Genomic DNA, 288,358 nt, shown 5'->3' with positions numbered 1-288,358 from the left:
TCATGAAGCTGAGAGAAAGTGTGGCAGATTGAGTTGCCACTGACCCCAGGTAAACTGTTCAAAGCAGGGCTGGTGAGAAGACTGCACAGGCAATGGATTAAGCAGATCACAGAGGTATTATAGAGCAGCAGTGGGAGAGTCTCAAAGCTGTGATATGTACCTGGAATGCCATTTACAGTATCAGTGCATTAAAGTAAAAGAACCCAGAGACGAGTGCATCTGCAGCTCCACACAGGGAGGTTTGCCTGCTCACTTTTAATTGACAGATCACCACACAGAAGCACCTTCACTGCACCACATGACAGAATTCAACATTCCTGCTGCATGGTCTAACAATGCAGCACTCCACATCCCTGATGTACCACCTGACAGCAAAGTGTTTTTGTCACTGGCTGCACAACCGTAATGGAAATAAAGGCTACCTCACCATTTCAGAGTTGTGCCCTGTTTCAAGGTGGTGGATGTGGTTGCTGAGGGCAGCGACTTTGAAGCACAGGCTATGTAACAGTGCTGACAATTTGTATCAGCCAGGAATTAGTCACCTATATTACTAGCTGACATTCCTTCATGCAAATGAATAGTTTCAGAGCAGGCAGCAGGGCATCCTATTAAAGCAACAAGCCTGAAAAGTTGCAAACATTATTCCAACTAATGCAGCAAAGGCAAGCAGTCTTTTTAAGAATAACAGGCCATCTGAAGTATTAAGTTGTACTGTTATTACAATTGTGATGTATTCTCTATGCTCTACAGTATAACAATACTATTACTGAACTATTGAGATAATATTGTTATTCATCTACAAATTGCAACATATGTTTTATTATTTTTCTGGACAAAGCATGTCTATATGGAGCTGTTCTTCAATCTTTAAGGTAATTAGACAGAATTTTAACCTCATTTATCTTGAATTCATGACATCCACACAGTCAAAAGGTGACTCTACAAAGACCTAAAGCAGAAGGTGGCATGACACTACCTAACTTTAAAGTTTATTACTGTGCAGCAAATTTACAAGCTATTAAGGTCTGGAAAGTGACACAAATTGATGAATATACACAAGCCTGGTCTGCAATAGAAATAAGATCTTGATGTACTTCTTTATACACCCTTCTTTGTGCCCCCAAATTATTGTCAATGTACTAATAATCCAATTTTCCATCAATCACTCAGAATATGGAACCAATGCAGGATACCCTTCAAGGCAGAGAAGCTTTTATCTTTTGCACCTCTAGATGATAATCACCTTTTTCAACCCTCTCAAACCTGCACCGTGTTTAATCTTTGAAAAATGTCTGGGATTAAAATATTTAGAAAGCTGTATCCAGATAATGTATTGCATTTTATGAACAGTTACACTTCAAATTTAACTTCTCAGCCTTACAATTTTTCCACTACTTTCAAATTAGAAACTTTGTGATAAAAATAACCTTCCCATTTTTCTGCACCACCCACCTATTTGTCTTGAAAACAGCATCTCAACAATATATAAAAACATCTTAAAGTCTCTCCCTTTCAAAGATCCTAGGGTAGATTGGGGAAAGGACCTTTCACTTAATATCTCGGAGAAGGAGTGGAAGGCAGCCATGCACAGAATACACTCTAAGCATTCAGTCATTCAACTTAAAATATGTAATCAGTTACATTTATTTCATTAAAATTGTCCAAAATATATCCAAGCTTAGATTCAACCTGTGAACGTTGCAATCTAGCTCTACCCTCACTGGTCCACATGTTTTGGGCCTGCACCAATTTAAGATCTTTCTGGGCAAAAATCTTTGAATGCCTCTTACACAGCCTTGGTATCACAATCACTCCTAACACAATAGCACCTGTGTTTGGTGGACCCTCAGACGGGGTTAAAGTGGAGAAGGACAACTTCATTGTAATTGCCTATACCACACTACTAGCATGTAGACTTACCTTAATCGCCTGGAAGATTTCCAACCCACGTGTTATAAGTCAGTGAGTAACTGATGTTCTATACTATTTGAAATGGGATAAATCAAATTCTCACTTAGAGGATCTCTTAAAAAATGTGGCAGGATCTAATTAATACAAATTTAGAATCAGCATTTGCACTGGGGAAAAGGACCTTCTCTCTTCTTTGTTGTTTTTCATTTTTTGCCCATGTTGTTGGATCTCCTCTCTTTCTCTCAGGTGGGAGCGAATTTAGTTTTTTAAGTTTAACTTGATTGTATGTAATGTTAGTTTCTTCATTGTATAAGTTCAATTTGATTGTATGGAATGTTAAATCTTTAAGGTGCTTTGAGAACATATCAAGAAACATTGAATACTGTTTCTCTAATCAAATTTATTACACTTATTGAATCAGTTTATGTCCTCATCTCCCAGCCCTAACTGGTATACACATGAGCTCACTCACCATCTCCTGATGTGAATGGCCCACACAAGTGTACCAACCATCTTTTGATTGACTCACTCATGAACTTGCTGATGATCTTTAGACTGGCCCATACTTGAGCTCAGGTAGCCAGGTTTTGATCAGACCACACATTTAGATTGCTGATTTTTTTTACTTGGCCTGCAAGTGAGCTCATCATTCCTGTTCTGATCAGCCCATACTTGAACTCACTGACCTGATTTTACTCAGGTCATTGATCAAAGGCAGGTTTTGACCACAGAATTGAACCACACATCATCAGTTTACTTGCCAGCCTTTGACATGCACAATAAGGTGTCATTCACCTGGCTAGCACATCCATCTCTGAGCTGAGCAACAGAGAAGAAGAAGCACTTGAACATGTCTCATTAATTACCTCTCTTGAGTTTCCACCTTGAAAAGGCCAATAAAACATTTTGCTGAATCATCAATCATCCAGGAGCTGCAGGAAATAAGCCGGCGGCATGAGAGAACCGGACACATCCATTGTTGCTGTTGCTGCGGCCTACAGAGGACACTTTGACTTGTACTACTTGTTCCAATGTAAAAATACATTTTATTCATAACATTTTGTCACTTTTTACATCCTTTAGAAATTTTTTTTAATTTTTCTTTTTTTTTTTTTTTAGAAATTATTGCAGTCATTATACATGGCTGTGAAAATATTAACATTATTGCACTGGCTGCAGTTTGCCTGTGAATTGTCATCTGGGAATTACTTGTGAATATAGAATAAAAAAAAGAAAAGAAGAAGAAAACAAGCTGGCAATGTGAAAGGAGTAAGCAGCAAACAGCTTTATGGGGAGAAGGAGGAGAAGCTACATGAGTGCCCGCACGAGATTTAGCCTCAGCTATACAGCAGGCTCCTCTGGGTCCATGTCCCTGTTGCCCACCACATGGAGCAGATCACGCTTGCGCAAAGGGCTCCTGCACATGCTCAGCCGCCGGATAGCATTTTTCTCTGCCCCCCCATTCTTTACCTCAACTGAAAAGGGAACTGAAGGGGAAGGGGAGGAGTGCTCACTACTGACTAATGCTTCAGAGAGTTTGTCTTCCGACTGCTCAATTGAGAACTGGGGTACCAAGAGAAGTGATGCCTCAGGCATGTCTAAGGAATCTCTGTAGGGTGTGTTCTCACAGGATGGGGTCCTACGACGAAGGAGCATACTGTTCTCAGAGAGCTTGGATAGTGATGTGTCTCCCTCTGCAGGGGGCTCTACAGAAATACAAGGTGGGCTAGTCTTTTTCTTCCTCTGTTGTTGGCTACGGAGTGATGACCGCCTTTTCTCACTCCCTGATTGCTTAAACAGAGTTTGGATATCGTCCAGGGAAGGACAGATCTCAATAGAGTGTCGGCGGGTGTCCTCTGTCCACAGTGGTTTGGCCAGTAGACCTTGAGCATCCACACTGTAGAACTTCTTCAGCTCCTTTTCTCTCAGAGGCCGGCGAGGCGTAGTGCAGGAGATGTAAGGTGACAGAGAAGAGCTCCTTGGCTCTGCATACCTAGGCCAATCCTTAGCTGAGCTGTTGATGTTCCTAACCTCTTCATCTGCTGGGTCCACCGATTCAAACATGATACTTTCAGGGCTGGGCTTACTGGAGATGTTTCTCTGACTGTGTGCCTGCCTGTGAGTATGAACACTAGCTGTCTTCTGGGATGTGAGTGAAGGCAAGACCAGGCTGGCATGAGAGGGCTCCGCAAAGTCCGTGGCGACACTGTCTCTCGAGTCAAATGAGTTGTCGATGAGAGCCTCCTGGAAGGGAAGCAGAAAAGAAATTAGAGGTTCCCACTTGGCTGACTTGGATGTCAGATAAGACATCAGGGCACTTCTTAGTAGTACCTGTCTCTGCAGTGATGGACTCATTCCAGAAGGATGAGATACTAGTTTGGGCAGACTACCAGTCTCAGCCAGGGGCACTGGTCTCTCGGGGACACCGAGCAGAGAACTTGTGGAACCTGAATTAATCAAGAAGCAAATGAGAAATCAATGCCAGAGTTAGAATAATGTGTGGGGATGACAAGAATCAGTTTTCATACCTGACTCAAGATTGCCATCTTCAGTCTCGGCCTCAGGTAGAGGGTCAGGGGTGTTAGCTGGCCTGACAGGACGGAACATGTAGCTGTCACTGGGCAGAGAGTGCATTCGGGACATTGAGACCTTTCGTAGTGACACAAGGTTTTCTTGGCTGCTCTCCCGTAATCTGCATGGCCTTGGCTCATCCTACATAAATGGATTAAGAGTCAGTTTCCATGGAGAACTCCTCCACAAGCTTTACAAGTGCCTCATGGTGTTTAACAGAGACAAGGCCCTGCCATGGCTCCTTACTGGAGCAAATGAGACTCAGTGGCCATGAGAATGTTTGGCAAATCATAGCAGAATGCTAATAAATCACACTTGTGTATGTTGTAATACATTATCTGGAAATTAGTGATTAGTCTGCCACACGCATAGTTGTGCAATGAGTAGCTGGCACACATGCTATCCAGTAAGACCACCTAAGAATGTACTGATGCCCAGTACAAGAATGTTCAATAGCACCTCGGCTGTCACATCTATGCAAGTTTATGAGTGACTTATCATCCCATGAAATGTGATGCTAGATCATATGCAAGTAAGGTTGTCTGAAAGTGCCATATAAAAGCCTCTCGCACCTAAGAGTGACACGTTAGGCTCATGGGTGCTTCAAGTTTACCATAGCCAAACTGTCCAGACTGGCATCAAGAAGCCCTTTTGCCAGTATGCGCTACCAGACTACTGGCCTAGACATAGCCACTGCTGGTGCCTTTTAGGCCCCAGATATTCACAGGAAGACTTTGATGCCAATGGGCCAGTAAGTTTGCTTACCTGCCCTGGTGAGTCTGGCCGTGGTCCAACATAACAGGCCTTGCTTTCAAGCCCCAGTGTCCGGCCCCCTGAGCCTGGTCCAGAATAGCTTAGCCTTCGAGACATTTCCAGCTCTATTTCAGCGTCCATCTCAGCATCTTCCTTGGCTTCCTTGTTACTCTCCTCTAGATGTTTCATGAGTACAGCCACAACCACATTGACAAGCACAAACTGTGCAATTAGCACAAAGGTCACAAAGTAGATGGGAGAAATGAGAGGCAGATAACTGAGGCAGTGCCTGTCCTCACTACTACATTCCCGCAGTGTGTCCTGCAAATGGGGGAAGAGCATGGTCACATCTATTAAAAATCCTAGGCCATCATCACATATGCCATACACCGCAGACTCACATGACTGACACAAAACTATTGGCTGTTTTTATGCTGGGTATGAAGAAAATGCAATTTAGTAGTATGTAAGAGATTTACACACTGGAGTGTTTAGGCTGGAGTAGTCACACAGGCTGTTCTGTGTAGCACACAAATGTATTCATACCTTCATGATGCCATTCCAGTTATCACCAGTCGACACACGAAACAGAGTCAAGAAGGCCATGCCAAAGTTCTCGAAAGTGGCATGTCTGCTGAGACCTTCACAAGGGTTTTCTTCATTACACACTAGAAGAGAAAGTTGTAGCTTCTTATTTATAATGGCCAGTTGGGTATGAACGACTGGAATATGTTTTTGATTTGGAAAAGTACTACATTTGGTCTTACAACTAATTACAATGAAAAAAGGAACATTTTTTTGCTTTGTTTATGTCTGCACTGTGATGTTTTTGATTTGTTGCTAACTGTAACAATTTTCCTTTTTTACTGTCTCATATACAAAGTGTAAGGAAAGTATTGGAATCGTCCAAAAATTTGATTTCAAGATTTTGAAGAATCTCAATGTTTTAGATACTCTGAAAAACTTCTGGAATTATGTCTGTTTGTCTGTCTGTGTGTGTATGTGTATGTAAACACGATCAAACCAAAGTCAACCAAATTTTGCATACAGGTATTAGGTACAAAACGTAGATTTCTATCAACTTTTGAGCTATTTCATCTAACCAGAAGTGGTACTTTTTTATCATGCAGCTGCAAAGTCCGGTTTATTCAACCTTACTTTTATAATAATTGCTCAATATATTATTAATTTGATTTGATTTGATGTTGATGGTTCTTTAATGTACATAATATAAAAATATAATAATTGCCTTATAGTTTACTTTTGTCAGCTTAAGACATTAAGGAATATCAAATAACAGTGGTCACTACAGGCTTTGCACCATCATTTCCTTTGTTTCCGCTGAGACACTGTCATCAAAATGGGCTTAAACAGAAACTCCTCCTTATTACCTGAATGTTCTTAAAACTCCTATGTAATAGAATGTTCTAGAACCATCCACTTACTACTGGAATGATCTCAAAACATCACCTTAGTACTAGAATATTCTCTGTTTCAATTCTTTTTTTATTGTTTTCTAATAATTTGCCAGGCTGAAATTTCACATGTAACCAATCTATCCCTTCTTCTTCTTCTTGCCTGTTAGGGGCTGCCACAGTGGATGATCTGTTTCCATATCTTCCTGTCTTCTGAACCATGCTATGTTACACCCACCACCTGCATGTGTTCTCTCGCCACATCCATAAACCTTCTCTTAGGCCTTCCTGTTTTCCTCTTACCTGGCAGCTCTATCTCTAGCATCCTTCTCCCATCAGACCCAGCATCTCTCCTCCGCACATATCCAAACCAACGTAATCTCACCTCTCTATCTTTGTCTCCAAACCATCCAACCTGAGCAGACCCTCTAACATACTCGTTCATAATCCTGTCCATCCTCGTCCCATTCAATGCAAATTTCACCATCTTTAACTCTGCCACCTCCAGCTCTGTCTCCTGTCCACCGTCTCTAACTCATATAACATAGCTGGTCTCACTATCGTCTTGTCGACCTTCCCTTTCACTCTTGCTGGTAAACCATCTATCACAAATCATTCTTGACACTCTTCTCCACCCACTCCACCCTGCCTGCACTCTTTTCTTGATCTCTGAAAATTTACCTTGTGGAGAAATGATTCTACAAACATCAGCTCTTTGCATTGGTTTGTGGACCACCCTAATATGGCCGCATGAGTTTTATTCCAGGTACTTCAGTTTTCCCTTCTGCATCCTCAAAAATGTGCAGGGAAGTTTAATGGGTGATTCCAAAAAGGCCCTGAGTCAGTGAAGGGACATGTGGTCAGGGGAGGAAGGTGAGTGTCAGCATGAAAAGTAAAAAAACTAATAATGATAACAAAAAATAAATGTGTTCACTGGTCTGTGCTATAAATTAGTTTTCTGTATGATTCCAATAATTGATCATTTTTATAGTCAAAATCGCTGAATTTGCGCATTTCCAGATCAAATACAGGGGAGAAATGTGAGGTGCGGCAGCGACGAGCCTCACCTCACCTCAAGCTGCGCTCTCCCTCACACACTGGGTTGATGCCTGCAATTGGCATATGCCTGGTGCTGTCTCTCTGTATGTTGGCAATATAATGTTTGTACACATGTTTATTATACACCCTGACTTTCCACAGTCTGGCTAATATCTTAAATGGATGTGTCTGACATTATTTAGTCTTGCTGATCAGACATAAAACTGCAGTAAAAAGGCACAAGGTGAGGCAGACAGCACCGTGACGCACTGAAGGGGGCACATGTGAGCTCAACAGGTGCTTGTTACTGCTGTTCTTCTACGCAGAGACTCTCGGTGATATCAGAAAGTCAAGTGCACTCCTTTTATTTTTTGTTCAGACTGACTGCCAAAATGGAAGATTAAGATTTTTAAAACTAAAGGAAAATAAGGAGGACTTTTACAAGAAAGTGACGGAGATTTTCATAGAGAAGGATAGGTGCATGAACTTATAAATAAAGGTAAGACCATAAACTGTTTTCAATTTTATAAAAAATGGGATCAGACTAAGAAAAAAAAAATCCAATATTTAAAAACTAAAATTTGACCTTAAATAAAATACTCTTGTTTTTCTTGTTATTCTTTTGTTGAACAGTCTCTATTAAATTGATTAAAGCTTCAGAATTAAAAGCTTTTAAAAACAAGTAAATATTTCAATTAAGGTCAAAATTGAAATCTATTTTTTTGTACACCACTCTATACTTTCATTTGTATGAATGTGTATGAATTGAGGAATTGCAACGGCAAATTTAGAACACATGGAGGGTACAGAGAAAATGTACTCTCTCCTCACTCTCTCTCCCCGCTATAAATATAACGTTCTTTCTTAGCCGAATATTCACCTTACCTATCTGCGTGTAAAGAACGCTGATGAGATATGAAGCATAACCAGTAGTCAATGTGCATGATGCCTATTGAATAGTGAATAAGCTACTCTTTTGGGTTCGTATATTTGTAAATCTGACTCTGAAGGAGTCAATGCCTTACCAGCCATGAACCTCACTGCATGTCATTGAGTTAGTGTGTGCATGAACAGGCCCTGCAATGGACTGGCACCCTGTCCAAGGCTTTTTCATGCACAATGTTTCCAGGATAGGTTGTGGCTATCTACAAGAGAGGACTGGATTAAACTGGTTAAATTGCACGGTGCATCATATTCATGTTGGGTGGAGTATAAAGTAGCATGTACAACTATTGCTGCACACTCTGTTAAGCTGTATGTTGAACTCAGATACAATGTATTTTTGCTGACATTTTGTGCTAATTATCTGTTTGGTGCTCTGAAATGGGGGGACCATGTATGAAAAATGTTGTCATTTCTACATGGTATGACCAAAATTCATGCAAATACCCTTAAATAAAAGTCTGCATTGTGCACTTTAATCACATTTGAATTATTTGATTTGTAAGTTTTAAACTGTGAAGCAGAGGGGTAAATCAAGGATAAATGTGTTTTTGTCCAAAACACTCTGGAGGGCACAGTATATTGAGTGAAATTTTGAGTAGTTCTGAACAACTCGCGGAGCTTGATGAAGTAGCCTGTTGACTTGTGTTAAAACAGTATGCACAGCTTTGTGTGGAAAGCAGTCTTAGTGTCATATTTACTGATTTTCAAATGATACTTTTCAGAAAGCTTTAACTGGTGTGTTAATGTGAATATTGAGAGTCATGCCACAAAAATGTGAAGTCATGTGTTGTACTTGTGTTGAATGGGTGTAGGTCGAGCAATTTTTCAGTTTTCTGAATAACCCTACAAGTGTGGTAAATCAGTCAGAGGCACGGCCTTCATTAGCAAATTGTCCATTGTGTTTATAGTCTGCAAATTCAGCCTCAGCACCATATGGTATAATGATAATCTTCATATTTGAACCCAATAGACAAAGAATGCAAAGTTACTCACCTAATTTTCCAAAGAGCTCCACTCCAAGGGCTGCATAAATAAAGAACAGCAGCATGAAGAGCAGACCCAGGTTACCCACCTGAAAAAACCAACATGTGTTGTTAGAAAGGGCCAATGTCCAAGACCACCTGACAGAGTACAAGTACAAAGAGAGAGAAAGAGGTAGTAGGGGTTACAGTCAGCATTGGTTTTCCATAGGTTATTTGCTGCTACTCCATCATCTGTAATCTTTATTTCTAGTGTCCAATGGGCATTCCCACTGGTGGTATTCTATTGCTTAACAAGATGAGGGAGCTTTGTTTTACCCTGAAGGTCTCTGGTTCATGAATGTAAGGCAAAACAGAACACATTCCCAGACTGAAACAACCATCAGGATGGCTGAACCCACTTTTTTACATTACATGGTAGCAGGGAGTTGTAGTCAATCCTACTTTCAGAGGTGCCAAGTCAAGTTTTATGCTCCTCTTTGGGATATGGAGATAAAACGTTTTACTTGTGAGAAAGAAATAATGCCAACTCTGTACTGACCATGGTTAAGCACAAAACCAAACAAAGGGTCTTGTTGTACTGAGATGGAAACAATAACAACTGTAGAATGCTACCAGATTAATTTTAATGGCAAATGTTTTATTCTTCTGGGTTTGTTGATTGATGATTCCATGGAAAGACAGGCTTGCACCAAACTGGCTGATCACACCTCCACTGCCACATTAATTGGAAGAACAGGCAGTGACTAACTGCTATTGTTGAGTCCAGAAAACTTAATCTAGATAATCACAATGTAATTACAGGCTTGAGGGACATAAACAGAACAGATTGAGGTCCAGTATTCAGTACCTGTTCTACCACTTAGATGAATTAGGAGGTCGCCTAGAGCAGCAAGACATTTATTTAAACAACACAAACACTGATTTGTAAAAGATATGGAACAAGATGATTCGCTGTGGCAACTCCTAACGGGACCAGCCAAAAGAAGAAGAAGAAGACACTGATTTGTGGTCACTTTGACAATACAGCTGTCCAACTTACACTAACCTGATTATAGTGTAACAAGCATGAGGGCTGGAGAGACAGGCACACTCACACAAAGACACCATGGTAGTTTTTCCTGTCATAGCACAGAACAGACAGATCACAAGGCCTCCCATCTGTTTCAGTCCACAAGAAATGTTCACCAAACCACCAAATATGTCTCTATACACCAGCACAAGCCGCACCTCATGTCCATTTGTACCCACTGCATGGACACTTTGGTGAGGCATTCTTCAGTCACACTGGTTTGTGATGCCTTTTCCCACACCTTAACCACCAGTGCTCCTGACTCCTTCTCTACTATACTGCATGCAATAGCCCTGTCATCCACCTAGAGGCCTTCTATCACCTTCTTGAGACATCAGACCTCCTGACTTTCACAACGCTCCTGTTTAAATAACCCCTGCTGTGGGGTGCCCAGCTCCTGGTCAGTGCTCCCTAGAAAGCCATGGAACTGGACAGGGTGTTTCTAGTGAGTTCCTCTTAATTGGGTGGCTGGCTCCACATCACCTGTAAGTGTGGTCTCCCAGCATGTGATTAGCTCCTTGTGTATGAAAACTGCTTCAGTCTTCTGACTGCTACAATATTGTTTTACATTTTGCATACTAGTGATGTTTGGTTTTAACATCTGATGAGACACACAAGCCCATTATAAGTGGTCTTCCAAAACCTCAGGGTGCTGTGCCATACTCAGCTTCACACGGGCTCTCTTTACACTTAATGTCATTGTGTCTTTATTGTCTTCAGATACAGGGTTTGTTTTAGTACTGTTTCTCTTGAAGCACGCTTGATCTTCATTTTATTTTCTATCTGTATTTCGACATTGGGTTGATGCAGATTTGCATATGTGCATTTCTTTCCATTTCTCTCTTTATTTTGCAAAGGCAGTGCATTGCCATTAGGAAAGATTTGTCAAGGATCATTAATGAGCCTGTGAATCCTGACAAAAACACTTCAAGGCTGGAGTAGTGCCTAATTTCTGAACAGGTCAGCATTGACTTTAAAAGCTTGGCATTCCCTGAATGGTATATTTAATACTTTGTGCAGTGTGCCTGTTTGATAATGCTATTATTATTATTATTATTATTATTATTATTATTATTATTACTAGACATTAAGCCCGTTGCAATAACAGGCGCTAGAACAGTAGTGTATAAACATTAGTAGTAACAGTCTATATTAAATGGCAAGGGACCTTGACCTCATTCTGTTTGTTGCCTTAATTTTTTTATGTCAAAAATATTTTTGCAGGAAGCCTAAAGTAAAATAATAAAAATAAAATAGAAACGTATATGACAACACAGTAAGTATAATTAATATTGTCTTAGTATAAAACTTTATAACAATCTGTAAGACACAATATCTGAAGAAGATATTTAGGAAAAATGTTCTATTTTTTTACCTCATGAAACGTTTCTATAAAATTTCATTGTAGACAACATTTCTTATAAATATTCTGTCACGAGTTTGGCAACAGTTTGCCTTGATCAGGACCATCTACAACTTTGAAAACAACATCTGGAAAACTTCTAACTCTTGATAATGCAACATATACAGTAACTGACCATGGTTGAATACTGCTTCTGGCAAGTAAATGCCAACTTTTTCTAAGGTTTGCTCTTCTGAGTCTTTCTCTTTTAGCGTTTTCTTCTTTTTCCTCAATCGATCTATTTGCTCATATTTTTCTTTGTCTTTCAGCCTTTCTTTTGTTGATGTTTACTTGTTGAGCTGACCGTTCTTCCAGGAGATGTTGCTTATATAGGATTTGATTGTTTGTGTCTTTTGTCCTACTTGACGTGTTCTTTTATTTTTGGGTGGCATGTTGTTAGTAGATACGTCTGTAATATTTTCTCTTACAGTAATACTGGCTTGTATGTGGCTGTAATATGCGTCACTGTATTGTGTGCCTTTAATTTTCTTTCGCAGTAATACTGGTTTGTATTTCCGTAAAATGCCTGTAACTTTCTCTGACAGTAACACTGGCTTTGATGTCCATAATGTGATTTTAATTTTCTGTTACAACAGTGGGCAATCAGCAGAGTGTCCCCAGCAACTGATGTAATGTGTGGCGTGTAGCTGATAATCATACCTGTGGTGTCTCCCCAGCAAGTACTGTGCAGTTCCCCAGCAAGAATTTTAATCTGTGCTGGCGTGCAGCTGATTATTGTATGTGTGACGTCTCCCCAGCAATGAATTTTATGTGCGCGGCCGCGACTACCCAATCAGCACTCTCCCCAGCAATGATGTCGTTTATTTGCTTATCACGCGCGGCCGCGGCTGGACCATTCACTGTGTGCCCAGCGTCCAGTGGGTGTGCATCCACGGTGCCGTGCACATGGGTGGGGCACGGTGCGATGAGCGGCCTCGTGCATGAGCACTTCACAAGAAGACACACACACACGGAGACCTGGACGCACACAGGGGTTTTATTAAAGAGGATTATTATTTTTATTATTATTATTATTTTTAATGTAAACAATTTGTGAAATTAGTGAAAATTATAGAAAAAACTATCATTCAATGTAGCAGTCATTCATGTAGTATATGTAGTATATATGAGCCTCATATACAGACTATGTGGTTTATATATATTATATGTCCTTATTTTTGATATCATTTTTAGCAAACTTGTTAGTGGAGAGTAAATGAGAACCAACAATGAATTTAAAATAAGTTATTTATAAGTTTAAAAAAATGAAGTCAAGAAAAAAAGCAGTTTTGAATTTTTGTGATTTGTATTTTTATAGCTGTAAATAGCCTTAATTAAATGTATTATTGTTCTTTACTTCTCAAATCTGGAATTCTGTTTACAAAATGAAACTGTAGGGGGGCACGGTGGCACAGTGGGTAGTGCTGCTGCCTCACAGTAAGGAGACCCAGGTTCATTTCCCAGGTCCTCCCTGTGTGGAGTTTGCATGTTCTCCCCGTGTCTGCGTGGGTTTCCTCCGGGTACTCCGGTTTCCCCCCACAGTCCAAAGACATGCAGGTTAGGTGCATTGGTGATTCTAAATAGTCCCTAATGTGTGCTTGGTGTGTGTGTGTGTGCGTGCCCTGCGGTGGGCTGGCACCCTGCCCAGGGTTTGTTTCCTGCCTTGCACCCTGTGTTGGCTGGGATTGGCTCCAGCAGACCCCCGTGTTAGGATATAGTGGGTTGGATCGATGGAAATGAAACTGTAATTAATTAACCTATTAACTATTGTTATATTTATACGTTGCATATTTTTACGTATGCATTTCCTAAATAAAATATACTCAGTTTTTATATGTTACAGTAAGTGAAATATACACATTAATTTACCTAGTATCTGTAGTAAACTGCTAGTTTTCTTTAATATCATTTACTAAGAATTTTGAACTTCACTAAAACTGTATACCTTTAGTCCGCATAAAATATGTTCATGAATATGACTATATAAAACTAGCAGATTATGAACAAAAAGTTACAAATGTAACACTTTATCAAAGGGTAAATGGTCTGAATCAGTATAACCCACCCTGATTCGGGGTGTTCATAAGAAATGTAATGAAGTATTTATGAGGTAGAAATACATAATAAACAAGAGTTGCTTCAGATATATAAAATATTAAAATGTATGCTTCAGTTTAAATATTTTAAGTCTAAACATTTCTGATTGTAATATAAATGTACCATTGTGCACACTTTACTAGGTGTGCATAGAATGTTAGAATCCTAGTAAAAGATGAAAAATCTAAAATAACATCTAAGCACTTTGTGCTGACCTTGAAATAGTCTAAAATAATTCCAGACATGTTTATGTTTGAAATTTGTTCTTTGTAACATTCTGGGAGTAGCTAGGACCGCCAGTAGAGAATCAATTATACACAGTAGAAATATCACCAAGTTAATGATCAGCAACTTTGAAACAGAATCAAATGACACTTCACATGCCTATAATTACCAATACCCAATTTTTAAAAAGTTTTGTGAAAAGGAGAAACTTTGACCCCCTTGAATCCTAAAATGGCCTAAAAATTAGGGGTTTTCTGGTCTAGATGACCACAAATAGGGGAGGACCTCAAAATGCTCAATGTCTCGCTTATCTTGACATTAAGACACATCAACCTGGCAGCCTCTGAGTCAAGAGGTGTTGGGGAAAAAAAACTGAAGAAATTTCTAAGCATTTGTAAGCAATTCCTTGGAACACAAAACAACACTAATCCTACATTTATGAACCTTCTGTGTCACAGAAAAGATCATACAATTGGTTGATAGGAGGCACCATTTACAGCTTCTCCTAGGACAGCAAAAATGTTAAAGTCAGCTCTGCCACTGTTGCTCATGTTTTCTCCCAACCATCTTATCAGACTTCTCCTTCTGGCCTTGCTGTCTCCAGAGTAAAGAAGAGGACTACTGAGGACTGAATAACTAGTATGTGCCCAATTATTTACCGTATCAACATCTTTGGGATTGGATATGTGTACTTACTTGTGGAAGAGCCTGCACCACAGTGTCCAGGAGTGCCCGCATGCCAGTGGCCAGCTTTAACAACTTCAGCACTGCAAAAAGCAAACACTTTTTAGAGAGTGCAGACTCATGGCATACTCTACAGGCATCACTGGTGCCAGTGTAAGTTAAACTCCCAACTAGTAAAATGTACTTGTAGATAAGCTCATCAATCTGATTTTGAGCGCATGTTTACTCAGCCTGGCTAATAACCCAAAAGATTTTGTTACTGAGTCCAACTGACACCTCCAGCTATCCTAAAAATGTGACACAGGGCTGCTTGAATGCACTCCTGTTTCATTCAGTTCAAGTTTTCAATCTTCTGTACCTGTTTCTTACCTGGTCTGAGTGACAAGACACCAGCATTTATCCCAGCAGCAAAGGGGAAAGTGCAGTAAACCACTCTAGAGGGGGCTCTACCCATCATAGCTAGTCGATTTAAAGTCACTGATTAACTTTGGACTATGAGAGAAAATGTTATGCCCTGAATCGCGTGGAAATATGGAGAGCTCGTGGGACAGCTACTTTAAGTACGATGCCCTATCATGAGGTCCTTTCCCACAAGCACTTCATCATGGGTTCATCACAAGAAACACCTTCCAAGATTAGAAGAGGGTACACCAGCACTAAACTTAACAAACTCTCAAATTTCACCTGAACACAGCTGAACTGGTGACATGAAAAGCAGTGCAGGGGATTACAGAGGGGATCAAGTGTCACAAAGCCATGAATCAAAAAAAGGTGAACTACAAAGCAGGTCCTAGTGTAGCAGTAAAAAGAGGGCTTTGAGACCTGTGCTTAAAGCAGTGATTCCTTATCTACAGCAGGGGTCTCCAACTCCGATCTTGGAGCACTACTGTGACTGCAGGTTTTCACTCTAACCCTTTTCTTAATTAGTGATCAGCTTTTGCTCCTAATTAACTTCTTTGCCCTTCATTTTAATTGAGTTGTATTTTTAAGATTCAGTTCTAGGAATTGCTTCATTTTTTCCTTAAATGGCATCCAAATAAAAATGAGACGTGAAGTGAGCCAACAGATGACCAGCTAAGGCAGGTCCTCAAACTCCAAACAATTTCATTCCAACCAGTTCCTTAATTAGAAGTTGATTCTTGTTAATTAAACCCATTACTTAATTCTATGGTGTGTTAGCGCTCTCATTCTGCCACAGCAGACATTTCCAAAACTTTTGATTTATGTTTTTCTAAGCATACAGTCAAAATGTTTTGTAGATCTGAGCCAATCAACACTTACTAAGACCTTCACCTTTCTTTATTTTCAGATATTATATGATGGACACAGGTTGCTAGTCATATGCTGGCTTGTTTTGTGTCTCATTATTTTTTGGCTGCTTATTAAGGAAAAAAGAAACAATTAAGAGGTCTGAGTCTTAAATTACAAAAGAGTTAAATGGCAGCAAGAACTGGTCACAAATTAAGAAAAGGGTTAGGATGAAAGCCTTTCCGCCACAGTAGTGCTTCAGGACCAGAGTTGGAGACCCCTGACCTACAGCTAAACAAAGCTGAAAGCAGAGCTGCTCACCTCGTGCAATCCGAAGTACTCTCATGATACGAATGATGGTGGGGTTAATTGGCAACGAAGCATTGATTTCAATTTCCTCCAAAGTGATCCCCATTATAGATAGTAGTACAATCGCCAGGTCCAGCTGGTTCCACCTATGAAAAATGAAAACATCTCCTGCCTGTTAGAAACAAGACTAACCTAGACAGAGTAAATAAGTTTAGCACTGGCAGCCCTGCATTTGTGAGCATGAGATGACACAAAACATCTGACAGAATGGCACCAATGCTGCTAAGGGACACCAGAACGCTACTATTTACATTAATTGGCATCTGTTGTAGAACTGAAATAACATTTCATTTCAGTGCTGAAACTGGCATAATGTGCACTTTCAACCTTTTACCAGTTTTGAGAAAACAGTGCTACCAATATTCCAGTAACTTTCATTTTGAGTCATAGAGAAATCTTTAGGTTTCACTGCAAACTGAAATTTGTACAAATATTTTTTATTACAAAACATTATAAATCCGAATGAATTTAAATCTATGCATGTGTCTTATTCTTAGTAAATGCATTCCTTTAAAAATGTATGGACGATAGGCATGATGGGTGAAGGGGGTCAGGTCTTGGTGTCTGTAGCTTGAGCTTCCTTTCCCCTTCTTTCTATCACCAAAGGGCCGAGAAATAGTATACAAGATGCTGCATATTTTATGAGCAGATTATATCAACACAGAACAAACTGCTACATTTATTTGAGCATTCATCTCTTCAGGCTAGGTGAGTGGTTGCCTTTAAATTCTGGAAATGTGAAGAAAAGTATGAATTATAATACATTGAACTGATAAATAATTTTATTTGTTTATTTTATTCAACATATAATCTAATTTTATTAAATTAAGATTGAGCTGCACTACTTATAAGAGTTCAAAAAGGACTTGACCTTTAAAATTTGATAAATCTTTATCCTCATCACTTCCTTGCTATTCTTCAGCCTGAGGCTTTCGCCTATTTTTCATTCACATTTCAGTCATTAAAGTAATTTATGCTAAGCTTAAGGACTTCTGAATTATAAATGCAAAGCGCAGTGTGTGTTTATGTGACTTCAGCCAGTCATTTTGGACTGTCTGAACAGTGGATTATGCAAACTGCTGTCTTCTTCTGATGTTTCATATGATTTAATTTCAAAACTGCAGACCCTACATGAGGAGTGGTATGGTGGTACACTGGTTAGTGCAGCTGCCATTAATTTACTTTTTTGTGTGGAGTTTTCGTATTCTTCCCGTGTCTTTATGGTTTTAGTCACAGTCTCCTTCCACATCCATAAAGATTTTTTTAGGTTAATCAATGTTTCCAAACTGGCTGCACGACTGATCGAGTGAATGCTGCAATGGACATTGGCAACAAGCTTTACAGGAGCCCATTTGTACCAAATATGCCCTGTCCTGTCCTGGAGTGGTCTTGTGTCCAATGCTGCTGCCACCCTGCCTCACAGCCATAAATTGGACAACGTAGATTAGAGAATATTATGTGAAGAACTAAAATGAATGCTATAATTACTGAATACTTGACTACTGTAGAGAGCAGCGACAGCCCTGTGTACATTTCATATTAAACTTAACTGTCTGGTCTCTGAAGCCCAGTTGTAACACCTAGCCTCGCTGCTTCATAGCTTCAGAGTCTGTCTATCTGCCAGGGTGGAGTTTGCCTCTCTTTATTATACCTGTAAGGGCTTTTCTTTGGTTTTCATCCTTCATTCCAAAGACGTGTCTGTAAATTGGCACTGTGACTGTGGCTGTGTGTGTGTGTGACCATTCATGACTGGTTCCTGCCTACTGGATGCTACCAGAAAAGTATTAAGTTGGATTGATATTGGATGGATGGATATTTATAAGAGACAAATATTTGTATGTCTGTTGCTAGCATGTTTAACCTTCCCTCACCCAGTGTAATGTGAAAGATTATGCACATGGAATGCTGTGCAAAATAATGCTTTGCGTCAGCTTCTTTTTAAATACCACCTAAATGAAATCCTTTTTGTTTTCTGTTGTGTAATATAATAGTCAAATATTGTAAAACATATATTTTGGTTATCTGTCTGATGAAGAAAACATCCATTTAGCAAGAATTTTTGGAGTAGCACATATTCATTAGTGGCACAGAATGTCAAAATGTCTTTCTGTCAAGGCCAGGCAGCCACTTACCTGTCTTTAAAGAATCTTCTGAGGCCAAAGGCCACCAGTTTGAGGACAGCTTCAATCACAAAGACCATAGTGAAGACATAATTGCAGTATTTCAAGGCTTCCTCCAGAGACTAGGGTGATAAACAAAAAGAAGCATAGAGCAGTCATTGTGCAGAAGTGCCTGCAGGTGTCACCATACGCCCACTGCTACTTCAGCGTGGCTACCTGCGGCTGGTTGTAATGCTCCATGGACATGGTGACCACATTGATGCCGATGATGAAGGTGATGAAGAGGTCCAAGTACTGGCTGGTGCAAAGCGTGTGAATGTAGAGTCGCGCTGGTGAGTAGTCAGCAAAGTAAGGGCGACGCTGGGCTTCTGGGGACAAGGATACACAAGACAGGAAACTGAAAACTGGTGGGGGAAGGCAGAAAAGCTCCCGGAATCCACCCGCTGAGCACCCTGAGCTTGGGAGCAACATGGCTCCAATGTCTGAGAATGCTCTGTTAATTTAATTTCACTTTTTAAATATCTGCCACACCTGGATAGAAAGCAAGCCGGACACCCACACTTCATATTGAAATGATCACGGAGTAGGAACATCAAAGTGGGTGTGCAAGCAGGAGTGGGGCAACATCAAGGTGGAAGGGACAATAAAGGGACGAATAACAGCAGAGTCGGTGAACCAGCAGGGTAAGAGTAACGGTAAGGTAGGCCAGTGGCAACATTGAGGAAGAGTTTCAGCAAAGAGGTGTGGTGAAGTCAGAGCCAACATAAAGAGGATCGCAGTGGGGTGGGGTGACAGTAAGTTGAGTGATACCAGGGTAGGAGTGCCAACAGTGTGGGTGGACATTAGGATTGGTAAGTGACAATAAGTTGGGGTGCAACAGCAAAGTGTGGTGACATTAGGAAAGGGAGACATTAAGATACAGGCAACATCAGGGGAAGACGTCCAGTAGGGCAAAATGACATTAAATTGAGAGGTGAGAGCAGGGTGGGTGACATTAAAATGAGGGATGACAATAAGGTGGGTTACATCAAGATGACAGGCGACAGCAGGGTGGGTGACATTAAGACAAGGATTAAGAAAAGGAGAGTCACAAGTCCGCGTTTTGCATTGGATTCTTACTCCTGCGCTTTTTCTCAAGTCGCCGTAGGCGCTTCTCTTCGCCGGCGTGCCTCCTCTGCCTCTTGGTGCTGCCTGCACTTGTGGAAGTTCTCCACCACTACGCCAACAAACATGTTGAGCACGAAGAAGCTGACGATGAGAAGGAAGGAGATGAAATAAAGCAGCATCCAGGGATTGTGGTTGCGGATAGGCTGTGGAGAGAAGTTGAGAAAGGTGAGTGTGGTGCCTCATTGGAGCAATCTAAAGACCTCACAAAACATAGAGACAAGCCTGATCCAGTACCTGCTGGTCAACAGCTACTGCATCCAGCCCATCATACATAATGTTCACCCAGCCGTCCTTTGATGACAAAACGAATAAGGACATCAGAGCCTGCAGAATAGAGATATAGTCAACCAGCTGCACACACCATTTGCAGTCTGCTGCCAGTTTGCAGTTGGTTGTCCCTTCCTACCTGGCCCAAATTGTCAAAGTTGTACTTCCTCCGAATCCAGCGGTACTTCATGTGCTGGCAGTCTGACTTATTGGTGACATTCTTTGTGTCAATTCCCTCACAGTAGTAGAACTTGCCTTTGAAAAGCTAAAATACACAGAGGTGGTCATCAATCTGAAGTGGACTGTGGTTTTAATGTTCTGCACTAGACATGGATTGAGGCATGGACAAGTTTGTTTGCTCATAATGCAAAGCAACGCTTCAGTATGTTTGTGATGAGGTATGCCTACATACTGTGATGCTGTTCAATGGTGAAAAACAAACCAATAGCAAAGGTTGTCAGATTGATAAAGAGTTGGGCATCAGTGACAAGGCAATGGACATGGAAGTGAGCAACACTGTACCTGGACACCAAGGATGCCAAAGATGATAAAAAAGGCACAGCAGATCAATACAATGTTTCCAATTGGACGGAGGGATGTGATTAGTGTCTCCACAACAAGTTTGAGGCCAGGAGCACGGCTAATGACCCTGTATAATAAAATAAGAAAACTTTAAATGATGGAAAGAAAGGAATTCAGGGGTGATGTGGGAGCTCTGTGAAGAATTCAGAGCTGCAACATGGAAAAAAAAAGACTAGTTTGACCTCCTACCTTAGGGGCCGTAGTGTTCTCAAGAGCCGCAGGACTCTCAAGATGCCCAGAATCTTTGCTCCTCCAGCAGAAGCCATAGAGACAAAGATATCGATGACTGAGACAAAGACCAGTACCCCATCCAGAATATTCCAGCTGCTCTGCAGGTAGGTATTTTCCCCCGAAAAGAAGCCTAAAGCCACAACCTGCAGGTGTTAAGTGTGATAAGTCGGGAGCACATCATCACAACAAATAAAATGAGAGGAAGAGCAGACTGACACAATCTCCAAGTCTCATGGGATGAAACTGTCCTTATTAAGGCAAAATGTCTTAAATTTGGCTTATTAAGCCATTTCCTCCTTGGATTACATCTGTTCTCCTGCCATATCCTGTGTCTACTTCCTTTCTTTTACCCAGACCTCCCCACTTCTCTCATTCTTCTCCTGTCCCCACCCTTTCCCAGTTTCCTCTGTCCTTCTGCATCCCCTCCTTGTTTTCCTTTGATTTTTATCTTCTGCTATTCCTCTCTGGTTGTTCACCCAAAGTGTGCACCCTCCTTGCTGTCAAGTGGCACACAAAATACCCCAAGGGACCCCAGATTCTGATGACTGCAGAAACCAAAGGGAATGAAAATTGGTTTTATGAGGAAAGTAAGAAGAGCAACGTCACAAAATAAAGTTAATGCAAATGAGAGGAAAAGAATAATTACCTTAACTGTCATTTCAGCGACAAAAATGGCAGTGAAGATGTAATTTGAGACAGTCAGAAACATGCGCTCCTTTACAAACAGAGAAATGAAAACAGAAGTCAATATGTCATCTATCACATGACATCAGCATATCATCACATGCAACTCATGAGGCAGGAGGGACAGCAAGCGGTGGACCTCTGTCCCTTCTTGAACATCCCGCTCTACCTGCAGCTAGTGGCCTCTCCTCTGATCTCTTGGATCAAATTAGCTGAACTAATGGTACATGCCAATGCCCCCCATGCCACCAGAGACTCACTGTGCTGTGTGGATCAATCTCTGGTCTCTCCAAAGCAATGGCGATACAATTCAGGAAGATGAAGACAAGAACGATATGGTCAAACATCTTGTGGGCAATGACCTTTTGACACAAGATGCGGAACCTGAATGGGGAAGAGTAATGCAGTGAAGGACCTGACGGTAGTATGTTGGAAGATCAAGCACAATAATTCACATAGAGAGAACAAGGAAGAAGGGTCAATTAAGTGACCCTTTGTTAGGCTGGGGAGAGATGGGCCTCAGACCTGTGAGGAAGTGACAGCTGGGAGGAGTACCCTTGCTATCCCAGTTCTGGGCTATTTTAATAGAACAAACATTATCACTTAATTACCAGCCTCTACCAGTTTGAGTGGGCACAGAGAAAAATGTGTCATGAACCAGGCAGCTACAAGTAAAAATGTAGGACTTACTCATTCTGAGGAGAGAACATATACAGTGCCCAGTCTTCATGCTCCCTGCACCACTCCGGCTTGTGCGCCTCAATTAGCCTCCTCACTCTGAAGCAGAAATTCTAAGGAGTAAACAAAGATTATCTGCTCAGCCCTGTGCCCTGCAATGACTCATGATTGTTCGTATACTTCTCTCATATTGTGCTTGTTCACTTCTTTGCCACCTCAGAAAGCATAATGGCCTTCCAGTCAAGTAACATTCGTGACATGAAGCTACAGATGAATGTGATTTTAGCACCACAGCTACCAGAGCAGGACGAATTGTGCAGTTGGTAGAAGGACTGTGTAAGCAAGCATGTGAAGGGGCAGAGTGAGTGAGAGCTGGAAGACTGGGTGATAACTGAGAGGAGCTTTGTGGGTGAGAAAGAGGAGGCTAAGGCACACTATCTCATAATTCTGAATGCGTTATTTTCATTTTGTCAATACTAGCATTTTCAATACTTTTCTTAAAAGTTTTTTTATCTACATTGAAACACCATAACGACATTAATCTGTCCTATTGGACATGTACAGTTTGTCAGCCAAGAGCAACCGATGTTTGCTAACAGCAAACACCAAGTTATTCAAAATGCTGAAAGCATAAGAAAAACAAAGCAGACCTGGAGGAAACATTAAACCGGAAGTCTTTGTCCAGACAGACAATGCATAACCGCTTTAAGGGCTACAAATAAGTATAAGCCAAAGCCATGGAAAATACAGAGTGGGAGTCCTGCTAAAATAAAAAAAGTGAAGTTCCAAGGTGCAGTACCCGTTGGCTGATGTAGAGAAGTTAGGAAAGGGCCATCCCTACAGAAAGTGCCTCATCTCATGACAATCATACGTCAGTGCTTTTGAAGGGTTATATTTTCACCATCCACAGTGTTACGCAAAGACCAGTTGTTTTCCAAATTTATACACTTTTGAGAATGTTTGGAAAATAAATGCTTCCAGTGGTCAAAAATGCCATTACAGTGTAGCTGGACGGTCAAAATGAATATAAAAAGATATGTTTTCAAATGTATCCATGTTAGTGTGAGTTAGGTCTGAGAAAAGTAAAGTACCGTTGGTTAGATCTTGATGACTGTGATAGTTAACGTGGGTGAGAGTTGAGAGGGACAGTACACGTGTCCACCCTTTATACCACCCCCCCATGAGGCTGCACTCACGTCATCTATGTCCTCCTCACAGTCATCCTTCTGGTTGTCTAGATGTAGAAGGAAGTCTGGGGGAACATGGCCAGCCTTGCTGTGGTATTCTGAGTGGTGGCGCAGAGGGGGCACGTGCAGAAGCTCAGGCAGCTCCAGAGACTGCCGCAGAGATGTTGCTCCAGCGCTACCTGCCTCTGAGTCATCTTCCTCTGAGCTGCAGCGCCCTTCTCCGGAGAGCAGAGATTCCCTTTCCCCTGACTGGTTCTTCCTTTTCAAGCTGGGTGCCCGACCTAAGCTATTCCAGCTCGAACGGCGACTACCCCAGTTACTGCTAGCACCCCAAGGTGGGCAGGGAGAGCTGCGCAAACTGGACTGCAGACAGAGAGAGAAAGAGAGAGAGGTTACTGTGTTTCCCTGTATCATTCCTCCCATTTGTGTAGGGAACCTGACACTCACCAGAGACCTCTGATCATACGAGCTTGGTTCGATGGAGGCGCTACTGCCTCGCCTCGACTCTGTGAATGTAGGTGTGGGCATGGGTGTGGCGGCAGTGCGCATAATGAGTGGAGGGGCAGCACTTGTCCTGGAGTCCATGCGGCCATTCATCATTAGGGAATACATCTTTGGATCTGCAGAAGCACAGACGCACTAACTTTAGTGCCTTGTGCCAAGTGCACTCATCCTAAACAGACCAGGAAATCTGTGGCTCTCACCTGCAGGAGCTGGATCTCGCAGTCGATCATCCTCGTCAAAGGTGCCTGACATCTTATCCTCTCCACTGTCTGAACGGCTGGCATCTCCCTGTGTGAAGAGGAGTGGAATGCTATTGTATCAGACTAGCAAACACAAAGACACTTGCACATTGACAGACATGTAGATAGATAGACAATGATATGTGTGCGCCTACACAATTGATAGTTCCTTTCTACTGGAGCAAAAAAAATGTGTAGGAGGCCAGATTATACTTCTCTCATCTCTGCAATCCTTACCTCTGCCTGAAAGCCCTCCACCAGTATGGCCACTAGAAGGTTAAAGAGCACATAGTTGCCAAAAGTCATAAGAGCCACAAAATACAGGGCTGCCCAGGGTGAGGTTGATGCCATCCCATTGTATAAAACTACATTCCAGTCCTCTTGGGTGAGGATCTGTGAAGTAAAAAATCAAGAGTAAGTAAGGAAACTAAAGAAGTATTTAGGAGAAGTAGTGACACCTTGATCTTCAAGAGAACACTTCACAGGTCCAGGATTTTCGTTCGGCATTACTTCTTACAGGCCCAGAATGGTGTTAAACCCAGGACGCATGTAATGGGCATTGTGACATGACACCAAGGTGGGCTAACTGAGAAGTGCCAACTTTGGAAGACAACCCCCTGAGGAAGACAGGAATAGCTCAATCAATTAGATTTTTATTTAGTCACAGATGAGTACCTGGGTTCTACATTGCAAGGCAGAAGAGCAAAGTTCCATTTTTTGATTGGCTTTTTATAATTTCTTCTTCCTCCCCCTTCCCCTTACTTAATCAAAAAGCATAACATCGTTTACTTAAACATTTTTATTTTATTACTCTAATGGGCCATCTGTTCTTATTTTTTTTACTTGTCAGATAGACCCTAAAGAAGGAAAAGTAATCTTTTCTGTGTCAAATAGAAACTGGAAGTTGTCCTGGGTCAGCTTACTACACCCTGTCTTATGGCAGACGCCTGTATGAATAACCTGCCATTATTTGTCAGCTATTAACCCTAAGTAGTTTGCAAGCAGTTAATTTTTCTTTCACACTACCATCACTGGGCACTGCAGAAGGATAGTTGTGGGATTACTACAACATTGCAAGAGGTGGTCAGACACTTCAATCTGTTTCACTGTGGGTGTAATTGAACACTAAATCTAAATATTTAGTTAAAGGGCAGAAGACTTTTCAGGGGGTTTGAAGGAGACTATCTCGGGTATGCTTGAAGCAAAGGACTGTGTGCATATAATTTAGACTGTGCCCTGCACACATTTGCACAATGCATTATAAGAGAAGTGTCAAACGTAAATAATACTTTTGCATCTTTTATATTTATGTTTTTCCTTGTTTATCCCATTTCTTTTTTCAGATCAAGTATATCTGTTTTTCAAGACGGCTGATAATTGACCATTGGCTTATTCAGATCTTGGTTGGATATAAAGACTGCTGAGTGCAGATGATCAATGGTGTATTGTTATTTATCATGATTTCCATCATCTATTATAGTACACTTTGTTTGCCATGCCTGGTTATTCCAGAGGTGCTGATGTACATAACAGCACACATCAACATACAGCCATACACCTCTCCACAGTCCCTCTAGAGTCTACTGCAAACTGGCACTGCAATTTGTTTCTGATTTTGGGCATATTTGCCCTGCTTTCGTCACTAATGTTCCATTCTCTATGTTATCATTGCCTCTTTTGTAAGAACTTGAGAACATAAGAAAGGTCTCTGCAGAAACAGGTTATTCAACCCAAGGTAGCTGGTTGATCGCTAGTCACCTAATAGTGATTTCAGTGTCCCCAAAGTCCCACTCAGTACTTTGTTCCAGATTCCAACAACTCTTTCAGTAAAGAAGTGCTTCACTATCATGCATTTATTGCTCTTTCTGTGAAGATGTAGAGTGTTTTCTAAGGTTTGCATGAAATTTAACCCTTAACCATCTGCCATCAAATTTCCCTTGGGGATAAATAAAGTTCTATCTATCATTGTCCCTGATTTCTTCTTGAAGAACTAACTTTAAAGTATCAGAAGACATCTACTTACTACTTTCCTTCATAACTGTAAATGCTTTTATGTTTTCAATCTTCATTTTTAAACAAAATTGATTCAGCACTTTCAGTTTTTACATGTAGCTCATACCAAACAGAACAATTGTTTCTAATAGCTCAGCTCTAGACTATCTGCAGCGCCGTTATACATTTTTTGTAACAATGAAACCAGAACTGTATACAATATTCCAAATGTGACATCATCTTAAATGTAACTTCCTTGATACAGTGCGTTATGTAACCCAACATCCTATTAGCCTTTTTAATCACCCCGTAGTGTCTGGATATGGATACTAATGTGTCCACTATGACTCCTATGTTCATCAAAATTCAAACCTCCCCTACTATTAGGTTACATTATCAGTCTGTATCTGAATTCTACGTCCATCAGATTATTCTAGGTTATCTACCAGTCCTCCTATTTTAGTGATTGATCCAACTTATAAACATCACTGTCTGCAAAACTGAGTCCTGGGGTGCCAAACTTTGCTATCACCTTATTTATAATACATTAGTAGCACCATGGCTCATTGTTTACACCAGTTTTATACTAATCTGCACAAGTCATGTTCAAGTCACACTTCTTTTACTATGATCACTAAACTCTCATGATGCTCTATATCAATAGCATGTTCACAACCTAGATAAATAATATTGTATATACTCCTTTGAACAAGAAGCCTTGTTATATGTTTAAAGATTTCTAGCATATGTGTGAAACACGCTCTCCCCTGTGAACACCACATTGACTGTTTCACTCTGCATTCCAGACAAGTCACCCTTCCTACCTACTGAAAAGAGCTGTCAGTCCCATCTTCCCCAACTGCAGTCTTGACTTGCTGTATCAAGACACAGGCATTTGAATCTCTACATGAAACTTACAACAGAGCTTTGACCACAGACTTATGCTGGTTGCTTAGGTTGGCATTCAAAGATATTGAGCCACTAGGTCCCCTGATGTCCCTGCACCCTTCATCTCTATGCTATTGCATGGCCAGTAATTTAGGGCTACTCTTCAGCTATGTGCCCTCACCAGTCAACAGCAAGGTCCTTGAAGTTTACTCCATTGTCACCTACAGATATGTGAAGCCTTTACAGTATATGCCAACCAATGTACAATAAGACTATCACGTCCTGTTGTCAATCCATCAAGCCAAATAATGGTGAATCTCCCTTCCTTGAGACATTCCAACATAGTGCAACACCATGCAGGCAAGCTTCTAAGAAGTTCCTGGCCCGAGCCCTCACTCTACTTGCCAGAAACCTCTCTCTGTCTGATCAAAATCCCACCACTTGAAACCAGGTTTTATAGGCATAGAGTAACATTCTCAAAATGGCTTAATCCATTTCAGGTTTTACAGTGGACCCCTGAAAATATGTATGTTTTCAGTGTATGTTTATGACTTTATTTTCATTCTCATACATAAAAAAATAATTGTTTCCCACTTCACAAGAATTCTGGGTATTAAACACTTACATGCTTATATACAGTAGTATAACTGTACACAGGAAGTACCATAGCCATCTTCTAACATATACACTAATGTGTTCTAATGAGAACTACTGGAAATGCGTCCCGGATTTATACAATTTCCCCTCCTCATGTGTCTAACACTCTCACTTCCTGTTTCGAATGCATCACCAAAGCCATACTGAACAATCACACTGCACTAAGGGACCATATTGTTTTGCTATAAAGTAGATGTGTGGCTATTAGGGAATACAAATGCATAGCTGACTAGCCGTGTTTCATCACTATTCCACTACATTATTATGAGGATATTTGAGGGAGACAAACAGCTGGAAACCAACATGTGACAACCTCAAGGGTGAGCTGAGAACACTAAAGTATGTGCTGACAGCAACCAAGTAAAGAACCTACACCCTGTGGGGCCTCATGTTTGGTAAAGGAAGGCTGGGGAGAAGACATTGTTGTTAAAAGAATGGTCTTTCTAAAAGCTTAGGAACATTTACATATGGACGAACCAATCAAGCTATAGATTAAGTGTTGAGATATTTTGTAACATAAGAATATAAGAAATTGGACAAATGAGACCATTCAGTCCAACAAGCTCGTTTCTTTCTGCCTCAACTACATGACTTCGTAGTTTATTTCAGATTCCAACAACTCTTTCAGTAAAGAAGTGCTTCTTGGCTTCACTCTTAAATGCACTTCCCCAAACTTATTGACATTTTTTGAAAAGAAGTACATTTTAGTATAATTTGATATATTTAAAGACTAACACAGGCTCTCATTTGTGAAGACGTTGCTGCAGTAAAACAACAACAACAACAACAACAACAACATGTATTTATATAGCACATTATCAAAAATGTAGCTCAAAGTGCTTAAACAGTGAGAACAGTGAGAAAACAGTGAGAAGCAGATTACAGCAGTTAATAAAGAACAGCTACCAGTTTTCAAGCAAGCTGCAAGACAAAGCAGAGTAAAGGGAAACGGGCCAGTGCCACCGTTATTGAGTTCCTATACCTCAGTTGGCTGCATATACTTTTAAAAAAGTATTATTAAATATTTAACTGTTCTTATTGAGGAGTGTAAAGCTTTTCTAGAGATTGTCAGAATTGTGGGGCTTAAGTCTATTTGTCAAGTTTAACAAGAATGTAACTGAACAAGAAGATACACTGACTTATCTCTGTCATTACTCGTTCCTGGGCACTGTAAGAGGTGGGGCAAAGATTATGAACTTGTGGTCATTGAAGTTAAGGAGTCCAAGTGGTAGACTGTGTGTGCTTACAGAGTAAAGGTGAAGTCACCCTTGTTGTCAAGATGTGGTATTCTCATATAACGTCCTGTTTTTGGTAAGTGAGCTGGATGCTCTTAGTGGAGACAGAGTGATGAAATGACTAATGTGACTTATAAGGCATTTTCACACCACAAGAACTTTGTTCAGGAACCAAAGACTATTTAGAAAATCTGGAACTTTTGTGCATTCCCATCACATGAACTCAGACCATTTGTAGTTCCTGGCAGGTAGTTCCTGGTAGTTTTCTTAGCTACTACTCCATCCAGTGTATGTATTTTTTGTTCAACCAGGAACTATCACAGGTAGGATTAGGGCAGTGGTCTCACTCACTGGTCATGAAGGGCTGCAGTGGCTGCAGGTTTTCATTCTAACGCTTTTCTTAATTGGTGACCAGTTTTTGCTACTAATTAATTCCTTTTCCTTTCATTTTAATTGACTTTTTTTTAAGATTTGTTCCCCTGAATTTCTTAATTAATCCTCTAAATTGCTTAATTTCTTTCCTTAAATGGCACCCAAACAGAAATGAAATGTAAAGTGAGTGAGCCAGCAGAAGACCAACTAAGTTAGGGCCTCAAACACCAACCAATTTCACTCCAACCAGTTTCTTAATTAGGTGCAGATTCTTGTTATTAATTAAACCCGTTATTTAATTACTTGACTTGTTACTACTCTCATTGTGCATAAATGATTGATTTTCAATTTTCTAAGAGCACTGTTAAAATGTTTTGTGGGCCTGAGCAGATCAGCATTCCTGAGACCTTCACCTTTCTTTTTGCTGGTTATGTTTTGGCTCATTTTATATCTCATTATTGTTTGGCTGCTAATTAAGGAAAAAGAAACAATTGAGAGGTTTGAGTCTTCAAGAGCAAGTCAATTAAAATGAATTCAAAAGAAGTTAATTAGCAGCAGGAACAGGTCTCTAATTAAGAAAAGGGTTAGAATGAAAACCTGCAGCCACGGTGGTCCTCCGGGACCGGAGTTTGAGACCACTGGATTAGGGGAATGAATTGTGCTGTCTCTGTGGTGGGCTGGCACCCTGCCTGGGGTTTGTTTCCTGCCTTGCGCCCTGTATTGGCTGGGATTGGCTCCAGCAGACCCCCGTGACCCAGTAGTTAGGATATAGTGGGTTGGATAATGGATGGATGGATGGAATTGTGCTGTCTGGTTGATCATATGGAGTACTGCACATTGCTAAGCACTTCACATCTCTCTGCATAGCCACCTCCCTGGCACACTGTGCCATGCACTGCATTGAAGCACTAATCTACCCCATGAACTCCCAATCTTACTGCACTTTGCACCACATCATTCTTCTTTGCATGTCACATATTTCGCAAAAAGGTCAAAGTTCCTGTAGTGCAGTGGGAATGCAACAGATTAAAATGGCCAGGAACTACAAGTGGCCCAGGGCCTACATCATACAGGAACTAATTGTTTCCTGATAACAAAGTTCTTACCTTGGGGAAACACCTGCTGTATATTTAACTCAAAATCTAAAACAACAATTTTAAAACACAAAAAAATGCCAAATGGTCTTTCAGCTGCAGTCTTTTCGTGCAACCTTCCATTTTTAGAGCAGTTATTTTGTGTAGCCTTCTGATTTTTTGTGCTTCTTAACTGTCACGTTGTGTATGAAGGAGGTGAAGTTCACTCCAGTATCAAGTTCAAATTAGCCTGATAAATGTCTGATCTTGTTCTAAATCCCCACCTTACCATTTGATCTAGCAACTTCTTGAATCAGCCTGATGATTGACATAACAAGGGTGACTTGTTTACCAAATCTCAGAATATAAAAATAATAAATTCAAAGAAAACAATGCTTTCAAAGATATGCAGTAGCAAGATTTGTGGCCCATGTGGTCTGTCAATACACATTTCACAAAATATATTAGGTTCATACGTGATGTCAACCATACCTACAGTAATCTCTGGACATATTCAGTGAAAAAACACCTACCAAAATCAATAGACATTTAGCCCCAATACTTCTTAACAATCTTTTAAAATTATGAATTCAAGGTGAAATCTAGCAGTGGCTTTAAGTTACCAGGAAACATTAGAGGTGAACAGTTTGTTCTAATGCACAAAGTCAGTTTGCAGCCACTGCTCCTCAGGCTTGTCCACTTCTGGGATGATACTGGCTGCATTAGCTTGAGAATGTCACTGGGATGGTGAACATGACTTTATATAACAGAGGTTCATAGGCCCTCATTTAATTTTTATTTTTCCTGGTGCCAAAGCTAATCAGTTTATAAAGCATTCATATATTTAGATTTCAGTTGCAAAAGGAAATACACAGATTCAGGCCTAATGCTAACACTGTGTTATTTGTATTGTGTGCCTTTCATCCACAGACAGTTTCCTTACAGTTTAGTACCTGGAAAACAGTGACAATCGCCCACAACAAGGAATCAAAGTTCTTCCGGTCGGGAATGGTGTCTCCATTGTCAGTGGTCAGGCTGAATTTACAACCGAAGAGATGCATTCCAAGGATGCTGTAACAAGAAATCAGGCAGGGTTGGCACAATATCCTAACATTGAATGAGATGATCCCTAAAGTGACAGACATTTTCCAGTATTTCTCCACAGCCTACTTAATTATGTTACGCATTCTCTCCTTCATTTTCTGAATCTGCTTATTTCCTGAACATTGGGCACAAGAATGCAAGAAATCACAGACAAGGCACAAGTCCATCAAAGGGAACACATCAGCACTCGCTCAGTTTTTAATAATCAGTCTGACCTTAGACGTCAGAGACAACAACAGCATTATGAATATACATTCTCCTTTATTATTTTTTTCAGGTAATTTTACTATTTGTCTACAGATTTTATTTTCCCTTTTCATTATTTTTAAATGGAGAAACTGTTATTTATTTCAAATTTCTATAGTATTTAATAATGTTAATTTTACTTAATGCTATATTCCTGTATATTTACAAGGCACTGTCCACTTGTCACTTGAGCTTCTCACAGATTGTGACTGGGTTAGAATTTGAAGACAGAACTTTAGAAATAGAGACACCAGTACTAAATACTGTGCCATTATGATATCATTTTTATTATTATTAGCATTATTATTAATAGTACACCTTTAGTGTACTATTCTCTTTACAGGTCTCTGCTTATGTTTTAGAATAACAGCTTTGCCACTGGATGTTCTCATTTATTTCGAAAAAGACCCCACCTCAATTACCTAATTTAACCTACCTGAAGATAAAGATGAACAACATGAGAAGCATGCAAAAAGTAGCCACATTATCCATAGTCTTCATCAGCACCACCAGTTGACGTCGTAGTGCGGGCAGAAAGCGCACAAGTTTGAGGACCCGCAGCAGTCGAAATGTCCTGAGGACCGAGAGACCTCCATCTGACTGACCGATAATCTCCCAGACGCTTGTGACATATTAGAAGAAAGAACTGTCAGGATGAGAGCAATGGTAAGGTCGCATTTGTCATCTCATTAAACCATAGTGTGATATGGACAAGGCCATCAGGCGCCAATTTAACTCAGAGGGTTTCATTCAAGGTGCCCTCCACTTTGCGACTGGGTGTAGAAAATGTGCTTTAACAAATGGGAAGTTTGCCCAAGTAAAACGACAAGAATCTAGAAGACACTGTCACCCATGCCAACCCCTTTTATATTTATTATACCTAATAGTACACAGGAGGAATTGTGTGTTATATTTGTTACTACCAGAACATTCATCTCAACCATGGGAAGAGCACTTTCTATACCATCATAGAGGACTTATTCCATTTCCATTGGTCTAACTCTATCTTCCCTCTCAAGTTTATATCCCATAAGGCCGTCCTAATTTCTTTTGTCCCAAATTGTCCACCTGCATCATTCCTTACACTAAACCAATCATTTACAGGGGCGTCTAATTCCATTACTACACTGTATCGATCCAGTGTGCCCGGCAGACCTTGCCCAGTAATGTCCTATGGCAAAATCCTTTGTTTCTGTTAATTCTGTGGACCGGTTCTACTTATTCATTTAGTCCTTTCCAATGAACCCCATTACAAACCCCATCTTCTTTAAGGGTCTAATAGGCTCAGTCCCTTGGTGCAATTTCATCTCAGCTTTTGGGCTTGTTTAATAAGTCACCCATTCCTAACTCCATGTTCTAGAATTTCAATTGAAAATAAAAGTGAGATTAACCTGATGATGACAATAATTCCATCAAATATGTTGTATGGGTTCCTGATGTATCCAAAAAGACCAAAGGCAAGCAGCTTCAGAAGCATCTCAAGGGCAAACATGCTGGTGAAAACAATGTTGCTGATCTCCAAAGCATCTGTGAGCTCTCTGGGCTGTAACAAAACAATGATCATCAGTAAATTGGTGACACTGGTCTTCCTGGGCTAGAAGGACTTTCTTAGGAGACAATGAATATGCAGTTTCAGAAACATTAGTAATCACACAAACAGCTGGTGGCAAAAACACATCGACTATTATCTCACATATCACCTACCACAGTGGGCACCAGTAACAATGCTCTTTAAAGTACATGGTTCCCATAAATAAAACAAGATCCTGATTTATTATAGATTTAATTCATCTCCCACAGTTGTTATGCAGGTGATATTAAGGACTATCTTCCATTGAAGCTCAATAATGTGGCTGTGTTTAATCAACAAAACAAACAACAAAAATGTCTGACTTCCATTAACACTATTATATTGTTTTACATCATTTTCACACATCAGTGTCCACTACTGTCTTGAAAGAAGAGGGCAAAAGGACCTAAACAGGACAGAAAAGAAGTGGGAGGATAGAATGCAGACCAGCACAAGAGGTTAAGTATGTCAGTCTGCAGTTGAGAAACAGATGCCTTACTCTGCAAGTCCTTAGTTGGCTGCTTCCTTAAATAGTACTTGCCAGATCTGCAGCGGTGAAAGGAAAAGGTAAAATGGCCAAAAGAACACAGACACTGGATGGTGGGATTCTGGGTGATTCCAAACCTTTTTGCATTTTAGCCTTTTATTTTTATTTGTTAAGTTTCAGATATGGCCTTTTCTTTGAAAGTTTGCCTCTAAGGCCAGCATCCCAGAGTTATCTTTTTATTGTTGCAGATGACACAGACACACACGTGTGGTTTATACTGTATATACATATTATATGAATCATATAATTAATTCTGTGGTTTATAGATAGATAGATAGATAGATAGATAGATAGATAGATAGATAGATAGATAGATAGATTATATTGTTTGTAAACCACAGAATTATATGTTTAATATAATTCTCAACAACCTTATCACTAGTGAATAAGTCCATAAATGGTCCTTAAGGATGACACTGCAATTGTGACCCGCTGGGCAGGCTACTTTGAGCAGCTGTTTAAATCTGATCCTCCGGCTACGACATTGAATGTCTCTGGGACCATGGTTCTTGAGGATGATCCTCCAATTAGCTGTGAACCACCCAGTCACACTGAGATTGCACAGGTGATGAACCAGCTGAGGGTAGGAAAGGCTGCAGGGATCTGTGGTATGAGGGGTGAACTTCTTCAGGCTGGTGGTAAGGCTGTCCTCCTGGCATTGCAAGCAATCTTTGCTTCCAGTTGGAAGGTTGGCATCATCCCAACTGATTGGAAAACAGGACTTGTCATCCCTATCTGGAAAGGGAAGGGTCATTGCCTAGATTGCAGCAACTACAGGGGGATAACACTGCTCTCTATGTTGGGTAAGGATCCGTGATCACTTGTTCACTTACCAGCAACCAGAGCTGTCTGGTTTTACGGCTAAGAAGTCTACCATTGACCGCACCCTGGCACTGAAGGCTCATATGGAGCACAAATGCGAATATCGATAGAGTTTCTTTGCAGCCTTTGTCGATTTTCATAAGCACGTTTGACTCAGTTGATTGAGCTGCCCTGTGGGACATTCTGAGACTTCATAGGATTCCCTCAAGGTTGCTGGATATCATGACCAGCCTGTACACTGGTACTATGAGTGCTATGCTGAGTTGAGGCAGAGCCGCTGCATTTTTCCCAGTTCTTTCTGGAGTTCATCGGGGTGTGTTCTTGCACCTAAACTGTTCAGTGCTTGCATGGACTGCATGTTGGGCAGAGTCGTGGGGTCCAGCGGCTGTGGGGCATCTGTTGGTGAAGAAAGATTCACTGATCTTGACTTTGCTGACGATGCTGTGATCTTTGTGGAGTCAATGGAAGATCTGATTGGAGCTCTCGAGAGACTGAGCAAGGAGTCTCAGTGTCTGGGCTTGCAAGTTTCCTGGATAAAAACCAAGATCCAGGCCTTTAGTGACCTCTTAGGCTCAGCCATCAGCAGTGTGTCTGTCTGAGGAAAGAGTGTAGACCTTGTCGAGAGGTTTACTTACCTCAGCAGTGACATTCCTTATTGTTGAGGACCCGAGTGGCTGGACCAGGCCAAGGGGACACCCATGTAACATTTGGCTGTGCCAGACAGAAGGTAATTTCCAGAGGGTGGGACTGGACTGTGTGTCTGCCTGGGGGGATGCCAACCAGGATCCTGAGCTGTTTTATCATGTGGTGGGTGCGGCAATGCGCTGTACCAATGCAACCAAGAAAAAATCAGTTTGAAGTTTCAGTGATTGGGATGCTGCACATTAGTGGTGGTTGACTCACTATGTAAATCAGTTTGAGTAGTGAGAAGCACACTATATAAATGTAAATAATTTAATAAATTTATTTATAGAACATTTCTTATTATATGAAGTCAGGTCAGGTCTGAATCCTTTCCATGTTACTTTTATCCTCACTCCAGATCTTCACCTCTTCTATCTCCAGATGAGTTTGTAACTTTTATCCTTGCTCCGGATATTCGCTCTTTCACCTTTATCATTTTTGAACGATCAGCTCTTCCTGAGCGTGATGGGGTTTTAGGCAGTGGTGATCGCAGTGCTTCCAGGTGAATACAGGAATGTTTAAAATATCCTACTTTACATTCCTCAGAGTCTCTTATATTCTCAGATGTTACAGACGTGGGCAGCCATCAGTTCTTTTACGCTTACTGTGTGACATTTCTCAAGTTCACAGTCTATCTGAGAGGCAGCTGAGGTGGGCCAGTGCCCAGGGTCTGCATTGACAGCAGCACCTCATTAGTTTAATTTAAAAATCCATGATCATTTTAACTTCTTCACAAAACACTGATTTGTATTCAATTACTTGCTTATTTAATTAGATAGCACTGCACTTTAATTTGGAGACTGCCTAGTTTGCTTTTCTGGAATAAAAGAACTTTGCACTGTTTAAAACCAAGCTCATTGGCCCTAGTCCCTCTCGGTCTATTAATATCAATGACCTGGGTGCAAGATGAGTATGCCAGCTGTGGGCAACCTGGCTATTACAATTGGTGTTAGCAGTGGGATAGACTAGTGGCAGTGAGAAACTGAAGATGGAAGTGGAAACAGCAACAGGATTTAATGTTTGAACTGTCAAGGAACCCAAATAGGAACCACTGGGGATTCCCACAGGGGTTCTTGGGATATGGAGTCTGGAAGTGCAGCACTGTTGGGGTCACTATGTTCCAATAAAGGGTGCTGTTGGGGGCTTACCTCCCTACTTTAATTATGACCTGGAAGTGCTTACCAGAAGACATTGCATGGCCCCGGAAGCATTTCTGGATCCAGCATAAAAGGAAGTCTACTGCCACACATGGACGAGTTAGAGTCAGGAGGCAGTGGGCAACACTCAACTGTAGGAGAGAGGGTGGAAGAATTGTACTTTATTATTCATGTATTCTATTATTGTGGCTGATTACTAGAGAGAGGACTGGGAAGAAGTGCCTGGAGAGAATAAAAAGTCTTTATTTCATCCTAATAACATGTGACGCTTTACTGTGTCTGTGATTTGGAGCTCTCTGGTGCCCCCTTGAGGTTACAATGTCTATAACTATCGATCACCCACGTTCAAGAATATTGCTGATTTTGGACAACCCAGGCATCACACAACACTTGTGTGTATTTAAGTAAAAATCAAAACCCTCAAGGAGCCGTATAAGCTCTTTCATTGATTCTACCCAGGCAGCTCTGGGTGCAATTCAGCATACGTGACTACAGCGTGTGATAGCATGAATAGTTCTTCACATAAGGTAATATGAAGCAAAAGCAAATTAGCAAAGTTCTCATTAATATGGTGCAGGCTACCAGGCATAAAGCTGCAGATTGACAAAAAATTACTGTTGATGGTTCTATGTGTTGTTTAGGATTTCCTAAAACAAATTTCAAGTAAATTGTGTTTTTTTATGTTATTGAACAGTAGTGAGAAACCAGTCATGTGAGCAAGACAAGAAACAAAGGTAAAATAATGCGCAAATCTCTACTTTATGTTATTACTTTAATAATGAGATACATCCTCAAGTGTCTATTAAGCTTGCACATGCATGGCAGACGTTTTGTTTCAATAGGCTGATTGCTAACTAATGGCTTGGTCATAAAGACTGCCATTCCCTACATAGCTCAGCTACACCATCAGTCCCTGATAGATGTGTCAAAGCTCTCAGAGGATTGCCCTCTCCCATTGTCAGTGGTAGCCATGCCACAGTCAATTAGTATATTGGGATCTCACGGATTTGCCACCTCTCACTTACATGCTTCTTTAATTTTATTCCAATAGTATTGAACTAGGATCATTTAACTGTACCACTCCCAAAGATCTGGGACATTTTATGCAAATGAACTTGAAAGGCACCTATATAAGAAAAATATATCAGCTAGTGTATGGAAGAACCATGGGTGGCACAATTGTGTACAGGTTATAATGTGTCTGCCACAGAGTGTTTCCCAAGCTCTGATTTCAAATCCCAGCCCAGCCACTGTCTGTGTAGTCTCTACATGTTCTCCCTGTGTCTGGGCAGGTTTTCCTTCCATGTTAGATTAGTTTTTTAATCTAAATATAAGTGGATGCATGCAGCACCGTCACACAGAAAATGTTATGTGTTTGCTGCATGTCTGTCTGGTCTGTTTATGATAGCCCATACATACTGTTTTGGGAATAGACAGGCAATGTTCCCTCTAAGCTGAGCGCGTGAGCGATCGCTCACACAAATTCAGAGCGTTGCTCATACTTCCCGCACGATCGCTCATTCCGACGGTGTCGCTCGTACTTATCGCGGAAATTGGTGCTCATAAATTTTTGGCTTAAACAAAATGTCGCTCATAAAGAATGTTTTTTTTCTCACTATATGCTACTCCTTAGAGGGAACATTGTAGACAGGTGGCTGACTGCAGCACAGTCTGGTTTCAGAAGATATTGCATAAATCGCGCCATTTTTTCAAAAGGAAAGGAAGGACAACAATTGGAGGAACAAGAACAGCAAACTAGCAAAACGGATCTGCATTGGTCATGAAAAGGAATCACAGCTACAAAGACCTATCTTGCGTTTGTCTCCATGGGATGTGAATCCTGCATTTAGTTACGACTAGCGGACTCGGGTGAGGTTGTTGAAGTTCTTACTTTTATAATAGCGCAGAACTGACAGTGGAAACATTTAACATTTAAGGATTCTGATTCTTTCGTCAGCCGGCTTGTGCATTTCATCCACTAAGTATAATAAGACAACTCAAACTCTGGAGTATTGAGTGGATTTCAGGGGGACCTGGGGTGTGTGCTTCACCGTATATATTATTATTCAAACTTATTGAGGTTATTTTTTATTGGGAAGGAAAAAGGATGCTTTCCCTTTATATACTGTATATTTTTGTCCCTCCAACATATCTGAATATGTTAACCTATTTACAGAGAAAATTAAAATGATGTGTAGAGAAAAATTAAGATAAATTTTGCATAGATTTATTCATATATAGAGAAACAGCAATCATTTTTCACATATAATTATTAAGCATCAACTAGACAAGAATATAGTTGAGACGCACTGATAAGCTGTGAGTTAACCAGCAAATGAGAACAACATTTTAAACCATCGTAGCGTACAAGCGATAGGTGGGGATGTTTTCTGTGTGGAGCAAGAACGCATTCGGATTGATAACGAAACAAAATTATAAATTGTAAATTAGTTGTTTATCTTCCTAGAAATTATTTTCCGTGTAATGTTTATGTTTAGGCAGCTCGGTGGTGCAGTGGTTAGCGCTGCTGCCTCACACTTAGGAGACCCGGGTTCACTTCCTTGGTCCTCCCTGTGTGGAGTTTGCATATTCTCCCAGTGTCTGCGTGGGTTTCCTCCCACAGTCCAAAGACATGCAGGTTAGGTGCATTGGCGGTTCTAAATTGTGGGTGTGTGCATGCCCTGCGGTGGGCTAGCACCCTGCCCGGGGTCTGTTTCCTGCCTTGTGCCCTGGGATTGGCTTCAGCAGACCCCTGTGACCTTGTAGTTAGGATATAGTGGGTTGGATGGATGTTGATGTTTATTTTTGTCATTGCCTCATACTGTACATTTCAACTGCTGTGTCTGATGCCGTCACAGAGGGACAGTCTGAAAATTATTTTTGAAGCATTTGTGGATACAAATCAGAGAATTTTACTTTTTTCATTCATGATTGATATTCTTTCAAACCCTGCTGTTTACACACGAATTGTACTGAGCCTTTTGGCCAATAATGCCGCCCCCCAAAATGTGCCAGCTGGGGCAGACTGCCCCCTCCGCCTGCCCTGAGCTACGCCACTGCTTATACTGCATATACTGTATACACATTTGACCTCTGAAAGATGATTATATTGAAAGACAGACGTACAGTGTGGCGCTTTGGGGTGATATTGGCCTATCCTTATATTATCGACGTTATAGTATACGAAGGTGAGCGCTAAAGCGAACGGACCTATTTCAGCATCGGTTACAAGCATTGGGAGTGTAGTTTATGATGGACTGGTGCCCCATCCAGGGCCGAGTCCTGCCTCATGATGCTAGGATTGGCGCCAGCTCTCCTAAATTCTCAAGTTAAATAACAGAGGGATGGGTGTAAGAAATGGGTATTCAACTGTTATATTTAAATTTTTATTTTTTAATTATCATATTATACTAAATCAAACATAGCTGAAACTGATAATTGTAGTTACTTTTAAAAATTTTATTTTTATTGTAAAAGAACAGTCTGTTTTAGTGAGTATTAAAGAGATAATGATTGCCCATTCTGCTGGCAGCAGTGTTCAATGTGATATCAATGCAAATCATATGCACCCTGTCAAAATAAGACAGAAATTTTTCAGAGCTTCACTGATCAGTTATTACAATTTATCCTGAGTGTGAACATAAATCCAGTTACTGGCGTGGCTAGAGTCATACTGACTTAAATGAGAAATGGCAGCATTGCTGCTTCTTCTTGAAGCTGATTTGGGAAGAATGACAAACACAATTTTAAATCTCGACATTAGCTTTAAAAACCCTGTGTTTTCTAAGTGCTTAATGGAAATTTGGAGATGTCATGATTTTTATGGACATGTTTGACTGAGTGGTGTCAGGTATTGGAGACCTATTTCATGTCACCTTTGGATGTATGCTTGTTTGCTGTCTTAGAAATAATCCACACGTCTGTTTGTTGATCCTGCAGTGCTTAGATTTCCTGCAGATCTTCCGATTCTTGCAGTGATAAATTGCTTCCTTTAGCTGCAAGGCTAACTGGGCTACTATATTGGAACAATAACAAATTCTGGCCACACCACAGTCTGCCAACAGGCAAGCACACTAATTTTAAGGAAAAGGCATGAATCACAGTGAGCGAATCAAGTCAGAAGGCAAGACACACCAAGAAGAAAGATCACATTTGAAACAGCAACAAGATGTAGTCATAGAACAATGACTGCAATCAATGCCCTGGCTTGCATAATGCTGAATTTTAGAATAAAAAAAACCAGTACATTGCAGGTAAGCATTTCTAGATTATGCAGTACACTGAATATTTAGAGACTGAACAACAAAAAGGAAACGGCAAGTTATGAGCATAGCAGCAAGCAAGCAGCTTGAAGAAGGTGTGAGAGAAGGAGTGCTTGAGAATGTGATGTGACACTCTGTGCAGTGCTCTGTGTCTGCTGGCAGTACTTCCATTTTTGGACAATTCATCTCTCCGTGCCAAGTGATATGCATTCACAACAAAAGGATAAACTGGCATCACCATAGGCTGACGACTGAATCATGAACAACCTCCAGATGGCATCTTCAAAACACACAACTGTTAGTCATAAACTCTTCATTCAGGTTCTGTAACGATAGGCTGTTCCAGCTCTGTCTGATGTTTCCTTTGTCTTATTGCCATAGAGACCTCTCTAGAGGTTTGATTTCATTAAAATTAAAAACAAATATTTCCTTTTACTCCTTTGGTACCTGATCTTTGACATCTTTGAGTTCCTTTATCCATTTCCTGCATTGTTTATTGTCTTATATGGGATTTCAAAGAGCTGGCGCCTGTTCTGTCCAGTCCCTTGAGGAGGACACTCATTCACACATTAATACCAATTTATACTGATAATTTAGGTCAGTTAATCACACAGTCATAATAATGGTGTATACTGCTCCCCAAGCTGCATCCTCATCTCCTGTCCTGCTGTAAGAACAGGGTCAGTCCTGGGTCCAGAAGACTTGGTGAGAACGTCTCACAATATTATTTAAACATGAATTCACATTAATGGGGCTGACAATTGGAGGATGTGGAGATACAGTCCAAACCAAAGCAAGGGTCATCCATATATTGAATTCACTTAATCCAGTTCAGGGCCATCGAGGTTGAAGCCTATTCAGGCAGGTGGACAGGGTGAGACGTCATTAATTGGTCATTAAATATAAACTTGAAGAGCAGACGAGAATGTACTGGTAAGTAAAAAAGTGCGACACTGAAAGTACAGTTTAATTGGATGGCTGCATAGAGATTACAAATTACTTTAAGACAGCGGAAGGCATCACTGGTGAACTGACACACACTTGGCTAGTTATAGAGATGCATTTCTTCTTCTCTATTTATTCTGCTATGTGCATCAACTATTACTAAATGCTTTTAACAAAATAGAAATCCAGGAGCTCAGCACTCATGTCAAATAAGGTAGCAGCACAAGAGCTACTTGAAGGTGAGATGTTACTTTTAACCGCACCCTTACAAGTTAATCATATGTTTGATCCATGCCTAAAATATACAACATTTAATGTATGGAATAGTCTTAGGATTGAGATCTTCACATTTTCATATTGCTCACATATTGCCATCCTTAGACCAGATTTGACTAAATTGTGATCTTTTAAGAAAACATTTCTTCCACTACATGCAAAAAGAAGCATGGTTAACTTTCATATGCTTTCTTACTGTCTAGCATGGGAAACACCTTTCTAAAGCTGCAACCCTGGCATAGGCCACTTAATAAAACTCAACTACAACTTTCAAGATATGTAACCTCTAAACAATCTGAGGCCTGCAGGCATGCCATTTCTGTCTGATTTGCAGGTAATATAGTAAATGGAATTTATCTCTTTCAACCCTCTTTCAATTTATGTGAAACACCATCTAATTCTGCTCACAACTGTATATCACACACATGGCTCTCAACTCAGACTGCAAATAATGCACCCCAGCCGAGACCCTGCGTGTCACAGATGACTTCATGCACTTGTTTCCCTGGAGCACACACTTCTCCTGTTTAACCCTTATAGAAACAAAATGTTTGTTTATTTATGTGAGAGCTTTGGGATCATAATAACCCCTAATCCGTTAACAGCTCTATTTAAAGTGCCACCCCATTGTGTAAAGAACACTCTGCTGTGAGAACTTGTACTACGCTGATAGCATGCCTTCATATTTTGCTCAGATGGAAAATTCTTACCATGAAACTATGTAAAAAGACAACCTGTTTTACATAAAATTACAGAAAATTAAATTTACCTTATGAGGAACAACTCAAAATTTTTATTTGGCAGATATTTATTAGTGCTGTCGTCAAATAACTGAAAATACTGAATTATTGGTAACCCATTGGTTATTTCACTATTTTTGAATAGTTGAATAATTCATAGTATGTCAATTCTTTTTTAACTCCCTGACAGTAATCCCTCAAAGGAGTCTCTGGCTGCAGTTTTTTTAATTCTTATTCTTTTTGCTTTCCTCCTTTGTAATATTTGTATTGTAATGAAACAATTAAGTCAATGAAACACACGAAAAAAAAAAATCTCATGCCGATACAAGAAGAACGAATCATAATGGAGGAGAATAGTAGTCTGATCAATTTTAAAAGTGGTTGCCAGGCTTAACACTCAGGCATCAACTTTTGGTTGCCGAAATTGAAAACATGGTTGCCATTTTTAACTGTCTATAATTGTAATTCAGATGCTATGCAATTATATATCAGCTTGCTTTTCCTGCTACTTTACAGCATTTCAATCTGAAGTTTAATCATGTAACATGTCAGAATTGTGGCTCTGTTACACACATTTCGTGTGTCCTCTGGCGTGTTCAAATCTAGCCAGTGAGGACTGGGGTGTCCTTCAATTTACTGAGCATTTACTCATAAATATTTTCACAGCAAAAACACTTCTAATCGCCAGTTGAACTTTAAAGTGCAAGATGGTTATTTTTAAAAGACTTACGGAATACATCCTTCATTTACCTAAAGAGCCCTGAATAAGATTTTGTGTTGCAGTCCTTTTCAGAATTTTGCTTTCATGTAATACGGTGCCCCAGCAAACCAAAATGAACTGCTTAAACAAGCCTATACTACTAGAGTTGGCTTCAGTAAGCCATCCCCAAAACTGGCAACATGAAATACGTTTCCTACTTTTGCACAAATCCCCAGGACACAACATTATAAGCAAAAGCATAAGGATTCTTTACAAGTTGCAATAAATTACCAGTAATTTAAATATATTTTAAAAAGTTCAAGGTATTGGCAGTATGGTGGCATAGTGGTAGCACTGCTGCCTTGCAATAAAGAGCCGATGGTCCATCTCCAGGGTAATTCCTGTATGCAGCTTCCATGTTCCCCTTCTATCCACATTGGCTTCTCCCAAAGTTCAAAAACAGGAAGGTGAGGTGAATTGGCATTGCTACATTGGCCCGTGTGTATGTGTTTTCACCCTGTGATGGACTGGTACCTTGTCCAAGAACTATTCCTGCCTTTCACCGATTCTTGCTGCGATAGCCTTCAGGCTCATTGTAACCCTACCTGGCATAAATGGGTTTGGAAATGGAGGGAAGTAAAATGTTTTCTATTTTAATAGATTCATTACGCATACAATATATACATGTTCTGGAAAGAAAACACCATAACAAAGCGAAAAACTATATCAATCTTCAACATTTTTTAATGTAAAAAAACAGCAGACACTTGTGTTATTTTTGCCTGCTCGCTTTTGTTTAATGTCTGTTTTTTGAAAATATTCTGCAGTATTTCTCTTACTTGTTCCATTATTGAGTTTCTACAATATCAATCCATGTATCTTGTGTGCAAATAAAAATAATTATTTATTACTAGTAAAATATATTAGTGTTTAATGAATTTTATTAGCATTACAGTAATTTGAAGACACAACTAAAATGAAGGTATTAAATGTGTCAAAAGAAAGCTGTTTTACCTCGCATGTATTGAAAGCTGTTGAGAGGCCATTTAATTTCTCACTAAGCTAAAGGAGACTTTTATCTTTCCTGTTACGTACCCACCCAGCAAATTATCATAAAGGAAAGCCAGGAAGTGCAGTGAACATGAGCACAGCTTAAAACTCACCGGTGATTGGAAATATATAAGCCGATCTGCAGATTACCCATAATGTGAAAAAACTGACTTCACTGCTGAAAAACCAGTGCATCATGTCATGCATGCACATTAGAGGGTCACTGTCTGGGTTCCTTCCAGGTATGCAATGCCACAGCAGGCTGAGAGGGGGGTGCTGCCGCTAACCGTGTCATCTTCCTTGCCTCCACAGTGCCAAGAAACAGCCCAGTGAGGGCAATAGACTCCGCCCCTTAGGGTCACAGCACCAGATTTGGCTTGAATGCCAAGAATACAGCATTTTTGCTTATATTCGTGCCATTGAGTACGGTTTCATTTACAATTTACAAACAAGCAGAGAAAGCCGTATTTTTACCCTAACATTTATCTTCTCTTTTGACCCATCATTCCCTCTGATGACCACGATCTAAAGTGGTTTATATTCTTGGCAAACTGGTATCAAAAAGTGGTTGGCAACTGCCTCAAAATGGTGGTCAATGGCAACCTGGCAACCATTAATGCTGAGCCTTGGCTATATACCTAGTAGCTCAATATTCTACTTGTTATTTTTGTCTTTTACTGCTTTCCTCATTATTACTGGTATGTATCTGTTTAATGACAGATTGAGGTATATTGCTTTCTGACACACCACACTTTGTTGTCCTCTGCATAACTGTATCAGGAATATTCATCCATCCATCTATCCACCCATTCATTTAATGAACTTTCTTAGTCCATTACTAGGGTTGCTGTGGCAAAGCCTATCATGGCAGCACTGGGTAAATGGCAGAAATCAGCTGTTGACAGGATAGCACTCCACCGCAAGGCCTACTGAAACAAGGGCATTTATAAATATAAATGTAATATATGTACTTCACCCTCTCTGTAAAGATCATTATTCAGTCTGAATTAATTGAAAAGTCTACAAGTAGCACAACGCAGTTTTCAGTCATGTGGTGTGTAGAAGGACTTGAAATGCTGTATTGACAAGGGTTGTCTCTGTGATGACCTACACTCTCTGCAGCAATTCTAAAAATAGTTTGAGACCATCAGGGAACCTGAGCTGACTGACAGTGCCTCTGTGAAGGCCTTTACATGCTCTGAGGAGGCGTGGTGAGCCTGATGATGTTCTTCATAAACTCTGAAGCATTCAGATAATTCAGAGTTTAAGATTTAACTGTGAGAACCTCTGTGAAAGGCTACACACATTTTGTGGAGATGAAGTGACCCAACCATTTGAAGGATACCATCTAAGGAGATACGAAGATAAGATAGCCACAAATCTCTTTACAAAGCCCATAGGACATAGTGAAATCATGATACCACTGGGAATATCTCTGCAACTGCTATAAAACACTTTTTGAAGATGAGGGCTCATACATTCAGTTGGAACGATCATGCTGTAAAAACCTTGGTAAAGGCCTTCAAACATTATGAGTTCACTGGCTAACTAAGAGTGTTGGTGTGAAGTCCTTCAAACACCTTGAGAAGATTACAGTTAGCATGACGTTAGGGGAATCTGTTCTTTTTCAAAAGTAATGTGCTGATAAATAAAGAGTTTTCATAGACCTTCAGACTTACTAGAGAGATGACCTAACCAGGAGAACTCTTATTTCAGCTTATTTTTTTCATAACAAAAATTCATAAACTTTGAAGAGTTAAAATGGAGTTGTGGGTTTATCAGCAAGAAAGAGATACAGTAAATTTTGCCTTACCTGTTCATGATATTCAATTCCCATGCTCAGAGTATTGATTAGAATAGCGATCATGATTCCTCGGTTAAAATATTTACTTTCCACAATCCTTTTCATTTTGTTGCAGAACAATTCCTGGTATTGGGTCACTGAGTTTTTGTCACTCTGCCTCCACTTCCTCTGCCAGTACTTGTTCTCCGCATCCCGGTGAAACTCGTACACATTATCTGTGTCGGAGTGGCTGCTTTCAGAGTCGCTTGTGTTGCATTCACCTTTGTCCAGTATCTTTGCACAGTAGGGACAGTTTGCCAACTCACAGGAGAGGAGGTTGGTCTGGGCATTGGGTGAGGAGCAAGGCATGCTAAGACCAAGACCTGACAGAGATGATCTGCATTCTCCTGGAAAACAAAAAGTATTCTGTCTTTTACTGGTTTTACGAGAAGAGCTTCAAGAGCTGCAGAACAAGTTGACAAGAAACTGAGAAGTCGATCTGATAACACCATGCAAAACAAAAGTCATTTCAACCTGAGCTCTGTTGCACTTGTGAAACATTAAACAAAATATCTGGCAATTTAGTCTGATTCAGACCTATGACATACAAATCTGCATCTGTGCTAGCACAGCCAGGAGCGGACCCATCTTACAGTGAAGGAAAAAATACAGGACATTGGAGAAATTTGAGTGGGAGCATAGAGTATCAGAGGGGGCTGGGTGGCTGTGCAGAGAAACTCACTGATGAGAGTTTTGTATAAGGACTCAGTACTCCCGACAGAGCTGAACCAGCTAATGGAGACACCAGAGAGGACCTGACAGTAGCTCAGAATGATGGATAGCACCAAGAGGTAGGTAAGTCCCAGAAGAGGGCTGCTTGCTTTTGCAGGGTATTGGATAGGGCTGAGTGGTACTAAAGGATATGATGAGGACTTGGTAGAAATGTGAGAAATTGGAAAAGCACAGGTAGAAGAACAGTGTAATACAAGAAGTGGAACTGAAAGTGTCAGAACAATACACTAGAGAGTAGAGAGATGAAAGTGGTAGTGCAGGAAGCCACTTACCAAACTCGCTTGCAACTGGGTATGGCTTCCCAAAAGTGTCAGATAGTCCAAAAAGACCAACTGCTCGGTTCAATGCCATAGGATGAGTACAGTTCTTCCTTCCCTTGGACTCTGGAGTTGTCACTGAAGGAACAATGGTGGGGTAGTTCATGTTGCCATGTACTCCTGCCATCAGCCGCCCATTCCCAGCTGTAGCCGAAGACTTGTAGCGAATCTGTGGTCCCTGAAAGTGGCAGTCGGCGTGATAGATACTATGGACAGACTCCACCCCAGAGGAGGGGCTCTGTAGGTTGGCTGTGGAAGGAGGCAGCATGAGTTGAAACCCGGCTCTGGTGGGTTTCATTTCTGCCACGTCAGATGTCTCAGTGTTCACCCTGGGACTGATGTGGTAATGATGATGGTGGTGATGATGGTGATGGTGATGGATGGAGTGAACTTTGCGCTTGCTTTTATGTCTCCTGCTGCGCCCAGTACTGCCATCGTTTGGATTCACCTTCTTGCGCCTCTTAGTCTGCCAGTTGCTGTATAGTCGACCTGCTCTACGCCTGACCTTGCGGAACAAGTGTCCGATGTACTTGAGCAGCTCTTCATAGCAGCTGCCTGGTTCAGAGAAGCTGGCAAGTGTGCTATCATTGGAGAGGTAACGTGCTCGCTGCTCCTTCATTAGTTGGTTCTCCCGCTGCTTGGTCTCTGAGAACTGTGTTGCTATCACCACTAGGCACAGATTAATCATGAAGAAAGAGCCTACCTGTAAAACAAAGGTACAAAAATGCAATGATTTCAGATTTACAAGCCACTTAATATTGTGGCACACATTTTAATTTTCATATGGCTCCACACAAGAAATATGACAATGAGGCTTAACACCAAACCACTACAGCTTGTTCTGAGCAGCACAATCTACTGAGGCAATGAAAACATCAATAAGCTGCTGTACTGTTACCAACTTTGAGTAGAGGACACTGTAAAATACTTACAATGATAAGCAATATAAAATATATAAAATTATAAAAAGAATGTGCATCCATGACGTAGTACATGATGTCCACCCAGCCTTCCAAAGTGATGACCTAGAGAAAAAGAAACAGGGAGGTTTTACACACAGGATAAACATCTGCAGTACCAAAGCTGTCAGTATAAAGAACTAGAACAGGAGCTTTGTCATTTGCTTCGAGTCATCTCACTAAAAAATGCTGCAGTGATGACAGCCTATTTTTCTAATCTCCGTAACCATTCAGTATAACCCTCATAACTGCCACCCATTATTCCAGCAGTACAGCAAGTATTGAAAGGTAATTCTGAAAGGTCCGCTTCCTCCGTTTTATAATGCCACCTAGTCAAAAAGGGTACTACAATGGAGTGCTACTTTCCAAAAAGGTCAATTGCTTCATTTACATCCATGATACAAACAATGTACTTTCTTCCTGCCTTTTAGGGTCCATAATGGCTGCACGTTTTCATCCCAGTCCCTTTCATAATTAGTAACCAGTTACTGCTGCTAATCTGACAGACTCATTTGCTTTAACTCTTTTAGGGCGGTTGTCGACTTTTGTCAAAATGAGGGGTTGACGGTGGTAATTAACTGTAAACGGTGACAAAACCCACCGTTATGTTTTAGTTGGACTCTCTTTGCTAGAAGGAAAGTTGACTTAATGGGTTTGATCGAGATTTCCTGCACTTGCATGAGTAGCGAGGAGCAAACAGCGGCAAAAATGGCATTGATATCTGCCAAGAGATCAAAGTGAATGCGTAAAGCAAAATACTCCATTGATGACATTTTGTATAGTATCACTGAATTGGACTCTGATTTGTCGAACTCCAATTTTGATACAAGTGTTTGAAAACAAATGTGAGGTACCAGCAACAGCTGATGGTGTTGAACAGGTTTGTGTAGTTGATGTAGTGTTCACCCGTGAGGACTGCCACTTACAATGACAAGAGGTACAAACCAGATTTCAATACAATGCAACTGCAACCGCTGCTGCCGACCCCGCCACGTGAAGACAGCCTGGCACCCAGCCTATCGTGCATTCCTGGTGAACTGGTGGCCATGGCACGCAGCAACAGACCTTTTATGTTAATTTCTGTGTGAGACCCTTGCTTTGTGTGTGTTTTAGAAAACTGTGTTTTTTGTGAAAAAAAATATTTAGCCCCCAAAGAGTTAATTACAATTGCCTTGCTTTAGTGTTTTTTTTCTTAACCAGGAGCCAAGCCATAAAAAATACAAAACAAGACAAAAGATAACCAGGTAACTCAGAGGTTCAAAACATGCTATTTTTACTGAAGACAATCTCCTGTTTTGCTGTTAAAGGAATCCTTTGTTTAATTATATGGCTTGTTACTGTTTTCATTCTTCCATGCCAGTCATTTCCAAAACTGATTTTCACTATTTACTGTAAATGTGTTTGCAGACCACACCAAAGACTACACTAGATCTCCCGTATACTGTACTTCTTGTACCCACACCTTCTGAAAAATATTTAATTGACACAAGACATTAAATAAAAGACACAAGCGCAAATGACATCTAAGTTTGCCTGGTCAGCTGTTGGCTAACTTTGCATCTCATTTTTGTTTGGTTGCTGGTTAAAGTGAAAAAAAAAAATGAAACAAAATACAAATCAATTAAAATCAAGGCAACAGAGTCTGTTCCATTTGTTAATAACAGAGAAAATGGAAAGGAAAGCTCTCCAGGAACTGACTTACACTTAGACCTATCATAATTCTAACTCCTGCATCTTATTCCAGTGTAACGGCCAAGCCTCCCAGTAACAAACTGCCATAGCAGCCACTCATCATTTCAATAACCTCCTACCATAACTTTCACTTCCATCATTCCAGTAACATAACAATGACTATGGTGTCACAGACGTGCGAGTAGGAGGCAGCTAAAGGGCCTGAGTAAGTGTAATGAAACATCTGACCAGGGGATGGCGGAGTGCACTGACTGTCTTTCTCAATTCCCTACAGACCTTTCCCGAAAAAATCCTGCAAGGTTCCGGCGCCTCAGAAGACATCACTTCCGAAGCCGGCCATTTTGCTGACATCGCTTCCAAAGCCGACCCCTTTTCTGACGTCACTTCAGAAGCCGGCCCTTTTGCTGACATCGCTTCCTAAGCCGGCCCCTTTGCTGACATCGCTTCCAAAGCCAGCCCCTTTGCTGACGTCACTTCTGGTTCTGGCCATTTTGAAGACATCAGTTCCTCTCCAGGCCTTTAAAGCTCCATCTTGGGCTACTATAGCCAGTTCTAGTTTGGACTCTGGAAAATGCACTTGAGATTTATGATACAACAAACCCTTTTGCAGCTGGGGAAAACAATATATGGGTGGTTGCCCCAAACCTTTATGATGTCTTTGGCGTATTATTATTACAGTGGCATAGCCGGCAGGATGAAGTCCCAGAAGAAACCGGGACACAAACATGAAATCAACCAGGTAGGAAAGTACCGGGGCCAAGTTTCTGGGGGGGAATGCGTTTGGGGGCCAGGAAGGACTCAGTGCAGGCTCCGCTCCTCAAATACAGCACCGGGCATATAACTTACCAAAGGGAGAGTGTGAAGGGGACATACAGATGTAGGCTGGTTTCTGGGGATGAAATGAAAAGGGCTTATTATGCTCTCTCGGAGGAGAGAGCTGAGCAGCCCATTGGGGCTGAGACCCCAGATAAATATGGGCTATCCCCAGTCCAGCAGCTAAAAAAAATACAAAACTGGGAATCTGATCCAGAGAGATCAATCCAGACACAGGCTATGACCCTCTGGGAGCAGGTGGCCTTATGGCTAAGGCCATTTAAACTATCCACCTGCCAAACAGTATAGCAAGTAGCCTGCTTTATTTTTTTAAAAAGCCTCCCAAAAATCTTTGCCCAGTCGGATTGGGGAGATTTCCATTCTATGGAAGAGCTTATAAAGCTTGTAAAATCACCCATGCCAGTCTAGAAATCTGGGAGAGCAGAACCGTCCTCTAGTGGATTTCCTAGAAATTACGTCCTACAGAATAAGTCTCTTCCACATAAATCGGAGCCTGTTTCTGAGTTTCCGGGCCGACGGGCGTGCAACCTACCTGGGAACGAGACGGAATGTAGGTGGAAGGGGGGAGACGGTTTGTGTGCTCTTGCCAACCCTCTAACGGTATCGAATACGGGACCTGTAGTCATTAATGGTTACAAAGTCAATGCCTTATTTGATTCCGGCAGCAACATTTCCATTGTTGATTGCTGTTATGTCTTACCGCGACAAATAATTAAAGAAAAGACCAGTATTAAATGTATTCACGGAGACACCTAGATGTACAATACCGCCCTGTGTTTCGTCAGTCAGGGAGGATCGCTAAAAAGAATTCCCAAGGTGGTTCACCCCAATCCTCCCTTTCCAGCGATTCTAGGGCGGGACTGGTCGGAAAATAAAAGCGGTAAACTATTGACTACTCCCAATAAAAACTAGTTATAGGCCTAGTTATAGAGGAGGATAACTCGTCTCAAGCTGTCTCCACGCCATGTACACAGCCAGCGGAGAGAGATTCCCCAAGAGGGAAACGGGGAGAGTCCTGGACCGTCGCAGGCAAATACGTCATCAACCCGCCCCTCGACAAGTCGGGAGGAATTCCCTCCCCTTGAGGTCAGACCGGATCCTCTCTCCGACATTAACTTTCAGTTTAGACAAACACCGTCTTCTTTTAAAAGGGAGCAGTGAAATGATGACTCCCTAAAATTTGCAAAGAATGCAGTAGTCCTTGTCAATGGCCAACGCACACACCAGCCCATGCCACAAGGTCCTCACTTTGTAATAGAAAATGATCTATTATATCGGGTCGCAGAACATGGGGTGGAAGTTGGGAAACTGTTGTTAATCCCACGAACCTACCGGCGGCAGGTTTGTGAATTAGCTCACGCCCACCTCCTTGGAGGCCATTTAGGGTCCGAAAAAACTTTAGAGTGGATCAAGCTCCAATTTTATTGGCCAGGAATTAACGAGGAGGTTCTCCGTTTTTGTATTTCTTATCCAGAATGTCAATTACGGCAAATTCCTTTCGTTCCCCTTCCCTTAGTTGATGTCCCCTTTGAACGAATTGGGGTCGATATTGTAGGACCCTTAGAGCCCTCAGCCCGAGGACATAAATATATATTAGTCCTCATGGATTATGCGACCCGATATCCGGAAGCTGTTCCCTTGCGCTCAGCTACATCTAAAGCAATCGCACGGGAACTAGTGGGAGTATTTGCGCATGTCGGTATTCCTAAAGAAGTCCTAACAGACCAAGGAACACCTTTTACCTCAGAGACGTTCAAGGAAGCGGCCAAGTTACTGAAAATAAAGCACTTAAAGACCGCGGTGTATCATCCTCAAACCTCTCAAGCAGATGCTTCGCAAGGTGGTCAGCGGGGATGGGAGGAATTGGAATCGACTCCTCCCCCTCGTTCTCTTTGCCTATCGGGAAGTCCCACAAGCCTCTATGGGGTTCTCTCCTTTTGAATTGTTATATGGACGACAACCCCAGGGTATATTGGATATTTTAAAAGAATGTTGGGAAGGAGAGGCTCTTCCATCTACAAATATTTTGGAATATATCGCACAGTTACTCGATAGATTTGGGAAAATTCAACTTATTTTTAAAAAGTCATATGGAAGAGGCACAAGCAGCACAGGCCGGTTATTATGACTGTGGCACGACACTCCGAGAATTCCATCCAGGGGATTGTGTCATGGTATTAGTTCCCACCTCCCATTCTAAATTGCTCGCCCATTGGCATGGCCTTTATGAAATTAAGGAGAGAAAAGGATTGGTCGACTATTTGGTGAAACAACCCAATCGTAGACCAAGTGAGCAGGTTTATCATGGGAACCAGATCCCTCCTCCGCTCAGCCCTGCTCATTCTTTGCTCACATAGACACCCTTAATTTCGGCGAGGAATTAACTTATAGACAAAGACGAGAGCTGAAATTAGCTATCCTGTCCGTCTCAGAGGTGGTGAGTGAAAAACCCAGAAGGACCTCTCTGATTGTGTATGACATAGTGATTGAACCAGGGGTTATAGTCCGGGAGCACCCCTATAGATTTCCTGAGGCAAAGAAAGCAGAAGTGGAGCTAGAAATCAAGCGAATGCTGGAACTAGGAGTGATTGAGGAGAGTTATAGTCCCTGGTCCAGCCCAATTGTCTTGGTTAGTAAGCCTGACAGCAGTTGGAGGTTTTGCAATGACTTCCATCGGCTTAACCAGGTCTCCCTTTTTGATGCTTATCCCATGCCTCTCGTGGATGACCTCCTCGAGAGGCTTGGACTAGCTGAATTTTTGACCACACTTGATATGACAAAGGGGTACTGGCAGATTCCTTTAACGGACTCCGCGAAGGTCAAGACCGTGTTTAGCACTCCTAGCAGACACTGGCAGTATTGTGTTCTTCCATTCGGGTTACACGGGGCTCTTGCGACTTTCCTGCGTCTGGTGGATAAAGTGCTCCAACCCCATAATGCGTATAGTGCTGCCTATCTGGATGACATCATCATCTATTCCAGCACATGGAAGGAATACGTACAGCAGGTCACTGTGGTATTGCGGACACTAGGAGAAGCTGGGCTTCATATTAATCCCAAGAAATGTTTCTTTGGATTACAAGAAGCTAAATATTTGGGCTATCTGGTGGGTCGGGGTACCGTGAAACCACAGTGTTCAAAAATAGATGCCACTGTAAAATGGTCCGCGAACCAAGAGGCAAGTCCAAGCCTTTCTTGGGTTGGCCGGGTACTACCGCCGGTTTGTACCCTTGACTGATCTTACAAAGAAGGGGGCTCCTAATCACGTGGTATGGACTGACAAGGTGGACGCTGCTTTTAGTGACTTAAAACAGGCTCTTACGTCAGCACCAATATTAAAAGCTCCTAATTTTTCTCTCCCTTTTATTCTCCAGACGGACGCTTCGGACACAGGCCTGGATGCCGTGCTGAGCCAGAGCATCGATGGTGTTGAACACCCCGTCATGTACAGTACCCAAGCCGGAAACTGTTGGATCGGGAGACCAGGTATGCAGCGGTGGAAAGGGAAGCCCTTGCGATCAAATGGGCGATTACGCAGTTGAGGTACTACCTCTTGGGCCGGGAGTTCACTCTGGTGACGGATCATGCACCCTTACAGTGGATGGCCCTTCACAAGGAGTCGAATCCACGAGTCACTAGGTGGTTTCTTGACCTTCAACCTTACAAGGTTTCGCTAATTCATCGTAAGGGTTCTCTCCATGCCAACACTGATGCTCTCTCTTGTGCCCACAACCTCTCGGTGCAGAGGGGGGGGCCTTGATACACATGTGCGAGTAGGAGGCAGCTAAAGGGCCTGAGTAAGTGTAATGAAACATCTGACCAGGGGATGGTGGAGTGCGCTGACTGTCTTTCTCAATTCCCTACAGACCTTTCCCGGGAAATCCTGCAAGGTTCCGGCACCTCAGAAGACGTCACTTCTGAAGCCGGCCCCTTTGCTGACATCGCTTCCAAAGCTGGCCCCTTTGCTGACATCACTTCTGAAGCCGGCCCCTTTGCTGACATCGCTTCCGAAGCCAGCCCCTTTGCTGACGTCACTTCTGGTTCTGGCCATTTTGATGACATCAGTTCCTCTCCAGGCCTTTAAAGCTCCATCTTGGGCTACTATAGCCAGTTCTAGTTTGGACTCTGGAAAATGCACTTGAGATTTATGATACAACAAACCCTTTTGCAGCAGGGAAAAACAATATATGGGTGGCTACCCCAAACCTTTATGATGTCTTTGGCGTATTATTATTACAACGGTTTCCCATTATCACAGTAACCACCTACTATAAATCTCTTCTGACATCTCCCATCATTCCTGTAATTAGTTATATAACCTCAAAAAGCAGCTCCCATTTTCCCATTAACCACCTGCCATAACTCCGATTCCCCCTGTCCACCATCATATTCAAACCTATCAGCATTTTACTGGCTATCTGCCATTATCCCTGTTACCACCTAATGTTACCCTCACCATCTCCTACCATCCAATGAATTTGCAATGCAATGTTTTAACTTTAGTTGTAATGTCAATTGCTCTATAAAGCAGCTTGTGATGGTACACACTTTTAAAGGTGCTATATCAAATACAAATTCATCCATCAGTAAACACAATTTCCATGGCTGTCTTGAATAATTTTGGTGACTATTTCTTGTGAATCCCACAATTATCTATTAATTTAGATTTCCTCAAAGCTGGCTCTGACTATTCTCACAGTCACTATTGACTCCAGGTGATTGCAAGTCACATTTAAATAATTGTTTTCTCATGCTTTCTCCCACTGCCTCTTGCTACAACATTCTGCTCAGTGCAATCTATTGATGTTCTTCTGTTCAAGGGACTGTCCCATTTTGCACTCACTGTCCACTGGGAGAGCCCCGGTTTGCACCAGATCAGCTCATTTCATTAACTCATGTGTTAGATTTCAATTGCATACATCAGATACAGACAGCTCTGATAGAAGCTTGCTGTTCCCTAAGCAACAGTCACTCGAGCGAGAAACAGCAAATGGAACCAAAATTCCTATGAAACCCACAGCTCAATAAATCTGAATCCGACTGGCATGGTATGTCTACCCACTATCTGTCCAGAAGATTTTTCTACATTTGCTTCCGCAGTTTACCTCAGTGATCACCTTTAATAAATTTACATATGTCCACCAAACCTTCAGCTACTACCGCCCAACCTCTCAGCACCCACACTTGAATACCCTTTAGTCACTTTCGTTCACGCTAGCAACTGTACCTTGTAACATCCCCAAAGTCGCAATTACAGAGGCAAACTCCTTGACACAGCTGGATGCTGCCCCTTTGCTTGCTGACAGATATTCACTAATCCAATTAGACAGCAATTTCCACAAAACAAGATATTTGTGCAAGAGAATCAGGTTAAAATCTCTAAGGAGGCCTGAAGTGGGATGTAATTAATTGATGGGCTGTGTGATGACCGGCATCTAAAACAGTAGAGGCTTAAGTCACCAGGAAAGCACTATCTTTTTAAGAACAATAAGAAATGCTGGCTTGCCAAATTAATTGCATCCCATAATATGAACAAAGGGTCAGCCTTTCTGCCGCAGCGGAATCACATTCACCTTGCCACTAATTAAACTGCATCAGACCTAGGAGAAATCTGAATTCTGTCCCTGAAGGAGAGAAAAAACAATAAAATGCTACAAAAGGGGATCCCCGGAGATCGCAAATCCCACTGGATGCTACTCTCAGTGAGTAAAAGCCTGGCAAATATGGAACAGAAGAGCATGGAGCCTGTGGAGTATCCAAACCCAGGACAATAAAGCTTACTGACCCAATTTAATATGACGTAACAACTCTACAAACCTCTTGTTACAACATCTCAGTTTCTTAGTGTAAGAGCCGATCTTAGAAAGTTTAATTTATATACAGTATATAGCTTTAACTTATATTAGTCTTTGTTTAAGTAGGATAGAACACAATTTTCTTTCATAGCTATACTGTAGATTATGCTATAGCCTTTCACCCCCTGTAAGTTAATATGACATTAACTTTTCTTTTCTTTGCTATATCAATTTTCTGTCTATTTTTGTGTGAACTTTTTCACCTTGAATTTTTACTAAAGCTTTTAAAAACAAAGATATTTTGTCTGTGGAATCATTTCAACACATCAGGCTAGAATCCCATGAAGAAAACTAAACCTGCAAAACTTTGGTAATTTTGGGTAAGATTTCACAGTGGTCACATGAGTGATCAGTTTACTGAGAGCAGTTGCACAGAGCTAATAGCTACTTCACTTTTCCAGTCCTGGTCAAATCCAGAAATTGCTGGAACTGTTTCATGCGTTAAACCCTTGAATCCAAATGTGTCAAATGGCCTTGACCGACTCACCTGAAAAATAGCAATCCAGGCATATCCAATGTTGTCAAAGTTGATAGCTCCTTTGTGTGGGTTGACCTCACCAGGATGGCACACATTGTAATACTGGTTCCAGTTGATGCAGCCATCCTTGCTGCTCGTGTCAGATGTGTGAGAGGAACGTCCAATGTGCTCAATGCTCAAAAGGCACTCAATGCCATTCTCTCTCAGCTTAGGAACTTCCTGGCACCTCAACATACCATTGTCTCGACTGGAGGAGCAGATGAATGGGCTTTCATCGCTCTCATCATGTTTGTAGTAAGGACTTAAAAAGGACACATTGTAGGCCCTGCAAGAAACATCGCTAGTCAAGGCTGTCCTCAAAATGGCACCACTGAGAGAAACAAATAACGTAACCATATTGACATGCATGGCCAACTGTGCTGAGCTAACTGAGCTGAGCCCAAGACTATAGAAAATGGAGAAATATGTTGTATTCCATTATACAGTTATCTTTATGGTAACACTGAAAGAATGCATACTGGCTGGTAAAATTTCCAGAACAACACTTAGTAAGGGGTTTTCCCTCCTCTTAGTATGCAACTGTTGTTAATTCCTCACTCAATCCAACATTTAAGTCAAACTAACCTCCACTTCCAATGAACGGCCACTATGCCACCCCCAATACAAAGGTCAGTATGCAAATCTAATTTATCTTTATCCACAATACCAGGGTCGGTAGCCAATTACAACTGATTCCTGCCTCCACAATGGAGGTCAGTATACCACTACTGAATCTCATCCCCAGCCATATTGTAATCATTGGGTGAGAATTGTCATTGTGTTTCTAGCCCATCAATCAGTAAATGTCTACTGAATCTCATTTTCTCCTAATGCAGTGGCCAGTGCTCAGCTACTGAAACTAACTCCCACCCTAACTCCAATGTATTAGTCAGCAAATATTGTAGGTTTACCTCCTTAAAACTTTCTGAAATATAAAAAAGATTTACTTTGGGAGGACTTACATTTTAAAATGATCCTCCAGGAAGCATCTGTTCCTCAGCAGTCCAGCCCACAGTTGGACTCCCACAATGCCAAATATAAAGAAAACAAAGAAGCAGAGAAGGAGGACGTTGCCTAACATAGGCAGAGTGTCCAGCAGCAGAGTGACCAGGATTCTCATGCCTGAAACACATAATGCTATCATGTTACATCAGTCAATCTTTGCTCATAAAGAACTTTTGTGAAAAATTATCCTGAATGGCAAACATTTGCTGGGCACTTAAAGGCAGGGTCGCAGACTTGAAATGTTCTTTAATTCAACCCGGGGGGTGTAAACGCTAACATTATTCAAAGTTATTGTCTGTTTTTACATGCATTTTTATTACTCTTTAATTCAATATTGTTCTTTTTTTGTATCAGTATACTGCTGCTGGATTATGTGAATTTCCCCTTGTGATTAATAAAGTATCTATCTATCTATCTATCTATCTATCTATCTATCTATCTATCTATCTATCTATCTATCTATCTATCTATCTATCTATCTATCTATCTAGTATCACCAGAGAAGAAAATGCTTCTCACATACTTGCACCTGCCATTCAACACAATACATTATACTGTAATTCTTTTTGCACACAATCAAGTGGCACTCCTTGGGCACCATCTGGCTGCATTTCTCCGACACACCTAAATAATGCCTCTTAGACATCAGCAAGTGCCATTCTGAACACAATCTTGACAATTCTCTTTATATACCACCAGGTGTCACTCCACAGACATCTTTTAATAGTGTTTCTCAGAGGTGACGCCTCAGGTATGATTGCTCAGCCGAGTCCACATGCAATTTGTGAGAGTTTACACATTTAGAGACAGCACAAGGAAGAGTGAACCTTAAACTTGAGCTCCAACTTAAGTACATGATATAACTGTCCAGAATAATAGCACTTTTTCATATGTGACAGACACATTTTGACTATTGTCACTACACACAGCACTATTCCGTCTGAGATATCAATATTTTCAAAACAAGGAAAACACTGCCAGGCACAGCTGATGGCTTTATTATCCCATCCAGCTCCCCTGGGATGAATTCACAGGAAGCACCTCAAGCAGCCTTGTTATTTGTGATTAGTAACTTCAGCTTTAGAAGACTTGCACTTACTGGGAACCCTGTTAATAGCCCTCAGCGGCCTCAGAACCCTGACAGTGCGAATTGCTGACAAGCTGGCATTGTGTCCGTCCAGCGAGTACTCCATCATTCTGGTGGGAGATGAAAGAAGACACATGTGGGATGCCAAATACAGAACATGCGGCAGAAGTGATCATTATTAAAGAAAGTGAATCAAGCAAAGACTAAAATGCTGCTCCTCAGAAAGGAACTATATTATAAGAAGTAGTTAACCATAGTGCTCCTTGGTAAAACAGGAGCGAACAATGTAAAGAATGCCACTCAGTTTAACAAAAAATGACAAAACTGCATACAGAACCGAAAAGGGTACATTTATTCTCGTAATGTATCTCACCTTTAAAAGTAATTGTATTATAATGCACAGAGGTTGCAATGGTGCGCCTCATCTAATTTTCTGTATAAAGCAAAATTAAATGTATACAGTTAGGTCCATAAATATTTGGACAGAGACAATGTTTTTCTAATTTTGGTTCTGTACATTACCACAATGAATTTTAAATGAAACAACTCAGATGCAGTTGAAGTGCAGACTTTCAGCTTTTATTCAGTGGGTTGAACAAAACGATTGTATAAAAATGTGAGGCAACTAAAGTATTTTTTTAGCACAATCCCTTCATTTCAGGGGCTCAAAAGTAATTGGACAATTGACTCAAAGGCTATTTCATGTGCAGGTGTGTTCAAGTCCGTCGTTGTGTCTTATCAATTAAGCAGATAAAAGGCCTGGAGTTGATTTGAGGTGTGGTGCTTGCATGTGGAAGATTTTGCTGTGAACAGACAACATGCGGTCAAAGGAGCTCTCCATGAAGGTGAAAGAAGCCATCCTTAAGCTGCGAAAACAGAAAAAACTCATCCGAGAAATTGCTACAATATTACAAGTGGCAAAATCTACAGTTTGGTACATCCTGAGAAAGAAAGCAAGCACTGGTGAACTCAGCAATGCAAAAAGACCTGGACGTCAACGGAAGACAACAGTGGTGGATGATTGCAGAATCATTTCAATGGTGAAGAGAAACCCCTTCACAACAGCCAACCAAGTGAACAACACTCTCTGGGGGTAGGCGTATCGATATCCAAGTCTACCATAAAGAGAAGAGTGCATGAAAGTAAACACAGAGGGTGCACTGCAAGGTGTAAGCCACTCATAGGCCTCAAGAATAGAAAGGCTAGATTGGACTTTGCTAAAGAACATCTAAAAATGCCAGCACAGTTCTGGAAAAACATTCTTTGGACAGATGAAACCAAGATCAACCTCTACCAGAATGATGGCAAGAAAAAAGTATGGAGAAGACGTGGAACAGCTCATTATCCAAACCATACCACATCATCTGTAAAACACGGTGGAGGCAGTGTGATGGCTTGGGAGTGCATGGCTGCCAGTGGCACTGGGACACTAGTGTTTATTGATGATGTGACAAAGGACAGAAGCAGCCAAATGAATTCTGAGGTGTTCAGAGACATGCTGTCTGCTCAAATCCAGCTAAATGCAGTCAAATTGATTGTGCGGATGGACAATGACCCAAAACATACAGCCAAAGCAACCCAGGAGTTTATTAAAGCAAAGAAGTGGAAAATGCTTGAATGGCCAAGTCAGTCACCTGATCTTAACCCAATTGAGCATGCATTTCACTTGTTGAAGACTAAACTTCCGACAGAAAGGCCCACAAACAAACAGCAACTGAAAGCCGCTGCAGTAAAGGCCTGGCAGAGCATTAAAAAGAAGGTAACCCAGCATCTGGTGATGTCCATTAGTTCAAGACTTCAGGCTGTCATTGCCAGCAAAGGGTTTTCAACCAAGTATTAGAAATGAACATTTTATTTCCAGTTATTTAATTTGTCCAATTACTTTTGAGCCCCTGAAATGAAGGGATTATGTTACAAAAATACTTTAGTTCCCTCACATTTTTATGCAATCTTTTTGTTCACCCAACTGAATTAAAGCTGAAAGTCTGCACTTCAACTGCATCTGAGTTGTTTCATTTAAAATTCATTGTGGTAATGTACAGAACCAAAATTAGAAAAAAGTTGTCTCTCTCCAAATACTTATGGACCTAAATGTAGATGCAAGTTGACCCTCTAAAGGCACTACAATAAGCAAATGGATTCTTGAAGTATATTTCCTGACAGCACACAGGCAAAGCAAAAATCTTCCATGGTGTATGCTACAAAAGAATAATACTTTTGCATGCAAATGTTTGGGCACCCTTGCTTGAAATGTCTGTTACTGTGAATAGTTACGTGAGTAGGAGATGAACTGATCACCCAAAAGCCATAAAGTTAAAGAAGACATTTCTTTTCAGCATTTTTTACAAGATCAGTGTATTGTTTTTGTTTTGTACAATTGTATAGTGGACGCCCAGGAGGACTGGAGGAGGGCATACACCTTCCCCAGGCCATGTGGGGGCGACCGCCCTGGTACCTTTGGGGGCCAGGGGGCACCCCTATGCCTTTGGAGCCCTGGACCTCAGCACTTCCGCCCCACCCAGAAGTGCTGGGGGGGGAGAGGAGCGGGGACACCCGGAGTGCTTCCGGGGATGCAGCCAACACTTCTGTCACACTGGGGAGTGTCGGTGGAAGATTGCCGGGACACACCTGGAGCATATCTGGGTGATCATAAAAGTGGCTGCCTCCCTTCATTCGGGGCTTGAGTCGGGAGTGGAGAAAGACGGAGCTCAGGAGGAGAGACATGGAGGCAGCCTGAAGAAGGCATTGTGTGTTGTGGCCAGGACTTTGAGGGCTTTGGGGTTAAGTAGAGCACTGTTGTAAATATGGCACTATTTAATAAACGTGTGTAGGTTGATTTAGACGTGTCTGCCTGTTTGTGTCCAGGTCATGTTCCACACTGTATAAATTCTCTGACACCTCAAACCTTGTCCCAACAATCAGTAGCCATGAGCTCCTCTAAGCAGCTGCCTGGCACTCTGAAAAATAAAATAAGTGATACAATGTAGGAGAAGGCTACAAGAAGATAGCAAAGTGATTCAAGGAGCTGTTTCCTCAGTTCATAATGTTATTAAGAAATGACAGTAAACAGGAATGGTGAACATCAAGTCGAAGTCTGGAAGACCAAGAAAACTTCCTAATGAACTGCTTGTTGGATTGCTAGAAAGTTGTTTGACTGCAAAAGGCCTTCAGGAAGATTTAGCAGAATCTGGAGTGGCGGTGTACTGTTCTGCTGTGCAGCAATACATAAACGAGTATGACCTTCATGGTAGAGTCAGCAGAATACAAACTTTCCTGCATCCTAGGCACAAAATTCAGTGCCTGGAGTTTGCAAATGAACATTTAAACAAGCATGAAGCATTTTGGAAACAAGTCTTGTGGACTGATAAAGTCAAAATAGAACTTAGAGGTATATTTGGAGAAAAGGGGTCCTGAATTCCAGGAAAAGAACACCTCTCCGATTATTAAGTATGGGGGTGGATCGATCATGCTTTGGGCTTGTGTTGCAGCCAGTGACGCAGGGAACATGTCAGTGGTAGAGGGAAGAATGGATTCAAATAAATATCAGCAAATTCTGGATGGAAACATCACACCATCTGTAAAAAAGTTAAAGTTAAAAAGAGGATGGGCCCTACAAGATAATGATCTGAAACACACTTCAAAATCTACAATGGAGTACCTCAAGTGGATGGTTTTGCCATGACCCTCACAGTTCTCCAACCTAAATATCATCTGAAAATCTGTGGATAGATCTCGAAAGAGCAGTGCATACAAGACGGCCCAAGAATCTTGCAGAATTAGAAGCCTTTTGCAAGAGCGAATTAACGAAAATACCCCAGGTAAGACTTGAAAGACTCTTAGCTGGCATTTACAAGCTGGGATACACGACAAAAGGGAAGTTACTAAGCACTGACCATGTTGGGTGCCCATACTTTAGCTTCGGGCCGTTTAATTTTTGGTATTTTGTATTTGTCAATGATGGAAATAACAACGTAATATGGCTTAAAATATTAAAGAAACATGCAATCTTTTACTTTATACCTTTTGGTGATCAGTTCATCTTCTTCTCACTTACTGTAACTATTCACAGTAACAGACATTTTAAGCAAGGGTGCCCAGACCTTTGCATGCCACTGTATTTAACATATGGTGCAATAATTATTTCTGTTTCAGCCACTACAGAGGTCCGTTCTTATTGTTTAGAGATGTCCAGAATTAAGTTATGTTCTCAGATCTTTCTTTTCTGACTGCCATTCCCTCACTTTTTCCTTAAATTCTCACCCAATCATTCCTAACTTGAAGAATTCTTGAGGTGTTTTTTTAACAAATGAAAGAAGATCTGGGCTTATTAGAGATTATTGCAGTTGCCTACTTCACTTTGGCACTTTGGCTACAACCAACAGCCAGGTTATGAGCTCCTACTGTATATTCCACTATATTGCTTTCCAGCCATACATTTTAGACAGAGGGAAGTAGAGGGATGATTGCCTACCCTGCCATGACAATAAAGAAATCCAGTCGGTTCCAGGTGTCTCCCAGGTAACACTTCTGGCCAAAAATCCCCAAAGCAACCATCTTAATGACCATCTCCATGGCAAAGAAGGCGAAAATGAAATCATCAAAAGCCTGCAAAACAGAGTTACAAAAGAGGTTTAAAGGTCTTCATACAAGAGGATATACAGCACATTACAAGAAGAGCACCTCAATCAATGTGTGCATACACAGGCTAAGCTATTCTTTCTTTCTGATGAAGCCACCTGGCCAGGTCTGTGACAGATAAGGAAGGTGCCAGTCAAGGACATACAGAACTTAGTGAAGTGACCTCAGCTGACAACAAACACATATTAGAGGATGCCTACCTGCAGGATGGTGCACCACTCAGATTGGCACTGGATGTCTTCACAGGGCTGATACATCCCCAGTGTGACACAGTTCAGGAGGATGACCAGCATGCTGACGTGTTCAAACCAGGTGGGGAAAGAGTTAAGGAGACTTTCAGATACACAGCAGTAATATCTTATTCATGCATCCATTATGTCTCACGAGTCATCAGTATGACTTGTTAGAAGGTGTCCTGTTTCTTTAAATCTCACCACTCACAGTATTTATTGCATTTGCCCGCACTACCCAGGCCTTCACGCCAACACAATGAAAGGCCGGTTTAAAAGTTACGATCCAGCAGAATATATGTTGCTGTCCAGCTGCCAACGGACTCAAAGCTTACATGCGGTGCCAGTAATGTACAGCTTCAAGTCTGTTCGAGTGCCTTGACATGCAGATGTGCGGCATTTCTCTCTGTTCTGTGAGGAAAGCTCCATAGATGCCTTGAAAAGCAGACCACCTGACATGCGACCACAAGCAAGTCTATGTGGGTGTCTTTGCAGGTTTTATAAGTGTCATGCAGAAAATACAATTTATGATGTCCACAGTATCCAGATGGGTGACACAGTTGTTAGCGATGCTGTCTTATGCTGTAGTGTGCTCATTTGTCAACAATGGATATTTGCATATGTGAACAAGCAATGCAGATGGACTGGCAATCATTTCAAGACTGGGCCCAACTCTGCGTCTGAAGCTGACCCACTACTAGTCAGCAGCTTTACCAGCTGCACCAGAACGGGTCATTCACCTGAAGATAAGCATGTTCGGGCCTGGCCATACTTGGATGGGATAACCATATAGGTAAAAGCTTTCCTAGGTGGGTTACTCCTAGAAGAGGTGATGGTGAGGCTAGCAGGAGGCGCTTAACCTGTGTTCTGTGTGTGGATCCCAATGCCGTAGTGCAGTGACAGGGACACTGTGGTGTAAATCTGGCACCGTCCTTTGGATGAGATGTTAAACCGAGGTCCTGACTCCCTGTGGTCATTAAAGATCACTGGACACCTTTCATAAAAAGTAGGGTGTATCCCAATGTCCTGGCTAAATTTACTATTCCGGCCCCCTAATAATCCCCTGTCTCTAATTGGCTATCCCTTTCACCAATTCACCAACTAATAGCTAATGTGTGGCGAGCATGCTGGTGCAAAAATGGCTACCACTGCATCGTCCAGGTGGGTGCTACACATTGGTGATTGTTGCAGTGCTTCCCCTCTGTCTAAGCACTTTGAATAGAGATAAAAGCGCAATGCAAATGTAATAAAATTAATTATTAATTATTACTAGAATAAGTGGGCTTGGGGAATGAATTGTGGTGGCTTGGTGGTGCAGTTGTTAGTGTTGTTGCTTCACAGCTCTGGGCCTGAAGTTTGAATTGCAGGTTGCTGTGTACTGTCTTCACATGGCCACTTGTGTTGAACTTTGGGGACTCTGGATTTTCTCTTACATCCCTAACACTGTTATATTGTGTGTTAGTGTACCTGGTGGGTTCCAGTCTTGACAGATAATCAAACAAATGAATGGACAATCTCTAGATATCACACACAAACACACACTCACCACATACCTGCAATCCACAGGTACACAAGTCAGAATTCATACACCCAAACACTTCCTTAGAAATAAATAACACACAAAAATAGAATTGACCTCAAACACACAAACATAACAACATGCCTTTGACATACCGCAAGACTCCCGCTCTTACCTGATATGCACTTCAAATATCTCAGATCTCATATCAGTTCTTTACAGACATGCACACACTCATCAGACACGACTTAACACATGTTTCGTATATCCACCTGATAAATACGCAATCAGACATCACACACACTTGCTTCACTAGCAACTGTCATGAAAATGCTGACCTCACAATTCATAACATTCATTAGGTTTAAAAGTGTACACATCTGGAACATACTCATGCGTCTCACACACAGGTGGATCTCGCATGCTTCTAAGCACCTCTCAAACACTTCAGAACAGGGCTGCTGGTTGCTACTCTTACAACACCAGACCCTTGGCACCATGATGCTGCTGAAGTAGATTAGATGTGATGCCAGTTCATCACTTATGCACAAAATAACCTGGTTAAGTCAGAGCTGCTAATTAAGCGAACACACAAATCTTTCTCATGTTGGAAGAAGCCAGAAAAATGTGCAAACTCCACGCAGACAATGACTGAACTGAAAATTGGACCAATGTCTCTGGAGATGAGATTACAGAATTAACAGCTAAGCCATGCTTTCACACTTGCGAACTCACTCTTCATGACACGTTAATCTAATCACATAAATATACAAACAAAACGTGTACGTGTGTAATCATGCAAAAAGTAGACACATCTTACGCAAATGTAGGCTAACATCAAGCAAACACATGCCTCGCACAATCACCTCAAATGGACACACACAAGGCAACTGCACATATGCAGTCTGAAATGGCGCACACACTCTAAACATCACACACAACACAAACTGAGATGCAGCCACGATAATATCACACTCAAGTCAAAGCATATGCATTACTCACATGAACAAACTCCCTCTGCACAACACACACGGACCCTCCCTTTGCACACTGATGCTCACCCATCCTTCACACACACACACTCAACTTGCTCATATTGTCACATACATTATGACTTCACAAAATGCGCACTAACGCAGCTTGTCAGTCAGTTGGTCATTAGTCCTGTAGAGGGTCGTGGGGGTCTGCTGAAGTCTATCCCAGCTAGCACAGGGCACAAGGCAGACAGAAACCCTGGAGAGGGCGCCAGTCCATTGCAGCTTATGTCCACTAAAATATCACGCTCATATCAAAGCACAAACTCACACACCCTTTAAATTCACGTCTCATACATGTACAATGCACAAAGGCCCACTCAACACACTCACACAACTTACGATAACACATTTCATTCTCACACTAATGTTCTCACCTTCCTCATACACACACTTCACTTGTAGAAAGTGCCACCTACATTGACCTCACAAAATGCTCATTGACACAACTTCTGCACGCTCCAATATTACACTCACGCCAAATTACATACAACACGTGTGACTGACACATCACACACACACACTGTTCAATTTGGCTGCTGACTTCTTGGCTTTGGAGGGTCCCTGACGGATGCCCTGAGTCCAGTGAGAATGTGGGCCTTTGAAGATCGCGTTGCCAGTGTGACATGCTTCCTCATTAGTCCCTAATTAGCAGTGCTTCCAGAGTTTGAAAGACGCATTTGCATTTAAAAATAAAGCCCGTAATCATCATTCCTGAAATAAACTATCAAGAGGGGAGCAGCTTTTTTAAATGGCAGCTGATATAAACAGCAATTAATTATTATTGCAGCTCTATGCAATTAGCGGCTTCTACATCTTTGGTTGATGACGTGTGGCCTGGCGGCAGCACTGCCCAGTGACACGTAATGTCTGCAGGAGTGAGATGGGATACCCGGCAAGGCCAGTGACCACAGCTTCTTCCTTAGAGTGAAGGGTGGTAGTGGGGGTGGGCTATAATATGTGCACAATGAAATGAATCCTACATGAGGAGGCTTTGTCATTACCCAATATTGATTTTTTTTTTTGTTCTCTGTTGTTTCTGAAATTAATTTTCTCGCCTGTCACCCCCCTGGGGAGATGCCTATATTTGCTCAGCTTTGTTGTGTGCCTCTCTCTCCCCAAGAGCAAATTTGCAGACACCTCTAATTAGTAGGGTGATGATAAACACCTGTGTGGAGTAGTGAGATCTGCTCGCATGGCCAGGTGGTGGGTGTCACCAGGTATGTCACACAGGTAGGCTCCTCCAGTTGAGCCACACATAGAATGGGCTCCTGGGGCAAATGGGAGCCTATATACTGGTGATGTCATCTAGCCCCCCGTGGCTTTAATTAGGTAAATAAGTGGACAATGCAGTAAAAGACCACCACTCTGCCCCAACGGTGACAGAGACAAATTGCTGGCATGCACAGAGGCTAGGCACAGCCATCCTCGCTCTTTCTGTTACATAACGTCAGGGTTGCTTAGTTACACAGCGTCGAGGAGAGACCAAACCAAGCTGCTTGGTCGCAGCCGCAAGCCTGACGGTCCACTAGGATGATTAGTCAGATAGGCCCGGGGACGCCTCTTATGTTTCTTTTAGGCACATTAGGAATGTCATATATCTCATCAAATATGCTATGAATCACTCAACAGCGCCCCCACATGGCAGACCGCAATGCTCCTTTGAAAACACCTACATGGAAAGCAGAAAGCTCAGGCACTCAAAGTAGATTTACATCAGCGAACCAGCAGGGGGGCACCCAGATAGCTGTGTGATGATACAACAGCTCAACACTGGCACAATGCTGTAAAGCAGCATCACAAGTGCCTAAAACATCTGGACAATACTGTATGTTTATTCATGTGTATGGCAGGAATGACAGCAGACACATATCCAGCACTAGTTTATGTGGCTCCTGTGCTCATACATCGTATGGACACTTACAAGGAAAGTCACAACAGATTCAAATCTGGCTTTGCCTACGTGACCTGAACTCTAAGGTCAGTAATGACATCACAAAATAGTGAACCTTCTCTCAGTGCAAAGTGTTCTTATCTCCAAACAATTTTTGTTTTTGGTAGGACTAAAACAGCACTTAGCATAGGTAAGCCAAGCTGTATTGCTTGCTGCAGATTCCATTTACAGTTGTGACCTGTAGGGGGCACCACTGAGCCCTCATGCCCCAAACACAATGACAACTACACAAGTCCTGGGTTCAACTAATAATTTATTTTGACAAATACCTTCACACGGGTTATTTTTCTAAGTACTCACACATGCACAATTGCTTCTTTCTCTTCTTTCATCTCCTTCCAGTCCACCAAGTGAATTTCATCCTCCACTTTCTGACTCTGACTCCCTGAATGGAAGAGAGGTGATGACCCCTTTAATAAAAGACCCAGGAGCACTTCCATTGTCAGGGCATAGCTCGTGGAACACACTTCCGGGTCAGGTGGAAGCTCCCCAAAATTGGAAGAGCTTTTTTCGTCAGCGCTCTCTGGTGGCACCCGGGTACCCTGGCAGGGTTGTTCTTCGAGACTATATGTCCCATAATGCCCTGCTCGTGCCCAAACTGGGAGCTGATTGGAGAAGCATTCCCACATCCCCTGTTGGGGGATAAACTGTCCCAGTTCATTCACTACACCCCAACTGCCCCAACTGGGATTGAAATATTTTGCTATTCTGGCTGGGTTGCTTCTTCCATTATACTTTCCATCCATTATGGCCTCCTGGTTAGCTAAGGCAGCACTCCCCAACACAGTGGGGATGCCAGTCCTAACGAGTCGCCATTCACACGGTATATATGAGACAATTAGAAGGAAGCAGATAGTGGAGATGAAGCATAAGAAAGAAAATGAGGAATAACAGTGGGGCAGTGTCAGAAGAAAAGAGAGTAAGTGAGTGTCCGGGTAGCTTTAGACATAAGAGGTAGCATCCAGGAACATGGTTCGGCTTCTGTAGGGTTTACTGACCTTTATTGATGCTTGTTTCAATTATAGTTTTATTTAATTAACTGATTGATCCTCAGCTCTTGCAGCATGACAAGCTAAATTACCGAGTCCCTTTGTTTGTGTTTATAAGCTGTGGAGTGAAAGAGTCCATTACTCAGTCTCCCAGGTGTCCACCTCCTAGTATGGGACAGCATTAGTAGTGCCCATTTTTCTCACACCCTCCAGTCTCCTTTTTGCCTCCTTTCAGACACATTAACAGCTTTGAGTTCTCAGAAAGTAGTTCACTACACGAAAAAGAAAGAATTCAGATTTTTATTTTATATAAGAACACAAAAGTGTTGACACGCAATCTGCTCTGTTATCAGATTAGACATTTCCATGGTAACGGGTCGCTGTCAGGCTACCACTGCAATGCAAGGCTGACTATCTGGAGCCTCCACTCTGCTGCCTGGAGGCCAATTAGGAAAGGAACTCCCTATCATCAGAGACAAGACAATACAGGCTAATAGGTAGATTACCATAATAGACCTCCAGTAGCTCACTAGATGTGGACACCATTAGATCGCTCTAGACAGATCGCTGGAAGCTACACGTTACCAGTAGTTCTCCTGATTCTGAATGAATTTGTTCAAAGTGGTGAAGGTATGCTTGCTTCTAGTAACTCTTATGGATAGATCACTGGGAACTGCAGGTTACTATTAGTTTGTAAAGATTTTGAACCCTGTGTCCCAAAGTGTTTCAGTCTGTTAGCTCACTGCTCCCTAATACAAGAAAATAACAAAAACCTGAATCAAGAGTTAAAATAGATGCTGATGCAGGCAGCTCATTTGAAGTTCACTGGATCCCAACATGGCCAGCTCACTGAACATTACCACCATTAGATCACAGGCATAGCCACCAAAATCCTCTTGACTCTTACCTCTAGACATTCACGAGGCACAGGCAACAATGACTCAGTGAACACAGATAATCAATATTGCCAGTTTCATGCACCCTAACACCATTGACTCACTGAAGCAGCGCACTGGATTCTGACAAAAGTAACTCAATGGACACTGAACACAAACCCTATGGCCCACTGGAAGTTGACATTACCAGCTCACCAGATGATGGCTCAATGAACAGCAGAAAAGGCAGCTTACGGTATACTCCACACTAAATACTCTCACTAGTATTGCTTACTAGACCAAAGTTCCTTGCCTATGGGTTGCATAAGATCACAAGTCACCATTGTACTGTATTTAATGGGAATGGGTCACATATGGTTGTCAGCAATTCTCAAAGAGGAATTCCCCCCAAATCGATCTCAAAAGACACTAAGAAAGCCAAGATTGTGTAGCAAGAAATAAAATGTTTAAGAAACCCCGTACTAGACAATGGTGCAAATGCCCTGCCCCTCCAAAATCACTGACAACAGTAGCATACTGAGATGTAATATCAACAATGGCTTGCTATATAATGGCACTTGTAAACCATCTGACGCTGACATCAGTAGCTCATTTCATGCTGACATTAGTAAAGTAGCTTACTGAGTGGTGATACCAATCAGCCTAACATCAATGGCTTATCCAGCTCGAACTTCAGTGGCTCGCTAGTCTCCATGATCAGTGGCTCACCTATCTTCAAGTCCTCTGTTGCTCTAGTCTCTGATACTAGAGGCTCACCAGACATTGACACAACTGCCTCATTGGATGCTGACACTGAGGTGTTATTTTAGAAGAACAGATTGCATGTGTGTTAGCTGACAGATAAGTAGTGGCAGATTGCAGCAGCAACGGCGTAGACTTTGGACAGAAGCAGATTAAACACACGACAGATGACGTTCTTGATGGATACAGACCTGCAGGTGCAAAGTTTCTGATTGCCATGGATCTCAAAGAAAAAGAAAGAAAAAAAAAGCATAATTTGAAAAATTTGATAGTGCAAGTGGAAATGGACAGAGGTTGGAATTGTGGCAGTTCATCCATACTGTGCTATCTCAAGGAGGTCTGGTGTGAAAGTCATGCTGACAGAGCAGGTGTCTTCCTCTAGGACATGACAAACTGGCTGCATGCCGACTGGATTAGATATTTTCCTGCTGGGCACTTGTGTGCTGGGGCTCGTATGTTCTAATTAATGGCCTCACTAAACTGAGCTAAAGGTATGATATGAAAGGAGAATCCCTAATATTCTATATGTTATTCTTATATCATTTACATTTCTCTCACATACTGGCTGCATGCCGGGTAGGGGAGCTGCTCTCAGGGGAACCACTTTGCTCGTTTCATCCACTTTGTATTTGTTTTAGTCTGGGAGGGGAATGAGTTTAGGAATCATTCAGACCAAACAATTACTTCCTTAGATGATCAATATCTGAAAATAAAGCTGAACAATTTAAGAGAATATTCCCACCATACTGCTTGCTGTATTACATCACCTGAGAATTTATTTGTGATCCAAAACCTCTTGTGCTGGAGATCAGAATTACATTACAGGGACAAGAGCACACAATCACACCCATTGTAGGTGGAACAGAAGTGACAGGATGGGTGTAAATCCAGATATGGCAATGTTGAGCACAGGGTAGGTGCCTTAACTCAGTCATGATAATTGCACAAAGGTCATTGAATAAAAGTCATCTATGATACACTCAGAGAACGGAAAGAAGAATGATAAGAGTTGAAATTTTCCATCCATTTTTAAGCCTGCTTACTTCAGGTATAGACATCAAGGTAATAAACACTCCTTTTTTTTCTTCTTCTTTTGGCTGCTTCTGTTAGGGGTTGCCACAGCAGGTCATCTTCTTCCATATCTTTCTGTCCTCTGCATCTTGTTCTGTTACACCCACCACCTGCATGTCCTCTCTCGCCACATCCATAAACCTTCGCTTAGGCCTTCCTCTTTTCCTCTTCCCTGGCAGCTCTATCCTTAGTATCTTTCTCCCAATATACCCAGCATCTCTTCTCTGTACATGTCTAAACCAAAACACATTCTCGCCTCTCTGACTTTGTCTCCCAACCGTCCAACTTGAGCTGACCCTCTAATGTACTCATTTCTAATCCTATCCATCCTCGTCACCCCCAATGCAAATCTTAGCATCTTTATCTCTGCCACCTCCAGCTCTGTCTCCTGCTTTCTGGTCAGTGTCACCGTCTCCAACCATATAACATAACTGGTCTCACTACCATCCTGTAGACCTTCCCTTTCACTCTTGCTGATAACTGTGTGTCACAAATAACTCCTAACTCTCTTGTCCACCCATTCCACCCTGCCTTCACTCTTTTTCACCTCTCTTCCACAATCCCTCTTACTCTGTACTGTTGATCTCAAGTATTTAAACTCATCCACCTTCGCCAACTCTACTCCCTGAATCCTCACCATTCCACTGACCTCCCTCTCATTTACACACAGGTATTCTGTCTTGTTCCTACTGACTTTCATTCCTCTCCTCTCTAGAGCATATCTCCAACCTCTCCAGGGTCTCCTCAACCAGCTTCCTCACCTATCGCTACAGATCGCAATGTCATCAGAAAACATCATTTAGTTGAATTCTATTATGTTATTTCAAAGTAATATGTGAGCTTATAGATTTACTAGCTGTGCTACCCATGTAAGATGAGTTAAAGTCTAAGTAATCAACACAGACCTCATATTTTTTACTTCATGCTTGGGTTGTCTATTTGGTCGGGTGAAGTAAAGTACACCCAACTCTCTTTTTTCTTTTGGTGGCCTTTTCCTCTTCAAAGAGAGTTGCCTATTTTCAAAGCTTCCTCTCAGCGCACCTTGTCAAACTGACCAATTTTATAGTCAAAGTGTTTTGGTGGTAAAATGCAACAGTGGTCGCTACTGCATTGGCCTTGGTTTAGCAACTCTAGCCTAGATGTACTGGGGCTTTGGTTTCCTGACATACACGTCAGTTCATCATTATTTTTCACCCACCTATTGCCCACCATGTGCAGTTATCAGTCATTAGCATTGCAGCTATAAACCTTGTTCATGTGGCCTGAGTGGGTGCAAGACAGTCACAACCACACTGCTGTTGCCAGAGTATAATGTCGGACAACAGAGTGGGCTGATAAGACCAACTTTCTTATTTTTAGACCCTTATTTGGCATTTTTTTTTTTGGATCATTTTTTTTTTTTCTCACTTTTCTTTTACATGGTTTACTTATTTAAAAAATTTTCTTTCTAACCCAAGCAACCAAATTGACAAACAGATACAAAGACACAAACCCAGACATGCACAAAGACACACACACAGACACTGGTCCTTATATGAAGGTGGATAAACTGATTTCTTTCTGTCGAACTGTTACTCCCTATTGGACGTATTCCTTGTAAGACTTTACACTGCAGTGTCTATTAAGATGTGTTTTGGTAATGTATTTAGTAATGAAATGCATTGCATTTTTCATTCCAACAGGTGGCACATCACAAACACTAACACTGCTTTTACAAATCCCATACCATAGATTGGATACCATATATGGCATATAACAGAGACATAGCAACTGGACAGACACATGCACACATGTACACAGACACACACACACACGTACACACACACACACGCACACAGACACTTGGACCTTTTAATAAGACAGCTAAGCTGATTTCTGTCTGTCCAGCAGTTACTCTCTCTTGGAAGTATTCATCATTAGAGTCGGTGGTGCACCATCTATTGGAATGCCTTTTGCAAAGCATGTAGTACTAAAATGAATTGCATTTTTCATTCCAACAGAGGAAGCTTTACAAGCATTAGCACTGCTTTTATGAATCCCATACAAAATGGCATATAATGGAGACATTGCAAGCAGACGGACACACAGACAGACACTCCCAGACACTTGTCCTTTCATTAAAATAAATAAGCTGATTTATGTATATCCAGCAGTTACTTTCTGTTGGACGTATTGACTGTTACAGTTTGCAATGCACCATCTATTGGAATGTATTTTGTAATGTGTGTAGTAATACCATTCATTTCATTTTTCATTCCAACAAATGGTGCACCACAAACGTTAACACTGATTTTACAATTCCCATACCAAATGGCATATAAGAGAGACATTGCAACTGGACGGACGCACAGAAACACACGCTTGCTCTTTTATTAAGGTGTATAAGCTGATTTCTGTCTGCTACTTTCTGTTGGATGTATTCAGTGTTAGAGTCTGCAGTGCACCATCTACTGGAATGTATTTTGTAATGCATGTAGTAATAAAAACCATTACATTTTTCATTCCAACAGATGGTGCATCAAAAACATTAGCATTTCTTTTATGAATCCTATGCCAAATGACACATAACAGAGACATAGCAAAATGAACAGACACTCAGACCTTTTATTAAGGTGGATTGTGTTCTGTTAAGAGCGGAGAGAATGATATTCCCATGTTACTGATATATAACTATGGGTTCATTGTATACTGAATTATTGGTATAAATTGTCGCACATCAATCATTCTATCTGAATAAGAAGTAACCTTCCTACTCATGGCACATAATCCTGGCTTTTGAGTCCAGAAATGAGTTGTGAACGATAGAGAGGGAGGGCTGTGCTGGAAGCTGGAGTGTATGGAACCAACTATCTTTGTCTTGATCTGGATCCACTTGCTCGTCACACTAAGTCAACTTAGCCGAAAGAGAAGGCTCTGCACAAGAAATGGTTGCCTAGCAACCTGCCGGTAATCCGCACGGAGCTTTTCCTCGGAGAAATCCCCTCGTTTTTGTAATTTGCTGCCAACAGTAATACATCTTTCATAAAGAAAATCCGCCCTGCATCTCAGGAAACTGGAAAGTCTTCTGGTGATCACACTAGCCATCACCATCTGTCACCAGCCTGGGGTTACAGGTCAAGGGTGCAGCTTAGGATAACAAAAACCTGTGCCCTAAAGATGTGATGAAAGCTAAAACCCTCAGTTTGCTCCATTTCCAAACACCCTAATCTACATGATCCTCACCTGCCAATCAGCTTTTGTGTAAAATAAAGACATTGTGAAGAGAACAGCTGAATGGTTAGCACCTCTTCTTAGACCCTGAGCCAAGGGTGATCACCTGGTAATAGTGATAGACTGAGAAAAGTGATAAACACGTGCACATTCACTCTTAATATCTTCTATTCCAGCTTCACCCTGCAGGAACATACTCCACGTGTCAGGGAATCTGAGCCCAGCAGCTGCTCTCTGGGTAAAGTGCAGTGAAAGAGAGTGGGATTTGCAAAGAAAGGAGACATGTAAAATAAAGGTTTCTTATTTGAGCAATTAAGGCTAATGGCCATGTGACTGTCTCATTAGTCAACCACCCTGTCTCCTTTTCATCCCAAACACTAATCTCGGGAACAAACTTTAATCTTGTCTTTTAATTTAGGAATGGAACGCTCAAGTGAGGAGCATCATAGTTGAGCAGATTTACAGATGAGGAGACACCGTGACTCCTCTGCCACCAGCTCACCACTATTTGCAGACAGTGTAGCATCCTATAAAATGAGAGGGGCATAAACCCCACACGGCTGCAGTTTCATAGAGCACCCTGTGTGCGGTCCATTGGGTGGTTTCCCCACGAAAGGCGCTACACAAAAGCCAACTGACACCAAGTATCTATTCACCTGTGAGTCTAAAAAGAAAGTCCCATCTAGCTGGAAGCAGCATGTTCTGTCGCAAGCAGCAAAGTCACTCATTCGCAAGAGAACAAAGCGAGCTTGTGATTTCCTGATACCAGAGGGGGGGAACTAGAAAGGTGAAAGGGAGCAAGAGCGCTTCTGACTAATTAGAGGAGACATCCGTGCCGCATGGACTCATTTCAACATGAGTACAGTTTTAGCTCATATGCGGAGGAGGGACATCTCCTTCTCTTTCTCTCTCTCTCTCTCTTTTTTTGCTCTCTTTCTCACCACCTGCAGGCTCTCCTGCTGCAGACCAGAACTCACGTGAATTTGGCTGCAAAATGCAGTGGGGGGAGGGCTGTACCTACCTGAATCTTCATTGTGGGTCGAGAGCTGGTAGAAAGTGAAGGTGTAAAAATGGGCCAACAACCGAACAACATCATTATGTCTAACAACGCCTGAGTTGAATGGAGGGAGGGAGAGAGGAGAGGAGTGGTTGGGGGGTGTGTTTTGGGTTGTGAGGGTTAAGGCGCTGAAGTGTCAGGTCAATGTAAAGTGGTCACTGATATCTGCATGTGCCTGTTCATACTTGGCCACGTGACATCGCATTTGACTTTTGCATCGACAAATGCTTTGCCAGGTTGTAGCTGCAGAAGTCGCTGCTCATCGGAACCCGACCCCCTTGGGTTGTGCTGGCCTTTGTTGCCATGGTAACAATTATCAGTACCAGAGGGGATGCCTCCAAGTGACTGGGTAAAGGCAACCCTAGAGATTCATCACAGACAAGTAACCATGGTAACATCACAAAGCTCATTAATAATTATTCTTCTCATTTCTGTGTGGGTGTTTGCATTCCATGAGACAGGGCACAGCAAAGAACAAGTCCCCCAGCTTTGGACGGAGTGAGCACCTGGCCAGGCTTGTCAGCGCATGTGACGAAGAGAGCACCAAACACGTGGGATGTTGTTATGATAGCCACAATCACAGGAAATCAGGCTGGCCTCAAGATTTCGCACACACTGGTTAGCCCGAAAAACAAAAGCTGCATCATGGGAGGCAATTTGCATTTTAAGAAAACCAAATACATCTGTGAACTTTTAATGAGCCAAGTCACCAAGTCACAGCCAGGATTTGTCAAATACGCTTCATCTTTGAAAACGGTACAAGAAAAAAGGAGTCCTCAATCCTCAGATGAGAAACCACATTCCACATCCAGATTCAGAAATGACCCATTGCAGTTCTATCACAAATGAGAGTTCCCCACACTCCAAATCAGAGTACGCTTCTCATGCTCTACAGGAGAATGATTAATTGAAATTGAATTCCACTTATGAAAGACTTGAAAGGACACTTTACATCCTGAATCAGGAAGGATTTCTCGCACTTCAGATCAGAAAAATATTCCTCACAATCCCAAATTAGAAAAAAACAAACCCTCCAATTTGAATAATTTTCAATAGTAATTGGTTTCTAATACCCAAAATCTGAAATAATTTATTAAACCCCAAATCAATAAAGATTACTCATCTATCATATCTGACAAAAAAAGTCTTGCAATCCCAAAATCGAAAAGGTAAACCTAAAGTAGAAAAGTAATCAAAAACAAATCAAGACTGAATCATCAACCCCAAAAAAGAAAAAATAACAGAACAGAAATTTCTCAGACTCATATAATCCAATGTATTGTCATGGGTGGCGAAAGTCTGTGCCAGCAGCATTAGGAACAAGTCAGGTTGACATTTGTGCTCTCATGCTCAGTGTTGCAATCGCCAATTAACGTAACATTCACATCTTTGGGAGGACAGCTGGAGAACCCTGGGAAAACCTCACATGGACACAGGGAGATCATGCAAATTGTGAACAGGAACTGGTCAGGCGCAGTAGTCAAAGCTAAGACACAGGATCTGTGTTCCGCCAGAGCTAGTTACTGAGCCACAGTGCTGCAACACTGCTTACAATTTACAAACAAATTCAGAACAATTCAGCCATCCATCCATTCATTTTCTGTAACTTCTTTATACCAGAGACGTTTATGGCATGCTTGGGCACAATGCAAGAATCAGTCCCTGATGAAGTATCAATCTATTACAGGCAAAACAGTTCATCACAATTTCCAAATTAGAAACAATTTCTCATCATCAAAAATGGTTTCGTAAAGAGGATTCTCTAAATAGGAAAGGAGTGTCAACATTCTGGATTCATATCCCAATTCAGAAAAAAATCCTCATAACTACATTAAAAGGAAGGTTTCTCAAAATCAAAATTGGAAAAAAAAATCTTTACCCAGCTAATCAAGAGAGATTCCAAAATAGAAAGAAAACTTCACATCCCAAATCTAAAAACACCCTTCCACTCAGATTTGAAGTAATTGTACACAATCCAAAATGAGAAACTGTTTTCACCAGTTAAATCAAAAAGAATTCCATAAAGCCGCAAATGTGAAAAAGATTAAACAAAAACTCATACAGTCAAAATCAGTAAAGATTGTTGCTCCCAAATCAGACATAATTAGCCCACCGAATCAACAAGCTAATTAAAAGGATAGGCTCAGTTATGGGATGCATTCTGGACCCCCAGGTGGTAGTGGCAAAGAAGAGAAATAAAACAAAACTGAGTGTCATTATGAACAATGCTGCACATCCTCTCTCTGACACACTGACACTGAGGACTGTCAGCCAACAAAGCATGTCAAGAAATGTAATGGAGCCCCTTTATACTGCAAAATGCCTCACTGTTACTGGGACCACCAAGTCAGAGGTTTTCTTTCTTTTGAAATGTTCTTCCTTTTTTCTTTCTGGTGTGTGTTCAGACCATATTGTCAGTCAGTCAGTCAATTTCCAACAAACTTAGTCCTGAACAGGGTCGCGGGGGTCTGCTGGAGCCTCTCCCAGCTAGCATAGGATGAAAGTCAGGAACAAACCCTGGACAGTTTGCCAGACCATATTGTGTGTATACATATTCATCTACCCATTTATGTATTTATTTATTTAAAGAGCTTCCATAAAAAGCCAAATGTCCCCATGGGGACAAATAAAGATCTGTCTATCAATCTATCTATCTGTGGACTGATGTTCCAGCTATCTAGCTATCATCTGATTCACTCTCCCAAATGAGAAATGGTTCTTGATAGGTCAGTCCAAAAACAAATAGTACATGAAGGATAACATTTACAGAATTATAAATTAAGAAAGTTTCAGGCACAAATCCTTTCACTCCAAATCAGAAATGATCCTCCTACCAAATAATGAAAAAAAAGTTCCTCAGATTTCAAATCAACAAGGACTCCTCCAATTCTGTGTTAGACAAGATTCTTGAGATTCCCAAATCTGAAAAGTTGAAAATGATCATTTGTATGTAAACCTGTATTAGCAATAATTTCAAAAGAAGGATTTCTCACATCCAAGAATGTAAAGGGTGCTTCACATGCAAACTCTGAAAAGATTCCACAAGCCACAGATACCATAAGACTGGTCACAGCTCTAAAGAATAATGAAATGTTCATACTTAAGTCAGAAAATATTTCTTCTATTCCTAAATGAGTAATGGTTCTTTTCACACCAGATAAAAAATGCTGCCTTAAATCAGAAAGGACCATCTTCCCATCCAACATTTAGACCACCCAGTTACAACTCCAAGTACAAAAAGCATTTTGTGTGACACCTTCAGTGTGTGGAAGGCTGGCATCCTCTGAGTAGGGTTTCTTAGAATTACTTAAACACCTCAATAATAACTCAGATCTGTACCTGATGCCCAGACAATAAACTTTAACTTGGGTTCAAATGTAATGGAAAGACGTGATGTGAATTCGAGATTGTTTGTCTCTGGCTGACTGTTGATGGCACAAAGCTGGAGGGCAATGGCCAGAACGGCAAGTTCTCCTTTGAAAGCTGTGGCGGCGTATGTACAGGGAAGCTTAGGAAAGGTCAGACTGCTGGATGTTTCCCGCTGGTACAGATAACATACTGCACTCCTACGCAAACTTTAACACATCACGGATCAAATTAAAAATAGGACTATGAGCAAATTCTGCAGACAGAAAGATTGCAAAAAAGAGGTCTGAATTAACCCCCCAGCCCTGACACGTGCAAGTATAACACATGAGCAAGTCAGATGGCGACAGAAGGACTCCTGTTGCTATTCTGGCATTCATTTCTTAGACAATTATAAGAAATAAAAGAAACATGCTCTGTTTAATAGCCCTGGCTAACTGGACATTTGATGTGATCGAAATGAAGCTGTGATATAATAAATTGTGTTTTCGGTGTGTGGCATACCTAGTAGGTTAGCTTAATAATTTCAGATTTCCAGCAAAGCCATTTATTTAGAGTCAGATGTAACTTCGTAAGCATGGCAGACTTTGCACGGTGTCCTTCTTTGCCGGTAACTGTATGGAAAGTACAAGGGAAATAGACTTGTTGTTTTGTTTATTTTAAGGAAAGTGGAATCAAATATTGGCAGATATGGCACAACATGACAACCACATCTTCAAGGGTGAATGAAGGCTTACCTTTTACTTAACTCCTTTTCAATAATGTGGGGTCAGAAAGTGTGTTGAGCATATATATTATCCCCATGACCCCTGTGAAAAATAAATCTCCTACTTGCTGACACTACACAATTTTAAGCCAAAGCCATCCTAATCTACAATCTCTCAGCCAATCTTCACAATTTCACATTCTCAGATTCGCTAGAGGCAGTCTGACAGCACTGGACACAAGGCAAGCACTAACAAAGAATACTACAGTATATTTCATAATCATGGTGGAGTCCAAATGATGCTGGCATCAGTTAATAGTTTGCTCTGCGTGAGATGTTTACCCAATCCTGATAACAACTTCTTGTCTTATCCTAATCTCTTTGAGACATAGTGTTTAATTTTTTTAGAAAGAAAATGTAGATGTCTATCCTTCCAGGTTGATGTGCAGTGTCTTCTCACACGTGAACGTTAAGTGTCGCTTTCTGAATCTGCCACAACGAGTTTCTTCCTTTCCTCCAATATCCTTTGAGGATCCGCAATTGCAGAACAGAATGAAAGAAATATGAACATATGCTCAAAATAAAATGTGATAGGGATGTTGAATGCTGCAACAAGATTCGGAAACAGCTTATGTTATGCACTGTGCTTTCATCCGTCTTCCCAGGAATGTAACATCTAGCTGCAATACTGTACTCAGAAAGCTATAATCTGAATGAAATGTAATAATAGTAATAGCCAAATTTCCCCCTGAGGACAAATAATTTCCTATCTATCTATCTATCTATCTATCTATCTATCTATCTATCGTGCTTTTCATATCTATCTATCTATCTATCTATCTATCTATCTATCTATCTATCTATCTATCTATCTATCTATCTATCTATCTATCTATCTATCTATCTATCTATCTATCTATCTATCTATCTATCTATCTATCTATCTATCTATCTATCTATCTATCTATCTATCAACTCTTTGAGACAGAAGAACAGCTGCAATTCAGTTTGACAAGAATGCCGCCGGTTTGCAGATAAAGACAACATCAATTTTCATCTCACAGTTCGGCCACATTGGTTAGATGGTTCTGCTGGCATTTCACTCGTTGCTCCAAACAGTTCCACAGTATTTCTATGGGATTTAATTCTGGGGATTTCACAGATCAGTTGAGAATTATTAGAACAAGCTAAATGAAAACAGGCCATTCAACAAAGCTCACCAGTCCTATCCTCAATTTTTCTAAGAAAACATAGAGTTTTGAAAGTCCCTAAATTCTTATTGTCTTCCACGCTATTGGTGGTTCTCTGTGTAAAGAAAAACTTTAATGTCTGTGTAAAATTTACCCATAACAAGTTTCCAACTATGTCCCTGTGTTCTTGATGAACTCATTTTAAAATAACAGTCTTGATCCGCTGTACTAATTCCCGTCATAATTTCAAACACTTCAGTCACATCTCCTCTTAATCTTCTTTTGCTTAAACTGAAAAGGCTCAGTTCTTTGAATCTTTCCTCATAACTCATCCCCTATAGCCTTGAAGTCAGCCTAGTCGCTCTTCTCTGGACCTTTTCAAGTGCTGCTATGTCCTTTTTGTAGCCTGGAGACCAAAACGGCAGGTGCGAGAATGCTTCAGATTGTTCTATCTGCAAATTGTCATTTTAGAAGACTGGGACAGTCTCTCTGTATATACTCCAGTGATGAAGCACAGAAGGTATCAGATGGTCATCCAGAAGCCTAATGTAGTCCTTCTGGATTAAGTGCGGCATCACCTTAACTAAAGGACCCATTTCCTGGTAATTGAAACATCTCCCAGAACATCAGAGAGCTGCTTGCATTTGAACAGCATCTTGTCCACAGTCCTCATGGAAGGCATCATGAGGCTTATGGTGTACCTGTTTCCTCCCATCATATGAGTACAAGGAGAAACACAACTCATCAGACCAGAAAACATGTTCCCAGGTGTCAACAGTCCAGTGCTTGTGGCTCTGTACCCACTATCACTGTGCAGCTTTATGAATAGCTATTAGTGATGGCCTCTTCAATGGTACTCTGCTCCAGATATCCATGGCATGCAGGTCTCTTTTGAGTGTATATTCCAGAATGCCTTGTTGTGAGACTGCATTGACTGACTGCAGCAATTCTTGACTGCTGTAAAAATGGCTTGCTGTCACAATGCACAGCATGCGGCAATGGTCCCTATCTGTGAGCACCAACTTTTGACCGCAGTTCTGGCAACGACTAGACATTGACTGACTACAATGTAGACCACTGCTGCAAGACCCATTAGACTGTATGCTTTGAAAAATTCACAAAATCAACAACTTCCTGCACACTACTTTCTTTTGCACGGCCAAACACAATAACCCATTGATACCAATGATTCACATCTGTCATGTGACCAATTTTTCACTGAAAGAACCAAACACTCATGGCATGCCACTACTCCTTTTCACTGTATGAAACCCCTATCACATGACACAGCTAACTGCAGGACGTTGCTCATATTGGGGCACCCTCTGTTGATGTCTGAATTGCGTATCACCTCTTTCATGGATGGTGACAAATTTTTGTCCAGTAAGCGTATGCTACAGTGAGCTGATAGAAACAAGGGAGGCACAGTGGCTCAGTGCTAGTACTGCCACTTTGCAGTAAGGAGCTAGGGGTCACTTTATATCCTGAGTTCTCCCTACATGGAGTTTGCATGTTCTCCTCATGTCCATGTGGTTTTCACCTGGGTGCTCCATTTTCCTCCCACAATTCAAAAACAAGCAGGTTAAGTGGATTAGCCATAAAAAATTGGTTTTGGTGTGCATGAGTGTCTGTGTGTGTGTGCGTGTGTGTGAGAGTGTGTGTGTGTGAGAGACAGTGTGTGTGTATGCTGTGATGGACTAGCACCCTGTCCAGGGACTGTGCTGCCTTGCTGCAATAGGGTCCTCCATGACCCCACTCAGGATAAAGTGGGTTTGGAAAATGGATGAATGATAGAAACAAGGAATAATCTAAATATTGTGTGCCTGATGCTGAACTCCGGTATTCTACAGTTCTGATTGTGTATGCGGCTAGTAGCTAGTAGCTAATGTCAGTCAGTCATTCTTCAACCCACTATATCCTAACACAGGGCCATGGGGGTCTGCTGGAGCCAATCCCAGCCAGCACAGGGTGCAAGGCCCCCATCACAGGGCACACACACCCACACACCAAGTACACATTAGGGACAATTTAGGATTGCCAATGCACCTAACCTGCATGTCTTTGGGAGGAAACCAGAGCACCTGTAGGAACGGGGAGAACATGCAAGCTCCATGCAGGGAGGACCCGGGAAGTGAACCCAGGTCTATTTACTGTGAGGCAGCAGCGCTAGCACTGTGCCACCGTGCTGCCCAGGGGCTAGTGTGTATTAAAATATTTGAATTATAAGTTCCTAATATTTATGGTTTATAGAGAATGTTTCTTGTTTCAAAACTAAGTAAACATGGATGCCACAAAGTGCAAAATCAAGTATTGTGCCATCACTAAATTTCTAATGCTAGAGAACAATAATGTCTTCGGAGATTCAGCCTTGCTTAGTCAAAGACTAGCCTCCTTCATATGCCATAGTAAAGAGAGGGCTGCAGAATTCCTTTGTGGCAGCATTTCTTTCAAAGATGACCCAAGGTCCAGCCGGCCTTCGACCTTAATGACAGAAGAAAATTTTGCCACTGTGGAATGAATCATAATGAAGAATCAAAGAGTGACAAAGCATGATGTAGCAAGCAGTATTGGGATTAGTTGTGGGTCAATTGAACCTATTCTTCATGAGCAATTAAACACAAGCAAGGTCTGTGCACTCTGGGTGACCAGAGTATTGACTTCTGTAGTGAAGCATTACCACATCCAGTGTTCCAAGGACAACTTTGGATTAATCAGAGAAGTCTAAGAAGTGTTTCATGGCAGAGCATGAAACTTTGATACATCATTAAGGCTCGGTCCAAATCATCAAAAATAGAGGAACGTGGTGATCCTCCAACATCAAACAAATTTAAGATCCCAGCCAATAACAGTCAGATTTTGCACAATTAGTTTTTATGACATGGAGAGTGGAATCCATATTGATTATATGTCCCAAAAGGACTACTGTACATAATCAGTCAATAGTATGCTGATTTATTTTGGTGTTTCCAAAATTCAATCTGTAAAAGTGGAGAGAAAAGCAATCAACCATCTCCATTCTTCTTCACGACAATGCCCTCTAACTATGCTTGATATTCTGGTGCAACTTCCACCTGTTAACCATGCAGTCTAAAGGATGCCTCTTTGGGATACATGAGGTAAATAATGAAAATGTCAAGTCAGCTACAGAAGAGAGATCATGCAAGCAGGACAATGTTTTATATGATTAGCATTAACAAAATAAAAAGCTTTGTGAACGTTACAGCAAGAGTACTAGTTTTCACTGGGAAAATTTTAAAATATAAAACTTGCTTAGTTTAAGAGCTTCCACTTCTAGGTCACACTCAAATTGTTTTGATCACTTCTTGTACTACTTTAACAAAACTCTTAAAGCGAACAAAAGGATTTACAAGAAAGTTTTTTTTTGTAAAGTGACAGTGTCATGTCTTTAAAACACTGTATACGCCGAAAACCACCATGGCGCCATTTTTGTGGTACAGCACAATAATTCTGAGCATTAGCAAAGTTCCAAAGACACTGAAATTAAAACTGCTCACACAATACAATCCCTCATCACTCTTCATCATTACTTGGAACAATGATGAGACGAGTCAAGTCAAGTTGGGGAGCATGCACTGGTACAGTGCGTTGCCGCCCACCACATGACAAAACAATTTGGGATCCCGGTTGGCAACTCCCCAGGCAGACACATGGTTCAATCCCACCCTCCGGAAATGACCCTCTATCTGCCGCAGCCAAGTGTTACGTGGGTGACCCCTTGGCCTAGTCCAGCCATTCGGGTCCCCAACAATGAGGATGTTATGAGTTGGATCACCCTCTGGGAAATGCGACACATGGCCGTAGTGCCATAACTGATGCTCCCTCACAATGCAGGTAATGTGCCTCATTTGGGAATCCATGAGCAACCGTTCATTCGACACAAAGTCAAATCAAAGGTACCCAAAGATTTTCTGGAGAGACAGAGTACCAAAGGAGTCCAGTTTTTGTCTCAAGTCACTGGATAGCGTCCATGTCTTGCAACCAAATAGCAAGACAGGAAGCACCAGGACTCTAAAGACTTGGCCCTTCGTCCTTTTGCATAGATATCAGGGGGAACCACACACCCCTTTCCAGCGACCTCATGACCCCCCATGCTCTCCCAATCTGTCTACTGACTTCATAGGAAGAGTCACCAGAGACATGAATGTCACTGCCAAGGTAAGCAAACCTCTCAACATGGTCAACACTCTCTCTGCAAACAGACACACTGCTGATGGCTGTGCCCAAGAGGTCATTAAAGGCCTGGATCTTGGTTTTTATCCAGGACACTCACAAGTCCAGACACTCAGACTCCTCGCTCAGTCTCTCGAGCACCCCAATCAGAGCCTTCATTGACTCCATGAAGATCACAGCATCATCAGCAAAGTCAAGATCCATGAATCTTTCTTCACCAGCAGATGCCCCACAGCCTCTGAACCCCATGACCCTGCTCAACACCCAGTCCATACCAGCATTGAACAGAGTACAACAACAACAACATTTATTTATATAGCACATTTTCATACAAAAAGTAGCTCAAAGTGCTTTACATAATGAAGAAAAGAAAAATAAATGACAAAATAAGAAATTAAAATAAGACAACATTAGTTAACATAGAAAAAGAATAAGGTCCGATGGCCAGGGTGGACAGAAAAAACATAACAAAAAAACTCCAGATGGCTGGAGAAAAAAATAAAATCTGCAGGGGTTCCAGGCCACAGGACCGCCCAGTCCCCTCTGGGCATTCTACCTAACATAAATGAAATAGTCCTCTTTGTAGTTAGGGTTCTCATGGAGTCACTTGATGTTGATGGTCATACAGACTTCTGGCTTTTAATCCATCCATCATTGTTGGAATATCACAGTGCTTTGAGTAGATGGTGGTGGCGCACCACCAAAAGGACACCGGAAAAGGAAACAGAAGAGAGAGTAGGTGTAAGAACACACCCCTGACGAACCCCAGAATCAACTGGGAAAAACAAAGAGCTTCTGCCTCCACTCTGCACAGCACTCACAGTACCAGTGTACAGGTTGGCCATGATATCCAGCAACCTCGGGGGGATCCTGCAAAATCTCAGGATGTCCCACAGAGCAGCTCGATCAACTGAGTTGAACGCTTTACGAAGTGATGAGACACACATAAGAAAAAGCAAAAAGACCCACTGCTGCAAACCAACATGGTACCACGCCTTACTTGATATGAAATCTCATGACACACCTTCTACATCTATATCATCACATGTGGGCAGTTAGGAGTCACCTGCTGTCCAAATAACAGCAGGTATTTGAATTGTTGAAAGAAGCCCCTGCAAAGAACAGCATACAGTGCAGTTCCTAGTGATTGGATTACACAGATTCAGAAAATCAACTGTCATTCTGACAGACGACCTCACCTTAGACATTTTGATGATTTGATGAGCTACTTCAGCGCTCAACCAAGTTTCATTCCTTCTGAGTGATACAAGTGTTCCTGATCTCACTCTAAACACACTCAACTGAGCAGGCCCTATACAGGAGGAGGGCTGAATGACAGTTTGATCATTTGATTGACAAATGATTGATCTGAAGCCCTGCAGATGTGGGTACTCTCTTAAATGAGAAGGTTTTTTAAGAACTTAACAGCTTGCCTAGAATAAATTAAAAAAAAATTGCAGACGCTGCAAATTTGAAAAAGAAGAGTTGTGCGCCACTGTTTAAAAAACCCTCACAAAGAAAAAAAAAAAGCCTCTGCTGAAGTCATGAGTAAAAGACAAAAAGATCTCAGCTGCCTCTCTATCACAGCAGCATCCACTGAGACCTTGACAAATAAAGATAGACGAAGAGCCACAGATGCCCAGAAACGGGGAGTCACGTGTGGGCCGTGACATTCATGTTTTTATCTGAAAATCCGCACCCCCCGTCCACAGTCACATGAGCCACAATTTTTCCTATGAGCATGAGAGCCCGTTTTCTCAGGTATTTTATTCAGCTCTTTTTAATACAACAGAAACAATGACAAATCAAGGTCAGCTTTGGAAATTTCTGTGTGTCTTCCTCCACGTGAATTGCTATAATAACGCGCCTCTTCTGCTCTGAACCAATCTCACATCAGAGATGGAAGAGTATGGGGTTAAAAAAGCAGCAGGGATGCTGAAAACTGCCATTCATGCAGAAAATCGTGCGACACTTGATCCATCAGGCCGTTTTAAAGGTGCTGCGGTGTACTTTTAGTTATTATTTATTCATATTACAATGCCCTGCCTCGTTGCCGCTCAAAAATGACGCTTGTTTTTATTTGTATTTTTTAAGTTCTGGCTGTTCTTACGTTGCATTGACTTGTGATCGTCTCTTTAGTGCGACCACTATAAAAGGGGAAGGCGAAATATAAAGACGCTATACATACTGTGCGCTCTCAACACACACAATAAAGCAAACCTAACGTACGCCACTCGACACACGCGCATTTTCCTTTTCATAAAATTAAATCTACCAAATAAATTTCTCGGAGAGACATTCGCCACACGTCCGTCTACACTAACTTTCCCTGGCATTTGAACATGGGCCTCGATCTATCTCTGCTTGCATTCTGAAACACCACTGGGATGGTACTTGTCACGGTGTGAAGTGAGCCACACTCGCAGCGCGGCACGAAGCAGTACGTAAACTGGCAGGAACGGCAGGCTTAATAATGGCTAAATAAATAATGTGAGAAACACGCGCGTCGTCTCCCAACAGCAGCTGCGCGCCAGGCCCGGAGGGGGCGACTCCTAACCGAATTATTTATAAAGTCCTTTCAGGTCGGATACTCGTTCGGAGCGACCTGGGGCAACGCCTACAAAAATATTAAGGCTAAGCTTCATCGATCACTCCCTCCAATCTCGCCGTTATTTTTTAGGACGAGCACATGCACGGCGAATTGCCTCGTGTTCCCCGATACAGTACATTTTGTAATTTAACAAATGCGCATGTCGCCTCAATCCCTTTTGTTAGTCTACAAGCAAGGAAGGGGCAGAGGAAGAAAATGATAAAAATGACACATTCGGACAGCGAACGGCTCCAAGTTCTATTGTGTGTCACCGTATACAATCGATGTGACTTTTTAACAGCTTCCCTTCCAGAGGAGTTGCTGAAGTTCATTAAGCTCCAGCTTCATCTGCGGCACAAAACACCAGCCATCCTCATTAACACGCTGTTATTACCGAGATTCAGTTATGTAATTGCCGAACTGAGTCTTTTCCTGAATAAAATCTAAAAATCGGAGCGGAGAATGGAGTAGCTATGGTGCTGTCAGTTTGTCGACCTAAACCAGAAACATTTGGGGGATGCGGACGACGAAGGGGATTCCAGTTACACGCACACCTAAAAAAGTAAACTCGCTTCCCCACTCCAACACTCCACATAATACCACCCCCGAGCCCTAAGCAAATGCTTAGTCGGTTTATTCTTTGCACCTGCACTATAAAACAGGGGGCTCATACTTCACATTTTTTGTTGTTTCCGAGACTATTCTTTTGGACGTGATTTAGGCATATATTCACGGGCTCTAAAATGTATTTTAAATTAAAGAGCAAATTGATTTGGAAATATATTCATGAACAATATGTACCATATATTAGACAACTCCTGTTTCCTGAAAGCAAAAAAAAAAAACACTCCAGGACACATGAACCAAATAAGGAGGTGCGTTTGCCCATCTTGTCTTTTATACCCGCATTTCTCCTTCGGATTCGTAATGAAAAGGATATGGATTACAGACCAGTCGCAGGCACCAGCTACGAGGGCGCGTCGTTTGCTTGAGGTAGAAGAAGACAACCGGAGCCAAAAGCGGATACTGGAGCTGCTCCTCACTGTCAGAACCCAAGTCCGCGACCCGTTCAGGACCACATGAGTCTCCCGAACCGAGGCTCCCTTGAACGGGGTTGTCTGTGCTGCCTCCGTCCTCATCGTCCCCTGACTCTGATATTGGGACCCTGGCATCCTTGCCGCCCAGTGGATGGATCTGCGTTCCCCTGTCGCCATCGGTCATGATAGCACAACTGACAGTTGGAACCTGCCGGGAGATGCAGAGGGTTACCGACAGGTCAGGTAGACATTAGGAAGAGGGTGCGAACCTCAACAACTCAGCTCTGAGTAATAAAATCAGGAACGATCGGGCACATGAAATAAAACATAAAATAGTCGCTCACACACACACATACTTAAAATAAAATAAGGCGACCAAAACTGTAATGTAAGTCTTACAATATGAATAACCAAGTCCACATATTTTACTTTTCGACGAAAAACCTCAGCAACCAGGCATAATTTAACCAAAGCCACTACCTTAAAAAGCAATATATGATTTATGAAGGCAATCGGTGCTACTCGAATTTACAGAAAAAGCTTTTACCTTAATAAGGAGCACCGTTGAGTTTCCATAGGCGTAGACCTTCACCTCCACCATATATTTAAGAAATCCCTTCCTGACGGGCGTTCGTATTCCATCTGCGCCAGCAAATTCGCTGTGTAAATCAGATGACAAATTAATCATACAACGACTGGCGCTGGAGATATTTCTCTAGTCTTTATCACATACACGGGAATAGAACAAGTACTTCGCGTGCATGCGGCGAATCCCGCAGTCACAGTGAATCTGAAAACTTCGGATTTAGCTAAGGGGTTCGGGTCACGTGACCCAGCGGAGCTCTGCTCTGACAATTAGAGCGTCCACGGCAAATGAGCTGCTGGAAGGCGGGCGTATCCTAGTGGATTTCTGTATCTTCGGGTGCTAGACACTGGTGCTTGGGGTTCTTGCCACTGGCGCCTGCAACTGTAGACATCGGTTCCGTCATTTCTCCGCTAACATCTTCTTTCCGAACCACTTAAAACAAGCATATTTAACGTACGGATGAAGACTGAAGGTGTGGTTCAGATTTCTAAAAGTAGCAGATGGATCCAGTGTGCTGTGGTTTTATTATAAAGGGATACAATAAGCGTGATATAATAATATTTAGATGTATTTTTAAAACTTTATTTTAAAATAAATCATTATCATAGTTTACTCATATATTGTCAAATATATTTGCTCGACCATTATGGGTAAGGAAACTGAGGTGAAGGCACAGATGACTAGCGAGTAGTCAACACTAAAGGATTCCATCCTGGGTTGTGGGTCGTCAAAGCAAGTAGCGCTACGACTTGTGTGCAATTGTATCTTTTTTAATGTCTTTGTTTAATCTGAAACAGTTAAATTTCTCTTGAGACCAGAAATACCTGCATATACGATACCCACACGTGAACAGTGAAAAGAAGACTTCAGAAGACTCTGCCTGGATCGGACTCTCCGCTTTCATAAAATACCGAGAGTAAACTAAAGAGCTTTAGTATCACACAGTGCATATGTACTAAATATAAAAGTGAAAAATATACTGAAAAATACAACACTAATCCATCTATCCATTATCAAACATATTCATTTTAGATCAGAGTGGCGAAAGCACGAATACTCTGGTTTTTATGAATAAAAGCGGCACGGTGACATTCGCCACAGTCCTTTAAAAATACCAAACATGTAAGGAAGAGAAGTGGAAGAGGAGAGGATTCAGCACGGATCACGCTGGCCCAGAATATCCTCACTGCATACTAACAGTGGTGAGATGACACAATCACACGTGGATTAAGGACAAATATAAAAAAGGATGACAGTAAGTCTACATAAGGAACATATTCTGTAGATTATTATCTACGAATTCTACACTGAATCGATATTTTAATGATCAAAAACTGACACAGTCGATGAACCTTGCTACAGTAATACAAATGAAAATTTACTTTTGCTAATTTGCGTAAATGAAATATTACTTTTAATATGAAAAAATATTTTTGCTAATTTGTCTAAATTAATGATTAGTGTTAATATATCTATTTGAAATAGTTTGATGGACAATTAATACATACAATAATGGTATCTTTAACTTTGCATTATCAACACTGACTTAAAAGGACATAAGGTTTGGTTTGACCCACATGGGATAAGACTAAATTAAATTTAACTGAGCGCATTCTTAAAAATAAAAGTGCCAGAGTGGTTCTTCAGAACAATAGGAAACCGGTTTTGTTTCCCAAAAGACCCATCCACATGAAGGCTCCAGAAAGAACCATTTATGTATTTAGATCTGTAACTGGCTCCATGCAGTAAATAACCCTGATGGTAACAGATTTGTGAAATGCCAATGGGTTAATGGTTTTAAAAGGACTGTCGCCGCATACAATAACACAGGGAAAGATCTGTTAGTGTCCTGCACGGAAAAAGATACTTTGATTTTAAGAAACTAAATGAACAGCAATAAGAAATGAACAGAACAGACATAAAAGGAACAATTGAACCATGGGCAGGGAGGATCTCTGGCTGACACATAAGATGTTATTTTGGACGCTGGGAGATTTTCCAAAAAATAAATTTTCTTATGCACAGGCATTCAGGGAGTTATTTAAAATATAGTACCTCTTTAAACTGGACAGAAAATTGCTGGAAGATCAGAATATTTAATGGTATAGCCTAATAGGTGTCAATGTGTTGCTTTAAAAACTGTGTCCTTTGGAGAACTTTGCTCTTAAAAATAAAGGTGCCGGAGTGGTTCTTTAGTGCAATGCCCTAAGAAAAACATTTTTGGGTCCCAAGACCCATCCACGTAAAGGAACCTTTTATTAAATCCATAACAAGCTCCATACATAATCATGAACAGATGATAACAGATGTGTGAAATACCAGTGGGTCGAGATATTAAAACGACTCTCACTGCATACAATAACTCAGACTGAGTGCAGGTTTTCTCAATCTGTTAGCGTCCTTCTAGGTAGCCTACCTTACATTATAGCTTTCAGCTTTTTCTCACATATTAGAAAGTTTTTCAAAGCACTAAGAACCAATTTAATATGCAGACAATTCTTCATATGAATAAAGTGGTGCTTTATCAAGGTATATGAGGAACACACAACCAAGTAAAGAACCATAAAGAGCCATTAAAGAATCAGTAATAGTAAGAGTGCAGAAGGAACATACCCTGCTCTTATTGGTTATGCCATAATATCAGACTGTCCATATAGATAGATAGATAGATAGATAGATAGATAGATAGATAGATAGATAGATAGATAGACATTTGGTTTGTTTGTTTTTTGTTTATTTTTTTATTGGATATCAAGGGTTTCCCCCTTGCTTGCTTCGCTCACCAATCCCCAAGGGGCTAAGTGCCAGTCATATCGTGTCTCTGCCACTAGCATTGTGAAGAGGGGGCCTGAATGCACCCCAAGGAGATGCGGTCCCTCCTACGAAACCCCCTCTTAAACGGTGCTACAATGGGAAACAAATACAGTTTTTATTTTTTAACCTCCTTTTTGCTCGATCAGCTGCTGGCGTGATCTCCATCTTGTGCAGCGCTTTGAACGTTTAAAACCCTGTACAGCAGCTGTCTTACTCTTTGTCTTTAATTTAGTGTGGTTAAATGTTTTGGCACAAAGTCTTGTCTCGCAGAACATGAGTTCTTGATATTTTTTAGTTTATGATTTAAAAATGGAATACAAATCTGAAAATCTAACAACATCACATTAAAGTTCGATAAATTCTGAAAAGAATGATACCAAACATACAGTATATTTGTAGGTTTTAAAATAAGCCCGATTTAAAGCGTGACAAAAATGTGACATAAAATTATTGCACTTTTAGGCTTAGGATGTTATATATAGAGAGTAGATTGTAAGTTCACAAAATGATGGAACAAATAGTCCATCCATCCATCCATTATACAACCCGCTATATCCCAACTACAGGGTCACGGGGGTCTGCTGGAGCCAATCCCAGCCAACACAGGACGCAAGGCAGGAAACCAACCCCGGGCAGGGCGCCAGTCCACCGCAGGGCAATAAATAGTCTAAAAACAAAATATTGCTCAAGGAACTGCCATATGCTCAGTATTTAAATGCCTGTGTTGTGCTGGAGACATTGTTATTTTTGGTCCAATAATTTAATTGATTTTTTTTTAACAAAGTGCAGAAAAATTAGTTACAGAACTTAAAGCAGTTATGGTCTTACAATATCAGTTCAGCTGTATAAGAAGCTGCAACACTCAAAACATTTTTAAAAATCAAGATGACATCTGTATTACAATGTAAGTATGTAGAAAAAGTACATTATATTATATTTATTTTGTCTTTTCTACATTCAGCCGTATGAGTGATTACAGATATTGGTAACACATGCATAATACATTTTTTGGATTTAGCTTTATTTGCCAGTTGATTCAGTCATTTTATGATTTTACCTTTCCTTTATCTCACCTGAACGATTTTTCAGTTTGCATTTGTGCAAGTTTTGTGTGAGTCCGTATTCAATCTTGAATTGTATATCATGGTGATTTCTATGAATAAAGTATGCTGCCTCACAATTCTTAAGTACTTGGCTTATGTCATGACCAGAAGGTTTGCATGTATCTCACAGGGTATCAATGGGGGGGGGGCTCTAGTTACCTACTACACCCAAAAGTGTGGGCTGTTACAGCAAGGCAAATTACCATTTAGAAGTATTTCAAAATTCATTTCAGATATCCCAGACACAGTCCAGCTTTTAATAAATCTGACGTTCATTTCAAGATTTCCCGATACATATGAGGCATTTGAAATGCATTTCTGGATGTCTCAGGTGCATTTGGAGATATCACATACTGATGCTTTTTAAGATATCTTGACTCCAGGATATCAATTCCTGTAAAACCTTACTATTTTTAAATGCAACAACAAAGTAATAGCTATTACAGAGTTAAAACTTGACAGGGACTCCTTTGGCAGCAATTACAGCTGTGAGTCTCTTTGGTTAAGCTTTGTACATCTTGACAGTGGAATTGTTGTCCATTACTCTTGGAAGATTGCACAAGCTCCATCATAATGGAGGGGGAAACGTTTGTAAACATCCATTTTTGAACTGTCTTACAGGTGCTCAATTGGCAGAGGTTTTGTGTTTGACAGTTGACATTTCACAGCACTAACCTTTTTGGTTTAGGTCACTCCAGTGTGGCCTTTGTTGTATGTTTTAGGTTTCTGGCCAGTTGGAACATAAATCATATTCTTCCAGGTCTTAAGCTGCATCAGGCTTTCCTCCAGGTGTTTTCTGTACATAACTCAATTCATTTTTCGTTTTGTCTTTCCAGGTTTTCCAGTCAAAGTGAATCATCTCCAAAGCATAATGCTGCTCCACCACAGAGATGGTGTATGCAACTGTGAAGGTGAAAAGAGGCCGTGCCAATTCATACATGTTGAGCGAGGACAAAATAACAAAAAGAGCACATGTAAAAGGCGTTTAGCTTTGAAAATAACCAAATCACAAGTACAAGTGCAGCTGCAAAGGTGAGTCATATTAGGTTGATTGCAATTAGCAGCATGTGTCAGCTATAAAAGAGGTCTGACAATTACCACTTTCTTATTTGGGTTTTCAAAGCAACATGAGGCAAATAACACTTCCAAAGAGGTCAGTGCCCAAAATGCAGGTGCATCAGCCACAAAAACTGTAAAATTATTTCACACGTCAAACAAAACCATCTCAAAAATAATGACAGCACATGCTAAACATGGAGAATCTGCATCAGCAAATACAAACCATGGTCACAAGTTGAAGCTAATCAACAAGGATCGACAGAGACGTCATATTACATTGGTAATATGGTCAGGTATGTCATTGCCCACCCTATTTTTCATTATCAGAATGTGGCAAAGGTTGGTTGGGGAAAGCCAAAGGACGCCTTCCACTCGCGATGCCTGTTGTCAGCCATTAACCCTGTTAGCAGATCCATGGTGGTGTGAACAACCATCTTCTGGAAATCATTAGGTCCAATGCTTGTTCTGCATTTTCATATAGCAACCAAGGAATATGAGGCCATTTTGCAAGTAGGTTTCTGGGTGCCTATGGTGCAAGTTTTGTTTCCTCATGATGTTCCCTTATTCTGGGATAATATCCCATATATATAAACTGCTGAACAAATTCACTAAAGGTTTCATGAACACTAAAATGAAGTTAAATGCCTCACATGACCTCCACAAACGCAGAATTGAAATACCACTGAACGCCTTGTTGGAGCATAGAGAGCACAGTGGATTTTTACCTTCTTTCTTGTTAAGAAACTGAAGGATTAACTTCTTAAAGAATGGTGTTAATATTCTACCACACAAAGTTCAGGACTTATATGAAACAATTACAAGGACTGAAGGAAAATGGTGAACTTACTCTTAATCAGGTGCTTGATATTAATATAGTATTAAGTGTCTGCAGCATTTTTGCTGACATGAAGATTCACCTCAGTACTGGAAATAAAGATCCGCTCTGTACCTTCATCTTTACATATTTTTAAAAAGGTACAAGTCTTTGCCAGAAACACATGTTTCTCGTGAATGTATTTTTTTAAAGGCTGAGGTGGTGATACATACATTGAAAAATACCTTACATTAAGTATTGAAGCACAGCAAAACAAATCCTTTTCTGTTTGGTTCTTCCTTCTGTATTCCATCTTTCAGTAATATAAGTGAAATCACAGTCAGTAACACATTGACACTTTCTCTGTCCCTTACTTTAAAAAAAACAGAAAATAGACTTGATACATGTAATATAAGCAAACCTACAAAACTCTACAACCTACCTATTATTACTTGTTAGCTACAATAACCACTGAAACCTTCTGTCACAACATTAACTTCTTCCCTAATTTCATTCAAATGAAACAATACACTTTAATAATAATGATAATGTGAGATAAAATAATAATAATATGCAATAGTGGGAATATGCATAAGAAGAAACCGAGTGACAGCGTCAATAAGGGGTCTTATTTCATATCTTAAGAGGTGTTGCTTGCCACGTGATGTATTCACCTTTCAGGATTAGTACTGTATATATATATATATATATATATATATATATATATATATATATATATATATATATATATATATATATATATATATATATATATACAGTGGTGTGAAAAACTATTTGCCCCCTTCCTGATTTCCTATTCTTTTGCATGTTTGTCACACACTGCGGTGGGTTGGCACCCTGCCCAGGATTGGTTCCTGCCTTGTGCCCTGTGTTGGCTGGGATTGGCTCCAGCAGACCCCCGTGACCCTGTATTCGGATTCAGCGGGTTAGACGATGGATGGATGGATGGATGTTTCTGATCATCAAACCTATTTAACCATTAGTCAAATATAACACAAGTAAACACAAAATGCAGTTTTTAAATGATGGTTTTTATTATTTAGGGAGAAAAAAATCCAAACCTACATGGCTTGGCTAATTTGACTAATGGTTAAATGTGTTTGATGATCAGAAACATTTTGTGTGACAAACATGCAAAAGAATAAGAAATCAGGAAGGGGGCAAATAGTTTTTCACACCACTGTATATATATATCTATACTAATAAAAGGCAAAGCCCTCACTCACTCACTCACTCACTGACTCACTCACTGACTCATCACTAATTCTCCAACTTCCCGTGTGGGTGGAAGGCTGAAATTTGGCAGGTTCATTCCTTACAGCTTCCTTACAAAAGTTGGGCAGGTTTTATATCGAAATTCTATGCGTCATGGTCATAACTGGAAGCAGTTTTTCTCCATTTACTGTAATGGAGATGAGCTTCAACGCCGTGGGGGCGGAGTTTCGTGTGACATCATCACGCCTCCCACGTAATCACGCAGCACATAGAAAATCAGGAAGACCTCAAAAAAGCGCTGAAGAAAACATATAATTGAGAAGGCAGCGAAACAATAAGAAGCGAGCAAGTGACATATACAACCATATTGATGAGTTCTGCTACTTCGGAAACAAAGCACGATGTAAACCTACACTTTAAATTAAGTTTATAGACAGGCTGCCGCTGGCGTTTGTAATTTAGTGCCTGCCCATATAAGGCCGTCCGTCAGCGGCAATCCAATAGCAAACTCCCACTAAATATTCACGGGTTAAGGACTGTGCTTATGCAGAGGAAGATGAGATGGTCAGCGTGGTGTTTGGCACAAACTCAGCGAAACTGCGAGAGAAAGTTTTAAGTGCCAGGACTAAGGTAACATTAAATAAAGCTATGGACATAGCACGAGATGGCACCAGCACAGCTGGGAACCTTCGATGCAAGTACACCGAGTGGCTCACGTGAACTGACGCAGTGCACAGATAAAAGGCAACAGTTCCAAAGAGCGCTGAACAAAAACCGAATTACACAATTGAAAAGGCAGCAAAAAATATGAAGCGTCTGATAAGCATATTCATAAATGCAGCTACTGTGGAAACAAAGCACACGGTGGAAAAAGTCAATGTCCCGCTAAAGGAAGACAGTGTAAAAAACCCGTGCATGCAGTGTGTCAGGTCTCAGATAAAGAAGAAGACGAGCTGTTTATTGATGCAGTAAGAAACGAATCGATGAATGAAACCTGTCATCTTTACAACGATTGACAAACACGGAATGTAACTTGAACACAACACATCCTACAAATACGAACCTGATTGAAAGAAATAATGATAATCAAATCCTTGATGACAGCAACACTCAGTAACACTCACAAAACAAATACTGTATATTGACAGTCATGTTACGTTATTTTTAAAATGTTCCCTTTTCTTTTCTACCTTTTTAACACACTACTTCTCGCTGCGATACGCGGTATATATATATATATGTATATATATATATCCCGCTCTACATACTCGAATAATGAATACTTTATTCGCCATCAATGATTGTTTTGGTAAAGCCATACTCAGTGTATTCATTAGATGAACGGTAAAAAGTAAGAGCGAGGGAGAATGACTCATTGAGGCATGCAGGCTGTAGTGCGTCAACTCTATCTGAATTGCGATCACATTTGAAAAATATATCTTTTCAAGTTCTATTTAGTCCATATGTGTCAAACTCAAGGGCGGGCCACATCCGCCCGGCGTGTAATTATATCCGCCCGAGATCATTTTATATACTGTATTATTGTTATTAAAGCCGGGTATATGAAGCGCTGGTAACACAATAAACTACAGATCCCATAATGCAGCGCTTCAGCTGCCTTGCCAACACTTACCGCTTACTAGAGTTATTGCGCACTGAGTTTGCACGGCGCTTTGGTGACTTTGAAGAACAAAAAAAGTCCGTCTACATGCGGCTCGAACCTTGTGCATGTTTGGTAGCACATATCTGTGTGAGAAGCTCTTCTCAGTGATAAAGAATAACAAAACAGCACACAGGAGTCGCCTCACTGATGAGCACCTGCAATCCATCCTGAGAATCTCCACAACACAGAACCTCACACCAAACAGAAACGAACTTGTGGCCAAAAAAAGATGCCAGGCGTCCAGCTCTAAAATGACATATGAGCAAAGACAACTGAATGATTTGATTTGTTATTGCACGTAAGAGCGGAGTCAACTGTTTTAACAAACAGCGTCAACACGGCTCCCAATTGCACTGATACTGAAATAGCTGTGTGTGTATATATGTAGATATGTATGTATATGTATATATATGTTTATATATGTGTGTGTGTATGTATGTATATATATATGTATTTGTGTGTATATATGTGTGTGTATGTATGTAGATATATATGTATGTATATATGTGTATATGTATAGATATGTACAGGTTTCACAGCCGCCTCTGGGTTTAGGAGCTGTAGCAGCTCGTCCATTGAATGGAATTCGCCCCAGGCCGGCTGGGCAAATTCCTGGGGTAGTGTTGTAGCAGCAAAAACAGGCCACTTGCTGCACTATTTGTAAGGGGTAATCAAATGGCCGTAGCCACTCACCCACCTGCTGCCAGAGAGCCATAGCCTGCTCTGACAGCCCTTTACTGGGTTAAACTCCCAGTTTATATTTCTTTACCTGCCGGCCTGGGGATAACCCATCATTAACAGGGACCTTGGTCCCGATGGGCTGCTCGGCTTTCCTGCCCAGGAAGAGCATACTGAGCTACTCGTGTGTGTTCCCCAGAAGCCAGCCCACGCCTGTGGGTCCCTCTACCTTCTCCACGAGATGGGTTGGTAGCCCCGGTTATGCTCGTGGAGCAGAGCCTGCACCGCCCTTCCTGACCCCCGCGCACTCCCTGCCCCAAACTCGCCCCGTACTCACCCACCTGGTTCCTTGAAGGTCGTGTCCCGGTTCTTCAGGGACACCATCCTGCCGACTACGCCACTGTAATAAGTAGAGACAGAGGCGTGAAAGGTTTGGGGCAGCCACCCGCTTAATCGGTTTCCTGGCTGCAAAGATTTGAGACATCATAGTCAAGTTTACACAACAGAGTCCAAACAGAAGTATATATATATATGTTTATGTGCACTCCCTGGGCAGATGTATGTGTGTGACAGTGTATATATGTGTGTGTATATATGTAGATATATATGTATGTAAATATATATATATATATATATATATATATATATGACAACAACACTCATCACTCACAACAGTGACAAAACAATTACATTGACAATCAGGTTACGTTATTTTCAAAATGTTTCCTTTTCTTTTCATTGCTTCTTTAACACTACTTCTCCGCTGTGAAGCGCAGGTATTTTGCTAGTATATATATATATATATAGTCACAAAAATGACCAAAAGACATTGAGAAGGTTTCAGGCAGCCACCCGTATAATATTTCCCGGCTGCAAAATTGATACAAAAGAACAGACATGTTCACACAACTGAGTCCAAAACAGAACTGATTCACTAGAAACAAGATGGCGGCTTTAAAGGCCAGTATGGGAAGTGATGTCATAAAGACCGGAACCGTAAGTATTGTTTTTGGTTGCCCCAGAGCCGGGCTGGATTTCCCTAGAATGGTCTGCAAGGAATCGAAAGAGAGAATTAGTGCACTTCACCACCCCCTGGTCCGGCATGGAATTACAACTACTCAAGCCCTTTAGTTGTCTCCTAAACATGCGTGTGTGACAATATATATATATATATATATATATATATATATATATATATATATATATATATATATATATATTGTGATAGATGTCCAGGGACCTTGCCCTGCCGGGATGCCAGAACTACAGAAGTACGGGAAGAAGGACAGTGTTTTCCCTGGGCCACAAGGGGGCAGCACCCCTGGGTTGTACAGGGGCCACTAAGAGGGGGGATTCAACCCTATGCTACACCGTGGTCACACTTGGGAGTGCTGCTGGAAGGAGGACTGAATTCCTTTGCAGCGCTTCCTACACACCTGGAAGTGCTGCCGGATGTTAATCGGGGCCACCTGCGACACATCTGAGGACTGAATAAAAGAGGCCGCCTCACTCCAATCAAGAAGCCAGAGTTGGGTGGGAGTAGAACGGAGTTTGCCAGAGAGGAGTTGGAGGCAGCCGAAGAAGCAAAAGAGGAGTCTAGAGAGACTGAGCTTTGGGTGATTTGTACATTGTGTGTTGTTTTGGGTTACGGGTTGTCAAAAAATGTGTATGTTTGAAGGCATCTTGTGTCAGCCTGTCGGTGTCCAGGTCCAACATGTCCACTATATATATCTATATATATATATAGAAAACAATCACCCCCTTCGAAATATTCCCATTTTTTTTGCTTTACAGCCTTAAAAAGAAACACACAAATCAATATTTTTTTTCCAGCTTTACTTACTCAATGCAATATATAACATCCAAGTTAAAGATATCACAACTACAGTTCAGAAGAATTTTAAAATTGAAAACAAGAAATACTGAGATTAATAAAGGATCATTCCCCTCCTAAACAATATTTGTAAACTCAATCAGGTGTAAGTAGCCACCATTTCCATTGCAGACCACAGTTACTGGCTTCCACCTGTGATCAATTGTAATCAGTATGATTAGTGAAGCATACAAACAGCTGTTCCTGGAGCATTCATTCCCTTACTTGGTAGTGCAACTGACAGCAAACTACTGACTATGGGTGGCAAGCCACTTTCAAAAGTTCTCAGGGAGAGAGTTGTGGCTTTATCAATCCCAAGGAGCACAGTAAAGTCCATAAAAAGAAGTGCCAAGTGTTTGGTGCAGCTCACCATCCACAACACACCATACCTACAGTAAAGCATGGAGGTGGCAGCATCCTGTTGTGAGGGTATTTCTCTGCCGCAGGGCCTGGCGCTCTCATTAGGGTAAAAGGAAAAATGGATGGGGCAAAATACCATCAAATTGTTGAGGAGTACCTGCTACCCTCTGCCAGAAAGTTGAAGATGGGCAAATTGTTCAGCTTTCAACACGACAAATGACCTGAAGCACACAGCAAAATTGACCACACAGTGGCTGAAGGAGAAAAAAGTGAATGTCCTTGTGTGGCCCAGTCAGAGCCCAGACCTAAATCCCATTGAAAATCTGTGGAAAGATTTAAAGTTACCAGTCCACCAACACTCACCATCCAATTTGACCGAACTTGAACAGTTTGGTAAAGAAGAGTGGGCAAATACTGTTCAATCTAGATGTGCAAAGCTGATAGAGAAGTATCCTAACAGACTTAAGGCTGTCATTAAAGCAAAAGGTTGTTCAATAAAATATTGACATGCGGGGGGTGGGGGGTTGGGTGATCTTTTATTAATCTCAGTATGTGTTGTTTTTGATTTTTTATATTTTTTCTGAACTGTAGCTGTGATATCTTTCACTTGGATGTTATAGGTTGCATTGAGTAAGTAAAGCTGGAAAGAAATATTTTTTGTGTGTTTTCATATAAGGCTGTAAAGCAAAAAAAAAATGGGAATATTTTGAAGGGGGTGATTCTTTTCTATACCCACTGTATATATTGTCATGCATGTGTGTCTGTGGATCACCCTCAAGGCTCATCTAAGACAAGAACTACCATCCCAGGTCGAAAGTGGGGCTTACATTCACCTTCTCCTTTTTACTTCCCTCCACAATGCAGGGAAGACACCCATTGAGTGCAACTGACTCCGCCCCCTCTCAATTCCAGGCCTATAAAGGCCGCAGCTGCCAGAAGGAGGTGTTCAGTAGTGAACAGACTGCACTGTAGGAAGGAACTGCTTACAACCTGAGAGAGAAATGACTTTTGTTACTCTAGCCTGATGGATTTCTTATTTTGCTTTTTTAATGTTTGTAACTTGTATTGGTGTACATAGCGAGTCTTTTTGTTATATTTTCTTGGACTAAATTAAACAGGGATGACAAGGTTGGCACCTCAGCATTTACCTGTGGGACTTGAATCACCATTTCTGATTACAATACAATATATATAAGTGTTGTTAGGGTTCATCTGACATCCCAACTAGTCTGAACTAGAACTGATCCCTTGGCAGGAAGGGAGGCCAGAAAGATAAGGAGATTGGAGGAGTTGGCCAGGATTCACTGTCCATTTACATTCTGTATTTGGAAGAATAAAATCTGTCATTTGAACTCGTGACTGTGTGCATGTCAGTGGGGTTTGGGGCTCGATTGTACCCCCTGTCTTTCACAATACGTAATGTACACATATATGTGTATATGTATAGTATTCTCATTTTTTTGGTACTAAGAAACAGGGCCATACATTCTGTTAGAGCTACAGTAACATTTAGGATTTGTTGGCAACTTTTAAGTCCATTGTTTCACAGTTACTCATTGACGAAATTGCGTAATGTGAGTGTGTAATGACAACACAAAAGGCCAGGAAAAGTCACAAGAAAATGTTTTGGAACTTCAAACCAATCTCCAACACAGCTGCTTGGAACATTTCACTGTTTCACAAAGCTTCTTTCCTTTCTTCACCAATACTTTCCTTGTCTTGGAGAAAAGAGGTGATTGCTTTAAAAGTGATTTAGGTGTCAAATCAAGAGACAAGCACTCATACAATCAGAAGTTTTCTCATAAATAATGTAGAAAACTTTTGAGATTATAGAAAGCATTGTGTTGAAGAGTGGTGAGAAATCTCAGTTTAATATGGCATGGTAATAAAACCAAATATGCATACATTTTACAGCTGCTGCTGTATCTCAAATATGTTTCACGATATCATACTGATTGTATAGATAGTCATTCTGATATATCCTTAACTGCATATTTCAAAATACATGCAGTTATTTTAAGAAATTTTGAAATTTCTTATCTCAAAATACAAAGGAGATTTCTTCCCAGATATCTTAAATAACATTGGCTTCTTGCTTTAAAAAATGCCTCATATGACCCAGATAACACTTTGAAATACTCTGAAAAGTATTTGAGATATCTTGAAGCAGATGTACCATCAGAATAGCTTAAAATGTGTTTCGAGATATCTCCAAGTATTAATTCAACTTGCCATTGGCGCAACTGGTGACTGTTAAATGGCTTAGTGAGCAGCAGGGCACTGAGGGTATTGAATTTATTCTACGACCCTGAACTGTTAAGTAAATGGAGGAAAGAATGACATAGGAATGCTAGAAGAGAATTAATTAATTCTTCAGTGTTTCTAATTACTTCACAGGCCACACCACTGCTGTTTATGACTTTCTTTAAAACATTAGTTACACTTCAGAATGCAAGATTTCTAGAGGCATCTATTAGTTACTGCCATGTAAGCAAGTTTTAATAAACGATTTGTTTGGTCATAAAAATCATATAAAGCACTAATGACAACCTCATACAGTTAGGTCCATAAATACTTGTACAGAGACAACTTTTTTCTAATTTTGGTTCTGTACTTTAACACAATGAATTTTAAATGAAACAACTCAAATGCAGTTGAAGTGCAGACTTTCAGCTTTAATTCAGTGGGTTGAACAAAAAGATTGCATAAAAATCTGAGGCTACTAAAGCATTTTTTAACACAATCCCTTTATTTCAAGGGCTCAAAAGTAATTGGACAATTGACTCAAAGGCTATTTCACGGGCAGGTGTGGGCAAGACTGTCGTTATGTCATTATCAATTAAGCAGATAAAAGGCCTGGAGTTGATCTGAGGTGTGGTGCTTGCATGTGGAAGATTTTGCTGTGAACAGACAACATGCGGTCAAAGGAGCTCTCCATGCAGGTGAAAGAAGCCATCCTTAAGCTGCGAAAACAGAAAAAACCCATCCAAGAAATTGCTACAATATTACAAATGGCAAAATCTACAGTTTGGTACATCCTGAAAAAGAAAGCAAGCACTGGTGAACTCAGCAACGCAAAAAGACCTGGACGTCCACGGAAGACAACAATGGAGGATGATCACAGAATCATTTCAATTGTTAAGAGAAACCCCTTCACAATAGCCAACCAAGTGAACAACACTCTCCAGGGGGCAGGCGTATCGATATCCAAGTCTACCATAAAGAGAAGAGTGCATGAAAGTAAATACAGAGGGTGCACTGCAAGGTGCAAGCCACTCATAAGCCTCAAGAATAGAAAGGCTAGACTGGACTTTGCTAAAGAACATCTAAAAAAGCCAGCACAGTTCTGGAAAAACATTCTTTGGACAGAAGAAACCAAGATCAACCACTACCAGAATGATGGCAAGAAAAAAGTATGGAGAAGGCGTGGAACAGCTCATTATCCAAAGCATACCACATCATCTGTAAAACACGCTGGAGGCAGTGTGATGGCTTGGGCGTGCATGGCTGCCAGTGGCACTGGGACACTAGTGTTTATTGATGATGTGACAAAGGACAGAAGCAGCCAAATGAATTCTGAGGTGTTCAGAGACATACTGTCTGCTCACATCCAGCTAAAGGCAGTCAAATTGATTGTGCGGATGGAAAATGACCTAAAACATACAGTCAAAGCAACCCAGGAGTTTATTAAAGCAAAGAATGGAAAATTCTTCAATGGCCAAGTCAGTCACCTGATCTTAACCCAATTGAGCATGCATTTCACTTGTTGAAGACTAAACTTCCGACAGAAAGGCCCACAAACAAACAACAACTGAAAGCTGCTGCAGTAAAGGCCTGGCAGAGCATTAAAAAGGAGGAAACCCAGCATCTGGTGATGTCCATGAGTTCAAGACTTCAGGCTGTCATTGCCAGCAAAGGGTTTTCAACCAAGTATTAGAAATGAACATTTTATTTCCAGTTATTTAATTTATCCAATTACTTTTGAGCACCTGAAATAAAGGGATTGTGTTAAAAAATGCTTTAGTTGCATCACATTTTATGCAATCTTTTTGTTCAACCCACTGAATTAAAGCTGAAAGTCTGCACTTCATCTGCATTTGAGTTGTTTCATTTAAAAGTCATTGTGGTAATGTACAGAACCAAAATTAGAAAAAAGTTGTCTCTGTCCAAATATTTATTGACCTAACTGTAATAGCGGCAACCTACACTGAATCTATAGGCAACTTAGAAGAGCTTAACAAACGCTTTATTCATGTTAGTGAGGCCTTATAGCAAATTCCTGTGTGAAGGTGTTATTAAAATAGTTTAATTAGATGCACCTCAACTTCTGTTTACAATAATCTTAATTTTTTTGCAGTTCGGTAGTAACGCTGTCTTTTAGAGGACCAAAACGGGTGCATCATCTATGGCTTATCAAGGCATTTATTAGATATTTTATTTGTTCACCAGATAATGTAATTGAAACATACAAAATTGCCGGTATATTTGTTACTGGAAATAACGAACGAAATAGATTAATTTCACTGAAACGGTAAACAGTAAAGACCTGACGATAAAACGGATTGCATGTTTTGACTACACGCTCGTTGTCCTAATAAATGAAACCTCAAATATCACTGTATGGATTTTTCTCTCTGAGATGTTCTCCTCGGTATACGTGAAATCATTTCTGGTAGGGACCGCGTCGGTCTTTGTTAAATTGCTCCCCCTGCCGGCGAATAATCACATCGCATCAAAAAAAGAAAAGAACTCTGTTAAGATAACATAAAAATCACTCCAACTACAGATCGGGTCAAACAATCTGGTACAGCATGTGCCCGAGCACACTCAAAATTACACTGAACGTTGCATTTATTGTGTAGAATTTCGATGCGGATGCGTTTGAGACGGGTGTGGGGATGAAACTTTCTTATTGATATCTCTGACACGTTTCAAATATTTTCTACTGTACAGTATTAGAAAGTGAACATAAAAGAAAGCGGGACAGGGAGGACGGTTCTTTCGAAGAAAAAAAGCGATTGCTAAAGTAGTTATCAGTTATTCGCGTCCACTGCCTGATATCCTTATAGATTTCTTTAGAAGTACATAAAAGCCGATTTCTTAATGCTCCTTTGACGTGGCGATGGCGTTGATGTTGGTCAACTTAATAACGTTCACTTACTGAGGAGGAACGTGCGTTCATGTGCCCTGCGCCCACACCGCGATACTCGTAGTTTACTGGAGACATCTTGGTGTGGTGTTCTGCATTTTACATAAAGTGAGTTGGCCCTTATCGGACGACCGGCTTTTATTACCATCCACTCCGAAGTAAAGCACACGCACATCAAACATTCGTGTGCGCCCCTCTTCGACGTGACCCCCTGTTCCGACACAGCACTTCAAGTTATTCCTCAACTAAACGATCTGAGCAAGTCATCATTCAAAAACAATGTGTAATAACGTAACAAAAAAGACCCTTCGTATTGATATGTGTTTGAAACATGTGGTCCCACGTGTTTGATTTGGTTTGATTGTCAAGTGGGCACAAAAATGGGTTGCCTAGTGCAGCCTTCTGTTAATGTTGCCCTGTCCAATATATTTCAGTTATTCGCCCAACCCCTCCAATGAATTGCGTGAACGGACAAACCAGAAGCACTTCAGCTCCGTTACCGTTTGAACGCCGCACGGCGCACAATGAAAGCGGCGGAAAACAGAAGTGCACATCGGACATACTGAACAACTACAAACAGCTGTAAAATGTTAGTGGCGCTGTATTGACTGCCCCGGTTTAAACCTAGAAAGGATTTCAAAATGTCAAATCTGTTATTAGTTTTTGTTAAAATAATGTCTTTTGTTTCCAATATAAAAAATAACATTTTGAAATTCAGGAGAGTGTGTACCTTATTGTAAGGTGACCAGAATTTTTTGGGCCAATCATAGGGGTGGGGGTTAGAGGAGCGTAGACTACATACAAAGTGAAAGCTTATCACGTGATTTCTCGCCAAAGTTGCAGGATGCGGTAAAGCTTAACCACCGTCAAAACACTGCGCATGCGCGCCGAGTTCAAATTATCCTGGTGATGAGATACATGTACTGTACATTCAAAAAGGTGAACCAGCTCAAAACGGGGGCATGTTTCTGAGTGGGGACAGTTGTCCAAAAACAGGACTTCCCCGGAAAACGGGGACGGATGGTCACCTTACTTATTCCATTAACAAATGTTTTATGTCTAAATGTTTTATGTCTACTCCCTCCGACTGCACAGGGCCATCATTCACGATTAGGGCCGCAGCAGTACAGTAGCCCATACTTAGCGATGCTCCGTCTTTCAACTTTCATTTCGGCTAAAATATTCAAAACCAAGCAGACCAAGAAGTTCGATATCCCAACGATGGTTAAGAGATTCCTCCTAATTCGTCCATTTCCAGCTTTGCGTAACTGAAATGAAGAATCCGTTAGGCAGTACACACGCTTCTTTAATGACACTATATGGTTCTGTACTGAGTTGTGCGGTTCTTCATAGAACTAGTGAGAAAAAAAAAATAATTCTGGGATGAGTTCTTTGTATATGAAGTTAGTTTCTTGTGTACTGAAAACTTTCTAATATGTAGGGGAAAAAATCCTGAAATTTTGAATGTTTTGTAGGCTATCTATCAGGACGCTAACATATTAAGAAAACCTGCACTTAGCCTGAGTTATTGTTTGCAGTGGGAGTCATTTTAAAATCTTGACCTTACTGGTATTTAACACATCTGTTATCATCCGGTTATGAGTGTGAATGGGGCATGTTATGGATTTAAGGTTCTTTCTGGAAACTTCATGTGAATGGGTTTTTTGGGAACCAAAAATGTTTCCCCTGTGGCATTGCTCAGAAGAACCACTCTGGCACCTTTATTTTTAAAGAGTGAAGTTCTCCAAAGGCCTCAGTTTTTTAAGAAACACGTTAACTCCTATTAGGTTAGGTTAAAAAATTCAGATCTTCTAGCAAGTTTCTTTCCAGTTTAAATAGATACAACATTTTTAAATACCTCCCTGAATGCCTGTGAATGAGTAAAGTTATTTTTTGGAAAATCTACTAATGTCCAAAAAAACGTGTCAATATCAGCAAGAGATCCTCCCTGCCGGGGTTCAAATGTTCCTCATGTCTATTTTGTCATTTCTTATGTTAACATCATTGTTCATTTAGATTGTTTAAGTCGAAGTATCTTTATCCATGTATTTATGAGTGGAATCCCAAGAGGCTCATCCACCTGCCCATCACCTTCAAGAAACTGTTGTCACCCCTATACTAGTTCTTTAATGGCACCACATGGTTCTTTATTGGGTTATGTGGTTCCTCATAGAGACATTGCTTGAAAAAGTATAATTTCATTCTGGGAAGAGTTCTTTGTGGTTTAAAAAAAACTTCCTAATATGTGGGAAAAAATCCCTGAAATCTTTAATGTATAGTAGGCTACCTAGCAGGGCTCTAACAGAAAAGAGAGTCCTTTTAAAATCATTAACACATTGGTATTTCACAAATCTGTTACCATCTAGTCAGGGTTATTTATTGTATGGAGCCTCTTACAAATCTAAATAAATACATGGTTCTTCCTGAAACCTTCATGTGGACAGATCTTTTAGTAACCAAAAATGGATCCTCTATGGCGCTGCTCTGAAAATCCGCTTTATCACCTTAAATTTTAAAAGTGAATAAAGTGAGAAAACACCACCTTTGTGGCATAACAAATGTACTGATGTTGGCAAGTTTTTCTATGCTTGTGTGAATTACTGGATTTTTTGACCTCTGTTTTTGAGAGTTCATTGGTTTTCTGTATTGGGACTTGTTTGTCTGTTATGTCTTTGCAGGTGGCTCCTTTGCCTTTATGGTCCTCATAGCTTATTTTATACCACAGAACATTTTTGTAATAATACATCTTCTGATTTATAAAACTTCTACATTTACCCTTTTCCTTACAAGCTGGGGTTTGACCGTTTTCCCCCTTTAGTGGACATTTTGAGATATGTTTTGGAAACTTATTGTGTTTAGGAACCCAACATACACAATATAGGCTTGATTTCTGCCTTGTGACTATGAACTTGAGGAAGTAAGTTTGAGAATGTGGTATCACTACAGTTGTAAACACCATTTCCAATAATCTCATTCCTATATTAAGTTATTTAACATACTGTATAGGCCATCTGTGAGAGATCGAGGTTCCATCCTTTGTTGGTTTCAATCATACACCCCATGTTGCTAAGAAAAGCTGGAGCTGCCTGTGACCTTGTGTTAGAAAAATGAATCCAGGCAATGGATGGATGAATAGCATACACATAGAGTACAGAACTACAGAAGCTTATTCCTGCCACACAAAAAATGCATTATGTTATTTTGCAATCCTTTGCAATAATGAATGTGCTATTTTGCATAAGTATTGTATTATTTGGCAGATAGCTTATTATCTGCTGCCACTGATAATATTGTGCATGCGTATGCTATGGTCGTCTAGTGACAGCTATTTATGGATGTAGTATGTGTGAAGCGTGAAGTTACTGCATTAACGGCCTATGATTACCTGTTTAAACACTGAATACTGGAAACTTCTCAATACATTTAGCCTCTCAAGAGCTGTGCAGTAAATAACATCCATCCCCTTTTTCGATCCCCAAGCTGAGCTCCTGAAGATTCAAGATATGAACACTGGCCAAAGACAGTGCCTGTTGGGGTCGGTAATAACACTGTGCACGTTTGTGCGCCAGCCATCTAGTGACAGCTATTGAAGAAGTTACAAAGAGCTGCACAACAATCATAGGTATGCATTTAACCCGGCATGTGCCAAGGGTAAACTTAATCTGCCCATTTTGGGGTCACAGGAAGCCCATGATTATCACAGCAGCACTTGGCTCTATTGCATGGCCAAGCAGAAAAGAGAGTGCTGGGTGCAATCCAGTAACATTCATCCATTCATTATCCAACCCGCTATTCCTAATTAATACCAGTCCCAGCCAACACAGGGCACAAGGCAGGAAACAAACCCCAGACATGGTGCCACCCCACCACAGGGCTCACACACACCAAGCACAATTTAGGATTGCCAATGCACCTAACCTGCATTGTCTTTGGGAGGAAACCCACACAGACACAGGGAGAACATGCAAACTCCACACAGGGAGGACCCAGGAAGTGAACCCAGGTCACCTAACTGGGAGGCAGCAGTGCTACCCACTACGCCACCACAATCCAGTAACAGAAACCTATTAAAGTATCAGTTTAGTTTAGTTTTTTAAATTAGATCGGATAAACTTTATAAATCCCATTGAGAAATTCAGATGCCTATAGCAGCAGAAACATAAAAAAATAAGAATACAGACTCACAAGACAAGTAATACAGCCAATAAATAAATAAGCGTATATTGTGCACACATTTCAAAATAAACCTTACAAGTATGTCGGGAGGAAGCATTGACTTCTTGATACCAGTGGGCAGAAGAGACCCCAGAGACACTTCTTAGCAAACTCTGGTGGAATGAGCCTGTGGCTAAAAGTGCTGAAAGACAGCGCCTCCTGGAGGGGATGGAGAAGAGTTTTCATGATGGCATCTAGATTTGCCACCATCCTCTTTTCCACAACAGCTTCCATTGTGTCCAGGGTTTGCCCAGTGACGAAGCAGGCTTTCTGAGAAGTTTGTTCAGGCATTGTGCTTCTTTTGAGATCAAGTTGCTTCTCAAGGAGACTGCAGCATAGAACACCAGACTGGCTACTATGGACTGGTAGAACATTTCCGGCAGTACACATCAAAAGACCTGAGTCTCCTTAGCAAATCCAATCTGCTCTGGCCCTTCTTGTGCAGAGTTGCTTTGTTGTCAGACCGGTCCAGTTTGTTGTCCATGTGATCTCCCAGGTACTTGTAGCTCTGCACCATTTCTGCGACCTCCCCCTGAATGGTGACTGGTCTCACAGGCTCCTTGGCACATTGGAAGTCCAACACCAGGTCTTTTGTCTTGCTGATGTTGAGTTGCAGGTTGTTGTCCCTGCACCACAAGACAATCTTCCACAATCTTCCTGTGCTCTGGCTCTTCTACATTATTAATGCAGTCTATGATGGACAAGTCATCTGAAAATTTCTGTAAATGGCTGGTATTGTGCTGGAAGTCTGTTATGCAGAAGGTAGTAAACAGGAAGGAAGACAGGACATTTCCATAAGTTGCTCCAGTATTACACACCACCATTTCTCACACACACGCCCTCAGACTGTTGTCTTTTAGTCAGGTGGTCCCATGATCCAGTGAATTGTGGGTGCATGACTCTTGAGCGTTTCCTCAGTCGTTGAGGCAGAATGGTATTAAAGGCACTGGAAAAATCAAAGAACATGATCCTGACTGAGAAATAGATTTACTGAAACAGTGTGACATGGTGGCACAGCAGCCTTGAATCTTCAGTGGCTCAGATTGGAGATGGAGAAATGAGATGGATGTTATTTATTTTTAACATATCTCTCTATTATACAAAAAAAATCTAGGAGAAGAGACGTGATTTTCTCGGAGAGACACTTATATGTTCCACAAGAATGTTGGCGCGGTATACATGCAGAGCAGGTTAGAGATAATAGAAGTACGATAATTTGAAAGTCTCAAAAAAGGATAGGAATGATCGCATTAGCGCAAACAAGCAGAAATTATTACTTGGTAAAATAAAAGAACAGGGACAAGAGATTGAATATATTGTTCGGAGTTAAACTTTAAGTCGGAAACTTGTAGATCGTCTAATTTGTGTTGCCAGCGAGAATGAAGAGATTCCAAAAACGGCGCAGTATGAAGTCCCATGAGACGGAGACTTTTAAGTCATGTCCTACTTACAACTATTTTCAAACAAGACCACGGTCATCTAACCTCAGTCGTGTGAATGCTTTTGGCAGACACACTTCCTGCGCTCTAGATGACACGTCAACAACTAAGTGAAGAAGAAAGAGCATGGACAAACATTTGAAAAAGTCATTTTATTTATTAGATAAAAAAAAATCATACTCACTCACAGGCAGTTATAAGTTGCGTTGTCACGATGTAAGTACAAACATGGAATCAAAATTCAATGTGATTTTGAAGAAAAGTTAATTACAAATATCGTTTTTACTAAAGTTTTAAAGTAAAAGTGAAAATAATGTATGAGCCCCCTAGTGAATAGTAAAAATATATTTATTTGATTGAGAAGTATTGTAGACACATTTATAGTATTCAGGGTTAAAACAGGTCCTACACAGTTGAGCACATTCATTGTTATCAATTAATCCTCAAATAAATGGGGAGAACTAACAAACCCTATGCAGACTCTGGCGCTGTGAGGCAGGAATGAGTGCACAACTCTGCCAGTGTTAAAACATCTGTAGTAAACTCAGAAACACTAACCTGATTATACAGTAACTAAATGTATACCTATAACATTTATCACTTGATCGCATGCTTAATCTCTTAGTCAATAGCTGTCACTACACTACAGAAGCAGGCGTGTGCATGAAGATAATGGCAGCAGCAGGCTATATGATTGCATACTTTTGTGAAATAACACAAGAATTATTGCAAAATAATGTAAAATATTCAGTTATTTTAATGCATAAATGGGTATTCTACTGCATATTGCCCATTCATTTTCTGAAAACATTTTTTTTTCCAATTATTGCAGTGTGAAGTCAGAGGCTGTTCAGGTCAACACTGGGAGCAGAGCAGGAGTCAGCTCTGAATGGGGCCCCACTCCACCACCAGGCACGCTCCTCCACATTTACTCATGCAGACCTTTTTCAAGTGGCATTCATACCTTTGAGATGTGGGCCCCACTCTGCATTCATATTATTGTAATGTTAGTTATGTTCATATGTATTACGTTTGTAACAAAAATACACCTTTTCATGACAGTTCCGTCAAGCCATAAGAGAGCATATTCATTCTTTATGGTTGTCAGCATGTAGAAGATAAATATGATGTACAGGTACATGCCTAGCCATACTGTACATCATACTGAGCCAATGTCAGAGAAAATAGATTTTATGTTACCTAAGTGTTCAGTCTTCTTTGCAATGAACACAATAGAAACAGGCAAAATAAATATAAAAGTGATAAAACACACATAGGATGCTCAGCACTAAATTCATTTTAATACAGCTACTGAGATTGCCAATAATACTGAATATAGCACATACCCACCTAGGAACAAATCCTGGACCAGATACTCAAAGGACCTCATTCAGATTGGACAGACACATAACCTAACCAGCTGAGATAAAGAAGGTTGAGGGGTTAGAGTTTCTGCTATCTGTAACAGCACTGTAATAGCCTTACTGATCAAGCAGCATGTCACTAAGAATACAGTCGATAGGCATAGCATTTAATTCAGTTAATTTATGATGATGGTTAAACATTCTGAATTTCTCGGCAGAGCACTGTGTCTTTTGTTTGCATTGTGAATAACGTCTTTGCTGCCAATACTTGACCTCTGTCTTACCTTAGATATTCTTTGTCACAGCACCTTTCCGAAAACCTTGATAAACTATTCTGAACTTGAAAGATCAGACTACTTAATGTGTTCTTATTTGTTGTGACACCTGCAGTCAGTTATCAGTGGTGGTCGAACACTTGTCTGCATCCTTAATCCTGTGGTATACTCCAGTTCTGCTGCTTGGTCCTCTTCTCTTTAGTATTTACATGTTGTCACTCTAATAGCTAATTAACCTGCATAGATCCATACTCTTGTATGCTGTTGATACCCAAGCTCTATGTGAAAGTGACCCCTTGATGTATAAGGTCTACAGACAAGCAGCTCACTGCTCACCTTAATGACATCCGTGCATGGATATCTACCAACCTTCTACAGTACAACATTGACAACAGTCAATCTGCTGTTCCTGTGGGATCCCTAGCTCAGTGTCCTTCTTGACAGCACTTTAACTATGAATGTTTCATCTGCGCTTCAGTCAAAGCATCCTTCTGCCTAAAGTGTGACATACCTTTCTTCTTCTGATAAAGTAATATTTTCTTATCAGATTACTATCATTTTATTTCAGATATTCTTCCTGTTTAAAAATTCTGACCATGAGCAGATCCATTAAACATTTTATTCAACTGGATTAATAAAGAGTTTATTCTGTATTAATCTTACATGGACTCTTGCATATGTGCCCCCATGAATTTTACTTCTGCTAATTCCATTTTGGTGTTTGTCCACTCTAACTGTGGGGCATATTAGCAGGACATTTTTAGCACTGAAGACTCTTCCTCATTGTATTTCTTTCCATTAGCATGTATTTAAATTGTCATGTATGGCATTTTGTTGTTTTTTATTTTGGCTTTGAATTGTTTTCATTTATGCTTTGTAAAGTTCCTTATGATGGCAGGCTTTATGCAAGAAGATATGTAAAAAAGTTGGGTCTTCTTGATTCACAGTTTTCAGAATCGGTCAAATATGGCTTTCAAATTCTAGATAAATAATTCCCAATAAGACTGCTTTTTTAAGAAAATAGACATAGATACATATAGATATGACACAGATACTGTACAGTAGTTTCCAAGGACTCATCCCTGCTCTAATTGAGAAACATTGGTAGCTTTTCAAGCAGACTACTTGATGCAGGTCCTGCCATAGCATCTTGGTTTGTTTAAGGTATGGACTTTGACTAACCCAGTCCAAAATTTTAATTTTGTTTCATTAATGTCATTCAAATATTGGCTTACTTTTGCACTAACAGTCATTTTGCCACAAGAACCAACTATTCTATAGTTTCAGATCACAAATGGACAACTGAATGTTTTTCTTAAGAACGTTCCGATACACAGGAGTATTCACGGTTTCTTCAATTATAGCAAGCTGTTCAAGTCCTGAGGCTGCAAAGAAACCCCACAAGATCATCGGCCATCACGCTGTTGCACAGCAGGTATGACATTTCTTGCCTAGAAGGTTATCTTTGTTGACCCAAGAACATTCTACAATTCATTGGACATATTTAGGGTCCTTCCTGAATGATTTTATGCCTTGGAATAGTACAGTATTTGCAGGCTGGCCATTCTTAAGAAAATGTACAACTGTTCCAAGTGTCCTCGCTTTAGAGATTATGGCTACCTTTGTGGTTTGGTGGAGTTCCAGAACCTTTAAAAGTCTTTGTAGCCCTTTCAGGCTGCTGGTGGACATCAACAACTTTTTTTTTTCCTAATTTCCCAAGGAGATCTTTGATTTTTCTTGGATTGATGCATTGTGTGTGTATTGAATCTATGTGCTGGTAACTTGATTCTGATTATATAGTTTTGTGTAAAAGTATTTTCCCACTTCCTAATATACTTTATTTCTACATATTCTACCCAATGAATGGACTCAGCCCTTTACACAAAATGCAGTATTAGAGAAGTGTAACCTGAGTGAACATGCAATGCAATTTTTATTCAAGGAACAAAGTGATCCAACACTCTTATGGCCTATGTGAAAAACAAATTTTCCTCATAGTTTGAATACTTGGTTGAAGCACCTTTAGTAGCAACAGTCACAATAACAAGCTTTCTATAAATTGATACCACTCCTTTACATCTGGGTTAAGGAATTTTAGCCCACTCCTCTTTGCAGAACTACTTTAATTCAGGTGCACAGAAGGTTTGCAAGTGTGAACTGCTTGTTGCAGGCCCTGCCACAATGTCTCTGATGTGTAAAGACATGCATGTTACTTAAACTGTAGAATGTGAATTAGCCAGCGTGGATCACCAGGGTGGCATAGAGCCACCCTAACCTAACACAGACAGGCAGACACAAGTTCCAGTCCAGCACACCTGTTTTATTTACACCTTGGGAGTACTTTTTCTGCTCCCCACAGCACAGTACATAAAGCACAGCACACTTCTTCTCTCTTTTCCTCTCTTTGTCACTCCACTAATTTCGTCCACCTTCTCCTGACTCCTGCTCCCAGAGTAGTGGCTGCTGGCTCCTCTTATAAGGCACCCGGAAGTGCTCCAGGTGATTGTTGACTTAGTTCCGGCAGCAATTCCAGGCGTGGCGGAAGTTCTGCAATTAGGGGCTCAGCAGTAGCTGCAGCAGCCCCTGGCAGCACTCCACAGAACCCAACAGGGCTGCACCAAATTCCAACTCCCATGAAGCACTGCAGGAGTTCGAGGCACTGTTGCAACACAGTGGGGCTGCCACCTACCATGCTGGGGGAGGTAATGCTCTAGATATGTTCCCTCCCCCCAGTCCTTCCAGTGTAGAGGCGTCCCGGCTGGGAAAGGGCCCTGGCTGTACACTCCACACTAGGTATGTGTCTGGGTAGATTGATTAGTTTCCTGAGTTGCACCTAATGTTGCTGGGATCAGCTCCTCCCTCAACCACACTGAACCGGATTGAGAATGACTTTTTAAAGTTTTCTTTCCCTGAGCTCTTCAATATAACCATGACCAATACCACCATTACTACATTGCCCAGCTTTCCTGTTTTGTTATTCAATCCTTCTCTGCCTCCACTTGGTCTTTAGCATATTCTGTGTTTTTCAATTTACTATGCATCTATTCTTTACACATTTTATTCCTGGTCAAGGTTGGGGGCACCCTGCGTCTATGTTGGCAGCAGCAGTAGCAATACAGAAGAAAACAGCATTAATTTATTATTCTGTGCTAGTTTAGCTTTTGACAATCTCTGAAGCACTCTGAGCTAACCTGATGTGAAGTGCTGTTAAAAAAAAAAATCAATGGAAAAACGTTGTACTGCTGTGTAGGCCCTTGCTGGGAACCCTTTGCTGGTATGTAGACTAGTGCTATGCTATGTGTCCACAGATTTTTAAGTGCAGCTAATGAAATTTGAAAAGTGATTTCTTTGTACACGAGAGAAAAATACTGTAATTCTGGCAGTAGGAAATATGTTTCCCACATAGTGTGATGTTATATCAAACATATGAATATTAAAACAGGCGTACACAAAGTATTTAAAACATCACTTTACTAAAATTTGTCTAATGATTTTGTAGCATGAACAATCAAATGTAAATAACTAAGTCAGTAACAATTTGATACCTGAAAAAATTCTAATTTAAATATGTTTATTCAGAAAACAAATACTGAAAATTTAAAAATAAAACTATGGTCAGAGTTTGAGTAGGACTATTCTATGCAAAACCTCAGTTTGTCTTGGTGCTGGAGAAAGACTGCTGCACTCTCTGGCTTTCACTTACTGGTAAGACAACTTAGTAACTGCTGTAGGAAAATTGGAAGATAAAGGAATACCAAATACTTTTATGTTGCTTCTTGTGTTTGGGCATGAGTCACAATACCTCAACATTATACGTCTAACGGTGGGGATTAGTATATTAATGGTCAAAACTTATTGGCATCACCAGTGGATCAGAACATTCACTTTACCAGAGCTTTCCCCTACCAGGTTGCCAAGAAGAAAATGAGGGTGTTTGGCTTTGGCACATAATCCATCCTAATCAGTTTTTGTGTGCTTAGTTTTCCATGGATAGATTAACTCCCCAATGAACAGTTTCTTGCAGAGTGCACCCCAAGAGTCTTTTGGGTAGCAGCTGTAGGTGGGGATCCTGTACCACTTCAGAACAGCACTGAATGTCAAAGGATTAATCTGTGAAAAGTAAAAACAATAAAAAAAAATAAGTATCTGGAATTCCTCCAGCATTAATAGTGGCAAATCACTGCTAGAAACAACACTTTGCATACCTCCATTAACAAATGAAGTGGCCTCTCTTTGTCATTCTGCAAAATTCTGAACTTTACCCCAGCTGGAGCATAAGAAAAGAAAAATAATCTAAACATGATGAATTTAAGCAATGTATTAAGCATAAACACCTTGAGTTGGAAAAAATATGTAAAGTCAATACTGCTAATCCCTCTTCTATTTATTGCCTGTAATGGATAAAGCTTCCTATGAGATGTTCTCAGAACCAAGGAAAATGAAAAGTAAAGCAGTCGAAATGACAACAGAACTCTCAGTCTCAAATGGCTTCTGACGGCTCCTAATTCAGGGCACTGTTCATTTACTGGCATCTGCCTAAATCACCCTCATCTCATCCACTTTTATTCACATGGTCACTCTTAAAATCCAATCACATCACTCCCATTGGGTTTTTATGAGTTAGTGGCCCTTTGGTGTACAGACTGTGAAATCAGGAGGACCACAGCTGTAGCCTTCTCTAGCAAACTAGATTCTCTTGTCTTTAACGTAAAATATCCCACCTACATAAACAATAAATTAAGATTTCAGTTTAATGATTTTTTAGAAATTATTTTGGAACTTGCAGCCTTGTCAGTCTGTGCTCTCCCAAGACTTTGGAGTATAACAAATCATTTCTGCCGTAACGATTGATTTCTGTTATAAGGATGTTTAGCTTCAGCTCACCTGCCAGCCTATATGGCCTGAAAATGCGCATTCCCACGGCGAATAGTGGAAAAGAGTTAATGAGGTCCATGCAGAGATGAAACAGGCCTTGGAACAACACCACCAGCAACCTGAGCTGAGAGAGAGAGAGAGGGAGAGGAAAAGAGATCAAATTAGGTCTAGTATCTGAAAAAGGAGACTGAAATGATGACAAACAACAGTATCTACAATGGAGAAATGCTGCTACCAATACATATACACATTTCAGTCTGAATAGTGATTCTAAATAATGCACATTTTTGTTGAAGCTGCAGATGGTGTGGTTTTGAAATACTGCTGCAGCTTGTATAGTAAATCACCATAGCTAACATTCCTCTTGGATCACCTTGTTTCTGTATCCGACCCTTTTGGTCATAAAATATACAGTAACCTTCTGGAGTGTCCTTATCTTTGCCCATATTAATAATTAATCAGCATCTCGTAGGATTTTTTCTCTCGTTATTTTTCACTTTTTAACTTCCTGTGACTTTTTTCGGTGTTCATTTGAAGGCTTCTACAGTATATGGTATGTCAGACTCCAATTACCAATATTCAATTTCTACATGTTGCAATTAGTATGTCCAAACCTGCATTTGTCCACCTCTACAATGCACTTCACATTTTATCAGCTTATTGTGGTTATAGATGCGGTAAAGACGTGCTCTATGACAGCTAGATGTTCTGGATTTAGGCAGACTCTAAATTCTATCTCTGAAAAACCACCAAGTCACAGAGAAGTAGATATGAAAACTAGAGTCAATATGAAGATCATTAGTCACTTTCTGGCTCCCCTGCTACCTTGCGTACAATAAAATTAAGTCCCATAAATTCATTGTGATAGCTGTGCTGAAAAATGTTTATTGCAGAACTTTAAATTCAAAAATTAATTGGTCAAGCAAAATGACACCTTTATTGGTGAACTGAACTGATTACAATAGGCAAGCTTTTGAGGCAAATGAGACCCCTTCTTCAGGCAGATAAGTTGCTTCAAAAGCTTGCCTATTGTAATTAGTTCAGTTAGCCAATAAAAAGTGTCATTTTGCTTGACTGCTCATTGCATCCAAAATGGCCAAAACAGTACAACAGCCTACTTACTAAAGGTTAATTGGGAAATTTAAACAAGAAAGAAATAAATCAACACTTAACATATGTTACAAATAAAAACACCATTGTTTACTTAAACATCACCCCTGTCTTGATGGATTGCAATTCATCATCCATTACAGAATAGCCCAACTGTAACATTTTAATGGCTACCATACGAACAATTTGAGGTTCATAAATTCAGTCAAAAGGCAGGCGCTTTCATACCAGGGTGAAGACAAGGTAATACAGGACAGTAGTTGGAAGCAGGAACAAAAGAATCGTGAAGAGAAGAGTCCCAATGAAGAGCTTAAAAATAAAAAAAATAAAAATAAATCAGCTGGGTTATACACGTACAAACATCACTAGTTCAAATCCTTCCAATAATACGTGTTTCCACAGACCACTGTGCTGCATGGTCACTTTCAAAAACATTTCTATAGGCAGTAGGCTTAAAAAAAACTGGTAAAAGGAAGAACAGCAGGAAAAGGTTTCACTTATTTTAAGCTTCCTGCACACATATGCGATTCCTAACTACTTCTTCATCCATATTTTGGAAGCCACAGGTGGAAAGGCAGTAAGCCACTTTTTAACAGCACTGCTAACTTGTGTATTTACAAGATGTAAATAATTTTAATGTTTGATGTAACCATAATGGTAGCTCCTCAGAGAACTAGGTTTAAATGCATGCTTAATTACTAGCAAAATGAAGGTTATGTATATTCTTCCAGTCTTTCTGTAGTTTCTTCCTATGCATTCCAGGCTACTCTCCATCCTGGAAAATTGAATTATGTTAACTGGGAAATCTAAATTGGCCTGGTGTGAACATGAGTTTGTGTGTGAGTGTGTCATGAATTTGGCTTATGGCACTATCACTGACAGAGTTTAAAGTGTACATTTGCCTAAGCGTCTATGTGCATTTTTTCCAGGTGTTTTACTTGTTTACTTACATAACAATATGTGCTTTTAGGTTAACTGGTGAATGTGATGAATGAGTGTATCTTACAATGAACTGATAACACATCCAGGATTTGAATCTGTTTTGAGCCAGATGTTGCCAGTTCTGCAGATTTCTTGTGGTGTAGGCTGGTTCAGAAAGAAAGATGGGAGTAATGGATGAATGGAATTAAATGTGGCTTTGTGTCATAAACATGCACCCTGAACAAACCTGCCTTTTCACACTTATTTTGGCAATCACGTTTTATGTAACAGACAGAACTACAACAAACCATTTTACAACAAACCAAATGTCATAGAATAAAATGTTATAAAAATGTTACACATCCTGGGGTAATTTGGAGGACTGTATTTTTTTTAGGTAAATATAAGCGAAGTGCTGTGTTGGTATGTGAATGGAATGCATAGCAATATTTACAAGGAACATACTGATATTAATAAAAGCCATGGGCTGACTTCAGATCTCACTGAAGGGTAGGTAAAAATGTTATATAGTTAACATGTACTAGTTCCCTACATGACTAATATTATGACTAAAATTAATGAACATTTGACAAACAGGAAACTGGACTATAGATATCCATCCACCCTGGGACTTTCAAAACTACTTTAAAGGTTTTTGATGGTTGCCATTAGAAACTATTACATGAGTAGATTGTATTTTTCTTGTCTTATGCAGCATATAAATTCATTCTGAAAATACATTTAAATTTTGAAAACTGACATTGCTGTAAAATTAAAATTTGATCAAGATCACCATCTTGTGACATTAATGAGTATTGCAAAGTGCAAATCATAATGTTGATTCTCTAGAACTGTAAACTTTTTACGTATACTAAATTCCTTAATCTTAAAAAATATTGATGGTTTAATTATGACTTTGTTCATACCAATAATAGGTTGTGTCAGATAAAGCAGATTGGGTAGAAAATGGTATGAAGAACAATTAAAGACAAGTGCATTAAGTGATCACACACGGATTATGAATGAATGAATGAATGAATTTAGCCTCATGTAAGCTAAGGTTAACAACCACACTATGATAACAGAATTCTTCAAAAGGAAAAATCTTATGCCTTTCTTGCTGTAACACCTTCCATTGCTAACTACATTCTGAACTGTGATGTAACATTTTATTTTGGTTCTAGACTAGCAGGTTATCAGTCTTGCCTGGCTGAATTGTGAATCATGGCCAAGGTGGTAATGTTAAGCAACTATTGTGGCCTAGTAGAGATTTTGGACTTTGGAGTTCATATTTACCAGGTCAGTCTCTATCACTGTCTCAGTATATGACCCTAAACAAGTTAATTAACCTGTCAGGGCTTCATCTGCTGAAATACCAAAACAATTGTGCTTTATTTGGATGATGCATTTATCCCAAGTGCTTTATAATTTAATATATGAACATCAAGTAGAAATCTAACCATCATTCACATATTTTTATTTTTGTTCCTACCAATCCAGTCTTCATATGGATCAAACAGTGCTGTTGTACAACAAAAACTTACCTGGTCCAGGTCATAAGAACAAGAGTCCACTCGCTGCCTTAGGACATTCCACTTCTTTCCTCGGAAAAGTCGCCACAGTGAGGATAAGCCATAGATCTTTAGACAGTAGAGTCTAAAAATATAAATGGATGAATGAGAGTTCAGGTCAGAACTTTAACAAAAGACTATTACACTAAGAGGGGGCTGGTATGTATTTCCTTATAAAATACTTTGTTCATGTAAAAACTAGCAATAAGGAGGCCACAAGAATGCATTAATTATGACTCAATATATGACATTTTAATCATTGTAACAGTGGTTTTGCAAAGTACTATATATGTGGTTACTGTACTAAACAAGAAATGTTTTCTGTTTTTATATTACTGATTAGTCCTGCGGTGGGTTGGCACCCTGCCCAGGATTGGTTCCTGCCTTGTGCCCTGTGTTGGCTGGGATTGGCTCCAGCAGACCCCCGTGACCCTGTATTCGGATTCAGCGGGTTAGAAAATGGATGGATGGATATTACTGATTAGAACTAACTATATTGGAGATTTTCTTGTGGTCAGTGTCACTGAACAAGTTGTACATCAGGTAGGCTGTTTGTGTTTTGTATTAAATTAAATAAATAAATGTATTTCAATACATTTTTGTATCATATTGTGTTGGATGTTGGCTGGATATGGATACTGTATAATAATTTCATTGTATTCTGTGCAGGTAGCAATGCTACTACTACCAACTACATAAAAAATTGGGTATGTTTGTAGTGCCATTAACAGAAAGAAAGCCCATAAAATGCAATCTTCAAATGTGACCTTTAAAAGTAAATGATAAATACCAGTATCTATCCTTGTCAAATAACCAAAAAAAAAAAAAAGGTATAAAACTTAACAAAGACGTCCTATAAAAAGCTATAAATAACAGATGGGCTTTCCAGAAGACTATTATCACCAGCTAATGCACTGTTCAGTTTAATTAAATAATTCAACAAATCACATAAATAGTAAATTACAACATTACTACTCCAGATAGCAACAAAAGGAGTGATGCCAGATTGTGATGTAAATAAATCCCTGGCACACTTAGGCTAATTATACATCTAGCATCGCCCAGGTGATTTAATATGACATGGGGATAAGCACTGAAGCCAAAGTGGTAATATGCAGAGTGGATTTGATACTTTTCATTCTGAGGTGACACTGCCTCGATTCTCATAGCTTACAGAGTATGATTTTGCCAAGATGATCAGGTTACCAAAAAGTAAATCAAATGGTGATGAATTAGTAGCCAGTAATGGAAGATGGAATTTTTTTGGTGGGATGCACTGGGGGTGGGTGGGGTTTGTGAATACCAAATAGCTATGGCAATAACTGGTCTGGTCAATGACTTTATTCTTCCATAGAAGAACTTACTGTATAAGGTAAACCAAGCTAACCCATAAATTATAATTTACTAGGGGACTTTGCCCCCTGCTCGCTTCGCTTGCCAAATCCATTACCCCTCCCCAAACCCCCCACCATCACCCGCACTACGCACCATTGTGAAGAGGGGGGCTGAACGCACCTCAAGGAGACACATCCGCTCCTCCGAAACCCCTGTTAAACAGTTATACAATGGGAAACAAATTGTTTTTTTTACCTCCTCTTTGCTCAATCAGCTGCTGGATTATTGCTACTGTCGTGCCATGTGATCTGCATTTCGTGCGGCGCTTCAAACGATTAAAGGCCTGTACAGCACCTGCCCTTTTGTCTCACTGCCTTGTCTCTCTTTTCCCCCAGACATCTGCAAACACCATGTGATCTCTTTTTGATGTTCCGTTATCTAATTGATTAATATTTTCCGTTTGTTTGCACTAATGCAATTTTTATTCTAATTTTTATTTTGAGACTTTCGAATTTTCCTACTTCCATTATCTCTAACCTGCTCTGCATGTGTATCAAGGGACTTGCTTCCAAAGGTTGCAAGTATGACATGATTTGTCCGTCTCACGGGACGTGAAAGTGTCTCTCTGTCTCTCTTCAAAAGATCTCTCTTCCAAAGATCATGTCTCGTCACAAGTTTTTTTTTTTTTTTAATAATAGAAAGATGTAATTTATCTCCTGTCTTTATAATTCAGGTGTTTGGCCATGCATAACACAACTGATATAATCTAGTAGTGCTGTCACTTCTGGTTTATGAATATGTGCAATCCGCAGTGCAACAGTAATACCCTAGAAAACTGCAAAATTTATCAACATTTATTCTTTCTTCCACAAAAAAAATCTGAACAACCACAAATGTAATTAAAACTACACCAAATACTAATTTAACAATTTATTATTTGTCCTCAGATAGCACATTGCTACCAGTTAAACTGGAGCTTTAGTGAATATTTAGGAATGTTAATGAACAAGCAGCATCCCCAAAGATGTACATGTAAACTTAATTGGCAAATTCAAATTGGCCTTTTTTAAGCGTGTGTGGCATGAGGACTGGTACCATGTTTTCACCTGTTCCCTGCCTTGTACCCAAGACTACTGGGCTAAGTTCTAACCTTTACTCCCCTAAACTGGATTAAGCAGGTTTGAAAATTCTGCTACTTTATTATTTGAAGGCATAGGTGAACTTATTTTCTAGAACGCATTTTGTTATTCACTGTTGTTTTGTCTGTCCCTATAGCTACGCAGCCCACTTTGCAGCTTTATGCTTTAGATGTGCTTGATTCAGACCTACTGACCCTGAACTGTATTAAGCAGGTTAGACAATGAACAAATATATTTGTATGACAATCATATATGAATGGAATGTGGTTTAGTTTAATGATGATAGGAATGTCTTGATTTATTACTCTGCTTCTTTGTATATTTGCCAAAATAGAAGAGCAAATGCCTAGGATTTTCTACAATTTTAATACTGCCTAGAGACCTTACCAGTCTGGATTGGTTTCATTTTATCAACTACTGCTCATTTCTATATTGTTCATGATACGTTCATTTCTGGATTTGTTCTTAATTCATTTATTCTCCTTTTGGTTAATTTCTCCAGTCCCAACAGACAAAGTATTGTGAAGCAAAAATGTAAAAATTAACTGAAAGACATAATCTGCAAATCACCGCATTTATAACCTGCTTTGATCCCGTATTCCTCTGCTATTTCTCATACCTTGCTCCATAGACATAAAAACAGTAGATATGAAAGGTGAGCAGGGCAACGATGTCGGAAAAGACTGAGAGGGCAATGGTTAGGCCAAGACATGCAGACAAGCCCAGGTACCACAGTATCATTCCAATGAATGGGGACATTAGATGAATATAGCCTGAAACAAAAGAACACAAGTGGGGAACTAGTAATTGTGAAAATATTTTAGAAGAAAAAAGTTGCACAGAAATGGCTGCACTGAAAGAGATGCCAAAGAGCTTGTTCTACAAAAGGTAATGTGCAGAGGTTTCTATATTCCGCATTGCACTGAAAGAGATGCCAAAGAGATCTAGCTTGTTCTACAAATGGTAATGTGCAGAAGTTTCTATATCCCGCAACTCTCTCTTTCCAGCTTTTTTCATTAGGAGTTTTCTTAGATACAATTGCAAGAAAAAACCTTGTGAATCCTTTGCAATTACCTTGATTTCTGGATTTATTACTCATTAAAATATGGTCTAATATTCTATAAAGTCACAACAATAAACAACACACAATCAGTTTAAAGCAAAAACAAATAAACAATTGTACTTCTTCTTGCCAATACTCAACATATTGCTTAAAAAAGTAACAGTCTAGGCTAGAAAAGTATGTGAATCCTTATATTTAGTAACTGGTAAAATCCCCTTTAACAACAATAACCTACATCAAACCTTTCCTGCAACTGATGATTTAACTTGCACAGTGGTTAGAAGGAATTTTAAACCACTGTTCCTTACATAATTATTTCTAAGATTCCTTGTACAAACAGCTCTCTTTTGTTCAGGCTTGATAAAGGCACTTGAAGTGAGGTCTGAACTCTACTTTGGCCATTTCAGATTACACATTTTCTTCTGTTTAAGCCATTATTTTATTGATTTACACTCCTGTGTTTTGGTCTTAGTCATCTGGCATTAGCCAGCCTTTTTAAGACTCAAGTGACTCACCATCTAACTAGTCTGTTTCAGATTTGTGACATACATTCATTGTTTCTTTTGAAGAGTAGTAGTTTCCTTCTATGAACCTGATTCTTGTTAATTTTTTTTTTTTTAAAGCAGACACACGAATAGTGATGTTGGCTAGTCAAGCCATTTTCGCAGGCCCTTTGCTATTATCCCAGGGCTCATTTTAACCTCTTTTAGCACTACATGGTATGCACTTGCCATGATCTTAGTCAGACAGCTATACCTGAATTTAAAAAAAAAAAAAAAAGGAAGGAAGTCATACTAATTATGCACACAATCCCCTCATTAACTCCCAGGTATGTTTTTTGTTTTTGAAAATGAAACCCCTCAAAAAAACAATATGTTCAAAGTGTGCATAAAGCAGAAGAACATAATCCGATTCAAATAAGGTGTATTTTTTCCTGCTTTCTTTCATGGGTAATTGTCAAAGCTTTTTTGTGCACTTTTGATTCTTCTTTAATATGTAAAGACCAAAAATGTGATGGAGAAAAGATCAACATGGACACCATCAGCAATTGATGGTAATTGTAAGGACCGTTCATTTCATTTTATGATAGATACAGACTAAATTTCGCTGTACACCTGAGCAGATGTCATTTTCTTACGATTACTCTACTGTTATAATTGGGAGAGGTCCGATAAGTACAGGGGCCTCCACACAACACCAATATTTTTTCACCACTTTCTGTCCAGCCTGTCATGCTGTTCAGCACAGCTCCTTTTATGCTGCCACTGGACACATGGCTCTGCCCCATTGCAGGCTCTCACCTGCATATTTCCTCACAGATCCAAGTCACTATACTTATCTTCCTTCTTAGTGTAGTTTCCCAACTATCTTTGCTGCCTGTGCTGCTACAGGACATGGGGCATTTACTCTGTTCTTTTAACAGCCTAAGTCTTTGGCTCATAGATACAGTAGGCCAAGCAAATTCAGTTTCTTACATATGGAGTTTACTGTTATGTACAAAAGTCATAATTTTTGTTAACTTTTTTTTTTTTTTTAAACAATCATATGAAGGCCTTGCACTGACATTATCAAAATCTACCAATCTGTGAAAAAATATGGCACTTAAATGAGTGCATTTTAAGTTTCCTCTATAGACTTGTAAAGCATTAGTATGCTTGAATGAAAATTTTAGAAACAGTTGAATAGCATTCCCCAATGTTCCAGCCCACTTCAAACACTGCTCCTAAGGAAAGTAGCAACAGTAATGAATTTTATCCATTGGTGAATGATTAGTCTTACTATGTCTTGTTGAACACTCTGACTTTTAGAAGAATTTTTGTGGCTTTGCCAGCTTAAGGCATCTCTACAATTTTTCCTTCTAAGGTCCTTTGTTATTTCTTCTGATCAGGTTTCACATGAACAGATATTTTTTTAGAGATCTTTGTTTAACCTCCAATCTCATCTCATTCATTGGAATACCTAACTCCAGTTAGGTTTTGGAGAAATAAGACATTTAAATACTTTTTCCTTCTTAGACTTTCAATATTTAAATAATGTAATCAGTGTCAACAAAAAGTTCAATTGTAATTGTGCAGTTGTTTAAACCGATTGTGTGTATTTATTATTACAACTTTATTGAAGATCTGACTAACGTTTTCATAAGTAATTAATCTAACTCCAAGGGTTCACGAATTATTGCATTGAAACTGCATAGGACAGTTTGTCGCGTCTCAAAAAAGTTTTCAAATGAAAAAAAAGCTGCATTTTAAAAAAGAAAACACTTGTTAGATAAAAATAACTTTCTTGGTCTATTTGTCCAGTGTGATTCTGAAAACAAGGTAACACTCACTGATCCATAGGTGGATGTGATAGAGAAAGAACCTTCCTAGCACCTGGTCCAATGCACGGTTCATTTTTAACCCAGCAGGTGCTCCCATCAACCACTGCAACAGCTGCTGAAGCTCTTCTGCAACACGCTAAAATAAGACAATAGAGATAAATAAAGTCATAAAAAGTAGAAGAAACCACCATAAACTGATACATAACACTCTAAAATGAACTAAATCCAACTCAGAGAGTCAGGGGTTGGAGCCTGTCAGGACAGCTTCAAAAAACAATGCAGAAACCAGCCTTGGACAGGGGTACCAGTTCGATTTGGAGGTCAACTCATGCATGCTCTCTCACAAAGATAATAATAACCGAACCCACACATCTTTGGAGATGTGGGAGGAAAACCCACACAGACCCAAGGAGAATGTGTATGTTCCACATGGACAATGATTGAGTGTGAATGCTAAGCACCACTAAAAACAGATAAAACAGATCAAGGTAAATGATAACTAGCAGAAAGGGTTTCTTCATTGGGCATCTGGCAAACATTTTTTTTCTTGATGCTGTGACTACAGTAGTTATTTCAGTATTTGGTATTTCAGAACAACCATATATGCATAGAAGTAATATCAATGGGTTTGAGCTCATTCAGCAGTTCGTGTGGCCGATTCATTAAACTTCAAGCTAAATTTACACCATTTTATTAAGTCCGAACTGTACATTGTATTATTGCGAATACTGTATAGTATTTGTGTTACATATAAAAATATAAAATACGCAAATAATTGCACAAAAATGCATAGTGTAAAATTAAGTACTTGAATGAACCCATTCAAGATGTAAACAACATTTTAACCACTTGATTTCCTCAAGATTTGTTTAACTGCACCCATATGTGTCTTTTCCAGTTATTCAGAGCAATCTCTTTTTGTTTCCTGTTACTTTGTCCTACTTACCACACTATGCTAGCTGACAGAGTTATCCCAAATAGAAAGGTAATGTGAGGAATTATTTTTTTAGCATCCATATTAAATAATACTTAATCATAGTGTCATGTTTAAATGCAAAAAGTATATAAAAAAAAATGTAATAAGGACCCTGAAAAACAAAAATATACATCAGCTCGGCTTCCACTTATGCTGTAAATCTAGCTAGGCTCATCATATTACTGTGCAATTTACACCTTGCTCAGAAGTTCACAAATCTAGGAGTAAGAGAAGAGAAATAAGCAACTAAATGGCTATGATAACTGCTGACTACATTTTCAGCATAGTACATCTGTCATTTAAGCAAGCCAGAGACTTGTGTGTGTTATTTCAATATGAAAGAGGATTGTTTTGTACTCAAATAATAGTTGCTTTTCATTCGTCTCACCAGGATGGCTACTCTTATGCTGAAGGTTGGGGGTGGTGTATTGTATTCCTGACTTTAAAATTCTATCATCAATTCGGTATAAATGAAGCTTGGTGTGACTTGTCATGTTTCTTCTTTGTACAGAGGTTAAGATGCAATTAGCTTTACTATTCAAGCTGTAGTTTAAATGTATGTATTCATTTATGCATAAATCTTTAAAATTTTACTTAAAATGTTCAACAATACACACACTAGAGAGCAGTAAATCAAAATGTGTTACAATTATATACACAATACATACATATGGGTGAGGAGAGTGAATACTGCACATGCCTCTAAACACATAGGACTCACAACATCTCAAGACCATCTAAAGAAATCTACCTCTGAAAATTGTAGTCAGGATATAAAGATATCTGCTCTCTTATAAGCCTGTTCTTAGTTGAGGGAATCCTTTTATACATGAGACACCATCATTTTACAGTGCAAATAAAAATATCTCTGCAAAGTAGTCTAAAATAATTACAAATATAAAACGCAAAATAATTGTGAATTGTGCATCTGTTTTCACTTTGACATTTCATTGTCTTTTCTTGTGATCACATCAGTGAATAATGTTCTATTGGTTACAAACTGTGAAATATTTAGAAATTACTCCTGAGCCACAAGTCACAGATTAACAGTGATATGTGTGATTTTTCTATGTTCTATGCCAAAACATCATCCTTGTATTAGAATATAAAGCAGATAATATTTTGATGGTTGTTGGTTCAAATCCCATTATTACCAGAAGGGATTTTACTCCATTGGCCACCTGAGAAAGGCCTTTAATCTGAAAATTGCTTCAGGGGTGCTCAACAATGGCTGGTCCTGCCTTCAGACCCTCAAAGGTCACACAAAAACACAATTTCCCCTAAGGGATTAACAAAGAATAATAAATCACAATCTCATGCGGTAATGCTCAATCTATTACACTGACCTACTGTATATATTATTGAACTGAAGTGTGACTTTAAAAAATTATATCACTAATCAAATTGCAACGGTAATACCTGTCAGAGAAATTGTAATTAGACATCTTCCCCAAATCGTTCAGCACCTTATCAATATCATGAATTCCAAATTTCTGTAAATCAACTGTGATTCAATGTTATATAACAACGTGTGAAAAACATCCAAGAAGTTAATACTTTTTATAGGCACTGTATATTTGCATTTGCATTAGTAATTCATAATTTCATTTATATTTAAGCAGCAGTCCTTAACTTTGGAATGTCCAGATGGAAATATCGTAAATTAGTCTTATCATTTGAAATCAGGCTCAAGATGCATTACATTAGAGTATCCTATGTTTAATTGAGTTCCTAGTGCAGTAGTGCATGGTAAAATTTGTTCCCGTACCGTTTGTCTGGAAGCCACTTCAGCTTTTGGCTAATCAATTTCAGCAGCTATAAAACATGATCACTCAGAATATGTGAGAGTCCATTAATCACAGAGTGACCCATTATAGGGTCTGCTACATCACCTCACATGTCACTGCTACAATCATGTAGTGCTCAGTCTCTGGACTGTTAAACTGCCTGGAAAGTGTCTTTAGCCTCAGGCCTAAAAGACATTCACAAGTACTTCTGTAATGCTTGTGGGCCCAGAAGAGTTGTGTATGGTGATGTGTGTAATGATCTTAAGCATATAATAAAGTAAAGAGCACAACATAAAATAAAGTTTTTTTTTCCATTTATTCCTGAAATACCACTTTGCAGTATTACAGGATAAAATGGAATATTTAATTTTTAAGCTGAATCGCAGATTCAGCTGGGTTCAAAACCCATGCCTTTGTGTAGACACTGCACTTTATCTTCTGTCTGCATGGTTTTTTCTCTGCAAACTCCTATTTCTTCTAGCTTACTAAAAACTTGGTGTCAGAAGAATTGGTGATTACAACACATAAAAGAGGTATATACAGGTAAAATTCCATTATAACGAATATCTTTCCCATATGACACAAGTCTATAGAAATCTCATTACTACGAAGTACATTCAGCAGATACTTTCATTACAACAAAGTGCACAAAAGACCTTGAAATGCCTGAATGAATCATCCACAAAGCAGTTAGTTCTGTGGCCGCAACTCAGTTGTGCACAACGATCCCCACACAGAAACACTGTCATTTTTTTTTCTTTCTTCAAACTTTCCTCATACGCCTTTTTTGTTTCCTGCGGTTTTCAGTGATATCTCTTACTTATTGCTCGTCAACATTTGAAAGACATCCATTGGAATTTAATTCATTGTCACCCTCCTATAGAAATGGCAGACACGGAAAAACGATAACAGTTCATATTAGAAAAAATAAACTTTAATTTTTTGCAGCTCTCGATTGCTGCAAAAAGAAAAAAGATGTTGCCAGTGAATTCGGAATTTCGCCATCGACACTGTCAACTTTCTTGAAAGACAGAGCAAAAAAAGTAGAAAAATCTCGGGTTGCAAACGTATGTGAACTGCTGCATTTAAAGACATCGAAAAAAATGTTTTTATGTGGTTCAGTGATGCTCATTCAAGAAACATTCCTATTAATGCGGCAATCATTCAAGAAAATGTGAGGTTTGTAAACAATCTTGGGACCACCCCCAACTAGACAGTAAGCTGAACAGCGCCCTGAAGTGCGATCTCTGCATCTGTACAGAGCAATGTTTCTCCGCCAAAGTAAACAGAAAAGATCACGATGGGTGATACAAGGTTAGGAGCACATAAATTGTAAATGCAGATACTGTAACAGGATTACTTGATCACTGACCTGGCCACGATCCTGCCTGACTGCTATGTCTGTGTATAGCAGAGTGGCAGATCACACTACAATAAATAACTGTGCCGTTCCTGTGTAAAGATGAATAAAGCTAGTTTTGCTAAAGTACTGAGACTAAGCCTCGTGTTTTAGGGTGCAAGATGGGGACTTATAGTGTGACCCCGATCTTTTATGATTTGCTTCTGTGGCGCTTCACTGCAGCAATGTGAGCCTCCTACTGCCTGCCTCAGCAACGGACAAACAATCTTCCACAGACGCTGCAATTGCGCTTCAGGACGCACTTGGGCGTGTCGTTCTCGTTGGGTGGGGAGTGGGGGGTCTCAAAAGAGTTCAGAAACCTCACAATATGAAGAAGAAATAATGATTTGGCTCCTGACTGATAACTGTGCTGCCCACAACATGCTCCCACATTCAGATAATGTTCACTTTGAATACCTCCCACCCAACTACACGGCAGTGCTTCTGCCATTGGATTTGGGCATCATTTGCACCATGAAAGTGTATTATCGCAAGAAAATACTGAGAAAAATTCTCATCAGTATAACTTGTAGGCAGGAGGAGATTAAAAGTAACCCAAAAGAAGCTATTGAAATGATTGCAAACGCCTGGATAAAAGTTAAAGAAAGCACTATAGTAACAAATACAGAATCTCATTACAACGAAATATTCATTACAACAAAATATTTTTTAGGTCCCTGGGAGTTTGTTATAACGGAATTTTACCTGCATATGAATGTGTCTTGGAGTGGACTTGCACCTTTCTCCATTTTTTTTCACATTGCAAAATGAAACCCTTTGAACAACAAGACAGAAATTTTCAGAGAACTCTGGGTAGTGAGTGAAAAAATGGGATTTTTGATACCAGCAATACAAATGAGGTTTGCATTGTTGATTTGATGAGCTTGTTCTCTATAACAAAGGAGTTCAAAACAAAAGTACAGTGATCCCCCCTCAATCGTGGGGGTTGCATTCCAGAACCCCCCACAAAAGGTGAAAATCCACAAAGTAAAAACCATATGTTTATATGGTTATTTTTATATATTTTAAGCCCTTGTAAACTCTCCCACACTCTTCTAAACATTTCCCGCACAGTTATACAGCATAAACCCTTTGTATTCTCTTAGATATTAGGTAAGATTTGTTGAAATTATGTATGTAAACACACTGTTTATATACAGTAAAACCTAAATAATATTTTAAAGATAGAGCGTCTCCGATATCACATATGTTACAGCCATTACGACAGACAGGCCACCAGCAATAAAAACGTACAATGCAAGAAAAATTGTGTACAGTGACACTAAACATGCGTACATGTACTAAGTACCGTACATAGAAAATTAATTATGGTTACTCACCAACAATGACATGACGACTTGTCTGATAACGATGAGTTTAATTTTACTGCACAACAAAGGAGAGCGTTACAGCTCTTCTAAAAGGAGCCTCTTCAGGCGATTGTGTAGCACCGCCGTTGTTCTTCTTCCGGCAGTCTTCAATCCAAATCCCTAAAGCAGATTCCATCCGGACTACCACCTTATTATGTCCACTTACAACTCGTTTTGCGCCTTGGTTAAAGGACACTGCGGCTGTAGATGTTATATTCTTTTCCTCCTTTTTAAATAAAAAGAATTGTGTACTCATTGATGCCATAATGGTGTCCTACAGCAGTGTAGCTGTTCCCTTCCTTCAACATATCCAAAACTTTTACCTTTTCGGCAATCGTTAGCATCTTCCGTTGGCGCTTGGGCACTGCCCCTGAAGCAGTAGCAGGAGCAGATCGTTTTGGAGCCATAACAAAGGGCTTGACTATGCAGATAAACACAAAAGAGCACAAAAGTTAACTCTTTACACAGCAAAACACGTTGATGCTAAATGAGCGAGACAAGACTTCCTGGTTAACGCAGTGGAATCGAATTCGGCGCTCTGTCACTGAGCCAATCAGCACACATGAACTTAACTGCGTGCTCTGATTGGGTAGCTTTTCAGCCATCTGTCAATAGCGTCCCTTGTATGAAATCAACTGGGCAAACCAACTGAGGAAGCATGTACCAGAAGTAAAAAGACCCATTGCCCACAGAAACCCGCGAAGCAGTGAAATATCTGCGTTACATATGCATACATATAAAATCCACGATAGAGTGAAGCCGCGAAAGTCGAACTGCGATATAGAACAGAAGCCTCTATAGATCAAGAGGAGCCGATTGATTTGGTTTAGGTATGTTGTGTATGTTATGGGAATTCCCCCGAACACTTTCCACAGGGTTATACCAGTCATGACCCAATGGGAGAAAGCCTTAGACAGACCCATGTGATACCGGAAAATGTTCAGTTTACCTGGGGACATCTGGGAATTCCTAAGACGTTTGTGGAAACTGTTGCTAAATGCTGAGTGGCCTGGTCCTTTGAACTCTGAGCATTGCCACAAAGACAGAGTGAGTAAGCAAATGAAGATTGTACATTATTTAATAAAGAACAAATATAAAAGATACAGCTTAGCTATGTACAGATTATGAGCACCAGTGTTAGCAATTCACAAATGTAATTTTTTTGTGTGCACACCTCACAACTCAGTCCCAGTATATAACAGCAAATATAATAATGTGCAAAAGTGAAATAGGGAGGTAAGGCACTCAGTTGAAAAGTAATTCCACCATACAGTAAAGAAACCCAAAGCCAAATGTGAAAATGTTAGAAAATAAAATAAACATCAATGAAAAATTACGGCATTTGGCATGGCCTCTAAGTAATTGCAGAATACAAACTGAAACACACTGAGCCTGCTGAAGATCTCTAGCTTCCATATCTGCATTCTACTGCATCCGAGGCATAAAAATATTAAACACGTTCTTACAACTCCTACATAGCACTCCTCACACAGCTTTCACAAACTTCTTCCTTCAATGCCATAGAGGCTCCTTTAGAAATCAAAATAGGAAATAACTTCCACATTTCTTCCAGACACCTCTCACCCTTGTTACCACTATCCACACCTTTATGTGTACTTAATATGTCACTTAAGTAACAAAATGTCCCTACTTTGCTACTGATATCTAAATTTACATTTACTACATCACAGTTCTGCAAATAATTGTCATATTTGCTGTTGGAAGACTACACTTTACACCACTACACCCTTCAGGCACCCACTTCTAACAACTCATGTATTGGATTGTGATTGTCCAGATACTCCAACTGGGCTCTGTCTAGGGATCCTGTTCCTGGTTAGCTGACAAAACCACTTAGAAAAAGGCTTTCACTCCTATTCACTACCAGAAAACAGATAAATAAAAAAACTAAAATGTTGCTTTTCACATGTAATTAAAAACTATGCTCAGAGAATGTTTTGATTTCTCAAAATTTTGACATATTTGTAGTTGCACTGCAGAATATTTACATAGCTATATACCAACATATTCTGCTGAAAAAATATGTTGGACACTGAGCTTTGTGGTTTTTTTTAACATAAGCTATCCAACTACACCAAAACATAGAGCACTTATTCTAATTGAAGGATGAGAGAATGAAGGGTCAGCTAATTGTGTGTAGCACTCTTTTTGAAGATCTACTCACATCTGCTGCAGGGACCAACATGTCAGCAAGGCGTGCAATGCGATTTTCCCTGTACAGCCAAGAGATGAGCAGCAGCCCAAGGGCTAAATCGATAAGGAACGACAAGAAGATATTTCCTTTCCTGCAGATATAAAAAAGAAAAAACAAACAGAGTACAGTGAGATTCTTGCTTGCATGTCTAACCAACATGTAAGTAACTAACGCACTTAAAATGAACCTCTTCAATTCATCACTGACTCCCAAAAGCACTTGCCTGTGAGCTCCAAAGACAAATAAAAATAAAACTCATCATCCACTGCATAATCAAAGACTCCCAGCAGAGAATGTCTAGCTCAGATGATATGCTATATATCTTGTCCAACTCAAGTCTCCACTGCCTATAAGACTCCTTTGAATGCCCAATTGGGAATATTACCTGGAAGAAGTTGGTGAAGTAAAAGGTAGGGGTTGGGGGGAAAGAATAAATAAAAAAGACAAACAGAAAGAGAGGAGAGTAAGAACAAAGAAGTGTGAAGCATGCAAGATGAAGGGAAGAGCAAAGGAGCAAAATGGAGTGGCTTGAAAAATATGGAGTGCAGGAAAACGCCAGACATGTTAAAGGATGTGCTGAAACAATAGGTTACCTCATGAATTCCAAATGCTCAGATGTTTTCCTGGGACTGCTCATTATCTGTAGTTGTTCTGCCCGGTGGTTCAACTGGACACAGGTGGACAACTTGCTAGACACAAAGCGTGCAGGCCACAAGTTTAGGATCCTGAGTTGTAAACAAAAACAACAAATAGTCAGTCTGACCAGGCCATGGTTGGACTGCCAAAGGCTAAATGGCAGAGTTCTCCTCACCCCAGAGTTGTGTGTGAAGTCTCTTACCTGCTTTTGCACATCCAGAACCAGACAGTCAGAAAGCAGTTAATCACGAAGCATACAGGAACTGAGGCCTGCTTGCATAGTTCAATGATGATACTTGCCTCCCTGCCCTCTGACTGCCAGTGGGTCACTTTGAATGGTCCTTCATCATATTTGTCTGAATGGAAGAGCTCCTGGCTTTGGGATACAGTTTGGAAAACCATTGTAAGCTCTGACACATTTGTCCGAGAGCCAAGAACCAAGCCATCTTCTGGGTGGAGCTGAGACAGCATCACTTTTCGCTGGTCATAATGGATGATAACTACATTTTTGTCATTGTTCATGGTTTTGGTTCCATTTCTCGGAATAACACGACAGTCAAATCCCCTCTTTCCCTTCTCACTGTACATTTGAAGCCAGTCACCTTGAGGAAAGATAGTGCAGAGATCCTCCAGGAAGCTGTCCTGTTTCTCCTGACCTTTAACAGCTTTGCTCCATGAACCTACAATGGCAAGCTCCAGCTTAATCAGATTTTTAAGCTGACACAGATATTGCTTTACCTGGCAAGGAATGAAAGGAAAGTGGACGACAGCCAAAACAACAGCCGAGTTGTGTTTAGGGAGCCAGCGGCCGATCAAAAGGCCACTTTCAGCCTGGACACAGCACTGTGGGAAAAATATTTTCAGCACCATGGCTTTGGATTGTTGCCAAACACACACGTTTCATATATTGAGCTGTTGAGAAATAGAAATAAGAATGTCTTTTTACTCGAGGCACCAAAAATTGTTAATGCATAATGTGTGGAAAATGTCCATAGTTAAATGGTGTTAAAAGAAACTAAAATTCAATCTCCCAACAGATAAACTAAAGCCTCTCTCCCTTATAATAATTCTAAACTAGCTAGGTTTCCTGTAGAATAAATTTGAAAAATATTTAATATTTGATATCTCTTAATAATAATAACAACACATTTTATTTAGATCTTTCCCATGCCCAAAGCCCTTCACAGAAATTCAGAATGAACAACAGGCCAAATAAATTATTTAAAATAATACTTGCATAAAACATAGAAACAACATAGAATAAGAGACAATGAAGCAGAACAAAATATAAAAATATAAGTACTACAAGAAACCCCCAAAAATGACATAATTTGCAGTTCAAATACCAACGATCCTGAGCTTCTGGAAAAAGATGGTAAACAGAAAGAATGGTCAGAATGTCAGGATAAGTTAAATGGATTTCTGAAATAAACTGTTTTTTTTATTGTTTTTGGAAATAATAAATTGAGTCAAGAAAGAATTAATTGAATCGGCTGATCTTAAGGAAATCGTTCCAAAGTCTGGGTGCAATGAAGCTGAAGATTCTGTCACCCACGGAAAACAGGTTATTCTGGGGTACAATGAGACTGTCAGAATCAGTGGGCCTTAGTGGGGAAACAAGAGCATTGTGAAGGTGAAGCTCAGAAATGTAGTCTGCTGCAAGGCCATTTAAAGCTTTGCAGATTAGTAATAGAAGTTTATATTCAATCCTATAAGACACAGGGAGCCAGTGAAGGTGGAGTAAGATGGGTGTTATGTGCTTGTAGTTGAAGGTCTGTGTTCTGACTCCCATGGCAGATTTTTCAACCAACTGGAGATGAGATAACAGATTAAGAGGGACACCTGCCAGCATGGCGATACAGAAGTCGACGCAGGATTTAATAAAAGAATATACATACTTCTCAGCATCAGAAAAGGAGAGGAGTGACCAAAAGTGGCATATACTGCAGAGTTGGAAGTAAAAAACTTTCTAAATGTAATTTATGTGGGAAGCATAAGAAAGGAAAGAATCAAAAAACAACACCCAGATTCCTTGTAGTAGAAGAAACTCTGACGATATCATCACCTACAGTGATTGAAGAGAAGCTAATTTTCTTAAGGTGAGCTTTAGTGTCAATTAGCTTTACTTCAGATTTGTTGCAGTTTAATCTTAAGCAGTTTTTTTGGTTTTAATTTTACTAAGGCAAGTTGTAAGCTGAGAAAACTGATGAATTTTCATTTGTAACACTGAATTACATCCACATAAGAATATTAACCCAGTCCAAAACTACGAATAAAATAGCCAAGGGGAAGCATGTAGATACAGAACAGCAGAGAGCGGATGCCCTATGTGTACCTTCAGCCTTCCTCCTACAGTTTTTCTTGGTATTCTCATGTCTCTAAACCTCTCTTGCCTGGCATGCTCCCTCTCTCAATCACATTACCATAAAGCCCGCTGTTCTGACTGATGTTTTAAGGTACATTTTTGGTTCCTCTCTGCTTTCTAACTACCAACAATGGTAGTAGGGCCCCTTTCACTCGCTGTGGAAACATCATTAACATTCTTGCAGATACTTCCCATTTTTTTTTAAGGTGACTTAGTATTCCTCCTATGCTTTAACTCAATATCCTTGTGTGTCTCAGCCTCTTTTGCTTGGCTCTTCCTGTCTCATGCACATTCCCATAAAGCCTGCTTCTCAGACTGTCATACTGAGGTGCCTTGTTCACCTCCTGTTTTGTTTTTGACTACCACCAATGAATGGTAGACTGTTAAAAAAAATCATTTGTATTCTTGTGAAAACTTTGCGTCTTTGACGGCTACTCAGGTTGCACTTTGTTCACATTTAGTGACCCAACATTGTTTGGTACAGTATTCACTTTGTTATCGTTGAAATGATTAATTTTAACTCCTTTATGTAAAACTAAAAAAAAAACTCACAATCAGAAACTGAACTTCGCACCTCTAACATCATCTCTACCAATGAATCACCAAAGCCAAACTGAACAAACTCAAACTAACCAATCAGGTTGCTCGGAGGGACTGGACACATATACACAGACAATAGCATTTTATTATATGACAGATAGATAGCATCTTTCAAAGTACACGGAGCATAGAAACAGCAATTACTAGGAACACTCCTTCAGAAGTCTGTCTTTTCAACTTTTCGGTGTCACAAACACAACTACTAAAAATATGTTCATCTACCAATCGTCAGACCTCCTTAATCCGTAATGATGTGTGATAATGTTATTTGTCAAAAAGCTCCACCTTGATCAGAGTAAAGAAACACTAGGTAAATTTATAATTCTTATTCTTCTTTTTGATATCGGAAACATTTCTCAAGACCATAACCAAGAAGATCACTTTGCACTACAAGAAAAGCAAGTCAGACAGCTACATAACTGGGGTCACTAGTGATGTTAGAATGTATAGTATAAAGCATTCTGAATTAGCATAAGGTACTCTAATTCAGGGTGTTCATAAGTAATCTAATGATTTACTCTTTGCTTCATTTAAAGTCTCTCTATTCTTATTACAATAGAAATTTGTCATTTTTCACCTTCTGATAGAGGTCCATAGAAGGCTAGATCCCTCAAAATAACATCACATTTGTAATCATCGACCTTGAAATAGTCTAAAATGATTCCCCCACATGCTTAAGTTTGAAATTTTTCATTTTTAATATTCAGAGAAAGGCTCTTAGAGGGCCTTGACCAGTGGCAAACAATCAAATATCAAACATACAATCATATTCATGATCAGCAACCTTGAAATAGCATAAAAGGACAATACACATGCCTATATTACCAATCACCATTTTTTCCCCCAAAGATTTGCAAAAAGGAGTAAATGACCCTTGTATCCCATTGAAGTTGTGAACCACCTGGGGTTGTTTTATGTGGCATGCACAATTTCAAGTCCTTCTGATCATCAGGCTCCAATTGGTTTACTTTTTATCATAAGAGTGTAGTTTCCTACACATAATATGACCGAAAAATCGCCTTAAAATACGTTTTTCGAATAATAATGGACAAAAATGGTGAGGAATCCCGAAAAATTCGGTGTCTTGCTTCACATCAAGATGGATCGAACGTTACATTTCTAGTACAAGTGTATAACTGATATGACCACAAAAAAGGAAAACAGTTGAATATTTTTTATAGTAAAAATGCACAGTACTTCATCAGACTTCCATGCCACAGGATGACGCTCTACAATAAAGGACGCCCTTCAACGCTATGAGTACCTTGTGACCTTCATGCAGTAGGAAATACGTTCCTATAGTAACGATCCGTTTCGGACAGTTGTAAAGTGCATCCATTTGAACAAAATGGCTGAAATTCAGTAAAACAGGGACTAGTTTGAGTGAGGGTATACATCGAACAACTTAAGTTTTTTTTTTTATTACATAATCACATAATTATAAAGTCAAACAGTTAAAGAGGTAGACTAATAATGTCAGTATTAGAATGGCCCATTTATTTTGTTGTTACGTCTTGTCCGATTCAGGGGGCCTCTTGCAGCCTCGGACGCGAAGCATTAATTAACCGTGGATCGGGTGTGAGTGTTCTAAATGGAACACCCGCGCAAATCAGTTTAATCATCCCAAAACAGTCATCTTTGTGATGTGAAAGGAAAACAAAAACGGGGAGAACGTGCAAACTCCAGACTGAGAGTAGCGGGTTTGACTATGAAAGCAAAATTTGGGAGCCAGCCACTGCGCCACCTAATAAAACTGAGTACGTATTAATACGATGAATATTATTTTTGAACAGTTTTTTTAAAGTTATGTGCTATTCAAAAAACTGTTCTGATCGTAATTAAATTAATTCACTCAAGTTAAAGTAATCGCGATTGCAATTAAGGTGTAGTTACGAGGTCGTCTTAACTGATTGATAAGATATCTTTGTAAATTTAAATAAACGTTTCATGCACTCGCTGTAATTTTACAGGGGAAATCATCTCCTTAAAATCACCAAATTACAAATTCCACCAGTGTACCACGCTAATGAGGAGGGAGTCAATTGTGACGCCAAACATTAATTAAGGAAATAGCACTCATAATAAAAGCAGTTTACCTGGAGTCTTCCACATTTTTGACCTTGGCCGTTGTAGTTTTCTGGCTTGTCCATTTGGCCAGTAGTTCAGTTGTCATGCAGAAAAACACAACCCTATCTGGGAGTACGATGACGCGGAAATCGCCATATTTACTGTTCCTAAGGCGTCCATTAATTAAAAAGATCCGAAGTAGGCGCAGTCCCTGTGTTTTTCGTTCCTTTTAGAAACAAAAACGATTGGTTTTAACGGCGTGTCGCTTGTTTTCTCCGTTCCTGTGTTCAATTCATTACCCAGGTATACACTGAAAAATTGTTTTGATCGTTTCAACTGATTTTTATATATTTCAGGGTGCCGAGTTCAAAAATAAAAATATTTTTCTCCAAAACGTAACATTTTAGTACAAAACACATTTATAGCTATTAATTACAGTTTTTTTAAATTATTTTTGCATTATAATTTAAATATCAGTATATTATTTTAAAGACATTTTGTTATAATTTAATATTTTCTAATATTAAACTCTATGTTATTAAAAAATAACTATAATCAGCAGTCAGGGTACAGAAGATTGCCATGTGACTGGGACAACAGAGCGAAGACATGATTGGATTCAAAAGGAACGGCCAGTCAAAAAAAGCTGGAACTTGGCGGATCCGGATAGCTATCACCTCTTCATATTAAGCTTGGTTTAATAAAGTAATTTGTCAAAGACCTATCAAAAGATTGAGCCTGTTTTATGTGTTTGTGCTAAATGTTTGTCTAAAGGTAAACTGAAAGAGTGCTCTTTTGCTGGGCCCGATATTGGAAAACTAATAACTGATGCAGAATTTGATGGTGCGATGTACAACCATGGAAGGAACCTGGCTGTTTTTCAAAGTAATTTATACATTTGTAGTTAACCATAAAGATCTAAATGATAAAGAATTGTGAGAAATTTATAAGGTAAGTTTAATAAATTAGAGGGCAACATGAGTCTCAAAGTTCACTTTTTTGAGTCACATTTGTAATTTTTCCTTGAAAATCTTGGAGTGGCAAGTTGAAAGAGTTCATCAGAATATAAAGGACATGGAAGGAAGGTCCCAGGGACATTGGGATGGCATTATAATGGCAGACTACTGCTGGATGATTTTTAGGGATTCACCAGAAAAAGTGCACAAACGACAGGACACCAAACAAAGTTTAGGATCAAAAAAACTAAGATGTGACAAAAACTAGAAAAGTTACTGTATATATGTTGCGGCAGTAGGGGGCGCTAGTGCTCCCTTGAACCCTCAGGTATGACTCCAAACACCAGGTAAAAGTCCAAGACCTTTTATTATTTTCTTCAGTGCACCAAGCACCCTCCACACTACTCATATACAATAAACTCACTATAATAAACACAACACTCTCTCCTCCTCGCCCAGACACTTTGCTCCTCCACCAACCAGCACAGCTCAGTGTCTGGACTGAGGCACCGTCCTTTTATAGCCCCTGACCCGGAGGTATTCCTGTCCCGACAGTCCATAGTTCCGTACTCCTTCCGGGTCAGGGCAATCAGTCCTTTTCTTTAACCCGGGAGCACGTTGTTCGTTCCTGTCACGTGACCATGATGTACTCCCGGGTCATAGGGCATGAAAGAGCCCATAAGCCCCCCCACAGCAACTCCTGATGGCCCCCAAGGTATCCAGCAGGGTTGTGTAAAAATACTACAAGGTCCATAATGCCCTGCTGGACCTCGGGGCATGATCCTGCTGTCGGGAGAGCTCCTCCTGGCGGCCTGGGGGTGCGGACCGGCATGGAAAGCCGGCAATCCTCCACAATGTCAACAAATATGTATTGTTTACATAACATAGCAAAACACCCATTTATTACAACGGACTTAATGGTAAAATGTTAGGTCTGTCTGTTTTGATCGCATCATGCATTTATGAATCTTTGTTTACTGCATACTGTATGCCAGCCCTTACATCCCTCTTTCTTTTTGCTTCTCATTGCCTTTCTTCATCGGACATCCCAGCCCTGTTGTGGTCAGTATGACACACAAATGTATGCCTCATGGTTCACCATCTTACTCTGGCCACTTGTTTTGTGCATTAGACATTCTCACTCTCTTATTGGCAATGGATGACACTACACCTGAGCTAGGGCATGGACAATGAACAGACAAATGTCTTATTGCTTTATATATGGAGAGAGAGATCGGTTTAAAAACATTAGATTGACTAAATATTTTCTTAAATTTATTTAATTTATTAAATTTTAATTACGTTTCTTTTCATTTTTTTACTTAAATGTGACGTGATGGAAACATTCAAATTTTTTAATGTGTTCATGAATGCTAATTAAATAACTATTTTTATTAGTTTAATATTGGAGACATACAGTGCACCTGGAAAGTATTCACAGCGCATCACTTTTTCCACATTTTGTTATGTTACAGCCTTATTCCAAAATGGATTAAATTCATTTTTTTTCTCAGATCCTACACACAGCACCCCATAAATACAATGTGAAAAATGTTTACTTGAGGTTTTTGCAAATTTATTAAAAATAAAAAAAACTGAGAAAACACATGTACATAAGTATTCACAACCTTTGCCATGAAGCTCAAAATTGAGCTCAGGTGCATCCTGTTTCCCCTGATCATCCTTGAGATGTTTCTGCAGCTTAATTGGAGTCCACCTGCGGTAAGTTCAGTTGATTGGACATGATTTGGAAAGGCGCACACCTGTCTATATAAGGTCCCACAGTTGACAGTTCATGTCAGAGCACAAACCAAGCATAAAGTCAAAGGAATTGTCTGTAGACCTCCGAGACAGGATTGTCTCGAGGCACAAATCTGGGGAAGGTTACAGAAAAGTTTTTGCTTCTTTGAAGGTCCCTATGAGCACAGTGGTCTCCATCATCCGTAAGTGGAAGAAGTTCGAAACCACCAGGACTCTCCCTAGAGCTGGCCGGCCATCTAAACTGAGCGATCGGGGAGAAGGGCCTTAGTCAGGGAGGTGACCAAGAACCCGATGGTCACTCTGTCAGAGCTCCAGAGGTCTTCTGTGGAGAGAGGAGAACCTTCCAGAAGGACAACTATCTCTGCAGCAATCCAGCAATCAGGCCTGTATGGTAGAGTGGCTTCCGTCTTAGTAAAAGGCACATGGCAGTCCGCCTGGAGTTTGCCAAAAGGCACCTGAATGACTCTCAGACCATGAGAAACAAAATTCTCTGGTTTGATGAGACAGAGATTGAACTCTTTGGTGTGAATGCCAGGCGTCATGTTTCGAAGAAACCAGGCATCGCTCATCACCAGGCCAATACCATCCCTACAGTGAAGCATGGTGGTGGCAGCATCATGCTGTGGGGATGTTTTTCAGTGGCAGGAACTGGGAGACTAGTCAGGATAAAGGGAAAGATGACTGCAACAATGTACAGAGACATCCTGGATGAAAACCTGCTCCAGAGCGCTCTTGACCTCAGACTGGGGCAATGGTTCATCTTTCAGCAGGACAACGACCCTAAGCACACAGCCAAGATATCAAAGGAGAGGCTTCAGGACAACTCTGTGAATGTCCTTGAGTGGCCTAGCCAGAGCCCAGACTTGAATCCAATTGAACGTCTCTGGAGAGATCTTAAAATGGCTGTGCACCGACGCTTCCCACCCAACCTGATGGAGCTTGAGAGGTGCTGTAAAGAGGAATGGGAGAAACTGGCCAAGGATAGGTGTGCCAAGCTTGTGGCATCATATTCAAAAAGACTTGAGGCTGTAATTGCTGCCAAAGGTGCATCGACAAAGTATTGAGCAAAGGCTGGAAATACTTATGTACATGTGATTTCTCAGTTTTTTTATTTTTAATAAATTTGCAAAAATCTAAAGTAAACTTTTTTCACATTGTCATTATGGGGTGTTGTGTGTAGAATTCTGAGGAAAAAAAATGAATTTAATCTATTTTGAAATAAGGCTGTAACATAACAAAATGTGGAAAAAGTGATGTGCTGTGAATACTTTCTGGATGCACTGTATGTTATTATTTTTGTTTTATATTAAGAAATCACTAATCAATAATTAGATTTGTGACTAGTACTTTTGGACTCTGGATATTGATCAAGTCAGAACAATGCCATGTAATGAGAGATGGTGGAGACCAGATGTTGAAGGTGTGTGTGAGTATTCACAATAGCCGGAAAGTGACTCATAGTAACCAGCATGCTATTCAAAGGTGAATGTGTTTAGTGAACAGTCTTAATTCAGAAAATACCTATATATAAGCTGAAGAGATGGATTCAATCCAAACTGGGGAACGAACGCACCAGGTGGCTGAACCTCATCGTAGTGCTTCCATAATATCCTGCCAAATATTTTCTTACAATTATACATTTCTTAACCATGTCAATACATTTCTGGCCTGGCCTAAGTTACATTTTAATTCTGCAATAAAATGTGCCATTTCCCATTTCTCTCTTCTACTTTTCATGGAGATTTGGAGTGCTGGAGTCAGTGTATGCAAGAAACAAACAGACCCAAAAATGAGGCTCAGCAAATTGCAGGTCACATTTACACTGACACTTTTGAAATGTAGAGTTTTTGATTGACTAGATGAAAGTGAATATGGATTTATGGGAGAGTGTGCCCTGGGATGCTGTGGCACCACAGGCATAGTTGGCTTCTAATAAGTGCCAAGTGAATTTAAAGAAGTAAGTACTAAATGTATGGCTGGAATCAAGGATTTTAATTTTTCTAGAATACTAAAATTGATGCATGCATATAAGTACTATGTCATATATTCAATCATTAAAAATGGTATTTAGAGTGATATTATGGTGATGATGATTTGTTATGGTAATCTGCTTCCTTTTTTCCATGTGAAATAAAAAGAGGATTTTAGGACTATGATTTTGATGCCAAATGCTACATTAATGTTTGGTGCAGTGGTCAGTGCAATCCAGGGACTGTGTATGGGATTTTTATCTTTTGCCTTCATGGGTTTTCACTCTGTACTTTCTTTTCCATATCTATGCAATACATGCATGTGACACTCTGATATGGTTCTGCAAGACTGAGCATGAAGGACTGGCATCAGAACTGTTTAGAAACTTCCATGTAAAATAAGCAAGCTTGTGAAAAGGATTGTTGTTGAAGTTTTCAATCTGAAATATGTCATATTTAGAGTTGAGTGCATAACACACTGTTAGTGTGCTGTATGCCTTATCTGTCTCTGTGTTATTGTAAACACATTTCAGACCCATCCTTCTGTATGGGCAACAGCTAAAAATGTTTAGTGCAAACCAGTCTTATATTTAAAACCTAGTTCTAGTCCATAACTCAACTGTTTGGATTTGGTTTATTACTTTAGCAGCACAGGCAGGATAAGTGATGTCCTTAAAGTCACGCAATGACAGAAGTAAGAGTCGAACCAAGGATCTGTGGTTTACAATCCATTGCCACTGCCACAACCTGAGGCTTTCCTCTTTGTGACAGATACTTACAGTTATTTATTTTTTCCTTTTTTGCTTTTGGAGACCATCTGATTCATTTGTTGAATTAGACATCCAGTATCCTGTACATGCCTTATGTTAGTCCCTGTGAAAAGGCAGTTCCAAGTAATGACTAAGTGTCAAATAGTCTTGATATAATCTTCATAAGTGTATCTAATTTGTAAGACACTTACTTATGAGGACGCTTAGTGTTAATATCATTATATGGATCTGTCCTCAGTCTTGGGGACTGTGATAGATTATGTGTCTCAAGTGGCAGATTATGAAAAGACCATCCATGATGAGAATCAGGTTAAGTTCAAAATACAGAATTACAAAACATTTTACTTAAGATATTTGTAGTGAAAAATATACAACTCTTTTCGTAATCAAATCCAAAAAGCCAAAGAAAATGCAAGGTGTACATTTTGTGGAATAAAAAAAAGGTAAAATAAAATTTTAAACATTTTGTAGTAAAATAACTTGTGCTTAGTTTTTTAACTTAAGTCAAGCACATGTTGGGGGTAATTTATGTGCCTACTGCTTCAGAAGATGATTGCTACTGAATAACTGACCAGTTCTGGAATGGATGCAACAAAACACATGTAAAACCAATACATCTTAAGTGGAAAGTCAACTCAGTATTGTCTACTCACTATCCTCTCAGTGCCACTCTCCCAAGCGGTGGCATATGTATTTGTCTGGCAGGCTTTTGTAATACAAAAAGCTGAGGTTTGTGTTTCAGAAGATACTGTTCATGTTCTTTTAGTTTAACAAATGCTTTATCAATGTCTGCTGATCATTCAGATATTTTAGTTTTTCCACTAAGTGCAGTAATTGGAGTATGTGGACTGAAATACCTAATGTATTTTCTATAACAAAAAGCAAACAACCATACAACTTGGAAGTTAATCAACAGACTTTGTTAGTGTTTGATTAAATACCTGTCATTTACTTAAACCGATAGACAGTTTGACATCCATGGCAGAGCGACGGGCACTATGCAGGCTCCTGTCAATCATGAATAATCCACTGCATCCACTGAACAGTATCATCTCCAGACAGAAGAGCAGCTTCAGCGACAGACTGCTGTCAATGTCCTGCTCCACTGACAGACTGAGGAGATCATTCCTCCCCCACACTATGCGACTCTTCAATTCTACCCGGGGGGGTAAACATTAACATCATAAGGTATTGTCTGTTATACCTGCATTTTTATTACTCTTTAATTTAATATTGTTCTTTATGTATGCTGCTGCTGGAGTATGTGAATTTCCCCTTGGGAAATAATAAAGTATCTATCTATCTATCTATCTATCTATCTATCTATCTATCTATCTATCTATCTATCTATCTATCTATCTATCTATCTAGTTAAGCCCTCTTTAATAAATAGATCCAAACATGTAGCACTCCTAATTTTAAGTTTATCACACATGCTGTTTCCCAGAGAGAAGCACCTTTGATACTGCTCAACAGTCACAGTCATGTGTCACCAAGGTGGAAAATGTCAGTCACAGCTCTGATGGTTCAACTGCAGGCGCACTCTACAGATGTAGCAGTAATAGTAGTTTATATGCCAACAACGCACTGAGAAAGTCATGAAAAAAGGAAAATAATACTGTATGTGATTGTAATGGGAAAATTCAGCACAATGGTTATAAAAGTAAATTGTTCCAGTGAAGCATTAAAATTTGGCCTGGGGAAAGAAATGACAGAGATGAGATATAGATAGAAATTTGTAAGAGAACTCAGTTCTGTCTGATGAACACATGCATTCAACAAGAAAACAGGAGATTGTATAAATGGAAGGAAATCCAAGTGATTTCAGAAAATTTCAAATCAATTACATCATGGTATGAAAACTGTGTAAACAATGCAGATGTCAACAGAAATCATATCCTAATTTTACTGAAAGCTGTAGTGGATACAGAAAGTGAAACCAATCATTAAAGTGGAATACAGAAAAGATGAAAGACAAAGAAGTTTACTGAAGAAGCTATTAAGAAATGATAAATATACAGAATGTGAGCAAAAAAAGATTAAATCTGAAACAAACAGTCCTGGAAAGTGCACAGGAATATATTAGAAAGGAAAGGGAAAAAGAATGGTAAAGAAACGTTGGGTCACAAGGTCAATGTTATAAAAAAAATAACTGTAGAAAATGGAAAAAGAAAGAAAAGTCAAGGAGACTGAACAACAAACTGAGGGGAGAGACAGATGAAGCAAGAGATACAGTAGGTGGGGGGAAGACACATAAAATAAGAAGAAATTGAAGAAGTACATAGGGCTTGAAGAACTGATGCATTGTACTGCAAAGTCAGAAAGATAACAGTTAAAGATATGGGGAAAAAGTTCAGAAACAAAACTTTGCAAAGGCTTATTACTGATGGTGATTGAAAATATTTCATTTAGTCAGAAAAAATATAAAAAATGTATATAAAGGACAAAAAACCTCAAGAGCTGGTATTCAATATAATATGTATAGTGCCTAAAATGTTAAAATATTATTTCTATAATATCTATATTGTCTGTAATCTCAGGTGTCTATAATGTCTATTATGTTAAGCATCATAGCTATAATTCCTATAGCATCATATATGTAATGTTTACAATATCATACCTGTAATGCCAGTGTCTATAACATCATGACTGTATTACTATCCTGCCTCTGTCCTTGTAGGTTTCTATTTTTACTTAAATATTCCCATTCAGATGTGGCTTATTGTCTATTTGATTTTGTTACCTGTGTATATTTTTGTTTCTGCCTGTTGCTTACACATACATACACATACCGTGCCATAAAACATATTTGTCCCCTTCTTGATTACTACTATAATTGCAGATTTTTAACATTTTGATTTTTTAACAAAGTTATCCAATATCAGTTGTTATTGCATGAAAAAGAAAATGCCTCCATATACCTAATAACTGAATACCCCACCTTTAGCAACAGTAACTGCCTGTAAATGTTTCCCATAATTCAGTATATGAACCTGTATCTTTTATTCTGTTATGGCTTTTTCCTAACCTTGTTTCTGCTGATTAATTTTTGATTACATTGTATTTTTTCACTTTAGACAAGGAGAATTTTTTGTTAAATTTGTATTTTCTTATATTTATTAATATTCCTGTCTAGTACATTGTTTTTATTCTTCACCTTTGCCTTATCTATGCTCCATGCCTTCACTGCACTAAGTAAATTAGTTTACAATAACTCAGCGCAAACACCTTTCCCAGAATATAAATGTAAAGTATCTAACGCTGCTCCAGCTATAAAATGACCCAGCAGTGCAGATCCCATCTTTCTAAAGAGTGTCCATTTCTGACACTATAATTTACATCACACATTCAAAGGTGATCACTTACCAAGACAAGCCTGGGTCACAGATAGTATCTTGTAGAAAACAACACCTTCAGCAGATGGGATTTTTATGTTCATACAATTCTGGTAAAATCTGAATTTGTACTATCAGCAAACTGTCTAAAGAAACAGTTGAAGGGCATGCAAACCCACCTAATATGCTCCTAGAGTAAAGTCAATGCTTACCTAGAAGAGCTGGATAGATTTTTCATGTTCAATGACTTGGCAGTTATGGGAGAACGCTTGACGGTTAGTGCCTGGCTATGATAAGGCATAAGGGATGTTGCCGCTGTATTAGATGTACAAAAATTAATTCAAAGGGTTCACTTATTTCAGCCCTTTCTGTCTATTATTCCTGCATGTGGCATTTAGGTAAACGCAGCCCAGAAGGATGTTTTGGATTCAATAAATGTTTTGCTTGATGTGTTGTTTTACTCTGAATAAAACTGACGTTAGCTGGAGTGCCCCAGCCTGTCACTCTTCCTGCCTTATCATATTCTTCTTAAATCATCTTGACCACATATAACTAGGAGGGCACATGCAGCCTCTGTGATAACAGCTTCAGCCTGCATACTTCAGAAATACAAATGCAGGCCATTATCATCCCATACAAGGCTTTATGACACTAAACACTTTTATTGCAACATTCCTCAGGTGAATTTCTCCCACAAACTCTATCAACATTAGATATAAATATTCAGTGTATTACCAACCCGGCTTTTAATTAGAACTTAAAAACTGAATCTATACGTAGATGCAAGAATACTATGGCTTTCATGAATAGAAGAAAGAGTGGTATTTCTCAGAAACAGAACTCATCAGTTGCTATCCTTTCTATATTAGCATGTCTAAGAGCAAGTAAGGGTGATCTCTGGTATCTGGCTTGAGTGAGGTTCACCAAATACTTAATGAACAGGTCCCCAGAATAGCATTGTCAAAAAGTCTGTTATTAATGAGAGTAATGGAGGGGGCAGGTTTTGAATTTAAGACTACTCACACTGGAGTAAGTGTGTATACACATTACCATGCACTATGAAGGTCTGGAAGGTAACTGCCCCCTGTGACGAAACAAGTATTTAACTTTATTAAAAATAATTATAAAAATGATAACATGGCTTCAGTGGTACAGTGGTAGCACTGCTGCCTTGCTGTAAGGAGACCTGGGTTCACTTCCCGGGTCCTCCCTGCATGGAGTCTGCATTTTCTCCCCGTGTCTGCGTGGGTTTCCTCCGGGTGCTCCGGTTTTCTCCCACAGTCCAAAGACATGCAGATTAGGTGCATTGGCGATCCTAAATTGTCCCTAGTGTGTGCTTGGTGTGTGGGGGTGTGTGCCCTGCGGTGGGCTGGCATCCTGCCTGGGGTTTGTTTCCTGCCTTGCACCCTATGTTGGCTGGGATTGGCTCCAGCAGACTCCTGTGACCCTGTGTTGGGATATAGTGGGTTGGTTAATGGATGGCTGGATAACATGGCTTTTTATTAGCAACAGTACACAGTCCAGTAGCGGTCCTACATACAGTACCTAACCTTACACTGTAAATTCTGGAGTTGAAGGGTGCTAGGAGCTGTAGCCTTTTGGTGAGAATACTTTCAAAGAAATCCTGTACCCAAGAATAATTGAAAACTTTCATTCTTGAGTGGAGGATGTTATCAGTAGCTTGCTGGCTGGATAATAGGGAGGAGAAAAGGAACTTAAACAAGAGAAAGAAGTGGCGGGACAATGGGTGCTGAAGATTATTTTCTAACTAAAGTTGAAATCAGACAAGTTGCTACTCTTGTTTAGGAAAGAATTCTGGCACTGCTACACATTGATGTGTTTGGGCAGCTAGGCATTTAAAGTTTTGTGTTGCTGTGGTAAATGAAAATGCCTTGAAGTCAATTAAATGCTGATGTCTCAAAGTGTGGGTCGGTGTCTCTTCCTTTTACATGCTGTATATTTTCCAAGAAGCAATGTGATCATATGTAAATATGATAAATGTTTATTTTTATAAACCTCTAATTTGGAAACTTTGTTTAAATAAAAACTTGATACGGGGTGAATGCTTATATCCTGAAGGGGGCACAAGTTCCCTGGTCTGTGTTCTTTTAATACAGTGAAGATGAGACAAGGAAATTATAGTACAAAATAAAGAATATTTGCTTTTAAATGTTGCATTTACTTATATAAATAAAACAACTGAGGAAGCCTATAGGACAGAACAGTTGTCTTACGATGTTTCAGTGGGTTCATTGATGATATTACATGTCTGTTTTATGAGAAGTCAGAGGTATGGTTCTAGGCACAGAGAGTTGGATATCTATCTATCTGTCTGTCTGTCTGTCTGTCTGTCTGTCTGTCTGTCTGTCTGTCTTTCTTTCTTTCTTTCTTTCTTTCATTCTTTCTTTCTTTCACCCATCCATAGAAAAGATTTCAATGAGTGACTGAGCTATGTGGCTTTATACCCTTAGAACAATCTTATTGTTTAAATTTAACCAATCAAATAAGAACATCTGCTGGCATTACATTGTCTTCCATTAAGATATTGTCAATTAGCTATTATTATCTATTTACAAACCATTTCTGCCATCACAGCAACAGCCTCTTGTCTGTGCTCCAATCACAGAAAATATTTCAGCTGCATGAAAACCAGTTCAATGAGTCAGAGGAGGAGCTTATTTGCACAGTCCATCTGCATCCTTAACAAGGACAGTGCCTAAAACTACATGATGTCCTATTGTTAATGCTTTTGTATTAGGTTATTGAGTTATTTCTTTATTATTTTCTTACTACATATGTTTATAATTTTAATATAATGCATTCTATGGCTGTCATTTAACATGTTGATTTTTAATGCAATCTATAAAGCTATGTATTATTGGTTATTGTCATTTTATACTCTTTTTTTAATGGAGTTTAGCAGTTAAGCATTTCACTACATTTTCTACTGCGTGTAGTATGTGTCACATAAAATTTGATTTGATTTGAATAAGTACATTAGTTTTATCTTTTGTCTATTAACTATGAGCCTTTATTAACTATTTACAGAAAATACACCCATTAACTCATTTAGTCATCTGATTGTCCCTCCATTAGGCTCAATTACCCTTTAGAGTTAATTTCCTGCCAACCACCTCTCTTTTAAGCCTCCAATTACAATGATGAAGAATTCTACAATCTCCAGTGCCTACGCGCTCATTATATATTAAGGTAAATATAATCTGGTATGTAAAGTAAACTGCTTGTATTAAAACAATTAGGCTCACAGAAAATTGCAATATCAGTTATTTTAAGCTTTGGTCACACTTTAGTTTCTTGAAGGAACGGATCCTGCTTGTAGTCTAGCAAGTCTTTTTTATGTATTAAAGTTTGTGTAAAAAAACAAAAAAAGGTTTACAGATTATAACAACACATTGATTAGTTATTTTATATCCCCTAACCTAGTGCTTCTTCAAGTTGCCATGAATCTACACCCGGTAATTGTCTGTGTGGAGTTCTCCTTGTGCAGGTATGCATGTGAATGCGCCCTGCACATGACTTTGCATTATTTTTAATGATGGTCCTGCCTTGCAGTCCAGGCTGGCATCATCCTCTATGACACTGGTCATGTTGTCCTCAACTATTCCTACTAGGCCAGGGGTCCTCAATCCCAGTCCTGGAGAGTCGCAGTGGCTGCAGGTTTTTGTTCTGACCTGGTTGCTTAATTAGAAAGCAATTCTTGCCAATAAAGCACTAACAAGCTATGAAATTAAATTAACTCTGCTATGTCAGGTCATTCTCATATCCTAGATTTTCTTTCCCTTTCTATCATGCAAATGATTTGAAGGCTAAAATGGACGAGTAATTCTCAGTCCTTCACTTTTTTCTCTTCATTTTTCTTCCAAGTATTTAATTAAACCCAATAGTGCAGATAAATACACACAGGTGTAAATGTAAATAAGCTAAATGGAGAAATGCTGCTCTCTCTTGTCATTTGCATGTTATTGATAATAAGGAGCAATTAAAATAGCTGTTTAAGACAAAATTAAGCAATAAGGGCTCAAAATCACTAAAGTGAAGCAGAAGTGTTACTTTAGCAATAAGTGCTTTTTATTAAGTAACTGGGTTAGAGCAAAAACCTGCAGCCACTGTGGCTCTCCAGGACCGTGATTGAGGACCCCTGTACTAAGCAAATTTAGAGGTGCCATTTAACAAGAATGTTGTTGAGATATGAGAGGAAAATCCTAAGTATCTGGAGAAAAATCTTAGCAAACATATTGATAAAGTTTAACCTCCACGTTGACAGTGACTGAGCCAATATACAAATCTAGCAGTAGTCTCCTGGAGGTATGAACCAACAACGCTAAATACTGTACTGTGCCACAGCAAAATCAGCCTTTGGTTTGCAATACACATAATAAATTAAAGATGGCAGCAGCGAGTCACATTGGCTAGTCATGGAGTTAAAAAAGACTGCATTACCCATGAATCATTAGGCTTTTAGAATTTTTTTCCAGTGCTTTTTGGGTAATAGAATAGTACTAAATCGGATGCTATATGTTGGAGTTTCCTGTCATATTAGTATAAGCGGGTATTCGAATACTTGGATTTTCCATCATTAAATAACTGAAATGATAACACTGGTAAATGAAAAGACACTCATTGTTTGCGAAGAGGACTGCGATCTCACCTCAATCTTTCACGTATACTTTTTTGCAATGTGTCGTCTAAAGACGTTTCCTTGGAGTGTAAGACAAAGTCTCTTCATCTGTTTATCTTATTTTGAACACTTCTCTTTCTTTGTTTATTTTTAGTTATTGAAACGCGCAATGGAATGGGTACTTGAAATCGGTCAAAATCACCGGAGTAGGGCGAATACCTACTATCGCATGCATATAGTCTTGTTACACGGTCGGTAAAGTGAAATTGTACTTATTTGATCAAGATGCTTATTGTTGGCATTTATTCTACAATCGCGTAGGTGACGTTGGTGATTTTTTCCTCTAAAAAGCACGCCGGGTTATATTGAACATCAAGGCAACGGTGATCTCATTTTTCAATATTAAGGTACTTGTTAATAAAGAGTTTTCCTGTGAACAGAGTGGTCTGTTAATCAGCAACATTACATTGAACTGCTCAAGCGTATGTGGTACGGCATCAGAGGAAAAAAAGGGTCCGGAGAAGAGGCGCACCGCAAAACTGCATTGTGCACCATGAGAGCGAGCTCACCTGCCCACGCCGCGTTGCGAGTCAAAGAGATTGTCACCAAAAACAAATTGGCTGTTGCATCACACCTCCGGTATTCGCCAGATCTCACTCCCTGTGACTTTTTTTGTTCTTGAAATTAAAATCAATATTGCATGTAAGATGATTTGCTGTAGTGTTCAAAAACACGGTGAAAAAAGATAAATACGGGAAATGTTCCAAGGAAGGGCTTAGATAAGTGTATAGACAGTGAGTAAAAGGGGTATTGTAAGTTGTATAATAAAGTGTTTTTTGGCTGTTCCGGGAACTTTTTGTGACCCCATTTTTCACATATTGCTTATGAACACTTTAGTGAAAAGTCAAGCAAAATGACATATGTTATTGGCTAACGGGCCCGAGCTGCATTGAAAGCCTGCATATTGCAATCTTTTTAGTTAACCAATAAAATGTGTCATTTTGCTTGACTTTTCACTACATTCATAATGGCTAATACGGTACAACACCCTAGTATTATGAACGCTTTGAAATCACTGCATGTTTTGTTCGGCGCCTCCTTGCTCACCGGTACGAGAAAACTCCCATATATGATATTTTGTTGGACTAGATGTCTAGTTATGCAAAACGTCGAGCTTTTTGGGGTTCCCCTGATATTTTTGGCCATCCTGATCCGAAAACCCAACTTTTGGATCATATGTTGTACAAAAATACCGAGTAAACTAATCGGTGTCTTCCGCAAAAATGATCCGAAGAATCTGAAGCTGTGCACGTCACATCAATCGGCCCCATGGGTTCACCCACTAATGACATACGAGTACTGTAGTCAGTTACTCTTCTTCATAAAACTTAGAACAAAAAAAAAAAACGGGGATCGGTAATATTGATACATAAAGTATCGTTTTATGCTATTTCGAGGTTGCTGCTCACGAATATATTTGTATTTTATTTTTTACCGGTGGTCCCATCCATCTGAGAGCCACTTCCAGAAGGTTTAAAATAACACATTTCAAACATAAAGAGTAATGTTTTACACCATTTAAAGGTCAATGACTACCTATCTTTTTTTTTTGTTTTGTTATCCTTCATTTGGGATCTAGCCGTCTTTGGACCTTTATCAGTGGGAGAGAAATTACAGTACTAATTTTTATTACAATCTAAAATATTTGGACAGTAAACATTTAAATTGATTCACTTGTTTTAATATTTTAAATATTTAATGCACCTATTCATGCTTATTATGTATTTCCATCTCATGAACTAAATCATAACAGTTCTTACGAACACCAATTTAGCGTGGCTTACGTTAATTCAGTCCTTTTTCTTTATGCCAGCCGTACGAAAGATTGTAGACACCTAGCACCGCGGCATTAGTTTTAGCAGATATCATGGGCTCAACCTCCTTGCCAAAACCCAAACCCCCGATAATCGCGAATGGCTGTCAGGTCAAAGACCGTGAGGGGTTGGGGCCTCCAGTGTGGTTTCGCGTCCTAAAAGGATATCAAATTAAACAGCAGTCGTGCGTTCTTCCCTGCACTCTTAAAATACGCGGTGTCAGAAAAGTTCTTCTGAGTGATACTATAACGGGACCATTTTTGGTTCCCAAAAGACCCTTCTACATGACGGTTCCATAAAGAACCATTATTTACAATTTCATAATTAGTTCATGTTTTACATAAAAATATTTTTTCACAGGTAAAGTGAAATTCTTACTTTGAGTTAAAAAAGAAAAAAATATCCAAACAGTTAAATGGAGTGTGTAAAAACAAGCAAAGGGTGCAAACATGCAGTTAATTCACAATTAATTGCTAACCTATATGCCAGTTCATGCTAAAATGCATCACTGACTGCAGTGGTACCACGTTTCAATGAGAGGTTCCTAGTTATGCATGGATTTTGTATACAGAGTATGAATCACTAAGCCAAAAACGTTTTTTTTAATGGATAATGAACTGCTTTTAAAAAGATAATAGAATCAAAACTGCAATCAGGCTTATTCTGGTTTCTAGCACTACTGAGAACATGGCATACATGGTTAGTACTGTATTAAAAATGGAAATTGCAATATACCTAAAAATGATCTGTATGTGACAGGTTGTTTTGCTATCGGCCATGTTCTATCTAATTTAAGTTATGGGTCAGATTAAACTTGACATAGTTCTTGGTTTATGACTTTTGTCAATGTTCTATTATTTACTTCTCGTAGTTAATGTAGTTAGTATCCTAACCTAGTCCAGACACATTCACACCTTTGTAAAGAAGATACAACAATCTTCATCACCTCAGAAGCCTCAGGATTTCAGGCTGCCACCACAATTTCTAAAGAACTTCTATATATCCAACAACGAAAGTATCCTGACAGGAAACATTACATGCCTGGTTTGAGAACAGCACACAGCAGGGCCACAAAGCTCTGTAGAGAGTGGTCCGGTCAGCTGAATGCATCACTGGGTGTGCATACTCAAACTTTCAGGACATTTACACCAAGCAATGTCAAACCAAGGCAGAGAAAAATTACCAGTGATACCAGCCATCTTGACAATGGCCCAGTGTCTGCGCTGTGGTCAGGTAAATGCTGCCACTGCCTGCAGTCCAGTTCAGAGACCGAGGAGGAGCTTTGTCCAACAGTCCATGTGCATCTCGAATAAGGAAAGGATATAGAATTACACAATGCCCTATTGTTAACTCTCTTACATTAAGTTACGCAAGTTATTTATTCAGTTGTTGTTTGTTGTGTATTACATAATTATGCTAATAATTTTTGTTTTAAAGTCATCCTGTATAAAGAAAGTGTCTATAATTACATAATGCTCTTTTGCCCTTATTGAGTTATGCAAGTTGAGTTATTTATTCGGTTGTTGTTTATTTATCACATTTGTATTTATGATTTTTAATATTATAAAGTCATGTATTATTGTTATTGTCTTTTTATACTCTTCCATTGTAGTTGAGCAGCTAAGTATTTCACTACATTCTGCACTGTATGTGTAATTTGTATGTGACAAATAAAATTTGATTTGATATATAGGATGCTAAAATATTTAGAACAGGCCTTTAGTAAAAGTAAATTTAAATGAAGTAAGCTAAAGGTGAATACACCATCCCATATTATCTATAACAAAATATTAGAGAATCAGTTTTTACAGGCTTGAAGAGACCTGTGTAGGACAATAATTACACCCTGCCATCTTTGTGCTCATTCAGTAGTAGGTAATTACAGACCATCTCTGCGGAAGTCCCAAAATGAGCAGAACGCAAACACCAGAAGGTGTTTTCCATATGTAAACATAAGCGGGCAATTGAGGTATCTATGATGGCAAGTGGTAATCATGACATTGGCAGTGATGCATGACTGTTTCTATTCTGTGACGTCAATACACCATGAGTGAGAATGGGTTGTAGCATAATGCAGGCTCTAAAAATGTCTGATTTTTAAAAAGTACATAAATGTGACAAATTTGTAAATTCTAAGCTGAAAAATCTTTACTTTGTCAACACTGCTTAAAAATTCACTAAATGACTTTGCATTATAAATCTTCGCATTTCTGGGTTCCTATAAAGCAAATGGTTTGGGGTATGGGTCAAGGAAGCTGCTTTTTCACATATACTACTCAATGTGATGGGTTACACTTTTCTCTAGTGACTTGGCACAGGAATTTCGGCTCAAAGAAAATGCAAGAATGATAATTAAATATCATCTGGAATAAATGTGCTCTCCTTCTTTGACCGTAAGCCACTATGATTAGATTAGATCTCAGCAACCAGAAAACAAAACTATGAAACACCTTACAATTTTTCATCTAAGCCTGTAGGTTTTTCCATAACGCTACCTAGAAACAAAGTTACCTCAAATGCCCGATCTTTAAATCAGTTTGTTTCCATGGAAATGGAGGGAGACATTCTGAAATCATATCTTTGAGTGGAATGTTTTAAATATGGACAGTTTCAATAACAGATATCTTCATAACTGAAACAATAACTTAAATATGGACTGTTTCAATAACAGATAGCTTCATAACGGAAACAATAACTAATTATATATGCTTAAGGAGATCCCACTCTGTTTTCTAAGCATCCAACAATAGATATTTACATTTTTTTTCAGTTAGGAGATGTTGTATCCAAGTTCACTGAGGGGTTAAGTAAAATTGTTTATATTTTTTTGTACACAATGATGTCTTTGACTATTAACTGTGAACTAACAAAAAACAGGAGACAAAGCTGAAGGTGGCAGAGTTAAAGATGCTCAGATTTGCATTGGCTGTGACGAGGATGGATAGGATTAGGAACGAGTACATTAGACGGTCAGCTCGGGTTGGATGGTTTGGAGACAAATTTAGAGAGGCAAGGTTGTGTTGGTTTGGACATGTGCAGAGGAGAGATGCTGGGTCTGCTGGGAGAAGGATGCTAAGGCTTAAGAGGAGGTTTATAGATGTGGTGAGAGAGAGCAAGATGCAGAGGACAGGAAGATATGGGAAAAGGTGATCCGTTGTGGCAACCTCTAATGGGAGCAGCCAAAAGAAGAAGAAGAACTAAAAGACTATTGCTCTAACCTACATTTGAAATCTGAAAATACTGATGAGAAACTCAATGTATACATTAAGTTGTTAGTGAAAATGGTGACATCAATTAAGCCATTGCCTGATCTTTCATTTTCCAGAAGAACTTGTTAATGGCATTTCCACATATCCTTAAATTTGGCATAAGAATATTTAAAAGAGGCTTTCTTATTTTCCAGGAGCTTGAAACTTCCCTGAGGGACTCTGTTTCTTCAACTTTACTGTCACAGATCTTAAGCAAGGTAAACGTCATGTTTCTATAAACACCTTCCTTCAGAGTTTTAGGTGAAATTACTGTTGTGATTTTGAAAGTAATGTGTAAAATCAAGTTCTGATATTTTTTAAATGTATCCATGTATCTGAGGATATCATCTAGATTGCGTATCTGTACCTCATCACCCCAGCTTCATTTATTTATTTAGCATGTAATGTTTTTATCTTGTGCATCAAGATAAGCACAAGCGGAATCATGCAAGCACCAAACTATAAATATCACGTTGGATGTTTTTTCAATTCTACTCAGTAAAATAAAAACAGTACACAAAAAATATGAAGAAAATATTACGTTCACCGAAAGAGAAAAAGATCACAAGAAATTGCATCAAGAAGTATGTATTGCAGTATAGATAGATAGATACCTTATTAATCCCAAGGGGAAATTCACATAATCCAGCAGCAGTATACTGATACAAAAAACAATATTAAATTAAAGAGTAATAAAAATACATGTAAAAACAGACAATAACTTTGAATAATGTTTAGCGTTTGTCTCACTGAAGCTACACCTCTGCCTGGAGATGACACTGTTGAGTGGATGCAGTGAATTCTCCATTATTGACAGGAGCTTGCTTAGCACCCATCGCTCTGCCACAGATGTCAAAGTGTTCAGCTTTATTTCTACAATAGAGCCTGTCTTCATAACCTGTTTTTCCAGGCGTGAGTTGTCCTTCATCTTTATGCTGCCTCCCCAGCACACCACCGCGTAGAAGAGGGCACTCGCCACAACCGTCTGGTAGAACATCTGCAGCATCTTATTGCAGATGTTGAAGGATGCCAACCTTCTAAGGAAGTATAGTCGGCTCTGACTTTTCTTACACAGAGCATCAGTATTGGCACTCCCAAGTATTTATAGGTCTCTGCACCCTCTGCACACATTCTCCTCTGATGATCACAGGGTCCATGAGGGGCCTGGGCCTCCTAAAATCCACTACCAGTTCCTTGGTCTTGCTGGTGTTCAGGTGTAAGTGGTTTGAGTCACACCATTTAACAAAGTCATTGATTAGCTTCCTATACTCCTCCTCCTGCCCACTCCTGATGCAGCCCACAATAGCAGTGTCATCAGTGAACTTTTGCACATGGCAAAATATAGGGAGGTGCAGAAGAAGTTTACATTTGGGTCGTCATGATATCAGATTATTTAAATGTAGTATAGAACGGTTGATCTTTGGCTTTTCAGAATCTGGAGGTGGCTTTCATTATTCTAATATGAATTTGTAGGCTATTCTGACACTGCTTTGCCATACATGATAGGCAGGAACAGAAGCAGCAGATAGATAGTTCTCAGCAGTGGCATCAAGTTACAAACATTTAATGGCAGCTATAGAGTTCTGATTGATTCACATGGAGTGAGAGTGGTCTAGAGCAGTATATGACCTTATTTCCTGGAAGGCTAGTGAGCCATTGTAGAGTTTGCAATCCTATACAGGCTGAGACTTTTGGCCATTGCATCAACATATGAATGGATGCAGTTTTAACCTATGATAATTTTGAAAGGTTGTACTGTATACCGGGTTACTATGATGCCAGTTCTGGCAGGACAGAGATAATAAACTTGAACTAACAGTTTTGTTAAGGTAGTGATCAGTTATAGGTATGACAAGATAATCTACACGAATGGAAACTGATGCAGTGCTACTTGGGTGGAAATATTTAGTCATGCATGCAGAAATATTCATTAGGTAGGCCAGTCTGCCTCGAGATATCTGTTTTTCTGTCAGAAGAAATTAGAGGTGGTTGTTACCAGAATAACTGTTGCAGACCATAAAAAAGAAAGAGTGAGGATATAGTTTGGCTGTGTGCAATGCAAAAAAGGAGGAACCTAAGAGCACTGAGAGACTCCGTTGGACAGATTTTTTCACAATGAGGCAGTTTATTCTCCATGTATTGTAAGAATTATAGCAGTTCAGGTCAGTTTGTCAGAGATGACAGAACAATAAACAAGGGTGATGGTGGGACAGCTTTGACTGATTGAATGGTTTCAAATGGCAGCCAGAAGATTATCTCATTAAAATACTTTGGTTGATGTATAACTGGCTAACATTATGTACAGGGTTATTCAGTTCAAAATGAAGCAGGTTGGTCTGTTGACCTAGTTGAATTTTCCTTATGTAGGATATTATTTTAACAGAAATAAAGTGAGCTGTTTATGTAGAGTACATTTCAGGCCTTGAGAGTGTAGGAAAGAGAGTATTTATATTTGTGGAATACAGATAGATCAAGGGAGAGTTTTTGCAGTAAAGGATTGACATAAGTTTGCTTGATGAAAGTGTAAAGAAATTTGAAAATGGAATAGAATGAATGGAAGGAGGTCTGGAAGAGAGTGAAAGTGATGACATTAGGGGTACAGAATTTTCACAGTGAGAGAGAAGTAAATCATATAAAGGAGTAAAAGAGGAGACCAGAGGTCATTGTAGAACTAGGGCTGACAATGTAGGGGGCAGGCTGTGTCTTAAGGGTTTAATTGTTTATGCGTATCTGCCATCTTGCAGTTGCAGGATCATCTACAGAATGTGAGGATGGTGGAGAGGAATATGGGGAGTAGCACAGAGCTGAAAAGAGTTTGGGAGTTGGGGGCTATTGGCAACAGACGATTTTAAGCTGAAAAATAAGGTTTTCAGAGGTTAACTACAGTTGAAGTGGATTTTAATTTGTCATGCTATGTGGAAAGATCTTCCTACTGCCTTGCTTTCCATCATTTCATCTTTGCATGTAGTTGTTCTCTTGGAGTAATTGTGCCAGAAACTGGATATGTGTCACAGGACATCAGCACCTACATTGTATTTGGAACCCTTTGGTGATACTAACTGTAGTGACTAATGAAATGTTGACAGATTATATTACATGGTCTTAAAATGTGATGTAGCCTAATGTATCATTCTTTAAAAACTGCTTTATTCTCTTCTAGACTGTCCATCATCCCATATGCAAAAGCAGGCCACCATCTAACCAGTATCAAAGACTTTTCCTGTCTGAATTAATTAAAAGGGTAATTTTCAGTTCACTTTGTTCAGAGCCCTATTGCTTTGATGTTGTTTATTTCATGATTGGGTCAATCTGCAACATTTGAAAAAGGTGTGATTATGTACTTCACAGCATGAAACTACAGCATCTGAACCACTTGATGAGCTCTATGATGCTTTGGCAGAGGTTCTTAGACTGGAGGAGCAGGCCCAGTGTCATAAAAGCTACCGTCTGGTATGTTAATGCTTTAACTTTGACAGCCCTAAAAGATATATCACAGGTTTAAAGTGTAGAAATTGGCCACCTTCCATGTCTCTTTAGGCAGATCCTTACATTAAAAGTGTTGGTAGGCTTAGCATGATTTAAAACTGTTTTGTTCTTTGACAGCCTACAGGTGATTTTGTCAGTTTGATCGAGAACCAGGCTGTCATTTCTGAAGGCACAACAGGCCTGGTTACATGGGAGGCTGCTTTGTGCTTGGCAGAATGGGCCATGGAGCACACAGATATCTTCCAGGGCAGGTAAGAGTTGGTGGCATTTGAAACTGTGGGAATACAGTTAACAGCCCAAATGGCATTCCATATTTGATAACATTATTATTGGCATCCATATCCATAAAGAAAGAGCATGTGAGTATGTGAACTTTGCATGTAGGATAAACTGAAGGCAAAGTGCAAACAAAGAAAAAATTGCTGTGTCTATATTCCCTTATACTAGTGCCACTCACAGCTACTATGGTATTTGACATTTTGTCACTGAAACCAAATTAAATGTGCTAGAATTTTTATGTCAAGATGTACATCAAAGTTCACTTTTAAAGACTGGTAGGTCTTCTGTCTTAAATTGTGTAGGTGAATAACTGAGATCTCCTCTGTGCTTTTTGTACACATGTAGGTCAATACTTGAGCTTGGGAGTGGAGTGGGTTTGACTGGGATTACGGTGTGCAAAATGTGCAGACCTCATAAGTATATCTTCAGTGACTGTCACCCCAATGTGCTTCGTCAACTCCAAAAAAACCTCTCTCTGAACAATCTGGCCATTCAGGAGTTTGCTAGCTCAGCTGCTTCAAATACGTCTGAGGTACAAATTATGGTGAAAAATTTGGATTGGGAGGTTGCATCTCAAGAGCACTTCAAGGATCTATGTGTAGATGTTGTTATAGCATCAGGTAAGCAAAAAAGAAATGTACTGCCACTAGCTAGACTGGAGTGTGATGTAAAGTTTGTAAAAAAAAATCACCCTTTCACTTTCCACATTACTAAATTCATTTAAACAGCCATTTCAAATTTAAATATTCTTATGAATTTGAGAATCCATATTTTCATACCTTAATAAATTACCCAGTGTGAAATTTGTTACCACAACAAATTGAAGGTATCTTGAAGTTATTTCCTCAGTTCCCTTTTTTTTTGTCCATAGTTCTCTGAATGTTTGTATGAAATTTACCCTTAACAAGTTTCCTACTGTGTCCCTGTGTTCATGATGAACTTCTTTTAAAACAGAATTCTCAATCCACTGCACTAATTCCCTTCATAATTTTAAACACTACCTCTTAATCTCCTTTTGGTTAAACTGAAAAGGCTCAACTATTTTAATCTTTCTTCATAACTCATCTCCTGCAGTTCTGGAGTCAACCTCGTCACTTTTCTCTGTACTTTTTTTAGTGCTTCCATGTAGCTCGGTGAATAAAACTATAGGCAGTATTCCAAATGAGGTTTTACCAGTGTGTTACAAAGCTTGAGAATAACGTCCTTAGACGTGTACTCTATACATCGTGCTATATAACCTAACATTCTGTTAGCTTTCTTAATGGATTCTGAACACTGTCTGAAAGTTGATAATGATGACTCCACAACGACTCCTAAATCCCTTTCATATGGTGTACTCTCAGGTTTCAGACCTCCCATTGTGTATTCAAATCTAACATTTTTTCTTCTTACATGTAATATGTTACATTTACTTACATTAAATTTTCTCTTCCATAATTCTGTCCAAACCTGTATGCTGTACAAGTCCCTCTGTAATGATTCAACCAATTCTAGAATATCTGCCAATCTACCTAGCTTGGCCAATCTACCTAGCTTGGTGTCATCTCCAGTCTTAACCACCTCTTAACCCTTAGCCCCACTCTATCTGGCCTTACTTCTTCACCCCACTGTATAAATACACTTATGCCCACTGTTTTTGTTGTATATGTAGATATATGATCCGAGAGCCTTTTACTTATTTGAATGTTAATATTTAGAATATATACAGCTGCTCCAGTGTTATCTTTTATATGATGAATCAACTGTAACAATATTCAAAACACTATAATAATTCCTACTGTGGACCCGGCCCGGACACAGACAGGCAGACATGTTGTTTTTCACCACCATACGTTTATTATTTACAATATTTACAATGTTTTACGTGCACCACAAACCCCAACACAGTCCTGGCCAACCAATGCCTTTTCTTCGGGCCGCCTCCACACTCTCTGCTCCTGCCTCGTCCTGCTTCCACCCGACTCCAGCCCTGAATGAAGGGAGACGGCCCCTTTTATACATGTCCCGGATGAGCTCCAGGTGTTTCCGACACTCCCCCGTTGGCCACGCCCCAGCGTGGCGGAAGTTCCTGGCTGTTTTCCCAGCAGCTCACCCGGTGTCCTCTTCAATCTTCCCCCCAGCACTTCCGGGTGTGGCGGAAGTGCTAAGGTAACAGGTTCCCAAGGCATTGGGGTGCCTCCTGGTGGTGACCACGGGCCCCTACAGGGTGGGGCTTCAATGCCCTCAACCCGTGGCCCCCAAAGCAACCAGGGCAGCGGCCCCCACGTGATCCAGGGTGGGTGCAGACCCACATCCGGTCCCTCACGGCGTCACAGCCGGGTCGTTGCCCCTGGCATCCCTGACGCTACTAAAATACTGATTCACAATTACTTTAATAGGCAAAACAACCATTTATCGTAATGTCTTTCTGTAATCCCAGATCAACTTCAGGCTGGAGAAATAATCATGGGGAAATGCAGACATGGCCACTGTTGGATTCAAGACAGTATTTGACACATCATCTCTGCGTTGTTTGAACTCATCCACCCAAAACTATGAACATTTTTCTTGTGATGTTCCCAACTTTCTTGCATCACTTTTTTAGCAGGACTATTTGTTTTATAGCCTGATTACATTCAGAATTATTACTTAATGATTACTGATCTTTGAAATTTGAATTAACTCTTTAAGGGCTGAATATTTTTTCCAGTTTTCTAATAAGCACACAAAGCAATGGTTTCACGCATAAATCAGTATGAAACGTTCTTTGCTGCATGCCAGGGCTGCTGTCAGAACCCGTTTGGCAACACCGGCAGCAGCGGGGGCAGCTCAATGACCAGAAGGAATACGCGATGGGCCAGCTGCCTGGCTGTCTTCATGCAGCAGTCGCAGTGTGACGCAGTCTGGTTTGGGCCTCTTGTCATTGGTAAGATGCGGTCCTCCCAGGTGAGGTATGTAGGTGCATTAGCTACACGGACATGTTCAGCACCACGATCAGCTGATGCTGGCCCCTCACTTTTGTTTTCGATCTCCAGATCACTTACATTAAAATTCAACACCTCAGAGTCTGACTCGGTGGTATGATAGGCAAAACATCGTCCACAGAGTATTTTGCTTTGGTCTTTTGCCAGATGTCGATGCCATTTGAGGGGTTGTTTGCTCTTTGTTACTCATGCACATGTAAATCAACAAAGATAAATTTAAAGAGAGTCGAACTAAAACATAATGGCGAGTTTTGTCCCAGTTTACAGCTGATTACCATCTTCTACCCCTGAATTTCGACAAAAGTCGACATCTGCCCTGAAAGAGTTAAAGCACAAATCTTGACAATCAAATTATTTTCATTCATAATTTATTTTCCATACATCCCAAAAACTGAAGTCATTACCCAGTCACTTATAAGTAGAAAAGAATGATGAACAGACACAGCCAAAAACAAGCCTCTTGATACTACGGTTATTTCATGAGGTGCCATTTTTATCTTGGAACAGGATGTTACGGAATGTTAATGAATTGTAGTATATACTGCTTGTAACTGTCAGTTGATAATCATATCTTTTTTTTGTTATACTGTATTTCTATATTTATTTTATAGATGTAGTTTATGATCCTGAAATTGTTCGTTGCTTGGTTAAGCTTTTGTCACAGTTGCTGACCTGTGCAGAGAAAGACAAAATTCCAAATATGTACATAGCATCGACAATCCGCAATCATGAGACCTATGCCTACTTCAGAAAAGAACTAGGTAAGCTGAACGTTACAAAAGCCAGTATGCAAGGTTTATGTTATATTATATTATTATAATATTTTTAGTTATTATATTTAGCTGTGTTGCTTTTATAGCTCAGATGTAAGATGCCCTGAGGCCTAAAGCTTAATGGGTTTATTGTTAACAGTGAGCAAGTAATTTAACCTGTCTGCATATTAAATGTGCTGTACATTGTGCATCTTCACAAGCAGAAACATGTCTCACTTGTTCAAATGGAAAGGAAGCATTTGCAAATCCATTATAATTAACAAAAATATGAAGTATAATTTTATCAGTTATGTTTTATAAGTGTTGATTATAAATAATCACATTTGTCTCATATTATAGATTTTTTTTCCTTAAAGTGAACAATTTAAAAAAGCTAGCTGAACTAATTTTAAAAAGTTTAACGTTCGTAACCTCCGTGATGGGTATTTTGAGGGATGAATTTACTGGGATTTCCAAAGCATATGCTTTCATTCATTGAGTTCATAGGTAGACGAAGTAATACATACATATATCACAGCCTTCTCAGTCATTAAAACTGCGTGCAAGTGATCATATTATGGTACAGCCTGGCACACTTTTTTCTGCTTCTGTTACCATGTACAAGTTTGAATAATTAAGCTGATATCTGGATTTAAGATGCTGGTGCAGTTTTTTGACATGATACTTTAAAGCTGTTCAGGCAACTTGTGGTAGTTTTTACGTGCAGTTGACTGACTTCATATTGGCAGTAAATTTTTTGGTCACCACATATATATTGTACATCTCAGTGTAATAGTGTAAATTTTCTCTGAGCACAATTTTACAATTGTAAACATCAAGCAATTTATTACAGTATTGCTTAATTATTCAAATATACTGTATACTTTATCATTCAGTCTTCTGGTGCGATACAACATAAGGTTTGTAAATAACAAAAGTACATTTAGAAGTGAGCTTAAATCAAAACATATTTATTGTTGTTCAACTTCTATTAAGAAATTGCACCTATCTCATTTATTCTCTTTTACAGAAGCATCTGGTATCAGACAGAACATCATTCCAGGCCCAAGAAGATGGGTTTTCCCCTATGATAGATCCTCACAAATAGAATTAATTAAGTTGCATTTATAATAAAAAATAAAGATAAAACTGTTGAATTATGTTTAGACATACTGTAAATAAACCATTTGAGAATCAAAAACAGTGGTGGCCTTCCATTTTGATAAAGTGGTGGTTAGGAGTTGGTGATATGTCAGTTAATCCAGTGGACCCGATAAAATTCTTCTTACAGTATTGATTTCTAAAAAAAGAACCATTGAATTACAGACTTCATTAAATTCTGTGTGGATAATACACTTCCAGCTGACTGTGTTTTTTCTACAATAACAAACAATGGATTACTAAGGAACCGAAGAACATAAGGAATAAAGAAGAACAGGGCTTTCAGGTCTTGGGATGAAAAAAATCAAGTGTGTGTAGTTAGAGCTGAAAAAGTAACTTCAAGAGGAGACAAATATTGCCAGAAAAAGCTAGAGTTCAAGCTACAGCAGAACTGTGTGAAGGAAATGTGGATTGGTATGAAGGACATAAACAGCTATTTACAGAATTGTAATCAAGTGATGATGGCAAATTAGGACAGAGCCAGTGAGAGAAATCTGTCTCTCTTCCACCACTAATGCCTGTGTATGCTGGACAGTTAAGGTAGTTGAGTCCAATGACATCAGTAAGAGGACACACAAGGCATGAACAAATCAGGTCTGGAGGGTACTACAGCACTATTCATCCTTGCTCTGAATCTGCAGAGGGAGTCACAGCTGTGAAAGACAACCTGCGTGGTCTCAATGTTTTTAAGTACTGCACACCAGTGACTGTCACATCACATGTTGTGAACACCTAAGAGTAGGTCTCCATAATGTGTGATGATGTAGCTTGTTAGGAGTTACCTTGTGTTGAGAAGAGCGAAGATGTCAATCCAGCTTTACCACAGTTACATCCTTAGCCTTCTCAGATACTATTCCATCCTAGATGGCCTGTAGAAAGAAGAGGACTAGTCTATCTCTCTTTACCACCCCTCTCTCTTAAAGAACTTATGAGGCATCAGGTACCCACCTGTTGCATTAATGCATAGCCCCTGACACTGGCCAAGTTAGGCACAAATTATGCACCATCATATAATGTATTGTAGTGTATTTTAGTGTTAACAGTAAACCACCTTCCACATAGACTATGAGGTGATGGTTTCTGGAGATCTAGTGTGCACTGATTTATATATTTCATGCCTGTTTGTAAAGAATATTTAAAAAATTGCAGACCTCTGAGAAGCTGGCCCTGAAACCACTGAGAGCCCTTGTTAAAATCCACCTTACTTTCTTCTGGTTTAGCTAATCTATATAATATAACCTGGATAAATAAAGCTAGTACAATAATCAGGCTTATTTTTTTCTGATTTATTCAGTTGTCTTCACACTTTCCAGCCTTTCAGACTGGGATACAGCTCATGGTAGAAACCTCCCACAGCGTCCTGGCTCAAGGACTGTGTAAATGATAGTAGATAATTTGTGAGACTCTAGCACTAACATTATGATTGACATACAGGGACTCCCCAGGACAGTGCTCTGTCTCCTTCTCTATTCACCTTGAACACCAAGGGTTTTCAGTGTAGTGCAGTTACAACTTAAATTCAATATTATGAGGACAAAAGAATTGGAATTGCTATGCCAGTAAGACCCTGTCATTTTAATGTGGGAGGAGATGGAGGTGGTACCGATTCAACTCTGTATGAACAATAGACTGGCCTGTGTGGATAATCTAGACATGTCTACTTTGAGTGTTTTTGTATTGCTCTTCTTTCCAAGGAGGCTGGGGTCTTTAACATGTTTCTGAAAAATGGTGGTGGCAATATTCTGCCAGATTTATTTTTCTGTTTTGTCATATATTCAGGGTTGGAACTAGTGAATGTGCTTTAGGGAATAACATACTATCTATAGTATATAAGTAGTTATAATTTTCAAAACACTGTGTTATGAAGGGGTAGCACAGTAGTTTGTGCTTCCACCGTGTACATCCTCTAGCATCCTGGTTTTGCATCTCACATATGGATGTTGTCATAATAAGAGTCTGCATGTTTTCTCCATATGTGGGTTTCTAGGTAGTCTAGTTTTCCTTCCATATGCTCAAGGACGTGCAGGTTATATTAACTGGTGATTATCATTTGGCCTGAATGTGGTCATGGGTCTTAAACTATGCTTGAGTGGTTCTAACAGGTGATTACTTACTACCTGGCCCACAGCTGCTAGGTTAGGTCTCTACTCCCTTCAGTCCTTAATTGCATTAAGCAGGTCAGAGAATGAGAAGAGAAAGGAAAATGAATTATTTGCTGTTACAAATGGAAAATGCTGCTCTTCTTAAACTATAGATTTTTAATAAAGATATCCTTATTCAAAGTTTGAAGACAGATTTCAAACATTTGTATTTATCAGAATTCATTGTTTAACTTTTCATCCATCCATTTGTAAGTTTTCAAACTTCCTTGTCTCAATATTATAGGATGGCACGGGACCTATCTGTACACCAGAAAAGGAAAATATTTTAATGTCATCTGTCTATCCATTTACAAGAATAACATTGTCAGACGTGCTTAATCCAGTTCACAATGGTGGGGAATAGCAGAGTTGTCGCAAAGTAGGAAACTGCTTTCTAAACCAGTTTTTTTCACACAAACTTCAAACTTCTTCCACCTTCTGAGTAACACAGTGGGTAACCGGCAGAGCACAGGACAGACATTCACCTTCAGCCAGTCAGGTTCAAACACAGCCTCCGACAGCGTATACTAGGAAGTGCATATGAAAGCAAAATGTCATTTGAATTAACACAATAGCCCTCATTCACAAAAACATGCGCAAAATCCAAAAAAAAAAAGATGTAAACTTTGAACAGTACCATTATTTAAAATAGTTATTACAAAATTTAAAATTTTGTTCTCTCGTTATAGTCTCACCTTCATCCATCCATTATCCAAACCGCTACATCCTAACTACAGGGTCACGGGGGTTTGCTGGAGCCAATCCCAGCCAACACAGGGCGCAAGGCAGGAAAGAAACCCCGGGCACACAGGCACACACGGGACAATTTAGAATCGCCAATGCACCTAACCTGCATGTCTGGACTGTGGGAGGAAACCGGAGTATCCTGAGGAAACCCACGCAGACACTGGAATAAATTAATTAAATATCTATCTATCTATCTATCTATCATATAATAAAATGCTACTGTGTGTCTGTGGCCAGTCCCTCCGAGAAACCTGATTTTTTTTAGGTGGGAGTGGCGCAGTTCAATAAGTATGTATGTTACTGAGTAGGTACTGTATTTGAGAGCGTGTTTTGTCAAATATGGATATTTTATGCAAATTACACAAAGAAGGCTTTGTAACGTAAATATAATAGGCGTGTTTTCAGCGCGGCTCACAAGTACTGTAGTTGCGAAGTGACAGGCGAACTCGATTGCGCATGCGTCCGTTGGAGTGCCCATAAAGTCACATGATTGTCAAAATGGCTTCGTTGCACTGGTAAGGATTCAAATTAAATGATTTTTCTGTAGATTTATTATGTTCTAAGGAATGATATGAAATCCTGCATGGTTTGTTTAATACAGGGCTTCTCAGTGAAAGTTTACAATACGAAATTTTCGACAATGCTTTAGTGTAGGAGCACATCCGAGCACAACCTTTGGCACTTTGGGAGTTAAATAATGCTAATATCGGAAGCATTTTCTGTGCTAGAAGCAACATTTACAGAAAGCTTATTTTTGTTTTGTTTTAGCTTTTACTGAAAACGAGTAATGGAAAGCGACATCATTTTTTTGTTTATTTTTGTCTTTTTTTTACTTTAAAAATGTTTACACTTGTTTAGTTTTTAAAGTGCATAATATTAGTGAGCTCAATGTTAAAAAAGATTGAATTTGAAAAATATGGAAATAAATACATTTGTATACATGCTGTACTCACGATTTTCACAGTGCACAAATTTCTGATCATGAAAAGTCTGATCTGACCTTCTGATACTTACAATGTCACTAAAACACACAAAAATGGCTCAATAAAATGTTTATTAATCGGGCAGACAAACGAGTAAGTTTGATCAAGGACAGACTGCGGGCCTGGTGGTCAGCCGGACATACAGTATCTTGCATTCGTTTTCTTAGCAGTGATAATATGATTCTGAAGATGATGGTTATGGGAAAGCTGTTAGTTAACCAGGAGATATCTAGGCAGTCACCTGTGCCATCAACTGAGATGCTGGGACCCCTATTAATAAAATTCTTCATAATTTTTTTTTTTTATCTTTGTGTCTAATGTGGTTCTACTGTGATTAGTATTATAAGGTGTGCCATTCAACATTGGCAGTATGTTACTGTGTATTTTATTGCTCTTTTTTATTATTGTAAATATGATTGTATCACTTTGTTGATATATTGTTACAAAGACATCAAATACTGTTCGAAAATACAACATATTATTTACATTTAAGAGATGACAAAGTGGAGCACAGGTTGAATTAAATGTTGATTTTGCGACTTATCTCATCATGCTAAAGTATCATGGTTGGCTTGTGGTAGCGATTTTATTCTCACAAATCTGAGAGAGAGGCTACAGAACCTCAGGGGTAGGGAACTGGATGGGGCCCTCACACTAGCCTTCGTTCGAGTCAGTCTACCTCTCGCCAAGTGTTGGAGCATACCTTGCCTCCGCTTAGCTTGTGATACCGGTTTGTTCGGCAGACATTATCATCTAGAGACTGTTAAAGAGTAACATTTGATGTTTTTGAGAGAGAGAGAGATCACAGCTGCTTGTGTTTTAGAGGGTACCTGCTCATTGGCAGAGATATCACAACCACATGCTCTTCTCCCAACACGGAGGACACTCTAGCTCAGTGTTTCCCAAACCTGATCTTGGGGACCCCCTGTGGCTGCAGGTTTTTGTTCCAACCAGCTTCTGTCTCTAATTGAACTCCTGGGCTAATTAAGTGAACTGATATTTCCCAAGTTCTGTGTTTAGGGAACAAAATAGAAATTTGAAAACTAAGTTTGCTCTTTATTTATATATATATATATATATATATATATATATATATATATATATATATATATATATATATATAATGTACCAAGCCAGTTATATAGGAATAATGTATTTTTTTTCTTTTTAACAATATTTTCATCTTACTTTTCTAGGTGTTATAATTGTTTAATTATTTACTAATTAGTAGTTACTCTAAAGTAGTTGCAGCTTTTGATTATTCAGTGTTGTTTCCTTGGGCGTCTGATATGCTCATTTTAAATTGTCATTATTAAGATACAACGAAAGGGGAAAACAGAGAAAGGGCAACATATAATGAAATCAACAAAAGAGAGTTAAGCATTTAAATCTATAGCAAAGCAGAAATATTTATAAATGTAAAAATCATGCTGCTATGCTTTTCTGAATGTTGAATAAAAAAAAAAAATACCAGCTAATGAAATGAGCTTAGTGCTATCAGGTGTTGTCACTGATTAAGAATCTGGTTGGAACAAAAACCTGCAGCCACAGGGGGTCCCCAGGACCAAGTTTGGGAAACACTGCTCTAGCTGAACACGATCAGGTACAGAGGCAACGTTTGATGTTGGAGCGTACATAACTTCTGCTTGGCCAGAGGTACCTTGCCAACTTTTTACATTTTTGGCAAAAAGATCACAGCTACATTCTACATCCCGATTGCAAAACCAAAAATATTGTATATCAAGTGGCCCTCAGATACAAAAGCTATCAATATAAATTCTTCTCAATACAAATTATTACAATTTTGTAAAAACATTTTTTGTTGATTTTTAAAGTTTGTCCTTTTTCACTATTACGTGGATGGAGCTGCAGGGGACAGCTAGTTAAAAATATTTGCTATCACTTAACTAAGTACTTTTTTGCTTTTTAAGGCACTCCCGGACTAGACAGTACCAGTTAGAGAAGGAGTCCCTTCGACTTGAGACTGTACCTGTGGAATTTGGAGATTATCATCCTCTTAAACCAATCACTGTAAGACTTTATAAACCTTTATATCGGCACTGATCATGTGTTCATTTTTTACACTTCATTGTGTGTTCTTGTTTGTTACATGTTTGCTGTTTTGTCTCTTGTCCCAAGCCATTTATAAATTTGATTATATTTTTCTATTTTTATTTTTAAGTTTACATTACATCAGTGATGTTAGCCTATTATTTGGGAAATTAATGACACATTTATTATATTCTTAATGCAATAAATAGCAATTCGTCCTAAGAAAGTGTTCCCTTATTACCTTATGTACACATTACCTGTTTAATGTAGTAGATGTCATGTTCCATTTTAGAAACGGAATGAGAACTATAATGTAATGGTGCTGCTTGAAATGTGTATATTGCTGCCACAAAGCTTTTTATTTTTTGTTACAGTAGTATTGAGACTGACTGCTTTAGCTTTACTGTTTAAATAAGCCAAAGTTATCAATGTTGGAATTTATAGTGTACATAGGAAAACATTTCATCATTTTCACTTTTTATCTTTAAAATGAACATATTATGAAGAAAAGTTTTAAGTGAAATTGTAGCATGTCAAACAAGAAACATTTTACTGTTTTATTTAGCAATATATTAAATTATATTATTTTTTTCTTCAGTTAGTGCTTAATTGGTTTAACATTTTCCAAATAATATTTACAGGTAACTGATTCCAAAACCAGGCGGACTGGGCGCAAGGGGAGCACCTCATCTTCTTCATCTTCTTCTAGCTCTGCCCCTGATCCACTCAGTTCAATTCTAGATGGGTCTGATCCCTTGTCTGTTTTTGCTGCTGCAGTGACTGACCCTCTTAGTGCCAGAATTAGTGCTGTGGTATGTACTTTTTTGTTTAAATTAAACTTAGTGCATGTTTACATCTTTGTTTTTTTTTTGTATTCATTGATTTTTATGTATTGTTTTACATTTTTTATTTTTTTTATTTCAAGAAAATAACATTCCATGTTATTAAGCTGAAATTGCACAACAAATGATTTGAAAGTCAAACTAGAGAGAAAAAAAACAAAGTTAAAAATAAAGCAAGAACAAAAATGACAAAATCTGACAAAGCAGAATTCAACCCCCACCTGAGAGAGAGAGAATAGAACCAAGAACATGGGCAAAAATAATTTAAAAAAAAAAAGGGATATGTCTTTTCCCCGATATGATGCTTGTTCTAATATTTTATTAGTTAAATCTTACACTATTTTTAAAAAAGTTTTGAACAGGTGTTTTTTTTTTTTTTTATACCCTATTCCCCGGTATTTCTGGTAAACATACATTGTGAAAGAGAATGCCATACTATTTAACACTTTGCATATCTTCAGAAAATTATTGCAGAAAACACTGCTCGCTAAATTTCATGTTCAAAGCCTAAAACTCATGAACCAGTTAAGGCCAAAGTATGTTTTTTTTTCTTTCTTAATTGTTCAAACTGCAAATGTGAAAATTGTATACATTTTTTTTCCTGATAAGTTCATAGAACTTCTGCAACAGTTACATCAATATTTTGTAAAATGTTGCATTCAGAGCAACATTGATGAGCATTGATAGTCTTATCACTTTGTTTAATGATAGTTGCTCTCACATTTTAGACTCTGTTTTTCCATTTAAGGCTAAGCACTGAAAACCTAATCCTACAAATTTGATTATATTATTATATTTTTATGTTCTATTTTTATTTTTAACTTTACATCACATTAGTGATGTTAGCCTGTTATTTGGGAAATTAATGACACATTTGTTATATTCTAAATGCAATAAATAGCAGTTCGTCCTAAGAAAATGTTACCTTATTACCTTATGTACATATTACTTGTTTATTGTATTATAACATTGATGTTATGTTCCATTTCAGAAAAGGAATGTTAACTATAATTTAATTGTGCTGCTTGAAATGGGGCACTGTAGGTGACCAGAGCACAAGTAGAAAAAAATACAAGCTTCAGGTGTTCTTTGGTATTTTGTGGGACAGTTTGTCTAATTACTACAAAGCTATGAAATGTAATGGGGTAAAGTATTTTTTCAGAAATTATTTCAAACAATTGTCATAGACCTAGAGTTTTATTTAACACTTTAAACATTATTCTTCACTCGGCTGTTCCTACATGGCCTGACGCCAACAGTCTGCGCGGATTTTCTCAAATTTTTGATCAAAAAAAATTACCAACATTAGTTCCCACATTACACCCTCCGTTGATGACCCGCCTGTCCCTTTTACATGTACGTTTTCTTCGTCAGTTTGAACCTCTATCTGTCCCTTTTCTGGCAGAAGTAATTAGTCACCATCAAGTTATCTATTGGGCAGCACGGTGGCGCAGTATTAGCGCTGCTGCCTTGTAGTTAGGAGACCCGGGTTCACTTTCTGGGTCCTCCCTGCGTGGAGTTTGTATGTTCTCCCCGTGTCTGTGTGGGTTTTCTCCCACAGTCCAAAGACATTCAGGTTAGGTGCATTGGCGATTCTAAATTGTCCCTAGTGTGTGCTTGGTGTGTGTGTGTGTGTCCTGCCTGGGGTTTGTTTCCTGCCTTGCACCCTGTGTTGGCTGGGATCGGCTCCAGCAGACCCTCGTGACCCCGTAGTTAGGATATAGCAGGTAGGATAATGGATGGATGGAAGTTATCTGCTAGATATTGTTCCTACTAGTCTTTAGCTGTCTTGAGACTGGTTCTGTCCCAGCCTTTTTATTTAAATATCTCCAAGTTGTCCTTTCTTTCTAAAATTCTGGGGAAAGTTGTTTTTCCTATAGCTGCAAACCTTTTTAAATGAAAATGGCATTTTTGAAATTTTTCAGTTTGGTTCTAAGACACACCACAGTACAGTGTCTGCACTTTTAATGGTTCTTAACAATCTCTTGTTAAAGAGTGACTCTAGGGATGCTGCTGTCTTGTTGCTGTTAGATCTAACTGCAGCATTTGATAAAGATTTTTTCTTTCAATTCTTACACAGATGATATACAGATATATCTTTCAGTGAAACAGAAGAAAACAAATTCTCTTAAACCTATTTTTGAATTTGTGAAAGACAAAATGTGGATATCACTAAATTTTTTTTAGTTTAAATGACAAAAAAACAGAGTATGTGTGTTTTGGACTTTCTGATCTTACTTGTGCTTCTGCAGTTGTGTCCTTTGACAACCATCAGCAAAAGAACCTCAGACCGTCACACTTCCTCCTCTATGTTTGACAGTTGGTGTCGCACAATAAGGAACTATCCTTCTACCAAGTTGACGGCATACAAACACTCTGCTTGATGAACCGAAGATTTCAAATTTTGATTAATCAGTCCATAAGACTTTCTACCAGTCTTCAGTAAATTATAGCCAGTATTTCAAGGCCCTGTTTTGTCTTTCAATGAATGGTTTTCTTACTGCCACTCCCCCTCTCAAACCAGCAGCAGAAAGTCTCCTCTACACAGTAGAAACTGAGACTTGCTTTTTTCGATCACTGTTAAGCTGTACTTGAAACTGTTGTGCCATTTATCTGTTCTCATCCTCCTAGATCTGAGTGCCGCATTTGACACCATTGATCACAATATTCTTAGAAATCACCTTAGTCAATGGGTGGGCCTCTCTGGCAGTGTCTTAAATTGGTTTGAATCCTATCTGGCAGGGAGAAAATTCTTTGTTAGTTGTGGTAATCACATCTCAAAGACACATGATGTTCTATATGGTGTTCCACAAGGCTCTATCCTGGGTCCGCTGTTATTCTCAATCTATATGCTTCCGTTAGGTCAGATTATCTCAGGTTACAATGTGAGCTACCACAGCTATGCTGATGACACACAGCTGTACTTATCTATAGCACCTGATGACACCGACTCTCTCGATTCACTAACACAATGTCTTACTGGTATTTCTGAATGGATGAATAGTAATTTTCTCAAACTAAATAAAGAGAAAACTGAAATTTTAGTGATTCGCAATAATGGATTCAATGAGGTTATCAGAAATAAACTTGATGCATTAGGATTAAAAGTTAAGACGGGAGTAAAAAACTTAGGGGTAACTGTTGACTGTAACCTGAATTTTAAATCGCATATTCATCAGACCAGGACAGCATTTTTTCACTTAAGAAACATAGCAAAATTTAGACCTCTTATATCATTGAAAGATGCTGAGAAATTAATTCACACTTTTGTTTTCAGTCGACTAGATTACTGTAACGCACTCTTCTCAGGACTTCCCCAAAAAAGACATAAATCGTTTGCAACGAGTGCAGAATGCAGCTGCTATTATCCTAACTAGGAAAAAAAAATCCGAACACATTTCTCCAGTTTTGATGTCACTACACTGGTTACCTGTGTCTTTCAAAATTGACTTTAAAATTCTGCTTATGGTTTATAAAGCCTTAAATAATCATGCTCCATCTTATATATCGGAATGTCTGACACCCTATATCCCAAATCGTAACCTTAGATCCTCAAAAGAGTGTCTCCTTACAATTCCAAAAGCTAAACTTAAAAGAAGTGGTGAGGTGGCCTTCTGCTGTTCTGCACCTAAAATCTGGAATAGCTTGCCAATAGGAATTCGCCAGACTAATACAGTAGAGCACTTTAAAACACTGTTGAAAACACATTACTTTAACATGGCCTTCTCATAACTTCACTTTAACTTAATCCGGATACTCTGCATGTTCAATTCATCATAATAACTATTCATAGTGGCTCTAAAATCCATACTAACCCCTACTCTCTCTTCTGTGTGTTTTTCCGGTTTCTTTGTGGAGGCGGCCTGCGCCACCACCACCTACTCAAAGCATCATGATGCTCCAACATTCATGGACTGAAAGCCAGAATTCTACGTAACCATCATCATCAAATCCTTCCATGAGAACCCTAACTACAAACAGGACTGTTTCATTTATGTTAGGTAGATTGCCCAGAGGGGACTGGGCGGTCTCATGGTCTGGAATCTCTGCAGATTTTTTTTTTTCTCCAGCCGTCTGGAGTTTTTTTTTTTTGTTTTTTCTGTCCACCCTGGCCATCGGACCTTACTTATTCGATGTTAATTAATGTTGACTTATTTTATTTTCTTACTGTGTCTTTTATTTTTCTATTCTTCATTTTGTAAAGCACTTTGAGCTACATTTTTTTTGTATGAAAATGTGCTATATAAATAAATGTTGTTGTTGTTGAGAGGCTCCTATCACGTTTGCTGGTGACCCTCAGGAACTTGTCTTATGATTGGGTTGTGACTTTAGTTCTGCCAGATCTCATCCTATCAGAGTTTCTTCTTGTTTGCAGTTGCCTTTGGATTGTTTAGGACCTCATACTCACCGATACCTTTTTTTTTTTTTTTTTTTGCAATTTCTCTAAAGTAAAGGCCAACACTTCAAAGGGTAATAATGCTGTTGTCTCATTTCATTTCTTCATTGCCGTTTTCTTTCCATTTTCACTGACACCGTCTGTTACAACTCCACTGTAAGAGAGACAGAGGGCGTTTAAGTAATAAACAGAAGTTGGGGCACCTGTGCAAATTGTTTGCTTCAAATTGAAAGGCTTAATTTACTTTTAATTGCTGCATAACATCTGTAGGTTTTAAACGATTAGTTGTTCCCTGAAGAAGACCCATTTATAATATCCTGAAATGTCCTTTTTTCAATTTTTGCTAACCAAAACTTTAAATTTAAGCCACTGTCAGTTTTACTGTTTACCTTTTCACCATTTTAAGCCATTCACTGCATTTCAACTGATTAAAGTTGAAGAAAAACTGAAGAAAGTTAGATGTTCCAAAACGTTTGACTGGTAATGTACATAGCATCTCTTGGTGGAAATGATTCTCAAGATACGAGATACATAAAACTGATAGATTCTAGGTTATTACCTGGGCAGTTTGTTCACACATTCTTCCATTCATACATTATCAATATTTATTTGTACTAATTAGTAATATCATCTTAAGTTAAGTGAGAATCCCAATTGAAATAGCTTCAAATGATTTGTTTCTGCAGGAGTCTGGAAACAGGAAGCAAGACAAAGATGATGAAACTGATGTGGGGACTGATTTTGAACCATGGTCTGGCAAGCGAAGTGAGATCTTGGCAAGATTCACCACTACAGAGAAGCTTTCCATTGTAAGTCACATATTATGGTCCAAAGATCAATATCATTACACATGTTGAAAACGTATATGCATTTGTAATTTCATTTGCATTACAAAAACATAATACATAAAAGGGACTATGCATATATATTTATGGAGTCTAGAACAGCAACACAAGGCAGGTATCTTTCCCAAATACTGATGTCCCTTTAGCAAATGGTGTCAGACTTAAATCCTGGGCTTATCCGGCCATTAGACTTGTTTGAAGTGGCCTGATTTCATCAATACTGAAAACATATTACATGTAGCCCACAATGGCTGACCCACTGTAATGTACATTTCATATACAGATTATATCTTGTAAAAGACCAGCCCGGTTACAGACAGACACTGAGGCACAACGATGTCTAAAAGCACATAATTTTTATTGTCACCTTCTCTACAGCATCACAATAAACTCGGTCTGTCCTTTCTTTTCCTTTTTCTCTGTTGCCCTCACTCCTTCTCTCACAAGCTCTGTCTTTTTCCTCCGGACTCCAGCCTGACTAATGGAGTGAGGCAGCCCCTTTTATAACACCCAGGATGTGCTCCAGGTGCTTCTCAATGATCTTCCGGCAGCACTTCCTGGTGAGGTGGAAGTGCCGCATGAGCACCTGGAAGCACTCTGGGGGAGCCTGGAATTTCTTACGGCAGCCGGAAGTGCTGCAGTCCAGGGCTCCATAATCCTCTGAGTGCCCCTTGGTGGTGGCCACGGGCCCCAACAGGGACAAGCCTATAAGCTCTGAACCTGTGTCCCCGATGCAGACCAGGGCGGCTGCCCCCTCATGGTTCAGAAAAGGTATTGTCCCTCTCCCGGTTCTTCCAGGCGTCCACCACAATCTATATATAATTTAGATGGATTATGTTTACATCTGTCTCCAGTGACTGCTCGTGTTAATCTACACAGCATAATGCAATATGACTGCTGTAATACAGTTGGAATGGAAACCATTGAGTCCTGATGACCTTTCAAGAAAAAGTGAAAAGAAAGTGACATGCCACACTGCCGTAAAGAATTTGAGTGTTTTAACATGATGTTACAGTCTCATGAAAGAGATGACATTTTGACTTAATGCATTTTTCTTACTTTTTAAAACTGCACTAGTGTTACAGTTAGGTCCCTAAAATTTGGACAGAGACAACTTTTTTCTAATTTTGGTTCTGTACATTACCACAATGAATTTTAATTGAAACAACTCAGATGTAGTTGAAGTGCAGACTTTCAGTTTTAATTCAGTGGGTTGAACAAAAAGATTGCATAAAAATGTGAGGCAACTAAAGCATTTTTTTAACACAATCCCTTCATTTCAGGTGCTCAAAAGTAATTGGACAATTGACTCAAAGGCTATTTCATGGGCAGGTGTGGGCAAGTCCGCCGTTATGTCATTATCAATTAAGCAGATAAAAGGCCTGGAGTTGAGTTGAGGTGTGGTGCTTGGAAGATTTTGCTGTGAACAGACAACATGCGGTCAAAGGAGCTCTCCATACAGGTGAAATAAACCATCCTTAAGCTGCGAAAACAGAAAAAACCCAGCCGAGAAATTGCTACAATATTACAAGTGGCAAAATCTACAGTTTGGTACATCCTGAGAAAGAAAGCAAGCACTGGTGAACTCAGCAACACAAAAAACCTGGATGTCCACAGAAGACAACAGTGGTGGATGATTGCAGAATCATTTCCAAGGTGAAGAGAAACCCCTTCACAACAGCCTACCAAGTGAACAACACTCTCCAGGGGGTAGGAGTATCGATATCCAAGTCTACCATAAAGAGAAGAGTGCATGAAAGTAAACACAGAGGGTGCACTGCAAGGTGCAAGCCACTCATAAGCCTCAAGAATAGAAAGGCTAGATTGGACTTTGCTAAAGAACATCTAAAAAAAGCCAGCACAGTTCTGGAAAAACATTCTTTGGACAGATGAAACCAAGATCAACCTCTACCAGAATGATAGCAAGAAAAAAGTATGGAGAAGGCATGAAACAGCTCATTATCCAAAGCATACCACATCATCTGTAAAACACGGTGGAGGCAGTGTGATGGCTTGGGTGTGCATGGCTGCCAGTGGCACTGGGACACTAGTGTTTATTGATGATGTGACACAGGACAGAAGCAGCCGAATGAATTCTGAGGTGTTCAGAGACATACTGTCTGCTCAGATCCAGCTAAATGCTGTCAAATTGATTGGGCGGCGTTTCATGATACAGATGGACAATGACTCAAAACATACAGCCAAAGCAACCCAGGAGTTTATTAAAGCAAAGAAGTGGAAAATTCTTGAATGGCCAAGTCAGTCACCTAATCTTAACCCAATTGAGCATGCATTTCACTTGTTGAAGACTAAACTTCGGACAGAAAGGCCAACAAACAAATAGCAACTGAAAGCCGCAGCAGTAAAGGCCTGGCAGAGCATTAAAAAGGAGGAAACCCAGCATCTGGTGATGTCCTTGAGTTCAAGACTTAAGGCTGTCATTGCCAGCAAACGGTTTTCAACCAAGTATTAGAAATGAAGATTTTATTTCCAGTTATTTAATTTGTCCAATTACTTTTGAGCTCCTGAAATAAAGGGATTGTGAATTAAAAAATGCTTTAGTTGCCTCACATTTTTATGCAATCTTTTTGTTCAACCCACTGAATAAAAGCTGAAAGTCTGCACTTCAACTGCATCTGAGTTGTTTCATTTAAAATTCATTGCGGTAATGTACAGAACCAAAATTAGAAAAAAGTTGTCTCTGTCCAAATATTTATGGACCTAACTGTATGTACTTCAGCCCTCAATAAAATTGAGTTTGACACCCATGCTTTAAAAGAAACCAAGCAAAGCAAGCAGTAGTAGTAGTACCCTATTAGTATTAATAGGGTGTTAATATTAGTGCTAGGATCTGTAAAGCTACTACTCCCTTTATAATTTCCAGTTATGAAATGCGTTGTAATACTGGTAAAATTCAATCATCATAAGTAGTCATATTTTTTATTATAGATTATGTGTGTGTGTGTGTGTGTGTGTGTGTGATAATTTGGTTTAAACAAAAATATCTGTGGCATGACAACACAAGCACATTTAAAAGATTTAAACTATTGTGGCTGGCTTTGTTAATGGATAATTATAAAAAATGAAATTGTTTTGTAATAAATCTTGGCTGTCATTTGCTGCTGCAACCCATTTGATCATACAAAGAAGTGATTTTTATGTGTTATCTTACTTTGAAATTAAATGTTAAATGTTTTTTTTATTTTCAAAATTGTCATAACTACATACTGTAGAGTTTGGTTGTAAAGAGTGTTCTTACAGTACAATAGAACCTTATCTTATGGGTAGCATTTGTATGCTTTGCATATAGTGAAAATTCACAAAAAGTGCAATGTCCTCAGACATCACTTTTAATTGCCTTTAAAATAACAGCAAGCATGGCTTAACCTGTATCCGTTAATTTGTACATTTAAGTATGTAATTCAGTAATGTGCCTCAATAGCTTTTGTGCGGTTGTAGCAATCTCCAAATCAAATTTACAAAACATGTTTTACAAAATTCAAATTTAAGGTGCTGTACAAAGGAAAGTGCAAGTAAAAAATCACAGTATCTTAAACTGTGATTTAGAATTAACTTGAATATTATTTAGTCCACTTAATCCAACAGACATCGGCAACAGAGAATTGCCTATAACCATCTATGTCCCTCTTTTGGGATGTGGAAGAAAAATCTATACGGACAGCAGCTGTGCACAGAAATTGAACAAAGGATCCTGGATCCATAAGAAGTCTTGAATATACGTTACAAAAATTATTTTTTGTAGCATCATTAAGAAATCTGCTTCCTTTTTGAAATTTCTGAATATATTTTGACAGATGTTCACCCCTATTCTCATATTTAAAATCCAATTTAACCACTGAAATGTTTTTTTTCTTGTTAATTTTAAAGTATTTCTCTACTTTACTTTTTCTCTGCAGAATTTGTTTATTGGATCAGACAAAGGTGAGTGTACCTTTTTATGTAAATGCAATGATGACATCCACAGGGAGAGATTTGTTTCAGTAAATGTATGATATGAAATGAGGATTTGTACTTCCTAATATGTCATCATGGGGAAAGAAACCTACCACACTGCAGCCAGTGTCCATCTGACCCCCAGGTCATCTTTGATTGTATTTATATATGCTGTCTTGGTGACACATAAGGTTAAAGTACAGCTAGAAATTCCAAATAGTCTTTATGGAGCAGTTTTTATTGATGCCTGACATCCATACTTGAAAATATATTTTCAGTTCCTAGGTCCAGGCAGAGTAGTGACAGAGATATATTTTTATTAAACTGTAATGTGCGTTTGTTCAAGTGGGTTAAGGCTGTTGTTTGAGATGAGTTCTGGATGTATTATATGCTATATTCATAAGTGTTTTGTGGTTGATTCTTAGTAATAGCTTTTGTCTAGCTTCTCTCATCTGGTGAATTTTCACACAGATTTTTGGCTTATATGTATGTTAAAACATTTTGGTAATTTTTGAGTTGTGCTGCTTTGCAGGAAAAGCGCCCAGTCCAAGTTCAGCAGTGTCTGAGAAGGTGCGGACACGACTGGAAGAATTGGATGACCTTGAGGAGGTAAATTATTATAAATTGCTAAAATATTCCTTCTTGCATTCATTGGGTGCCTTCTTGTCCAACATGTGACTTTTTTAACTAAGCAAAAGGAATCATGAACAACCCTGTGGTCCTAACATTAGTCACGGTAATTACTGTATTCAGTATTAGATGTGCTCTCTCATCTCCCTCTGCTAATGTCATTGTGTCAAATGTGTCAGTTGCAAAACCTGAAATGTAGGATTGCTGTAATTGTCTTTCAGTATAATTCAGGATCACATCACTTATATTATAATACTGTCACAGAGTGGATTCCCTTTTTTGTGTCTTTCCATGTTATTGTGTTTGTCATGCTGCTCCAGACGTTTGGAACATTTGCTGCCTATGAACTTAAGGGAAAGGGAGCAGCATCTTACAGTGGCTCTTCAGTGTGAGAGTGTTTTCAGGTTGAGTGTTGCAGGTTATTATGGACACTGGTTTTGACACTACCAGAAGACCTTTAAAATAGCATATGATCCTTAAGAGGGAAAAAGACAATGCCACTAATTTTGAAACTCAGCAGCATTAGAGCAAAGAAGCAGTAGTGGTCTTGAGTGTAACCAAAAAAACTGATGGATTATTTGGTAGGACGTTTAGTTTTGGGAGAGGTGGCCGCCTTGAACAGAAAGTCTGGCGGTGTACTGGAGCAGTTGGAGAGAGGATCTGGGACAAATAGGGACTCCAACATTATTGTGGTGGGGCTGATCTGGTTTTCTTCACTGAGGATAGAGTTGTTTCCATCCTTTCTACCTGCTTTGCCAAAAATCTAACACAATTTATTTAATACAGTTACTTCTAAACTAGGTTACTTGTTTTATCTCAGAATTGTGTTATTCTGTAATTTATATGTAATTTGTTAGACTAATAAAATATACTGTAAACTTTGAATAGCTGAGATTTGTAGAGTGAACTAGAGAAGCCATTTGATGGGTTTTGTATGGATTTTATGTTACAAAAAATTCTCTTTTGCAAAGTGTTTAGTTGTTAATTAGAGTTTCTTTTATTTCTTTCCTTGCTAGTAATGACATACGTGGATTTGGTAAATGGCCAGAAACTCTTGGGACACTGATATGATTTTGGAATTGGCCTTCTGTTCAAACTTTGTTCCATCCTAGTTAGACTAGTGAGTTGTAGCAGGTCATACCTTGATGGTGGCACTTGTTACAGTATGATTAAGTCCATGAGACTTAAATAAAATTACTCCAGAAAAGGTTATCCTAACAAGCTTTTGAACAATTAGGACCACTTTGCTAGCTTTCATTTTATTAAAGTGGGGCCACAGACAGGATTGACCATCACTTATATTCATCTAAAATATGTAATATATAGCTTCATTAAAGTAACTTTGATACTTTCTCATAAATCATATTAGGTGTTATAGACTTTAACTAATTGGTGTTCATAATTAAAAGCTATTGGATCATTCACTGTAAAAAAAAAAAAAAAAAATTGTCTTTGCATTTTTTAAATATAAATTTAAATAAATTTAGCTACAGGGTCATTCCACAACAGTGTGCTAAGAAGTGCCACTTTTTTTTTCTGACTGATGCTATCAGGCAATTCAGTGCCGCCTCCTGATGTCCTAAACTAAATGCTCATACTCTCAAAATATACATTTATGTATCTGTCCATTCATTGATTGTATTATTTGTTCTGTCAGTCTATATCTTTGATTTTGCTTCATCTAAATTTCACATTGGGATAAATAAAGCTAATCTAATCTACTAATTCCCAATTAAATCTAAAATGTGTGGCTGCTTTTCTGCATTGTTTAATGGCAATGATGTACTGCACTAAAACTGAATGTGTGCTGGGCCTCTGGTGAATTGTCCCAGTGGCAGCATATGTCTGGCTCTGCCTGTCTGTGTTGATCTACAAGTCACATTGCTTTGACAGCTATTTTAGAATGTGTTGTGTAAAATTGTCCTGGAGCCTTGTGAATGACAGTCTTGAAATGGCTGCTTTTGGACTTTCTGTCCTGTCTGTGACGTAAGCTGTCACATAAAAGTCTGTACTGTGCTCCTGTTTCTTGCCTGACTATTCAATTAGTGTCAGTGTTGAAACACTGTTAAATATTGCAAAATGTATGATGTGGAAGGTATTATAAGTAGTTACATACAGTATTAAACATTTTGCTTGCTTTATTGAGAGAAATGAGAAAAAAATTCCATTGTCTTTTTGACACCTGTGAGTAATGTTACTAGCAATCCTTTTCATAAAAATGAAGTTTTACTAAATTGCAAGAAAGTCATATACCTATATTGTATTGTATAAGATAATCACCTTACTTTGAAACATTAATGATTTTCAAGTAAGTAAGGTATTTTGCATTGTTTTCTCATTTGCTAACTTTTATTGAACTCCTTTGTTGCCTAGTTGATTATCTTCTGAAAACTGGTAATTTTTATCCAGGTTTTTAGGTTTTAGCCAGGTGAAGGAAAGTGTTTTCTCCAACTATTTTTCTGCAGTAAATTTGGTCACATCTTTCATGAGTAGTAATACTATAAAGATGAGAGTGTGAGATAAAGAGATGGAAGAATTTTAGATATGAAATTATCAATTATGAAATAGCAACCACCCACCCCCATGACAGCTCAACCCAATTAAAAAAGTAATTTGGATCAGTGGCTTGAAAATTTAGGTTAATAATCGGTCCAGATTTAGATTGCCCTACCTAATATAAATTTTAGACCCAGCAATAAGAGTGTCGGTCAGTCACTCGAGTTACGTAATGCCACAATCAACACAAAATTGCTTTACATGTCTCCACAAAACAAGTGTTGATACTTTGATAGCCTCAAAATATTTAGACAGACATTTTAAAACTTCTGCTACTCGACCCAGCTTCACAGTTCGCACCATATTTTTCATTGAGGTACTTTGGGCCTGTTCTCCTTTTTTGGGAAGATTCACCACTGTTCCAGATGTTCTCCATTTGAAGATAACAGCTCTTACTGTGGTGAAGTCCCAGAGATTCAGAAATTGTTTTGTAACATTATTGATAGGTCAACAACTTATTTTATCATTTATTTCTGTAATCTCCTTTGAAAGATGGCTAGTGTTCCTATAGAAGCCATGTGGTGATTACTTCAATGTCATGGTAAGGTTTACTATATAAGTGAAGATCTGTTTCAAAAGGGCTGTCTGCGTTCGGGTTTGGCTGTATTCAGTCAGCTAAATTTAATTATCAGTTAACTTTGGCCAGCTGTTTAGTAAGTGAGTAACTATTATTTCACACATGATATTCTTGTATTGGATAACTTTATTACTTAAATATATTAAGTAGTAATTTATAAATAGTGTTATGTTCTCTTTATCTAATATTACATTTTGCTAAATGTCAAAAGCCGTTCATTGTGACAAATACACAGAAATAGAGAGTATGAGGAAGGGTCTAATAACTTTGGTCACAATTCTGTATTTCTGTTAGTTCTGCCATATATTTTCAAACATTTCATATTACATAACTTTGTTTAATAAATAAATACACATTTTTTGAGTTGTTTGACTCATGCTTTATTTCATGTTATTATATTTTTGACTAAAGGTTTAATATTCACAATGGAAAAATTATTAATGTAAAAACAGGCAATATAGTATACTGCAGAAGCCACTCATGGCCAGGAAACAAGGTAAATTTCTAAAATCCAGAAAGATTTATGTATCATGTGTAATATTTCCATTTTCCATAGTCTTGACTTTTTTTTGTAGGGATCCCAAAAGGAGATGCTAAATCTCTCTCAGCAAGATTATGTAAATCGCATTGAGGAACTCAACCAAAATCTTAAGGAAGCTTGGGCTTCTGACCAGAAGGTAAAGGCTCTGAAGATTGTTATTCAGGTGAGTTTTGTTTTCTATCTTTTAGTGTTTAGTTAGACATCAGAATCAAAAAAACTCTCAACATGTATGCCAAGTTAATAATTCCTTAGTCATATTTTTACCAGCTAATATTGAATCTAGATTTATTGTGGTCATTAACTACTACAAGACTGATGAAACCTTATATTTACTATACTAGGTCTAGTAATCATTTACTTGAGGCTGCTATCTCTTTTAATCATTCACTTTTCATTAATGCCAAAAGTTCTAGGGTGTTGTACCGTATTAGCCAGAAAAAATCAATTACTAGTTTAATGGATGCATCAACAATACATCTACTTAAATCCATGAAATAATTTACTTTTGAACACTACGTTTATAACATCCCAAAATACTTCAGTATGCTGTTGGTTCTTATTCTTTCCTTTTTCAGTTTTGTTGTGTAGTTTTTTCACAGTCAATATTTAAAGAGTACAAGTATATTTTTGAACTTAGTTTAATTATCTGTAACTGGTGTTGATCACGACTTTCATAGTATAAATGTCATACCTCCTTTTGAGAAATCTGTTCTTTCTTGCAGCCCAACTCTGAAGCACCATCACTATCACATGTGTGTTGCATTGAGTATAGTATTGGGTAGGGCAGAGGGAAGGCTGATGCAACAGTTATAAACTGATGCCAGCTGCTAACAGTCTGGGAGAGTTCATAGAATTCTCAGTAGTCCTTTACTTTTGATCAATAGCCATGCCTCAGTGTTTCAAGGCTATTCCTGTTCTCATAGTTAGGTTTTGTGGCAGTTCTTTCATAGACAAGTGTTGACAGACATTTCAAATATTTTCAAGATAATTGGTGTCAGTTAAAACTTTTTTGCGCTTGATAGTCACAATAGGCTTTTTATTTTCTTTTCCCCCATGGCTCCTGATAAACCTATGTTGTTTTTGTCTCCCTAGAACTAGACTTTGCTTGTGTTTGAGTTATGTATAAAGTATCTATTGTGCCGATTTTCCTGATGTTCCTGAGTGACAAGGTGTCTCTAACCACAGAAGTTTAAACCAGAATTTTAATAAGAACCTGATTTAAGGAAAGACTCTTTTCTGTTCATTAAATCTGCAGTAGTAGCAGGCTACACATTGTTTTTTTCTTCTTTTCTTTCTTTAATAAGCTCCCTTTATATTGTAACACGGGCAGCTAATGGAGAGTGAGATGGCTAGTTTCTCTAAAAAAGCAGAGGTGCCATTAAAAACACAATAGTAGTAGAAGTGAGCATTTTTCTTTGATTTCTGAATATATGCAATTTCTTCAGACTTGTGTGATATGTTATCTATCTTTCTGTCTTCCTGCTAGATATGATACAAATGATTGTATGCTAAATTTAAGACCATTTCAAATTTCTTATCTAAAAGCCTATATATTAGAAATTGACACTCAAATAAATGCATATCAAGTATTCATGCAAGTTTTTATTTTTTTTTAATTCTTAATTTAGAAAATAATCATGTTATGTATGAAACTGAAAAGTGCAATAGATGAGCTGTGACTTTTTTTTTTTGGTCCAGCATGTTACTCTTTACACTAGGAAATACTCGAAAGTGGTTTATGTGCTATGCTTTATAAAACACAGCACCTCAGGTCACTGTGGTGAGGGTAACGTCATCTCTTTACATGCCCTTAAGGTGTATATGACTGCTTTTTGCGCTTAGAGTATATGACTTGCGTTTGTGTTGAAGATGATCAGTCAGCCTGTGGAGTGTGCCTCACCTTCAGGAGATGTCACTTTGATTCTTTTCCTGTCAGCCAGGGAGCTTATCTGCGCCACTACTTACTGTGAGAAGGACCTGAAGGCCAATTATGTGGCCGAGACAGCCTGCACCTTCAGTTCATGGATTACATGTTACATATATCACATGAGGGCGGCACGGTGGCGCGGTGGTAGCGCTGCTGCCTCGCGGTTCGGAGACCCGGGTTCGCTTCCCAGGTCCTCCCTGCGTGGAGTTTGCATGTTCTCCTCGTGTCTGCGTGGGTTTCCTCCAGGCGCTCTGGTTTCCTCCCACAGTCCAAAGGCATGCAGGTCAGGTGGATTGGCGATTCTAAATTGGCCCTAGTGTGTGCTTGGTGTGTTTGTGTGTGTCCTGCAGTGGGTTGGCACCCTACCTGGGATTGGTTCCTGCCTTGTGCCCTGTGTTGGCTGGGATTGGTTCCAGCAAACCCCCGTGACCCTGTGTTTGGATTCAGCGGGTTGGAAAATGGATGGATGGATGGATATATCACATGAAAAGCTCTTCATTAAGACCAAGTTCTAGGCCCAGTGTTGAATTGAATTTAGTGTGACAGACAAACAACCCTTAGAATTTAATAAATATATACATAAGTTATGCATTTTCAGGTAGTTGCATTGTGCTTATTGTCCAGATTTACAGATAATCACATTGTGCCTCATGTGAAAAAGTGAAATACAGAACATCTAGTCATTTTGGGATATATTTTATAAATATCCTTTGAATATCGTATCAGGACTTGGAATAGAAATTAATTCAAAATAATCACACCCTGTATTTATATTTTCTTGTGGTATAAATGGCATGTAGGGCGGCACGGTGGTGCAGTGGTAGCGCTGCTGCTTCGCAGTTGGTAGACCCGGGTTCACTTCCCGGGTCCTCCCTGCGTGGAGCTTGCATGTTCTCGCCGTGTCTGCCTAGGTTTCCTCCCATGGTCCAAAGACATGCAGGTTAGGTGGATTGGCGATTCTAAATTGGCTCTAGTGTGTGCTTGGTGTGTGGGTGTGTTTGTGTGTGTCCTGCGGTGGGTTGGCACCCTGCCCGGGATTGGTTCCTGCCTTGTGCCCTGTGTTGGCTCCAGCAGACCCCCGTGACCCTGTGTTCGGATTCAGCGGGTTGGATAATGGATGGATGGATAAATGGTATGTATCAATTCGTTGTCTGTGGTGCTCCAGCAGGATTTTTTTTCAAGCCTGATATTGTTTGTGTGTATCTTCCACCCATATCCATGGAAGTTTGGATGTCAATGAGCTGCATTCATACAAAACTCTTACTTTATTGATTTATGGTGAAAGCTAAAATAATCTTGCACACTTTCCACTTAAAGAATGATGTCGGTATTACTAAGGCAAGATGTAGTGAAAACAAAGCTCTGTCTCTCTATTTAGTATAATGTCACTAACAAAACAGCTTTATTCCAGACAAGTAAATGTTTAGCAAGCAACATTATAAGATTAAATGATATTAAATTTGTTAGATTAGATTAGACTGGATTAAATAGATTAGAGAAACTTTATTAATCCCATGGAAAAATTCAGATGCATACAGCAGCGGAAACATTAAAAAATAAGCATATTTATTCACAAGACATATAATACAGTAAATCTATCATTCATTCAATCAATCAATTAATAAGTAAATAAAAATAAATAATGAATTTAATCTATATTATGTTATTTCAAAGTTCTTGAGGAAGTGTTGAATTGCCTGATAGTAGTGGGCAGTAAAGACCCTCCGTGGTGCTTCTTGGCACACCATGGTGGAATGAGCTTGTGGCTAAAAATGCTCCAAGAGGGCGCCTCCTGGAGGGGATGGATTGGATTTTTCATGATTGTATCCAATTTTGCCACTTTCTACGACACCTTTCAGGCAATCCTGATAAGTTTGTTCAGGCATTGTGCTTCTTTAGCGCTCTGGTTGCTTCTCCAGGAGGCTGCAGCATAGAAGGACATACTGGCTACTATGAACTGATAGAACATTTCCAGCAGCTTGCTGCACATGTCGAAAGACATGAGTCTCTTTCGCAAGTACATTCAGCTCTGGCCCTTCTTGTGCAGTGTCACTGTGTTGTCAAACCAGTCCAGTTTGTTATTTATGATTTCCCAGGTAACTCTGCAACTCTAGATGGTGACTTGTCTTGGAGGCTCCTTCACACACTTGAAGTCCACCACCATCTCTTTTGTGTTGCTGATGTTGAGTGCACCTCAAGACAAAGTCCTCCTCAACCTTCATCTACTCTGACTTACCTTCATTATTAATGTATGCCATGATGGACAAGTCATCTGAAAATTTCTGTAGACAGCAAGCGCTGGTATTGTACTGGAAGTCTGTTGTGTAGAGTGTGAACAGGAAGGGAGACTGGACAGTTCCCTAAGATACTCCACTATGACACACCACCATTTCTGACACAGTCCCTCAACCTCATAAACAACTATCTGTTGGTCAAATGATCCGTGATCCAGGAGATTGTGGGGGCATCAGGATTCAAAGTCTTGAGCTATAACCCAGAAACAAAAAGAAAAACAAAGAAACTCTTTTATATTTTCTCCATTTAAAATTGTGTAAATTACTAATATAGGCACTATGATGAAGGATCCGATTACTTGTTCCAGGAGTAGTTATGTTCTCTCCTGGTCAGCCTATCACTTAATATATATTAATCAGCTTATGAGATGTCCTAGTACAGGGATATAAGGTAGCAAACTCTCTGCAGTGGGTTAAAAGGAGTTGAAAAAGATGCTGCAATATAAGATACATAAGACTGATAACTCCAATGTGAATTGTAAGGTGTATGAGAAAATGATGGCAACCATTAGGAAGGATATATTAAGGAAGTTCAAAGGCAGAAGAATATTGCAGATAAGGTGAAAGATGACCCAAAAAGAGTCTTTCAGCATTTTAGTAGTAAAAGAATAATCAAGGAGGAGGTGATGTGTGTCAGGAATAGTGAAGGGGAATTAAAACACAGAGACAGTGAATTAGAGCATGTTCTAAGCTTGCATTTTTCTGAAGCTTCACATATGAGGAAGTGGAAAATCACCCAGTGGTAACAGGATCTACAAAGGATGTACTTCTTAGTAGGACCTTCTTAGTAGCAGAGGAAGAAGTACTGCTTTGATTAAACAGGCTGAAATCAAACAAATCACCAGGACCAGATAATATTTATCCTTGAGTGCTTAAAGAGGCTAGTGAGTACATATATAAACCCTAGATGCATTGGGGATATTCTGAAGGACTGAAAAATAGTAAATTTTTCCTCTTGCATAAAAAGGTTAATTGGACAGATCCAAGTAACTTTAGTATAGTAAGGTTAATGTGCATCATGGGTAAAGTCATATAAATAATTATTAACAATAATATTGAGCAACACATGGCAAGAGCAGTTTTTCTGAACAGTCAGCATGAGGACAAGGGAGGCTAGAATTCTATGAGGAAGCAACATAAAAATATGATCGCAGTGGTACATATTATTTATCTTGGCTTTCAGAAAGCGTTTGATAAGGTACCACATGAGACATCTGGCATGAAACTAAAAGGAGTGGGTTTTCATGGTGCAGGCTTTAGATGGCTGCAGAATTGGCTAAAGCACATGAAGTATGTGGCTATGGTGCAAGAAATCTTATAAGAATTCGGTGGTGATAAGGGTGGTGTCCCTCAGGGGTCAGTGCTAGGGCCACTGCTATTTGTAGTATATACAAATGATTATGGATTTGAATAAAATTAACAAACTGGTTAAGTTTACAGATGATACCAAACTAGTTGGATTGTCAGATAATCTAGAATCCGTTGAACCATTACTGAGAGATTTGGACAGCATATAGGCTTCGGCAGATATGTGGGTTATGAAATTTAATGTAAGTAAATGTAAAGTATTATTCGTAGGAAGTAAAAAATATTAGATCGGAATGCACAAATGGAGGTCTGAAAATTAAAGGTACGGTTTATGAGCAGGATTTTGGAGTTGCAGTGGACTTGTCATGTTGACTTCCAGACAGAGTTCATTGCCATTAAGAAAGCTAACAAAATGTTAGGTTATATAGCAAAATGGGTAGAGTACAAATCAGAGGAGGTTATTCTTAAGCTTTGTAATGCACTGGAGAGGCCTCACGTGGAGTACTGTGTGCAATTTTAATCTACAGTCTATAAAAAAGATGTAGCAGTGTCAGAAAATGTCAGGTGAAGAATAACCAGTTTGATACTAGGGCTGCAGGGAATGAGTTATGAGGAAAGATTTAAAGAGCTGAACCTTTCCAGTTTAAGCAAAAGGAGATTAAAATTATGTAAGAAATTATTTCAGTGTTACTTTAAGATGAGTTCAACAAGAACACAGGGACACAATTATAAACTTATGAAAGGTAAATTTCGCCCAAATGTTAGGATACGTTTTTCTTCACACAGAGAATCATAGACATGGAATAAATTACCAAGTAGAGTGGTGGACAGTAGAACTTTAGGGACATTCAAAACTGGTCTGGATGTTATTTTAGAGGAATTAAATGGATGGAACTGGTAAAATTTGTTTTGTGGAATGGCCTGTTCTCGTCTACATTTTCTTATCTGCAATAAGATGCTGCAGAGTGCCCTTTTCTGTGCGGTGGTGTGCTGGGGAGACAGCATAAAGAAGAAGGATGTTTCACACCTTGACAAACTGGTGAGGAAGGCAGGCTCTATTGCAGGCATGGAGCTGGACAGTTTGACATCCGTGGCAGAGTGACGGGTGCTGAGCAGGCTCCTGTCAATAATTTGAGAATCCACTGCATCCACTGAACAGTATCATCTCCACATAGAGTAGCAGCTTCAGCGACAGACTGCTGTCACTGTCCTGGTCTAATGACAGTCTGAGAAGCTCGTTCCTCCCCCACACTATTTGACTCTTCAGTTCCACCCTCGGGGTTTGGGGGTGGGTGGGGCAAACGTTAACATTATACAAAGTTATTGTCTGTTTTACCTGCATTTTTATCACTCTTTAATATTGTTTTTTATCAGTATGCTGCTGCTGGAGTATGTGAATTTCCCCTTTGGATTAATAAAATCTATCCAGCCGTCCATCCAATGTTCAGGCACAAATCCAAAATTGGTTTAACTTGTCTGCCAGATTACTTTTTTGTATATGTTAATTTAAAATATATGGAAGCGGGAATTGGTGCCTTTGTATTCATGAATAGCTCAAACTTCTAACCTGTTAATAACAACTGCAAAGGTGGTATTATTTTGGTTGTTGTATTTTTGGCTTAAAAATAAGGACTTGTAACAATAGTTTTTTGCTCTACCAGTGGAAAAAGAAACATCAAAATTGGTTGATTGGTTCCTGAAATACTGTATGTAACCTTCTGCAAAATATGCTCAAGTGCATAAACACATGGTGATGTGTATTTTTGTAACAGTTTTATATTGCCCTTTTTTTGCTTTTGATAAAAAGCACATCTGTCTGTGTCTGATTTGCTGTGAGAAATTTATCTGTATGTATCTATGTAAGACACACTAGAAATCAGTCACTGACTACAGATGTTGCCATAATGTCATCTCTGTTTGTTGCTAAATTCTGATTATTCTTATTAATATTGTAGTCTTATTTTATTCCAGTGCTCCAAACTCCTGTCAGACACAACAGTCATACAGTTTTATCCCAGCAAGTTTGTTCTAATAACAGACATACTGGACACTTTTGGTAAGTGAGATCATCCATTTAGTATATTCATTAAAATGTCTTCCTCCCATATAATTTTCACTTGTTAAAGATGTACTTTATATATTTATTGTTAAAATTTCTCTGTAAAGTTGTATGTACACAAATGGTATGTTTTGTCATATACATTATAAATTAATATAAATAAAACAAGGAATATTCTAAAGTTTATAATAAACGCTTCACTTTAGAACACAAAAATTTGGCAAATAAATATATAACATGATTTTGAAGAAATAACTTCGACTTGGAAAATACTTGTTCTTTAACTAATTTAACAAATGCAGTTTCTGTTCTGTGATTTAGTCAAAAAGCCTGACTGAAAGTTACCTAAAATAACTTACCAGTAACTACTGCAATCAATCAATCAATCAACATTTATTTATATAGCACATATTCATACAAAAAATGTAGCTCAAAGTGCTTTACAAAATGAATAGAGAAATAGAAGACACAATAAAAGATAAACATAAGTCAACATTAATTAACATAGAATAAGAGTAAGGTCCGATGGCCAGGGTGGACAGAAAAAACAAAAAAAACCTCCAAAGGCTGGAGAAAAAAATAAAATCTGTAGGGGTTCCAGACCAAGAGACCGCCCTGTCCCCTCTGGGCAATCTACCTAACATAAATCAAACAGTCCTCTTTGTATTTAGCGTTTTCATCGAAGGACCTGATGATGATGGTCACGTAGCCTTCTGGCTTTCAGTCCATCAATGTTGGTGCATCATGATGCTTTGAGTAGGTGTTGGTGGCGCAGGCCGCCACCACAAAGAAACCGGAAAAAGAAACAGAAGAGAGAGTAGGGTCAGTACGGATTTTAGAGCCACCATGAATAGTTATTATGAAGATTTGAACATACAGAGTATCAGTATTAAGTTAAAGTGTAGTTATAAAAAGGCCATGTTAAAGTAATGTGTTTTCAGCAGTGTTTTAAAGTGCTCTACTGTATTTGCCTGGCGAATTCCTATTGGCAGGCTATTCCAGATTTTGGGTGCATAACAGCAGAAGGCCGCTCAGCACTTCTTTTAAGTTTAGCTTTTGGAATTATAAGGAGACACTCATTTGAAGATCTAAGGTTACGATTTGGAATATAACGTGTCAGGCATTCCGATATATAAGATGGAGCGAGATTATTTAAGGCTTTATAAACCATAAGCAGTATTTTAAAGTCAATCCTGAATGACACAGGTAACCAGTGTAGTGACATCAAAACTGGAGAAATGTGTTCGGATTTTCTTTTCCCAGTTAGGATTCTAGCAGCTGCATTCTGCACTCGTTGCAAATGATTTATGTCTTTTTTGGGTAGTCCTGAGAGGAGTGCGTTACAGTAATCTAGTCTACTGAAAACAAAAGCGTGAATTAATTTCTCAGCATCTTTCAATGATATAAGAGGTCTAACTTTAGCTATGTTTCTTAAGTGAAAAAATGCTGTCCTAGTGGTCTGATGAATATGCGATTTAAAATTCAGATTACAGTCAACGGTTACCCCTAAATTTTTTACTTCGGTCTTAACTTTTAATCCTAGTGCATTAAGTTTATTTCTGATAACCTCACTGAATCCATTATTGCCAATTACCAAAATTTCAGTTTTCTTTATTTAGTTTGAGAAAATTACTATTCATCCATTCAGAAATACCAGTAAGACATTGTGTTAGTGTATCGAAAGAGTCGGAGTCATCAGGTGCTATAGATAAGTACAGCTGTGTGTCATCAGCATAGCTGTGGTAGCTCACGTTGTAACCTGAGATAATCTGACCTAACGGAAGCATGTAGATTGAGAATAACAGCGGACCCAGGATAGAGCCTTGTGGAACACCATATCGGATATCATGTGTCTTTGAGATGTGATTACCACAACTCACAAAGAATTTTCTCCCTGCCAGGTAGGATTCAAACCAATTTAAGACACTGCCAGAGAGGCCCACCCATTGACTAAGGCGATTTCTAAGAATACTGTGATCAATGGTGTCAAATGTAGCACTCAGATCTAAGAGGATGAGAACAGATAAATGGCCTCTGTCTGCATTTACCCGCAAGTCATTTACTACTTTAACAAGTGCAGTTTCTGTACTGTGATTTGTTCTGAAGCCTGACTGAAAAGTATCAAGAATAGCATGTTTATTTAGGTGGTCATTTAACTGCATAATGACTGCCTTCTCTAGAATTTTACTTAAGAAGGGTAGGTTAGAAATGGGTCTAAAATTTTCAAAGGCAGAGGGGTCAAGATTATTTTTCTTGAGCAGGGGTTTAACTACAGCAGTCTTAAGACAGTCTGGAAAGACCCCGTATCTAATGACGAATTAACTATGTCCAGAATATTGTCAATTAGCACGCCTGATATTTCTTTGAAAAACCTGCAAGAGTTTTAATCAAGTATTTAACAGCTGAAAAACTACTTCTCCTAAATTCTTACCTAAAAAAAGGGAGTTTGGTGATAGGGCTAAAATTGTCAGGGACTGAAGAGTAAAGATTATATTTGTTAAGCAATGGTTTAACTGCTGCAAGCTTTAAAGAATAAGGGAAAGTACCAGTATTGAACGGGGAATTAACTATTTCTAGCATACCTTCAATTAACAGATCGGAATCATCTTTGAAAAATTCTTTTTGGACTGGGTCTATAAATTGAAAAAAAAATCCCCTTGTTATTTATATTGCTGCTGAATTAAGATATGCACTATATTCAAACTGACTATACAGAATATTAGAAAACCTAGAAGCAGCTACAGCATCAAATGAACATTTCTTGTCAGTATGCTTTACTTTAGTTCTACATAAAACAACAGAAACAATGATTCTTACAACAGGGATCTTCTCCTTAATGTCCTAAACAAGTAATGAGAAGTCTGTGTGTCTGTCTTTCGGCCTAGCCACTGTGCATGTCATATACCCTGGTGTACAGGATTATCATCCCAAAAGTCTTGTTCTTGTGCTTCTTGAAGGCCAGTGGGGCATTTTTTTATTATCAAGAACTTGTGTACCAGGGAAGCAGAACAAAGAAGGTTTTGCATTCTGGTGACATCAAGTTCAAGTTTCACACTATCAAGTCTCCCATAAAAGGTCATTGCCATAAGCTGCTGGCATGGTGAGGGAGCTGAGAAGCTGAAAACAATTGCCACTGGTGAAGTCTGCCTGAGAAAGTAAAGGTGACTTGGCAGGGGCCTCTGCATGTGTTACTGAAACTCTCAGATTTCATCATTGTGGATAGCAGTGATGGTAGGAGTAGGGAAAAGCTGTCTTGGCCCAGGGTCAGAGTAGCATGGCATGGAGCTGACTTTGCAAAGGTGACTCCAGCCTCAGAGAAAAATTCTTGATCAGCTAGAGAAGTCAGATTATTTGGCAAGGAACTATGAATCAGTTTCTCCAATGTCCTTAGTTTATCAGCAACACACTGCAGCTTACAAAAATGATCTTTCTAAATTGTTAATAGCTGAATGTTTTCTTGCAGGACGACTAGTTTATGATAGAATCTGGTCAATGTGCTCAGATACCCAACTTCTTCCTGGTGAGTGCATTCTTCCTTTTATACCTATTTTTTGTTGGCATTCTCCTCACTTGATTCATTTCGTTAATTATTTTATCATCCAAGATAATTTCCAGCATTATTTTACAGTATAAACTATTACCCTCATTTCTTTCTATATGGTTTATAAAGTTTTTTTTTTTTTTTTTTTTTTTTTTTTGTTACTCAGATTCTTTCTCCTCTGATGATGTGAATGATACTGCCAGAGAGACTTGTCTTAACTGGTTCTTTAAAATTGCCTCTATTAGAGAACTTATCCCCAGGTTGTATCCTTTTATTATATATATTTATTATGAACACCAAGAAGAAAGCTGTTTTGAGGACACCAGTTGTTAAGAATATTTGTTTTGTCTACTTGGAAAAAGTAAGAATCAAGTTTACTTTGATAAGTTGGACTTAAATGTGGATAGTGCCAAAAGATAACTAAAACTGAAAAGTGTTTAGAAAGAGACCCAGTTTACCTCTAAAATGACTGAAGCCTACAAAAATATTCGTAATCTCGTGCCAGCTTAAATTCTTTCGCAACTCGTCTTTGTTTTGCAAATGTCTCAATTAGCGCAAGCAGCCTGCTACCCCATCCCCCGACGCAGCTGAAGTCGGATGCAAAATTCTTAGAGCTGAAGTCACTTGATCTGGGAGTTAGGTGTCTAGAATTGTATAGGATAAATAATATATTGTTATTTGGAATACATACATATTCTGTGTGTTCCCTGTCTACAACGATCTGTGTAAGTATAGGGGGACAGGAAATGCGAGGCAAGAAATGTTGAACGCATAACTAAAACAGAAACTTTTTTCATGTTACAGTAATAATGACAAAATGTTGACATGAAGTGTATAATGTGTGAAGACTGAAGTCCAAATATCAAATAAACACTTTCACAAAAGGTTTAACAAAACAAGTGCACTTTTATTCAAGAATATAACCGAAGAAAAATAAGCTATTCAATTTACATGTTGCTGTCAATGTGTAAAAACTGAAGCCCATCAATCGGCACAAACTAAACATACCAATGTGTTGTCACTTTGCATTTCCTGTCATCCTACATTCATACAGATCGCTGTAGACACAGAACACACATGAAATGTATATATTCCAAATAATAGATTTTTTTACCCAATATAATTCCAGATACCTTACTCCCAGGTAAAGTAACTTCAGTTCTGAGAATTTTGTGTCTGTCTTAAGCTGCGTTGGTGGGGGATGGGATAGCAGACTGCTTGTACTAATTGACATATTTGCAAAACAAAGACACTGATGATGAGGTGAAGCAGTGGTGAAGTGTTTTGAATATCAATGGGTTTACTGCAATTTATGTAAAACACTGTAGTGCCTGCCTGTTCAAAATTTAGCACGTTGTTGTGTATCTAGAAGTGGTGGTAATAGCCTATGATACAGTGTTTGTTTATTTATTTACTTATTTTTATTATTTTCTGATGATGGTACACCCTGTACGTTGTACCAACAATTCAGCCCCGACAGCTGGTTGTTGCATCGACTACATATTAAATGATTCTATAATCAGTTGTTGTTACTGACAACCACTGTCTCTGCCCTTCACTCCATACGATTGGTTGGCCCTCCACTCACACACTTCGATACTACGGATTCATGACTGTTATGAGGACGGAAATTGGCCATTGACACTCAAAGCAAATGAATTAGAAGGACTACATTTGGTGAAAACATGCAAAAAGTTTGGAATTTTCTTTAAAGCTTAATCAAATTAAGCACTGATTGCTTTGCGGGACTACATTAAAAAATTTCTTGTAGATTGTAGAGCTTGTTATTAACCTGTGGTTAATATTCTTTGATTATAGAAATTCTGTGTTTGTAATTTTAAACTATCAAGCACAATATTATGCAGTACAGTACATCTATGCAGGTAGTGTAATGGTAGCGCTGCTGCCTTACAATAAGGAGATCATAAGTTAATTTCCCGGATCCTCCCTGTATGGAGTTTGAAAAGTGCTTTGAGTAGTGAGTAAAGCACTGTATAAATGCAAAGAATTATTATACTAGACGACTTGTCCATTTCACATTTTAAACGTTATATTTTTTTACCAGATAAACAAAACATGTAGCCCTGGGACTCTTGTCTTCTTGTACCTTAACAGTGCCTCAAACCTGAACCAAAAGCCACCTTTTTGTTTACAAGAAAGGCACTGTTAATCATACATGTGGTGATTTAAAATGAACCTATGTTCCCTCAGTGTGCAGTAGACATGGTATTCATGTGTGTTAGTTACTGTTATCACTTGTTATGAGTTTGTGCACCGATAGCTTTGATAGCATTGATAGTTATTTTTTATTTTGTCAAATGTCCTTTGTGATGTGCCTAGGTCATTTATGAACAAAATATTTTTTTCATTTCAAAAGGTAAACAAAACTGTTATTGCTAATACTGTGCACTGATTTTATACACTTTGAAATGTGTCTGGGTCACGTGTGAGAAAAATGTTTTATTTCAAAAGGGGAAACTAATGTTATTGCTAAGTCAATGCACTATTTTTTTATGCACTTTGATATGTGCCTAGGTCAGATATGACCAAAATGTTTTCCTTTTTTTATTTCAAAAGTGGAAAAAAGTATTGCTATGAATTTGTAATTGAATTGCCCTGCTGTAGAGTTTTTTCTTTCCTTTACTCTGTTTTTAGATACGTGGAGGCTGCAATTCTGAAGTGCAACAGATTCCTTTCGAAAATGTAAGTAATGTCATTGGGGCCAGAATTAACTCCTACTGTCCATAGTTTCCCTTTGTGAAATATGATACACAAATATGTCTCCCTGGCAAAAATAAACACTTCTTTTTTCCTATATATACTTTATGTGTGTTGCAAAATCTAATGCAAATTGCCAAGATTACCTTCTTTGGGTCCTGTGGTGGGCAGGCGCCCTGCCCGGGATTTGTTCCTGCCTTGCGCCCTGTGTTGGCTGGGATTGGCACCAGCAGATCCCTGTGACTCTGTTTTAGGATATAGTGAGTTGGACAATGACTGACTGACTGACCTTCTTTGGGACAAATGCCTAAATATGACATGTATTGAAGTCACCTAGCATTTTATAGTTCACTAGCAGAATACCCGCGCTTCGCAGCGGAGAAGTAGTGTGTTAAAGAAGGTACGAAAAAGAAAAGGAAAAATTTTAAAAATAACGTAACATGGTTGTTAATGTAATTGTTTTGTCATTGATATGAGTGTTGTTCTCATATCTATCTATATATATATATATATATATATATATATATATATATATATATATATATATATATATATATATATATATATATATATATATATATATATATATATATATATATATATATATATATATATATATATATATATATATATATATATATATATATATATATATATATATATATATATATATATATATATATATATATATATATATATATATATATATATATATATATATATATATATATATATATATATATATATATATATATATATATATATATCCGCTTGGCAGAGAAGTAGTGTGTTAAAGAAGAAAACAGAAAGAAAAGGAAACATTTTGAAAATAACGTAACATGATTGTCAATGTAATTGTTTTGTCACTGTTATGAGTGTCGCTGTGATATAGATATAGATATAGATATATATATATATATATATATATATATAAATAGCAAAATACCCGCTTCACAGCGATGTCATGTGTTAAAGAAGTTATGAAAAGAAAAGGAAACATTTTAAAAATAATGTAACATGATTGTCAAAGTAATTGTTTTGTGTATTTGGCGGCAGCGCCACGAAGTTGTTTTCGCAGCTGCATCAGAAAATGTACCACACGCCTGACACGCCTCCTTTTACTGTTTTCTCACAGCTTGATTGCTGCTGTCATATATACACACACACACACACACACACACACACACACACACACACACATATATATATATATATATATATATATATATATATATATATATATATACACACACATACATACCTATCTACATAATATATATACACATACATACCTATCTACATCATATATACACACACATACATACACACACACAATTTATGTGTGTGTGTGTATATATATATATATATATATATATATATATATATATATATATATATGTATATATATATATATATATATATATATATATATATATATATATATACACATACATATACTTGTGTGTATGTTTGTATGTGTCTATATGTGTGTGTATAGGTTTGGTCACTGAATGCAAGGGAAAAATAATAAATTATAGTCTATAAGTTATTAAACAGTAAAACATTAATGTTTTAAGAAGTACAGGTACATTGAAATTACATTTTCTATGTGAACGTTCAAATTTGTGCCTCTGGTAATGTGCCTTACTGGCATTTAAAGAAAATTAGTTTTGTGTCCTCTGCAGTGTTAAGAGAGAAAGGCTTTGGTTTGGGATAAAAGGAAAAAGGTGTAAAGAAAGGAAAGTTGCCTTTTCTTTTATATAGTATAGAGAGATGTGTTCGCTGACGTTATGATCGCCTTTTGGGGACAGTCGCGTGGGTCTTGTGTAGACTGGTGAGACGCCCCGCCATTAATCGGCTGTGATGGCACTGTCAGTCCTGCACTCGCCTGCGTGTCTTCATAATTCGAGGTGAGGACCTGATAATCGTATACGTGCAAAAGAAAGTGTGAATCGCCTTAATATTATTTTGCCGTGGTGTAGAAAAGGGGTCCCGTGTTTGCACTTGTCTGGGCTATAGCGCAGGGGGAGGATGAAAAAAATTAAAAGTGCTCACTTTGACTTAAGGCAGAAGCGCAGTCAGCGCCTCAAAGGCCGGCACAGCTATGCTGCGCTGGCTGCTCGACTTTTGCTGGGCAGGAGACCCCAGTTTTGCAGACACGCTCATGATATCAAAAGTCTCAGCTTTTGAGGTCATTCATATATATATATATATATATATATATATATATATATATATATATATATATATATATATATATATAATACCCTACCGCAGCGGAGAAGTAGTGTGTTAAAGAAGTAATGATAAAGAAAAGGAAACATTTTAATAATAACGTAACATGATTGGCATTGTCATGATTGTTGCTGTCATATATATGCCTGCCTAAATAAGTCACCCTCGCTTTGCTCTTACTTTTTACCGCTCATTTAATCATGGCTAGTGGCGGAAAAACTATAAAATGGAAGGAGGATGGCTTTACCAAAACAATTATTGATGGCTTAATCGATTATTCATAAAGCTTGAATTGGTGATCTGTTTTTCTGTGTTAACCTCATATTTTTTCATACTTCTCAAACTAAGGTGGTGCGAGGGTAAAATGAATCGTGATGCGCTGATCAATGTAATCCGTGTACCAGGAAATCATGCATTGACAAAAGCTCCCTTTGCTTGTAATGCAAAGTGTGATTAAATGCATTATTTTTTAACGCGTTATGGAGCACATGCATCAAGCTTCTCGGCTGTGCTTGTGCTAAGAAAAGGAAAGATTTTAAAAATAACGTAACACGATTGTCAATGTGACCTTTTGTAAGTAGTGCCTGGAGGATTCAGTGTGTAGAAACTTTAGAGACAGCGTGTGTATTAACTTGTGGATTTTTCTGTGAGTATTTGGTCGCAGTCTGACGAAGTTGCTTCGGAAGACAGCGTTAGCCGCGGAGCTCAGCTCAGAGCAAAATGAGGTGGGAGGGGAGATGATGACGTGACTCCCCCACCCGCCTTTAACTGTCAATCCCCCACAAACACAGTCTCGAATTTGCATAAGCACACCCCTTCACCTACAATTTTAACTTAGTTACAAAGTGATCAAAACTCTCGCTTATATCCCGCGCCCTCTCATTAAACTTGTATCCCGCATTACCTGTGGGTATGTGAAACGCCAGCGGTAGCCTGTCTATGAACTTAATTTAAAGTTTAGGTTTACACCTTGCTTTCTTTCCGAGCTGGCAACACTCATGAATATGGTAGTATATGTCACTCGCTCACTTCTTATTGTTTCGCTGCCTTCTCAATTATAAAATGCATTTTTTCTTAAGCGCTTTTTGGAGGTTTTCCTGGTTTTCTACGCACTGCGTTGACAGTCAGTTCACGTGATTACGTGGGAGGCGTGATAATGTCACACAAAACTCCGCCCCCCCACGTCATTCCAGCTCAACTCCATTACAGTTAATGGAGAAAAATACCTTCCAGTTATGACCATTAGGCGTAGAATTTCGAAACGAAACCTGCCCAACTTTTGTAAGTAAGCTGTAAGGAATGAGCCTGCCAAATTTCAGCCTTCTACCTACACGGGAAGTTGGAGAATTAGTGATGAGTCAGTGAGTGAGTGAGTGAGTCAGTGAGTGAGTGAGTGAGGGCTTTGCCTTTTATTAGTATAGATTAAAAATTACTCTGTTGTTTTTGTAGGTAGTATATTTAATAGTAACACTTAACTGCTGGAATTCGGCTTTGTTGATTTAAATTACAGATCAGCTTGGTGTACTGCAATCAAATGTCTGCAAGGAAAGATAGAGAGAAGAGATTTACCTTTGGACCAGAAGATTACCTATTACCACCAGAATCTATTATCAGAATATTATCTAGCCCAAGAATTTAAATGAACTAGCCAACAGGGTGAATAGAGAAAAACAAACTGGTGACAGAGAGAATTTAATGAAAGGAGAAGAAATTTAGACCAGTTAGTTTTGAAACCAGACAGGGTTTAAAAGAACCAAACAAATTAAGGATGATATCTGAGGGAGATTACTATTATCTGCATAAGAGAAATTTTATAATAGGGGTCAAAAGGTAAAGGAATGGTAATTTGTAATTGTGAAGACTGATGATTTGGAGCTCAAGAGGAAAACTAAAAACTAAGATGGTGGTACCAGCCTTATCTTTGACCTTTTTGAATATAAAATTGTTGTGAGGTAGTTGAGTTGGTGAGAATTACTGTCTTGGGGAGGAGTACAGCTTGGTAACATGACTCTTGCCAGAAACCATTAAATATAAAACCCTTCCAGAAACAAATCAATGTATGAAATCAGATGCCTACTTTGTGTCAACAGATAGAAGACCTGTAGAGGTGGACAAGCTAGGATCTACCTAATATTTAGGAGTTGACTTATGTGGAGACTTGTGAATTTCCTCTTGGGATTAATAAAGTATCTCTCTATCTATGTTATCTGCTGCATGGTAAGAGAAAATGAAACTTGTTTGGTCAGAATGAGTTAATTTGAATGACCAGTAGCAGATGATGCAGAAGGTGCTTCCATCAGCAGCTTTGAGTTAACATTCATGAAATAAATCGGGTGGTAAATAGGGTGTTATTTCCATGGATTTGTCTGTTGTTTTACAAGCAAGGTTATCATGGCCAAATTAACAAAAGGAATCAGTTTAGTGGATGAAGCAGCAGAGTTCAATAAAAGCATAAATTGGACTTCAAACTACTTCAAAAAAGTTGAAAAAAAAAACATCCAGAGGCAGTTGATCAGGACACAGGGATTTTTCTGAATCCAGAATTTCTATAAACTCCGAGAAAGTAATTGGGGACTGTAGCACATCAACCTCTTTGTATGAAAAGCCTGTTTAAACAAGAATGTGTTTTAGAAGAAGGAAGGATGGAAGTTTCAGAAAATAATTTAGAACACAACTAAAAAAGCAAGTTATTAATCTCCAGTGCATTATCAATGTGTTTTTCTGATTTATTTTTAGTATATGTCGTGGATTCAAATCCACCAGTCATAACAACAATCATTTCTGAGGTCTAGCTCCAAATACGTCTAGCCAATTTGTAGTGGTTTTCAAATTCTTTATTTTTGAAAAAATGAACATGTAATTCACACATTTGTGTGATCAGTAGCTCATGCCATGAATTTTTCAAAATAATGGTGCACCTTCTTTAAGTAAGATAAACGGGAATTCACAGCATTCTCTAGATTGTTGTATTGTTTTCTGTCTGTCTGGGAGTTGCAGGTATTATCCTGGACATACACCAGCAATTACTTTCACATACTGCTTGCGTTCATCATTACTCCTCTGTTTCAGTAACTAAAAATGAGCAGTGCTTAAGCTATGCTATTAAAAAAAGAATTCAGACATTTTGATATTAATGTCTTATCAACTTGGTAGTCATATGATAAGATTGGTGGGAATAAAAGATAAATACACTCATTATATTGTGTACTATACTTTAAGGATGTTTCCTCGTTGACTAGTGACATTTTGATAGATTTTTTTTAACATTGTATTTTGCCTTTTGAGCATTGTTTTGAATTTCTTGTGATTTTATTTATTTTAAGCCTTCTACTTTTTTTTTTTTTTTTTTTTTGCATTTTGGACGGCAAAACCTTTATATCTTACATTTATTTCTGGCTGACAATATCAGTTCATGACCTTGGTCTTGTCTCTGCAGTTGTCAATATAGTTTAGTTCAATTCACTCATAACATGTCATGCATAAGGTACTAGCTTTCTACATGGAAAAAGTGATACTGCAGTATCACAACAAGCAGTTGGCAACCTTTGTTCCTTAAAGAAATTCAAGGTGTCACACTGAAGGTTGTTTTAATTTTGGAAGATTATTATACTTTTGTTAGAATATAATTTATTACGTTGTTTACATTTATGTCTTGCTGATTTCATAGTAGTCTATGAATGCTTATGGATGTAAGAGTAATAGTTTTGGTTACCTAAATAGTGCTATTATTTATCAAATGCAGTAATAAATACCCAAAGCACATTGCCTTTTGCTGATGTGTTATTGGGTGCTATGACTTTTCATGTTATATTGCCCTGCATCAAAAACAGAGCCTACTCCTTCTTGCCGGGTACAATGAACAGTGTATTTCACAGTTCTGCAAGTTTTAATGGGCAAAAATACACATACAAAATTAAGAATAACATATCTTACATTCAAGTTTGAATTTATTGTCAAATACAAAGCACAATGAAATTCTTGATTAACAAAGTTCAGTTGCTAATTTAATCTAAATTCACTCAACATAAGAAAAACTAGTAATGGAACATAGAAACAACACAGTAAAAATGAGACACTTTACTGAAGATTTTAATAATTACACCTAGCACCTCCTTTTCAATAACTAAAATCAATAGTGCTTAAACAATTCTATCAAAATAGAATCCAGATATTTTAATATCCATGCCAAATCAACTAGTAAACCCTGAGATTATTGGAATAGTTTTATCTTGCAACTTAATTCTGTGCTTTGCTAGTACTGCAGTCAACATATGGTCCTCTTGTTAATCATCTCTTTCTTTCTTTCTTTTTTTTTTCTTTTCTTTTCTTTTAAGGGGAATACAGGAAACACTTCCACGACTGACAGCCATGATCAGAGGAATTGGAGACCCCCTGGTGGCTGTTTATGCTCGTGCCTACCTATGCAGGGTAATGTTTATCCTCATGTTTATTGTATTTGCACAAGTAATATCCTTATTATGGTTGGAGATGGAGAAGATATCTGCCTTAGTTGCAGAATACAATTTTTCTCCCTCCTTAGTCCCCTGATCTTTTACAAAACCAGAGACTGAGAACAGAATAAGATTGCTTCATGTTAATAGATATGGTAAGCAAACTGACAAATGGTAAATGCCATAGATGTTCCTATTGAAAGTTATATCATAATCTGTTTCAGTCTATTTGCATTTACACGTTTTTCCAGCACATCCTAAAGCTTATTGATTGGTAGAACAACAAGTAAGGAATAATGTAAGCATACATTTCTGAAAGACAAAACCAGGCATTGTTATTTGAAAACAATAAGACACCCTTTTCAAATGGGGAAGACTAGGTGAACCATCATAGAGCACAAGCGTGAAAAGAAGTCTTGACGATTTGAGTAATTATAAAAATGTTTTTGATATCTCTATAGGACATTCAGGCTTTGGTTTTGGTTATGATAACAGTCCATTACTTAAAACCTTCATGTATTTGTAAAAGGTATACCTGCTAGCCCTGCAGTTGGCTGGTGCCCTGCCCAGGGTTTGTTTCCTTCCTTGTGCCAAGTGTTGGCTGGGATTGGCTCCAGCAGACCCCTGTGACCCTGTAGTTAGGAAATAGCGGGTTGGATAAGGGATAGATATACAGTTAGGTCCATAAATATTTGGACATCGACAACTTTTTTCTAATTTTGGTTCTGTACATTACCACAATGAATTTTAAATGAAACAACTCAGATGCAGTTGAAGTGCAGACTTTCAGCTTTAATTCAGTGGGTTGAACAAAAAGATTGCATAAAAATGTGAGGCAACTAAAGCATGCTAGAAAAATAATCTGATCTGCCTTATATTACTTTTGGTTCCAGAAGTATGTATGAAGTGCCTCTAGTTTTAATAATTGAAGTGAGAAGCATCTGCCATGTCTTCATTTTTTGCATCTCATATTTAATTATCTGTCAGAAATTCCATGTGTTAGAAACATCTGAAGCAAATCTCTGTTTATCAGATAAAGAGGTGAAAAGCTATGCTTGTTTTAAGAAAGATGTGAGTAGCTTTTATAGATTTTACTGAATCCTTATCTCATGATTTTATAACTTCAGTAAAAGTAAATAAAAGGCAACCTTCTGAGTTGTTGTTTTTGCAGAATTTCTTGTAATATTATTTGAAAGTGACAAATCAGAACTCTTTCTCTCGTTTGTTCAGGTTGGAATGGAGGTGGCCCCTCATATAAAAGAAAGCCTGAATAAGAACTTCTTTGATCTTCTCACAACCTTCAAACAAGTTAGTTATTTATTAGTTTGCAAAAACACTTATAGAAGATTACATTTTTGATTGATGTACAGATGGTGTTTACTGGCATATATCTTTTTATGCTTTTTTTTTTCTGCCCAGTGGAAGATAGGGGGTCTTTTGGCCTTGGACCCTCTGCAGATTTTGTTTTTTTTCCAAGCCTAACTGAATTTGTAATTGAATTGCACTGCTGTATTGTTTTTTCCCTTTACTCTGTTTTTAGATATGTGGGTTTTTTTCTGTCCTCCTGACCATCTGATCTTTCCTTATTTTGTTGTTACTTATCCTTTAATATTATTGCCTAATTTTAATTGTTTTTTGTTTCTTGTAACCTTCTCATTGTCATTTTGTAAAGCACTTTGAGCTAAATTGTTGTATGAAAATGTGCTATATAAATAAATGCTGTTGTTGTTTTACCATTTTTCATGCAGTTATGTTTCAAATGTTTTTCTTTTTGTTCATTTGTATGTTCTTGTCAAATAAGAATTCCAGAAACATTATTTCAGTAACCTTTACTGATTTCTTTTTTTTTTGCATTTTTTAAAGAAAACAAAGATACTCATCTTTCATCAAATGTAATATTTCTTGAGCCAATTATATTCTGACATTAATATCCTTAGTTTCACATTATTTTGGTCTCTTTGTATCTTCAGATTCATGGGGATTCAGTGCAGAACCAACTTGTGATGCAGAATGTTGAAATCCCAGTTTACCTGACCCTATATTCACCTGCTATTGATTGGATCATGCAGTGTCTGGCTTACAGAGCTCCCGAGGTAACTGCCTGCACTTTATCAATTAATATTGTCACTTGGTACAGGCAATATATTACTTTGCCAATAAAGTATGTTTTACATTGTCATTTTTAATAAGTTCTTGAACAAAAGTATAGCATACTAATTTCTGGTTTCATAGTTTAATATATGAAAAATAAAAACATCTATGAAATAAACTTTTTTTAAATTAAATATAAATACAGTTCTTAATATCAAAGATATACCATAGAACATCAATTTTTGCCATCTTGGTTTCAGTTGGTAACCGTCTAGTGGTGAGTGCAGAAACAGAGACTGCGGGAGAGCTCAGCCTTACATAGACAAAATGAACTGCAACAATTGGAGATTAGAAGCAGTGCCATCTTCAAGGAGATGGGAGGTTCTTCAGTTGTTCTCTGCCTTGCAGGCAGCTTCTATATGACTTTGTAACTCAAAAATTGCTCATATCAGGAGTGGCATGTGGCAATCAGCTACAGCAAAGCGAATTTTTGAATAATAAAACTGATGAATAGGTATGCAAAGATCACCAATTTTTCCAATTTATGTATATAATAATCAAGATTTAACACTAGAATTACCAAAGCCTATGAAAAAACGCCTCTCCCTCAGTGTCTTTTGTGTTGTAAATGTGTCATTAAGCACAATCATCCTACTAATGACCAACCTGCCCCACCCCCACATCACCCCCCCCAACCCACCATCACAGAAACAGCAAAAAGCTCTCCCAGCTCAGGCCTTGTTTTTCTGGGAGTGCAGTACCGGAAGCTGTATAGGGTAAATAATGTATTGTTATTTGGAACACATGCATTTCATGTGTGTTCCGTCTCTACAGCAATCTGGGTAAGCACATTGTTAAAACAGATACATTTTTCATGTTTTAGTAATAATTGACAAAATGTAGACATGAAGTGTATAATGTGTGAAGCCTGAAGTCCAAATATTAAATAAACACTTTCACAAAAGGTACAAGTATAACAAATCAAATGCAGTTTTATTCAAGAACTAGCAAAATACCCGCGCTTCGCAGCGGAGAAGTAGTGTGTTAAAGAAGCAATGAAAAAGAAAAGGAAACATTTTGAAAATAACGTAACATGATTGTCAATGTTATTGTTTTGTCACTGTTGTGAGTGATGAGTGTTGTTGTATATATATATATATATATATATATATATATATATATATATATATATATATATATATATATATATATATATTTACACACACACACAAACATATATATACATATCTATACATATATATACACACACATATATACACATACACATATATATATATATATATATATATATATATATATATATACACACACACATATATAAACATATATATACATATACATACATATCTACATATATACACACACAGCTATTTCAGATCAGTGCAATACGCTGTTTGTTAAAACGGATGACACCCGCTCTTACGTGCAAGTCTGCGTGGATATTATGAACTATCGATTTGTTCAAGTTCTATTTAAATTTTAAATAGAAGGAATTTTTATTTAGTCGACAGAAATATCTTTGGTAGGAATGGTAAAACAGACAGGAATATTATTCCTGAATAAATCAACTCAAACCTTAAACAACTTATAATATTTTGCTCTCCATAAAAATATATCCTGTCTAAATTATACAAGTTAGAAATAAAGTAAACATTAAAAGAACAAACATTCAAATTTCTTTACTCTTATGTAATTTTATATTTTATAAAAATAAACTTAGATTTTAAATATCCCAAAAGATTTTGCTCTCCATAAAAATATATCCTGTCAAAATTATACAAATTCAAATATGAACATGCTGCATAACAAAACCTAGAAATATAAATAAAATGTGTTCCTTTCAGCAATAACAAATCAAATCATTCAGTTGTCTTTGCTCATATGTCATTTTAGAGCTGGACGCCTGGCATCTTTTTTGGCAACAGGTTCGTTTCTGTTTGGTGTGAGGTTCTGTGTTGTGGAGATTCTCAGGATGGATTGCAGGTGCTCATCAGTGAGGCGACTCCTGTGTGCTGTTTTGTTAGTCTTTATCACTGAGAAGAGCTTCTCACACAGATATGTGCTACCAAACATGCACAAGGTTCGAGCCGCATGTAGACGGACTTTTTGTTCTTCAAAGTCACCAAAGCGCCGTGCAAACTCAGTGCGCCAGTTTATCAGCAAAGTGCGATTTGGGAACACCGTAGTGACGACTTGGTTTAACATTACTTGGTAACAGGGAAAGTGGGGCAAGTGGTTGTGTCTCCCATAAAAGCAGCTCAATTGAAATCACTTTGTGATTGTGCACGGGTAAAACGTCCGCTGAAGTGTCAGATTCTTATTTAATTCTTCTGCTTTCTGTATCTTCTGCATTGCATTCAGGTCTTTCAGGTTACCCTGATGTTTTGTTTTATAGTGCCGTCTTAGATTAAATTCTGTAATTACAGCCACATTAGCTCCACAAATGAGACACACGGGTTCAGTAAACATATACTCAGCCTCCCATCGGTTTTAAAGGCTCTATTTTCAGAATCAACTTTTCTCTTCAGCATCGTGTGAGCTAGCTTCGCAATAACTTGCAGCATCTTAAGGTAGACTTGATTAACGCGTAACTGTTCGGCAAGGCAGCTGAAGCGCTGCATTATGGGATCTGTAGTTTATTGTGTTACCAGCGCTTCATATACCCGGCTTTAATAACAATAATACAGTATATAAAATGATCTCGGGCGGATATAATTACACGCCGGGCGGATGTGGCCCGCGCCCTTGAGTTTGACACATATGGACTAAATAGAACTTGAAAAGATATATTTTTTCAAATGTGATCGCAATTCAGATAGAGTTGACGCACTACAGCCTGCATGCCTCAATAAGTCATCCTCCCTTGCCCTTACTTTTTACCGCTCATCTAATGAATACACTGAGTATGGCTTTACCAAAACAATCACTGATGGCTAATAAAGTATCCATTATTCGAGTATGTAGATCGGGTTATATATATATACATATATATATACCCGCGATCGCAGCGGAGAAGTAGTGTGTTAAAAAGCTAGAAAAGAAAAGGGAACATTTTAAAAATAACGTAACATGACTGTCAATATACAGTATTTGTTTTGTGAGTGTTACTGAGTGTTGCTGTCATCAAGGATTTGATTATCATTATTTCTTTCAATCAGGTTCGTATTTGTAGGATGTGTTGTGTTCAAGTTACATTCCGTGTTTGTCAATCGTTGTAAAGATGACAGGTTTCATTCATCGATTCGCTTCTTACTGCATCAATAAACAGCTCGTCTTCTTCTTTATCTGAGACCTGACACACTGCATGCACGGGTTTTTTACACTGTCTTCCTTTAGCGGACATTGACTTTTTCCAACGTGTGCTTTGTTTCCGCAGTAGTTGGATTTATGAATATGCTTGTATGTATGAGACGCTTCATATTTTTGCTGCCTTTTCAATTGTGTAATTCGGTTTTGTTCAGCGCTCTTTGGAACTGTTGCCTTTTATCTGTGCACGCGCCAGTTCACGGAGCCACTCGGTGTACATGCATCGAAGGTTCCCAGCTGTGCTGGTGCCATCTCGTGCTATGTCCATGGCTGTATTTAATGTTACCTTAGTCCTGGCACTTAAAACTTTCTCTCGCAGTTTCGCTGAGTTTGTGTCAAACACCACCCTGACCATCTCATCTTCCTCTCCATAAACACAGTCCTTCACCCGTGAATATTTACCCGTGGCAGTTTGCTATTGGATTGCCGCTGACGGACGGCCTTATATGGGCAGGCACTAAATTACAAACGCCAGCGGCAGCCTGTCTATGAACTTAATTTAAAGTGTAGGTTTACATCGGCTTTGTTTCAAGTAGCAGAACTCATGAATATGGTTGTATATGTCACTCGCTCGCTTCTTATTGTTTCGCTGCCTTCTCAATTATATAATGCATGTTTTCTTCAGCGCTTTTTGAGGTCTTCCTGGTTTTCTATGTACTGCGTGATTACGTGGGAGGCGTGATGATGTCACACGAAACTCCGCCCCCACTGCGTTGAAGCTCATCTCCATTACAGTAAATGGAGAAAAACTGCTTCCAGTTATGACCATTACGCGTAGAATTTTGATATAAAACCTGCCCAACTTTTGTAAGGAAGCTGTAAGGAATGAACCTGCCAAATTTCAGCCTTCCACCCACACGGGAAGTTGGAGAATTAGTGATGAGTCAGTGAGTGAGTGAGTGAGTGAGTGAGGGCTTTGCCTTTTATTAGTATAGATATAACTGCATAAAAAGAACCCGCGTTAGGGTGCGACATTAACACACCTTTAATATGACTGCTTTGGTGGTGCAGTGGTAAGAACTGTTGACTGGTAATCAAAAGGTCTTGGGTTCGACCCCAGATACCTCCGTTTTTGAGAAGTGAGCTGCTCTTATTCTTACTATTATAGAATAAAAACATACATTTGATTTGAATCTGTAACAGCCGGTGCAAATTTATAGTACCTGTAAAGGTTAGCGTTTTTATTTTTTATTCAGTTTTATTTTCCCAGTTATGTTCACACTCCCCCTGATCTGACACTACTGCTGTTTTCACATAAAGACATGCTATAACAAAGGTGAGCTCAGATAATGATGACTGTTCTACATTGGAGAAAGAATTTACAGTGGTGCTTAAAAGTTTGTGAACCCCTTAGAATTTTCTATATTTCTGCATAAATATGCATATTTTCCCTCAAGTCCTAAAAGTAGATAAAGAGAAATCAGTTAAACAAATGAGACAAAGATATTATACTTGATCATTTATTTATTAAGGAAAATGAACGGATATCTGTATGTTGTACTTTTGCCGTCGCTGTACTTTGCATATAAAAGCCAGTTCGAATGTTATTTTCTTTGATTTACTTACTTATCTTTTTTTCATAGGCTTTGGTAATTGTAGTGTTAAAGCTTTTTTCAGTACACTTAAAAATCTTAAACATTAATACATAAACAAGATAGAAATTCCATGCTTTTTTATATCTAAGGTGTAGTTTGTAAAGCAAAATAACCTTTATTCCCATTTCAAATGTAGTCATTTATTACACACATTAGTTTAGTTACCTATATTATAATGCAAATTTTGTTTTTGTAATCATACAGTACATACAGTATATTAGGACTTTCCCGGTTTTCACTACAATGAATGGATACTTTATTGGCACCTGGACTAATAAAGTTAAACATGTTTACAAATTAAGGACATGTGGTAGATTCAACTCTAAATAGAAAACAAACAAGATCTTTTGTAGCAATTCAAATCAATTTCGATGCATTCCGTAACGTTTCACAGTCTGCAAAAAATATGTTTGTTTTTTTTAACGCTAAATGTAAGAAAGTTGCTAAATAGAAAATATTTTGTCATCTGTACTTTTTGTTATAACATTCAGGTATGAAAGACAGGTGCTCTGAAGCCATCATCAACCCTAAATAATATCAAGGAGGCCAAAGTAATACAAAAAAATGTGTACGTGAGCGTCATTAGTCTTTGAGCCCTAGGAACCAAGTTACATAACTATTATATAATATTTCAGTAATTGAACTCGGCTCAAAACTAATCAACACATCATCATCTCATAACAGGTTTAAGGTTTGAGTTTGGTATTTTTCTATCCAGCCGTTTTAACTGTAGACTGTCCTCAAGAAACAGTGACACACAGACACACACACCCTTCACTGAGACATTGATGTTTTCGGTATCAGGGGACCCTAAAACATTGAGATCTGTTGAAAACTGGATACCAAAATTTTTGACGATTCTAAAGCTTTTGCTTTTCCCCCATAGATAATAGGTTATGGTAGGGGAGCAAGTCAAAAGCTTAACTATTTTACTTGACATGCAGCATTGTGACATATAAGAATTATGGGTTGTTGTAAATTTTCAAGTGTTATTTTCTGTGCTGTATATTTATGTGATAATTATCTTTATTTGGTAATGTATTTTTATTTGGTCACACATTTTAGGTTCTCCTTACAGAGATGATGGAGAGATGCAGAAAGTTGGGAAACAAGTAAGGACATACTACTTTTTTCAGTGATAACAGCATGATTGTATTTCTAGCATACAGTATATTATGCTTTTGTTAAATACAGCGTTTTGCATACAGCAATAGTTGTGTTTATATTTCTCAAACAATTTAAAGTTCAGATATGAATGTGTGTAACATGTAACATTATTTTAAAACATATTCAGTAACTATTTTCTGTCAAAAACTAGTTCATTAACAAAATTTGAAATGTGTGAAGTCTTTTCTTTGTAATGAGGCTTTGGTGTATCTGCAGTCTGGTTCAACATGTTTGGTTTGAAATGGAAATTGACTTAACTCAGCTGAAACCTCTCTGAGGGTGCTTTTCTTCAAATGGAAAGCATGCTGTGTCTGAACACCCTAACTTAGGTATTCTCACAATGATTGGACTGACTTCACACTTCACTGATATTGTGTCTAAGCTACCTCTACAAAGCAAAGTAACAGAATACTTCTATCCATTCACTCATTATAAAAAAATATTCTCAAGCCAGAGTCTGAGTGTGGCCTGCCAATAATGCAAGTTTATGTCACTGGTTCCCCAGGAACCTTAATAGAATTATGCCTCACTCACTATTTTAAAACTATTATATTTTCATTGCCTTTCAGTTTCCCACAGGACACAACTAATTGTATGTTATTATCAGTAGGATTGTTTTTGTTTGAGCTATGGTAGCTGCCACAAGATAGCTTGTGAGACTATTTTTCTAAATGGTTTAGAAAGTACGGTAAGAGCAAATTGATGTTATTGATTGATGTTACACAGGGTTTGTTGATGGAGACATGTATTAAAGTTTGATCCGAACAATGTAAATTTTAGAAAAGATGATCTCAAAAGGTTTCTACTAGAATTCTTAATGATTATTTCTTAGTTATTGTCATCTGAATGCTGAGTGGTATGTTTATGGATATTTTCAGTTCTTCACTGGACTTTTTTTCCCCTTCTGCTCTTCTTCAGTTTCTTGTTCTGTCCAATGCTCATTAAACAGTTTGTTGTCTGTGTTTTTAACAATTTAATCCACAGTGAAGTGTTTTCAATTGTACTAATTTTTAAATTCAGTCAATATTAACACTTTTATTCCCACAGTGCTTTATTGTTGAATTCGATCATGTCGGCTTTCCGTTCTGAGTTTATAGCAGCTAGAGCCATGGACTTCATCATGATGATCAAGGAGAGTGATGAAGCTGGTTTCCCTAAGGTGATTTTATTTTTTTATAAATAATCTGATAGTAACTTTAATACCAGTATACAATATGTGAATATTCTTCAAACTTATCTCAATGAGAAGAAGCAAGGACCTGTCTTGCTGCACCTGATATTCATTTTAATACTTCAGCAATATGACTGAAACTGTACAGCAGCTGCTTTCATGGGTGGGTAACCAGGATAAAAATGTTTGCAAAAAGACAGTTTCCCTCATTTTAGTTTGGCACATGCTGTTAATCATGGCATTGGGTTATTATCTACAGTTTTCAATCCCTTGGAAGTTTCACAGTTTATTTTTATGCAATATTGAATCACAGTGGATTCAATTTGGATATTTTGACATTGACTTGTTAATTTCTAAGAGCTACATCAAAGTGTTTTTTTTTTCCCCACAGTGTTTTAACGGAAAGTGTTATTTATTTCCTGTAAGGCTGTTATTGATATCGGGATGCCTCCATTTATCAAAAGAAGCCTGTATAAGACTAGAACGTCTTTTTAAATCCTTACGTAGATTATATGCTTAGAAAGTTAAAGTGTATAGAAATTACAAATAAAATTATATTGTCCATCTTTGATCACACTGTAGCTTATTGATATATGTAACTGGTAATTTTTTAAGAGAAGGTGTCTGACTATATTTATCTTTTTATTAAGCTGCTCATATTCTGTACTCATTTTGTGTGCAGCATCTCCTCTTCATCTCACTTGGAAGGAGCCTGGCCTGTGCTGATCCACCTGAGAATGATCGCTTGACTGTTTTGAATGAAGCTTGGAAGGTCATCACTAAACTACGCAACCAGCAGGTAGCTAATGGTACTTACTTAAATTTCACCAAGAGATACTGTGGGGATAAATAAACTGATGGTCAAATTCAGTTAATAAGTTCATCCTTACTTTATTCCAATCATATTCTTGTCATAGTAAGTAGAAAACATTTCACTTGTTTATTGTGCTAAACTTTAAATTGATGTTACTTTATGTGACTTCTAGTCATGGGGTATGTCAGAATTACCTACCACAGTTGCAGTTCTTATTGTTAGATCATGTCAATTTAAACGACTGAAAATCACTAGCCATGCCACATTTACTGATCGCATGTGACCTTCCAGCACAGTCAAGCTCACCCCATTCTCTGATAGCCAATAGCATACTGCCTGATGGAGACTGTACTGTACCAAGGATTAACAGCTATGGCAATTTTAGCTGCATTATTTGGCCTTTTATTCTTTTATCCATTCTGTTGTAGAATGTAAAAGAAAAGATACAGATAGACAAGCTTATCTTCTGTTTTGTGAGGTCCAAAGCTCCAGTGTTTCATATTTCTTGTTGCTGTATTATATGCATTGTACTTATGGATGAACATTCATTAGTTTTCAGTTCTCACACACACAGCGTCTGCCCCTACAACTGATGACAAAATCACACCTGTTTGATGTTACTGGAGCAAGTTTCTGACTTTTTGGAGTAAGTCTCAGGATATGTCACATTATATAACTGGACTTCATAGGAGCAAATTATGTAAATGAAGGCTGTGACTGAAAATCGTTGGAAAAGTCAAGTAATGTGACACATCCAATTATGCACCTAAAGGCTATGTATTACTTTACATTAACAACACATTAGCTGAAGCTTTAGAAAAGAGTCTGTGTTCTGGTTGTTTTAAGAATCGATTGTTGATAACTCTGTGCCATTCTTTATCACAGCAATTGGGCATGCATTTCTGCAGCTAGTTGGCAAATATATTCAATAGATATACATGAAGTATTAATGGTTGTAGGTCAGAGAAAAATTAGAGGACCAGCAGTAATGCATTCTGAAAAATAACCACATTACTGTTATTCGTTTGTTAATTAAAAAACACTGCCTTATGCTTCCCTCAAGTGAATAAAAGCAGGTTGGAAAATATATGAATTGATAAACAACACAGAGAAAAAGTCAAATAAGACAAATCAATAATTTGTTGTGCATTGTTCAGGTTAAATGTCAAAATACAAATTCAGTTTTGAAGTGTCATATTTCATTTATGTTGGAATTTAATTATTGTAATAAAATAACTTGGAATTCAATACATTTTATCCATTTAAAGTATGATTTTCATATGCTTTCAAAATGCCTAGCCCCTGCACAAAGTTGCTTCAAGAGATCTATTTTAAAAAGTTTTTATTTCAGATTGTTTGTAACATAGCCCCTGGTTAAAGTTTAGTCTATTCATGACATAAAAAAATTTTTTGTTGATACTAATGTACTGTTAATGTTTCTTACCCAGTCTCTGTAGTGAAATTATTCAATACCTTTTTGATGTAAATGCAAATTGTTTTTATCGTCTTCTTTTACTGTAATCTCCAAAATCACATCAGTGAGAGTTTTACCTATAACTACTGCAGCTAGACTTCCCATGGGCTCACCACCTATGGGAGTGGCCAAGGAGGTCGGATGCAGTGTTAGTTGGGTGGTGGCCAAAAGCGGGGACCTTGGCGGTCCGATCCTCGGCTACAGGAGCTGGCTCTTGGGACGTGAAATGTCACCTTTCTGAAGGGGAAGGAGCCTGAGCTAGTGTGTGAGGTAAAGAGGTTCCAGTTAGATATAGTCAGGCTCACCTCCATACACAGCTTGGATTCTGGAACCAATCTCCATGAGAGGGGCTGGACTCTCTACCACTCTGGAGTTGACAAATTTAGTCATCTCTTCCAAGACTGCCCTGCATTTGCTCTGGGAAGCATTTTGCTTGTTTTCCATTTAGAACTGTCAATGAACTGACCTGAAAAATTGTATCAGCCCTATTTTACTCCTATATGGCCAATAAAGTTTAGTTTTGTAGTGAGTGAGTACATTCTGTACATGTTTGATATATTCACACTGAAGAAAGGTAAAATGTTGTATGATGTTTGAACATGCAAGTAAGAATTTCATTGTACTCTGTGCACATAACATTGCTATTACTACTACCACATAGCCTCTCTATCCCGGATAAAAAGTTTTTTGTCTTGTTTATGCAAACACTCTTCTGTAGCTGATTTCATTCACAAAAACTGGTTGAATGTGGTACCTCTTTAAAACCACAGGTTGCTGGGCAGCCTTTGTAACTCATGCAGTGTAAGTGGGAAGTAAATGAAGGATGATTTACAACTTTCCACTCCAGCAAACTGGTGCAACATTGACCAGTTAATTGGCCCTTTTGAGGCCTGCAATCTGCATAGACTACACTCATACTCATGCTTACTGCAGTCCAAAAACATTATTTTGCTTATTAAACAAAGTCCACTTTCTCATGGAAAGACCTTTTTTATAAAATGTTAAAAATTTCAGTCAGTAATTTTAGTAGTTATAAATGTGGCCAATAGTTGTAAAAAATGTTAATGTTAGCACTCACTGAGTAGTTAATCTCCTTTTCTTTCTTTCATTTTTTTAGGATTATATCAACTGTGCAGAGACTTGGGTGGAGTATACCTGCCGCCACTTTACAGTATGTTTAACATTTAAAGAAACATTTAACCTCTTCTTAACATAATGTTCACGTTTCCCCCTTTTGAGTTAATAGCATCTGTTTTGGTTTTTAAGTCTTTCTAGTTAGAATCTTCAATTCTTCCTGTTGACCTGCTTGGGTTTTCTCCTATTACTGTGATCCCCTTGTGAGGTGTTTATGGTTAGGAGTATGTTTACTAATGAATTTGTATATTAGTGAAGTTTTAGAAAATGTGAATTGATGCCTTTGTGAGGGGTCTGTTGTTGTTGATTGATTCCATTTCACACATTATGTTTGAAGACTTTCATCATCAAGTGTTTGCTGGTTAAGTATCAAGTTGAGAATCTTTCTTATGCTTCTGATTTGTCTTTTCCATATGCCTTGATGAGAGGCTGATTATGGATTGAAAATTAATTAGATTTATTTCTTCATCATGACATTGCTTTTTTTTTTTCTTGGTCAAGGTTTTAACTGCCTTCGTAGCTTTCTTTCTGCTCTGATGAAGTTTGTTCTATTATCTGAACGTATTATTTTATCTTCTCCTCATCTGCAAAAGAATCAATGTATGGCATTGATACAAAAATCAGTTTCCAGGCTTTGTGGAACCTCTGTGTATGTTTCTGATTGTGTGAAAATTGAAAAGAGTGTGAAAGAGTGAAAATTACTCTATACCTCTTGACTAGACTTTATCCTCTTTTAACTTGAAAAGGTCCAAAATAATCAACTCTTACATTGGTGAAAGGTGGTTGGTCAGGTAACAAATGATCATCTGGCAAATCTGCCATTTTTTGCTTACCTGCTTTAGCATTGTAACTCCTGCATGTTGTGCAGTTTGAATTTAACTTAAGGTATCCAATATTTCTGGTGTAACTGTGCAAGCATATAATTGCATACACAATGTCCAATTTCTTTGTGGATATGCTGCAATATAAGAGAAGCAATATGTGAACTTTTATTGGGGGCTGCAGGATATTTAGCTTCTTCTGGCATGGCAGCTTTTTTGAGTCTGCCTCTGATTTTCAGTGTTCCATCTTGTATTATCAGGTCCAGTTTAAAGGTCTGACTGTTCTTTATTTACACAGGCTTTTTTCTTTAAAGCCATAATTTCTTCTGGATATTCTTGTAGTTGACTGAGGCAGAAAAGCACTGATTCAGCTTTAGCCAAGTCATCTGAAGAAATTGGGTTTGGTTTTATTGTCAGTCTGTACTTTTTCATATGTTCTGCAATGTGCATGTTTTGTTTTTTTGAGTGAACTTCAGATTGATTGACTTCAAGATGAAATGTCTTTTTTTCATCCTTTAAGTGCACCAGTATTTCTTTAAACTTGAGAAACCAAGGCACAGCTTTCTTTAACTGCTTCAGCAAATGAAAAAAAACATTTTTCCTGTGCAATGAATCACCAGCAAATTCTAAGGTGTGATATATTTTCCAAGTTGTACAATGTGCAAAATATTCTCTAAAGAAAAGCATGTCGGAAATTTTAAGTTAATCAAGGTGACTGCTTGATTCATTTTACACTGATTTTAGGGAAAATTAACAAGTGCCTGTCTTTATTCTTCTGCAGAAACGTGAAGTCAACACAGTGCTTGCTGACATCATCAAACATATGACTCCTGATAGAGCGTTCGAAGATGCATATCCACAGGTACCTTAATATTATGTCTGTCTTGCATTTTCATTCCTAAGAATAGTTAAAAAAAAAAAAATGCCTCAGGGCAACTGAAAGTGAAAGGAATTGCAGGACAATCATAAGCATTGATATAATATGTGCTGAAGAGTGACAATTAGATCCTGCCCACATTTTGGTTTAAACGCTGAAACTGGAGAAATTTATATTGTAGTACTAGGGGGCTCTGCCCCCTGCTCACTTTGCTCACCCACTCCTGGGTTTGGTTAACCGGATATACAATTTAAAGAGATTGTTATTTTCATGGGAATTGTTACATTCTCTTTCAATTCTATGTTGCATCGCTTCTCCATGATCATAAATATACACCTGACCGAATTGTGGTTTCTTCGAAATTAAACTTGACGTTGCTTTAATTGTTGCGGGACCACAGATTCTTGTAGCATATGGTCCATTATTGTGTAAATCTACGTTTTGAGCATTGAATGATGCAATCACGAAAAGTTTATTGTAGACTCGGATATTTTGCCTGTAGTGTTTGTGGATTTCATTTTCACCAAACAACAAATCTTTTCATTCTCGCGGATACGCATCTTGATTGGGAGGCAACACTACTTTTCCCAGATGGCAACACAAATTAGATGATCTACAACTCTCCAACTTAAACTTTAAAGCCTTACAATATCTACGTACTTCTGACATATCACCTATGTCCATATATTTAATCTCTTTTTGCTGTTCTGTTATTTCACAGAGTAATAATTTCCATTTGTTTGTGCTAATTCGATCTTTACTTTCTTTTTTTTTTTTTTGATACTTTTGAATTCCACTGCTTTCATAATCTCTAACCTGCTCTGCATGTGTATCACGCCAATGTTTTTGAATGTCTTTATGAAGTCTTAGAACATATACAATTTTTAAGAGCTGGGTGCACATGAAGTGTGTCTGCCAAAAGCATTCCAGCAACTGAGAGGTTAGATGTCCGTGATCTTGTTTTAAATTGTTTGTAAGTAGGGCGTGATGTGCAAAAGTCACTGTCTGATGGGTCTTACTTCCAAAGGTTGTAAAGTCTAGTCCCGCGCGAAGTTATAGTGTCTTTCCGAGAAGATCATGTCTTGACCCAAGATTTTTTTATTATAATAGAAAGATATTTTCACAAATCAGTTGGGTTTAATGTTAGTAATGAGTAATTTTTAACTTTTCAAAGTAGGTCACACTAATGAAAATTGTAAGACAAAAACTAGTTTTTACATACTGTACACATATAATTCTTAAAGTGTAAGCTCCTGGTAGGGTTGTAGTTAGGTGGAGAAGAATGAAAGGGAAAGCCAGTGGACCACTGTCACCTTCCTGTTTTTTGCTGTTTTGGTCTCCATCTGGATATATGCATAAGTTGTCAGTGTAGCTGGATATTATTTGAATAAATGCAAATGGAAGCTTTTATCAGTAGCTTCTAGAGTTACAAAACACGGATTGAATTTTATTTGCAAAAAAGGTTTTTTGTGTTGGCTGTGGTCCCACAGGACAGTGTTTAACATGGCTGTCTTATAGCTCCCGAGTCCAGATTTCAAATTCCAACCCAGTCAAATGGACTTGTTTTCCCTGTGTCTTCATGGATTTTCATCCAGGTATTCTAATTTTCCTCCTACTTTCCCAAGGTTTGTGTTTAAGTTAATTGACAGCTCTCTATTGACCCTATATGAGTGAGATTGACTTTGCCCTGTTGGCAAAGGGTTGGTGCCTGCCTTGGACCCAGTACATCCTGGATAAACTGTGGTCCTTTTTATCATACATTGTATTAAGAAAGTTCAGTAATGGATGTATGGTTTTACACTCCAGTGGTTCTCACACTTAGTCCCAAGGCCTACTGCAGGTTTTTGTTAGAACCAGTTTCAGGAACTTATTTCGACTAATTGATCTCATTGTTTAATTAACTGATATTTTTGTTCTGATTCTAAATTCAGAAAATCACAGTATGAAGAGATTTACATTCATAAGAAATTTAAAAATACTTATTTTTGTGAGAGCATCAATACTTAACTCTTTTTTTTGTTGTTTTGTCATTAAACTTCATTTTTTTCTGTGCCGTTTGTGCCCTTAATTGTATCATGGTAATGGCAATTAACAAGAAGTGGAGTAGACTCCAAATCAAAAGACACAGAATGCTTAAATTCTGTAGGTGCTTCAGTGTCTGAGCCACATTAGTAAATGACCAGAACACATAAAAAAGCAGAATGAATGCTACAATGATTATAAAAATCTTTTTTTTTTTTTTTAAATAAAAGAGAGAGCTAAAATATACTAATGTGACATGAATAAATGGTTTGTACAATTTTGAAATTTCTGGATTGTAACCAAAACATTGCAGCAACCGCAAAACACCTACTTTTTCACACAGCAAATGAGACATTCATTAATCAAGGAGTTACATAAGATAAGATTTAGCTTCAGAACAAGAGACTGGTTGCTGTGAAAAACTGTTTCTCAGTTAATGAAACTGAACTGTAACTACAATTACAGTGTGTTCCGCCTATAACTGTTTTATTCTGCATAGCCAAATTAACAATACCACTTTCAGCAGAATGCTTTAGCATATTAAGGGATGACATTTTTAATATATAACAATATACATTAAAAACAGCAAGTACATCAACACTTGCATTACGCTAATGCAAAAGTATTCTAACAATAATTGTAAGTAACAATTTTAATTAATGAGCATCAGTAATCATAGATGAGTCGATTCAAAATCCGATTCAAGTTCAAATTTAAACTGTGAAGCTGAAATGGTGTAGTGAGAATGAATCTTTACTGATGCATAACACACAATATTATTATCATTCATCTTTCTGCAAACATGTAGACCTATGCATGAATTTCAGGTTAGATAGTGTAAGTGAAAAATGCCTATAAAATAACTGGATTTTGAGACATGGTTTATTTTTGTATCACTATTTTTTATCACAAAAGTTACTTAAGGCTTAAATATTCATGTACAAGCTGTTTTTATGTTTGTTTGCTGCCCCACCTTTTGTTACCCAGGATATTACTTGTTCTTAATATATTCAACTTTTTTAAAACTCTACTTTAAAACTATGGTTTGAAAATTTTCAAAGTTTATTCAAATTAATAATAATGGCATAATTCCTAATTACAACTAACTTATGTATAGTTTCTCCATATATACTTACCCTTTCTGTGTGATTATGTTTTTCAGCTGCAGTCTGTTATCAGGAAGATTTTGTTGTACTTCCATGACTTTTCTGTGCTGTTCTCTATGGTGGGTATCTACAGATTTCAAATGGAATGTAAAATTGAAGGTAAAGTTAAATGGTGTGAGGAAAGTAAATGTGCTCAATGGAGTTGTACTGTATATTATTGCATTCTCCCATTTCTGTTTGCTTGTTTCTATTGGAAAATGTACAGTGGTGTGAAAAACTATTTGCCCCCTTCCTGATTTCTTATTCTTTTGCATGTTTGTCACACAAAATGTTTCTGATCATCAAACACATTTAACCGTTAGTCAAATATAACACAAGTAAACACAAAATGCAGTTTTTAAATGATGGTTTTTATTATTTAGGGAGAAAAAAAATCCAAACCTACATGGCCCTGTGTGAAAAAGTAATTGCCCCCTTGTTAAAAAATAACCTAACTGTGGTGTATCACACCTGAGTTCAATTTCTGTAGCCACCCCCAGGCCTGATTACTGCCACACCTGTTTCAATCAGGAAATCACTTAAATAGGAGCTGCCTGACACAGAGAAGTAGACCAAAAGCACCTCAAAAGCTAGACATCATGCCAAGATCCAAAGAAATTCAGGAGCAAATGAGAACAGAAGTAATTGAGATCTATCAGTCTGGTAAAGGTTATAAAGCCATTTCTAAAGCTTTTGGACTCCAGCGAACCACAGTGAGAGCCATTATCCACAAATGGCAAAAAATGGAACAGTGGTGAACCTTCCCAGGAGTGGCCGGCCGACCAAAATTACCCCAAGAGCGCAGAGACGACTCATCCGAGAGGTCACAAAAGACCCCAGGACAACGCCTAAAGAACTGCACGCCTCACTTGCCTCAATTAAGGTCAGTGTTCACGACTCCACCATAAGAAAGAGACTGGGCAAAATGGCCTGCATGGCAGATTTCCAAAACGCAAACCACTGTTAAGCAAAAAGAACATTAGGGCTCGTCTCAATTTTGCTAAGAAACATCTCAATGATTGCCAAGACTTTTGGGAAAATATCTTGTGGACTGATGAGACAAAAGTTGAACTTTTTGTAAGGCAAATGTCCCGTTACATCTGGCGTAAAAGGAACACAGCATTTCAGAAAAAGAACATCATACCAACAGTAAAATATGGTGGTGGTATTGTGATGGTCTGGGGTTGTTTTGCTGCTTCAGGACCACTGTCTACCAAAAAATCCTGAAGGAGAATGTCCGGCCATCTGTTCGTCAACTCAAGCTGAAGCGATCTTGGGTGCTGCAACAGGACAATGACCCAAAACACACCAGCAAATCCACCTCTGAATGGCTGAAGAAAAACAAAATGAAGACTTTGGAGTGGCCTAGTCAAAGTCCTGATCTGAATCCAATTGAGATGCTATGGCATGACCTTAAAAAGGCGGTCCATGCTAGAAAACTCTCAAATAAAGCTGAATTACAGCAATTCTGCAAAGATGAGTGGGCCAAAATTCCTCCAGAGCGCTGTAAAAGACTCATTGCAAGTTATCGCAAACGCTTGATTGCAGTTATTGCTGCTAAGGGTGGCCCAACCAGTTATTAGGTTCAGGGGGCAATTACTTTTTCACACAGGGCCATGTAGGTTTGGATCTTTTTTTCTCCCTAAATAATAAAAACCATCATTTAAAAACTGCCTTTAAAAACTAACCTTTACCAGACTGATAGATCTCAATTACTTCTGTTCTCATTTGCTCCTGAATTTCTTTGGATCTTGGCATGATGTCTAGCTTTTGAGGTGCTTTTGGTCTACTTCTCTGTGTCAGGCAGCTCCTATTTAAGTGATTTCTTGATTGAAACAGGTGTGGCAGTAATCAGGCCTGGGGGTGGCTACGGAAATTGAACTCAGGTGTGATACACCACAGTTAGGTTATTTTTAACAAGGGGCAATTACTTTTTCACACAGGGCCATGTAGGTTTGGATTTTTTTTCTCCCTAAATAATAAAAACCATCATTTAAACACTGCATTTTGTGTTTACTTGTGTTATATTTGACTAATGGTTAAATGTGTTTGATGATCAGAAACATTTTGTGTGACAAACATGCAAAAGAATAAGAAATCAGGAAGGGGGCAAATAGTTTTTCACACCACTGTATATGTTAAAATCCAGAATTTTTTACAATTAATATTTGAGGAAAATGTGCATTGTTAATAATGAAACAGAATGCAAATCTCACTGTGTAGAACAGCTGGTAATCTTTATTTTAACAAAACTCATTTGAAATAATTGTATAATCTCAATTTTCTTGGTTTAGTATTGCTAGACCAGTTAGTAAGTAGTACTATATAAACATAAAGCTTCATTTTTTGTTTTTCTTTGTATATTGATTTATATTATTTTATTGGTTTCAGCATATCAGTACAATACATACCAACATGTTATAAGTCACTAATGTACAATATCCATATGTACACGTTCTAACTGCTTCATTCTACAGTGATATCGCGAATTAGAGTGGGCAAAGAAATAGAACTGTCTATACTAAGAATTTATTAGACATGTTAAAAGTGAGATCAGGCTTGTAATTATTGGACATGTTTAATCACTAATATTAAAAGGGCTGATATTTTTTGTTCCTTTAATTAAAGTAAAAAAAAAAAAAAAGATAAGAGATTATTTCCCATTGTTGTCTATTAGGTAAGTTACAGTTTTTCCAGCTGAGCAATAATACAAACGGTATGTTTTTAATACAGAATAGGTAATCATTGTAGAGTTCTTGTTTTGATTATTCTAATTAGTGTGGGTCAGAATCTTGAACATTAGTAGTAATCCTGGAAAAGTGAAAAGTTTGTGTTCATTCGTGTCAGGTTCAATTGAATACAATTATAAAACTTTTTTATAGTTAAAGTAATATTACTGGTATCATCAGATACTTGTATCAGTGGTCACTGTGTTGTGGTACAGTATTATTTTGTGGAATTATGGCTCTGAACATCAAATATTGTTGTCTCCATGTGTAAAATAATTCAGAGAGAATGTGGACATATTTAGTTATGGTGTCTCTGTTTTATATTGAAATAGAGAAATCAAAATTTGTGTTTTTGCTGTCTACTTAGGCAATTAAAGTTTGAGATGAATACCAAACAGTTTTATAATATGCCCTTAACAGTATTGCCCATCACAGTAGATGTGATTTGCAAAGCAAGCAAGAATATACAATCCCCTCCACAATTTGTTGCACCTGTGGTACAGATAAGTAAAAAAGAAATTCACATTTTTGGTGAATTACCTTAATCTCACACTGAAAAAATAAGATAAATTAAACATTTAAATGAAATAAATTTATTTTGAGAAAAAACAATTCCTCATCAAGAAATAATTATTTTTAGCAAAACCACACATGCCACAATTATTGGCACCCCTGCATTTAATAAATACAACCTGCCTTTGCCAATTAAAGAGCACTGAGTGTTCTCCTGTAACATCTTGCAAGATTAAAGGTCATTCCCCTTTAGAGATCGTCCAGTGTCCTAGGTACAGTCTTGTGCTCTCTGCTGTTCAGCTCATTCCACAGGTTTTTAAAGGGGTAAAGGTTTGGGGGATTTGGTCATAATGTCAAAATATAAATAAGATAAAGTTTTTAATATAAACAGTTTCTTGTATACAGTTAAATCCCTGTCTACACAAACAGCTGAAAATAACAAAATATTTGTCTAGGCAGGTCATTTAAAAAAAAGGAATTATTTTTTAAAATTTGGACTGAGATTCATATAGACATTAATTTCTACATCCTTTTTATTTTTTTTTACATATTTTTCACAGGAACGTTTCCTGCCTTTCTTAGACATGTTTCAAAGAGACAGCATCAGAGTAAATGTGTGCCAGGCTATTATGGAGGTCTTCATCAGGTATATTTTTTTAAAACAAAGAAATTTTATTATGTCTATGTTTAAACTTGCAAATGTCTTTGTCAAACTTTATTAGGATCTAGCTGCTGACACCACATAAGCTGTCAGAAATTGAAATAACCTGTCCTTTTAAAACTGATATATGCTGTTAAGTTTTGGTTTACTACTAATTTTTGCACATAATCATCAATTTGACAATTTTGTTGTTTGGGTCTAACTTTTCTCTATTGCTTTCATGCAGATAAGCAATCTGTGTGGAAAATATGTGTCCATTTTCCATCCGGGACATTTCCACCTTATATTGCTGCCTTATATTTTCACATTTTTTATAAATTAAATAGCCAGAGCCCATAATTTTGAAAGGTAATAGTGAATTCCCTTTGTCTCACTAGAGTTTGGTAGATTAGGATTTTCTTTGTACACCTCACTGTCACTCTTATATATACAGTAGTATGTCTGTGTGTTGTGGCAGTAACATGCTGATTTTTTTCCCATGTGTATCCATTTGTAAACCTGCTTAATCAGTTCAAGGATATAGAAGCCAGTTCATATCCTGGCAGCATCAGGCAACAGGCTGGAATCAACTCTTTCACTGGGCACACAAATCCGTATTGGGCCAGTTTACATTATTTGGGATATGGTAGGAAGAGTCGTGCAGACATGGATTGTTTCCTGAAAGATAATATGTAAGTTGGGATTCAACCCCAGAAATCCCAAACAACTTGACCACCCTGAAAACAGAAAGGATGTCATTAAAGATACTGTATGACCATTTCGTTTCACAAGTAGATGTTTTTATTTTGCTCTTTGAGCTACACTCTTTGTATGAAACTATGATTAACAAACAAAGTCAAAGCAATGAGACCCTTGTAAATTGGTGTTGTTTCTGATTTCAGCAACATTTTTTATTCTTGGGAGAAGGTCTCAACTAGCATTAAGTTAAGGGTCTGAGACTTTCACTTAAGACAAGCAACACATTTTGAAATCAACATGACAAAGCAAAGTGACATTGTGCAATGTAAAAAATGAAATGGCCACTTTGACCTAATAAATTAAAAAAAGGAAAAAAATGTACTGAAGCAAGAACACTTGAAAAGGAAATAATACAGGTGCCGGTCATAAAATTAGAATATGATGACAAAGTTGATTTATTTCAGTAATTCCATTCAAAAAGTGAAACTTGTATATTAGATTCATTCATTACACACAGACTGATGTAGTTCAAATGTTTATTTCTTTTAATTTTGATGATTACAACTGACAACTAATGAAAGACCCAAATTCATTATCTCTGAAAATTAGAATATTGTGAAAAGGTTCAATATTGAAGACACCTGGTGCCACACTCTAATCAGCTAATTAACTCAAAACACCTGCAAAAGCCTTTAAATGGTCTCAGTCTAGTTCTGTAGGCTACACAATCATGGGGAAGACAGCTGACTTGACAGTTGTCCAAAAGACGACCATTGACACCTTGCACAAGGAGGGCAAGACACAAAAGGTCATTGCTAAAGAGGCTGGCTGTTAACAGAGCTCTGTGTCTAAGCACATTAATAGAGAGGCGAAGGAAGGACAAGATGTGGTAGAAAAAAGTGTACAAGCAATAGGGATAACCGCACCCTGGAGAGGATTGTGAAACAAAACCCATTCAAAACTGGGGGAGATTCACAAAGAATGGACTGCAGCTGGAGTCAGTGCTTCAAGAACCACCACACACAGATGTATGCAAGACATGGGCTTCAGCTGTCGCATTCCTTGTGTCAAGCCACTCTTGAACAAGAGACAGCTTCAGAAACGTCTCGCCAGGGCTAAAGACAAAACTGCTGCTGAGTGGTCCAAAGTTATATTCTCTGATGAAAGTAAATTTTGCATTTCCTTTGGAAATCAAGGTCCCAGAGTCTGGAGGAAGAGAGGAGAGGCACAGAATCCATGTTGCTTGAGGTCCAGTGTAAAGTCAGTGATGGTTTGGGGTGCCATGTCATCTGCTGGTGTTGGTCCATTGTGTTTTCTGAGGTCCAAGGTCAACTCAATGCTTCCTGCTGCTGACTAACTTTATGGGGATGCAGATTTCATTTTCCAACAGGACCTGGCACCTGCACGCAGTGCCAAAGCTACCAGTACCTGGTTTAAGGACCATGGTATCCCTGTTCTTGATTAGCCAGCAAACTCGCCTGACCTTAACCCCATAGAAAATCTATGGGGTATTGTGAAGAGGAAGATGCAATACGCCAGATCCAACAATTCAGAAGAGCTGAAGACCACTATCAGAGCAACATGGGCTCTCATAACACCTGAGCAGTGCCACAGACTGAACGACTCCATGCCACGCCGCATTGCTGCAGTAATCCAGGCCAAAGGAGCCCCAACTAAATATTGAGTGCTGTACTTGCTCATACTTTTCATGTTCATATCTTTCAGCTGGCCAACATTTCTAAAAATCCTTTTTTTGCATTGGTCTTAATTGATATTCTAATTTTCCGAGATACTGAATTTGGGACTTTCATTAGTTGTCAGTTATAATCATCAAAATTAAAAGAAATAAACATTTGAAATACATCAGTCTGTGTGTAATGAATGAATCTAATATACAAGTTTCACTTTTTGAATGGAATTACTGAAATAAATCAACTTTGTCATGATATTCTAATTTTATGACCGGCACCTGTATACCTAAATAAGTGCAAAGATCTCTATAAGTGCTGAAAGAAGAGTTTCAGTATTATCATTTATGTTGCATACTATGAAGCACAAGTACAGATAATCAAGTTTTACCTCTGGATATTTCTGAATGTACATTAATTTAAAAATTTCATGACCTACATAAAATATCTGAACTGTTGGATTTTTTTCTTTATGCTTTAGCATCTTCTCTTTGAGGTCATATTAAACAACTACCTGTAGCTAAATAGTCAATTTAATGTATCTAGAAAAGGAAAGAAGTTAATGGTATACTTTATAATAAAGCAATGTACAGAGCACCTATGAAAAACTATTTTTAAAAAATAAAAAAAGAGTAAATACGAATTGTTTAAAACAACTGTGGGTGACGTTCCTAACAACCTGCACATTGCAAGGTGATGATTCTGCAGTGTATTTTTGTAGAATAGTTCAAAAGTAGATTTATAAATGTCATATTGCATAATTGCATATTTAATTCTAAACCAGAGACAGACCAAAAAATGTTGGTATTCTAAAACAGTGAAGTATAGGATACATAAATATTCACTAATAAAATAAACATTTGGTACTTTTGCCTAATATTAAATATGTTTTCATCTCGCACCTTAGGCACTGTGCTTTTCTAAATACTGTGCATGGTGACTGTTGGGTCTGCCTTTCTCACAGAGTCAAATCTGTCCTTACGTCCGTTTCTTTTCCATCACTTTAAAAATTAGACACTTTATTATTTGTAATATATTTCAACTTACCCTGTTAGTTTACTAAATAAACATTACTTTTAAACAGTGCCACCAATAAAATAATTCACCCTTCAATTTAATTAAAAAGGCACTGAAGGATGGATATTACATTTATATTTCTAAAGAAAAGAATGGAAAGCTACTTGTCAAATTCCTTTTTATCTAAATAAATCCTGACATTAGCATACCTCTTTTTAAATGCAATCTATTTACTCAGTATTCAGTCTTGACCTTTATCATATTGCTCAATCACCACTTTTGCTTTTTGAGCATTAGCTTCTGATTTTGTTTGTCTTTGGTGGCAAGGCATTGATTGCAGAGTAAGGCACATTTTTAAAAGGGAATGTTATTATTATTATATGTGATGTCTTAGTTGGAATGTCAAGCAGCCCCTCTTGGTATAAGACCTCATCCATGGGCTAAGCACAGAATTCTTTATGTACAGGTGCATCTCAATAAATTAGAATATTATCGAAAAGTTCATTTATTTCAGTAATTCAATTCAAAAAGTGAAACTCGCATATATATTCGTTACACACAGAGTGATATATTTCAAGCGTTTATTTGTTTTCATTTTGCTGATTATGGCTTATAGCTAATGAAAACCCCAAATTCTGTATCTCAGAAAATTAGTGAAAAGGTTCAATATTGTAGACTCATGGTGTCACACTGCATTCAACTAATTAACCCAAAATACCTGCAAAAGTGTCCTGATCCTTTAAATGGTCTGCCAGTCTGGTTCAATAGGCCTCACAATCATGGGGAAGACTGTTGACTTAACAGTTGTCCAGAAGACCGTCATTGACATCCTTCACAAGCAGTGTAAGCCACAAAAGGCCATTGCTGAAGAAGCTGGCTGTTCACAGAGTGTTGCATCCAAGCATATTAATGGAAAGTTGAGTGAAAGGAAAAAATGCAGCAGAAAAAGGTGCACAAGCAAAAGGGATAACCTCAGCCTTTAGAGGATCGTGAAGCACATCCCATTCAAGAATTTGGGGTAGATTCACAAGGAGTGGACTGCGGCTAGTGTCAGTATCCTGCCACTCCTGAACCAGAGATGACGTCAGAAGCATCTTACCTGGGCTAAGGAGAAAATGGACTGGACTGTTGCTTAGTGATCCGAAGTCCTCTTTTCAGATTAAAGTAAATGTTGCATTTCATTTGGAAATCAAGGTCCCAGAGTCTGGAGGAAGAGTGGAGAGGCACAGAATCCAAGTTGCTTGAGGTCCAGTGTGACGTTTCCACAGTCAGTGATAATTTGGGGAGCCATGTCATCTGCTGGTGTTGGTCCACTGTGTTTTATCAAATCCAAAGTCTGTACAGCTGTCTACCAGGAAATTTTAGAGCACTTCATGCTTCCCTCTGCTGACAAGCTTTATGGAGATGCTGATTTCATTTTCCAGCAGGACTTGGCACCCGCCAGTAGTATTAATACCTGATTTAATGACCATGATATCACTGTGCTTGATTGGCCAGCAAACTTGCCTGACCTAAACCCCATATGGGGTATTGTCAAGAGGAAGATGAGAGACACCAAACCCAACAATGCAGACAAGCTGAAGGCTGCTATCAAAGCATCCTGGGCTTCCATAACACTTCAGCAGTGCCACAGGCTGATTGCCTGTAATTCATGCAGAAGGAACCCTGACCAAGTATTAAGTGCATACATGGACATACCTGTCAGTAGGCCAACATTTCTGTATTTAAAAATCATTTTTTGTATTGGTCTTATGTAATATTCTAATTTTCTGAGGTACTGAACTTTGAGTTTTCATTACCTGTATGCCATAATCCGCAAAATGAAAAGAAATAAACGATTGAAATATATCACTCTGTGTTATATAATACAGAAATTTCACTTTTTGCATTGAATTACTGAAATAAATTAACATTCCGATGATATTCTAATTTATTGAGATGCACCTGCAATAGTAATAAGTTTGTATGAAATTAAATTACACTATAATTCTATTTGTTACAGACACCAACAGGAACCAACGCGGGACCCGGTCATCCTTAATGCCCTGATGCATGTGTGCAAGACAATGCATGACTCTGTAAAGTATGTATTATATCAACATGTTTTTCTGTATTCAATAAGCTAATAAGTTAGTATCAGCTTGCACAGAAGACAGTCATCCTAGAAATCGCTTTGGATGATATTGTCATGTCTTAAAACCTATACTCTTAATATTATTGCCTGTTTAATCCAATAGGCTACTGATTTAGCCTCCTTGGCATTAACCCTGAGCATGACTCAGGCTCAGAATTCTATGTAAATACAGTTAAGCCTTAGTCAGACTCTGGGTTGACATGTAATGATCTGCTTTATACTGTAGTGTCAAGTTCAAATAACTCTTGAGCCAATATCCTTCTGCTATCTAGTAACTGAAATAACATCATGCAACAATGGTAACTCATCAATATTCATTAGTTGGGCAGTGCCTTCAACTAAAAACACAATGGCAAACAAAAAGCTGTAAAGCCTTTTTAGAAGAAACTGAAACTTAACCATTGCTCAAATCAAGTGATAGTGATGATGATGTTAATTGGTCGTAAGACATTGACATGAACAGTAAAACTGACACCTGTTTGGTAGATTCTTGCCTGCCAGGTTTTAGGGACATTTATGTTTGGTGTTGGGTTAATACTACTGCTGACAATCCTGCATCTCTTCTTTGCCCATTTATGGGTAACCCTGGTCTAAAGATGTCTGTTCATCATGATTATGTGGACTGTTTACAATTTGCCAGTGATAGTGTGGTGAAGAAAATAGTTGTTGAAATGAACCACTATGCTGAGCAATATCAGAAAAGTCACAGTGTAAACCATTTGCTTGCTGTAGTTGCTGCATGCGACGTGTGGGTGTTTTTCAGTCTCCTAATACTGCAGGGCATAGTGGGTAAACCAGTTCTCAGATAGTACTGGTCCATAAACCAGTTGTTGCTGACATCCATTTTTGGCAAAAGTGTGAGTGAGTCTCATTTTTTACTCATTATGAAATACCTGCGTTTTACTAATAACGATGACCATGATGAAACCAAGCATGGTCATCATTATTAGTAAATTAGTATAATTAGAAAACTATATAAATTATGGGATGTTTACAAGGTGTGACATGTGGCCGGCTTATCATCAATAAGCCAATACCCTCAGGCCGCCAGATGGAGCCCTCCCTGCAGTATGGAGGTGACCCAAAGACCAGCAGGGGGTCATGGGACATGGAGTTTTTATACAAGACCCTGCTGGATACCTCAGGGGCCGCAAGAGGGAGCTGCAGGGAGGACCGAAGACTTCTTCGTGCCCTATGACCCGGAAGCTTGTCATAGGAAGAGCGATGGGCTTCCAGAATGAAGAAAAGAACTGGTACCTGACCCGGAAGTGATTGAGAGTCACATGGACTGAAGATTAGAAACACTTCCGGGCCAGGAGATATAAAAGGACCATGGGAGCTCCCAGACGGTGAGCTGAGCTGGGTGGAAGGGTGGCAACGCGTCTGGGAGCTGGAGGATTGGTTATTGATTGTGTATTGTGAGTTTATGAGTATAGTGGAGGAGAAGGTGTTTTGGACACTGTGGCAATTAAATAAAGTCAATTGGAGGACTTTTACCTGGTGTCTGGAGTCGTGGACAGGGGTTCAAGGGAGTGAGAGCGCCCCCTATCTACCACAAAGGCTATCACCAAAACATTTGCAGAAGGTGTATGTTTCCAGTCAAGACTTCAGTAAAAGTCTCACTTGTTACAAGGGCAAGCTTTTTGTGAACACAGTACTTTAATGTTGTATGGCCTCAACAGTGCCTTGATTTCAACATCATTGAGGCTGTCCGGGATTACCTGGAGAGATGGACACAGTGTGCTGAAGAATTGAACCAAGTTCTTCAGGAAGCTTGGAACAAATTACCAGCTGATATCTGCATGACCGTATACTTGAGAGGATTTATACAGTTTTGAAAGGAAAAGCTGGCACACCAATTATTGATATTTAGCCTTTTTTTTTTTAAATTTTTTTTACTGTTTATGACCCTTTAGAATAAATAGTTGGATTTTATCAGTTTTGTTTTGTTATCTTCTCCTAAGGGGTAAAAGAGGCAAACAGATCAGAGACTGTGTAACATCCATTTTCTTGTCCTGTGCACCCACAAAAACAGTCCCTGTAAGAGACTCATGAAGCTACTCACTTGTGATAGATTGTGTGTTTGTGTGTGTGTATGTATGTGTATAAAACAGATTATATCATGGTTTTCTGGTATTTTCTTTCATAAAGGTCTTCAATATACATGCAGTGCCTTGTCAAAGGCCCACATTTTCCAGTTTTGTTGTGTCAACCTTAAAATTGACTACCCATAATAAATGCAGTTGGTCAATATAACCCTGTTCATAACAAAGCAGATTCCAGGAGTAAACCATAAATGATTTTATTTACACTTATTGTTTTGTGTAGCCTATTGGTGAAGGGACTTAAAAAAATCAAAACTACAATTAACATGTTCTTTATTGTACTGTACTGTACATCATTACCAGTCATATGTTCTTTGGAAAAAAGTAGTTGCTTCCAGAAGCATTTATTGAATTAGCCTGAAAATAATTCAAAACAAGATAGAAAATATTTAATAATCCATAAAGGGACTACATGCTTGGGCTTTTGATAGTTTGGTGAAACTTTCATGTTTGCTTATGCAAGGAAAGAAGTGCCATGGCATGAAGATGTGTACCAGATGCTCATGGGAACACCCAAGTAAGAATTCTGTAATCATATCAAACAATACAATTACTGTAGTTATAATATTAGAAAAAAAAAATTGTCATGGCACGTGTAGCTTTCAGATTGTCCCCAGTACTCACTTTTAAAGGAGAAAAATATTAAAGGCAAAGATTCCAGCAAGTTACATATAGAGTTGTTTTGTGTATGGAAGTGAGAGTTGACCAAAGTAAATGGCTGTAAAGAAAATAAATGGGTGGGTCTGCAGAAAATATTCATCTGGAGACTGTTTGAGAATGAAATGCAAAATATGTAGAGAAAGAGGGTGGGTGAGGTATTGTGAAAAATGGGTCTAACCCCTGAAGACGTCATAAAGTATAAGAAGTGGAGGAAAGGAATTTTTGAATCAGTTTGGCGAGGTAGGGCAAGCCCAGATAAAGTATATTGAGTTAGCATGTTGGCTGTGTATCTGGATAGGTTTAAAGCAAAGAAATGAATCCTTTAAGTATAAATTAAAGAACGCTTTCTTGAAAAAAATATTTAACAAAATGTAGGCTGAATAAAAGGTTTACTTTTTAGTGTATAATAAGCCCAAGAATAGGGTGGGCTGGCGCCCTGCCCAGTGTTGGTTTCCTGCCCTGTTCCCTTTGTTGGCTGGGATTGGCTCCAGCAGACCCCCGTGACCCTGTAGTTAGGATATGGCGGGTTGGATAATGGATGGATAAATGGATAAGCCCAAGAAATACTTTGTTACTAAGAAGTAGTGTATGGTGAAAAGGGAAATATGACTGTAGGAGCAACAAATTTGTAGATCATTGTTTTTGATCTTTTCTTAATTCAAATATCTTTACAGTGCCCTTACATTAGATGATGAGAAGAGATCTATTGCTGGACTGATAAATGGCTTTATCAGAATGGTATGTACTACAACAAATAAGCTGTTTTGCCTTTAGAATGTGAGGAACTATCATTGTGGCTTGTTTGAGAACAGATAGTTTTCTAGTTAAAGTATGTATTATTTTTTAATTAATGTTGCACTGTTTTCTTGTTCCCCACTGCCACTAATATCTTCAGATGTTTCATAATGGTTTTCCTTTTTTTTGTGTCCTCTGCAGTGTTAAGAGAGAGAGGCTTTGGTTTGGGATAAAAAGAAAAAAGGTGTAAAGAAAGGAAACTAGCCTTTTTCTTTTATATAGTGTAGAGAGACGTCTTCGCTGACGATAAGAGCGCCTTTTGGGAAGTGTTGCGGCGGGTCTCATGTAGACTGGAGAGACGGCCCTGCTATTAACTGGTCGGGGTGGCACTGTCGGTCCTCCACTCCTGTGCGTGTCTTCATAATCTGACCTGATGACCTCATAATCGCATACGTGCAAAAGAAAGTGCGAAGCGCCTTAATATTAGTTTGCCGCGGTCTAGAAATGGGATCCCGTGTTTGCAGTTGTCTAGGCTATAGCTCAGGGAAAGGAGGAAAAAATTAAGTGTTTACTTTACCTTATATGGGCAGGCACTCAATTACGTGGGAAGTGTGATGACGTGAGACGCAGCTCCGGCTCCCACGGCCATCGACCTGCAGTCTATTATAGTACATGGACGAAAAAAAATAGGTTCCAGTTATGACCATTACGCGTAGAATTTCAAAATGAAACCTGCCCAATTTTTGTAAGTAAGCTGTAAGGAATGAGCCTGCCAAATTTCAGCCTTCTACCTACATGGGAAGTTTGAGAATTAGTGATGAGTGAGTGAGTCAGTGAGGGCTTTGCCTTTTATTAGTATAGAAAAGCAGGCCACTTTCTTGACTAACTGAAAGGTGGTACATTCAGTTGGCCTTAATCAACCTGCCACCTCTTCTCAGAGAGTATCAAGCTGCTCTCAGATAGACCACTTAGGGTCAGATCTCCAATTTTGATTTTTTTTCACCTGCTGGTCTGGGGAATCCCCCCTCTGTTCTGGTTCCTTAGCCCCGGTGGGGACAGCTCTCTCCTCCAAGAGAGCATAATAAGTCCCCATCGCTTTCCCCTTAGAAATCCCATCGACACTCTCCCTATTTAATTTAGGTGGCCCGGAACTAGACAGGGAGCGGAGTCTGCACCGTTTCCTTCCGAAATCCGAGACGCAATCCCCACCCGACAGCTCGGCCCAGGTACTCTCCCACCTGGACATGATTCAGGTCCGGTCCCGTTCTCTTCTGGGTTTTCTCAATCCTGCCTGCTACGCCACTGTCCCAATAACGACCATCAAACATTGAGAAGGTTTGGGGCAGCCACCCATATAATTGTTCCCAACTGCAAGACTGATTCGAATAACAAAACATGTTCATCCAACTGAGTCTAAAACAGAACTGATCTTCTGGAGACAAGATGGCGCCCTTAAAGGCCAGCAAAGGAAGTGATGTCATCAATACTGGAACCGGAAGTGATGTCAATGGCTGCCCCAGAGTCGGGCGGGATTTCCCTAGAATGGTCTGCAAAAGATCGATAGGGAAAATTAGTGCACTTCGCCACCCCCTGGTCTGGCATGGAATCACAAGTATTCAAGCCCTTTAGTTATTGGACTGTCTGCCTCCATCATACTATTCACATGTCTCACCTCTGTATTTTTTTACTCTCTGTTTAATCTATCATTTTAGGTTTCATTTGGTCGTGATTTTGAGCAACAGCTTAGTTTCTGTGTGGAGGCCCGGGCTACTTTTTGCAATCTGGAGACTGTGTTGTCACAACTTATACATGTAAGTTACATATTTTAAAGTAGGTTCTATGAATTTAAAAATTGGTCAAGGAATATTATCTGTGGTGTTTAGTACTTTGATTAAAGGTGTCTATACATTGCATGTTAGATTTTGAAATTGATTTGTTATATGCATGTACAATAAAATGAATATATGAAAAAAATAGATGGAGACCATATTGTATTTATTTAAAGATGGAGTTTCTATTCATGCTCTTTACAATATAAACATCACCAATGCAAATTTAGAAAAGGTTTTCTTCCCTATACTTTATGCTATCATATTTGCAGTAAAAGTGACTCTGACTGAATTGTAGTTTTTGGATTTCGTTTGGCAACTCATCAAATGTTTTTTAAGTGAAATTTTGTCTTGGTTAAAATACTTACAAAAGTTTTAATCACTCACAAAGGTGCAGTATAGTAAAATCATTAGAGTCGTATTAAAGTGACTTGTGATTATTTACAGATTACACTGGGTAACAAATGTATCATTTTTGTTACATGAATTAATACAGGTGAACGTTACAGTATTTTCTGTGCGGAATTCAAATATCTACTCAGACTTTCTCTGTAATTCAAGGAGTTTAGGTAACACACAATTAAAATTAGCAATAAACATATATTTGTACTATTTACACATGCTGGGAGTGTTTCACCTAAAAGGTAGAAATACTGTATACAATTTCCTGCTGTACCTGGCCTCAGCAAGTAGTCAGCAAGCATATTAGGGTTAGGGTTAGGGACTCCACTTGCTTTTCCATTTCACAAATGTTCTAATAAAACAATTCAGTATACTTTTTCTAACTAGTCAGAGATTTCTAGAGAAGAAGACTTGACTGTTTTTTTTTTAAAAAAGTGGCAAATGGCAGTAAAAACATATTTATCTTTAAAAATCTGTAAACCATAATAAGGGTATATGTACTAAACATACAGCCTAAAAAAATACACAACTGCAAAACTGTGGGTGACAGAGACATTGTGAAATATCTGAAATCAGGATGAAAAAGTACTTTTGAAACACCCCTAATTTGGTCTTTGACAAAATTTTTGTTGACTAGTGTTGTTTTCTGGTGAAGAGATATATCAGTTGATGTAAATGTGTTTTTCAAAATGTGTAATCAGAAGTAAATACTACATTATGTTTTTATCCAATATTTGAAAATAAACTACACACATTTAAACAAATGCATTCAAGAGAACTTTAAAAACATATACAGTAGATTGCAAAGTAAGGTATTTTCCAATGCTTGATTCCATTACTTGTCCATATTGTGTTAAATTAAATCAAAAGCATAACAAAACCACATCACATTACAGTAAATTATGTACTTTAAGCATAAGCCCAATATGTCTTTTTAATTGTCACAGTTAAAAGTGGTAAATAACTTTTAATTTGATATCGTACAGCAGCTGTTAAATAAAGTATAACTAGTACCGGTTACATGACTTATGGAAATGACTAGTTTAAAGGAAGAGTGTAGACATTTGTTTCAGAACCTGGTTCAGACTCAAACCTTGCAATAATGCTGTATGTTTATAAGCAGTTCAAATTAAATCTACTTTATAGTATTGTACATCATTGAAACTGGCTCACAGATCCTCACAACTGACATGTAACAATATCACAAAGGAAGTGAAATGAGAAATTCATGAAGAATGGTAGTTGCTCGGGACATCAGTTTAAAGATGCACTGGCAACTTTTAACATTCTTAAAAATACTTCCTAACTTTTTTGTTTCTTTTTTCATTCACTACGTGTAGAGTGTAAACCAACTGGCTATGGCAACACATAGGGTGGTGAAGGGGTCACACTCCCGCAAGACTGCTGCTTTTGTACGGGTAAATAAGCTGCTTTTATTTATTTATTTGTGTATTTATTTATTTACAGTATGTGTTTATTTATTTCAATTTGCTTTTATTTGTTTCATTTTTCAAGTTTCTGAATGTAGGGAATCATTTCTATACTCGGAAATGGGAACTTTATGAGATGATTTAAGGTTTTCTCTTGCAGTATACAGTTATGTGAACAAGAATGTGTGCTACTGGTTTATTTATACAGCATTACAAACCAGGGCAACTAAGATCCATTTAGTCATCACCAAATCTTAAAATCAGAGCGCTCTCTCTCTCTCTATGCTGGCTTTTTTATTGAATAAATAAGTAACAGTCATGTGTTACTTGAGGCCCTATTTATCTAATTATAGAATGTACTGAATAAGACACTTGTTGGTTATTTTCTGGTATGTAAAGAAGTTAAAGATAGTGTAAATTTTTTTTTTGCATGATTCTGTATGACATTTATCTAAACTCTTAATCACCTTGTAATGCAGAAACTTCATTGCGACTTTCCTGTTCTGAAGTTTTAGCTTTACAATGATTTATTCTTTAATAATACACTTTTTTATTCTTTTGTAATAGTAATTGTTTAGCAAATAACTTTACAACAATGATAAACATTAAAGTTACTCTTTAAGATAAAACTTTATCAAATTAGGTAAAAACAAAGACTGGAAGTGAGGGTACTGACTATAATTAATCAATCGAGTTATAATTAATAACAGGTAAAGCTCAGAACATCTTTATGAGTTGAGTCTCTTCCTGGAGGTTAAAATGATCACTCCTAAGTAAAACATGTACCAGAAAGCTGAATATATGATTCAGATTTCTTAATTTCACAATATTGTACTGGATTTGATGTTCCCCAACTTCATTCTGTCACAGGTGTATGGATCAAATTTACAAAATAAATGCTAAATATTAAATATTTTATTTTTTAAATAATAGGAACTTAAAGATATGAACTAAGTTGTTGAATATGACAGTGTACGTGTGATAATTTTTTTAGAAGTACCATTGACATCCAAAATATTTGTCCATTTGTGAATGTACATTAGGTTAATACTTGTTAAAGGGAACCTGTATTTGTGTGAATGATAAATTTTAGCATTAATAACAAATTTGTCTATGTGCAAAATAGATTAGTAGTTGAACTATAATACAGTTAACAAGTACAAGTAAAAATAAAACACATATTGAAGTTTGTTTCTAAATTAAGTTACACTTCAAACCTGTTATAAACAATGTACTGTAAAACTAATGAATGATTATAATTGTGTGTAAAAGTGTTAACTGTTTTAATTTGTACACATAGGTGTAAGCCCGGCCTATTCAAATGATGGCCCGCTGGCCACGTGCGGCCCAGAAGCAACCTCAGAGTAGCCCAGCCCGCAGTCCTTCTGGGAACAGAGAAGACTTGAGAAAAACACATTTTGCAAGCATTAAGAAATTCCTACACAAATTCCCACAGCAGTACAGACCATGAATGCAACACTTTGCATAGCCTAGCAACATTCAACTCACAATACAGCACATTGTTGTGCATCTAGAAGTGGTATTAGTAGTTTGTGATACTGTGATGACCTGTCGAATAAAACACACACGAGCTGCTTCTCCGGGGAAATCTTCGAAATGCCAGCTGCCTTTTTTATTTGGTGTACTGCGCTATAAATGGTTCTCTGTGCGCCGTGGTTGCACTGCTGCCTTGCAGCAAGGAGATTATATGTCCTCCCTTTGTGGAGTTTGAAAGGCACTTTGAATAGTTAGATAATCACTGTGTAAATGTTAAGAATTATTATTATTACACCTCCAAAACAAAAAAACGGGAGTTGTCTCCCCTAGACTTTCTAATATACTTAGATACAGGGATGGATATTTGAGTAGTAAACCACAAGACAATATATTATATATTAATATTATGTACTGTACATTAAAGAACCATGACCATCAAATCAAAATAATAATATACTAAACAATTATTATAATAGTAAAGTTGAATAAATCAGACCTCGCAGCTGTATGAATAAAAGGTAAAGTATCGCTTCCGGTTAACGGAAATAGCCCAAAAGTTGATAGAAGTCTGTTTTTTACCTAATACTTGTATGCAAAATTTGGTTGACCTGTCTGTCTGTTTACAGACACTCAGACATAATTCCAAAAATGGTATTTTCGGACTTAGGGAGGTCTTAAACATCAAGATTAATCAAACTCTAAAAATTTAATCTTCGGATGATTACAATGCTTTCCCTGTACTTCGTATGTGAAAAGGTAGCCTTCTGCTTTTCTGCCTCTTCCTGCTCTTTTTCCATTCGCTTCCCTCTCTCCCTGCCCCTGTCACTCAGCTTCCCCTAGGGAGGTGTCCTGAGCCCTTACAAAGTGCTTTCCCCCAAGACTCCACCCCATATAGCCCATGCAGTAGTGAAACGCCTCATACAGTTATATTAATATAATGTGGGATGTGTAACAAAGCCATACCTAATCACACATGTGATGATTTAAAATGAGCTTATGATCACTCAATGTGCAATAGACATTGGATTCATGTATGTTAGTTACTGTTATCGCATGCTGTGGGTTTGTGTATTGATGGCTTTGGTAGTATTGATAGTTATTTTTTATTCTGTTAAATGCACTTTGTGATGTGCCTGGGTCATACTATATGACTAAAATATTTATTTTAATTTAAAAAGAGAAACAAATGTTATTTGTGCTCTAGTTTGGCTTTTTTTTTTTTTTTTGCACTTTGAGATGTGCCATGTCAGATATGACAAAAATGTTTTATTTTTTATTTCAAAAGTGGAAAAGTATTACTACTACCTCAAATTCTGTTCAGTTATATTCAGTTATTCAATACATTAATTTGTGTTAGTTTAAAATTTGCCATTATTTGCTGCTTACCGGCCTCTAAAAATGTCTGGCCCAGCTAAATTTCTTGGTTTGAAAATCTGGCCCAGCTGAATTTGTAATTGAATAGCCCTGCTGTAAGCTGTAAATAGACATGAATATTTTTGACAGCAAGGATTTTCAATAAATGGAATCATTTGCACATTGGTGTCTGTAATAAAATTCACCTGCACAGAGTCACTTGGTGTAGTATGGTATTCACATTAATGGTTTATCTGGTTTGCTAAATATTTCATCCTGTTTTCCTGTTGCTGTGTTCCTCTTTGCAGGCATGTGCCGCATATTGTTTCATTACAATACCCTCGCTCACTGGCATCTTTAACAGACTTATACTATACCTCCACTCTGGTCAGATAGCGCTTACTAATAACTGTCTGTCTCAAGGTGAGTAATTTTTGGGTGTCATGTTTAAAGAGAAAACAATGATTAAAAATTTTTGTTATTTATTGTATTTTCAGGAGGGTGTTAGATATGACTTACCGTTTTTTATGCAATTTGGCCTTTATTTCCAAGTACTTATGGGCACATTTAAATTTGTAAAAATATTTATAATAGAACATTTGTATGATTTTTAAGCTAAAATATAACACAGATTTTTCATTAAGTTAAAAACAAGATATACAGCAGGCATGTCAAACTCGCTACCATTGGTGGGCCGCTTCGACTGCCATATGTGCATCAGCGGGCCGCACTGTAACAAATACTATTATACTATTATACAAAGTTACTGTAGCTTTCTTTCCAATACTGAAAACTTAAAAAAATGTAACGTTTAAAGTTTAAAGAAAAGCAATTTATTTCCATACAATCTCCGTACAACTGCATACAATTAGATTCTTAGCCTCTTAGCTAAGTCCTTATATTATGATATTATATACATTGCTTATATAGGTTTTGTCCCGACACTTGGCATCTCTTGTTAGTAACCAGTTTGTCAATATCAGACTTGAAATCTTGTGCAGTTGCAACTTTTATGAGGGATGGAAGCGATGTGGGGTTTTGGTAGCTTTCATTAACGAAAACAATTGCTCACAAAGGTAAGTGCTTCCAAACACAGACAGTACTCTTGATGCCAACTTATGGATCTGCATATACGAGGGTGGCAGGTAAGCATACAAGCCTGGCACACCAACTTCATTGTATTTTGCTATCAGAATAGAATCTGACTGCAGTTCAATCAATTCCATTTGGATATTCTCAGGCACATTCTCAACGTTGTAAGAGTATGGTGACGTAAACAGCACAAAGTGCTGTTCGTGTGAACTGAAATCGCAAAAACGCTCACTGAATTCATTGCTCAGTAATACATGTTGGAAAACAAATCCTCCAAAAATCAAATTTTACTTTACTAAGTTTACTTCAAAGTTAATATTGTAAAATAAACCGATAAGCAAAAAGCCCCCTGACCTACACTAATTATACAAACTCAAAATCACAAAAATCCATTAATAAACAACTCGCCACCTTTCGCGTCCACTTCAGATCTTCAGCTGTAGCCTGCAGTAACTGTTATTAACTGTTAAAATACTAGCACAAAATTACATAAAACTAGAGCAAAAAAATGTGAAAATATGCAAGCTATTACTACTTGTGATGGTCAGTTCTGCCCAGTGGCCAGTCTCGGCAGCCCAACCAGTAGCGTAGCCCAGTGGTCCGCAACCTTTTTGACACCAAGGACCGCTTTACTAGAAGCAAATTTTTCCAGGGATGGGTGGGTTGTTGGAAGTTGGAGTTTGTGGGGTGATTATGTGAGGGCTCGTAGGGCAGTTTTACATTTCTATTATTATTAAGTTATAATATAGTAATAGAAATTATACAGCTTACCATAATGCAGAATCAGTGAGAGCCCTGAGCTTGTTTTCCTGTAACCAGACGATCCCATCTGGGGAGGATGAAAGACAGTGACATGCGAAGTGTGTTGCTTATGTTCAGTCTACTCCGTAATCTCGTTTTGGTTGCTGTCACTGCAGAAAACGTGCATCACAAAGATAGGATGTTGGAAATGGAAGCAGCTTCAGTAGCTTCTTTCGCGTTAGTTTAATCTCCTCCTGTTTACAAGTTATGCCGACGAGAATTCTTCTCAGCATTTCCTTGCGATAATACACTTTCAGTGTGCGAATGATGCCCAAACCCAATAGCTGAAGCACTGCTGTGCAATTGGGCGGGAGGAATTCAACACGAACATTATCTGAATGTGGAAGTATGTTGTGGTCAGCACAGTTATCAATCAGAAGCTGAATAATCCTCTTCTTTTTCTTCATATTGTGAGGTTTCTCAACTATTTTGGGATCCCCCCTACCCAACGGGAACGTCATACTAAAGTGCATCCCGAAGCGCAATTGCAGCATCTGTGTAAGATTGTTTGCCATTACCGGGGCAGGGGAACAGCAGGCTCACAGCGTGTTGTCCCGTTGACGGAGGTCCCAAGAGTTTAAAAAGCACACATTTTCTTGAATTTTTTTTTTTTTTATACAATGTTTCTGTTTGGGGATCATTGTGCAAATGTGCACAGCTGAGCTGTGACCACAGAACTAACTGCTCTATGGATGATTCATTCAAGCATTTCAAGGTCACTTCGTTGTAATGAAAGTATCAGCTGCTGAATGTACTACATAGTAAAGAGATTTCTGTAGACTCGTGTCATATGGGGAAACTGTCAGAAACATAAAAATACTTTGTTGCAATACTCTATCACCTCGGTCTCTCTCCCCTCTCTGTGCCGCTGCAAAGCCCTGCCTGCCTAGCATTCTGAAAAGTGCACTCAGTGAAGGGGACAGCCTTTTTGCTGTAGCCCTTCACTGAGTGAGTCTCCGCTGCTGGCAGTTCTCTCGTGGCTTGGTAGTGTGCCGAGCACTTCAGTTGCGACTTCGCAGCTGCAACTATACTAGCAGATGACGTTTCTGGTACCATAATGCCATGGGAAAAGTGCTTTTGTCAGAAGGCAGAAGTAAGAAAAGTCAATAACTAACATCGAAGATGCAGAATGATTCAGTCACAAGCGATAGTAATCATTTTGTACAAGTTTAGCGCTAACTAGGATCTGTCATGTGGGCCGCACAGATTTCTGTTGCAGGCCGCATGTTTGACATGCCTAATATACAGTATTTAAGTTATACAAATGTGACCTGAATATAGCAAGAGGAAGAGTATAAATCAGATAATAAAGGCACAATGGCATAAGAGGATACAACCCAGAAAATAAATGCCAAGAATATTATATCTTTTTGATATGCAAACATCTTAGGCCACTCAAGAAAATAATTTCTAAACTTACTTATCTGGGGTATACAAAGTATGAAGAATGTCTTGTATTTTGCAAAACTTCCCTTAGAATGCAAATAATTTTTCAAGTAGTCCACTTATAGAGCGTTACAAATTTCTCATAGAACTGGCATAACACTTGTTTTAACTTTGGCTATTTTTTGTTTTTGATAATGTGTGATTGATCCTATGCAGATTTAGCTTTTTTTAAGGTGGTTAATCTAATACTAATCTACTCTAATGTTAGTGTTTCATCTACAGACTTCTTAATTGTATTTGCAGTGTATCAGGACACAAGATGAAGTTTTGCCATAAAGTCTTTTTTTCCAAACCATATCTGTTTATTTATCTTATCAGTCATCATTTAATTGATTTTGACAATAACCACAACAAAGCCACAACCATACTTCACAGAAAGGTACAGACAGACATTAATTCACTTCAGTACTACTTCTGGCATTCTGATGTTTTGTGGAAAAAAAATCTTATTGCTCCATAAGACTTTTTGCCACTGATTATCACTCCATGCCTATGCTGCTCTCATGCCACAGTCTCTTCTGCTTTTAACCTGTAAAAGACCATTTCCTAAAAGACATACAGTCACGATGTATACTTTCGTGCCAGCTGTCACTTTCTGACAGAAACCCTGTAAGCACTTCACTGGATTTCTTGCTGCCCCTTAAGAAAATTACCTTTAAGTACTGCTTATCAGGAGCAGGCAACATTTTGGGTTTTCACGTGTGTCTTTTCACAAACTGTGTTTGTCCAGTTTCTTCCAATTCTGTATGACAGCTTGAACACCACATCTTGAAAATCAAGTTTGATGTGTTATTGCTTGCTGACTGTTTTGTGTATGTCAATGTGTGTTAGATTTTTCCAAAATTCTCCTCAACGCCCTAGTATTTGTGGTCACAACACCCATTCCCTACACCCATTTGTTGAACACCTCGTTTGGCTACTTACTACCACTTTAATGTGTGTGCTGTTGATACAGTTTAGTGAATACCTGGTATGGTTGGGGTGCCATAAGGCGAGGTTTGGGAAAATATCAATAAGTGCTGGAAAGCATAACAAATCCTTGTTATGTTTTTATTCTGTCATATACATTGATTCCCTATTATATGACCCTTCTAAATGTTCTCAGAAGCTCAAAACTGACTTACCAGGTTACAAAATTATTTCATCGACCTCTGTATATGGTAATGTCTCATCTTTTATTTGTAGCTGGCATTATCCAGTGTTTCCAATACTAAAAAATGCCAGTGAATAATTTTGGCGTTGCCACTTATGTTTAAACAGGTTTCATTTAGGTATAGTTAGATATGTTACTAGTGTGTTTTTTGTTTGTCGTGGAAAATAATGACTACTCTTGTGAATTTTGTATATAGTATGTTCTTGTTATATTTGTTCAAACAAATCACCTGCTTGTGTTTACATTTTAAACAAAAGTAACAAAGTAAATGTCATAAATAGATGTTATGTATCCCACCCTTGCATGTCATCTTAGATGAAGGTGCCAGCCAAATGTTCAATAATAATAATAAAACACTAAATTTTTCATGTAATTGGTATTTTAATTTTTCTGTTGTAGCTGATGCCTTTTTCAAAGCTGCCATCAGCCTGCTACCAGATGTTCCCCGTTTAGTACTTGTAGAAGGAAAACTGCGACCTTCAGAAGGTTTCCTAATAGAGTTTCTTCAAAACTTCCTTTCTACACTGCTTGTAGTACCGGTGAGTTCTTCTGCACTTTTATCATTGTGGCTGTATTGCTTTTTTAAGGGAGCGTGTCAAATGTAATTGTTAACAAGCTGCCATATCAGAGGTTTCATATGGTATGTGATGATCAATCAATCAATCAACATTTATTTATATAGCACATATTCATACAAAAAAAATGTAGCTCAAAGTGCTTTACAAAATGAATAGAAAAATAGAAGACACAATAAAAGATAAACATAAGTCAACATTAATTAACATAGAATAAGATTAAGGTCCGATGGCCAGGGTGGACAGAAAAAACAAAAAAAAACTCCAAAGGCTGGAGAAAAAAATAAAATCTGTTGGGGTTCCAGACCAAGAGACCGCCCAGTCCTCTCTGGGCAATCTACCTAACATAAGTCAAACAGTCCTCTTTGTATTTAGGGTTTTCATGGAAGGACCTGATGATGATGGTCACGTAGACTTCTGGCTTTCAGTCCATCAATGTTGGTGCATCATGATGCTTTGAGTAGGTGGTGGTGGCGCAGGCCGCCACCACAAAGAAACCGGAAAAAGAAACAGAAGAGAGAGTAGGGGTCAGTATGGATTTTGGAGCCACTGTGAATAATTATTATGAAGAATTGAACATACAGAGTATCAGTATTAAGTTAAAGTGAAGTTATAAAAAGGCCATGTTAAAGTAATGTGTTTTCAGCAGTGTTTTAAAGTGCTCTACTGTATTTGCCTGGCGAATTCCTATTGGCAGGCTATTCCAGATTTTGGGTGCATAACAGCAGAAGGCCGCCTCACCACTTCTTTTAAGTTTAGCTTTTGGAATTTTAAGGAGACACTCATTTGAAGATCTAAGGTTACGATTTGGAATATAACGCGTCAGGCATTCCGATATATAAGATGGAGCGAGATTATTTAAGGCTTTATAAACCATAAGCATTTTTTAAATGATGATTTAAATAAAATTTAAATGATTTAAATAAAGTCCATCCAGGTCATTGAATTTGCCATCACACAGCTTGTGTTAAATTGAAATAGGAACTGGCAAAAATTTACTATAAGAAAATCTGAGAGTAAAATAGCTGTTCTGCCACATTTATAAAAAATGAGCATACACTTCTTACTCATGCTGTAATGTGGTCAAGCTCAGCTTCCCTTATGCACTTTTGAGTGTATTATCATTGTGTAGCAGCTGTATTTTAATTCAAGGACTCCAGGAATGCACCCTGCCTTAACTCAGTCTGGTCATGCTGAAACAAACAAGAGACATGAAACCCAGAAGGTAAATATTTAAACATTAATGAATATATATTATCAACAATGCTAAAATAAAACAAACAATGTACATGCATAAACCCACCTGAATAACCTTACTGGTGATACAAAAAAAATTCACAAAGACACACTAAACGCACCATGATGAATGATTAACACTTACGACAAAGTCCAAACTCAGTCCAGTACGACAGATTCAGATGATGGCGAAAAATGAAATGAGATTGATCCGAAGTGAGCCGCCTCTTGAATGTTATGAAGTATTGCCCTACTATGTTCCAGTTGTTATGTAAAGATTTTTATCGATTTGGAAGTGCTCCCCAGATTAAGATTTATTCAAACTAACATGAAATCGAGGATAAGCAGGCATAGGACAACAACATAAATCCAAAAAAAACTGTGATCCATTGGGTAATAATATTTGTAATCTGTAGAGTGAAGCATTGCAATAAAAAGACGTTGGACAATCACAATTCTTTTCCGGCGTCTTACGGTTCCTCTTCTAAAGTAGCGCTCCATCCTTATCATCAAACCCTGCAACAAATCCAAAGCTGTCCAATGGTGTAGGACATGCAGGGTTTTTGGGAGTTACAGTACAATTAAAGTCAATTAAATTGATATTTGAACTGTTTGCTATAAAGATCAACAATGGCAAGCTACTCTGTGCCACATTGTTTCAGTGCTAATCATATGAAATGTCTATATGCTTAGTGTATTGGTAGAAAAGTTTGTATTATTGCTTGAAAACCTACAAAGTCATGAAATTTCACCCTGGTAAAATCCAGTCCAGGGAATATTCTAGGAAATGAAACTTTTTAATGAAGGTGCTTGAAAATCATTGAAAATTATTTTGAGAATTCATCATCATTCTTAATTATAAAAGATATTTAAAGTATATTCTGAAACGTAACTGTTGGAAGATACTCCGATTCACACTGTCGTAGAACAGTGATTTGTTTTTGTTTTTTTTTTTTTACTTTGGGGACCTCAGGAATACCCCCAGCCTTGACCTGGGCTACACATATTATATAGATAGATAGATATATAGATATGTCTGGACTGTGGGAGGAAACCGGTGCGCCCGTAGGAAACCCACGCAGACACGGGGAGAACATGCAAACTCCACGCAGGGAGGGCCCGGGAAGCGAACCCGGCTCCCCTAACTGCGAGGCAGCAGCGCTACCACTGCAAAACCGTGCTGCATATATATATATATATATACAGTAATCCCTCCTCGATCGCGGGGGTTGCGTTCCAGACCCCCGCGATAGGTGAAAATCCGCGAAGTAGAAACCATATGTTTGTGTGGTTATTTTTATATATTTTAAGCCCTTATAAACTCTCCCACCCTGTTAACATTATTAGAGCCCTCTAGACATGAAATAACACCCTTTAGTCAAACGTTTAAACTGTGCTCCATGACAAGACAGAGATGACAGTTCTTTCTCACAATTAAAAGAAAGCAAACATATCTTATCTTCAAAGGAGCACCGTCATAAAGGAGCGCGTCAGGTGCAGAGAATGTCAGAGAGAGCGCTCGCAAAGAGAAGCAAACAATCAAAAAATCAATACATGCTTTTAAGTATACAGAAGCACCGCGATAAAGCGGCATTTTGTAGAGGAGCGTCCGTGTCCTCTGTGCAAACAGCCCCTCCGCTCACACCCCCTCCATCAGGCAGAGAGAGCGAGAAAGATAGAGAGAAGCAAACAAGCACAGCGCGGGAAGCATATCTTATAGCATTGAGGAGTTTTAGTTAATATGCAATACATGCTCTGATTGGGTAGCTTCTAAGCCATCCGCCAATAGCGCCCCTTGTGTGAAATCAACTGGGCAATCAAACTGAGGAAGCATGTAACCTAAATTAAAAGACCCATTGTCCGCAGAAAGCGTAACCAGCAAAAATCTGTGATATATGTTTAGATGTGCTTACATTTAAAATCCGATAGAGTGAAACCGAAAGTCAAAGCGATATAGCGAGGATTACTGTATGTATGTATATATATATATATATATATATATATATATATATATATATATATATATATATATATATATATATATATATATATATATATATATATATACACACACACACACACAATTATATATGACAGCAACACTCATAACAGTGACAAAACAATTACATTGACAATCATGTTACGTTATTTTCAAAATGTTTCCTTTTCTTTTTCATTACTTCTTTAACACACTACTTCTCCGCTGCGAAAAGCGGGTATTTTTCTAGTTAAATATAAAAGTATATATAAGAAGAAAAACACTATGCATGCAAATCCCATATAATTTCCCTGATGGTGATAATTAATTAATAAACACAGCACACAACCCGGTAAAACACCGGAGTACAAAAAAAATAATGATAATCATATCAATACAAGGTTCAAACATTCTAGTTCCAGAAGCAAATGCCAATTAAAGGTAATAAATGAACGAAGTCCCAAGTGAACAGCTATCTTTATAATATGTGAAGTTTTGTTTTTCCGTGATAGGGTGCAGGTGAAGGACTGCAAATGTTGGGAGTGCAACACAGATGAAGACATCCACCAACTCAGGCCAAACCACACAAACATCAGGCACAGGACATGAATACAAATGCTGAAAACTGTAATCCTTAGGTAACTGTATTTGTAATCCGATATTGGGGTGATGCTTTGAAACACAAAAGACGGATGATTGAGCTCCTGCCTTCTTTTTCTGGCTCACCTTTAAAGACCGTGCCATACCTTATTTCCTCCAGCAATACCTGAAGCTGCCCAATGGCAAAGTACTACTAGGGCTCCTGGTATTTTTAGTCAATTTAAGTAGCACTGCTCATAATACATAGTGGATGCGGAATGAGCATCTAACAACAAGTATTAAGATGGCATTTTTTGTTTCGAGTGTAAGCTTGTAAAATCAGTTTCATAGTCCAAAAACATCCTGGAATATTTGCCAGTATGTTGCAGTCTGTTTACTTTTTTCACATAGAAAATGGACTTTCTGTTAATTAAGAACTTAGGATTGTACCAGCCTCCTGTACAAGATTTAAACTACCTCAGTTTCTAGGCTGTCAATAATAACATTACCAAAACTTTTAATTAAAACACTTTAAATAAGTTTAGCTGAACTACTGAATGCCTTCTCTTCACTCTTTATTTTAATCTCGGTACTATGTTCCAGTTTTTCAAACGAGTCCTCAAGAGTATTCATCTTTTCCATTATGATCATTTTGAAAGTGAATCAGATTATACATGTAACTATTTTGAAAAATAAATCAGAGATCAAGTACACTATACTTTATTTACTGTAAGTGATAATGTACTTTACACATAATAATTAGGGTGGAGCATTGTCTATAAAGTAAGTGTCACTGGCAGAGTTTTGGATCATTTGCACCCTAAAGCTTTTGTATAGTTGGAAAAAAAAGAGTATTCAGCCACAGTCTGTAATTTAACATTTTCAGCAGGATGGCAAAGGGACACTTCATCTAAATTATGCTAGTAAATAAATATTGCAACCCACACTTGCATTGCCCTAAACACTTATCGTACATCAGCTCCCAGCTGGCATTGAGGTTCACAGGTTTTCATACATAATGGAAACATAAACAACCAGACCAGTCAGATTCTGGCAGCTTTCTAGCTACCATTACTGTTACCTATGTGTATTGCACCAGGGCTGCCCCTAAAGGTTTGCACATTGAACATTTTTACAATATTATAATGGGGAATTGCTTGTGGGTTTAGTTTTCAAAGCAGTGCAAAAGTGGAGCCAAGCATACCACTCTAATTAAAAAGATGTATTAAAAGTGTTAAAAATATAACTTGAGTTCATAAATGTGAATTTGATACATTTTTTGTTGAAGTACTGACATACTTTTTTTGCCTTTGCAAGTCAGCTAGGCTGGAAGTGCTTTTAAATAAAACAATTCATGTTTATATACAAAACACTTTGGCTTGCTTTTTCAAAACAACTTTTGCATTATTAAAAAAAAAAGTTATTTTTATCTCTTAAGGAAAAAATTGTATCTTTTTGCTTTTCTTTTGTAAGATAAGATTGTTATATCTGCTTTTAATTTGTTCAAATCCTTTTAGTGATTTTTATAGTGTACAGTATCCTTTATATTATATTGTTTCCTCATGTCTAAGACCAGATTTGGCCTAATTTATAATGTTTGATAATGTATTCTTATAACTAGACTGTTACTGGCTCTATCATATTTGTCGTTATGCAGTATTTATTTTTGTTAGTTTTTGGGAAGATACAGTTCAAATAGTACATGTGCAAAGGTCTTAATATCTTCAATTATGAAGTTGCAATTATTGAGAAAGCAAAAATGTCATGTTTAAGTGTATTTTTAAAAATATTTTTAATAGTCTTAAGACTGTGCCATCAATTAATGTATAGTTCTCACCCAACTGAAGAACATAATTTAGTAATGCATCCATAATAAATCAAAATAGCATGGTGCAAAGCCTGGTTTATAAGTGTATATATACATTTCTTATCTGTAAAAGTGATAATTTATTCCTATTTCTTCCTGGTTTGTGGCTCCTTGTCATTTCATTGCAACATTCTACTTTTTAATTTTTTCTACTGATCATTTTAACACTGTTGCAGTTGGAGATTTTTTTAGTTAATTTTTTCTACCAACTTTCATATTCTGTATAATACCCTTCTACTGATTTTTATAAGTTTATGAAAATTTATATATTCTTTACAGGATCATCCAGAACAGGGAGTGTTATTTCTTGTTCGTGGTTTACTCAACATTGTTCAAGATTACAATTGGGAAGATACCAATGATGCAAAACTTCGCATCTATATTAGTGCCTTACCACTTCTTGCAGCCATGAGCCAGGAGAATTACCTGTATCGCATCAACAAAGGTAATATTTGACAGACGTAGACATTTTAGCCTATATAGATTGCCAAATATTAGTTTTAAATGTTTAGAACTATAGTAACTCTACTAATAAAGAGTCATTGTAGCCAGCGCCTTTGTAGCTTAAGTTTTTCCTCAAGATTAGGAGTTTTAATATTTACATCAAAGTTGACTGGACTACAGAATGTTGAGTAGTTTGAGAAAGGAACTGTGATTCTTTGTGCATAACAATTGTATTTATGAAATTAATACAGATTCAACAGTTCATAATATGTGTGTCAGATATATCATCATATGCAAATATAGTATAGTGCCTTATTTTTAGCATGCCCCTCTTGAACGGGTTAGGTGAAATGCGATAAAAGTAGATGAATTTTTGAATGGCCAAAGACTAAAATGTGACCCAGATGATCAAGAAAATTTTACAAATATATTTAAAGCCAACTGGTGAAATAACCAGTACTACACTTAGCATCCAAAGTATTAGGTACACCTGCCCTTCTTATATAACTGACTTTTCAGTTATGTATTCAGGCATTTTTATTTAAAGTAAGCACGCAGGAAGAAATGTATTGGTGCAATTAATGACAATAATGGGCAAGCTTCCAGATCAAAATGGCTTTGAATAGAGCTTGGTAGTGTGTGCTTATCACATTGGCTTGACTGTGTCAGAAACTATAACCCAGCTGAGGTTGTCATGAACCGCAACCCCATCCAGAACCATAAATCCAAAGGATGTTGTATGGTCAGGAGACCACCAGAAGCTGACACCCTGTAGCAGAATAACTGAGGTAATACAGTTCGTGATTGAACACCTAAACACAATAGTGGTATTGAAGGGGTCGTCGTCATTCATGAAATGTGCAACTCATTTTTAACTTGGGTAAAAAATGTGTGTCATTCTCTGTTTTATACCAGAAATAAGTCAGTCTCTGCATCTTTATAATTTGATAATGATGCGATTGATTGGGTCGGAAACAAAAATGGAGCAGAATGACAGGTACACTTTGAGGAACTGCCTGCTTTTGAACATTTTGAGCACCCCTCTTTTTAAGTTAATTAAGTGATAAAATGGAAGCCAACAGAAAATTGCTCATGTATTTGTCAGCGTCAATACCAAAAATGTCTTTGATGTGGTATTGCAGCATCACAATTTCCCTCAAATGTGGCATGCATAATGACTGCAGACATCTTTTAAATAATTAAAGGTTAAACACAGTATTTGTAGAGATGGTCAAGGTTTACATTATTGTGGATGGCACTGCCTTATCAATCTAAAAAATTAAACTAAGGAAGGTTGAATAAGAAATTAATATTGTATACCTTCATAAGACAGGTAGTTTTAATAACTGCGAATTACACAGAATATCTTCACTGTCCAACGTGTGTGGTGCCGGTGGGTAGCTGAAGAAATGCACTGTTCTAAGCAAGGACAGGGCCATTCAGGAGGATGATGTTAGACGAGATTGACACATACAATGGGTAATGATAACAAATCGCAAAGCAACAACTGTACAGATTTAATTTTGTGTTAATATTAAGTGCCATGCCATAGAAATGTAGCCACTCATTACAAGCAATATTAAACTGCAGCCCCAAGTTGTAATCGGTGCAACTCTCAGACACCTCATCACAGATAATAGACTTGTCTGGTGTTCAGAAAACATCAGGTAGCAAAGTGGTGCTAATTTGTTTTTGATGACGATTCACACTTCTGTTTAGAATAGAATGACAGATGGCATTGGGTTCACAGAAGGCCTGAATGAAGGATTCACACTGAGAAAATTCTCTGAAGGCAGGGGACTTTGAATGGTCCTATGATTCTATGGAGATTATTATTGTATATTTGTAATATTAAATGTCCAAAACCTAACATTACTGCAGCAAGGCTGTTTGGTGACATAGCTATGTATATACAGTAAATAAGCTGGTAAAGACAGGCGAGGGAGAGAAAATAGTGGAAGGAGATGTAAGAGCGGAAGTGGCTGAAGAAGTATAAAGAAGAATAATTTAGGCACAGTTTTAATGATTATTTCGGATTTTTTTGCTTTGGTTATTGTGTGTGTGTGTTCTTTCCCCATCCATTTATTTCCTAAGCAAAGTACATTTTGATAGCATGGTTTAGGATGCTTTGTTTGAAGAGAGGTCACAAAAGTATTTATTGCACACTGAGTGTGTGGGTATATATACATGTGCAAAGTAGATACGGAAATTAACTAGAGTAAAGTAATAGGTCTGGTGTTCTATTTCAAAGACTTAAAATACACTCACCAGCCACTTTATTAGGTACACCTTGTTAGTACCAGTTTGAACCTCCTTTTACCTTCAGAAGTGCTGTAATTCTTTGTGGCATACTGTAGATTCAACAAGGTACAGGAAAAATTCCTCATAGATTTTGATACATATTGACACAATATCATTTACAAGCATCACAGAGTTGCTGCAGATTTGTCGGCTGCACATCCATGATGCAAATCTCCTGTTCCACCACATGCCAAAGGTGCTGTATTGGATTGAGATCTAGTGACTGCTGTGACCATTTGAATACAGTGAATTCATTGTCGGGTTCAAGAAGCAAGTTTGAGATGATCTGAGCTTTGTGACATGGCACGTTATCCTGCTGGAAGTAGTCATCAGAAGATGGGTACACTACGGTAATAAAGGGATGGACATGGACAGCAACAATACTCTGGTAGGCTATGGCATTTAAACGATGCTCAGTTGCTACTAAGAGGCCCAAAGTGTGCCAAGAAGGTATCCCACACACCATTACACCACCAACACCACCAGCCTGAACCATTGATACAAGCTAGCATGGGTCCATGCTTCATGTTGTTGATGTTGCACCAGGAATTTAGACACATCAGACCAGGCAACATTTTCTCAATCTCCTATTGTCCAATTTTGGTGAGCCCATGTGAATTTTAGCCTCATTTGCTTGTTATTGCTGACAGGAGTGACATCTCGTGTAGTTTTCTGGTGCTGTAGCCCATCTGCTTAAAGTTTCAATGTGTTGTGTGTTCAGAGCTGCTCTTCTGCATACCTCAGTTGTAACGAGTGACTATTTGAGTTATTGTTGCCTTTCTAACAGCTCAGACCTGTCTGGCCATTCTCCTGTGACCTCTGTCATCAACAAGGCATTTTCACCCAGAGAACTGATGCTCACTAGATATTTTAAGTTTTTTGGACCCTAGAGAAGATTGTGCATGACAATCCCAGTTATTCAGCAGTTTCCAGTCTGGCACCAACAACCATGCCACATTCAAAGTCACTTAAATCACCTTTCTTTCCCATTCTGATGCTCAGTTTGAACTTTAGCAGGTCATCTCGATAATGTCTACATGTCTAAATGCATTGAGTTGTTGCAATGTGATTGGCTGATTAGATATTTGTGTTAGCAAGCAGTTGTACAGGTGCACCTAATAAAGTGGCCGGTGAGTGTATATCGTATGTATATAAACAATGTAAAAACAGCAACACACTGAACCCATTTGAGAACATCTCAGTTATATGTCACAATGTCTTAACCCTTTAAACTTAGCCTAATTTTTGGCTATTTATACTACTTTGATTTAACTAGCTATAACTTTATCATCCTTCACTCAATATTCATATGCTACCGCTCAAAGTAAAGGTCAGACAGTTCTCTTTCACAATTTTTAAAGAACAAGATTAGTTGCAATATTCAATAATTCAATAAATGTACTTTGAATGTTATTCTTCTTTCTTAGTGTTAGAAAAAGTTTCCAAACTCTATACAATTATCATTGAATGTATCAGGAACACCCAGAAAAAAATTGTTATCAAATATCTACAAGTAATGTCTAATTTTACTCTTTTCAAGTATTTCAAACAACAGGATTGTTTGTCTCTGCTTTTACTATTTTTAAATGAATATCCATAGCATAAATACCCATTATCGAAAACTCATGGCCTACGTACTATTTTGAAAGGCAGTTCTTACTCTGTCAGAATGTATATATATTTGGTAAACAAATTATACTGTGTATTGCAATTAGAGCACCGATAGCTACCAGATTCAGAAACATTCAAAAGAAAAAGAAAGTGGTAAGTGGTGTAATTTGAAAGCTGGATCACATCTCTCATTTACTAGATAATAGTCTATCTGTTAAATTACTAATGTGTAACGCACATCTGAATCTGTTCCTCAGAGAGTCGCAGTCAGGGCAGCTGATGGAACGGTCCTTACGGATGACACTGCAGTTGTGACCAGCTGGGCTGGCTACTTTGAGCAGTTGTCCATAGCTGATCCTCCAGCTAGGACCTTGGATATCTCTGAGTCCACGGTTCTTGAGGCTGATCCTCCAATTAGCTGTGAACCACCCAATCTCACTGAGATTGCACAGGTGGTGAACCAGCTGAAGGGGGGAAAGGCTGCAGGGATCTGTGGTATCCGGGGTGAACTTCTCCAGGCTGGTGGTAAGGCCGTCCTCCTGGTATTGCAAGCAATCTTTGCTTCCATTTGTGAGACTGGCATCATCCCAACTGACTGGGAAACGGGACTTGTCATTCCTATTTGGAAAGGGAAGGGTGATCGCCTGGATTGCAGCAACTACAGGGGGATAACACTGCTCTTGGTGCCGGGTAAGGTCCTTGCTAGGGTCATCCTCAATAGGATCCGTGATCACTTGTTCACCTACCAGTGACTGGAACAGTCTGGTTTTACACCTAAGTAGTCTACCATCGACTGCATTCTGGCACTGAGGGTTCTCATGGAGCGCAAATGCGAATATCGGCAGAGTTTCTTTGCAGCCTTTGTCGATTTTCACAAAGTCTTCGACTCAGTTGATTGAGCTGCCCTGAGGAACATCCTGAGTGCTGTGCAGAGTGGAGGCAGGACCACTGTGTTTTTCCCAGTGTATTATGGGGTTTGTCAGGGGTGTGTTCTTGCTCCTGCTCTGTTCAATGCTTGTATGGACTGGGTGTTGGGCTAGGTCGTGGGGTCCACTGGCTGTGGGGCATCTGTTGGTGAAGAAAGATTCACAGATCTTGACTTTCTTGACAATGCTGTGATCTTCGCGGAGTCAATGGAAGCCTTGATCAGGATGCTCGAGAGACTGAGTGAGGAGTCTGAGTGTCTGGGGCTGTCCTGGATAAAAACCAAGATCCAGGCCTTTAATGACCTCTTGGGCACAGCCATCAGCAGTGTGTCTGTTTGCGGAGAGAGTGTTGACCTTGTTGAGAGGTTTACTTACCTTGGCAGTAACATTCATGTCTCTGGTGACTCTTCCTGTGAAGTCAGTAGACGGATTGGGGGAGCATGGGAGGTCATGGAAAAGGAAAGGGGTGTGTGGCGCTCCCGATATCTATGCAAAAGGACAAAGGTCCAAGTCTTTAGAGTCATGGTGCTTCCTGTCTTGGTATATGGTTGCGAGACATGGACTCTATCCAGTGACCTGAGATGAAGGCTGGACTCCTTTGGTACTGTGTCTCTCCGGAAAATCCTTGGGTACCATTGGTTTCACTTTACGTCGAATGAGCAGTCGCTCATGGAGTCCCGAATGAGGCACATTACCTGCATTGTGAGGGAGCGTCGGGTACGTCACTACTGCCATGTGGCACGTTTCCCCGAGGGTGATCCGGCTCGTAAGATCCTCATTGTTGGGGACCCAAGTGGCTGGACCAGGCCAAGAAGTCACCCACAACACCTGGCTGCGGCAGATAGAGGGTCTTTTCTGGAGGGCGGGACTGGACCGCGTGTCTGCCGTGGTTGCAAACTGTACCAGTGCATGCTCCCCAACTTAACTTGACTTGACTTTTTAAATTACACGTAATTAAATCAGGGTATTGAAGGTGGCTGGAGGGGGGCATGTTTTGCAGTTATTTGGTCATCTTTGAGGAAAGAAAGAAAAACATTACAAGGTGATATTGTGGAATGTAGTACTGCATTTTATTGGCACTCAAATTTAATCATAGCAGTTTGTAAACGAATGATTATATTTAGTGTTTAAAATTTTACATAATTCAGTGGTCCCACTTGCGGGTCTAAAAAAGTGGGGCTGAGTTTAAGGGTTAATGTTAACTCAGTTTTAAAAAATTGAGAAACTTGGAAAATCTGATCAGATAAATACATTTTTTACTGCAGGTATCTCTTTGGAAACTAACAGAAAAATATATTCTTGTGTTCTGACAGAAATAGCTTTTGATCAGTTCTCTTTTCCACTGCATGTATAAATAATTATTGGATTTATTGGGTGTTCTACGCATTTCTGACATCTAAAGCAATGACTTGAATCTAAATATATGATGTCTTTTTATTTTTTCATTTTGTACCCTGCTTTAGTATGTATTGCCTCAATTTGCTTTGCAGATAACTAATTTTACATTGTTTCTTTTGTTTTAATCAGTTGAATCCAATGAAACACTTTATGGAGGAGATCCTAAATTTGTTGCCGAAATCAACAAGTTATGTGATACACTTATTGACCAGATCCTAGACCACCTAAAGAGTTTGGGAAAAGAGGAGGTACTAAAATAGACTATTTGTCAAATGCAGTTGAATTTTTATTTTTGATAAACAACAAATAATTTGCAAAATAATTACATTAAAAAAGAAAGTTGTATAATTAGACCAAATCATACAATGTATGCAATATTTTAATACTCTCCTTTTAATATATATTGTTCTCATTAGATCCATGTGTGGTGGAGTGTGTTTGGGGTCCATGGTGAGGTTGGTGGATCCCTGGGGGTTTTGGGGTACAGGATGTTTTTTAAAATAGTACAGCTCAGACCGTGTGAGTATAAGTGTGTGTTGGTGAAAGGGCAGCCATTTGAACACTTAATAGACGAATAATCTGCATGTGCATGAGACCAATCGACTTAGCCATCCCTCATTTTTGCCCAGTTGATTGTAGAGGAAGCACATTTATAAGATTATAAATGGCCTGCATTTGTGAGATGGAAAAGAACAAAAAAGAAAGAAAGACGAGGCAGAAAAAGCAAATGACAGAAGAAGAGAGAGAGAAAATGCAGAATCAGGTGGATGAGCCAGTGCCAAGGAGAATAGGTAAGGTGGTAGGAATATCCCATGGCAAAGCAAGGGTAAATGGTGCTTCTGGGGCAGGTTGCTTACCTTCAGCAATAGGAGCAGGAACAACCAGGTGCTCCAAAGGGTCCTATGGATGCTGAAGGATGATGCTAGGACAACGGAGCCAGGCTTAGTGGGTTCAAAGGGACACCAACAGAAGATGATTGGGAAAAGAGCTAGATGGTTGACTGTATTCACCTGCATCTCAGCCCTGCTGAGGCTCTAACACTTGCCTGATGTGATCAGTGAACAGAGTTAGATGGAAGCGAGCACTGGGAGCAAAGAGAAAAGAAGCCATTTCTGTGATTTTTATCCTTGGTTTTAACTGATTGGATTTTAAGTTCCTAACTATTACACTGTTTTATGAATTGTTTATTAAAGACTCTTTACACCACACTTTGTTTTTGGACACTGTGATTGTTTGAATAAAAGTATTATACACAGTTTTTCAGCAGTACCTGTTGTTGTGCCCACATTCACCCTAGTCCATCCTCGGTTATGACTATTAACGTCCCAGGAAATGGAAGAAGTCCATGGCCATGGGAACCTGGTGTATCACACTAGATTGCCCTCTTCTCAAAGACAGTGATGGACACCTTTTGTATGAAATCTTCAGTTTCTTGACAACTTTTTGCACAGAATAACCTTCATTTTGCAAAAAAGACAATAGACTCATGTGTTTTAGAGAAAGCGGTTTTGTTTTCGCCATTGTTGAGCCCAGAATTGACCTTTAGGAATGCCGGTACCTTGCAACCCCATGAAAGGCTTCATTGAGCAAAATAGCTGAATCCTGTTATTTTAGCATAACTACACAATTACAAATGTTTCTCTAATAGCCAATTACCATTTGAACATATTTTATTAAGAATGAGCTAAGAGAGTGTACTATTAGAGCAGTGATGTGGGTTCTGTTTCTTATCTGTTATTCTATGTGTTATTCTTGCATTATAATTCTGATGTGAATTAGTTTTCAGTTGTTAACATGTTACTACCGGGACAATCCTAGTAGCTACACAGCTAACAATAGGTCATGATATTCTGCTAATTTAAAATAATTAAAATGTACAGGCAGAAGTTATGCTATTACATGAGTTAGTAAGGCCACCTATCACCAGAAAGAAGAATTGCATTTAAACAAACGGCAAAGAAAAACATCTTGATGGGTATATTATGATAAACATTAATGAAATTATGAAGGGAATAAGTAAAGTTTATGTCATTCGTTGCTTAACATCAAGTTTTTTCATTAATGACTTGGGTCAGAAATAGTTAAAAGTAAATTATTATGTGTATTCATAAATGTGTCAGCAGCTGTGTACCACCTGTTTTTTTTGACATTGAACTGTATATGAGAGACAATATGGTACTGATGTGAATATTTTTTCATTCAGGCTTTTCAAAGGCAAAGTTCCATTGCCATTATGCTTTTGAACACTCTCTTGGCTCATGGAGATCTGCGGAACAACCGTCTAAATCAAATGGTCGTCAATCTATGGAATTTAGCCCAAAAGTATGGCTATGCAGATACACGGGCAATGGTAAGACGTCAGTTGTTCTCTCCCCATGCAATGTGTGTCCTTTAATACAAAACTGGTGGACCCTTTAATCTCCAAAAGCATTTAAAGACTGTACTTTGCAATAAGAAATTCCCTTTTCTCAAATGTCATTTTCCTTCTCCCTAGTATTTTGATAACCCTTTTGAATCTTCAGTGGATTAATGGACTGCAAATCGACAGCTTTAGTTTATTCTGCTCAGTATTTTCTCACTTGATTTCTGCCTGAATTATTAGGGTACTTGATTGATGTCGATTTAGTAAGCACTTTTGACTACAACAAAATTCCTTGGTGGCTTTTAAAGCACTTCACAGAAAGACTCACATTTGTCGTTTAAATGTTCTACATTGACAGCAAATTTGGGTCCTCTTGTCTTCCTATTTAATTGCTACGAAATCCGACAAAGGTTTTGATTACGCTTACCGTCAGTTTCAGAAATGCATGAATGTGATGCTATTTAGTGTCAATAGTAAAAGGTTTCTATTCCACCAGTTGTCATACTTGAATAGCTCGTTGCTTGTCACTAGAAAACAAACCCTTACAGTACTAAAGTTGAAGTTGTGAATCAACCTAGGAGGGATGTAGGTGGGTATTTAACTTCAAAGTAACTCTATATAAGTGTATAAGAGATTTCTTAGTGCTGGATATTTATATATGTTCAATTTATACATGTGGTTCTGAAAGGTCTCCTAAAAACATGTATTAAAATTTATTAAAAGGAGTGGCATGAAAGCACAGCAGGAAATGATACTGCTCCACAGCAACTAAGCCCAGTTCAATCCTCACCTCTTATGTTTATATGTGGAGTTTTTGTTCTGTTCCTGCCCTTCAGTTGGGTTTCCTTTGTGGGCACCAGTCTTCTCTTAATAGTCAAGTGTTTTTAAGTTGTCCCTGTTTAGCTGTGTATGTGAGAGTGCTCTGCATTAAAATACTGTTGTAGCAATGTTTGGAGTCTGCCTTCCTGTGTGACGTACATTTTGAAGAAAATAAGAATTTGATTCCTGACAGTAAAATTCCAGCACTTTCAACTCCGCTGGCCAGTCAGCCTCTCTCAGCTCAGTTTATTGAGATTCAGTCAGAATTTGGAAAGTTTCTGTGGCTACTGTCATCAAGTGGAAGTTGTTTTATCCCCTATTCTTTCGCCCACTGTGAAGCCGTGTCCTATTGTTTGTTTGCTCCCAAGGCCAAAAGTAGAAGTTATACCAAAGCTCCTAAGAAACAGCGAATTAGATTGTAATGGACTTAATAGCATACATATTCTCTTTATGTAGTCACAAACTGGACAAAGAGTAATGCAAGAAATAATATCACATGAACATCCTCACCAGCGTCATTAGCAGGAGGTGGCTATGAAAAAAAATTGACATTTAGGTTTATGTTAAATTTTGAAAAATGTGATCAGTCTATTCAGGGACAGCATACCAAAGTTTAAGGTCTTGTAGCCTGTCATCACGACCTAGTTAGTGGTGTGGACTGTGATTTAGAAAGTATGGCACAATATTGGGGTGGCAGGAATACAGAGATGGAATCAGCATGCAGTGAGGAAGCAAATAATGGAACAACCTTTGGGTTAATAAGAATCAGAAGATTACTTAGAACTAATCAGTTAAAAGTCATTTGCATACTAATTTCACTGTCAGGCCCATTAAGTGAAACTTACTGAACATGAACAGCTATTGAAATGTTCACCTCAGTGAAATTAAAACTTGGATGGAGCATAAGTCTTTAAAATTAAATTGCAACAAAACTGAACTCCTGCAAATTGGCACTAAAGTACAACTTAAGAAAATTAGCTCCTTTTCAGTCACTCTTGATGGTGATCTCATTAGACTTCCTTCTAATGCAAGCAATTTTGGTGTCATTTTTGATTCCTCCCTTTCTTACTCCACCCACATAAACCACATTAAGAAACCTTCTTACTTCTACCTCCGTAACATATCCTATTTTCAGTCATTCCTCTCTTCTTCTAATGCTGAGAAACTTGTCCATGCTTTCATCACATCACACATTGATTATTGTAACTCCTTACTGGCAGGTGCCGCTTCTAATCTTATATCACATCTTCAGTTAAAGCAAAACTCTGCTGCAAGAGTCCTTACATGAACCAACAACAGCAAGGACCTCACATCCATCCTGCTTCACCTTCATTGGTTCCCTGTGTCTTACAGGATTTTATATAAAACTCTATTAACAGCCTACAAAGCTTTAAATGGCCTTACATCAGACTACATCAGTGACTTTCTCCATCACTGTTCGCCCACTAAGTTCCTCTGATTCTGGCAATCTTGTTGTGCCCCACACTAACCTGCACTCTATGGGGTCACCTGTATAGTGCCCAATCTTTGGAATGACCTCCCGAAATGGATTAGATCCTCTCACTCCATTCATTCTTTTAAAAAAACAAATTAAAACTCATCTGTTCAGGAAGGCTTTTACCTTAACTTAATACTCTGTACCTTCTTTCAGTTTACCTCTCTGTCCAGATATGTGTGTTATATCATAAATTTGTGATTTGTTCAGGCATTTCTTTTAGTATTGGATTTATTTGGCATTTATTATACGCTGGCTTATTCTTTCTTCTTTTGTATATCCTGTCTTTGTTTATCATTATATGCAGAAACTATTTGTATAATTTTGTTTTAAGGGCCTTGAGCATGGGAAATGCACTACTGTATATAAGTAAAATGTATTATTATTTATTATTGTGTTACTATTTGTTAGTGACATTCATTCCCTTCCGCAAACAACATGCACACTGTTCTAAGAACAGCTTATAAAAAAGTTTTTAGCATTTGTGGCTGAACTTGTTCTACTTCCTCCCTCTCTGACAGGTGAATGGAAATTCAGAACAAGTGCTCATGCCTATAGTCTTTTCTTGTGCGCGCTTCCACTTCCAACATTGTCATTTCTTGTTTCATAAAACTGGTTTAACACTGAGCAGAACAAGTTCATCGAAACTCTCCAACAAATCTTTAAAGCTCTCTTTATTATCAGCTTGGATTGATCCTTGGGAAGCAGGACTGTGTCTGGTTCAAGTTGTAGTTGGTCAAGAATATCTTGGGAGAGGCCTGAGAGGCATGTATGTGCTAGGTGCGATCATGTAACAGACATCCTTGAAGTTCACAGCATATATTTTACATTGTCGGAGGCAAGTGTGAAGGTTTTGGTTTATCCTAAGCTTGCTGAATTTCCTGTGCTTTTTCTTTGTTTTGTGTCCTTCTTCCTGAAAATAAATAGCCTAGAATATGTTTCTTACCTTTTTAGGCTAGAAATGTCAGCTGATTTTGAGCATATTGCTCTCTGCAAATTATGGGAGATCAGTTACTGGGGCTTGCAGTTCATTTATTGTTTGTTCATTTTAGGCCTGCCTAGTCGTCTTTGGTTTATGGAGTTTCATGGAAACTGTTGCCATGGTTTCTAAAGGATTCAGCAGGCAGTGTCAGCTCTCCATTATGGGATTGTGATATAAAACAGGCCTTTTTTGTAATTAAATTTGGTCTTGTGCTAAATCCATCAAATTTTAATAATAATGCTGATAATAAAGGTGAAGTGTTATGGATACAATAGAGAGAATTCTTCATAAAGCAGTATGTTCAGGTATGTCAAATCATGAGCTAGTGGTTAATGGTGCTTTGGTAAGCACCAGGTTTCTTCCATTTCATAATGTATCATCTTTGTGTGTAGGATTTTTGTGGCCAAGTTAAACTAGATATTATACCAATGTGATATATTCCATCTACATCTTTACTGCTTTCCTCCTATAACTACATTACCAAACTGATGTAGGACTGTGTTTGCTGATAGTTGATCAAAGTAGTTTTTGTGCAGCTCCTTCTTTTTTTTGTGTTTTTTTGTGACAGCAGTTCTTTGTGCAACAGAGGAAGATGGACCTCAGTTGCAGATGACACATATTTAGCCTTACATAGCTGTGCAACAATTATCTGGAAGCAAAATGTCCTAGCAGTGACTAAAGTGTATTTGAATTATACAGGCTGAAATATGCAGGGCTTTTTAGGGTACAATATTTGTCTTAATAGCAAGCTTCACACATCTTCTAATTAGTCATAGAGACTCGATTATTTTCTCATTGAATTCCTCAATTTTGTGCTTGTGATAGTCCTCAAAGCAGCCTGTCATGTATTCATGGGTTTTATAGGCTTCTCATGAGTTATGAACAACCCCTTTACAAAAATTAGGATATACAAACAATGTTATTTAACACCCCTTTTTTGTTTCCCAAACCTAAATGAAACTACATTTTTTTGCTGTTTTGAAGACTGAGTCTGGGACAGTACTCAGACGTGTGCTGCTGCCGCTAACACCTGATCATCTTCACAGTCATTCTAAGTTAACACCTCACTGCAGCCCACAGAATGAAGAGGCACTAGATGTTGTTGACCTGTAATCCCAGTTTCAGGTATTCTAAAAACTGACGCTGTGTTCACTAGTCTGTTACTCAGTCGGCTCCGAAAAAGTTAGTGTAAGAGTTGGGAAAGCCCAACAAAGGCCATTGCTTGGAATGATATTTTTTATAGTTTACTTACCCCATGTAGGTTGTATTCATGGCTGAGAAAAAAAAATTAATCTTCTGTTCTTTTGCAGAAAAAAAAAAGTTTGAATAAGTTTAAAGCAACTGTGACAAATTTGGCAAACGATTTGAAAAACGTCCATGGGGTGGGGATCACAAATTACTTGTGTTAGTTAATCTACATGTCAGTTATCCAGTTGTATGTTTTTGCTATAAGATACTTCTGGAAATGAATCTCGGGAAGGAAGCGTACAGAAAAAAGCGCACAGTCATATAAACGCACGGGAAATAACCGCACTCTGTAAAATGCGCGCGCGTAAAAAAAAAGGGCACGTGGAAGAATACGCATACGGTAAAGTGCGCACGTGGAATAAAGCACACGGCACTTTGTTGTTCGATTCTCACGGCACCTCCAAGTATCTATTCCATTTTTTGTGCGAAAATGCACATATTCAAATCCCTTGTAACCGAGAATTTGCTTGCCTTTCATACTGGTCGAAAACTCCATCTCGCTTATTCAAAAAAATAAAAATGTCAACAAGCCTTGCTCAAAAGTTAGGGAAGATTAAAGAAAACTCTAACAAGTTAAAACATACAAGCTTATAAATACGTTTAGTGAACAATTATACAATTTTGTTTATTGTAATGTATAATATAACATTTTTTTCTTCTTTGCATATACGACTTTGCCGTTTGCACATTTTTCCATGTGCGCATTTATCCACATGCGGTTTTTCCCATGTGTGCATTTTTCCGTGTGTGGTTATTTCCTGTGCGGATATTTCCTGTGCGCTTCTTTGCGGTCACCTCTGGAAACATCAGCACACGTCATAAATGGGAAAACAGCAACACGTGGGATTTACATTTTAAATTGAAGATCAGGGTCTCGGCCAACGACATACTGGAGCCAGATTAAATAATACATTAATCTTAGGGCCTTCATTCAGGCCTGTGACACAAGCTGTTGGTTTTGCTTAAGTTGCACCCTGATCGTTGGATTGCTGGATGGCCTCACACTGTTTCACTTGTCCTTTTATTTCAGATGTCTTATAGTTGATTTGGTGAGACTTGTGCACTTGTCTGTGCATTCCTACCAACTCTTTTGGATAACACCCCATCTACTCTTTTTGACTTTCCCATCTTTATTTTTATTGATTTTCTACCTAAGCCTCTCAAATGCATTTTTCCAGTTCACACATTTTACCCACAAAGACTGTTTGCCAGGAGCCCACTTGACAGTGAAGGGCGGTAGTCAAAATCTTCATTGTTTCATAAAATTACCTCTGCACTGGTTTTGTTTCTCTGCCAGCATGCTGGTTTCAGGGCAATTCAAGAAGTAGTTCAAAGACTTCTGAACTTGTTCTATGCAATGATATTAAGGAGAAAAGGACTTTTTAATGCATAGCACATCATCGATAAGCTTAACAGAAGCCCTTTAGGTCACCAGATTTCCATTACTGAGATGTGGCTCGGGCACTGAAAATAAGTAGAAATATTCTGATCAAATGCAAAGGAATGGATGACAGATTTAAAGGCAGGAGAGACAATAAGTCTCTTTATATACTCTAATGCATTTACTAAGCACTCACACAATTTTAATTTTTTTTTTTTTTGCAGGTCAAAATACTGGAATTTATCAAATTACAAGGCCAGAAGGCAGACATGCGCCACTTTTCTGAACTGGCTGTACGTCTGCCTTTACAGTCTAGAACGTGAAGCTAAAGACACTCTCAATCCTATCGGATCAAGTTCATGTTTGCAAGAAGATGCAGACTGTATCTCATGAAGGAACCCCACCTTCAGATGTGCACAGTCAGTGAATACGGTTGACTACGGAAGGTTCAGTACTCATTTCTGTCCTCCGCTGATCAGGTTTGTTATAGCTGGTGGTTTTGTGCTCATCGTGTAATTTAAATATCCCACCTTGGCTTTGTGACATTATTACTAACTACTCTCCTCTGGAGGATAAGCACAGAATTACCTTATGGTTGAAAAAATCAGTATTGAATTCACTTAATGAAAGAGATGTGTTCCATTTAAATTACAAGTGGTCTGTTTATTTTCATATAAACTAACTTTCCAGAAGTTCTTCTACTAAATATGCTATAAGTAAATGTATTTTAGAATGTTATGTGGATATGTGGAATTCACACATGCATACTAAATCACAAATACTTTGAAAATTACAGTTATATAAGAACCAATGGGTCTGTCATGAGTTAATAATGAAATGTGTTAACCATTTCTAGAGGACCGTTTCCTAAGATTAAGGGGTTTATTCTGTCAGGTTGTACTCTCACACAAACACGTTGTCAAACACACCAAGAACCAAATCAAAAAAACGGTGTGTTCTATTCAGTGTACTCCGAGTTGGAAATGCAGTTAAAACATTTTGTCCTGAACTGTGTGTCTTAGCTTGGAACATGTGCAATACTGTATGTGATTTTTATTTTGTGTGTCAGAAGAAATGTTTTACCTGTAAGTCTGGCTTTTCCCAATTCTCTTAGTTTAGTTTAATTAACTTTTGTCATAATGACTTTTAAAACAAACCTTTATCAACACAGTAGGTAATTAAATGGCCTACCTTCTGCAGTCCTGGAAGACTTGGTGATATAGGCTTAGACCCACATTTCTACAGTCCTGTAAATTTCTTTCTACCTTTTCAGATTTATTGCTAAAAATATGCTATTGTTCCACTAAATAGAAACCTGTTTTTTATGTCGGTGTAGTCAGAATCCTTAACGTCTTTGAATGATGGTTGCCATTTCATCTTTTAGGAATGGCACACGCTTTTTGATTTGGTTCTCCTAACATCGTGAGTCATACCTGAAAATTTGTGAACCTACTATAATTTTACTTTCATTTGTACCTACACAATGGTGGTTGGCCAATGGCAGCGTTAACCAATTGCATGGGCTAGCTAATGAAAAGTGAAGTTCTGAAAGGCTGTAAGAGATGCTAAGGAGTAGAAAACATAATTCAAAAAGCAGGTACTCTTAATCAGAGGGATAATGCTAGGCTTGATGGAAAAGAAACCTTTGCAGAACTGAAGAAAAAAGTATTTGATGTTTGTCAGACTGGACAAGATTAAAAAGCATTTTCAGAAACATTTAACTGTTCATAATCCACTGTTGGGCAAATAATATTGAAGAGGTTACTGTAAGCAATAGTATCCCAGCTAATAAGTTGACCTCCTCATATAATTTCACTCAGGGCCACAAGGAGAGCAATAAAAGAGGTGAAAGATAATTCAAAAATAACATCCAAAGTTCTTCAAGTCCCTATGGCTTCCTCAGGAGTAGTGATGCATAGATAAACAATAAAAAGAAAACACTGAACAGAAATGCCATCAATGGAATGGTCACCAGGAAGAATTCTCTTCTGTCTAAAAAAGAATACAGCTGTCCAAGTTGTCAGAGACCCTCTGGAGAAGCCCAAACTGTTCTGTGAAACCTCTCTGGTCAGAAAAATCCCTATAGGGGCAAAACAAGAAGGGTCTGCGTTTGACAATGAGCCATCACCTCATACCACCAACAAAATCCTTAAATGGGGCTGTTTTTCTTACAGTGGACCTAGGTATCTTGACATCATTGAGGGGATCATGAATCTAAGAAATATCAAGAAAATCTTAAAAAGAGTTACAGACCATTAGTATGAAAACTGTAGCTGGACACAAAGTGAATGTTTCAAAACAACAACAATCTTAAACATTCAGTTCAGGCCACTGAAGAGTGGCTTAGAAGAGGAGGTGCAGTGTCCTGGAATGGCTAAACCAAAGCTCTTAATCCTGCTGAAGTGCTGTGGTTGAGCCTGAAGAGACCTGTTCATGCCAGACAACCTTCAGTCCTCACAGAGCTGGAGGAGTTTTGTGAAGAGTTACATTGTGTATGTAATTACAGGATGCAGATCAATACTTGACAACTTGGTTTCTTAGCTTGAAAATTGGACTTATTAGGTAAGTTTTTATGCCTTATGCCCTGTGCCGCAAAGAGTTCAATCTTAATGCTAGGAAAAAAGAACCTGATCCCCATTGTCAAGTATGGTGGAAGTTCTGTGATGTTGTGGGGCACTGGGAACCTTGTTAGGGCACATACAGTAGCATCATGGACACTGTGAAATACCAGGGGATTTTGAATTTAAATCTGACCATCTCTACTAAGAAACTACCATATATACTCGCGTTTATAAGTTCTCTCGCAGATAAATCAGGGCATGATTTTACCGTATAATTTCCGGTATTTTATAATGTTGGCCATATAAGTCAAATTTATTGAGTATTGTGCCTATGTGACCACACGGTAATACCCAAACTATTCCAAAGTGATGTTCGCTCTGTTTTGTATTTTTTGTATCTCACACCCTCATACACCTTTATTGTAAGAGCATCCCTTATCTACGATGGAGCGTTCGATCAGAAGAAAACATGAAGCTGGTTTTAAATTAAAAGTCGTTGAAGTGATGCAAGAAATTGGTAACTGCGCTGCTGCAACAAAATTCGATGTATCTGAGAATACACATACACTGGTGCAAGACTGGAGGAAGCAAGAAGATGTAAAAGAAAAAGAAAACTTGTAAGTGTGTATTTTTGAATGGGTGCATAAGTCGGGGTCTGATTTTATGATCGATTTTTCGGGTTTTAAGACCGACTTGTATGCGAGTATATACGGTAAATCTGGGTCATTGTTGAATGTTCCAACAGAACAATGACCCAAAGCATACATTCAAATCAACAGAAAATGGTTAAAGAAATGCAAAATCAAGCTTCTGAGTGCACAGGAGGGGACTTGGGACCCTAAATGATCCTGAGTCCCCTGACATTGGGCCTTTGAGAAGTGTCACTTCTGGTGTTTTTTTTATTATATATATAACCATTTCCATTCATCTTTACAGGGGTGCCAATTACGGTGGAGGGGCACATTTCACTCGCCCCCATTTCTTATTAAATTCTTAGCCGCTATACAGTGCCGTGAAAAAGTATTTACCCCCTTCCTGATTTCCTCTACTTTTGCTTATTCATAACATTTTGTTTCTGATCTCCAAATAAATTTTGTATAATTCAAACGACAACCAATTTTATTATTTGGAAGACATGGGTGCCGTGACAGAGCTTTCCACAATTAGAATATTATGTCCACAGTCAAACATGGTGGTAGTAGTGTGATGATGGTGGGGATGCTTTGCTGCTTCAGTGACTGGGTGACTGGCCAAAATTGAAGGGAGCATAAATTCAGCTCTCTACCAGAAAGTAATGAAGAAGACTGTCTGGTCATCGGTCTGCGATTTGAACCTCAAGCACACTTTGGTTATGTAGCAGAACAACGATTTGAAGCACAACAGCAAGTCCACCTCTGAATGGCTGAGAGGAAACAAAATTAAACTTCTGGAGTGGCCTAGTCAAAGTCCTGACTTGAACCCTACAGAGATGATGTGGCGGGACCTTAAATGGGCAGCTGATAGTTGAAAACCCTCCAGTGTGGCTGAATTAAAACAATTTTGTAGAAGAGTGGGCCAAAGGGCCAAAATATCTTTATAGCAATCTCCTGTTTCTAGAAGGGTTTGTTTGTTGTTGATGCTAAAGGTGGCACAACCAAGTGTTAAGTTTATACTTCAGGGTTAAGAAACAGAAAATATCTTTCATTTACCAATATTAAAACTAGATGGAAGACTATTGTACATCATTCAATATCTACCTATTTGCTTCGGTTTTTCCAGTGTGTGTTATATAGTGACCGGGTTAAGTAAGCCTGCCACCATGTAACTTGACAACCAGCAGCTTATTCACTTGAGGGGAGGTGGAAAAACCCATGTTTACTGACTTGGAGACCCCTTTGTGTGAGGAGTAGGGCAGGCCAGGGGTGACTGGTAGCATAAGTGAAATACACAAAAATACAAACTGAAAAGGAGACATTTAAATGACATGTCATTTTCAGTCCTGTTTAGCTTTGCCACTTTGGAGTACCGGCAGCATCGGGCATGACAGGAACCAATCCTGGGAGGGGCGCCAGTCTGTCACAGGAAATATGGGAAGAGATGGAGTACCGGCAGCACAACAGGAACCAATCCTGGGAGGCTGCCATAATTACAACAAAAATAACAGTTGTCACAGTGCCTTAGGTTACAGAATTTCTTCTTTTATCAAGTTAGGATTTAGAAAGAAATCTAGGCGTTGCATTATTTAAAGTGTAAATGCTGCAAAAAGAAAAAGAGAACATAATCATTTTCAAACATTAAAGACACAGCTTGCACACTGAGCTCTACGAATTTGACATCTATGATTTAAGCATTCACCCTGTCAGTTTCCTCCCACATCCCATCACTCACATTTTAAATAACTGCCAACTCTAAACTCACCTAACGTGGGTAAGGGTGCCCTCTGTCAGACTGGCTTGCCTTTTCAAAGACAGCACATGACAGCAGCCTTCCTGATTCTTAAATTAACTTCCTGATTACCTCACATGACAGGAAGCAAGGGAGGGGAGGAAAAATACCAGCTGCACCCACTAGATGGAGCTAAACTGCAAATCTTAATACAAAAACAGTTTTAAAAGGTTGTAACAGAACACTCCCCGTCTGGCGTGATTAAACGCCACTACCGAACAGTCAATAATAATAACTTATTTATAGTGGTCTTTCGGAAGGAGCAAGGAGGAGGATAATCTCAGTGACAGGCCGAATAAAAAACTTTGTCCCCTCTTTCTTAAAGACTTTAATCTCCACCTTACGGACTTTACCATCTTCGCTGGGAAAAACTTGTGTGACCATTCCCAGGGGCCATTCATTTCTTCTGAGATGATCATCTTTAAGTAGCACGACACTTCCAGGCTCAATGTCTGGTTGGGGGGACTGCCATTTCTTACGAGGTTGGAGTAAACAAAGGTATTGTTTTTTCCATCTGTCCCAAAAAGTTTGAGCCAGGTGCTGTACTTGGCGCCACTGATGTCTGTGCAGGTCTTTGAACCCAAAATCGCCAGCAGGGAGAGAAAGAGGATTTACTTTCTGGGTGAGAAGAGTTGCTGGTGTAAGAATCATAGGGTCAGTTGGATCAGTAGATACTGGAACAAGAGGTCTAGAGTTGATAATAGCTGCTACTTCTGACAGTAAGGTGGTAAGTACTTCATGAGTCAACTTCGAAGGACCAAGTTGGTGGAACATAGAATTTAAGATCTTTTTTGCTATCCCAATCATCCTTTCCCAAGAGCCTCCCATGTGAGAGGCATGGGGAGGATTAAATTTCAAACACAGCCCTCATCCTGAAGGAACTTATCAATAGTGTGATTATCAATGTTACTGGAAATCTTCAACTCTTTACAAGCACTGATGAAATTAGTTCCGATCAGAACGGATAAGTTTCACTGGACCTCTGATGGCAAGAAAACGTCTAAGAGCATTGATAAAACTTGAAGTGTCAAGAGTTTCAATAACCTCAATATGTACAGCTCTCACACTTAAGCAGGTAAATATCACAGCCCATCGTTTACTTTGAGCAAGTCCACCTCTTGTGCGACGCGAAGTCACAGTCCATGGACCAAAAACATCCAGGCCAACATTTGTAAATGGAGGTTCTATGGAAAGACGATCTGCTGGAAGGTTGGACATCTTTTGTATCTGAGGTGACCCACGAAGCTTGCACGTAACACATCCATGAATTAAGCTGCTCACGCGCCTCTTGCCACCAACTATCCAGAGTCCAGCAGTACGTATGGCACCTTCTGTAAATAGCCGACCTTGATGCTGAATTTTTCATGGTAATGTCTGACCAAAAGGTTTGCTACATGGTGCTTCCCTGGAATAATGAGGGGTCTTTTTTCATCATATGGAAGCTCTGCTGCAATGAGTCGGCCTCCTACTCTGATGAGGCCGTGTGCATCAATGATAGGGTCTAAAGTTTTAAGAGGACTGCCCCTCGGAAGCTTCTCCTTTCTTTGTAAACTGGTATACTCTTGAGCATAAACTGTCTCTTGAACTGAACGTATTATGATCCTCTTAGATTGTGAGAGATCTTCAACTGAGCATACTGCATCACAGTAGTGCCAGCCTCTGCAGCTGCTGGGCATGGCTTCAGGATTCTTGTGAAAGAGCCGAGCAATATGAATAAGTCGAGCAATGGCACGAGTTAGTGATCTCCAGCTAGAGAATTTGGAAAACGCTGGGATCCAAGTTGTCCGCTCATCACACTCGTATCCAGAGTAAGAACCTGAGGCGGATTTCTGTATCCAATGAAGGATTAACAAGTTGAAAGTTCTTGATTTGAAAGTTCCTTGAGAAGGGTGCTTTAAGAACTTTGGTCCAGGTAGCCAGCTGGTGTCTAGAATGTGGGCTGGAGTGACAAACCTCGTAGCAATATCTGCGGGTTTTGATCCGTAGGTACGTATTGCCATTGTTCTGGATGAGAGTATCTTCGTTTCGCAGGACTCGATTACTAACATAGACATAAAAGCGCCTAGTTTCATTATAAATATATCCCAGTACTACTTTGCTGTCCGTGTAGAAAGTAGTAGTATCTAGGTGGATGTCAATCTCTGAGGAGATGAGCTCGGCTAGTTCCACTGCTAGGACTGCAGCGCATAACTCTAGCCTGGGCACTGTATGTTCAAGACGTGGGGTGAGCTTTGCTTTTCCCATGATAAAGCCAACATGGCTGGTTCTATCCATGTCAGTCAGTTTGAGGTAAGCAACTGCAGCAATTGCTTTAATCGATGCATCAGAGAAAACACACAACTCACGATGAGTTGCATCTAAAGGGGAAATTTTCGTGTAAGGCCTTGAAATCCTAAAGCTGCTCAGATCCTTTAGTGAGTGCCTCCATGTGCGCCACATCTCTTCTTTTTCTTCAGGGAGGGGGGAGTCCCAATCGCTATTCTGCTGCATAAGCTCTCTAAGAATGGCTTTTCCTTGAATTGTGACTGGAGCAATGAAACCCAGTGGGTCATAGATGCTGTTCACAGTTGATAAGATACCCCGACGAGTGAAGGGCTTTTCTTCGCTGGCCACCCCAAAGTTAAAGGTATCAGACTTAAGGTCCCAGTTAAGACCTAAGGTGCGTTGTAAGGAGTGAAGGTCAGATTCGAAATCCAAATCTTTCAGATCAGCAGCATGGTCTTGTGATGGGAATGCATCCATGACTTCTCTCTTATTTGAGGCAATTTTATGTAGTCTCAAGTTAGACTCAGAGAGTGTGTCTTGTGTCTTTTTAAGAAGGTTTATTGCTGCTTCCACTGTAGGGAGAGACTTCAGACCATCATCTACATAGAAGTCACGGTTCACAAAATGCTTTACTTCAGGATCGCCCTCCTTTACAGACTGCTTAAGACAGTAGATGGCAACTGCGGAGAGGGACTATTCCCAAAGACGTGAACCCTCATACGGTACTCGATAATGTCTTTGGACAGGTCATTGTCCTGAAACCACAAGAATCTCAAAAAATCGCGATCTTCTTCTTTTACGAGGAAACAGTGAAACATTTGTTCAATATCTGCTGTTATGGCCACAGCTTCTTTCCGGAAACGGATGAGGACTCCAAGAAGAGTATTGTTCAGATCGGGTCCTGTTAGCAGAATATTGTTGAGCGACACTCCATTAAATTGGGCACTGGAGTCGAACACTACACGGATGTTATCAGGTTTCCTTGGATGATAAACACCAAAAATAGGCAGAAACCATCGCTCTTTTCCTTTTCTAAGTGAAGGTGCTACTTCAGCATGACCATTCTTAAACATTTTCTCCATGAACGTGAGGAAATGCTGTCTCATTTCTGACTTTCTGTCCAAGTTGCGTTTTAGTGACAAGAGGCGATTCGTAGCCTGAACTTTGTTATCAGGCAAGCGCTGTCTAGGTGTCTTGAATGGTAGTGGGGCTACCCAGCTGTTGCTGTCATCTCGTTTGAGACCTTGTTGCATTATTCGCAGAAATAAAATGTCTTGGATAGAAGGGGCCACTTTGTTGTCGTCGCTTGTCTGTTGGAACACTGTGGAGCCCAACTGCTTGTTTTCTTGATTGCCTTTAAGTTTACCTGTAGAGAGTGCCGGGGGAATATTGTAAAGCTGAGAGTGGCTATATTTCTCCTTTACATGGAAGACATTCGGGCATGGCTCAAAGATAGATGGGCATTCTTGCTTTGTCAAGCTAGTGTACAATACGTTCACACTCGTGGGCACATGAACATTGCCCAAACAAACATTGCCAACTATAACCCATCCCAGGTCGAGCTTCTGGGCGTAAGGTGCATCATGTGGGCCATTCACTTGTTTCCGAACCTTGTGGACCCTAATGATATCTCGTCCAAGTAGGAGCATAATAGAAGCCTTTGTTTCAAGTTCTGGAATAAGGTGAGCCACTGACTTCAGGTGTGGTTGAAACTGAGCAACTTCAGGTGTCGGAATCTCTGACCGGTTGTTTGGGATGTCATTACACTCTAAAAGACTAGGAAGAGGAAGACTGACTTTCCCATCCAGCGACTCAATTTGGTAGCCAAAGGCTATTCTCCCGAAACTTCTGAAACCCCAGAACAAGTCCTAAGAGAATATGCAGAGGTGGGACCATGGATGTTGAAGGCATCAAAGAACTCTGAACGGGCCAGCGATCTGTTGCTCTGCTCATCAAGGATAGCATAGACTTTCAAGGCTCTGTCACGATGGTTTGTTGGATAGACTTTGACTAAGCAGATCTTAGAGCAGGATCTGTCACTGAGACCACCCTTACAGACTTGAGTGCAGCGAGAGGTGACTTCTGAAGGTTGTATGGTGTTTTCCTCCCCGCCATAGTCTGGCGAGAGGTCTGGTTTATGAGTCCAAGGTGCTGGTCCTGGGTGAAGTGCAGAAATGTGCTTGTCGCTCTCACACTCTGAACATGTGTTCGAGTACTTACAGTTTTAGCTGTGTGTGTTGTTGACATGCAACATTTAAAGCAGATCCCATTCTCCTTTAGGAAAGCCTTACGTTCCTCTAATGGCTTCTCTCGAAAGGCACGACATTTCCTGAGTAAATGGGGCTTCTTATGGAGAGGACACTGTTTATTATAATCCTTGTTTTTAATATCCTGTTCATTTGGGGTGAGAGCCAACATGGGAGACACATTGGTTTTATGAACTGAAATGTCTTTCTGCTTGTTTGACTTCCAAGAAGTGTTGTCTGTTTTACAAACAGAATACGTTTGACCAAAGACTGAAGCTAGGATCATTCCTGATCCTAGCTTGTCGAGCAATGAAGTCCACAAAAACTCCAAAGGGAGGAAACAGAACATTACACTGCTGTTTGTAGTTAGATCCAAAGGACAACCACTTCTCTTGGAGGTTATAAGGTAGCTTTTGAACTATTGGACTGATGCCTCGCTGTATCGAGATAAGACAGACCCGGAAGGCCTCCATCTGCTTTGGCGGATTCCAGTTCCATAAGCAAATCACTTAGTTCGCGTAATTTAGAATAATCTTTGTTTGAAATTCTTGGGAAATTATCAATACGTCGAAAAAGAGCATTTTCAATTACTTCAGGTGCACCAAAACACTCTTCTAGTCTTTGCCATATTACTCGGAGCCCCCTTTCTGGCTGATTAACATGGACAGCCCTGATTCGTCTAGCATGCTCAGCTGACTCTTTTCCCAACCACTTAACCAAGAGATCCATTTCCTCACTGGCTGTCAAGCCTAGATCTCTAACTGTGTTCCTGAATGACCGCTGCCAAGCTCTAAAGCTCTCTGGTTGGTCATTGAATTGAATGAGACCAGTGGTGACCAGTTCGCGACGGGCAAGGTATCTCACAAAGTCACTTATATTTGGATCATCGTGTCGGGAGTATGGAGTGGCATGACTGAGCACTGAGGGAGGTGAAGGATTGTGAGCAACAGGCAGTGCTTCATGTGCACGTGGATTCATTTCCATATTCAAGGAGAAGGAAGGTGCGCATTGTGTGCACTGTGGTTCCTGAGCTGTTACGTTACTGGCAGTGTCACGTGGGGGTCAGCCATGTCTACGTTATGATGGAGGACTGGTACAGAGTAAGAAAGCGCTGCCGCTGTGTAAGTCTGTCTGATTTTGTCCTGAGTGAGTAGACTTGCTTCAGGTGCTAACTGCACGTCATCAAATTTCTTGGACTGCTCAATCACATATTCTCGTGTTCGCTGTACTGGGTCAAGAGGGGGTGTGTCAATTTTAAGTTTATAGCTACGTCGTTCACTACCATCAATAACAGCCTCTAAAGTGTCTGCTTCGGCAGCAGCTGCAGCTTCTATTTCTAACACAAGCATGTCCATTTCAGCCTCTAATTGAGCTTTCTCTAATTTTATTTTTGCTTCCTTTTCTGCATAAGCCAAGCGTGCTTTGGCTGCTTCTGCTCGGCTCTAGCTATAACAGCAGCTGCTTCAGTGGAACTGTTCGAGCGTCTTGTGGAACCTGCAGCATAGGACCTGGTTTTTAGTGTATCTGACTTCTTTTCCTCCATCGCTTTGTTCAAATATACAGTACTAGCTTCTTGCTGTAAACCACGTCTTTTCACTGTTCTGTCCTCTACACAGACTACGTGTTTTGACAGGCAGATAAACACCTTTCCATATCCAAAACTCTATAGACTTCGTTTCTTTATCCACAGGTTTATTGGAATTAAAAGGGTGAAACTAAAACAGAGAAAAAGGATACAAACGCTAAGTGGCTTTATATTAACAACAAACATATCCTCTAAAAGTATATTACTGTGCCTTACACATGTATTATTAATAAACTAGTAAAGAGTTACTTTTCACTGCAAATATATATATATAGTGAAGGATAACATTAAAATAAAATAATACATACAGACGATGCCATCACAAGCACTGAAGATAAGCACAGATGACAGAGGATTTGACTAGTGCGTTTCCATGCACATGACAGCAGCCTTCCTGATTCTTAAATTAACTTCCTGATTACCTCACATGACAGGAAGCAAGGGAGGGGAGGAAAAATACCAGCTGCACCCACTAGATGGAGCTAAACTGCAAATCTTAATACAAAAACAGTTTTAAAAGGTTGTAACAGAACAGTAACACTTTATAACAACATTTCCCAACTTTTTTTTCTATGTAAATGTGTGCTGTGAGGCAGGGAGAAGGTTTAACTTAACTTTTAATAAGAACAATTTCTTAACTTACAGATGCATGTTAATGTATTCATAAGAACTAGCAGGACTCTACAGAGAGTGTAAAGGGACAAACATAATTATAAATGATATTACAATACATCAGAGATGTCGTCTACATCCCTCTTTCCAGGTTTAAAATCCTCAGTTATAAACTTAAAGACTTAAACTTACTAATGGTTAGCAATATATATCATTCTTATATTTCACCCAACACATTAACACATTGTAAATCCTAAATTGTCCCTAGTGTGTGCTTGGTGTGCATGTGTGTGTGTGCGCGCCCTGCGTTGGGTTGGCACCCTGCCCGGGGTTTGTTTCCTGCCTTGCGCCGTGTGTTGGCTGGGATTGGCTCCAGCAGACCCCCGTGACTCTGTAGTTGGGATATAGTGGGTTGGATAATGGATGGATGGATTGGTATTAAAAAAAAAGTGTTTCCTCCGGGAGCTCCGGTTTCCTCCCACAGTCTAAAGACATGCAGGTTAGGTGCATTGGCGATTCTAAATTGTCCCTAGTGTGTGCCCTGCGGTGGGTTGGCGCCCTGCCCGGGGTTTGTTTCCTGCCTTGTGCCCTGTGTTGGCTGGGATTGGCTCGTGCAGACCCCCGTGACCCTGTAGTTGGGATATAGCGAGTTGGATAATGGATGGACATTACCTCTTAAGATCAATTACAATGCAGAAATAACTAAAATGGAGTGTATTAGCCAAATTTTTACTTCACTATTTTAAAACATGTTTGATTATAATTATGTTTGAAACAAAACTTGAAACTTAAAGATATAAATTATAAGATGACTGAAAATGACTGAGACAGAGAGAGAAGAAGACAGGAAGGAAAGAAGGTGAAAGAGCAGTGTGCTGTGTATTTGAGCTTCTTATACTGTGTGTGGGTGGGAAACGATTGGGAGGAGTTTCCCACAGCAAAATAAAAGCTGCGTGTTGTGCTGGACTTGTGCCTGTGTATGTCTGTGTTGGGCTTGGGGACCTGGAGTACCCCCTTCAGGCCACACAGTCCAATACACATACTGTAGATGATTTATATAATAATGCCAGTGCAATTGGAATTGTACAAACAATACTACTACCAAAGGGACAGGTGACACATAATATTATATTGACAGATACTAAAGTGACATGGCTTATGCTGATGTTTAAAGTGACACATTATGCAAAAAGGTTATATAGGGTGGTCCAGATCTAATTATGCAATTTTCATTACGCTATAACTTATTAAGTTTATTTAATAGAAAATCACCTGAAAAATCCCGGACCATCGAGAAGTGTGTGAACTGACAACATGAAGAATCGTCTTTGCGCCGAACTGGAATCGTCCCCACATAAATCAAAGTCATCCAGACGATTTGGATCTGCATAATTAGATCTGGACCACCCTGTATAGCAGTGACCAAGTAGTGAGATATCAGATGTAATGCATAGTGAATACAGCTAATACAGCTTACTGCATAACACATTGCGACCAGTTAGAGTCAAATGGGTCTGGGGACAAAAGATCTTTTGTGTCTGTCCGTATTGCAGTTCAGTGATAGCAACCTACCACTAAACAAACTCCTCTGCTTAGTTATGGTGGTGTATAGTGGGTGATATCTGCTGTGGCAACCCCTAACGGGAGCAGCCGGAAGAAAAAAAAGAAGATTGTGGGTGATATTCATTGTCCGTAATGGATAGAAACTTGCATGGTGTCCTTCTCCACTCTGCTACTGTTACCAGAGAGTCCATTTCCAGGCCCACCACAGATACTGATTGCCTGATTAGCTTATCAATATAATCAGCATCTCACTTCTTAAAGCTACCCATTAAACCCCAAGCACACCACAGCATAGAAGAGAGCACTGGCAACCACTGACTGACAGAACATCTGCAGGAGTTTCTTAAATAGGTTAAAGGAGCCCAGCCACCACAGAAAATAGAGCCGGCTTTACCCTTACCTGAACTTTGTGTTGTCTGACCAGTCCAGCCTGTCATCTAGCTGCACTCCAGTTCAATGGAGACAGGTCACAGTGGTGGTCTAGACCTACGATAGTCCACAACCATCTCCTTGCTTTTGGAAGTATTCAACGGCAGTTGGTTTGACTGACACCATCAAACAAAGTCATTCACCAGACCCCTGTATCACTCCTCCTGTCCACCCCAACACACCCCACAATGACAGTGTCATCCGAGAACGACTGCATTTGGCATGTCCCTGAATTGTAGCTAAAGTCTGATGTGTACAGTTTGAAGAGAAAGGGGGAAAGGACAGTCCACCGTGGAGCTCCTGTGCTACTGGTTACAGTCTGTGAGTTGCAGTTTCCCCATCTGTTAAACTGAGGTCTATCAGTGAGGTAGTCTGTAATCCAGTTCACCAGTTGCAAGTCCACTCCAACCATGTAGAGCTTGTCCCTCAGTAGGAGCAGATGGATGGTGTTGAAGATGCAGGAAAAGTCAAAGAACATGATCCTCCCAGCACTACATCCTTTGTCCTGATGCAAAAGGTTCCAGTGGAAGAGGTACAGAATTGCTTCATCTACACCCACCCCCATGACCCACTGCGTGATCTTACTGTACCCTCAATATTATTGTTCATGGTGGGCCAAAATGCTGTCTCTCTTGCCCCTCTCACTTTGTAGCTTCTGTTCCTACATGTCCCTTATGTAAGATCTTGAGATAATCAGAGTGGAGTGACTGTGGATTAACAGCTCTATGGCCTTTCATGATGATGTTACCTTCCACACTGAATTCATCTCTATAGCCAAAAAATGGTTTTATTCTTCTCTTCTCTGGGATACTACATTCATGACTGGGCCAGCTTTGCTGTAGTAGACCACGGAGGGACTGAAGTGTAGCATCGGTGTCTGTGTCCTCTAGAAGCTCTTTCAGTAAATGTGTTAAAATGTGCTGTACTGACATCACTTCAGTCACACTTTTCTGCCGAGTGAGGGGTCGTGTCTTTCTTTGGGGCACATGAAAGGGTGTCTACCAGAGCCAGGTGTTTCCCACTTTTACAAACCAGGCTGATATTGAAACTCTGTAGCTTCAGCATCAAGCGAGCAAGCTCTGTGTGGAGTGGTTTGTTTTACCAGTGGCTGCTGGTCTGTTTCCATTATTGTAGATTTTCCATAGGTTTAATCATAAAATCTATGCCATCTTACAGGCTGGCTGATCCCAGGCCAAATCGCAACGATTTATTGTACAGCACACATACAGACTCAATTCAGATGGGAAGTGCAAGCAGCCATGGACAGCTCTACATTTATTACTGTTCTTATCACACAAGTCATTATTCATCCTCAGCTGACTGCCAACGTTCCCCTGTTGATGTTCTGCCCCAATTATTTCTGAGCTGATGGGGTGTCAAACCCCACTCTGTCCATGTCTGTCTGACAAGGCCTACCTGTATTTCCTACTCGCTCGGTGCTTGCTACCATTATTTACAGCCAAACTGTTCACATTCCCTCTCTAAGTGAGGGTCCCATCCTTTTCCAGTTCTCCTGCACATCTAACCTTTGGCTTATGAACTATCTGTGGTTTCTAGCTCATACAGAATAATAAAAAATACGTAGGCATAAAT

At 38.8% G+C, this 288,358-nt stretch overlaps 4 protein-coding genes across 9 annotated transcripts; 2 read left to right on the top strand and 2 right to left on the bottom strand.

The window, feature by feature from the left end:
* Window positions 1-2,958: 2,958 nt before the first annotated feature.
* LOC120542474 (voltage-dependent T-type calcium channel subunit alpha-1H-like) lies at window positions 2,959-91,000 on the bottom strand. The gene is given in 36 exon segments (XM_039774980.1): window positions 2,959-4,155; window positions 4,243-4,358; window positions 4,440-4,623; window positions 5,248-5,556; window positions 5,782-5,903; window positions 9,627-9,705; window positions 15,106-15,176; window positions 16,663-16,796; window positions 18,843-18,952; window positions 19,047-19,198; window positions 19,950-19,990; window positions 19,992-20,140; window positions 20,232-20,321; window positions 20,404-20,529; window positions 20,787-20,913; window positions 21,036-21,220; window positions 21,724-21,792; window positions 22,022-22,145; window positions 22,452-22,552; window positions 23,636-23,989; window positions 24,074-24,246; window positions 24,331-24,418; window positions 24,607-24,762; window positions 31,540-31,657; window positions 32,373-32,558; window positions 33,328-33,479; window positions 46,503-46,879; window positions 47,537-48,284; window positions 48,514-48,606; window positions 57,409-57,724; window positions 58,401-58,560; window positions 59,543-59,640; window positions 64,002-64,135; window positions 64,369-64,480; window positions 89,853-90,157; window positions 90,497-91,000. Coding segments are annotated over 36 exon segments (6,903 nt in total). The 5' UTR covers window positions 90,638-91,000; the 3' UTR covers window positions 2,959-3,252.
* A 25,876-nt stretch (window positions 91,001-116,876) lies between these two features.
* Window positions 116,877-151,276, bottom strand: pigq (phosphatidylinositol glycan anchor biosynthesis, class Q). Of its 2 annotated transcripts, none has more exons than XM_039773777.1 (11): window positions 151,150-151,276; window positions 137,497-138,206; window positions 137,252-137,383; window positions 136,629-136,749; window positions 128,921-129,047; window positions 126,148-126,301; window positions 123,028-123,139; window positions 120,791-120,871; window positions 119,462-119,576; window positions 118,783-118,844; window positions 116,877-118,687 (listed from the first exon to the last, which is right to left on the bottom strand). In XM_039773777.1, the coding sequence occupies exons 2-11, from the start codon at window positions 138,162-138,164 to the stop codon at window positions 118,535-118,537; spliced, it is 1,725 nt and encodes a 574-aa protein (XP_039629711.1). In that variant the 5' UTR covers window positions 138,165-138,206; window positions 151,150-151,276; the 3' UTR covers window positions 116,877-118,534. The 2 variants fall into 2 exon arrangements, with proteins under 2 accessions (XP_039629711.1, XP_039629710.1); XM_039773776.1 differs by lacking the exon at window positions 151,150-151,276 and adding an exon at window positions 142,356-142,519.
* Window positions 151,277-155,639: 4,363 nt separating this feature from the next.
* On the top strand, window positions 155,640-169,611 carry eef2kmt (eukaryotic elongation factor 2 lysine methyltransferase). Of its 4 annotated transcripts, none has more exons than XM_039775663.1 (8): window positions 155,640-155,740; window positions 161,035-161,097; window positions 164,040-164,120; window positions 164,228-164,329; window positions 164,483-164,616; window positions 164,990-165,264; window positions 168,219-168,368; window positions 169,390-169,609. In XM_039775663.1, exons 1-8 carry the CDS (start codon window positions 155,729-155,731, stop codon window positions 169,488-169,490), a joined length of 918 nt encoding a protein of 305 aa, XP_039631597.1. In that variant the 5' UTR covers window positions 155,640-155,728; the 3' UTR covers window positions 169,491-169,609. The 4 variants fall into 4 exon arrangements, with proteins under 4 accessions (XP_039631597.1, XP_039631595.1, XP_039631598.1 ...); XM_039775661.1 differs by having other exon boundaries at window positions 155,640-155,845; window positions 169,390-169,602; XM_039775664.1 differs by having other exon boundaries at window positions 155,640-155,845; window positions 168,260-168,368; window positions 169,390-169,474.
* A 3,212-nt stretch (window positions 169,612-172,823) lies between these two features.
* On the top strand, window positions 172,824-273,887 carry vps35l (VPS35 endosomal protein sorting factor like). 2 transcript variants are annotated; one of them, XM_039774661.1, is made up of 31 exons: window positions 172,825-172,923; window positions 175,323-175,422; window positions 176,085-176,255; window positions 181,368-181,490; window positions 185,444-185,468; window positions 186,013-186,089; window positions 189,819-189,947; window positions 197,285-197,369; window positions 200,836-200,892; window positions 201,080-201,176; window positions 203,569-203,616; window positions 210,201-210,294; window positions 211,548-211,625; window positions 212,288-212,410; window positions 218,396-218,442; window positions 219,545-219,656; window positions 220,351-220,467; window positions 223,074-223,127; window positions 224,693-224,773; window positions 227,973-228,035; window positions 231,758-231,843; window positions 237,244-237,324; window positions 240,815-240,878; window positions 242,588-242,686; window positions 244,447-244,524; window positions 247,695-247,809; window positions 252,278-252,417; window positions 258,393-258,558; window positions 264,923-265,041; window positions 266,997-267,143; window positions 273,305-273,887. In XM_039774661.1, exons 1-31 carry the CDS (start codon window positions 172,895-172,897, stop codon window positions 273,401-273,403), a joined length of 2,904 nt encoding a protein of 967 aa, XP_039630595.1. In that variant the 5' UTR covers window positions 172,825-172,894; the 3' UTR covers window positions 273,404-273,887. The 2 variants fall into 2 exon arrangements, with proteins under 2 accessions (XP_039630596.1, XP_039630595.1); XM_039774662.1 differs by lacking the exons at window positions 258,393-258,558; window positions 264,923-265,041; window positions 266,997-267,143; window positions 273,305-273,887 and adding an exon at window positions 256,180-256,279 and having other exon boundaries at window positions 172,824-172,923.
* Window positions 273,888-288,358: the final 14,471 nt, after the last annotated feature.

Source organism: Polypterus senegalus, chromosome 13 (genome assembly GCF_016835505.1).
Source record: "Polypterus senegalus isolate Bchr_013 chromosome 13, ASM1683550v1, whole genome shotgun sequence".
In the NCBI taxonomy this organism is placed as follows: Eukaryota; Metazoa; Chordata; class Cladistia; order Polypteriformes; family Polypteridae; genus Polypterus; species Polypterus senegalus.
Note: the sequence above shows the minus strand (reverse complement) of the source record. Positions and strands in the feature narration are given on the sequence as shown.

Excerpts from the sequence above, each read along its gene's own strand:
- pigq (XM_039773777.1), bottom strand. The coding sequence starts at position 138,164 with ATGGTGCTGAAAATATTTTTCCCACAGTGCTGTGTCCAGGCTGAAAGT. Across the intron at positions 120,872-123,027 it reads GTTCTTATGACCTGGACCAG|CTCTTCATTGGGACTCTTCT; the intron begins GTAAGTTTTTGT and ends TTTATTTTTAAG. Across the intron at positions 118,688-118,782 it reads CACTTCATTTGTTAATGGAG|ATTAATCCTTTGACATTCAG; the intron begins GTATGCAAAGTG and ends TACTTTTCACAG.
- eef2kmt (XM_039775661.1), top strand. The coding sequence starts at position 155,729 with ATGATAACACTGGTAAATGAAAAGACACTCATTGTTTGCGAAGAGGAC. Across the intron at positions 164,617-164,989 it reads ACAGATATCTTCCAGGGCAG|GTCAATACTTGAGCTTGGGA; the intron begins GTAAGAGTTGGT and ends GTACACATGTAG. Across the intron at positions 165,265-168,218 it reads AGATGTTGTTATAGCATCAG|ATGTAGTTTATGATCCTGAA; the intron begins GTAAGCAAAAAA and ends TTTATTTTATAG.
- vps35l (XM_039774661.1), top strand. The coding sequence starts at position 172,895 with ATGATTGTCAAAATGGCTTCGTTGCACTG. Across the intron at positions 189,948-197,284 it reads CTCTGAAGATTGTTATTCAG|TGCTCCAAACTCCTGTCAGA; the intron begins GTGAGTTTTGTT and ends ATTTTATTCCAG. Across the intron at positions 247,810-252,277 it reads TAATAACTGTCTGTCTCAAG|CTGATGCCTTTTTCAAAGCT; the intron begins GTGAGTAATTTT and ends TTTCTGTTGTAG.